General features: G+C 36.4%; 6 protein-coding genes and 1 pseudogene across 9 annotated transcripts; 2 read left to right on the top strand and 5 right to left on the bottom strand.

The window, feature by feature from the left end:
• Positions 1–7,583: 7,583 nt before the first annotated feature.
• Positions 7,584–24,927, bottom strand: LOC132547058 (uncharacterized). The gene is made up of 7 exons (XM_060210811.1): positions 24,531–24,927; positions 15,654–15,726; positions 12,548–12,633; positions 12,264–12,371; positions 12,028–12,087; positions 11,719–11,799; positions 7,584–9,594 (listed from the first exon to the last, which is right to left on the bottom strand). The coding sequence occupies exons 1-7, from the start codon at positions 24,603–24,605 to the stop codon at positions 9,277–9,279; spliced, it is 801 nt and encodes a 266-aa protein (XP_060066794.1). The 5' UTR covers positions 24,606–24,927; the 3' UTR covers positions 7,584–9,276.
• Positions 24,928–51,456: 26,529 nt separating this feature from the next.
• On the bottom strand, positions 51,457–56,311 carry LOC132547264 (uncharacterized; annotated as a pseudogene).
• Positions 56,312–71,590: 15,279 nt separating this feature from the next.
• LOC132547033 (arginine--tRNA ligase, cytoplasmic-like) lies at positions 71,591–194,252 on the bottom strand. Its single transcript, XM_060210784.1, has 15 exons — positions 194,154–194,252; positions 192,635–192,781; positions 192,193–192,375; positions 191,224–191,313; positions 190,732–190,910; positions 190,306–190,489; positions 189,581–189,710; positions 188,741–188,845; positions 187,291–187,469; positions 186,114–186,223; positions 108,944–109,049; positions 102,736–102,849; positions 101,363–101,421; positions 96,410–96,654; positions 71,591–71,856 (listed from the first exon to the last, which is right to left on the bottom strand). The coding sequence occupies exons 1-15, from the start codon at positions 194,193–194,195 to the stop codon at positions 71,747–71,749; spliced, it is 1,983 nt and encodes a 660-aa protein (XP_060066767.1). The 5' UTR covers positions 194,196–194,252; the 3' UTR covers positions 71,591–71,746.
• On the top strand, positions 153,130–167,684 carry LOC132547017 (uncharacterized). 3 transcript variants are annotated; one of them, XM_060210754.1, is made up of 2 exons: positions 153,130–153,201; positions 162,585–167,684. In XM_060210754.1, the coding sequence occupies exon 2, from the start codon at positions 163,521–163,523 to the stop codon at positions 165,249–165,251; it is 1,731 nt and encodes a 576-aa protein (XP_060066737.1). In that variant the 5' UTR covers positions 153,130–153,201; positions 162,585–163,520; the 3' UTR covers positions 165,252–167,684. The 3 variants fall into 3 exon arrangements, with proteins under 3 accessions (XP_060066737.1, XP_060066745.1, XP_060066755.1); XM_060210762.1 differs by lacking the exon at positions 153,130–153,201 and adding an exon at positions 160,113–160,173; XM_060210772.1 differs by lacking the exon at positions 153,130–153,201 and adding an exon at positions 161,314–161,326.
• Positions 194,253–194,519: 267 nt separating the features above from the next.
• Positions 194,520–200,853, top strand: LOC132547043 (A-kinase anchor protein 17A-like). 2 transcript variants are annotated; one of them, XM_060210801.1, is made up of 5 exons: positions 194,520–194,770; positions 196,070–197,077; positions 198,092–198,240; positions 198,525–198,765; positions 199,100–200,853. In XM_060210801.1, exons 2-5 carry the CDS (start codon positions 196,298–196,300, stop codon positions 199,388–199,390), a joined length of 1,461 nt encoding a protein of 486 aa, XP_060066784.1. In that variant the 5' UTR covers positions 194,520–194,770; positions 196,070–196,297; the 3' UTR covers positions 199,391–200,853. The 2 variants fall into 2 exon arrangements, with proteins under 2 accessions (XP_060066784.1, XP_060066777.1); XM_060210794.1 differs by having other exon boundaries at positions 194,520–194,774.
• Positions 200,854–214,002: 13,149 nt separating this feature from the next.
• Positions 214,003–225,352, bottom strand: LOC132547246 (uncharacterized). The gene is made up of 11 exons (XM_060211014.1): positions 224,865–225,352; positions 224,256–224,508; positions 223,870–224,032; positions 221,642–221,991; positions 220,924–221,080; positions 220,156–220,286; positions 219,386–219,545; positions 218,640–218,971; positions 218,284–218,363; positions 217,666–217,729; positions 214,003–214,101 (listed from the first exon to the last, which is right to left on the bottom strand). The coding sequence occupies exons 1-11, from the start codon at positions 225,350–225,352 to the stop codon at positions 214,003–214,005; spliced, it is 2,277 nt and encodes a 758-aa protein (XP_060066997.1).
• An 11,540-nt stretch (positions 225,353–236,892) lies between these two features.
• Positions 236,893–238,998, bottom strand: LOC132547235 (uncharacterized). The gene has a single exon (XM_060211004.1). The coding sequence runs from the start codon at positions 238,996–238,998 to the stop codon at positions 236,893–236,895; it is 2,106 nt and encodes a 701-aa protein (XP_060066987.1).
• Between the last annotated feature and the right edge of the window lie 32,815 nt (positions 238,999–271,813).

Below are 271,813 nucleotides of genomic sequence, written 5' to 3'. Positions count from 1 at the left end.
CTCAAAAGTTTGATTAATTTGAAGACACTTGGATGTCTGTGGTAAAACTTTTTTATATATTCCCTATTAAGGATGTAAGATAGTCTACACTGTTGGTACTAATTAGTATCACTAGGTGATGTAGAACCCTGTAGGTACTAACTAGTGTTACTAGGTGATGTAGAACCCTGTAGGTACTAGTTAGTGTTACTAGGTGATGTAGAACCCTGTAGGTACTAACTAGTGTTACTAGGTGATGTAGAACCCTGTAGGTACTAACTAGTGTTACTAGGTGATGTAGAACCCTCTAGGTACTAACTAGTATCACTAGGCGATGTAGAACCCTGTAGGTACTAATTGGTGTTACTAGGTGATGTAGAACCCTTTAGGTACTAATTAGTATCACTAGGTGATGTAGAACCCTGTATATACTAACTAGTAATACTAGGTGATGTAGAACCCTGTAGGTACAAACTACCATTACTAGGTGATGTAGAACCATGTAGGTACTAATTGGTGTTACTAGGTGATGTAGAACCCCGTAGGTACTAATTAGTATCACTAGGTGATGTAGAACCCTGTATATACTAACTAGTAATACTAGGTGATGTAGAACCCTGTAGGTACAAACTACCATTACTAGGTGATGTAGAACCCTGTAGGTACTAATTGGTGTTATTAGGTGATGTAGAACCCTGTAGGTACTAATTGGTGTTACTAGGTGATTTAGAACCCTGTAGGTACTAACTAGTGTTACTAGGTGATGTAGAACCCTGTAGGTACTAATTGGTGTTACTAGGTGATGTAGAACCCTGTAGGCACTAATTAGTATCACTAGGTGATGCAGAACCCTGTAGGTACTAACTAGTGTTACTAGGTGATGTAGAACCCTGTAGGTACTAACTAGTATCACTAGGTGATGTAGAACCCTGTATGTACTAATTAGTGTTACTAGGTGATGTAGAACCCTGTAGGTACTAATAGTATCACTAGGTGATGTAGAACCCTGTAGGTACTTACTAGTGTTACTAGGTGATGTAGAACCCTGTATGTACTAATTAGTATCACTAGGTGATGTAGAACCCTGTAGGTACTTACTAGTGTTACTAGGTGATGTAGAACCCTGTAGGTACTAATTGGTGTTACTAGGTGATGTAGAACCCTGTAGGTACTAATTAGTATCACTAAGTGTGATGTAGGTACTAATTAGTATCACTAGGTGATGTAGAACCCTGTAGGTACTTACTAGTGTTACTAGGTGATATAGAACCCTGTATGTACTAACTAGTGTTACTAGGTGATGTAGAACCCTTTAGGTACTAACTAGTATCACTAAGTGATGTAGAACCCTGTAGGTACTAACTAGTATCACTAGGAGATATAGAACCCTGTAGGTACTAACTAGTGTTACTAGGTGATGTAGAACCCTGTAGGTACTAATAGTATCACTAAGTGATGTAGAACCCTGTAGGTACTAATTAGTATCACTAGGTGATATAGAACCCTGTAGGTACTAACTAGTATCACTAGGCGATGTAGAACCCTGTAGGTACTAATTGGTGTTACTAGGTGATGTAGAACCCCGTAGGTACTAATTAGTATCACTAGGTGATGTAGAACCCTGTATGTACTAACTAGTAATACTAGGTGATGTAGAACCCTGTAGGTACAAACTACCATTACTAGGTGATATACATTTTATACATGGTAGTAATATTCCGGAATAATCATTAAGTCGGGTACAATAACATTAAAAGTTATTATTAGCGTTTATCCTCTCTTTGAATGGAAATTTTTGTACAATGTGATATCATAGCATCGAATTAAAGAAAATTATGAAACATTGTAATATGTATGTGACGTTCTAATAGAAGTGATGTAATTATGTAATACTCCATTGTTGATCGAAACCTTGCAAATATCGCGTTCGCGTGCTCGTAGCACCATGAATGTTTGTAATCAAGAAAATAAAGTAAATCACTTGTAACAGAAAATGACTATTTGAAAATACGACGGCAACGATCGGGCACAGCAAACATTGCAAACTTAACTACTGATGGCAGTGATGATAAACAAAATGAATGTTGTTTTCCATCCAGACAATCTCGATTTTAGTAGAATAAAATCTAAACGTGTATCGATTTTGTTTTGTAAGGTACACAAGGTATAATCAGTGCCGACAAGTGGATTGGCCATCAATACGGCAGCACTATCTAGAGAGTCGGTTTTTCGGTAATATTTTTTTGTAATATTTTGTGTATTTTATAAAGGCACATTCAGCTAAGAATTCAAACTGTAATTAACTGTATCCTGCATTTTATCGTTTATAATCTATAATTCAGTTAATTTCTGAGCTATGTAGCGCCAAACTGAGAACTTCTTTTTGTGAAACAAGAGTACATATCGTCTATATATTGTTCATAATTATCGTTTAGTGAACCCTCTAGAAATTGCCACCCAGCAGATCGATGGGAGATGTTCGCTAGTGTTTCTATGGGAACTGTTACCTAGTGAATCAATGGGAACTGATAGCTAGTGACTCTATTGGAACTGATAGCTATTTACTAATGGACTGTTATAGTGACTCTATGGGAAATGTATGGGAACTGTTAGCTAGTGACTCTATGGGAACTGTTAGCTAGTGACTCTATGGGAACTGTTAGCTAGTGTCACTCTATGGGAACTGTTAGCTAGTGTCACTCTATGGGAACTGATAGCTACTGACTCTATGGGAACTGATAGCTAGTGTCTCTATGGGAACTGTTGGCTAGTCACTCTATGGGAAATGTCAGCAAGTGTCACTCTATAGGAACTAATAGCTAGTGTCACTCTGTGGGAACTGATAGCTAGGGACTCGATGGGAATAGAAAACTAGTGACTTTAGTCACTCTCCGGGAATTGTTGGCTAGTGTCTTTATGGGAACAGGTAGTCAGTCACTGTATGGGAACTGTTCGCTAGTGACTCTATGGGAACTGGTAGCTAGTGACCCTATGGCAACTGTTAGCTAGTGTGACTCTAAAGAAATTATAAGGGAGTGACTTTGGGAACTGTTAGCTAGTGACTGTATGGGAACTAATAGCTAGTGACTCTATCGGAACTGAAAGCTAGTGACTCTATGGGAACTGATAACTAGTCACTCTGTGGGAACTGATAACTAGTCACTCTGTGGGAACTGTCAGCTTGTGACTCTATGGGAACTGATAACTAGTGTCACTCTATAGGGACTGTTAGCTAGTGACTGTAGGGGAATTGTTGGCTAATCACTCTATGGGAACTGTTAGCTAGTGACTGTATGGGAACTGTTAGTCAGTGACTCTATGGGAACTGATAGCTAGTGTCACTCTATAGGGACTGTTAGCTAGTGACTCTAGGGAAATTGTTGGCTAGTCACTCTATGGAAACTATTAGCTAGTAACTGTATGGGAACTGTTAGTCAGTGACTCTATGGGAACTGATAGCTAGTCACTCTATGGGAACTGATAGCTACTGACTCTATTGGAACTGATAGCCAGTCACTCTATGGGAACTGTTAGCTAATGTCACTCTATGAAAACGACGATCTAATACATATCTGTATCCTGTAATATATTCATAATAATACTGCTTTTATTTCTCATTGAAAATGAAAAAACACTATTTTACTACACGTAATTATATGTTTTATCTAATCGAACGTGTCCTCGTGTGTGTTAGCACTTCAAATCATAACAAATCAAATCATCTCTGCTGGCTGAGGGTCTGTGTCATTTAACAGTGCAGCCATTTTGGTAGCATTACTTTCCTAAGTGGACTCGCAGGAGAGATGACGAGACATCGCTTTAAGTGTTTGATATCAAACACATGGCCGAGGAAACACCCATGTTACATGAAGCATGGCTCTATTGAAAACAAATGTTTTTCAAAAAAGGATTAATCACATTAAATCTCAGTCCCCGGGAACCATTTGTAATTATCGAATTTCAATTTCCATAGATATCACGTGCTGTTGTTTTAAAGTGCTAGTCTTTGATAGTTACCGGCACAACTAGATCATAGTTACCGGTATCACCATATCATAGTTAAAGATATCACTATATCATAGTTACCGGTATCACCATATCATAGTTAAAGATATCACTATATCATAGTTACCGGAATCACCATATCATAGTTACCGGTATCACCTTATCATAGTTACCGGTATCACAATATCATAGTTACCGGTATCACCTTATCATAGTTACCGGTATCACAATATCATAGTTACCGGTATCACCTTATCATAGTTACCGGTATCACAATATCATAGTTGACGGTATCACTATATCATAGTTACCGGTATCACAATATCATAGTTACCGGTATCATCATATCATAGTTGCCTGTATCACCATATCATAGTTACAGGTATCACCATATCATAGTTGACGGTATCACCATATCATAGTTACCGGTATCACTATATCATAGTTACCGTTATCATCATATCATGGTTACCAGGATCTCACTATACCATAGTTACCAGGATCTCACTATACCATAGTTACCAGGGTCTCACTATTCCATGGTTACCAGGGTCAAACTATTCCATAGTTACCAGAAATTCACTATTCCATAGTTACCAGGGTCTCACTACTCTATAGTTACCAGGGTCTCACTATTCCATAGTTACCAGGGTTTCACTATTCCATAGTTACCAGGTTCTCACTATTCTATAGTTACCAGGGTCTCACTATTCCATAGTTACCAGGGTGTCACTATTCCATAGTTACCAGGGTGTCACTATTTCATAGTTACCAGGGTCTCACTATTCCATAGTTACCAGGGTGTCACTATTCCATAGTTACCAAGGTGTCACTATTTTATAGTTACCAGGGTCTCACTATTCTATAGTTACCAAGTCTCACTATTCCATAGTTACCAGGGTCTCACTATTCTATAGTTACTAGGTCTCACTATTTCATAGTTACCAGGGTGTCACTATTCCATAGTTACCTGGGTAGTAATGAAGTAATGAATGTGTCAATTTGGACCTGAATCTAGGTATTTCTATGGTGGACAGAAATTATCAATATACTCATTGGAATTATCATTGTCTGAATTAACAATTGTAGCTCTGTTGACGTCACAATACTTTACTGTTAATTCCAAGGAAAGGAAATGAATACAGTATTTCTGTCGTTTTTAGAAAGTTACTGTCATATTGTACTGATCACTCTTTTAATAAATTCTGTTCATAATCTGTTTTACATGTCTGAGTAACCAACTTGTCTTTCGTGACACATTCATCAGTATCGATCGATACTATAATGTTTCATCTGCGTTTACCATCGATCTGACTTTACGAAAACTGAATCGTCTTATGGTAATAAATATTTCATGGCTTTTCGTGTTATAGAGATATCAAATTACATATATGTATCAAGTGGAAACCACGGGAATTATTAGAAAATATCATAGGTGTGAAACAATGATTGCCTCCAGGAAGACCTTTAAATGTGTTTATACACAAAATAATGCTTCATATAACAACGCAAAACTTTTAATCTGATGAAAAAAAATATACCTACTCTCCGCACTGGTGTTAAACGGCAGGCCCTTTTATAAAATCTGCTTCATACCAAAAACAGACATCTCTCAACACTGACAGAGTTATCTCCCATTGAAATATCCATTCTCTCAACACTGACAGAGTTATCTCCCGTCAATATATCCTTTATCTACTTATTAGTTACTGAACGAGGACGTGTTGTACAATGTTAACAGTGAGCAGGTTCCGCATGAGGATCAGGAAACGCCCTGAGAGTCACATAATTTTGTGGGTCCGTGATTGTGGGTTCGTACTATCTGAGGCCAGTAAGGCGATCTGTACTCTCAACTTCTACATCATTTCTATAAACACTGTAGTAAATATACAGCCATATAAACTTAGAGGAAAAATAAAAGATTATTACATCATACTTCCTGGATGATTCAGGATGTTGGGGTTATTATACCTACTCATCTAGATTTGATATCTAGACGTCAGACCTCTGTACGCTACCCCACAGCACCTTATCAAATGGTCCAGACGTCTGTACGCTACGCCACATCACCTTATCAAATGGTCCTGAGGTTTATACGCTACCCCACAGCACCTTATCAAATGGTCCAGAGGTTTATACGCTACCCCACAGCACCTTATCAAATGTTCAAGAGGTTTGTACGCTAATCCACAGCACCTTATCAAATGGTCACGAGGTTTGTACGCTACCCCACAGCACCTTATCAAATGGTCCAGAGGTTTATACGCTACCCCCTAGCACCTTATCAAATGGTCCAGACGTCCATACGCTACGCCACATCACCTTATTAAATGGTCCAGAGGTTTATACGCTACCCCACATCACCTTATTAAATGGTCCAGAGGTTTATACGCTACCCCACAGCACCTTATCAAATGGTCCAGACGTCTGTACGCTACCCCACATCACCTTATCAAATGATCCAGACGTCTGTACGCTACCCCATATCACCTTATCAAATGGTCCAGACGTCTGTACGCTACCCCACATCACCTTATGAAATGGTCCAGAGGTTTATACGCTATCCTACAGCACCTTATCAAATGGTCCAGAGGTTTCTACGCTACCCCGCAGCAACTTATTAAATGTCTGTCCGCTTCATCAGAGCACGTTATCAAATGTTCCAGAAGTCTGTCCGCTACACCAGAGCACGCTATTAAATGGTCCAGATGTCTGTCCGCTACACCAGAGCACGCTATCAAATGGTCCAGAAGTCTGTCCGCTACACCAGAGCACGTTATCAAATGTTCCAGAAGTGTTCTGTCGACGAGAACTCCCTCAATGTTCTGACGTGACATTTGCTCATAATTTACATAACTGTTTGATAATTTGGATACTAAGGGGCTTTCATTAAAACGTAAATGTGTTTAAACTGTTAAACACCCTCAGAGGATCGACGATAATGATGACGGCGTCAACACGTTCAACTTAACACTTATATCTGAAATAAATACCATTTTTAGTAAGGTCGTCATGGTTACCAGTACGACACTGTGTGTTGGAGTTGTGGTCGTCTTTCGGTCAAAATGAGTTTGCATAATTAGAAGCCGTTCAGACTGCAGTATATCAAGAATCTTTCAACAACTTTTTACTATTTTCATTTATGGTTTCTAGTTTTGTATGTTTCTTTTTTTTTCAATATATAAACCGTAATCTATAAACTATCGCCATGGCTATTTCAACAGGTGTACAAGTAGCATCATTTATTTATTTATTTTGGGGAAAACCCCACAAATCATTTACATTAAGACCATCCTGTTTAGTATGAGTTGGTAGCTGAACGGTCATACAAACACAAGTTTATTCAATATAGCCGTTTGAATCCCCATACCGGTGTGTGTTTAGTGTAACATGGTATTGTGGTAATTCTAGACCAGATATCAGCTCCAGGTGTCCTGAACCTGAAGGTCTGACTTCACTAAGCTATCTGATGCAATTAAATTGCACAGAATATGTGTTTCTGATGTAGTCATAATACATACAAGTGATTCTGACGACTGATATTAGTGTCCTGTTTAATGTCCCAAGTCACTGTGAACTACTAAAAACAATAACAACACTTCATAAAAAAACAAATTTAATAAATGACATATCACATAACTTCAAAAGTAAAAGGTAAATTTCAAAATGGCATGTTTGAGAAATTCACATCTGCAACCTAAGTATCACTCACATGTCCGCGTGTCCATCTCACTAGTCACATTCACACTTATTTCACCACAGACTGTCACATCTTAACATGTTTTTTGTTTTACATATTTTCTACATCTTCACACATTTCAATTATCGTCCATTATCAATGTAAACATTAATTTATATCGACTTTGTAGTTCACACTTATTCTATGTTTTGGCATTTACATCCAATCCGTGTAGCTGAACACGGGGTCTGACATCAGGGTTTTCTGGACAGTTCCATGAGCATTAAAACTATATAAGTTCACTTCAATATTCTATGGTATTTCAGACTATTTTCTCGTGGAACTAGTCCATTACAATAATTGTTTTGGTCCCTGTGTTACAAACAAAACTAATCTGACATTAGTACCATGGTACCATCCGTCAGGTCAAGGGTCATCTCGATTATTATGAAACTTCATATCAATTCAAATTTTATAACAAATGTTAGCTTTGTATTTGTTTCGCCCATTGTATATACATTTACATGTATATGGCGGTGTGTTCGTCCCTATATCGTTTTTGTGTAGCAGGTAGACAGCAGAATTATCTATTGTCAGATTGTGTCTACCAGTAAATGAAAGCAGCCATGGTAGTTATTCACCGGAATACAAAACCTACATCCACTCATGCCTGTTAACAGTAGCAAAGATTCTGACATCATCTTCACAGATCATAAAAAAAAAAAAAAAAAACTCTGCTCTAGCACGTGACGTCTCTATACTATGACAGACTCACAATTGGTAAGTAATTACCAGAAACACAAAGATCTATTTTTCGCTTGTCACGTGATCTATGAAGATCTGGGGTTCTACCAAGAGAGGCTGATCACTTCCTTACATTGTTATAACTTTTTATAAAAGTGATCACACTTCAATTTTGATTCCGTAATAAAGGCGATTTGATGAGTGCATGATGTTTGATGTTTTAAAAAATTAGGATTGGGTCACTTGAATTGATAACGGCGAGACATCCTGATGTAATATTGTGATACTGATTGATGATAGCAACAAGGTGGTACGGAACGCTGAAGAGTCCAGGTAGGAAATGTGGAACACACAATAGAACTATGGTCCCCATGAATGGTTAATACACAATCTGCCAACAGAAACACATAGGAACTCACAACATACTGGAATATAAACTGTCGACTGCATTTTCCTCTTGTTTTTAGTGTCTTAGAAATAAATATCACACATCATTGCACAGAGATACATACACCATCCCAAGTAACAGGTTAAAAGTTGTCAGAGACACGCAGAAACATGGCAGCATTTACCAGATCCACACAGTAATCTGGTAACAGATACATTGTATGAGATACATACAGTAACCTAGCAACAGATATCAGATACATACAGTATCCTAGCAACAGATATCAGATGCACGCAGTAACCAAGTTATCCTTTCCACAGAGTAGTCTAGTAACAATTACATTGTATCATTTCCATACAGTAACCTGGTAACAATTATCAGATCCACACAGTAACCTGGTAACAATTACCAGATCTACAATTAACCTGGTAACATATACCAGATCTACACAGTTAACCTGTAACAGCTATCAGTTTTTTTTTCAGATCCACACAACATCCACAGTAACCTGATAACAGTTTGGTCTAGATCGCCTGCTGGGATCACTCGAATCACTAGGGACTCCATTTGTGACGTCATTTGTCCGTGAATATGGCGACACGCCAGTATGTATATAATTTTCTGTCGCTCTGTTTTCCACTTTTGGTGGGACTGGGAATATCTGTTCATAAGCTGGCGGACTAAAATTTTTCTGTGAATCGTCCTCCTCATATGGTGGTAGATGGACACCGAAAGGTAGTTCATATGTGTCTATATTATATTCCCGCGCTCGACAGCGCCGATGGTGACGTCTCGATCTCTGTAAGAAAAGCAATACCAATGTGTAGTGCGAGAAAAATCGATTTATTACATTTTGGCCAACGAAATATAGAGAAATATCTCATTGATATTACTGTTATTTTTCACTGGAAAATAACCATTTTGTGCTACTTCTAGTGAAAAAATAACACTTTTACAGATTTACACCAATGAAAACAGAGAACACAAATCATCTTATGAAATTGACAAATCATAAAGCCCGGTACAAAAACAAAACCAGAAAGCGCTGTTTACCAATAACACGACATTCAATTCCATGGTAAGCTTTCATTAACATAAAAGTCAGCAAACAATGCAGCACAAATTACTTTATCAGACATTAAACCCAACCCCAACCAAATGTCTTGAATGTGGAGCTAACACGTTAGGCATTTAAAGAGGATTCGTGTCATCAGCAGCGACAGCTGTAGGTTGCCGCCATATTTTCAGCCGCGTAGTAACTTGTCACAGGTGAAATTCTCTGAACATTTTACAAATTTTGTCTGTTAGTGACATCAATAAGTAGCATTTTCTTTGTGTATGTAAAAATTAATTGATATTGAAATTTCTTTTTGTGCTAAATCAATTTTAATTATTAAAACAAAACGAACTATATTTTGTCGCGTACTGCGAAGATATAATGAGTGAGTAATGTCCGCGAAAAGCTTAGTCAGCTTTCTCAATTTATATCTGTTCTAAATATACAAGTAATTTGGCTGTTTTGTTTGTGAAAATGAACATCTAATGGTGTGCCCAGTAATAACCAATATATATCACTCGTGTGTATAATATTTTTTGTATCTTTCACGAGTGCAAAATATAAAAATATTAGCCACACTTGTGAAAGATATTTGTTATTACTGAAGACACTATTAAAAACCTGTGATGTATCTATCATATCATAAGTAATACATTTTAATACAGAGGGATTGGATTACAGGTAAACTACTCATTTCATTTTAGCTTACTATATATTAAGCTGATCGAGGAGCAAAAATTGAAATAAATTAATAAATAAATGCAAGTTTTAAAAAAATCCGTTAATCTGATATCTCATAAACTTAAATGACGATTAATCAGCAGAAAATGACTGACTTTATGTTCAGCGGTTTCTAATCCAACATTGTGTTTCTTTTGGAAATCTACATTGAATATGATTTTTGGCTGATATGGGGTATGTAAATGGTGTTTGTGACACTGACCTTAGTACAATCTTTATTACAACTGTGTATTATACTTGTTACATCGTCACTCCCGTAACCATGCCACTTGTGTAACCCAGTCACCTGTATAACCCTGTCACCTGTAAAACCCTGTCACTTGTATAACCCTCTCACCTGTGTAATCCTCTCACATGTATAACCCTCTGCACTGTATAACCCTGTCACCTGTTTAACCCTGTCATCTGTATAACCCTGTCACCTGTGTAACCCTGCCACCTGTATAACCCTCTCATCTGTATAACTCTGCCACCTGTATAACCCTCTCGTCTGTGTAACCCTGTCATCTGTATAACCCTCTCTTCTGTGTAACCCTGTCACCTGTATAACCGTCTCGTCTGTGTAACCCTGCCACCTGTATAACCCTCTCACCTGTATAACCCTGCCACCTATATAACCCTCTTGTCTGTTTAACCCTGTCACCTGTATAACCCTCTCGTCTGTGTAATCCTGTCACCTGTGTAACCCTGTCGTCTGTGTAACCCTGTCACCTGTATAACCTTGTCATCTGTATAACCCTGTCACCTATATAACCTTACCACCTGTATAACCCTCTCGTCTGTGTAATCCTGTCACCTGTGTAACCCTGTCGTCTGTGTAACCCTGTCACCTGTATAACCCTGTCACCTGTGTAACCCTGTCACCTGTGTAACCCTGCCACCTGTATAACCCTCTTGTCTGTGTAACCCTGTCACCTGTATAACCCTCTCACCTGTGTAACCCTGTCACCTGTGTACCCCTCTCTCCTGTGTAACCCTGTCACCTGTATAACCCTCTCACCTGTGTAACCCTGTCACCTGTGTACCCCTCTCTCCTGTGTAACCCTGTCACCTGTATAACCCTGTCGTCTGTGTAACCCTGTGAAACCTCACAAATACACGACTGTGTAACTGCGGTATACTTACAGGTTTATATAAATACTCGTATGTGCCTCTTCCCTCTGCCAACTCCTGGTACTGAGATACAACACATGCAAAACAGTAGCACTGTAAGTAGAGAAATAAAAATAGGTTATTGTTCTCATAGCGACGTTTTGATTGATGGCTAGTCATCATAATAGTATCTCTGGACAGAGAACAGTCCTTACAAACATATACTAAATTAAATCCGAACAATGACTTGGATAGTCAAGACATATTCAGAAAATCGATGACAGCTCACTTCTCTAATATAAGGGGCCGAAAATTCTCTTTATTGTATCTCGGTCTACTTACATTTGCTATTAATTTAAAACAGTAGAAAAACACCCATACAATCTCCCAGGCTTGTAAAGTCTGCAAAAATAGAAATAACAGTAGGATTTAGTTCAGATATGTATTCAGTATTAAACATAAGGTCTACATTAATATTCTTAGCACACATGTTAATGCAATGTACATCGAAGGTTTGACTTATGTAAGAGAGACAACTCGTACTTAAATTAAGGATAAGATAACTCTTGCATACTTACTTTTTCCCGCTCCATGTGAACGGTGGTAAGTAAAGCTATTGCACCAGTTTCGTACAAAACATTTAATACTAGCACGTAAACCCAAGGTAACAGCAGGTATCTCTTGTCCTAGGAAAAACACAAAATGGCAGACTTCATACAACGATCACTTAAAAACAATTGATCTGACGTGTTTTCTTCTGAATTTAAAACTGTAAATTGTGCAATTATTTTGTTTTATAAAAAAAATCCGACCTGACAATAGACTAATTTGTGTTAAATACTGAAGTGTTAGGGATACTTACCAGCTGCACTCCCGGGATAAGGACGAGGGACGCTGTTATCATAAGACCATATAGTACAAACCCAGCGTACACGATACCTTTGTATTCTGTAATAAATAAACACCAGTTTAGTCAATTCTCTGTCCACAATAAATAAATAAATAAATAAATAAATAAATAAATGTTGTTTGTTGTATGCGTTGGGTGGGGGAAACGTGAATACGTCAAGTTTAATGGAGTTATTTAACACCGTTAACTATATATATATGAAGAGTTTGTCAAAATTTAGATATTCAGCACGAGTGCGAGGTGAGTGAAATATATTCAGATCTGTATGATTTTTCACGGGAAAAACCTTATTTTTTCTATTTATTTCTAGTTTACTAAATTATATCAGTCTATAGTTAAAATTCAACCCGTAGTTAACTAAGTTAACTAAATCATATCAGTCAACCTGTAGTAAAAAGTCAACCCGTAGTTAACTAAACCATGTCAGTCAACCTGTAGTAAAAAGTCAATCCGTAGTTAAAATTCAACCCGTAGTTAACTAAGTTAACTAAATCATATCAGTCAACCTGTAGTAAAAAGTCAACCCGTAGTTAAAATTCAACCTGTAGTTAACTAAGTTAACTAAACCATGTCAGTCAACCTGTAGTAAAAAGTCAATCCGTAGTTAAAATTCAATCTGTAATTAAATAACTCATATCAGTTAATATGTAGTTAAAAGTCAATCTGTTTGAAATAAATGATATAATTCAATTTGTAGCTATATAACTAATATCAGTCAATCTGTAATTCAGTAATTGATATTAGTGAAAATAACTGACGTTAAGTAAATTATATCAATCTGTGGTGAGGTCAACCACATCAGTCAGTCTGTTGGTAAATGCTTCAATTATTATTAGTAACATATATATATTAGTAGTAAATCATTCCAGTCGACCAAAGGAAAATAAACTTTAACAGAAGTGTAACAAAATTCATTTGTGTCTAGTAATTTTGGTGAAGGAGTGTGACCCAAGTAACTAACACACGCTACTGTCACACAATCGTTTGAGTGGACAGTGTATTTACACAAGTTAATCGTTCTGTTCACACGCCAGATTAAAACTTCCATTAAAACCCCTGTGACCAAAATTGACCAGCGCGCAATCGACTTACGAAAGCCAGGTCGGCATCCTTTGTACAATCAAAGAAACCGGTGGCTATTTAATTGTGTTGACATTTTTTCGGTGTGACCCATGCTGAGGAATTTAGTGTTGGTTTATAGAACACTTGATACTGTGTGTTACATCGGGATTGCATGATTAATACTATTGGTCTGCGTGATATAAACCATTAGTGTTCAAACATTGTATCATTTTCCCATGGGTCTTAGCCAGGTTTACGGGCAAATAAATAAACAATTATTTCGTCCACTACTTCACATAATCATAACCGTATTTCCCTATTTCATGTATTAGAAAATCCCAATAAAGTAACTAGAATCTCTACAACACCTTTTAACAACTGTACCAGCAGTCTTCCCACGAGTTGTTATGCTTTTTACGTTTCGTTACTCATCAATATAACAAATAATTTCGGAAAAAGAATTTGTGTCGCGTAAAAAAACACAATATCCGGCTATTAAAAAACTGCAGGTTTTCAGCTTCGATATAGTGACTGTCTCGAGTATTTCAGCAGAACAGAGGATTTCCAAACCTTGTTCAAAAGGCCGTAACACATTGTCACACGCTCGCTTTTAAATTGTACGGTAATTATTATCGAAAGCAGTGAATAGTTAAATCACCAGTGTATAATGTTACACACAAGTAAGACTTGAAAGCAAACCGCCGACATTTTTACCTGTAACCTCACGCTGAACCATGGAGATGTTTGATCACCATTAGAAGGGCCGACCCGACGCCGTACAGCTGTCACAAGAGGAACTTTCTACTTTTTACCGAACTCGCACCAAACACTGATGTAGGTTTGCTAACACTAGCAGAAATTATGTTTTCGTGATATTTAATATCAAACATAACAGTACCCTTTACATACACAATGTGACTTTACAAAACTTGATGGTCTAATTCACAAATTCTCCTAAAACCTACGGTGGTCATCATCTGGTGACATCAATTCACTACCATTTACAAACTTGAAACCATACATAAACAGGAAGCTAGGAATACAAATAAATATGAATCCAAAAAAACGGCTTTGAGCTATAAGAATTTAAAATTTCAAGCACTTGTCTAACGCGATATATAGATTTTCAGTCACCATCGTGGTTAGTGATTTGACTGCCCGTACTTGACCTGTATGGCTATAATATTCACGTGTAGAGCAAAATGCTGATCGTCAAATCATAAAGGGTACTTCTATAAACTTGTGTTGAAAGAGAAGTGACACCATATGAGAATTTCCGTCTATGTTTTCACTTATGAATGATCAGTGAAGGGAGCTTCCCTCGGCTGGTTAACGTCCCTCACCAATTTAACGTGAAATTAATGACCGGACATGAATGTGGGCGTGACTTCACATCGACGGACAGTCGAGAGTTTAAAATCTATGCGGAAAGTTCAAGGACCAGTGAGTCTTAACACCTTGACAGTATTTAATAGGTGTACGATCATAAAGATGGAAAGGGAGATATGTTCTGGTGTGGCCAAAGTACAGAAATGATCGGCAAAGTCCCTTGTAAAGACCGGTTTGTGACGGATTCGATTTACTCAATCGTTTGAGGATATTTTACAAATTTAACAACAAAATTAAAACAAATATACCATTTTGATACCGGTTAATAGTAATTCAATAAAGAGAGAACAACAAGAACATTATCTATGATCTTAGTGCTGATCAAACGAACCATTTAAACAACCCTGTAGTGTAGATTTTGAGTGTTACTCGTATCATTAATAATTAATGTATATTTTCTAGTACCATTTCTGAATCATACATAAGAATGTTAATTTATATATTACACTATACACATATATATATAATGATGCATTAAAATACTAATATGAAATAAGACGATCATGGCTGTTGATGAATTACGTGTTGGTCCTTTTGGCTGTACGTTACAATCGACCAACATCTTTTGAATCACACAGAGGATGTGGTTTAGAGACTCAGTACTTACCAGGAGAGTCTTGTATTAATTGGTACCCCACGTACCGGAACAGATAGAACACCAGACAGATCAAGGATATCACCTGTAAAACACAAACACACATTTACAAAACAGATCATTTTATCAGCAGGTAAAAGGGTCAAAACTCGTCCTATATCTCATGGAGGATTCACCAATGTCGAAGACATTCCACTTCCGGTCAATAATAAACCAACGGTTCAGATAGATGGTGTTTAGTAGTTAACAATGATATCAGAAACCCGTACATGTACATGACGTTAAATTCTCTAGCAGACGTATAAAGACATAAATAACGTGAAACTGGTCTGATTATGTAGATAAGGACAGAGGCCGGATCAACAGCATCAAGCTTTGTGATCCATTGAGGTGATGATGTGGAGAGAAATACTTTCTATTCTCATATATCTCTATGCACTGTATAGAACACTGTCTTATGTAACGGACAACATCCGGGCTCTCATCTTTGTTATTTATGGTATTGTTTTTGCGAGATTTGAACTAGATCGAGAAACCAGCTGAAGACCCGCCGACTCAGCCATGCCTAATTAATAGTCGGTACTATGCTAATGATATACTTATACATTCACTGCAAAATATACAACTGAGACATATTTTTGTTCGTAATCTCCAGACATGAACATTTAAATTTGTATACAGTAATTTACAAATGATCTGTCGTCGACGTCTTAATCGGGAATATGAGGAAACGGTACGATAAGTTTGAAGTGTATTCCGTCCAAATCGGGAACATTAGAAAACGGTACAGTTAGTCAGAATGGTTCTCCGTCTAAATCGGGAACATTAGAAAACGGTACAGTTAGTCAGAAGGGTTCTCCGTCTAAATCGGGAACATTAGAGAACGGTATGATAAGTCTGGAATGCCCTCCGTCTAAATCGGGAACATTAGAAAACGGTACGATAAGTTTGAAATGTCCTCCGTCTAAATCGGGAACATTAGAAAACGGTATGATAAGTCTAAATGCCCTCCGTCTAAATCGGGAACATTAGAAAACGGTACGATAAGTTTGAAGTGTCCTCCGTCTAAATCGGGAACATTAGAAAACGGTATGATAAGTCTGGAGTGTCTCCGTCTAAATGAATTCGATTATACTTAGTGTGCTAGACTTACGTTAACCGTAAAGTGACACTGTAATTGGGTAGAGAATTGCCACATTAAGCTGTACTTACAATAGAGACCCGTAGTTCAGGGTTAGGCTCGTCATGACTTCGAGTCATTAAGTACAAATCATTATGTCCTAACTATTCTATAATGATATTACCCTATTACCACAGTCTCGGATAATTGTCACAATTATATTGAATCTTAAAGGTGAGGTTTTAGGTAGGAATTTTAACTATCTCAAAACAAGTCCGATATATTATTTACGACATTGCAGGCTCATGTGTAGACAAAATTTTGTCGTCAGCACGTTCGTGACCAGACTATATTCTGTTGTAATCATCTGATCTCTCATTGATCTCCTACACTGAATTTACCATGACAAATTAGTCCAGTGTCCTACAAATGCCGTCCCCGTGTGAATTTCCCCGAATGAAATATTCCATCTAGAAATTAAGATACTTCGCGTATTTTTTCGAATTGTATGGCTATTGCCCAAGTGACTAAGCCATCATAAATCTTGGAAGTTAAACTTTAATCCGCCATCAATAGCAGACCATCTACCTGTCACCTTCAACAGGATGTGCTGAGTGAATGCAGAACGTGTTTCAACACAAAACAGAGTCTTCTCTACATTTCTCGTCTAAGCCTCTCTAAATGTCACGCAGAAAGGGGGTCGTTTCTTTTGGGATTAAAAGCATCTAGGGTCGCGACCTGACATTAATAAAACGACTCTGAGAAAATTATATCTAGGTTCCTGACAAAGATGACGAATCAAGAGGTCAATAAGCCATTGAAACCTCTCGACAGTATCGATGGTGGAATATCTTTATATGGCTTGGTCGTCACAGATGGCTTCCGAAGGACAACAACATATAGACAAGTGTCATCAATTTTCTTTCTTCTCCTTTTTTATAATAAAAGACAAGGTTTTCCCTGTCTGGACAGAACCATACCGAAGTATTGTCTTTAACGAAAATGTTGAGATTAACAGAGAAAATGCGAAACTGGTCAATAAACTCCCGGGATCAACTTTAGAGACTGGCAGGTTAGAGTTCAGTCAGAAAGGAGTATAGTCAGAGACTTGGGTTCATAGTTACTAGGGACTGAGAGGTTAGGGTTCACAGGCGGGAAGGTTAGAGTTCACCGGCAAGGAGGTTGGCGTTTACAAACTGGAAGTTCCTTTATTGAGATGTCGCTACTTAGGTGTATGGACACTAGATATGACAGCGTTACAGGTGTCAACAAAAATTCTAATTCTGGTTAGACTTAAAGTCGCCATCATTTATTACAATATAACGACTTCGTCCTATGATTTACCTGGTTATCCCTGTTATAATGAACCGCCTCCGGGTAGCGGGGAGAATATGTAAAATATATGTAGAGAGACATTCCACATACTTTGTACAGGTGAGCACTTCCTCTGTTACAGTATAATAGTTCAACACAACGGACAATGGAGTATTGTTTTAGTCCATAATTCTGACAATATACACTTTCAAGTTCCTGCCAAGAGTCAAAAAAATGATGAGACTAATTTACTCGGCGTATACCAAATTTGATGACCATTTTCCGTACCGTTACACTTATCTGCTGAATCTCGTCCTGAGCGTTTTGTGGTTTACTGGACAGCTTAGTGTTGGTCTCATTAAACTCATTTATTTCCAACATCAAAAGCAAAGAGCAAATTAACAAATTCCTATCGGAGTGTGTTATACTCCATTGACCGGATGTCTATAGAAAAGTTACTACCAACAAATCTGTTCCAACTACTTTAAATAAACGTTTAAGATAATGCGAGAAGATATTAAATGCTCTTTTATTGTATATACTTCGGTGGATTTTCTAGGCTTAAGATAGAAACCTTAGACGTCGACAGAACGTAGACTTTACAAGGGTCGTAAAATGGACAAGGTGAATTAGAGAAACGATGTGTCTCGAGGTCGCTTAGGCCAACCAAAATCTACACCTTCAATCTGAACTTTCACAATACAACCATCTCCGTGTTGATCAAAGGAAACCAGTCAGATATGGTCAGAATTGACACTTCTCTTACAAGTACAGCAGGTACATGGAGACCACCAGTGGGCTGTTTTATTTTCTATTTACGCTAAAACACCAGCAAAACAACTCATTCGGTCACTGACTATGGACGCGACATGTTGTTTTGGTACACAATCAGTTAATGTACGATACTTCAACTTAAAGAAAATAACAAGGCTATCCTCTGTGAAAACACTAAACTGATACACTCCAACAATAACGCTGTGGATTTAAAAGTTTCCCCTTACATAACACATACATTTAGAAACATCAACAAAGTCGGCTTAACCTCGAGTCGAAATGACCTGTAGGTTGTTAAGTCACTTGTTGGATTCCGTCATTAACCTATTGATGTAGTTTGATAGGTTACCTAACAAAACCATACCTGTATTTACATGAAAGAAAGAAATATAAAATATAAATGGAACAAACGAGATTGTAAATAGCCTTATAATCGTTGCATGATTTAATACATTTCAAACTTCAATGAAACCATCACTTAAGATAATCAGAGCTGATTTATAGACGGGATAAATAATTATATAAGGACGGTTTCCTTCGGCTGAATCGTGAAACCGAACACCAAAAAAGAATGACTCAATGTCCAGTCACGCGCTTACACATCAAAGACGATGCAATCGGACGGAGTATGTTTTGTTTAATTACAGGTGTTCGTCCTGTCACGTGACCAGACACGACCCAGTAACTTTGGTTAGCTGTCAGGTGTTTAAGGGCTAACGACCCCGGATTTACGACCGCCGTAGTGACTTTTTCACCCAACAATGATACCCTTTCCTCCTTATCTCTGTCGAGATTAAAGTCTTTTACGTACCAGAATTGTGTATGTATTAATCACATATTTGTGGGGTCCAGTACTCTGTCTATGATACATCGTGCCTATTCATCAGTGCCATACAGAAAGTTATGGAACCCCATCACTGTCTTATGAGTTTTAATGTAATGTGTTGAATAGGCTAACATTCAGCGTAAATTTTAACATATCGTTGTACAAAGATGGCTAGTGGTCAAGACACACATTCATCCTGTGCCAAGAGATGACCAGTGGTGGAAGATAATCCTATGTCCCGAGATAGCCCAGCGTTGTGCGATGTCAACACATACATGTAACTAACTCCCGTGATAAAGTTCCACTTTCTCTCGCCATTTAACAAGCACATTCGTCCTCGTAGACAAACAAACGTTGGCTTATGTCAATAACGACAACCAAAAGCTAGTTGGGACCGACACAAATGGTCACATACAGAATATTTGTGTAGATTAACAAGGTTAGTGTTGATACTGCTAAGGAGTATTGTCCCTAAGTTGACATCTTTATCCAATGTGTAAGGTGTCAAACTTAGCCCCAATTAGCTAGGATGATGTTCCAGGCGACATAACCACAACACAAATATTCTGTTTGCGCGTGGTCACGGACAAATACTTTCGAAACACAGGAACTTTGCATAAATTCTCGACCCCGCGATCTTTACTTGTGAGATGTATCGGCATGAACTACGGGTTGGGAATTCGTGCGAATTTGGAGATTCTTACTTAGTACAAAGAAAAGAATATTTGCATTAAACAATTTAGATGTTTCTAGTAGAATGTGACTTTGTAGTAATATTGGATAAGGGTCTTTGAATTGAATTTGTAACAGAATTTGATACTGTACATTTGTCTGTCTCGTTGGAGGAGTTACAGGAGATATGCTGTATTACATTTCTAACGATTCTATATGTTCGTGAACTCGGTCTCTGATCGCCGCCAGTTTCCCATTAACGCAGAAATATATCCCCCAATAACTTCCCTGCACCAGAACGTCATGCAAACTTGGGATCGAGAAAAATCCATTTCTGAATCACAATGGTCACAGTGTTGACTAAACAGGTTAGTTTCTGACAAGCATGTATGAATCATTCTTATAAAATGTATCAAACTGCTCTAGATGTGAAATCTTTAAATATCACGATTAGATCTTGGGGATATGGCTCTGCCGATAAACATCACAAACTCGCCACTTAAACGGATTTGTAAAGAAACCCGATCAAGGCCCCTCAATGATCGGTGCCCGTGGGGCAGGGACAAAGGTCACATGTCACTGCTGAACGATTCGTGACACTGGATACTGCTTTGTTATAGTTTTTATGTAACATGAGCTGACACAGGCTTCATTCTGACGGTATAATTAGTTAATTGTATCCTGCACGTGTAAAAATTGATAAGTGTTGTTGTTGGAAGGGGGGGGGGGGAGGGAGTTGTTGCTGGTGAGCTGGTGAAATTCTAGACACGAGTTATATAACAGTTATCAGTTTACTTCCTCATTATATCGACGGTCTCATACGGATAACAACCCTTGCAAGCATCCTACTGAAACTAGATTTTTCCCAACATGTTTTAATTCCCATCATTATCTTTCAATTATCCATTAGTTGTGTGATATAAGCACGCTATCTAATCGTGGACATTATAAAGTTCTATTTATAAAATTCCGTCTACTTTCTAAAAGATGGGGGTGAATTTCTAGCTTGTTTCTAGCTAAATAAACGATAAAACACAACCTTGTCTGACTAATCATACAAAAACGTGCAAGATTGTGGACGTCACTTCGGAATGGACAGAGACGTGCTATAATAATTTAGATCAATTAGAAATTTGTCACTAGGATAGATATGACTGAGTGGACTAGAACGTATTAATTATAAATCTCGGAGACGTCTTCGTGGCCACTGGTCACTTAGCCTGCAGATACAGATTATGATTGACAGACCAAACTTACCATAATCACACGAAAACGTTACGTATCAAAAGTGACAGGTACCCAGCACAGGTGTCATATACAACTGATAACGGGGCCTAGGGTTGTGTAATAACTTCTAATCTCTGTAATTCTACAGATTCCCAGGGGCAGACAAGATAAGGTGTCAAGCTACTGATCAAGTGATAACATAATATTGTGATATCTGTATCTCACGTGTAATGATTAACCCCTTGTGTTATTGCGGGTAGGAGCACGCGCCTCACGTGATTACGTTGTAACGTCATTTAAACAAGTGTCGTCTAAAACATTTCAAAGTTTTTCTATGAAATTAAAAAATACTTCTTCAAACTTAGCGGACAATGCCGACTTCAGGTTATTTGACAGAAATCTAAAAACTAAATACATCAGATTTTCTTTAAACAAGTATTATCATCAAAGTATATAATGTAGAAAGTCTCTAGTCACTCAGATAGCGGTTATAGTGTGTTTGGTGGTTATTACTGGCCCATCCTGACTTAATTTGGACAATATCGAATTCCTCTCGACACCCTCTAACTGACACCTCTTTGATTTGAATAACCATCCGTACAGCTTCCCGTTGTGAAGCTGGCACGTATTGACCAGAGGCCAGCCTGGTGGACACCAAATGTCTTCCACAATGAGATGTCAGCGAAGTCGACCCCTCAAACACGCCCCTGGAATGTTGTCGATTCGGCAAATGATTAACAAGTTGTGATTGTTAAGTTAATACACGTCTAATATGCGAGATGTTGGAGAGGTGTGTGGGGACTACCAGGTCACAGCTTTATTATTTTTTTTTATATAAAATTAAGGTTAACAACTAGTTTCTGGTACAACAGCATTCTTTTTGAGGAAAGAGTAACAGGGAGAAAATTGGTAGAACATTTAAGGCATGGACCAAATTTCTAGAATGGAGTCTTACAACAGCCGTGTAGAATGAGTAACTCGCTAGATAATTAAATGAATTTCAAAGCATTTACCTGAGAGTGTACTAGCATAGGAAACCTGAAACAATGCCACGAGCGGTGTCTGTTCAAACCCAATCTTAGATGCATTATTGTTCAATAAAGTTCACGTTTGACAAGTTAGGATTCAGAAGCCGTTGGCGATACACCACTAGCTGGCCTTGAAGAACTGGTTGTGTTTTTCATTAGTTTACTAGACCATCGTTTCAAGATACGGTCAATGTAAGCATTCTCCTACAAACAGAAACAGCTGATTTTCAGCTTCTGTCGAACAACCATTACACTACGTGTGAGTAGGTAGCGGGTGATACAGCTCCATGGCGCTGATTTAAGTTATTACGATACAAACTCCCTATAATATTGTAACCGTGTAAATTGCACCGCGTTTTTTTTTTTTTTTTTTGAGAAATTAGTTGCGTCTTTAAACAATGAAGAACAGTTCCCCACCATCTAAACTTTACCAAAATTCAAACGGTTAAAACACATGGTAGTAGTATCGGTTTTCAGAGTTACCGGAAATTATTCAAGGTGGCTTCAATGAATTCATCTTTGTCCACTTCGGATCCTGATAATTAGGCCGGGCCTTTCTGGCCCCGAAGGAGATGTGCTAACCACAATTGTGATGCATTTGAGGGTCCCCCAAATAGCTATGAAATGCCTGTAAATCATTGGGCGATTAAATTGCTATCAGATCTGGGCAGTGCTAAACTGATCGACTGACAGGCTGTGATCGACAGCCCATCCTCTCCTTTGTGGGACCCGTACGATACTGTAATGAACATTGACATATATCGCAAAGCAAAGTAGGACCAGATGTGGAATAGAGCATCAGGAACTTCCGGTTTCATCTAATTAAGACTCGGTAATGACCAACAGAGTTCCCTGATGTATTGGCCCTTGAGTGGTCGTGTATCGATCGAGTGTCCAGTGATCAACTCCCTGAAGTTTTGATAAAAGCGCAGTTATTCGTTCTCTGGTCAAACATTTTCAAAGACCAAGACATAAATTCGGCAGTGCCGCCAAACGTTATGACAGACGGGACACGTTTACGACTAAGTTAAAACCTTGGCCTCAGCTGCTGACTGCAGTTTATTGGCAAGTCGGTGTATAAAAATGCAATATGTGCGATCATATCTCTGTGTGATATCTTTATAATGGGACACAATGGATATCAACAGTGGGCACATACTAATAACCTAGAGGGGAAAATAATACTTCGAGAAATTACAAAGGAAAAACGGCAATTTCACGAACACAAAAAAATCCTTATTGCCGATGTAAAAAGTACACATACATAAAGTATATATAGATGTTGACGAATTTCACGTCGACATTCTACACATGTAGTGAATACCATTTCCAAATTTCCAAAAATTTGGTGTGCGTATATAACAATATTTGTTTTCATTGTTGTAACCGAAATACATACCAGGGAAATAATGCTTGTTATATTGGTTCTAAACGACATGAAATATGTCACAAAGATTAAATAGTCTGTGTACTAAGCCTTAATATGTCATCTACAGACAAGGAAATAAACAGAAGACAGGTTCAACAGGTTTAAATATCTATATAACTTATACCTAATAATCTATGTACGTAATTCTCATCCAACTAACATTTGTTTGTCTAGATCTAGTACCAATAGTGGACCATACAGCAAATAATACTGTACATGTGTATATAATCATATTTATATGAAATCTTTTGAAACAATGGGGTTGTGTGTGGGGAGGTGGGGGGAGGGGTAACATACACGAGACCATAATCTCGATCAGTAATGACCCACATTCATGGTAATTACCTATATTGTATAATATCCTGTTCAGAGCAAATTAATCGTTGCAGTTCAGACCGAAGGCTTTGATAAGAAACAGTACTAAATTCTACTTGTACCTGTCTGGACAATGTCAACACACAAGGGTTAGTGATGTCACACCAACAATCCAGTAACTTACCAAACTATAACATCCACATATCAGAGTTCCCACTCGGGTATTTGAGAAACACAGAAAAGTCTTGAGGATGGCCATTTCGTCTGCCGTATGGAGGATCAGCGTCCTTTTGGCCTGTCAAGGTATAGATTCCCACACGGCTATCTCTGTGTTACCTGCACGCCATGTCAACTAGCTCGCCATTACAAATTTATACAGGTGAAAACCTAGCTCGCCATTACAGATTAACACAGGTGTGAATTCAGTCACTGCTTAAATATCACTGTAAACGACCACAATGCTGTAGGTAAAATCACTAATTTTTATCCCTGGTGGTTGTACGAGTCCCTTTGTGAAGACATACTGGAATGAAAGCAGTGAGTACGTCCGTCTTATACTGTGTGTGGTTTGTGTGTGTGTACCAGTACATACGACATACCGCACAGAGTCCGTGACTCACTCGCTCAGTCAGACAAGCGGTATGAAAGGCGTCCAACCGGGGATAAAATGTAGTATTCAAACACGATAGCACACCATCAACAGTAATAAGCTTGTACTAACTTTCTGCCCGCTCACTAACGATTATCGAAATTCGACCAATATTAGTCAACTCTCCAGCTTATATATATCTTGTGAACATCTTTGACTTCAGAAATGACACATGCCTGAGGGTTGTGACTGAAACCAAAACAAGCCCAATGGGGAAAAAAAGCTAAGGCTAATGTTTTCCTGATACAGACGTGATAGGGACTGATGCTTTCTAACATTTCACGATTGGATTTATTGGCGGATTGCATGAAATGAAAACCTATAGATCAACTTCTCCGAGACGTGGGATCTGCCTGTCAATGAGAGCTTTAAACACAAGTACGACAGGAATGCGGTAACTCCCTGTCACAATATTAGCACTGGTAATTGGTAGAGGTACTAGTTGTGGTTTACTTACCCATTGTTGGTAGATTTGTCAATATTTGAAAGGACAAGTTACTATTCAGAGTACATTGTTGGGTACTAATGTTTCATACAGACACGTCACGGATTAAGTTAAACCGGAAATTGACTCCCCCCTATATTTTAGACACTCCCCTCCAACACGTTAGACATAAGTCTCTACAAACTATTTATTAACAGGTGATACTACAAGTGACTGTCACCATGTCGTAGTAACCTTATGAAATTTCATTTAAGTAAAAAGAAATCAATGTCCAATACGATGCATGGTTTGGAAAATAAAGGAATCGAATTACTCGGTACCAGATTATATTGTATCTACGTATATTTTTAATTAGTGTATAAAGTTATCCGAGTTCAGTATTCGCCAGAAATCACAAACTATTACACTACCACACCGTCCGTCCGTCTGTCCGTCCTTTTTTTTTTTTTTTTTTAATAAAATACGATTAAATCGGAATTTATAAAAGTGTGATGAAATCCAGCCTTTATTTAAAGCGCCTGGGAATTATGATCAACACAAGATTTCAAAGTTTAGTTTGCACCCAGTCACACTAATGTGTGAAACAACTTAACAAGTCACAATAGTTAACAGTTTCATACAGATCTGAGAGCTATGTTGTCTCTAGAACACGGAGGGGAAACTCAGTCTAGTGATCCTATTTATATTACAAAGAGTTAATAACCATCGGAATTAACTCATACTAGGATACCAAGTAATTAATTTGGTATGAATTTTCTGTTATTTATTTGCATCTCTGGATTTTTGCAAAGAAATAATGACGTTTGTCTCCGATATCATTTATACAAAGGGGACACAATCCATTTTTACCGGTTTAAAATTTGAAGTTCTCAATTTGCACAAAATATTTCTTTGTTTTTGACACTTACCTTTTTACATACTCCTCACAATCAATAGTTTCTTTGAACAGGACTTATACATTTTTCTCAGATGAGTTATTTTTATTGATCTACTTTTGAATAAAATTTTGTAGTAAAGTAGCGTTCAACTTTGATTTGTCTATACAAAGTCTATACAAGTGTAAAGGGACTGACATGGTTAGATATTAATTTCATAACTGTTAAAAAAAAGTAATTTAACATTTTAATATTTTTTAAAAATAGTGTACTTTCTGTTAATTATGATATTTCAAAGTTTGCCTAACAATTTAATTAACAACACAAAAAAATTGAAATAAAATAGGAGCGATCCAACACTAATTCGTATCATTATCGTTCGGAGAGTGCGCATGCAATCTTAGATTAAGATTAATTAAAATCCATTTATTTCGCTCTGTCACGCGTATAGCATGAAACAAGAGGTAATTTTACAAAGTAAGAATTGAAACATGGTTGGCAAATTAAAATTAAGTTAATAAAATCGTACCATTTAGTCCTTTAAAGTTTTTAAAGTTCAACCACTAAATTCTACAATATTGCCTTTGTGTAACTTATATTAGGTTATACAATATTCCAGATAGTTCTCCTTGGCAGTTCTGTGTCAAAAAGTGATTATTCTCACTTATATCTCATTAAGCAGACAAGATCTTCCAGATTCCCCGTAAACCGTATAAGATGCCGTACTTTTCATTACATTTAACGCACGTCTACAAAATTGCAGGGTTGTTCTTTCAACCACACTTATATTTTCAAATTCCTTACCTCACAGGTCTATTGGTAGCTTTATATTTCTTATTTTACGCTAAATTGACTTAAGTTTTTAAGCCTGTACACGAAGTTGTTTCTTAGTGCTTACAAAATGTCCATTAAAGTTTTGAAAATAATCTCCAAGATGTGCGAACAAGTCTTGAATTTCTAGTTCATTTCCATCAATTCTCAAATGAACATCCCCATTTTTCGTTCTGTTTTCGTTTTTTTTTTCTTTTTTTTTTATTTGCTATTTCCTCTATTTTGTTTTCGTTTTTTTTCTTTTTTTTTCATTTGCTATTTCCTCTATTTTGTTTTCGTTTTTTTTGTTTGTATTTTTCTTTGTTTTTTGTTTTGTTAATTTTGTCACAAGTTTTGTTTTTGATTTTTGAGAATCTCGCAATCTTTTTTTTTGAACTCGACTTACCAGTTAATCTTCATTGATTACACTAAGATTTAACATAACTAATGTGTTTTCCAACCCTTAAGGGGATTCTGATAGAATATCAGTGTCACTTGTATAGAGTATAACAAACAGCTAAACAACTATACCAACGTGTTCGGGGCTAATTCACCCTCATAGGATAGCCTGTTTGCTTTGTTTTCTTCAAGAAATGTTTCTAAGTCATTAAAGTACAATGAAAATAAGACACTTGATATTTTTTGGCCTTGTTTTGAACCAATAATAGATAACATGTGGGTCATCATCTCCTTCTCACTCTAAACACAAGAGGTTTGTATTAGCGTGACCATTTTCCGTTCGATAATACTTCTTATAACTTTTGACCCAAGATTATTTCTTCTGACTGAGTCTAACGCCTTTTGAAGACAAATATATTTTTTGCCCGTTGATATATATAGAGTAATAAGGACATGTAAGACAGCAGAGTGTAGTAGAGTGATCCCTGCTAAAACCAACATTGGCGATTGTAACCAATTTTATTCTATCTACTAATGTATTCTGTCGACTGTTTAATATGGACGTGAATCTCTAACAAGACATGATACTGATGTGATGACGAGATAGTTCTCCAAGGACCAAAATAAGTTTGATTACACCTGTAATCCAGGAATCTGATACAATGGTACACCATTCACTTTATCACCATCTTCTTCATGGTGATGTAAGCCTGGTCTAACAAACCCATCATTTTCCTCTGATAAAGTTGTATTAAAATAGTTGTACAGCTCATTCATCTCAAAATCTATACTTTATGTTTTTACACCACCTATATTATCAATAATTTCTGTGTTGTTATGATTTTCTGATTTTTAAGTATTCCCTAGACAACACTGAAGGAAATATTTCTCTCCTCTCTATACAATTTATTTACATTCTTCAGATACTTATCATTCCTTAAATTTTCAGGATTCTTTTACGTTTTCTAAGCGTTATACCTTAATGTTCTCTCTGCATTATTTTTTTTATAAACCAAGGTTTATTGGTAATCCCATATATGGTACTTTCTTCCTTGTTTAGGTCTTACGCCACCAAACAGATGTTTGCTGACAACACAAAAATGAGCCAGAATTTGTGATGTTAACATTACCGCGACTTATCACGTCTGAAGGTGATTCCCTCAAGATGTCTACACTGTTATTTATTTTCTCTGCTTTGTTTGTGTTACCATACAGTATGTCTTTAACAAATTCAGATGTCTTGCTGTCTTACAACATTTTAAAGAGGTACGCCAGTGTGTGTAAGAGACTGAGTGCATCATTTGTAAATGAGAATAACTTATGAATGTCAGAAATAAGTGGACCGAAGTCCAATATTTCAAAAGTATTGATATATTCAAACACTTGTAGTGTTATCAACAAGACTTAAAACATTTACCAAATTCACTTGTTTCTACCGTATCTACATACATATTTAGATTGTTACAAAGTTCTATCAATCTGTTGCCAAAGTGATTGGGTCTATCAGTACGTTAATTTTGAAAGTTCTATCAATCTGTTGCCAAAGTGATTGGGTCTATCAGTATGTTAATTTTGAAAGTTCTATCAATCTGTTGCCAAAGTGATTGGGTCTATCAGTACGTTAATTTTGAAAGTTCTATCAATCTGTTGCCAAAGTGATTGGGTCTATCAGTACGTTAATTTTGAAAGTTCTATCAATCTGTTGCCAAAGTGATTGGGTCTATCAGTACGTTAATTTTGAAAGTTCTATCAATCTGTTGCCAAAGTGATTGGGTCTATCAGTACGTTAATTTTGAAAGTTCTATCAATCTGTTGCCAAAGTGATTGGGTCTATCAGTACGTTAATCAAAAAAGTTCTATCAATCTGTTGCCAAAGTGATTGGGTCTATCAGTATGTTAATTTTGAAAGTTCTATCAATCTGTTGCCAAAGTGATTGGGTCTATCAGTATGTTAATTTTGAAAGTTCTATCAATCTGTTGCCAAAGTGATTGGGTCTATCAGTACGTTAATCAAAAAAGTTCTATCAATCTGTTGCCAAAGTGATTGGGTCTATCAGTATGTTCACTGTGTCTATTTAAGGGTATATTTAATTGTCGTTCATTTCGTGGTTATTCATTACATCAACCATATTTATCGAATTTTTGTCTGACAAAATAAAATCACGATTATATTTTGTTCATGCAGTAAAATCATCATGCAATGAAACTATGTGGTTGTTGCTATATAATTTTAATATTCATTCCCAATTTCATTAAATGCCTTACTTCCTGGCCTCAGGAGGTGCATATACACACCGAGTGATTAATGCTTCTGAGTAATTTCTCAGCTTTACCTATTGTACATATGCTGATTTAGTGCGAATTTTTTTTTTATGTATGATTAAATTGTTTCCTTATAAATAACCATACCATCAGATGATGGGCTATTTCAAGTGGCCCGTCCGTAAACTATTTTTATTATCGCTATTTCCTGAGAAGTACTTGATAGATCTTTCTCAAATTGCAATTGGGTTACCCTTTGGCCTTAGATGCGCCCGTTTGATTTTAGGACTGATCAGAACAAGCAAAATGGCCAACAGGCAGCCATCTTGGATTTTGTCTAGTAAAGATTGTTATTGCTATTTCTTAAGAAGTACTGAATGGCTTATCTCTCAAATTTCATACGTATGTTCCCTTTGATTTCTCTTTTTGCTCATTTGATTTTGGGACTGATCAGAAGAAACCAAATGGCTTCCAGGCGGCCATTTTGGATTTGAGTCATAAAGATTATCATCGCTATTTCTGCAAAGGAATGTTCAAATGTCTTATCATTAAGAGCACAAATAGAGAAGAGAAGAGACAAGAAGGGAAAAAATTACCTCACAAAGAGAATATAACGATCAAACAATGGTGGGCGCTCAGATCTCTCTTGGATCTCTTGTTTCTTAAAAATACTTTGGTGTTTGGCAAACATTGACATCCTTCTGGTGTTTGGCAAACATTGACATCCTTCTGGTGTTTGGCAAACATTGACATCCTTCTGGTGTTTGGCAAACACTGACATCCTTCTGGTGTTTGGCAAACATTGACATCCTTCTGGTGTTTGGCAAACATTGACATCCTTCTGGTGTTTGGCAAACATTGACATCCTTCTGGTGTTTGGCAAACATTGACATCCTTCTGGTGTTTGGCAAACAATGACATCCTTCTGGTGTTTGGCAAACAATGACATCCTTCTGGTGTTTGGCAAACATTGACATCCTTCTGGTGTTTGACAAACAATGACATCCTTCTGGTGTTTGGCAAACATTGACATCCTTCTGGTGTTTGGCAAACATTGACATCCTGCCCGTAGTGGTGGTTCATCTGACTCTTCAGGTTTTGTTTCAACATATACGATTAGACCACGTGTTTTAATTATACTGGTCATTCTTAATGATAATTTTAGTAGCAAACGTTCCCCAATACTCTGTGTTTTCTGCACTGGGTTACTTGTTGCGCTGCAAACACAAAAAATGCGTCAGTGTAAAACACAAACGCAAAACGGACAGAATTCATTTGGTAAACCTATTTGGGAATTTGTCAAATGAATAAAATAGTTCTGGTTGAAAGGTTAATGTAGGTTCTCCATCCCGTCCGACCTTCCCAATCCTGTGGACGGGCGTCTCCACAACGTATATTGAACAGGAAAATCAATATCCGATCTCCACAGACTGTCCAAATGTATGTGATAAGCATCTACTGAACAGGAAGATCAATGTCTGATCTCCACAGACTGTCCGAATGTATCTGATCAGCATGTACTGAATAGGAAGATCAATGTCTGATCTCCGGAGACTGTCAAAATGTGTCTTCTCAGCGTGCGCTGAACAGGAGGATCACTGTCCACAGACAGTCCAAATGTGTCTGCTCAGCGTGTACTAAACAGGAAGATCAATGTCTGATCTCCACAGACTGTCCGAATGTATCTGATCAGCATGTACTGAATAGGAAGATCAATGTCTGATCTCCGTAGACTGTCAAAATGTGTCTTCTCAGCGTACGCTGAACAGGAGGATCACTGTCCACAAACAGTCCAAATGTGTCTGCTCAGCGTGCGCTGAACAGGAGGATCACTGTCCACAGACAGTCCAAATGTGTCTGTTCAGCGTGTATTGAACAGGAGGATCACTGCTCGATACCCAGAGACATTCAACGCGTCTACACAATAAGAGAAAGATCAATGGTAGATCTCCGGAGGCTGTCAGCAGGCGATTACACAACGTGTACTCTCGAATCGTTGTTCGATCTCCATATAGTCTTCAATAAAGTGATTTTGTAAGCACTTGATGGCATATGTTAATTTAGAAACTCATTTCTCTAGGCAAGGTGTAACCCTGTAATTATGGGAATGTGTACTGGTACATAGGACCTTAAAGTCATGCGGTATTGATCTTAAAAATTCACGATAATTTGCTCACGAAGCCATTTGGTACCATAACGGCAGGCTAATAGTCAAATATAGACGTTCAATGAAGTAAAAATAGGACACATTGGCTTCGACACTGGTTCTAGTCTTCACGTCTGCTCTACAGAGACAATATGTCAAGAGTACACCACAATCTTTGTATATTTCAATGCCGCTGTAGTAAAATAGACATCGTAAAAGGATTTTGTAAGCCAAATTATTTGTTCTTCGACTAGAAAATCATTATTAAGTCTGGGAATAGACATCTGCCCTGGCGAAGTACAACTGTAGTCCATTTACTGTTTGTGATAGTCAGCAGAATCCTTCGCCTGTGGTAGTCGTTATACAGTTACTGTTAGTGTTTACGACGTCAGACCAATCTACGTCGTCGGTGTTCCACCTATAATCCACTTTTACCGCGGTCATCTATCAATTTGGGGCTATCCTACTTTCTACCTGAGCAGGAAGTCCAGTTGATCTTTCATTGGTATTCTTTTTTTGGACTTGATGAATTAAACACAATTACTAACAACCCACCGTTCGCAGAGTCAATTTGAACACTTGTCGTAATATATTAATTTTGCTGCATATGTACCAGCCCTGTACAATGGCATGTCTCCTTGTCTAGTCGAAGTGAACGAACATGCAGATCTTTGATGACCTTGACGAGAGGTTGTGGTATTTGAACTTTTATCATTCACGAATCATTGAATACACAAGTTACGAACAGTCGCAAATAATCTCTACACCGTAATTACAGTGAACGTTTTAGAGCTGCCAGTTACTGATAAAAGATTCTTTATAACTTCACACAAATTCCTAAAAAGTTCTTGTGTAGTTGTTCAACCAATCTATTATCTAAAATCCTTACTATAATGCAATGTAATGTCTTTGTGGTACTGTTTAGAGCTAATTGAAACCTCGAAACTTTCCGACCAATTTTTAATAACTTCCAATAAAAACATTTCTTCTATCATAATTTGATATTCAGTGTGGTGCAAAAGTAGAGGGGTGATGGTGCTATATGGTTGTGGATTTTATCAGGGCGCGTCTTGTGAAAAGTACATCTAAAGTCAAGAAATAAGCAGAGGATGGGATCATCAAAGTGATAACATTTCTCTAGTTGACAATACTAGGTATCTCCGTGGAGTTTGTTGGTAAGATCTCGCGAAAGTTCATTGAAATATCCATGTGCTGCTCTCTTGGTGTACGTTTTTTAACACGAGGCTTAATATTTATTGACGGTGTCCATCGTATATACCCATCAATATCGGGAAACAAGTACGCGATTTACTTCACTACTTCAGTTTCTTACTTTGTTTCCTACCAGGAAACTAACCAGGTCATCATTCCAAACACTACGAATTCTAGTGTTTGTTTTACAACATAGACGTAACCCCAATCTACCTCACAAACACACACAGATGCCATCTACCTGTTATTAGAGTTCACGATCACACAATAGTATTGACTCTTCCTGGTGTTGCAAGATTTTTCTATTTCCGGCATTACAGTGCGTTATGTGTATACCTATAATGTTCTTAATACAGTGTGTTAATTTATATTCAAAGCCCAAACCAGTGTCTGGTATACCTCTATTTCTTAATCCAACTGGTTGTTGTGAAATATAAATGCAGTTCTTGATGTCTGGTAGGGTATCCGTCCGAATAATATCTCGGTTAGAAACCTTCTGGTACATCGTCCTTGTCTAGAAGACTTTCGGTCCTGACCACTTGTCCAGACTCCTTGTCTAGAAGACTTTCAGTCCTGATCACGTGTCCAGACTCCTTGTCTAGAAGACTTTCGGTCCTGACCACTTGTTTAGACTCCTTGTCCAGAAGACTCTCAGTCCTGACCACGTGTCCAGACACCTTGTTTAGAAGACTTTCGGTCCTGACCACGTGTCCAGACTCTTTGTCTAGAAGACTTTCGGTCCTGACCACTTGTCCAGACACCTTGTCTAAAAGACTTTCGGTCCTGACTGTTTGTCCAGATTCTTTGTCTAGAAGACTTCTGGGCCATACCCCTTGTTTACTTCTGTCCAGACACCTGTTTAGTTCTAAAAGAAGACTTTCGGACCTGACCACTTGTTCAGACTCCTTGTCTAGAAGACTTTCGGCCCTGACCACTTGTTCAGACTCCTTGTCTAGAAGACTTCTGGGCCATAGCCCTTGTTTAGAAGACTTCTGGTCCAGACACCTTGTTTAGAAGACTTCTGGTCCAGACTCCTTGTCTAGAAGACTTTCGGTCCTGACCACGTGTTCAGACTCCTTGTCTAGAAGACTTTCGGCCCTGACCACTTGTTCAGACTCCTTGTCTAGAAGACTTCTGGGCCATAGCCCTTGTCTAGAAGCTTTCTGACATTTTTATGTATACAGGCTTCTATTCAGACTCATGATCTTGATTATTCTCAATAAGGGATTATCTGTATATGAAGAATCAGTATCCGACAGTTCCGGATGGAATATGTTGAGTTGGGTTTACTCAGGGACGTAATTATGTTGTGCAGGGTCGACCACTGGTCTCCTTAGTTTAAGATGGGTGCGTTGCCACTACACCAACATTCACCAAACCTTACGCATTAGCTATAAGATGTCTTATAAAATATTAGCTGTACATTGCGCAGGTGAAAAATGACAATAGCGGCGAGCCAGATGTAACTTATCTTTCAAGACACTAACCATGTATTTGATTTATCTTGTAACATTGATTGAAAATATGACTAGCGAAACTTCAACAGTTTTGTTGTTTAATCTGTGTTTACCTGATGATGACGTTACGCTGAATTTCGCCTGATGACGTACACCAAAATAATGAATCCACCAACAGGTCTATGAATAAACTCATCACAACACATACAATCGCTTAATGAAACAGTTATTTGTAAATGTGATTTAAGTAAATTCTGAAGGTTATTCTGCCGAATTACCGCACGGGCTAAAAGCAGCTGTTTTCAGCCATTACCAAATACAGACAAACTATAGGTGGCATGTGTATTCTGACAATGGCAGGACAAATGAGTATTTTCATGAAGTTATTCCACAACATTATCATATATCATTTTATATCGTGTTCATAACGAAAACACTTTATAAATTCAAAATTGTGAAATAGAAACATTGTATTTTTTACATAAAAAATCTCGTATTACACAATTGTAGGACAAAATGGATCCGATGGATAATATCTTTTAATTCTTCCCAATAAGGATGTGTAGTGAAATTATCGTACAAAACGGTTTATTCGGGAACGTCGATCTGGTTCATGTCGGATGTAAATTATAATTAAACATCAACCACGAGACGGGCCACGTAATTATATAAAAATTGAATTTGTCCGACATTATGGCGGTTTTATCAATTACTGTACGTGTGTTTGAACTGACAGCCATCAAGCTAGAAAGTGATTCTGGAGCGGAGATTGCACGCGGACGTTGGTGAATACTGGGACTAAGAAGTTAGGATTATTTCAAGCATAAACTTATTTTGATATATTACCCCTTCATCCCGCCGCTTCCACATCTAAAAGCTCGCTAATGGCAACCTACTCTGCCCTCAATGTCAAAGTGAGTAACCTTATTTGTATCACCTCAATCCAATTTGGCGCTAAAAGTCTTTATTCTCAAATTACGGCGTGTCTTCGGCAATACGTCATTGTCAGAATGTTCCAGCCTCGGGATCCGCCAGAATCGATTAACAGAAATACCTTCCCTTCTCTAACAGTCACGTCTCTACCCTGTCTCTCTCCCCATCTTGTCATTATTGTCCATTTTCTATCCTTAGCATACACCTATTTATCTCTCCTATTCTTCTTTCACTCACCTCTTCCTCTCCTTCCTAATAATCAGTTTTCTAACTGTTTTTCTCCCCTTCCTAGCTTTCTCTTTCCGTCTATCTCACTCCTCTTCCCGTCTACGCACCCACTTATGTACATCAGTCGCACACCACAAATATGGCACCATTATGTACAATAGGACATGCTTCCCCAATTTGACCTTCATATAAAAATCAGAAATTTACACCTAGATTTTTTTCAAAGACATAATTTCCTTACTCTTTTCCTATTTTTTTCAGATTTGTCAACACACATTTGTATTACCAAAACCATACATCCCAATCATTGCAAACATATTCAATGAGTGATTTAAAGAACTGTGTTACTGTCTTGTAGATTGTGACCTCCTCATCAGTTGTCATATCTTTTCTAGGACTCGTTGGTGATACAAGGGGATATCTAGGATTCGTCAGTGATGTAAGGAACCTCTTTAGGACTTGTCAGTGATGTAAGGGACATATCTAGGAATTGTCAGTGATGTAAGGGACATATCTAGGAATTGTCAGTGATGTAAGGGACATATCTAGGAATTGTCAGTGATGTAAGGGACATATCTAGGAATTGTCGGTAATGTTAGGGGCCTATCTAGGACTTGTCGGTGATGTTAGGGGCCTATCTTGGACTTGTCGGTGATGTTAAAGCCTATCTTGGACTTGTCGGTGATGTTAGGGCCTATCTAGGACTTGTCGGTGATGTTAGGGGCCTATCTTGGACTAGTCGGTGATGTTAGAGGCCGCCTATCTAGGACTTATCGGTGATACTAGTGGCCTATCTAAGACTTGTTGGTGATGTTAGGGACATATCTTGGGACTTGTCGGTGATGTTAGGGCCTATCTAGGACTCGTAAGTAATGGTAGGGGCCTATCTTGGACTCGTCAGTAATGTTAGGAACATATCTTGGACTTGTCGGTGATGTTAAAGCCCATCTTGGACTTGTCGGTGATGTTAGGGCCTATCTAGGACTTGTCGGTGATGTTAGGGGCCTATCTTGGACACGTCAGTAATGTTAGGGGCCTATCTTGGACTAGTCAGTGATGTTAAGGGCATATCTTGGACTTGTCAGTGATGTTAGGGACTATCTAGGACTTGTCAGTGATGTTAGGGGCCTATCTTGGACTTGCCGGTGATGTTAGAGGCCTATCTTGGACTTGTCGGTGATGTTAGGGGCCTACCTTGGACACGTCAGTAATGTTAGGAGCCTATCTAGGACTAGTCAGTGATGTTAAGGGCATATCTTGGAATTGTCAGTGATGTTAGGGACTATCTAGGACTTGTCAGTGATGTTAGGGACTATCTAGGACTTGTCAGTTATGTTAGGGACTATCTAGGACTTGTCAGTGATGTTAGGAACTATCTAGGACTTGTCAGTGATGTTAGGGACTATCTAGGACTTGTCAGTGATGTTAGGGGCCTATCTAGGACTTGTCGGTGATGCTAGGGGCCTTAAATGTGTAAGATGCAACTGATGAGCTAGTCACCCTCCTTCTCGGTCCCGAGAAGTCACACCTGCCCGGTGAGTTCTTGTAACACATTAGACAGCATGATGCATGACTGAATCACTGCTCCGTCCACATCTGTATTCATCCGTAATCATTACAGCTAGCGGCCGACTCGTCTTCCCTTCCAGACGTGTCAAATCACACTCAACAACGAAGTGCACGTGACTTAAAAAGTACAATTGATGGAATCAATAAAGACACTAAGGTCTTAATGAAAAGTTTAATCTCATTTTAATCCAATTCTCATACCGCCGCTAGGGTTTTCCCAGATTTGAAATAAAAAATACTTTAATTTTCATTAATGAGAAATTTACATGGTTTCTCCATTGCGATTGAGAATGTAATACCATTTAAAACCTGCAGCAGATAGAATTAACTTTTATAGCCAATTGCGCTCCTTTTTAAACAGTGTTTAAGAGATTACATCGTCAGTTACCGAGATTTGATTGGATTAGGACAATGCGCCACCGACAAAGAAGTATGGGCCAACCCCGACTGCAGACAAACTACCCGGCAGGTCTGGACAATATGGCTTCTACAACAAGGCGACCCGTCACATTTGTAAATTATAATTCTAATGAAAACACGTTGTGTCTGATGGATGACTGTTTTCAGCTGTAGAACTTAAAGGAGTTTGTAAGCCGGTTCACAGTATATCTAGGTACATGTTAGTCCGTTGTCAGTATACATTGTAATGTAAGATCTTGTTAGCCCGTTGTCAGTATACATTGTAATGTAAAATCTTGTTAGTCCGTTGTCAGTACACTTTGTAATTTAAGATCTTGTTAGTCCGTTGTCAGTACACTTTGTAATGTAAGATCTTGTTTGTCCGTTGTCAGTATACATTGTAATGTAAGATCTCGTTAGCCCGTTGTCAGTACACATTGTAATGTAAAATCTTGTTAGTCCGTTGTCAGTACACATTGTAATGTAAGATCTTGTTAGTCCGTTGTCAGTATACATTGTAATGTAAGATCTTGTTAGTCCGTTGTCAGTACACATTGTAATGTAAGATCTTGTTAGTCCGTTGTCAGTACACATTGTAATGTAAGATCTTGTTAGTCCGTTGTCAGTACACATTGTAATGTAAGATCTTGTTAGTCCGTTGTCAGTACACATTGTAATGTAAGATCTCGTTAGCCCGTTGTCAGTACACATTGTAATGTAAGATCTCGTTAGCCCGTTGTCAGTATACATTGCAATGTAAGATCTCGTTAGCCCGTTGTCAGTATACATTGTAATGTAAGATCTTGTTAGTCCGTTGTCAGTATACATTGTAATGTAAGATCTTGTTAGTCCGTTGTCAGTACACATTGTAATGTAAGATCTTGTTAGTCCGTTGTCAGTATACAATGCAGGATCTTGTTAGTCCGTTGTCAGTATACATTGTAATGTAAGATCTTGTTAGTCCGTTGTTAGTATATATTGTAATGTAAGATCTTGTTAGTCCGTTGTCAGTACACATTGTAATGTAAGATCTTGTTAGTCCGTTGTCAGTACACATTGTAATGTAAGATCTCGTTAGCCCGTTGTCAGTATACATTGCAATGCAAGATCTTGTTAGTCCGTTGTCAGTATACATTATAATGTAAGATCTTGTTAGTCCGTTGTCAGTATACATTGTAATGTAAGATTTTGTTAGTCCGTTGTCAGTATACATTGTAATGTAAGATCTTGTTAGTCCGTTGTCAGTATACATTGTAATGTAAGATCTCGTTAGTCCGTTGTCAGTACACATTGTAATGTAAGATCCTGTTAGTCCGTTGTCAGTATACATTGTAATGTAAGATCTTGTTAGTCCGTTGTCAGTATACAATGCAGGATCTCTCCGTCAATAAACGACTAGTTATGGTAATTTAGCGTGATGATGGTTTAAGTTGGACCAGCATATAGCCTTACTTGTTACAAGTGTTTGGACTATATTTTCCATAATGTTGAAGCTTTTGTCTGATTCGCCTTCAATTGTCTGAAGTGTTAAAAAAATCTTGATTACGACTTTGGGAACTGACCACCGGTACAACCGTATCATAAAGTATGTACCTAAACAATAATACTAGATCATTACATAATCACGTGATCACGTACTCTACTCCATCAAACATGCCATCAGAATTCGATTCCTATTTTACGATTTAAACTCAACCGTGTCAAAACAACACACTTTTGTTATAACACTGAAATAATACACGGAATATATAGACGCTAAAGTTGTTTTACTGACTGTTAATTTATCATTTATCGCACATAAGCAAGAAAATGTGATTTGTCTAGCTCGCGCAAATTAACTAAGTCATTTCGTCTTGACATGCATCAAATGACAGTTTCGTAGCAATGTTTTTGAGGAGAGTATGCTTTAAAGAGAAGGTCCAGAGGCTGAAGCTGTTGGGTATTAGCTAATAATAAATATCTTTTCTACTTTCAACATTACATTTAATTTAACGAAAATGATACAATAAAGTAATAAATTTTGTTAACAACAATCGCTGTTTCGAGCGTATGATTAAGCATACATTATTAGTACACCACTGAATGATGTTTTACAGGACCTATCAGAACTTCTAAAACAGGATTTATATAATATTTAAAATTCACCAAGTACAATCCAGAAAATATGAAACATCTCCCAGATCACATGTCTCTAACAGAAAACAATGACAGTCATTTACTGGACATTCAGATATCCAACCTATCGTGATAAAGTTTCGGGCACTTATAGTGAAAGTTGTTTTTAAAGACATGCTTCGAGAAATGTATGATCTAACGACCTGAATCTGGTCTTTATACCACCCCTCGCCCACAACAATTGCCTTCACATTAAAATGTCCATTACGATACAGTTTTCGAGATTATACCGACCCTTGACAGATGTCTACAAGGAGAAGTAGAGTTCAAGGTATCTAGTAATTACTCCACAAAGGCACTATTTATTGGCTGTCAAACTGTGAAATCGGAGAGCAAATCCCAGCATCATTGAATAATTCAAACAGGAAATTTAGACTGGTTTCCTTGGGAATAACGGCCTGTTGTCCATTTCACACTAGGGGTATCTACTGACAACAGCGGGGTGGCGAGTGTCAACACAGGCACACAAAACCCTACAATAATGCCTGTATTTTATGACCGAGTCTACCCGATAATGATACAGATACGACAGTATTTGTACAGGGAATTTAAATATCACTGTCGACCATCTCAAGAATGTTAATTGTGTCCATATTTCAATGTGCATGTCTCGAGAGGAGTCATTACCAATATCATGCAAATTCTGTGATATTTTAAATGGAAAACGACCCTTTAAACTGTAAAAAGCTGACAAAATGGAAACAGCAATCAAAAGGTGTAACATACAGGTGTTTAGTTATCATGTACATCTCCGCCTGTCATCAGATCTTGAGCATCGTTAACACCTAAATCATATTTTAATCAGTACGGTGAGAATGTTTATAGACAACAAAATAAACAAACCAAAGAATTTTAAATAGATGAACTTCACTGATATACTCCAACTAGCCCCTAACAAGTTGTCAGGTTATTCTCAGTACTGTACGGCAGCCTACTCTCAGAGAGATGGTCTTTCATGTTTCTACTCTGATAACATAAACATGTCTCGTGCTCCTGGAAGTTGTGATGAAGATGTTACGGCGTTGCCTGGCGAGCTCTTTAAAATAATGCTCCTTCTGATCAGATTATTTCACCATTCAGAAAACAAAGAGATTCATGAAATTATCAAAATAACCATTCACACTTTGACTCGCTGACTTCGTTGATGATTCGAAAAATTGTAAACTTCCAGCACGTGATATATCAGAACCAATGCAAACTCGTCCTAACCCTTAAGTTATAGCTTGGATGTAAAGAACCTGGTGGTGGTGGTGATGGAGAACAGTCGACTTCTGTGGTGTCACCAGTTCCATCACTCAAAGTCTCCGAACGCAACAGGGATGCTGGATACTCACCACCTAATTCTGAACTGTGATTCTATTTTATCCTTGACTCGTACTCTGCAACATCTTGCAGTCAGTCATGATGTGTTCCTCTAAATTTTTATCTTTATTGATTTTAGCACACAACAGATTCAGTACCGACAATTTAGTGTCAAGTTTTACTCAATAATTGTAGCAAAACTGAAATGTAATTCAACAGAATAATGGCTGTAAATTCTGAACCTGTCAAAGTGACACTTCCTGTTAAAGCAGACAACCATCCAATGGGATAGAATGAGTGAACCTGTTGTGAACGTTCTGACTTTCTGTTTCCATGAGATATTAAAGATAACATCACTATAAACTTAAGTGATGTAGCTACAGACTGTAGTGGTGATGTCACACAGCCACAAGGTCTGGAGATTTGAGACTATAACATGTAACCATGCCTAGTTTATAAGCTGAAACCTTTTCTAGTGCAAATGGAGCACCATCAATTCTGAAGTATTTAAAAAAACACAGACTTGATTCACTGAGATCAATAAGGGTAAAAATAGCTGGACCTAAAGGCCTGGTTTAGGTACAGTGTATTGTGGAAACTAAAACCATACTAAGTCACATACAGAATGTAATCTTCTAACCGTAACTTTGGGCAATATAGAATCAATCACTTTAAATTACTTAAAAAACAATAATCACTCAGAATGGTTTTCCTTGAAGCAGAAGCTCACCTCACAAACACTAAAAAAGGTTCAATTTTCATTTTTTTCCTCATATAATCATTCTATTCATTTAGCATGTGGAAATATCTGCAATACCAGACTTAAACAAGAAGCCCAGACGGCCTGTATTGCTCATCTGAATATTTAAGTCAATAATGCAAAACTTTACATTTCTTTATAAGGAAAATATTTCCCTTGGTGAGTCTCGCCCCACAGATACTGCTTCAATTTCCCTAGGGATGGGGACCAAGATCAGTTGTCAATCTCTTGATGCCCAGCAATGCTATTGAGTTATGATATGGTAATTTCAATTTCAAAGATATAATCTGTCCTGGGGTGGGACCAGACCCCAGGACAAATCGTCAGTTACGATAGTGTTTATCTCCTGATGCTCAACAATGCTATAGTTATTCAGAGGGGGTCACAACTGTTCCAAAGAACCACAGATCCAAATGAATTGTTGATGGTGATGATATAAAAATGAACAAAACTGCCCATCTGGCCCCAGGGCTACAGACCAATTTTTGGACAATATCCTGCAATTTCTGAAGAACAAAACAGATTTTAAAGAAATCAATACTTTCCCTACTGGACCCCGCCCTTTTAGCCCCAGGGGGCCAAAAGACCCAACATTTATACAAACCTGATTTTCCTTCACCCAAGCAAGCTTCAGACCAAATTTGGACAATAATCTGCAATTCCTTAAGAACAAGATAATTTCAAAGAAATTGATAGATTTTCCCTATTGGGTCCTGCCCCGTTGATCCCATTGGGCCAAAACCACCATTTACATTAAATTGTTTCTGTGGGCCAGGTGAGCTAAAAACTAAAGAGAAACCAGGTCTATAATGGAAAGATCTGTGTTCAATTCCAGTGTCTCTAATTGTTTTGTGAATAGTTCCATATCTTCCATCGAAGCCATTTCTGTGCCGGAGTAGAGGAGATCTCGTTTTCTCTTGGCAAAGTTTGCTCTCACTGTTTCAACATCAACATGTCTGTTTGTACTGTCTTCTTTCTCCACATGTACTTCCTGGATGGATGGATGTTTTCCCTTGTTAAAATCTTTCATAGCAGAAGTAATATATTTCAATTCCTTTTCCAGGTTGCCTGCTGCAACCTTTAATGACTTGGAAATGACCTCATCATTGTCAGGGAGGATCAACACGTTGTCAGGGAAGCAAGAATACAGGTGATGAAGGGTGATGGACACCTGCTCAGTATCTCTGAGAAAACAGAAAATATGACACGTTTTAATTAATTTCCTTCTAAACAGTGTGTAGATTGTAATCCAAATAAAGGTTTCTGATAAAAAACAAAAACAAAATCAAACAAACCAGGAATACATATACCTATAACATACAGTATTCAGTATTAGTTTACAGCCGGTATTTGTAGAGTACAGGTAATGTATATTGTACTAGGTCATTTGGTCTGTACAGGGGCATGTCACTACCTAAAAGAATTGTAAAAAATATTATGTGGCTCTACCTACTGTACCACAGAGGATATCTACGACATGTGGCCCTAGATACTGTACCACAGAAGATATCCAGTACATTTGACAATAGCTACTGTACCACAAGAGATATCCAGTACATTTGACAATAGCTACTGTACCACAGGACATATCCAGTACATTTGACCCTAGCTAATGTACCACAAGACATATCCAGTACATTTGACCCTAGCTACTGTACCACAAGACATATCTAGTACATTTGACCCTAGCTACTGTAGCACAAGACATATCCAGTGCATTTGACTATAGCTACTGTACCAAAAGTGATATCAAGTATATTTGATCCTACCTACTGTACCATAGGAGATATCCAGTGCATGTGGCCATAGCTACTGTACCACAGGAGATTTCCAGTACATGTGGCCATAGCTACTGTACCACAGGAGATATCCTGTGCATTTGACCCTAGCTACTGTACCACAAGAGATATCCAGTGCATTTGACCCTACCTACTGTACCACAGGAGATATCCAGTGTATTTGACCATTGCTACTGTACCACAAGAGATATCCAGTGTATTTGACCCTAGCTACTGTACCACAGGAGATTTCCAGTACATGTGACCACAAGAGATATCCAGTGCTTTGACTGTACCACAAGAGACATATCCAGTGTGTTTGACCCTAGCTGCTGTACCACAGGAGATATCCAGTGCATTTGACCCTAGATACTGTACCACAAGAGATATCCAGTGCATTTGACCCTAGCTACTGTACTACAGGAGATATACTGTAACACAAGAGATATCCAGTGCATTTGACCCTAGCTACTGTACCACAAGAGATATCCAGTGCATTTGACCCTAGCTACTGTACCACAGGACATATCCAGTGTGTTTGACCCTAGCTACTGTACCACAGGAGATATCCAGTGCATTTGACCCTGGCTACTGTACCACTGGAGATATCCAGTGCATTTGACCCTGGCTACTGTACCACAGGACATATCCAGTTCATTTGATCCTGGCTACTGTATCAACAGAGATATCCAGTACATTTGACCCTGGCTACTGTACCACTGGAGATATCCAGTACATGTGGCCATAGCTACTGTACCATTGGGAATGGGGAATATAGATAAAAACATCTGTAATACTTTTCCTTCAGTTTTCGTTCAGTCTTAAGCTATATCAGCGAAAGTCAGGTGAGTGATACAGTCCCCAGAAGCCTCTTGTTTTTCTATAAAACATACTTTGGCATTGGACATAAAACAAGACTGATTGTATTACAGTTTTGACACAGAAAAATAGCATTATGGCAAGTGAGCCAAGATGTTGTGTAGACAAGGACCCTGTTATGTAACAGAGTAGACTTTCTACAGGAGCAGCAACATATAATAAACAGAGGGAATGTGCAGGAAGTAATTAAGTCAACGAGAATTACTCCTGGATGTATTCAAATGATTGTGCTGAGATCAATTACTGTTTTCAGATCTGCGGGACCAGCTCCTTATCAATCAGCAGCCGTTTATCCCTAAACTGTCTATCATTTTTATTACAACAATATACATCTCCTGTGTATAATAATGATTCCGATCATTATGTGATGTATTAGTCTCAAACTATATCAGTATTCAATGTCTAACATACAAATGTTATTTACTTTATAACACCAAGCTTATATTGATCTCACCAACTTATCAGTACTACTAGTATAGTAATTTACAGCAGAGTGACCACCACAGACTGAAATTTGTTAACATGTTCCCTATCATACAGTCAAATAACATTTACATCACAGAGAAATGTGATGTTTATGTAGAGTACAGTGTTACATCATTAGAGCAACATAACACTCGCTACCTAGTCACACCAGACTATAGTACTGTTGTACAGTGTTCTGTCATGTGTACAACAACACCCACTACCTAGTCACACCAGACTGTAGTACTGTTGTACAGTGTTCTGTCATGTGTACAACAACACCCACTACCTAGTCACACCAGACTGTAGTACTGTTGTACTGTGTTCTGTTGCGTATACAACACACCCACTACCTAGTCACACCAGACTGTAGTACTGTTGTGAAGTGTTCTGTCATGTGTACAACAACACCCACTACCTAGTCACACCAGACTGTAGTACTGTTGTACAGTGTTCTGTCATGTGTACAACAACACCCACTACCTAGTCACACCAGACTGTAGTACTGTTGTACAGTGTTCTGTCATGTGTACAACAACACCCACTACCTACTCACACCAGACTGTAGTACTGTTGTATAGTGTTCTGTCATGTGTATAACAACACCCACTACCTAGTCACACCAGACTGTAGTACTGTTGTACAGTGTCCTGTCATGTGTACAACAACACCCACTACCTAGTCACACCAGACTGATGTTGTAGTACTGTTGTACAGTGTCCTGTCATGTGTACAACAACACCCACTACCTAGTCACACCAGACTGATGTTGTAGTACAGTGTTCTGTCATGTGTACAACAACACCCACTACCTAGTCACACCAGACTGTAGTACTGTTGTACAGTGTTCTGTCATGTGTACAACAACACCCACTACCTACTCACACCAGACTGATGCTGTAGTACTGTTGTACAGTGTTCTGTCATGTGTACAACAACACCCACTACCTACTCACACCAGACTGTAGTACTGTTGTATAGTGTTCTGTCATGTGTATAACAACACCCACTACCTAGTCACACTGTAGTACTGTTGTACAGTGTTCTGTCATGTGTACAACAACTCCCACTACCTAGTCACACCAGACTGATGTTGTAGTACTGTTGTACAGTGTCCTGTCATGTGTACAACAACACTCACTACCTAGTCACACCAGACTGTAGTACTGGTGTACAATGTTCTGTCATGTGTACAACAACAATCACTACCTAGTCACACCAGACTGATGCTGTAGTACTGTTGTACAGTGTTCTGTCATGTGTACAACAACACTCACTACTTAGTCACACCAGACTGAGGCTGTAGTACTGTTGTACAGTGTTCTGTCATGTGTACAACAACACCTACTACCTAGTCACACCAGGCTGTAGTACTGTTGTACATGTTCTGTCATGTGTACAACAAAACCCACTACCTAGTCACACCAGGCTGATGCTGTAGTACTGTTGCACAGTGTTCTGTCATGTGTACAACAACACCTACTACCTAGTCACACCAGACTGTAGTACTGTTGTACAGTGTTCTGTCATGTGTACAACAACACCTACTACCTAGTCACACCCGGCTGTAGTACTGTTGTACAGTGTCCTGTCATGTGTACAACACCTACTACCTAGTCACACCAGACTGTAGTACTGTTGTACAGTGTTCTGTCATGTGTACAACAACACCCACTACCTAGTCACACCAGACTGTAGTACTGTTGTACAGTGTTCTGTCATGTGTACAACACCCACTACCTAGTCACACCAGACTGTAGTACTGTTGTAAAGTGTTCTGTCATGTGTACAACAACACCCACTACCTAGTCACACCAGACTGTAGTACTGTTGTACAGTGTTCTGTCATGTGTACAACAACACCCACTACCTACTCACACCAGACTGATGCTGTAGTACTGTTGTACAGTGTTCTGTCATGTGTACAACAACACCCACTACCTAGTCACACCAGACTGTAGTACTGTTGTACAGTGTTCTGTCATGTGTACAACAACACCCACTACCTAGTCACACCAGACTGTAGTACTGTTGTACAGTGTTCTGTCATGTGTACAACAACACCCACTACCTAGTCACACCAGACTGTAGTACTGTTGTACAGTGTTCTGTCGCGTATACAACACCCACTACCTAGTCACACCAGACTGATACTGTAGCACAGTGTTCTGTCATGTGTACAACAACACCCACTAACTAGTCACACTGTAGTACTGTTGTACAGTGTTCCGTCATGTGTACAACAACACCCACTACCTAGTCACACCAGACTGATGCTGTAGTACTGTTGTACAGTGTTCTGTCATGTGTACAACAACACCTACTACCTAGTCACACCAGACTGTAGTACTGTTGTACAGTGTTCTGTCATGTGTACAACAACAATCACTACCTAGTCACACCAGACTGATGCTGTAGTACTGTTGTACAGTGTTCTGTCATGTGTACAACAACACACCACTACCTAGTGTCACACCAGTGTAGTACTGTTGTACAGTGTTCTGTCATGTGTACAACAACACCCACTACCTAGTCACACCAGACTGTAGTACTGTTGTACAGTGTTCTGTCATGTGTACAACAACACCCACTACCTAGTCACACCAGACTGTAGTACTGTTGTACAGTGTTCTGTCATGTGTACAACAACACTCACTACCTAGTCACACCAGACTGTAGTACTGGTGTACAATGTTCTGTCATGTGTACAACAACACCCACTACCTACTCACACCAGACTGATGCTGTAGTACTGTTGTATAGTGTTCTGTCATGTGTATAACAACACCCACTACCTAGTCACACCAGACTGTAGTACTGTTGTAAAGTGTTCTGTCATGTGTACAACAACACCCACTACCTAGTCACACCAGACTGTAGTACTGTTGTACAGTGTTCTGTCATGTGTACAACAACACCCACTACCTAGTCACACCAGACTGTAGTACTGTTGTACAGTGTCCTGTCATGTGTACAACAACACCTACTACCTAGTCACACCAGACTGATGCTGTAGTACTGTTGTACAGTGTTCTGTCATGTGTACAACAACTCCCACTACCTAGTCACACCAGACTGGCGCTTTAGTACTGTTGTACAGTGTTCTGTCATGTGTACAACAACTCCCACTACCTAGTCACACCAGACTGATGCTATAGTACTGCTGTACAGTGTTCTGTCATGTGTACAACAACACCTACTACCTAGTCACACTGTAGTACTGTTGTACAGTGTTCTGTCATGTGTACAACAACACCTACTACCTAGTACCAACTGAGCACTGTGTACAACAACACCTGTTGTAAGTGTTCTGTCATGTGTACAACAACACCCACTACTAGTCACACCAGCTGTAGTTGTACAGTATGACTGTGTACAGTGTTCTGTCATGTGTACAACAACACCCACTACCTAGTCACACCAGACTGTAGTACTGTTGTACAGTAATGTGTACAACAACACCTACTACCTAGTCACACCATGTGTCATGTGTACAGACACAAGTACTGTTGTACAGTATGTGTTATAATTGTGGGAATATTGTTATAATTGTGGGGATCCTACAGTAAACTTAGATAGATGTCCAGCACTAACCTACACAAATAAGATATTCCAAGCAATGTCACAATATTATCAGCAGACTGATACTATTTTATTTATTGATTGTAAATCTGAAAAAATTCCAGAAACTAAAATTTGCAGACAAAAAAACTGTCTGCATCCAATGTATCGCCAGACAGTTATGGGCTATACAGAAAATGTTATGACAGACTAAGTAGATATGCTAGGAGTTTTACAGAAAATGTAATGCATGAGACACAATAGATACACTATAGGCTATACAGAAAATGTAATCCTGAACACAGTAGATATGCTATGGGCTATACAAAAAATAGAAAACTGGACAAAGCCGACACACTGTTTGGGCAAACCAAACCAATTCTGTAACAATCTGACCTGAAACTATTTTCTTCTTGAAGCAGTTCATTCTTATTGTGGCATGGTATTGTGCAGAAAACACCAGCTGTATCAGTAAATATGTTGTATACAGAACACCAGCAGTATCAGTAACTGTGTTGTATACAGAACACCAGAGGTATCAGTAAATGTGTTGTATACAGAACACTATAGGTATCAGTAAATGTGTTGTATACAGAACACTATAGGTATCAGTAAATGTGTTGTATACAGAACACCAGAGTATCAGTAAATGTGTTGTATACAGAACACCAGTAGTATCAGTAAATGTGTTGTATACAGAACACCAGTAGTATCAGTAAATGTGTTGTATACAGAACACTATAGGTATCAGTAAATGTGTTGTATACAGAACACCAGTAGTATCAGTAAATGTGTTGTATACAGAACACCAGAGTATCAGTAAATGTGTTGTATACAAAACACCAGAAGTATCAGTAAATATGTTGTACACAGAACACCAGAAGTATCAGTAAATATGTTGTACACAGAACACCAGAAGTATCAGTAAATGTGTTGTACACAGAACACCAGAAGTATCAGTAAATGTGTTGTATACAGAACACCAGAGTATCAGTAAATGTGTTGTATACAGAACACCAGAACACCAGAGTATCAGTAAATGTGTTGTATACAGAACACCAGTAGTATCAGTAACTGTGTTGTATACAGAACACTATAGGTATCAGTAAATGTGTTGTATACAGAACACCAGAGTATCAGTAAATGTGTTGTATACAGAACACCAGAGTATCAGTAAATGTGTTGTATACAGAACACCAGAGTATCAGTAAATGTGTTGTACACAGAACACCAGAGTATCAGTAAATGTGTTGTATACAGAACACCAGCAGTATCAGTAAATGTGTTGTATACAGAACACCAGAGTATCAGTAAATGTGTTGTATACAGAACACTATAGGTATCAGTAAATGTGTTGTACACAGAACACCAGCAGTATCAGTAAATGTGTTGTATACAGAACACCAGCAGTATCAGTAACTGTGTTGACTACAGAACACCAGAGTATCAGTAAATGTGTTGTATACAGAACACTATAGGTATCAGTATATGTGTTGTACACAGAACACCAGCAGTATCAGTAAATGTGTTGTATACAGAACACCAGAGGTATCAGTAAATGTGTTGTACACAGAACACCAGAGGTATCAGTAACTGTGTTGTACACAGAACACCAGTAGTATCAGTAACTGTGTTGTATGTGTTTTTAGCACACAAATCATTCTATTGGAGTACACAAATCATTCTATTTTAGCACACAAATCATTCTATTGGAGTACACAAATCATTCTATTTTAGCACACAAATCATTCTATTGGAGTACACAAATCATTCTATTGGAGCACACAAATCATTCTATTGGAGTACATCAATCATTCTCATGAATCATTCTATTGGAGCACACAAATCATTATATTGGAGCACACAAATCATTCTATTGGAGCACACAAATCATTCTGTTGGAGAACCCAAATCATTCTATTGGAGCACCCAACTCATTCTATTGGAGCACATGAATAATTCTATTGGAGCACATGAATCATTCTATTGGAGCACACGAATCATTCTATTGGAGTACATCAATCATTCTATTGGAGTACATCAATCATTCTATTAGAGCACACCAATCATTCTATTGGAGCACACAAAACAATCTATTGGAGCACACGAATCATTCTATTGGAGTACACAAATCATTCTATTGGAGTACACCAATCATTCTATTGGAGCACACGAATCATTCTATTGGAGCACATGAATCATTCTATTGGAGCACATGAATCATTCTATTGGAGCACACGAATCATTCTATTGGAGCACACGAATCATTCTATTGGAGCACACGAATCATTCTATTGGAGCACACAAATCATTCTATTGGAGTACACCAATCATTCTATTGGAGCACACAAATCATTCTATTGGAGCACACGAATCATTCTATTGGAGCACACAAACCAATATACCTTTTTTGGTACCAGTATGACACTTGTACTATTACCACAAATGATAAGAGTTTTTAGACAATTTTTATAACATCTGTGATGGAATAAGGGATTTTATTCCACTGATATGAAGTGTGAGAGCCCGGACATTTCTAATTATTCTAGTTTAGTTGGATGTGGGAGTCAGACATGAAACTGAATCATTGTAATAACAATAAGAAATAATATTATAAGAGTACATCAAGATGAGAAACTACTCACTGCAGCAGCTTCATTTTGCTTTATTCAATCAATTGTATAAAATGCCTTACACTTAATTTCTTCAGGCTTGTCTCAATTGTGGCGTTTCCTGCACTGAAACTTTTCCAATGTGAGTTAATAAAAAAGTTACCTTGCCGACAGAGTAAATCTTGCGGGTTGTTGGTCGCTTGACACACTGTCAATCACTTCAACACGTACAAGGTGGAGGGGTGTCATATCAGTCATGTAACACCTGTATGCAGGCCTGTATGTGAATCCTGCTCGTTCCTGTAGCCATGCCTTCAGATACTCTGGAGGAAATGGGTGTGTCCCTGCTAGCTTCAGCCTTACCTCCAGCTGAATTAGTGACAGGGCAACCAAGTCCCTTGATGTCTCTGTTCCCATGTAATATATATACAGTCACATCTCAAAAACAAACAGGTATTTTTTTATGGTTTGTATGGGAAAAAAAGTAACTCTGGTAATGAAAAGAAGAATTTTTGAGAGCACTAAGTATGTGAAAAAATGGTGTATGTTAAGTTGGAACAAAACTCTGTCACATGAAGTATCGTTGTATTTGTACACTATAAAAGAGCTGTAGTATAGTTCTGTATTACAAAACAGCTGTTTTAGTTCATTGGTTTGATAAGTGAGACCATGGTCATTTATTGATAAATATGGATAGACTTACCATCTTATTTTGATTTTATCAAGCTTCCACTTGAAGCATTTCATATCCTGTAATATTATTTCAGGATTTGTACTGATATATTTCGGACATATAATTGATAAACAGAGAGGCCCCAGATTACACATACCTATTGTAGTGGTAGTTTCACGTCTCAGGTTGTACTTGTCCTGTAGTATATCATACACAGACAGACATATATTTCCACAATCCTGACTACCAGATAGAGGCTCTCCACTGACACTCTCTTCTGTCCATTGTAAAAGTACATGACAACAAACTTTCTTTACTCTCCCAAATTTCGGCAGTGATGCAATACATGCAGGACCATGCTTGGTCAAGGGGGATAACTCTTCTTCAAGAAAAGAAGTGGATAACTTTTGTCTCTTTTTCTGTGAATCATAGACTTTGGGGGTTTCATCACTTGTTTCTTCTGATCTTTGTTTCTTTCCCAGACATTTTGTGCCATTACCGAGTTGGTTTGAAGAGCAGGTTATGCTTCCAATGAAAGGCAGATCATCTTTCTTTGGTATAAGAACCACTTGAAATGACATTGTATTTCTAGCGATACACTCCACACCCACCACCCAATGCCCATCAACAACTCTCTGCCATATCTCAGTAATTGTAGCTGGTTTCTGTTCATTGTCTACTTGAGGAGCCTTTCCAGCTGTAGTTTGGCTTTCTCTTTTGTTCAGCAGAGTTATCATTGAAGGCTGAAACGAAATAGAAAAATATCAAAACTTCATTGACCAAGATTTCTGAAATACACATATTGATATTAAACACAGACTACCTGTAGGATAAATATGATTATCGCTTTACTGTCACAAGTCCATGCACCATTTTATTTTTGTTTTCAGGTATAAACAACAATCTATAATTATATCAACAAATGAATGCAGACTATTTCAGATTGGCACCCTCTTTCCTTCACTAACAGTCTCAACATGTTGTTATACTTTACTACGTAAGTAACTTGTTTAATGTATTCATATCTTCAAAATACTTTGTCTGACAACACAGTAGGTTTAAATATGGTAGCAAAGGCATCCTAGACAAACAAGTTTCCAAACCAGTACTGGCTATGTTGAACTTACATTTTATTAAATAACATATTTCTCAGCACATCTCTGAGATCTGAATTACATGTAAACAAAAGTGATCAAATCACTATTTGATGTTTTAGACGAGTTGATGACAAGTGTTTTGTATCAAAGCCTTATAAATATGCAAAATGTATTCAGGGACACTGTCAGTGAGAAGTGTCAGATCTTGCTGAATGTTATTAATATCATGCAATTGAAGAAACAGATGGTGTCATGATTTTTTTTTCGCAAGGGTAAACCAGAATCATCCCAAAGCTTAACTATACTCATACTGTAATCACCTTGTTAAAAATGTCTATCTAATCCTCTAATTATCTAAATAATGTATTAATTAACAAACAAAAATGCATTGCTTACTAAACATAACATTTACTTAAAAGTAAATACCTACGTGTTTTGAAGTATGACAGAGTGGTCTCCCTTGTAAATTGTCCTGCAGAATCTTCCATGTTCTCGAGATGAAATTATCTTTACAAGTTATCTCCCTTCTCTTCTCCCCAAGGCTCACCAGATCACTCTTCAAATTTTACCAAAATCCTTTAAATATTCTTCACATTTACGATAAAATACATGTGCTTTTAATTTAAGAAGAACTATTTCAATATAATTTAATGCTACAATTGCATTCAATAACAGCTGTACTTTTACTGTGATTTCTCTAGAGAATCATGAGGTGTAGAGATCGTATCATGCCATTACAGTATAATTTACACATTTAATCAAGCATTATAACTATACAAACATGTGCCAAAATAAACTTTCCAGAGTTTTTTAAACTAAGTGATTAGACTTCAGGAAATACACAACAAAGTACAATAAACTTATCACAGCGAAACTTAACAAATATTGAAAACTATATTGTGTTTGGAACCATATATACTCTGTTAAAGTGGTACACATACAAACAGTATATACATAAGGACTAATTTCTTATTTCACATGATAGGGAGTCTTCACTAAAATTGTCTCTGAAAGTGGTCTCAGGTGAACTGACAACAGAGGCAAGACACCATTTATGTTTTGACTCGAGGCTACAATACAAATGTAGTCTTACAGATGGCATTTTCATCATGATTCCATATTATTTACTTTATCTTTTCTCTTCTTTTGCTGATATTTAAGCCCTGAACAAGTGCTTTTCTATGGGACTCACCTACATTTGAAATGCTACTTTATTTTCATTCATAAAAAAAACACTGAAAATTATATTATATTCAGGACTTAATTACAATTTACTAACAAATCAATCAAGATGTTCCATTACTCTAACCAAACAGAACACACATAGTACAGTAATGTATCTCAGATACCTACAGTGAGTCTGGTCTTCAGGGCTTGAATAGCAGCTCCAGTACTGTTTTGGTCATCCTGGACCATGTCTGGGTGTGGTCCATCCCCTCCTAACCGGTCAATGAGGACAGAGAATGTGTCTGTGATCAGCCATCCCCTGCTGGAATTAAATGCTTCCTTCAATATCATTAATTGTGGGCAGCCTAGTCCCACAAAGTCACCACAGTGACAAGAATGTACACCGGTCCATGTGTTTATAACCTAAAACAGAAAAACAATTTTACACACATTGGTAAAACAATTTGAATTAGTTGCCACTAAAATACACAACATCTTCTCCAGGAAAGACATTGTATGATTTTAGTGTCATTATCTATCTTGACAACTGAAGTAACTGGTCATTCATCGCAAACAATTTGTCAAGCTGATGGTTACTCAATACTGTTAATGAATTATGAATAAGATTTAATCATAGTAACAAATACTTCGAATAAGCCACAATGTAGATGCTTAAAATTCAATGATCAAACTTGAATATTGTTGATCTGTATTGGACCACTATTATACCAATCAAGTGAATCTCTAAATTCCAAAAGACACCAGAACCAAATCTTCTAATCACAATCTTCATGCTTTCAAACACATGCAGAAATCCAATGACGTGAACTGTTAAAGCTGCCGACATGGTGTCGTATCTTTCCTCTACACTCTTAATCCCTTCCTCTCTCTGTACATATTTTTATCGTAACTGACAAAAAAAAAGAAAAGAAAAAAAAAGAGGAAACACTCCTATATACATATTCCAATACCTGACATATAATTGTCAATCTGATGATGGCTTGTCAAGACTTTTAAGAAGAAGAATACTCTGTCTGAATTTTAAAATTTATTGTTCCCCGATTCAAAACTTTCATAAGACATTGGAATATTTCCTCTCCTGTTCCAATTAAAGTTATACCACAATTAAACAAGAAAATAAACAACAGCAATGACTTGTTGATTTTTTACCTGTCTTTCAGTTGTATCTAAAAGTAAAACAGTGTCATTTGTTCGAACAACAGCCAAAATTTTGGACAACCCATAGGGACGGAATACATGAAGCTCAATGTCAGTTGAGAATTGGATTTCTTCACTAATGAGAATAGCATAGGAAAGTTGTCCATCCTTAAAATATAACAGATAACCTTCGTCTGTGACAGCATATAGTGTAGACTGAATTCTTGGGTGTGTTACAGCATCAGCTGCATTAGAAGAGCATATTTTCACCCCTACAACATTGATTTTTACTATGTTGGTAAATTCTTCAGGGTAGAAATATTTGATGGGCAGATTCTCACAAACTAGAGTTGCGTCTGATACACAGTATGCCTCTGCGTGTTTGCCTTCTTGGCTGACAATAAATACGTATTTACCACTAGAGTAACATGAACCTAAAATTGAGGTGGGTTTGAAGTCAAGGGGTAAAGCTGTAGGTTTCTGGTGACAGGAATGATCTTGTTTCGGAACACACATAACATGAATGCCGTCTTTTATCCAACTTATAACTGGGCCATCTAATGCTGTCAGTGATACACATCTGTCACTCCAGACAGTTCGGACATCAAATTGTTCTATACTTTGTAATGGTATGTAGCTCCTTGTTGACAGATTAAATCCGACTAGAAAGAGGTGACTGTTTGCAGGATCGTCTCTACAAGAAATATGTACAACAACTACAGGTAGTACAAATCCAGTGGCAATCTCCAAACTCCGTCTTGTTTGTAGAATAGTCACAGATACAGTTGTTTTGGTTTCCGTCAATTCCAAGTTAACATCACTTTCGTTTTCCCATTCACATTCATCGTCAGTCAGTGACCAAATTTTTGCTTCGATCGAAATATTTTTGGTTTTATCAGATTCCTTCACAGAAAATTGTATTAATTTCCCACTACAGGCCAGGAAATGATCCATGGAATCTACAAGTTGTCAATTGTTGTTTACATTGACAAGTACATGTGTACGGCGGCAGCCATGTTTCTTCTTCCGAAAGTTCCGCGAAATCAGTGAATTGACCAATCAAGGCGTCGGAATTTGAAGGGAGACCACTCTATAATTATTGAAGGAAAAGGACGTATTGGAAATTGATGCTTTTCAAATATCATAGTTCTTTTTATGTAATAGTGTTTAGACGTCAAACCATTGAGGTGTACCAATATAAATAAAATGCATTATTTTTCCTTTTATATCATCATCTTGTACATGCATTTTAAAGATCATAATGTTTGTCTGGACCGAGCGGTAGTGTAAATTTTGGCGTCCCGATAATCCCTTCGGCTGACGGACGAAGACCATATATATATACCACATCCTTTACCATCAAAACATCCAAGTATTTTTATGCAAACGTAAAACACTGACCGTTAACAATCAACACTGACTTTTTACCGTGGTTCTTCGGGTCTATAGCCTGTATCGATATCAGCTAATATACACGAACCAATCTGTACCCAAAAAGTTTCGCATTCAAAATATCGATTTATCACAAGTTTCACAAATGTCCGCAAATGCTATTATCGCCATATTTAATTTTAACACTGAATATAAAACACGATAAATAAATCACGTCATGTGATAAAGAAAAAGAAAATTTATGACGAATATTGCCAGAGGAGAAAACAGAGTGTGAAGGGAATGAAGAAGCGAAACAGAAATATTGGGGATGTATACTATATGTACATCTATTCAAAATATTTTTTCAAAACGCTGTCCATCACTTTTGCTTCTCCTACTTTTCGCCAACAATACTCTTTACAAAATGTTTTATAGCACTATTTCACTTCGACTCCTTAATACTTGCAGTCTTACTAATTGTAGCCACAGACAATCTCACAGGCTGTCAGAGAACCGTACCTGTTGAAAGTCTGGTATGACAGCTGTCACAGACGTTATGAACACAGTACCATGAAGTCACTACTATCGAGCCGAGTTGTCTTTCTTCCCTCACGTGTTATTAGATAACGATCCGTCTGGTTAAATAGTAACGCTAAATTTCCAATAATTCCTGTTAGAAGTTCACAATTTTGCGAACATTAACTTCATCCAGTCTTTCGTGACCTCATCTCATAAAACAACATTTAGTCGAGCAAAAAGAAACTAAAATAAATTTTTAGCTTAACATTTTACAGAACCATACGATAAGATATAATGACATACCTTAGAGTACAGAAAAAAACATACCTTAAACAGCACAATATATTACCGAACGATATAATACACTACACAGAACCATACAGTATAAACAAACATCCCTTACACAGAACAATACATTATCTAACGATATAATACACTACACAGAACCATACAGTATAAACAAACATCCCTGTTACAGAACAATACATTATCTAACGATATAACACACTACACAGAACCATACAGTATAAACAAACATCCCTGTTACAGAACAATACATTATCTAACGATATAATACACTACACAGAACCATACAGTATAAACAAACATTCCTTACACAGAACAATACATTATCTAACGATATAATACACTACACAGAACCATACAGTATAAACAAACATCCCTGTTACAGAACAATACATTATCTAACGATATAATACACTACACAGAACCATACAGTATAAACAAACATCCCTTACACAGAACAATACATTATCTAACGATATAATACACTACACAGAACCATACAGTATAACATCCAAACATCCCTTACACAGAACAATACATTATCTAACGATATAATACACTACACAGAACCATACAGTATAAACAAACATTCCTTACACAGAACAATACATTATCTAACGATATAATACACTACACAGAACCATACAGTATAAACAAACATCCCTGTTACAGAACAATACATTATCTAACGATATAATACACTACACAGAACCATACAGTATAAACAAACATTCCTTACACAGAACAATACATTATCTAACGATATAATACACTACACAGAACCATACAGTATAAACAAACATCCCTTACACAGAACAATACATTATCTAACGATATAATACACTACACAGAACCATACAGTATAAACAAACATCCCTTACACAGAACAATACATTATCTAACGATATAATACACTACACAGAACCATACAGTATAAACAAACATCCCTTACACAGAACAATACATTAATACACTACACAGAACCATACAGTATAAACAAACATCCCTTACACAGAACAATACATTATCTAACGATATAATACACTACACAGAACCATACAGTATAAACAAACATCCCTTACACAGAACAATACATTATCTAACGATATAATACACTACACAGAACCATACAGTATAAACAAACATCCCTTACACAGAACAATACATTATCTAACGATATAATACACTACACAGAACCATACAGTATAAACAAACATCCCTTACACAGAACAATACATTATCTAACGATATAATACACTACACAGAACCATACAGTATAAACAAACATCCCTTACACAGAACAATACATTATCTAACGATATAATACACTACACAGAACCATACAGTATAAACAAACATCCCTTACACAGAACAATACATTATCTAACGATATAATACACTACACAGAACCATACAGTATAAACAAACATCCCTTACACAGAACAATACATTATCTAACGATATAATACACTACAGAACCATACAGTATAAACAAACATCCCTTACACAGAACAATACATTATCTAACGATATAATACACTACACAGAACCATACAGTATAAACAAACATCCCTTACACAGAACAATACATTATCTAACGATATAATACACTACACAGAACCATACAGTATAAACAAACATCCCTTACACAGAACAATACATTATCTAACGATATAATACACTACACAGAACCATACAGTATAAACAAACATCCCTTACACAGAACAATACATTATCTAACGATATAATACACTACACAGAACCATACAGTATAAACAAACATCCCTACACAGAACAATACATTATCTAACGCTAAAATACACTACACAGAACCATACAGTATAAACAAACATCCCTTACACAGAACAATACATTATCTAACGATATAATACACTACACAGAACCATACAGTATAAACAAACATCCCTTACACAGAACAATACATTATCTAACGATATAATACACTACACAGAACCATACAGTATAAACAAACATCCCTTACACAGAACAATACATTATCTAACGATATAATACACTACACAGAACCATACAGTATAAACAAACATCCCTTACACAGAACAATACATTATCTAACGATATAATACACTACACAGAACCATACAGTATAAACAAACATTCCTTACACAGAACAATACATTATCTAACGATATAATACACTACACAGAACCATACAGTATAAACAAACATCCCTTACACAGAACAATACATTATCTAACGATATAATACACTACACAGAACCATACAGTATAAACAAACATCCCTTACACAGAACAATACATTATCTAACGATATAATACACTACACAGAACCATACAGTATAAACAAACATTCCTTACACAGAACAATACATTATCTAACGATATAATACACTACACAGAACCATACAGTATAAACAAACATCCCTTACACAGAACAATACATTATCTAACGATATAATACACTACACAGAACCATACAGTATAAACAAACATCCCTTACACAGAACAATACATTATCTAACGATATAATACACTACACAGAACCATACAGTATAAACAAACATTCCTTACACAGAACAATACATTATCTAACGATATAATACACTACACAGAACCATACAGTATAAACAAACATCCCTGTTACAGAACAATACATTATCTAACGATATAATACACTACACAGAACCATACAGTATAAACAAACATCCCTTACAGAGAACAATACATTATCTAACGATATGATACACTACACAGAACCATACAGTATAAACAAACATCCCTTACACAGAACAATACATTATCTAACGATATAATACACTACACAGAACCATACAGTATAAACAAACATTCCTTACACAGAACAATACATTATCTAACGATATAATACACTACACAGAACCATACAGTATAAACAAACATTCCTTACACAGAACAATACATTATCTAACGATATAATACACTACACAGAACCATACAGTATAAACAAACATCCCTTACACAGAACAATACATTATCTAACGATATAATACACTACACAGAACCATACAGTATAAACAAACATCCCTTACACAGAACAATACATTATCTAACGATATAATACACTACACAGAACCATACAGTATAAACAAACATCCCTTACACAGAACAATACATTATCTAACGATATAATACACTACACAGAACCATACAGTATAAACAAACATTCCTTACACAGAACAATACATTATCTAACGATATAATACACTACACAGAACCATACAGTATAAACAAACATCCCTTACACAGAACAATACATTATCTAACGATATAATACACTACACAGAACCATACAGTATAAACAAACATCCCTTACACAGAACAATACATTATCTAACGATATAATACACTACACAGAACCATACAGTATAAACAAACATCCCTTACACAGAACAATACATTATCTAACGATATAATACACTACACAGAACCATACAGTATAAACAAACATCCCTTACACAGAACAATACATTATCTAACGATATAATACACTACACAGAACCATACAGTATAAACAAACATTCCTTACATACAACATATTACGATAATCACAATACGTTACTAAGATATCCACTTTATTCAGTAATATGCAATATTCAGATAATACATTTACACAGTACTAGCACATCCAACACTGACATTGTCGTACTGGTGTAGAGAGATTTTAATTTTCATGATTAAGTATCCAGGTCAGATTCCTCTGTGTTATTAAATAATAGCGTGCATAGATCACTGAGCTAACGATTTCATTTAAAACCTAATATCTTTTAAGCACTCAGATTATGTTGTTGAAAACTCTATTGATCAGTTCGCTGGTGTATTTTTAATAACTGATATGGTTTTAGTGCAGACTGCCAGGCAATATGAATGATATTCTCTCTTTACAGCTGAAAATCAAAATTTGAAAAAAATTCAAATGAGTCATACAACTATATAGTGATTCATACAATGGGTCATACAACAATGGGTCATACAACAATGGGTAATACAACAATGGGCCATACAACAATGGGTAATACAACAATGGGTCATACAACAATGGGTAATACAACAATGGGTCATACAACAATGAGTCATACAACTATATAGTGATTCATACAACGGGTCATACAACAATGGGTCATACAACCATGAGACATACAATTGTAGCGTCATACAACTATGGGTCATACAACTGTACTCTGAAGAATTCAACCATGAGTCATACAGCTTAACGACCTGTCATATGACTGTCCTGTGAACTAGTTATACCATCTACCACACACGGCTAGTTGGGCACGTCCATGGGGCAAGTAATATTGTATTACGTTTGGTATGTGCTAGCGAAATTGTATTGTCTATAATTAATTTTTCAAGAAAGCCATGCAACATATTAGAAGACGTATGTTATTTATGTCATTGTCATTGACCACAGACTCACCGTTACACCAAAACCGTGCTGGAAATGTTTATTTCACAGAAATCCTATCAAATCATTCATGTTGACTAGATGGTATTGTTATATTTTCACTTACCTACAAAAGTAAAACGTACCATTCCCTATAATGTACACAGATATCAAGATTTTTCGAGTTTCTTGTCATTATAGAGGTTACATATTCCTACGTACTTCATATACATGGGACTCAATCTAGCCCCAGAGGTGTCAAAGTATGGCCCCTGAGATAGCTCACGTAACTTGACTACGATGGTAGCTCAGTCTGGCCCCAGAGGTGTCACAACATGGCCCCTGAGATAGCTCACGTAACTTGACTACGATCGTAACTTAACCTGGCCTTGTATGTGTCACAATATTGCCCTTGAGAATAGCTCACGCAACTTGACTATGATGGTAGCTCAATCTGGCCCTCGAAGTGGCTCAATATGGCCCATATGATAGCCTAACATGGCCTCTGTGATAGAGCCTAGGTGATGGCTCAATATGGCCCAGGTAGCTCAACCTGCTATATAAACATATTGTGACAGATACCCCAGGGACTGATCCACCTTAGGTGATAGCTCCACCTGTGATATAGACATATTGTGACAGGTACCCCAGGGACTGATCCACCTCAGGTGGTAGCTCCACCTGTTGTATAGACGTATTGTGACAGGTACCCCAGGGACTGATCCGCCTCAGGTGATAGCTCAACCTGCTGTATAGACGTATTGTGACAGATACCCCAGGGACTGATCCACCTCAGGTGATAGCTCAACCTGCTGTATAGACGTATTGTGACAGGTACCCCAGGGACTGATCCATCCCAGGTGATAGCTCAACCTGCTGTATAGACATATTGTGACAGGTACCCCAGGGACTGATCCACCTCAGGTGATAGCTCCACCTGTGGTATAGACATATTGTGACAGATACCCCAGGGACTGATCCGCCTCAGGTGGTAGCTCAACCTGCTGTATAGACATATTGTGACAGGTACCCCAGGGACTGATCCGCCTCAGGTGGTAGCTCACTCTGCTGTATAGAGTATTGTGACAGATACCCCAGGGACTGATCCACCTCAGGTGATAGCTCCACCTGTGGTATAGACATATTGTAACAGGTACCCCAGGGACTGATCCGCCTCAAGTGATAGCTCAACCTGTTGTATAGACATATTGTGACAGATACCCCAGGAACTGATCCACCTCAAGTGATATTGCAGTGCAACTTGTTCCATGTTGTGGTCCAGCCTGAATGTTGAATGTCAACATCTTAGATAAATTATAGATTAATTGTTATTTCGTTTTAAACTACGTAGGCATTTATAAAAGTTATGTGGACAGATGATCTCCCTAATATCATTTCAACAAGATAATTCCCAATGTAACCACTAAACACACTGTCAAAGTATGACAAGTCCTATCTATCTATATAAACAGTCATGAATGATGATGTTTCTGCTGAGAAATTATTAAAGTAATTTTGTTAAACGGAATATTGCTCAATAAAAAAATCTAGGCATGACATAATATATATTCTGATTTGAATATATTGACTTTTAAGGATAGAAATACTTCAATGTTTGCCAGTGGTTGTTTACAATATGATGTATGTGTTTGTTAATGCTAGGTGATACTGAAAATATACAAATGTTTGAAACTGAACACCAGAAAAGATGTCAAGGATTATGACATTATTTTGTGCATTACTTACTGAAACATTAAAAATAGGAATGATATTCATGAAGTTGATCATTTTCATGGTTCCATTTTAAAATCTATCAGAATTTTATATCTTCATTTCCCTATTGTTTATGTGTTGTAGCAGTGCTACATGCTAACATATGAAATGGTTTAAGAAGGTTTTCAACAACTGCTTGCGTATTCATAGAAATTTAACCGTAGAAATCAGCGCTCTGCTCTTTACATGCTTGAATAGCTCCAAATGAAACTTGTGGCTAGTTGTGGAGGTCGATAATGCATTTTCTGTGTTGAAAACATCACTCACCACGTGTGAAATGAATACGGATTCTATATTTCATTGAATTATTCACTGCCAGATAATGCTATTAAGATTTCCTATTACCCAAAGTATTTCCTATTTTCAACATCTTGAGAGAGCCTTCCTGTGATATACAATGATTTTTCGGTCGATTCTGTCTCCTTTATATATCTAAGTGATTTGATAAAATGTTTTCACCTAAGAAAACTACAACTATTTAACTCATCAAAGCTCAGTCCTTTTACAAAATAAATATTAATCAATCAATATTAAACTTAAAATACATTTTCCAATCATTTTCATGTTATCTTAATCTTTGTGAAAAAATGAATAAATAACATAAAACATTAAACATAAATCGTACACATACAATCTAACATGGCTATGTATAGTAGATTACTGTGTATAATACACAGGTAGAGCATGAACTAACCAGGTTATGTATAGTAGGTGATTTGTGTATAATACACAGGTAGAGCATGAACTAACCAGGTTATGTATAGTAGGTGATTTGTGTATAATACACAGATACACTGTGAACTAACCAGGTTATGTATAGTAGGTGATTTGTGTATAATACACAGGTACACTGTGAACTAACCTGGTTATGTATAGTAGGTGATTTGTGTAAATTACACTGGTACAGTGTGAACTAACCAGGTAATGTATAGTAGGTTACTGTGTATAATACACAGGTAGAGCATGAACTAACCTGGTTATTTATAGTAGGTGATCTGTGTATAATACACAGGTACTCTGTGAACTAACCAGGTTATGTATAGTTGGTGATTTGTGTATAATACACAGATACACTGTGAACTAACCTGGTTATGTATAGTAAGTGATTTGTGTATAATACACAGGTACACTGTGAACTAACCTGGTTATGTATAGTAGGTGATTTGTGTATAATACACAGGTACACTGTGAACTAACCTGGTTATGTATAGTAGGTGATTTGTGTATAATACACAGGTACAGTGTGAACTAACCAGGTTATGTATAGTAGGTTACTGTGTATAATACACAGGTAGAGCATGAACTAACCTGGTTATTAATAGTAGGTGATCTGTGTATAATACACAGGTACACTGTGAACCAACCTGGTTATTTATATTAGGTTGTTTGTGTATAATACACAGGTACACTGTGAACTAACCAGGTTATGTATAGTAGGTGATTTGTGTTTAATACACAGGTAAAGTGTGAACTAACCAGATTATGTATAGTAGGTTGTTTGTGTATAATACACAGGTACACTGTGAACTAACCAGGTTATGTATAGTAGGTGATCTGTGTATAATACACAGGTACACTGTGTACTAACCAGGTTATGTATAGTAGGTTATTTGTGTATAATGGACAGGTACAGTGTTAACTAACCAGGTTATGTATAGTAGGTGATCTGTGTATAATGCACAGGTACACTGAGAACTAACCAGGTTATGTATAGTAGGTTATTTGTGTATAATGGACAGGTACAGTGTTAACTAACCTGGTTATGTATAGTAGGTGATCTGTGTATAATACACAGGTACACTGTGAACTAACCAGGTTAATTATAGTAGGTTATTGTGTATAATACACAGGTACACTGTGAACTAACCAGATTATGTATAGTAGGTTATTGTGTATAATCTAGGTTTTATGGTCAATATAACCCACATGTACACTGTGAACAAACTGGGTTATCTGTAGGTTTTAAGGTCAGTACAACCTAACTGTTAACTTACCAGGTTATCTGTAGGTTTAAAGGTCTGTATAACCTAACTGTTAACTTACCAGGTTAGCTGTAGGTTTTAAGGTCAGTACAACCTAACTGTTAACTAACCAGGTTATCTGTAGGTTTAAAGGTCTGTATAACCTAACTGTTAACTTACCAGGATATATGTCGGTTTTATGGTCTGCTATATTCAGTTTTAGACTTTGACGTTACAGAGATGGACAGAGGGTTTTAGTAGTGATATATTGACATTATACGGTGAAATGCCACGAGAAGTTTATATGTTAATGATATCACTGGTTTGATATGAGCTTGGCTTTAATCATGCACTAACAAGTTTAGTGACAGAAGTTTGATGTTCGGGATAATGACAATATTACTGTATTTCAAAAGTGCATCAGTTTATGAGTCATTTATTTTTCAGACATCAGGTTGTGCTTTTTAATTTAGCCTCTACAAGAGACAGGTTTCATCCACATTTTAATCTAAATCTCATCCATCATTTGCTATGCCTCATCATTATAACTTCTATAGATGTAGCCCTTAAGCATCAGCAGTGAAAGCAGTAACAGCAGAAACATCAATAACATGTGCCTCTCACAAAGACTAACACACAGCCTGAAAGTCTTCATCAACTCCAGAACTTGTTTGAAAATTCTAACACAATTTAATTTCTTGATCTAAGCACTGATCATGGTCATGATCATGAATTAAACACATTTGTTGACATACACCTAGCGTATAATACATGTGGCTTTAGGTTATCAATGGGTATCAGTCTTGGTTATTTAAAGGTTATCAATGGGTATCAGTCTTGGTTATTTAAAGGTTATCAATGGGTATCAGTCTTGGTTATTTAAAGGTTATCAATGGGTATCAGTCTTGGTTATTTAAAGGTTATCAATGGGTATCAGTCTTTGTTATTTAAAGGTTATCAATGGGTATCAGTCTTGGTTATTTAAAGGTTATCAATGGGTATCAGTCTTGGTTATTTAAAGGTTATCAATGGGTATCAGTCTTGGTTATTTAAAGGTTATCAATGGGTATCAGTCTTGGTTATTTAAAGGTTATCAATGGGTATCAGTCTTGGTTATTTAAAGGTTATCAATGGGTATCAGTCTTGGTTATTTAAAGGTTATCAATGGGTATCAGTCTTGGTTATTTAAAGGTTATCAATGGGTATCAGTCTTTGTTATTTAAAGACTGTAACAGTATGGGTACAGTGAGGTCTCACACAGTATGGGTACAGTGAGGTCTCTCACAGTATGGGTACAGTCAGATCTGTAACAGTATGGGTACAGTCAGGTCTGTAACAGTATGGGTACAGTCAAGGCTGTAACAGTATGGGTACAGTCAGGTCTCTCACAGTATGGGTACAGTCAAAGTTGTAACAGTATGGGTACAGTCAGGTCTCTCACAGTATGGGTACAGTCAAGGTTGTAACAGTAGGGTACAGTCGGGTCTGTAACAGCATGGGTACAGTCAGGTCTGTAACAGTATGGGTACAGTCAAGGCTGTAACAGTATATGAACAGTCAGGTCTCCTACAGTATGGGTACAGTCAGGTCTGTAACAGTATGGGTACAGTCAAGGCTGTAACAGTATGGGTACAGTCAGGTCTGTAACAGTAGGGTACAGTCAGGTCTGTAACAGTATGGGTACAGTCTGGTCTGTAACAGCATGGGTACAGTCAAGGCTGTAACAGTATGGGTACAGTCAGGTCTGTAACAGTATGGGTACAGTCAGGTCTCTCACAGTATGGGTACAGTCAGGTCTGTAACAGTATGGGTACAGTCAAGGCTGTAACAGTATGGGTACAGTCAGGTCTGTAACAGTATGGGTACAGTCAGGTCTCTCACAGTATGGGTACAGTCAGGTCTGTAACAGTATGAGTACAGTCGGGTCTGTTACAGTATAGGTACAGTCATATCTGTAACAGTATGGGTACAGTCAGGTCTCTCACAGTATGGGTACAGTCTAGTGGCTTACAATATGGCTACAATATGTAATAGTTTGGGTTCTGAGGCAATATGTTGAAATATGGGTAAGGGTTGGGTACAACTGAATCTCTCACAGTTTGGGCATAATAAAGTTTGTCGTCACAGTTTGGTACAATAGAATCTGCTACAGATTGCCTACAGCCAGGTCTGCCACAGTTTGGGTAATTTAAAAGTCAAATCTGTCACTCATCTGAAAGGGCAAAATCTGTCACAGATTTAGTAGAGTTATGCTAGTCTTAAGTATAGAAGAATGAGTGCCACAGTTTGAGTATTGTGCCTGTCTGCTAAAAAAACAAGTCCATCACATTTTGGGTATAGCTGAGTTTGTAACAAGTTGGGTATAGCACAGTCCATCACAGTTTGGGTATAGCTGAGTTTGTAACAGTTTTGGTATAGCCGAGTTTGTAACAGTTTGGGTATAGCCGAGTTTGTAACAGTTTGGGTATAGCTGAATTTGTAACAGTTTTGGTATAGCTGAGTTTGTAACAGTTTTGGTATAGCCGAGTTTGTAACAGTTTTGGTATAGCCGAGTTTGTAACAGTTTTGGTATAGCTGAGTTTGTAACAGTTTTGGTATAGCTGAGTTTGTAACAGTTTTGGTATAGCTGAGTTTGTAACAGTTTTGGTATAGCCGAGTTTGTAACAGTTTTGGTATAGCTGAGTTTGTAACAGTTTGGGTATAGCTGAGTTTGTAACAGTTTGGGTATAGCTGAGTTTGTAACAGTTTTGGTATAGCCGAGTTTGTAACAGTTTTGGTATAGCTGAGTTTGTAACAGTTTGGGTATAGCTGAGTTTGTAACAGTTTTGGTATAGCCGAGTTTGTAACAGTTTGGGTATAGCTGAGTTTGTAACAGTTTTGGTATAGCTGAGTTTGTAACAGTTTTGGTATAGCCGAGTTTGTAACAGTTTGGGTATAGCCGAGTTTGTAACAGTTTGGGTATAGCTGAGTTTGTAACAGTTTGGGTATAGCTGAGTTTGTAACAGTTTTGGTATAGCCGAGTTTGTAACAGTTTGGGTATAGCCGAGTTTGTAACAGTTTGGGTATAGCTGAGTTTGTAACAGTTTGGGTATAGCCGAGTTTGTAACAGTTTGGGTATAGCCGAGTTTGTAACAGTTTGGGTATAGCTGAATTTGTAACAGTTTTGGTATAGCTGAGCTTGTAACCATTTGGGTATTGAGTCAAGTCTGTGATAGTTTGGATATTGAGCCTAGTATGTGATAGTTTGGGTATTGAGTCTAGTATGTGAGAGTTTGGGTATTGAGCGTAGTCTGTCATAGTTTGGGTATTGAGTCTAGCCTGTTATAGTTTGGGTATTGAGTCAAGTCTATCATAGTTTGGGTATTGAGTCAAGTCTGTCATTGTTTGGGTATTGAGCCTAGCCTGTCATAGTTTGGGTATTGAGCCTAGTCTGTCATAGTTTGGGTATTGAGCTAGGTCTGTCATAGTTTGGGTATTGAGTCTAGTCTGTCATAGTTTGGGTATTGAGCCTAGCCTGTCATTGTTAGGGTATTGAGCCTAGCCTGTTATAGTTTGGGTACTGAGCCAAGTCTGTCATATTTTGGGTATTGAGTCTAGTCTGTAATAGTTTGGGTATTCAGCCAGGTCTGTCATAGTTTGGGTATTGAGTCTAGTCTGTAATAGTTTTGGTATTGAGTCTAGTATGTGATAGTTTGGGTATTGAGTCAAGTCTGTCATTGTTTGGGTATTGAGCCTAGCCTGTCATTGTTTGGGTATTTAGACAAGTCTGTCATTGTTAGGGTATTTAGACAAGTCTGTCATAGTTTGGGTACAGTAAATTCTGTCACAGTCTGGGTACAGTCAAGTCTCTCACATTTTTGGAACAGCTAGTTGCAGACCTTCTTGGCATAAAAGCTGTTAATGACAATTTTATATAATATTTGACAAATCTTTTGAATTCTTATTGAACACATTACATTTAGACAAGTGTTATGTAGTGAGAAGTAGTTATAGGAGGTAATCTCCATCATTGTCATTGTGATGATTTATAACTAAATTTCCACCTGTTAAAATTTTATGTGGATTATTCAAGATAACAGTTTTCTTGGCATTCTTCCAGAATTGTCACAGAGATCATTTTGTATAATAACAAGAGTCCCACAGGGACCTGGTGTCCATCACTGCATCATCTCTAATGGTTCTTTATCAGTTAGATTTGGATTTTGTCTCTCCTTTTTCTGCTTTCCTCTCTATTGTATATGGTATTGACAGGTAAGAAATAAACAATAAACAATGGAAACCTGCAACTAGGGTATAACTCAATGGACCACTAGGGCAAAACTCAATGGGCCACTAGGGCAAAACTCAATGGACCAATAAGGCACTATTCAATGGACCACTAGGGCACAACTCAATGGACCACTAGGGCACAATTCAATGGACCACTAGGGCACACCTCAATGGACCACTAGGGCAAATCTCAATGGACCAATAAGGCACAACTCAATGGACTAGGGCAAAACTCAATGGACCACTAGGGCACAACACAATGGACCACTAGGGTATAACTCAATGGACCAATAAGGCAAAACTCAATGGACCACTAGGGCAAAACTCAATGGACCACTAGGGCATAATTCAAGGAAGCACTGAGACACAAATCAATGGACCACTAGGGCAAAACTCAATGGACCAATAGGGCCCAATTCAAGAAGGCACTGAGACACAACTCAATGGACCACTAGGGCAAAACTCAATGGACCAATAAGGCACTACTCAATGGACCACTAGGGCACAACTCAATGGACCAATAGGGCCCAATTCAAGAAGGCACTGAGATACAACTCAATGGACCACTAGGGCAAAACTCAATGGACCAATAAGGCACTACTAAATGGACCACTAGGGCACAACTCAATGGACCACTAGGGCACAATTCAAGGAAGCACTGAGACACAACTTAATGGACCACTAGGGCAAAACTCAATGGACCACTAGGGCACAATTCAAGGGAGCACTGAGATTCAACTCAATGGACCACTAAGGCACAATTCAAGGGAGCACTGAGACACAACTCAATGGACCACTAGGGCAAAACTCAATGGACCAATAGGGCCCAATTCAAGAAGGCACTGAGACACAACTCAATGGACCACTAGGGCAAAACTCAATGGACCAATAAGGCACTACTCAATGGACCACTAGGGCACAACTCAATGGACCACTAGGGCACAATTCAAGGAAGCACTGAGACACAACTCAGTGGACCACTAGGGCACAATTCAAGGAAGCACTGAGACACAACTCAATGGACCACTAGGGCAAAATTCAATGGACCACTAGGGCACAATTCAAGGGAGCACGGAGACACAACTCAATGGACCACTAAGGCACAATTCAAGGGAGCACTGAGACACAACTCAATGGACCACTAGGGCAAAACTCAATGGACCACTAGGGCACAATTCAAGGGAGCATTGAGACACAACTCAATGGCCCTCTAGGGCACAATTCAAGTTAGCACTGAGACACAACTCAATGGACCACTAGGGCACAACTCGAGAGACCACAAGTGCATAACTCAATCAACCACTAGGGCACAACTCAAGGGACAACTAGGACACAATCCAAGGGACCACTGCGGGCTTAATTCAAGAGACCACTAGAGCTTAGTTCAAGGGATCACTCACAAAGGACCTCTAGGGCACAACTCCAGGGACCACTGAATTCCATTCTATAGGTCTGATTTAACTTTTCATGATATCCTACAGATGAGGTTTGATGATGAAGAACCACTGAACATAAATGGACATACATATGGTAGAACACCAGTAGAAACCTGCTGTGAAGGTGGGTATGTAAAAAATCACAACAAAGAAATAAGAGAAATATTTCTTTCAAAAATTTTACTTATATGATCTTATAATTTGCCAAAACCATTTAAGAATTGTGTTTCAGGTTTGGTTGACTTCAAACTTCAGACAATTCTGATATCCTTCACTTCTAAACAATGTTCTTTGACGACAGACACAGTGAGGTATCTGGTATAAGTTGATCACATCCTGTCGACCGGGGTGATGCTGAGGATGTGGAATCCAGCACCTATGATGCTGGCTGTAGCCTCACAAAGGAGAATCCGACTCATGTTCACCTTGACAATTGTACCTGTAATAATAAAAAAAGAATGTAAAAATTCATCAAGATGTCTTTGTTATCAGGCGACATATTTGAAATAGTTGTGAAATCAGCCAACAGTATGAGGTGAAATACTATTATTTTTTATGAAAATAAATGACTTTGGTCGCTGTTGAAGGTCATTGGATTTAACAGTTGAAACTGCCTACAGTGTAATTGTAGTGTTGGTGTAGAGTGCTGAGAGCAATGGCTACCAGGTTCAATCCTATGTGTTTGACCAGTATCTTAGAATGTCATCGGCTGAATCAGCATCCCTGGGGTAGCTTGTATATGTATTTTTTTTTCTATAAGTAAAAGTCTACTCATGAGATAAGGTCAATAAGTAACATTTCCTTCAACAATTGAGCTTTGAAATGCCTTAACAAGCCGAAGTTCAAATCACCTTTATTAAATAAAAAATTGAAGGTCACAGGAGTAAGCTACAAAAATCTGTATTAAATCTGGAGACAATGAACTGACAGTATGTCCTGGTCATCATCTTAAGACATTTACTTAATATTGTTTGGTACGTGTTGTAGTAAGTCTGATGTTACATGTTGTAGTAAGTCTGATGTTACAGATCAAACATAAATATGTATAATCTTTTATTTATATTAATTTTTGCTCATCAGACAATTAAGTGTATCAATTAAAAGTTTGTAGGAATTTAGAATCCTAAAACCAGACAACTTTCACATGAAGAGAAGACGACATTTTGTGTCAGAATGTTAGATTGCATTGACTGGAGGAGTTTTCCTTACAGTACAACATACAACATAGAAGATGTAAGGTGGATGGAATCAGACTGACATGACCCTTCTAGTTTATTAAGGCTGAATATCGGAACAGTGATATAAACTAACAACCATCACGGAAGCTATCCTGGCTGATGGAAAACGTCTGTCAGGATCTCACAGCTCCAGCTTGAGTGTCATCCCCAGATGTGATCAAATGTGAAGGATGAAAGTCCAACAATTACTGAGGATTCAACAGAAGAACTATCCTAACACAATTAGTGGAGCTTGTGATGGAGAAGAATTTACTGGGCCACACCACACAAGTGTTGACAGATAACATACAGCCTGAGATAATAACACTATAACTATTGATGACCACAGCCTTGTGCTACCTCAGCTGTTTTTCTACACTTGATATATTGACCATTCCATCTATAACTGTGGTTATTCTATATTACCTCCACAAAACCAACACTCATTCACAAGGCCTATAACACATTGGGAGGCTGATACACTTAACTGATAATTTGTCTTGTGAACAAAGTGATGGACAGTTTTATTATTTATCTTAACCAATGAAACAATAATATGAGGTAAATAAAGGGACCATGACCTGTGTAAAATTGTTACAAATTCAGCTGGCTGCTAGAAGTGGACAATTGGTCAACATCAGATTAACACACACCAATAATGATAGCATGTAGTTATAAAGCACTGGTCCTGTGGATAATTATTTTGATATCTGATCACCGTAAACCACAAAGGTAAGATCCTGTCTTAATACTAGTGTATATTTTGATATAAATTTTTAAATGCTGATGATTTTATAAGTGTGGTTTAATCATAATTTGATATCATCTCGAAAAGTGAACACAATATTTCAAACATTTGAGCTATTAATGCTCAAGAACTCCCAAAAAAATGTGGATTTTTTTTTGTTCCCATGGTAACACAACATATGACTTTATCTAAAATGAAAACTTGTCCATATTATTTCTTGATACATTTTCGCTTGATGGCCTTTGATGAATATGAGGCTGACAAGATACTGCAGCCATCCCCTAATCCTTAGGCTGATGGCTCTAAAGGTGTATGGTGGATGAGGCCAGGGAAAGTCCAAACTATAATATATGTTTTTTTAAGCAAACATATCATTTATTGGAATAAAACTGAATTCCATAAGTCTACCAACCCTATATCACAAATCACAAAAACCAGTCAAAATGTCCTTGGACTTGGGGCTGAGACATTTAAAAGTTTACAACTGTTAAAAGAAGCTGCACAACTGACTTACACTCAAAATATCCTCCCAGCTTGGATGAAAAAAAAATTACACTTAAAATATCCTGGCAGCATGGACGAAAAAACCTCCCACTAAGTAAAGCCTCATTCTGAATGTGAAAGTACTTCCTGCATGCTCTAGTCCTACTTATGTGCTGTGCCTTGCATGTTGGTAAGGTGTTAACACAAAGTGAGGCAAATGACCTGGTGAAATCTGTGATATAAAAATCCTGTAAAAGATTACTGGTGGTAGACACACTGCTGTAACTGGAACACCTCATCATATTGTATTAAGATAGAAATACGATTTGAAATATACACATGTACTTGACATGACTGAAAATTATCAAATAGATTGAAAAATACAAAATTTATGGTATTATGCAGTTTAATTTGGCATTTGGCTATAACGTTTCATCTTAAATCTTATTGAAAGGTGATATTCTCTTGTGTGTCTTTTGTAATCTTTACAAATGAAACTGAATGGCTAACACTGCATGTATTCTCAGAGGGACAAAATGCCTCAAGTATTTCTAAACATAAAACAACAGTCATTCAATTTACCTCTCTATAATGGAATCTATTATCATAACATGCTTTTCAAACAGACATCTAACCAATTACACTGTATGCATGCATTCATCTCACGAACACTGAAAGGACATCCTTAAATGACCCTCGCTCCTGTTATGACATTAAGCAATTTAAAACTAACTTGGCTTGCATACATAGAGAGACCATCCTTAAATTACCTTTTTCCTGGAACAATCAATAATACAAAACCAAAAACAAACTATCAAATCCCATATAAATAACAGACTGAAATATCAACACACAGACCAAAATAAAAACATGTGTCAGATCTCATGTAAACAACACACAGACCAAAATAACAACATGTGTCAGATCTCATGTAAACAACACACAGACCAAAATAACAACATGTGTCAGATCTCATGTAAACAACACACAGACTGAAATAACAACATGTGTCAGATCTCATGTAAACAACACACAGACCAAAATAACAACATGTGTCAGATCTCATGTAAACAACACACAGACCAAAATAACAACATGTGTCAGATCTCATGTAAACAAAACACAGACCAAAATAACAACATGTGTCAGATCTCATGTAAACAACACACAGACCAAAATAACAACATGTGTCAGATCTCATGTAAACAACACACAGACCAAAATAACAACATGTGTCAGATCTCATGTAAACAACACACAGACCAAAATAACAACATGTGTCAGATCTCATGTAAACAACACACAGACTGAAATAACAACATGTGTCAGATCTCATGTAAACAACACACAGACTGAAATAACAACATGTGTCAGATCTCATGTAAACAACACACAGACCAAAATAACAACATGTGTCAGATCTCATGTAAACAACACACAGACCAAAATAACAACATGTGTCAGATCTCATGTAAACAACACACAGACTGAACTAACAACATGTGTCAGATCTCATGTAAACAACACACAGACTGAAATAACAACATGTGTCAGATCTCATGTAAACAACACACAGACTGAAATAACAACATGTGTCAGATCTCATGTAAACAACACACAGACCAAAATAACAACATGTGTCAGATCTCATGTAAACAACACACAGACCAAAATAACAACATGTGTCAGATCTCATGTAAACAACACACAGACCAAAATAACAACATGTGTCAGATCTCATGTAAACAACACACAGACCGAAATAACAACATGTGTCAGATCTCATGTAAACAACACACAGACCAAAATAACAACATGTGTCAGATCTCATGTAAACAACACACAGACCAAAATAACAACATGTGTCAGATCTCATGTAAACAAAACACAGACCAAAATAACAACATGTGTCAGATCTCATGTAAACAACACACAGACCAAAATAACAACATGTGTCAGATCTCATGTAAACAACACACAGACCAAAATAACAACATGTGTCAGATCTCATGTAAACAACACACAGACCGAAATAACAACATGTGTCAGATCTCATGTAAACAACACACAGACCGAAATAACAACATGTGTCAGATCTCATGTAAACAACACACAGACCAAAATAACAACATGTGTCAGATCTCATGTAAACAACACACAGACCAAAATAACAACATGTGTCAGATCTTATGTAAACAACACACAGACCAAAATAACAACATGTGTCAGATCTCATGTAAACAACACACAGACTGAACTAACAACATGTGTCAGATCTCATGTAAACAACACACAGACTGAAATAACAACATGTGTCAGATCTCATGTAAACAACACACAGACTGAAATAACAACATGTGTCGGATCTCATGTAAACAACACACAGACCAAAATAACAACATGTGTCAGATCTCATGTAAACAACACACAGACCAAAATAACAACATGTGTCAGATCTCATGTAAACAACACACAGACCAAAATAACAACATGTGTCAGATCTCATGTAAACAAAACACAGACTGAAATAACAACATGTGTCAGATCTCATGTAAACAACACACAGACCAAAATAACAACATGTGTCAGATCTCATGTAAACAAAACACAGACTGAAATAACAACATGTGTCAGATCTCATGTAAACAACACACAGAACAAAATAACAACATGTGTCAGATCTCATGTAAACAACACACAGACCAAAATAACAACATGTGTCAGATCTCATGTAAACAACACACAGACCAAAATAACAACATGTGTCAGATCTCATGTAAACAACACACAGACCAAAATAACAACATGTGTCAGATCTCATGTAAACAACACACAGACCAAAATAACAACATGTGTCAGATCTCATGTAAACAACACACAGACCAAAATTACAACATGTGTCAGATCTCATGTAAACAACACACAGACTGAACTAACAACATGTGTCAGATCTCATGTAAACAACACACAGACTGAAATAACAACATGTGTCAGATCTCATGTAAACAACACACAGACTGAAATAACAACATGTGTCAGATCTCATGTAAACAACACACAGACCAAAATAACAACATGTGTCAGATCTTATGTAAACAACACACAGACCAAAATAACAACATGTGTCAGATCTCATGTAAACAAAACACAGACTGAAATAACAACATGTGTCAGATCTCATGTAAACAACACACAAACAAAAATAACAACATGTGTCAGATCTCATGTAAACAACACACAGACCAAAATAACAACATGTGTCAGATCTCATGTAAACAACACACAGACCAAAATAACAACATGTGTCAGATCTCATGTAAACAAAACACAGACTGAAATAACAACATGTGTCAGATCTCATGTAAACAACACACAGACCAAAATAACAACATGTGTCAGATCTCATGTAAACAACACACAGACCAAAATTACAACATGTGTCAGATCTCATGTAAACAACACACAGACTGAACTAACAACATGTGTCAGATCTCATGTAAACAACACACAGACCAAAATAACAACATGTGTCAGATCTCATGTAAACAACACACAGACTGAACTAACAACATGTGTCAGATCTCATGTAAACAACACACAGACCAAAATAACAACATGTGTCAGATCTCATGTAAACAACACACAGACCAAAATTACAACATGTGTCAGATCTCATGTAAACAACACACAGACTGAACTAACAACATGTGTCAGATCTCATGTAAACAACACACAGACTGAAATAACAACATGTGTCAGATCTCATGTAAACAACACACAGACTGAACTAACAACATGTGTCAGATCTCATGTAAACAAAACACAGACTGAAATAACAACATGTGTCAGATCTCATGTAAACAACACACAAACAAAAATAACAACATGTGTCAGATCTCATGTAAACAACACACAGACCAAAATAACAACATGTGTCAGATCTCATGTAAACAACACACAGACCAAAATAACAACATGTGTCAGATCTCATGTAAACAACACACAGACCAAAATAACAACATGTGTCAGATCTCATGTAAACAACACACAGACCAAAATAACAACATGTGTCAGATCTCATGTAAACAACACACAGACCAAAATTACAACATGTGTCAGATCTCATGTAAACAACACACAGACTGAACTAACAACATGTGTCAGATCTCATGTAAACAACACACAGACTGAAATAACAACATGTGTCAGATCTCATGTAAACAACACACAGACTGAAATAACAACATGTGTCAGATCTCATGTAAACAACACACAGACCAAAATAACAACATGTGTCAGATCTTATGTAAACAACACACAGACCAAAATAACAACATGTGTCAGATCTCATGTAAACAAAACACAGACTGAAATAACAACATGTGTCAGATCTCATGTAAACAACACACAAACAAAAATAACAACATGTGTCAGATCTCATGTAAACAACACACAGACCAAAATAACAACATGTGTCAGATCTCATGTAAACAACACACAGACCAAAATAACAACATGTGTCAGATCTCATGTAAACAAAACACAGACTGAAATAACAACATGTGTCAGATCTCATGTAAACAACACACAGACCAAAATAACAACATGTGTCAGATCTCATGTAAACAACACACAGACCAAAATTACAACATGTGTCAGATCTCATGTAAACAACACACAGACTGAACTAACAACATGTGTCAGATCTCATGTAAACAACACACAGACCAAAATAACAACATGTGTCAGATCTCATGTAAACAACACACAGACTGAACTAACAACATGTGTCAGATCTCATGTAAACAACACACAGACCAAAATAACAACATGTGTCAGATCTCATGTAAACAACACACAGACCAAAATTACAACATGTGTCAGATCTCATGTAAACAACACACAGACTGAACTAACAATATGTGTCAGATCTCATGTAAACAACACACAGACTGAAATAACAACATGTGTCAGATCTCATGTAAACAACACACAGACTGAACTAACAACATGTGTCAGATCTCATGTAAACAACACACAGACCAAAATAACAACATGTGTCAGATCTCATGTAAACAAAACACAGACCAAAATAACAACATGTGTCAGATCTCATGTAAACAACACACAGACCAAAATAACAACATGTGTCAGATCTCATGTAAACAACACACAGACCAAAATAACAACATGTGTCAGATCTCATGTAAACAACACACAAACCAAAATAACAACATGTGTCAGATCTCATGTAAACAACACACAAACCAAAATAACAACATGTGTCATATCTCATGTAAACAACACACAAACCAAAATAACAACATGTGTCAGATCTCATGTAAACAACACACAGACTGAAATAACAACATGTGTCAGATCTCATGTAAACAACACACAGACTGAACTATCAACATGTGTCAGATCTCATGTAAACAACACACAGACTGAAATAACAACATATGTCAGATCTCATGTAAACAACACGCAGACTGAAATAACAACATTTGTCAGATCTCATGTAAACAACACACAGACTGAAATAACAACATGTGTCAGATCTCATGTAAACAACACACAGACTGAAATAACAACATGTGTCAGATCTCATGTAAACAACACACAGACTGAACTAACAACATGTGTCAGATCTCATGTAAACAACACACAGACTGAAATAACAACATGTGTCAGATCTCATGTAAACAACACACAGACTGAAATAACAACATGTGTCAGATCTCATGTAAACAACACACAGACTGAACTAACAACAGGTGTCAGATCTCATGTAAACAACACACAGACCAAAATAACAACATGTGTCAGATCTTATGTAAACAACACACAAACCAAAATAACAACATGTGTCAGATGTCATGTAAACAACACACAGACTGAACTAACAACATGTGTCAGATCTCATGTAAACAACACACAAACCAAAATAACAACATGTGTCAGATCTCATGTAAACAACACACAGACCAAAATTACAACATGTGTCAGATCTCATGTAAACAACACACAGACTGAACTAACAACATGTGTCAGATCTCATGTAAACAACACACAGACTGAAATAACAACATGTGTCAGATCTCATGTAAACAACACACAGACTGAACTAACAACATGTGTCAGATCTCATGTAAACAACACACAGACCAAAATAACAACATGTGTCAGATCTCATGTAAACAACACACAGACCAAAATTACAACATGTGTCAGATCTCATGTAAACAACACACAGACTGAACTAACAACATGTGTCAGATCTCATGTAAACAACACACAGACTGAAATAACAACATGTGTCAGATCTCATGTAAACAACACACAGACTGAACTAACAACATGTGTCAGATCTCATGTAAACAACACACAGACCAAAATAACAACATGTGTCAGATCTCATGTAAACAAAACACAGACCAAAATAACAACATGTGTCAGATCTCATGTAAACAACACACAGACCAAAATAACAACATGTGTCAGATCTCATGTAAACAACACACAGACCAAAATAACAACATGTGTCAGATCTCATGTAAACAACACACAAACCAAAATAACATGTGTCAGATCTCATGTAAACAACACACAAACCAAAATAACAACATGTGTCATATCTCATGTAAACAACACACAAACCAAAATAACAACATGTGTCAGATCTCATGTAAACAACACACAGACTGAAATAACAACATGTGTCAGATCTCATGTAAACAACACACAGACTGAACTAACAACATGTGTCAGATCTCATGTAAACAACACACAGACTGAAATAACAACATGTGTCAGATCTCATGTAAACAACACGCAGACTGAAATAACAACATTTGTCAGATCTCATGTAAACAACACACAGACTGAAATAACAACATGTGTCAGATCTCATGTAAACAACACACAGACTGAAATAACAACATGTGTCAGATCTCATGTAAACAACACACAGACTGAACTAACAACATGTGTCAGATCTCATGTAAACAACACACAGACTGAAATAACAACATGTGTCAGATCTCATGTAAACAACACACAGACTGAAATAACAACATGTGTCAGATCTCATGTAAACAACACACAGACTGAACTAACAACAGGTGTCAGATCTCATGTAAACAACACACAGACCAAAATAACAACATGTGTCAGATCTTATGTAAACAACACACAAACCAAAATAACAACATGTGTCAGATGTCATGTAAACAACACACAGACTGAACTAACAACATGTGTCAGATCTCATGTAAACAACACACAAACCAAAATAACAACATGTGTCAGATCTCATGTAAACAACACACAAACCAAAATAACAACATGCGTCAGATCTCATGTAAACAACACACAAACCAAAATAACAACATGTGTCAGATCTCATGTAAACAACACACAGACTGAACTAACAACATGTGCCAGATCTCATGTAAACAACACACAGACTGAAATAACAACATGTGTCAGATCTCATGTAAACAAAACACAGACTGAACTAACAACATGTGTCAGATCTCATGTAAACAAAACACAGACTGAAATAACAACATGTGTCAGATCTCATGTAAACAACACACAGACTGAACTAAAAACATGTGTCAGATATCATGTAAACAACACACAGACTGAAATAACAACATGTGTCAGATCTCATGTAAACAACACACAGACCAAAATAACAACATGTGTCAGATCTCATGTAAACAACACACAGACCAAAATTACAACATGTGTCAGATCTCATGTAAACAACACACAGACTGAACTAACAACATGTGTCAGATCTCATGTAAACAACACACAGACTGAAATAACAACATGTGTCAGATCTCATGTAAACAACACACAGACTGAAATAACAACATGTGTCAGATCTCATGTAAACAACACACAGACCAAAATAACAACATGTGTCAGATCTCATGTAAACAACACACAGACCAAAATAACAACATGTGTCAGATCTCATGTAAACAACACACAGACCGAAATAACAACATGTGTCAGATCTCATGTAAACAACACACAGACTGAAATAACAACATGTGTCAGATCTCATGTAAACAACACACAGACTGAAATAACAACATGTGTCAGATCTCATGTAAACAACACACAGACTGAACTAACAACATGTGTCAGATCTCATGTAAACAACACACAGACTGAAATAACAACATGTGTCAGATCTCATGTAAACAACACGCAGACTGAAATAACAACATTTGTCAGATCTCATGTAAACAACACACAGACTGAAATAACAACATGTGTCAGATCTCATGTAAACAACACACAGACTGAAATAACAACATGTGTCAGATCTCATGTAAACAACACACAGACTGAACTAACAACATGTGTCAGATCTCATGTAAACAACACACAGACTGAAATAACAACATGTGTCAGATCTCATGTAAACAACACACAGACCAAAATAACAACATGTGTCAGATCTCATGTAAACAACACACAGACCAAAATAACAACATGTGTCAGATCTCATGTAAACAACACACAGACTGAAATAACAACATGTGTCAGATCTCATGTAAACAACACACAGACTGAAATAACAACATGTGTCAGATCTCATGTAAACAACACACAGACTGAAATAACAACATGTGTCAGATCTCATGTAAACAACACACAGACTGAACTAACAACATGTGTCAGATCTCATGTAAACAACACACAGACTGAAATAACAACATGTGTCAGATCTCATGTAAACAACACGCAGACTGAAATAACAACATTTGTCAGATCTCATGTAAACAACACACAGACTGAAATAACAACATGTGTCAGATCTCATGTAAACAACACACAGACTGAAATAACAACATGTGTCAGATCTCATGTAAACAACACACAGACTGAACTAACAACATGTGTCAGATCTCATGTAAACAACACACAGACTGAAATAACAACATGTGTCAGATCTCATGTAAACAACACACAGACTGAAATAACAACATGTGTCAGATCTCATATCAACCACACACAGACTGAACTAACAACATATGTAGATTCTATTGCTTGACCTATTAATAAACAAAATGTTTGGAACATTAAGCCAGAATTGCTACTTCAGATAGCAGACATTTGGTATATTGACCACAGTAGGAAGTTCAATGTATAATGTGCGAAGGGCTTGAGTTTGTTAGCCACGTGAATGACGACTGCCTGTTACTGCTCGACAAATTGTTGTAATGGTAACCCATTGGATTAGCCAAGGATTTAGGCAGAATGGCTCCAATCTATGTAGACAGCTTAAATACAGATTTATAGAAAAGATAAAAAAAATAACTCCAAGAGTAATTTTGATTAAATGGCTTTGTTGGAAACCTACAGGACATATCTGTGCAGACAAGAAACTGTCCAATTTCACCAGAGCTGTTCTCTCCATGGCCAATTACCTGCTATGTTATCTCTATGTCAAGGGCTGCTGGTCCTCCAAGCAATAAGAAAAATGTTCCTGCTTAGAATTTCAACAACACAATCAATGGTTGTGGCTGGTAATGCGAGCCCATTAAGTGGCCCATCAGCTCTCTCTGAGGTGGTAATGTCGTGATCACTACTAATAGCTCTAATGAATTGAGACGTGCTTTTATTGCACTGAGCCAAACCATGCTGTGTCACCACCAAACCCCTTGTCCTGTGGCGCCTCTGGATTACAATCATATATCTTTTATTTCTGTAAATTTGACTACCTAAAGGCTCAAAATAAATTTTGTAGGCAGAAGCTGGCTATCTATTTAACAATTGAGTGATTCCTTAACATGGCTTTGACCAGACTGCACATGCACTTTGTCCCAAATTACAGTCTGGGGTCATAAATTCTTCGACAAAATGGAGCTGAAACCGGAGAGACAGAGGGATGTAAGTTTGTCTTAATACAATCAGTATTGATGTGGCCTAGAGGCCCAGTTGATCTAGGCTCTGTTGCAGTATAATAACCAAGGGAACCAGGCAAACTTTCCACTGTACTGCTGAGACAGCAATAAACAATCTTTATGTACTAAATGAACAGGGCAATCCTAATTTGGATTCTGAATAGAAACTGCTTTACAATGTTTAGACTATCAATTTTTTCTGATGCTTTCCTTCAGAAACTTCTTGTATATTTCAACTGATAGGTTCCAGATTGAGATTCCAGGCTACAGAAGGCTTTGAATTGATTGGATTCAGTTGTCTATTATATTATGCGGAGTGGTCAATCTTGGACAGGCCAGTTTGGGGACCCATCTGGGCCTCAGAGGATCTGGGGTATTTCTTGAGTATATACATTTGCCTAATACAATCAATCTACTTACAGAACTATATAAAGCTGCAGTATATGCTGGTGTTAGGACTTGTAGCCTTCATCGTGTCACAGCCAGATTCACAATTTATTAATCCTACAACACTCTGACCTTTTCTAAACCTAACTTTGTCTAATGTTGTTGCTGTTTGATTATGATTCAATTGCATAAAATCTCTACACCAAATACAAGATGATGGAGATTTTGCCCAATCGATACACAACACCATTTTACCGCCTGATGTATAGCATTTAATTAAAGAGACACAGGCTCTATGAGACCTGAAACCACTCCCATCTCGTCTTTTCTATAGGTTGTGTTCAAAATCAAACTACTTATATACCACAAGTACAGAGAAAAAACACTTAATATCATGTGTTATTTGTCCTATGATAACACATGTAAGTGGAATGTGACATTAACAGGTGACACATTTTTTCAGATATCTAAACCGGATGTGCCAAAGTGTTTTTTTTCATGCAAAAATTGTCTGAAAATGTAGTAATTTTCTGTATTGTCCCTTTAATAACTGAATTTTTCATCTTTCTTTGGTATTTATGCAACTCTCAGAGTATCATAAATTTTCATAAACAACTATATCACATTTGTACTTGTGATCAAATTATCAATAATTCTCCATGCTTGTATGTGTGATTGGTAGATATTTTGTCTCAGAATTCACCCATATCACCTACAGGTTGATAATACATTGTAAAGTATTGTGTTCTAGTTGTTTTTCTGTGTTCAGTTGATCCAGACATCAATGCAGATTTCATGTTAAAAGCTTTTATCTTATCTTATAAATCTTATATTGGAAATACACATCTCATAAGTCTTGTATTGGAAATACACATCTCATAAGTCTTGTACTGGAAATACACATCTGGTAAATCTTTTATTGGAAATACACATCTCATAAGTCTAGTATTGGAAATACACATCTCATAAGTCTTGTATTGGAAATACACATCTCATAAGTCTAGTATTGGAAATACACATCTGGTAAATCTTTTGTATTGGAAATACACATCTCATAAGTCTTGTATTGGAAAAACACATCTGGTTAATCTTGTATTGAAAATATACATCTCATAAGTCTTGTATTGGAAATACACATCTCATAAGTCTTGTATTGGAAATACATATCTCATAAGTCTTGTACTGGAAATACACATCTCATAAGTCTTGTATTGGAAATACACATCTCATAAGTCTTGTATTGGAAATACACATCTCATAAGTCTAGTATTGGAAATACACATCTGGTAAATCTTTTGTATTGGAAATACACATCTCATAAGTCTTGTATTGGAAAAACACATCTGGTTAATCTTGTATTGAAAATATACATCTCATAAGTCTTGTATTGGAAATACACATCTCATAAGTCTTGTATTGGAAATACATATCTCATAAGTCTTGTACTGGAAATACACATCTCATAAGTCTTGTACTGGAAATACACATCTCATAAGTCTTGTATTGGAAATACACATCTCATAAGTCTTGCATTGGAAATACACATCTCATAAGTCTAGTATTGGAAATACACATCTCATAAGTCTAGTATTGGAAATACACATCTCATAAGTCTTGTATTGGAAATACACATCTCATAAGTCTTGTACTGGAAATACACATCTCATAAGTCTTGTATTGGAAATACACATCTCATAAGTCTAGTATTGGAAATACACATCTGGTAAATCTTTTGTATTGGAAATACACATCTCATAAGTCTTGTATTGGAAAAACACATCTGGTTAATCTTGTATTGAAAATATACATCTCATAAGTCTTGTACTGGAAATACACATCTGGTAAGTCTTGTACTGGAAATACACATCTCATATGTCTTGTATTGGAAATACACATCTGGTAAGTCTTGTATTGGAAATACACATCTCATAAGTCTTGTACTGGAAATACACATCTAGTAAATCTTGTATTGGAAATACACATCTCATAAGTCTAGTATTGGAAATACACATCTGGTAAATCTTTTGTATTGGAAATACACATCTCATAAGTCTTGTATTGGAAATACACATCTGGTAAATCTTGTATCGGAAATACACATCTCATAAGTCTTGTATTGGAAATACACATCTCATAAGTCTTGTTTTGGAAATACACATCCATAAGTCTTGTATTGGAACTATAGGAAATTCTGCTTAGATTTAATGAGTACTAAATATCTTTTCACAGACATTCTTTGTTGTTTTAAAACTGATCCTAATATTATTATCATTATATTATTACAATCTTTATGGCCCATCAACATATAAAAGGTCATTAAGGTCATCAACCGGTGTGATCCTAATATACATACATAAGATTCCTCTTCCAGACCTTATAGCAGGACATCCAAAACTTTTAATGTTATTAGGCATCCACTGGCACTTTTATACGATTGTGACAACATGTGACAATGAGTATAGATTTATACTTTTAACACTAATGACTTGGATTGCACTAGCCAATTATAAAACAATTCTACCAGACATTGCAGGACCTAGCTGAACCTTACAGGTAACAGGGCTGAACTCAAGAGTTTGCATGGTGTATAAAACTGGCCTCAGTTTTGATGTGATGCTGTTTACATATCATGTCCAGTTGTGACACTTAAATCGCCCTTGGGCATTGATCCCTAGTACTTCACCTGACACTCATGTTTTTTGTGATATGTGCTGAAATGAATTGATATTAAGAGTAAGTTTTACATTAAATTGAGAACGTAAGCTATTTGCCAAATATTTATTGTTAATACAGCAAGGTACTGGTCAGATAACATAAGTATATAGGTCAGATAACATAAGTACGCTGGTCAGATAACATAAGTATATTGGTCAGATAACATAAGTACACTGGTCAGATAACATAAGTATACTGTCAGATAACATAAGTACACTGGTCAGATAACATAAGTATATTGGTCAGATAAGTATACTGGTCAGATAACATAAGTATGCTGGTCAGATAACATAAGTATACTGGTCAGATAACATAAGTACACTGGTCAGATAACATAAGTACACTGGTCAGATAACATAAGTATACTGGTCAGATAACATAAGTACGCTGGTCAGATAACACTGGTCAGATAACATAAGTATATTGGTCAGATATAACATAAGTATATTGGTCAGATAACATAAGTATACTGGTCAGATAACATAATATAGGTCAGATATAAGTATACTGGTCAGATAACATAAGTATACTGGTCAGATAACATAAGTATACAGATAACATAAGTATACTGGTCAGATAACATGGTCAGTAACATAAGTATATTGGTCAGATAACATAAGTATACTGGTCAGATAACATAAGTATATTGGTCAGATAAGTATACTGGTCAGATAACATAAGTATACTGGTCAGATAACATAAGTATACTGGTCAGATAACATAAGTATACTGGTCAGATAACATAAGTATACTGGTCAGATAACATAAGTATACTGGTCAGATAACATAAGTATACTGGTCAGATAACATAAGTACACTGGTCAGATAACATAAGTATAGATAACATAAGGTCAGATAACATAAGTATATAACATAAGTACACTGGTCAGATAACATAAGTATACTGGTCAGATAACATAAGTATACTGGTCAGATAACATAAGTATACTGGTCAGATAACATAAGTATACTGGTCAGATAACATAAGTATACTGGTCAGATAACATAAGTATACTGGTCAGATAACATAAGTATATTGGTCAGATAACATAAGTATATAGGTCAGATAACATAAGTACACTGGTCAGATAACATAAGTATATAGGTCAGATAACATAAGTACGCTGGTCAGATAACATAAGTATACTGGTCAGATAACATAAGTATATTGGTCAGATAACATAAGTATACCGGTCAGATAACATAAGTATATAGGTCAGATAACATAAGTACACTGGTCAGATAACATAAGTATATAGGTCAGATAACATAAGTATACTGGTCAGATAACATAAGTACACTGGTCAGATAACATAAGTATACTGGTCAGATAACATAAGTACACTGGTCAGATAACATAAGTATATAGGTCAGATAACAAGTATATAGGTCAGATAACATAAGTATATAGGTCAGATAACATAAGTATATAGGTCAGATAACAAGTATATAGGTCAGATAACATAAGTACACTGGTCAGATAACATAAGTACACCGGTCAGATAACATAAGTATATTGGTCAGATAACATAAGTATATTGGTCAGATAACATAAGTACACTGGTCAGATAACATAAGTACACTGGTCAGATAACATAAGTATACTGGTCAGATAACATAAGTACACTGGTCAGATAACATAAGTACACTGGTCAGATAACATAAGTATATTGGTCAGATAACATAAGTACGCTGGTCAGATAACATAAGTATACTGGTCAGATAACATAAGTACACTGGTCAGATAACATAAGTACACTGGTCAGATAACATAAGTATACTGGTCAGATAACATAAGTATATTGGTCAGATAACATAAGTATACTGGTCAGATAACATAAGTATATAGGTCAGATAACATAAGTATACTGGTCAGATAAGTATACTGGTCAGATAACATAAGTACGCTGGTCAGATAACATAAGTATATTGGTCAGATAACATAAGTATACTGGTCAGATAACAAGTATATAGGTCAGATAACATAAGTACACTGGTCAGATAACATAAGTATATTGGTCAGATAACATAAGTATATAGGTCAGATAACATAAGTACGCTGGTCAGATAACATAAGTATACTGGTCAGATAACATAAGTATATTGGTCAGATAACATAAGTACGCTGGTCAGATAACATAAGTACACTGGTCAGATAACATAAGTACACTGGTCAGATAACATAAGTACACTGGTCAGATAACATAAGTACACTGGTCAGATAACATAAGTACACTGGTCAGATAACATAAGTACACTGGTCAGATAACATAAGTACACTGGTCAGATAACATAAGTACACTGGTCAGATAACATAAGTATACTGGTCAGATAAGTATACTGGTCAGATAACATAAGTACACTGGTCAGATAACATAAGTATACTGGTCAGATAACATAAGTACGCTGGTCAGATAACATAAGTATATTGGTCAGATAAGTATATTGGTCAGATAACATAAGTATACTGGTCAGATAACATAAGTATACTGGTCAGATAACATAAGTACGCTGGTCAGATAACATAAGTATATTGGTCAGATAAGTATACTGGTCAGATAACATAAGTATATAGGTCAGATAACATAAGTACACTGGTCAGATAACATAAGTACACTGGTCAGATAACATAAGTATACTGGTCAGATAACATAAGTACACTGGTCAGATAACATAAGTATACTGGTCAGATAACATAAGTATATTGGTCAGATAAGTATACTGGTCAGATAACATAAGTACACTGGTCAGATAACATAAGTATATTGGTCAGATAACATAAGTATACTGGTCAGATAACATAAGTATACTGGTCAGATAACATAAGTACGCTGGTCAGATAACATAAGTATATTGGTCAGATAAGTATACTGGTCAGATAACATAAGTATATAGGTCAGATAACATAAGTACACTGGTCAGATAACATAAGTACACTGGTCAGATAACATAAGTATACTGGTCAGATAACATAAGTACACTGGTCAGATAACATAAGTATACTGGTCAGATAACATAAGTATACTGGTCAGATAACATATAACAATAGTTCTAGTCAGATATTCAGAGTACCGACATATATAACACCAGTACTAGACAGATAACATTAGTAGTCGACAGATAACACCAATACTAGACAGATAACACCAATACTGGACAGATATCATCAGTACTAGACAGATAACACCAGCACTAGACAGATAACATCAGAACTAGACAGATAACACCAATACCAGACAGATAACACCAGTACTGGACAGATAACACCAATACTGGACAAATAACACCAGTACTAGACAGATAACACCAATACTGGACAGATAACACCAGTACTAGACAGATAACACCAATACTGGACAGATAACACCAGTACTAGACAGATAACACCAGCACTAGACAGATAACATCAGAACTAAACAGATAACACCAATACCAGACAGATAACACCAGTACTAGACAGATAACACCAGTACTAGGTAGATAACACCAATACTAGACAGATAACATGAATACTAGGTAGATAACATCAGTACTATACAGATAAATTCAGTACTAGATAGATAACACCAGTACTAAACAGATAACACCAGTACTAGACAGATAACACCAGTACTAGACAGATATCACCAGTACTAGTAAGATAACTACATTACTAGTAAGATAACTACAGTACCAGTAAGATAACTACAGTACTAGACAGATAACTACAGTACTAGTTATCTTAGTACTAGTAAGATAACTACAATACTAGACAGATAACTACAGTACTAGACAGATAACTACAGTACTAGTAAGATAACACCAGTACTAGTAAGATAACTACAGTACTAGTAAGTTAACTACAGTACTAGTAAGATAACTACAGTACTAGTAAGATAACTACAGTACTAGTAAGTTAACTACAGTACTAGTAAGATAACTACAGTACTAGTAAGATAACACCAGTACTTGTAAGATAACTACAGTACTAGTAAGATAACTACAGTACTAGTAAGATAACACCAGTACTAGTAAGATAACTACAGTACTAGTAAGTTAACTACAGTACTAGTAAGATAACTACAGTACTAGACAGATAACTACATTACTAGTTATCTTAGTACTAGTAAGATAACTACAGTACTAGTAAGATAACTACAATAATAGACAGATAACTTCAGTACTAGTAAGATAACACCAGTACTAGTAAGATAACTACAGTACTAGTAAGATAACTACAGTACTAGTAAGGAATAACATGCCAGTACTGTCCAGTTATTGGGCCTTAAGTGCTCTCTGTTTTGTAAATAAAAGTATGACCTGTAGTGTGGTAGAGATGTCTGGACCATTTACAATTTAGCTTCAATCTCTTTAATAGCCTCTGGGACAATAAACTTCCTGCCAAGCACAATGAATAAGCAATCAGGAGACAGTAGTACGAGAGACTGTCCAATAAATAGACTGAAAGATGTGTTTGTAAGTGTATTCTGGTATGAGTGGAAAACTATGAAATGTGATGTGTATGACAGCAGTCGGTAGTGACAAGTAACCATCACAGTACAGAGCACTAAACTGGCAAATCACTGTGTCCGGCTTCTCTAATTTTGTATCTTGAAAAATGAAGCAGTTTTGTGCTCCAGTCTATGTATATTAGCAAGGCAATTTGGCTCTTTCAATGCTGATGAGGAGTTCCTAAGGGAGAATGGTCTTGTAAGGAAATCCATCACAAGGAAAGCTTTGGACAGAGAAGAGTTCCGTTCCAGTGACAGGTTCATTGTGGCAATATTGAAAATCTCCTAACAAGTCAGGTGCCTATTGATTGGGCCACGGACAAACGGCTACCACATTGACCAAAGACGACACGGCGACTTGTCTATAACCAGCAGAAGAGATTAAGACAGATTTAACTCTGAACGAAAAGTAATCCAATGCCGACATCTGATGCTGCGGACGTTGTTCGCTCTGATACACATTATAACCAACTCTATCAGCCAATCACAATCTCATGAATTTCACCAGATAAAGGAATTATATTACTATAGGTATTAACATATCTCTGTAAGATATTCTGCTTCAACAGCACGTTTTATATTGACATATGAATGTACACTGTGCAGGTCCCCATGGTAACTTACAAAGGATTAAACCCATAAAACACACATCATGTACTTTTGATACTGAAGACTATTTCAGTATACCAGCTATTGACCTTGGTCACAATACTTTCTAAATTAGAAAGTTGGTGTTGAGTTTGTAGTATAAGAGTTCACCTAATACCAAATTTGGATATTTCAGTGGTCTTGAGTTTTTTAGGTTTTTATTCACAGTTAGATTAATGAATTAAAACTTCACACTCTTGACATGTACATTTGTAGATGATTTCCACACATGCTGGTGCTCATCTTATTGACTTGATGAAATGGCCTCCTGTCAGTCATTTAGGTTACCGCATCAGTCCCCAAATTAAAATGGCAAAACAAGGGACCAAGGGAGAACATATAAACGAAATTTGAGAGAGATCCATCCTGTACTACTTGAGAAGTAAAATTATAAGATGGCCACCTGTCAGCCATTTTGTTTTTCTGGTCATTCATAAAATCCAAGAGGCACAACTAGAGACCAAGAGAAGCATACATATGAAATTTGAGAGAGATTCATCCTGTACTACTTAAGAAGTAAAATTATAAGATGGCCACCTGTCAGCCATTTTGTTTTTCTGGTCATTCATATAATCTAAGAGGCACAACTAGAGACCAAGAGAAACATACATATGAAATTTGAGAACTTTGATAACAATAATTGATGGACAGACAGAAAACAGACTAGTACATCGGGCAATTTGAATAGCCCACCATTTTGATGCTGGTGGGCTAAAAATGTATTATGTTTATTACTATGTGCATTGTGTTAAAATCCATTACGATTATATCAGTGTAAAGTATACTGAAATATATTATATATATTACTGTACACATTGTATTAATGTAGATAAATACAATGTAATAATGTATGTAATGTACATCTAGTCGATGTAATGATGTATGATAAGGTACATTAATACATTGTAATGCTGTATATAAGGTACATTAATACATTGTAATGCTGTATATAAGGTACATTAATACAATGTAATGATGTATGATAAGGTACATCAATATAATGTAATGATGTATGATAAGGTACATCAATACAATGTAATACATCAATATAATGTAATGATGTATGATAAATTACATCAATATAAAGTAATGATGTATGATAAGGTACGTCAATACAATGTAATACATCAACATAATGTAATGATGTATGATAAGGTACGTCAATACAATGTAATACATCAATACAATGTAATGATGTATGATAAAGTACATCAATACAATGTAATGATGTATGATAAGGTATGTCAATACAATGTAATGATGTATGATAAGGTACATCAATACAATGTAATACATCAATATAATGTAATGATGTATGATAAGGTACATCAATATAATGTAATGATGTATGATAAGGTACATCAATACAATGTAATGATGTATGATAAGGTACATCAATATAATGCAATGATGTATGATAAGGTACATCAATACAATGTAATGATGTATGATAAGGTACATCAATACAATGTAATGATGTATGATAAAAGACATCAATATAATGTAATGATGTATGATAAGGTACGTCAATATAATGTAATGATGTATGATAAGTCACATTTACATTATGTAATGTTTATATGATACAGTAGATAACAGTACAGTATACATGTAAGATCTATAAACAGCTGTGCTTCATTAAAGCCTGGGGCACTTTCTATAAGAAGGTACAAGATGTCATATTCCATAAACAGACATTTGTTTTGCATCCAACCTAATATAAAGTGCAACTAAATCAATACATGTTTGATCTATTTTTATCTCTCTGTCTATGGCCTCATTCCTCAAGATTTACATCAGAATTTGTATCATTTAAGTCTACTGTTGGTGATGCAGCAGAATTACAGCATAGGATTGAGTAAATTAGGATGATTCATGTTTCCTTGCACTTTTGAATTTTACATACGGTAGATTATCTGTTCCTGGTAATGAAGTGAGCAGTTTCCATTTTGATAACAGATGATATAGGTACACAGTGTAATCCAATAGACACTCAACATCTACACTGATCAGTATGACAATGGACCCTAATATTTGTAAGTGTAAAAAATTCACACTTTTAAATAAGAATTGCAGAAAAAATATACTCTTATACCAAACACTACAAATTTAGATTCATAAAATCCATTGTATTATGCAGAGTTAAAAAACCTGGTATTGATATTATTGGAGCTTCAGAAAAATAAAAAAAAACTGAGGCTAGGCTCAGACAGCTCTGGATTGTGATTGAAAATAACATTGTAGCATCTGTAAAGAACCATTAAATCTACCAATGTGTCACTGTAACCACACAAAATCTCGTCTAATTGCATCCTGCTCGTCAATTGTTTCTAATGCTCCGTAAAATTTTGTAATTTTCTCAGTTAAAAGATATGGATTGCAGAAATTAAATCCATTCATTTGATATTGTCACACCATTTCCATTGGACGGAAGAAAATGTAAGACGTTTCCAGTATCGAACAAAATTCAAATCAAAGATGTTTGATTAAAAGAACGTTGGCATTCATGTGAAAAAATCTAACTTCAGGATAGTTTTCTCAAACAGAAATTAAAGACCCATATTGTGATTGCTTCTGGTCTTGAACTTCCATCAAGAAGCATAAAGTTTTCATTTTTTTAATTTCTCTTTCTTAATTTTCATAATGGAAATTTGCAACTTTATCAAAATGAGATAAAAATTCAAGAATAATATATTGATCAGAAATATTTCTTTACAAAACCTTATAACAGTGAAATCTAAAACATACATTTTTATAACATTAAAATCTTAATTGAAACCAAAGGACCTTCATAATATACTGTGTGAGATTTACAGGTAGATATAGATGTGTGGTTGTTGTGTAAGATTTACGAGTAGATATAGATGTGTGGTTGTTGTGTGAGATTTACAGGTAGATATAGATGTGTGGTTGTTGTGTGTGATTTACAGGTAGATATAGATGTGTGGTTATTGTGTGTGATTTACAGGTAGATATAGATGTGTGGTTGTTGTGTAAGATTTACGAGTAGATATAGATGTGTGGTTGTTGTGTGTGATTTACAGGTAGATATAGATGTGTGGTTGTTGTGTGTGATTTACAGGTAGATATAGATGTGTGGTTATTGTGTGTGATTTACAGGTAGATATAGATGTGTGGTTATTGTGTGTGATTTACAGGTAGATATAGATGTGTGGTTGTTGTGTGTGATTTACAGGTAGATATAGATGTGTGGTTGTTGTGTGTGATTTACAGGTAGATATAGATGTGTGGTTGTTGTGTGTGATTTACAGGTAGATATAGATGTGTGGTTGTTGTGTGTGATTTACAGGTAGATATAGATGTGTGGTTGTTGTGTGTGATTTACAGGTAGATATAGATGTGTGGTTATTGTGTGTGATTTAGATGTGTGGTTATTGTGTGTGTGTGGTTGTTGTGTGATTTACAGGTAGATATAGATGTGTGGTTATTGTGTGTGATTTACAGGTAGATATAGATGTGTGGTTGTTGTGTGTGATTTACAGGTAGATATAGATGTGTGGTTGTTGTGTGTGATTTACAGGTAGATATAGATGTGTGGTTATTGTGTGTGATTTGTGTGACAGGTAGATATAGATGTGTGGTTATTGTGTGTGATTTACAGGTAGATGTGTGGTTGATTGTGTGACAGGTAGATATAGATGTGTGGTTGTTGTGTGTGATTGTGTGTGATTTACAGGTAGATATAGATGTGTGGCTGTTGTGTGAGATTTACAGGTAGATATAGATGTGTGGTTGTTGTGTGTGATTTACAGGTAGATATAGATGTGTGGTTGTTGTGTGAGATTTACAGGTAGATATAGATGTGTGGCTGTTGTGTGAGATTTACAGGTAGATATAGATGTGTGGTTGTTGTGTGAGATTTACAGGTAGATATTGATGTGTGGTTGTTGTGTGTGATTTACAGGTAGATATAGATGTGTGGTTGTTGTGTGTGATTTACAGGTAGATATAGATGTGTGGTTATTGTGTGTGATTTACAGGTAGATATAGATGTGTGGTTGTTGTGTGTGATTTACAGGTAGATATAGATGTGTGGTTATTGTGTGTGATTTACAGGTAGATATAGATGTGTGGTTGTTGTGTGAGAGAGATTTACAGGTAGATATAGATGTGTGGTTGTTGTGTGAGATTTATAGGTAGATATAGATGTGTGGTTGTTGTGTGAGATTTACAGGTAGATATAGATGTGTTGTAGTTGTGTGAGATTTACAGGTAGATATAGATGTGTGGTTGTTGTGCGTGATTTACAGGTAGATATAGATGTGTGGTAGTTGTGTGAGATTTACAGGTTAGTATATTTTCCGTCCAATTTGTATTGTTTAGCTAACGCCACTGATAAATGTATACACACCTGCTTTGTCTTTCTCTACACAGTAACAGTTGTCGTAGAACTCTGAGAAGGTAGTAGCCACCTCATACAGGAAGTCACATAGAGTATGTATGAGGAGATCGTCAAGACACTTGAGAATAACCTCGGGGAATCTCAGCAGGCACTTAGCAAGCTTCAATTCCTTTGGATGGTCAAGCATAATTTTTGTCTTCGCTGCAGCATCCTTTAATTGGTGAGGAGAAACTTGGGCTGTACGAGCAATAGACCTGAAAGTTAGAATTTATGTTGTAATGTATTCACATTCTTCTATTCATCATTTTTCAATATCTGAAATTATTATTCATAAAGAATAGGTGGATAATTTGGTAGTTAAGAAATCATCAATAACCTGTCTGTGATCTGATATTAACAGGAATTTTAATACATAAAATATATAACAGTTTCTATATACAGTACAATTCATTATCACATAATTGTCTGGTTATTCAGTGAATTATGCTCATGTCAAATTTTTGCATATTACACATGAGTGATATAGTTTATTGTGATGAAACTTTAACAAATGTAACATTAAGTTTGATGTAGAAATATCCATTTTATACCATAAATGCTTGAAAAATTGATCATGTGATAAAACGAATATTCAATTTGTTTCCATCTTTTATATGCCTGATGAAAAATACTCATCAAAATTATTTTGTTTTACATTGCCAAAGGCTCACTAACAAGAAAAATTCTAAGATTTGTTTCATAAATTCACATTTCAAATGGAAAATTAATTAAGATCCTATACATACCGGGAACAGTGTAATAATTGTGACTTCTGACACGTTACAACGCAGTAGCCTAACTGGTCTGGTTACACAGTCGAATTAATTGTTATTGTCAAAACAGGGCTACCAGACAGTGTATACTCCTATATCAGACTTTAATGTATTATATATATAAATGTGATACATGGCGTGTACAGCTTGTCATATTACAGGAAAAACAGGATATAAACTATCATTAGGCTAATATAGGCTGACAAACCATTGTCAAGAAATTTTTATTTCAACATGCTTCTGGCAAACTAATATGAGAAATTCAAAACAAAACTATCATATTGATCTATTAAAATTATATTAAGATCTTCTCCAGCCATTGTTATTTGTAAGCCGTGTTTTCTTCAGTTCATGCGAAACCTAATTTGTGGATAATTTCACTTCATGGCAGTTTTTTATGTGATGTTCGTTACTCCTGGTAACATCTCAGTAAAATTACGACTCCACAAAGTCGTACAAATTGAAGGTATATAACTCCTATCAATATACCAGTAGGCCTGTTTTCATGTAGTTGCCAACTGATCCCTTCCTCATACAATATACATGAAATTTCATCTTGATTTGTATTTAGGTAAGCATTACCCTCCCAACCAAAACAAGCAGAGAACCTAAGTATATATACTAGTGGAAAAAAGAAACTGTTCATGGGTATAATATGCTATATTTCACAAGGTATATAAGAAATCAGTGTCTTGGATAGAGTTTTCACAGATGTTCTCTAGACAAAGTTAAGGACATCAATACCATGTATGTCTACCATTGGCATCAACGCATGCTTGACAATGACACCTCACTGATGCAACAAGTGTGCTAAAAATTGCCTAGGGAATACTCTCATATTCTCACAAGCGCACGTGACAGGTCAGGTAATGTCAACGGTTGATTTTGGAGGCGATGCTGCATCTCATCCCACATGTGTTCTATAGGCGACATATCCTGTGCCACTGCCGGCCAGGGCAGCACATTTGCATTGTTCTTGATCAAGAAGTTGGTGAGGGCTTACACAATGTGCGGGCAAGTGTTATCCTGTGGAAGCATGATGTTACATGGCTGCATATTTCATCATGGTATCTGACTCTGATGCCAGTCAGTGTGCCGTCCAAAACCACAAGAGCTGTTCTGTCAGGGAAAGAGATGCCACCCCACACCATGACATTACCTCCACTAAACGGACATTGTCAAATCACACAACTGTCATGGAAACATTCACCCACACAAAGGAACGCTCTAGAACAACAGTTGCTGCAGTCGAGATGAAATCTGTGCTCAACTGTGAGAAGAACACATACCCAGTCTTGCCATGTGAAGTGTAGGCATCATCTACACCAGGCTAAACGTGATACACAATGATATTGCTGGAGAACAGGACGTATGGCTGAACGTTGTGGGTGTCTGTCTTGTTCAAGCAACTGATTATGTACCATTCCGAGACTAATTACTCTAAGGCCCTGAGTACTTATATAGCCGTAAAAGAAGCAGTTCTGAGTCCTTCACAGAGATTAACAACCCAGATATACATATCTTGGCAATTAGAAATTACGTGTAGATGTCCTGATTGAGGGCAGTCTCTGGTGGTCCCAAACTGTTGGTACCATCTCCACAAGGCCTCTACAGTATTTTGGAGCACACTAAATTGTCTGACAATGTCAATATGACGTACACATCTTCGATCATGCGTACGGGGTAGCATGTCAGTTTTACTGAACCTTGGCATGGCGTATCAAAGATGATTTTCAAAGTTGTGCTGGTTTTGTGTGTTACAGGTTTAGGCACAACAAATGTGTTTGTGACTGACTGCTGGCCAAAATAAATAAGAAAATGAAGACCTGGGCCAGACAGACAGGCATACACATGTTACCTGTGTAAAGTTCCAAGTTCTAATTAATCAAATTGAGCAATACATAAACATTTAAAACATGCACATTTTTTTTTTCTGCTAGTATATCATTTATTGAAATCCTTTCAAGCTTTCTTTTACACACATTTAACTGGAATTAGTGTACAGTGGTATGTTGACTTTTTCTGGCCATTGACAAGGAACCACACACAAAAACTACCAACGTAAACATCACTCTGATTGGGATGTTCAATGTTTGAAGATATAAGGTAGAATATTGTAAATGTCACAAAAAAACTTAAGGTGTTACTTAAATGAGCAGGATTTACTTGAGAACTTTAAAGAGACATGCATCACTGGGACGTCCACAGAATTCAAACATTGATGACCAGTAGTCCTCAGTGTCAGAAGTTTCTTAGAGAAGTCACAGGATTGTCAGAACTAGTCTTCATCTTTAGACAGACTATATTCCGAAAATTCAGGCAGAAAATTGTCTTGCCTTAATAAAAGTGGGATTTATAAATTCACCCCACTCTACCTGAATTACCATATTGAGTTTGAATGTCGTGTCAAATTAATGATGGTAAAAAGACTTCAGTATTTAAGCAATGCCGAAAACCAGCGTCATTGTATTCCATAACTACACAGGTTCTGTCCAAGGCTGTAACATTTTATATAAAAAACTTCCCATATCTAGATAATTTGTATGTGATCATTCATCTTTAATGATAAAGTCAGGGTGATTACCCGTCTTTGTTGGCATTCAGTAGATTGAATGGTAGATCACAGCCTTCAACAATAGACTCGTTAGCTGAACTCACACATTTACCGCTAAATTGGCATAGTCAAATTCCCAAGAGGCCAGTCTTTAGGCTGATGGTTACTATAGACTTAACAAAAAGTTATTGATGGGTATCCAAGGAGTTTTTTCTATCAATTTCTAGGACCTAACCACATCACAGATCCATATAAGCAAGTTTGGTAGAAATAATCAATTTGTTGAACATTGGCTATTTCTTGAGTAGAGCTAAACATTAAATTATGGCTTTCTCTAGCCTATATCATTACCACCTATATCTAGTCATTACCACCTATATCTAGTCATTACTACCTGTATCTAGTCTATATCATTACTACCTATATCTAGTCATTACTACCTGTATCTAGTCTATATCATTACCACCTATATCTAGTCATTACCACCTATATCTAGTCTATATCATTACTACCTATATCTAGTCATTACTACCTGTATCTAGTCTATATCATTACCACCTATATCTAGTCATTACCACCTATATCTAGTCATTACTACCTGTATCTAGTCTATATCATTACCACCTATATCTAGTCATTACTACCTGTATCTAGTCTATATCATTACTACCTATATCTAGTCATTACTACCTGTATCTAGTCTATATCATTACTACCTATATCTAGTCTATATCATTACTACCTATATCTAGCCATTACTACCTATATCTAGTCTATATCATTACTACCTATATCTAGCCATTACTACCTATATCTAGTCTATATCATTACTACCTGTATCTAGTCTATATCATTACTGCCTGTATCTAGTCTATATCATTACTACCTATATCTAGTCATTACCACCTATATCTAGTCATTACTACCTGTATCTAGTCTATATCATTACTACCTATATCTAGTCATTACTACCTGTATCTAGTCTATATCATTACTGCCTGTATCTAGTCTATATCATTACTGCCTGTATCTAGTCTATATCATTACTACCTATATCTAGTCATTACTACCTGTATCTAGTCTATATCATTACTACCTATATCTAGTCTATATCATTACTACCTATATCTAGCCATTACTACCCATATCTAGTCTATATCATTACTACCTATATCTAGCCATTACTACCTATATCTAGTCTATATCATTACTACCTGTATCTAGTCTATATCATTACTGCCTGTATCTAGTCTATATCATTACTACCTATATCTAGTCATTACCACCTATATCTAGTCATTACTACCTGTATCTAGTCTATATCATTACTACCTATATCTAGTCATTACTACCTGTATCTAGTCTATATCATTACTGCCTGTATCTAGTCTATATCATTACTGCCTGTATCTAGTCTATATCATTACTGCCTGTATCTAGTCTATATCATTACTACCTGTATCTAGCCATTACTACCTGCATCTAGTCTATATCATTACTACCTGTATCTAGTCTATATCATTACTTCCTGTATCTAGTCTATATCATTACTACCTGTATCTACTTTCTCTAAAAAGTTTCATCTTGAAAGCTCACCTTATTCGAGTGTAGGCATACAACAGGTAGGCAGCAGTGTTTCCTCGGTCATCTAACATCTACAAACGATCAAGTTACATGTAAATATGGATCTATAATATATAGGTATATAACATGCAAGTTACATACAGGAAGTGTATAATATACAGGTAACATATAGGTAGTTAGTGTATAACATGTAGGTAGTGTATAACATACAGGTAGTGTATCACATAGATGTTGTGTATAACATACAAGTACAATTTAAAAGTATGGTTTTACATAGGTAGGTGTATAACGAACAGATAACTATATAACATACAGGTAGGTATATAACATACAGATAAGTATATAACATACAAGTAAGTATATAACATACAGGTAGGTGTATAACATACAGGTAAGTATATAACATACAGGTAGGTATATAACATACAGGTAAGTATATAACATACAGGTAGGTGTATAACATACAGATAAGTATATAACATACAGGTAAGTATATAACATACAGGTAGGTTTATAACATACAGGTAAGTATATAACATACAGAAAGTATATAAAATACAGGTAGCTGTATAACATACAGGTAAGCATATAACATACAGGTAGGTGTATAACATACAGATAAGTATATAACATACAAGTAAGTATATAACATACAGGTAGGTGTATAACATACAGGTAAGTATATAACATACAGGTAGGTATATAACATACAGGTAAGTATATAACATACAGGTAGGTGTATAACATACAGATAAGTATATAACATACAGGTAAGTATATAACATACAGGTAGGTTTATAACATACAGGTAAGTATATAACATACAGAAAGTATATAAAACACAGGTAGCTGTATAACATACAGGTAAGCATATAACATACAGGTAGGTGTATAACATACAGGTAAGTATATAACATACAGAAAGTATATAACATACAGATAACTGTACAACCTACAGATGATTCTATATGTACATGGAGGTAGGATAGTTTGCCTACAAATCTCTAGTCCCCCACATTGGCATTATACAGCTGATATTGTAAAATGTCAATATAACAAAGACTACCCACAATATAGAGATAGTAGAGATTACCTAAATGTCAGTGTTTTTGGTAGAACAAATGATCTTACACTGTGTGTTGTTGACATTCATCCTTATAAGCCTTTAATAGTACTGATACATTTATCATCCTATCATTACAAATACCAAGTGTATCATGTCAGATCTCTGCTAGGAATTCATTTATTGTAACAACAGCCACACAAAAAGTCCCAGTATTTCACATCAGAAAACATGCATGTATAAAGCAATATTTTTTTATATTTTTCTACAATTTTTCTGAATTATTGACCCTATCAGGTGAAGGTTATGATAAAAAACTTACCCTATCAAAGGAGAAGATATACTCATGGTTACGATTATGAGATAGATCATTGTATTTTATACATCCATATGCTACTGCCTCCATTGCCTTTTTCATTTCCTCCTTTGTTAATTCCTGAAAATAAAGTGATCACAATTAACATCTTACATAGTCACCTTTGACCTCTACATGATAATTATAATCACCTTTGACCTCTACATGACATAATAATTCAGTTACTTTTGACCTCTATATGATGGTTATACTCAATCACCTTTGACCTCTACATGATAATTATAATCACCTTTGACCTCTACATGATATTTATATAGTCAACTTTGATTTCTACATGGAGTAGCTATAGTTACCTTTGACCTTTAAATGAAAGTTACAGTCTACTTCAGTTTGTTCATCTTAGTAGTGTTACCACCACTACATATATAATCCAACAATAGTGTTTAAAGGCTATTGAAAAATAAAATGTTCTAAAATATATAACATTTTTGCAATATCTTATGTACTTTTAAAAAATTATGACCAATTGCAAAAAAAAAAAAATAATAATAATAATATTCACAGAAACAATAAACCTGTTTGATGAATTTTTTTTTTTACTTTTCGTGTATTTATAGTTGAAAGTTACAATTTTTTAAATGTGTTTTGATAAGATCAGATCTTAGATCCTAAAACTCCATGTCAGCTAGAGAGTCAGTTACAGACTGACCCCAAAAGGATTGTCTTCATGGGAGATGGTAAGGTTTACAATCATACTTCATAATACCTAATGACAATGTCTGATGAATATGGGAATGGAAAGAAAGGGACACAGTAAGGAATCCATGCATTCTTATTCATCTGAAAACTATAGATCACAGAGGGCACAATGTCTAATATTGTTGGTCGAAGACAGGACATGCAGGTGAATAATATCTTAACACATATTGAAAAACACTTCTCTTTGTGATGTTGGAGCCGGTCCTGTTTTGCACAGAGAGCTGATGTTATGTCTAGACATGAATCCTGAGCACATTTTAGATACATATATTTTACTGGCACGATATGAGTACATTATATATAGGGGGCAGTGTACAATAACACTGAAATTGAGCCATATTGATTGACACTGACCTAGGAGAATCACAAGGAATTCTGTTAACCTCTTAAAGCATTAAACTGACTGTGTATAAAAACTGGTCTTGATTACACAAAGATTTGTACGAGTTACCTTGCCAATGGAGTTATGAATCCCTAATCCTACCTTATATCAACAGAAAGAAAAATAACACTAGTTGTAGATATCACATACCCACAAATCAGTATTATAGATATCATATCCCCACAAATCAGTATTATAGATCTCATATCCCTACAAATCAGTATTGTAGATACCATATCCCACAAATCAGTATTATAGATACCATATCCCTACAAATCAGTATTATAGATACCATATCCCCACAAATCAGTATTATAGATACCATATCCCCACAAATCAGTATTATAGATACCATATCCCCAAAAATCAGTATTACAGATATCATATCCCTACAAATCAGTATTATAGATATCATATCCCCACAAATCAGTATTGTAGATATCATATCCCCACAAATCAGTATTATAGATATCATATCCCCACAAATCAGTATTATAGATACCATATCCCACAAATCAGTATTATAGATATCATATTGTAGATACCATATCCCCACAAATCAGTATTACAGATATCATATCCCCACAAATCAGTATTATAGATATCATATCCCTACAAATCAGTATTGTAGATACCATATCCCCACAAATCAGTATTATAGATATCATATCCCCACAAATCAGTATTATAGATATCACATACCCACAAATCAGTATTATAGATATCATATCCCTACAAATCAGTATTACAGATATCATATCCCCACAAATCAGTATTATAGATATCATATCCCTACAAATAAGTATTATAGATATCATATCCCCACAAATCAGTATTATAGATATCATATCCCCACAAATCAGTATTATAGATATCATATCCCTACAAATCAGTATTATAGATATCATATCCCTACAAATCAGTATTATAGATATCATATCCCCACAAATCAGTATTATAGATATCATATCCCCACAAATCAGTATTATAGATATCATATCCCTACAAATCAGTATTATAGATATCATATCCCCACAAATCAGTATTATAGATATCACATACCCACAAATCAGTATTATAGATATCACATATCCCTACAAATCAGTATTATAGATATCATATCCCCACAAATCAGTATTGTAGATATCATATCCCCACAAATCAGTATTATAGATATCATATCCCCACAAATCAGTATTACAGATATCATATCCCCACAAATCAATATTACAGATATCATATCCCCACAAATCAGTATTATAGATATCATATCCCCACAAATCAGTATTATAGATACCATATCCCACAAATCAGTATTATAGATATCATATCCCCACAAATCAGTATTGTAGATATCATATCCCCACAAATCAGTATTATAGATACCATATCCCCACAAATCAGTATTATAGATACCATATCCCCACAAATCAGTATTATAGATATCAGATTATAGATATCATATCCCCACAAATCAGTATTATACAAATCAGATATAGATATCATATCCCTACAAATCAGTATTATAGATATCATATCCCCACAAATCAGTATTATAGATATCATATCCCCACAAATCAGTATTATAGATATCATATATCCCACAAATCAGTATTATAGATATCATATCCCCACAAATCAGTATTATAGATATCATATCCCTACAAATAAGTATTATAGATGTAGATATCATATCCCCACAAATCAGTATTATAGATATCATATCCCCACAAATCAGTATTATAGATACCATATCCCACAAATCAGTATTATAGATATCATATCCCCACAAATCAGTATTATAGATATCATATCCCCACAAATCAGTATTATAGATATCATATCCCTACAAATCAGTATTATAGATATCACATAACCACAAATCAGTATTATAGATGTCATATCCCCACAAATCAGTATTATAGATGTCACATCCCCACAAATCAGTATTATAGATATCATATCCATCAGTATTATAGATATCACAATATCCCACAAATCAGTATTATAGATATCATATCCCCACAAATCAGTATTATAGATATCATATCCCCACAAATCAGTATTATAGATATCATATCCCACAAATCAGTATTATAGATATCCATATCCCCACAATATCCCCACAAATCAGTATTATAGATACCATATCCCTACAAATCAGTATTATAGATATCACATACCCACAAATCAGTATTATAGATATCATATCCCCACAAATCAGTATTATAGATATCATATCCCCACAAATCAGTATTATAGATACCATATCCCTACAAATCAGTATTATAGATACCATATCCCACAAATCAGTATTGTAGATACCATATCAGTATTATAGATACCATATCCCTACAAATCAGTATTATAGATATCATATCCCCACAAATCAGTATTATAGATATCATATCCCCACAAATCAGTATTATAGATATCATATCCCTACAAATCAGTATTATAGATATCATATCCCCACAAATCAGTATTATAGATATAATATCCCCACAAATCAGTAGTTATCTAAACCAAAAATCCCCACAAATCAGTACTTGTAGAAACAAGAGGCCCAATGGGCCTGTAGTGCCTACCTTGTGTACATATATATATCTATATATACAAACCAAATATCATGCCTCTTGCCTGAAAGTTCATGAGAAGAAGTCATTTAAATATTTTAAAAGAAATTGACCCCTGTAACCTTGAACATAGGTCAAAATCATTTGTTTTTCACAAACTTTGTCAGACTTCATCTTGGGAACTTACCAGCCAAATATCATACCCCTAAAAGACCCTTTAGTTCATGAGAAGTCACTTAAATATTTTGACAAATTTGACCCCTGTGACCTTGAATATTAGTCAAGGTAATTTCTTTTCCCAAAATTTGTCAGGCTTCATCCTAAGAAGATACCAGCCAAATATAATTCCTCTAAGAATTTTAGTTCATGAGAAGAAATCGTTTAAATGTTTTAACAAATCTGACCCCTGTGACCTTGAATATAGGTCAAGGTAATTTCCTTTCACAACTTAGTCAGGCTTCATCCTAGGAACATACCAGGCAAATATCTAAACATCTGGTCCAAGGATTATTGAGAAGAAGTTGTTTAAAGGAAAAAGTGAATGCCAGGTGAGCTAAAATTAAATTTTGTCTGAAAGGCTGTCGCAATAGGCTATGCGTACTGAGTACGTTTAGCCTAATCAGTACAAAAGTTGTATATATCATAAATCCCCACAAATCAGTAGTTGTTGATGCTAATCCCTATGAGTCAGTATTGTATGTCAAGTCATTATATTACATCCTCATTTTAAATCTTCTGTCTTTGGTAAGTATAATGAGAGAAGTGAAGGCCATTGCTGTGTTATTTAAGATGTTTACAGGATTCTTTATACTACACTTTGATCCTGTAACCTGAATGGTTTAGTTACAAGACCAAAATAGAGATTCCCAACAAGGATTTAGTTTAAAGTGGCTGCTGTGAAGACCTTTAAATTCCTAAAAATAACCAATTCACTTGCTTTTGACATCTATAAACTGGTTTAACATAGTGGAAGAAAGTAACAACAAGAATTTTCACATAAATAATTTGTTTGACGCATCTTAATCATCACACAAATGAAGCCATTGTTTCTTGATGTCTCAAGTGGTGTATACATTGTTCCTATCACACTTTCTTGTCAAGTCTTCATCCAAAAAATGGAAGGGAAATAATGTATATCAGCTTTCCATTACAGAATGAGATGTCTGACAGCTAGGTGCCTTTGTCTCAAATCATGGTGAGTGATCCTTTAAGTGCAAACAATGTTGGCAGATCATGTCTAGACAACCTTCCACAAATAAACTCTCGCCACAAATTTAATGTGTAAATCCACTGTGGACCAGTAAACCTTTGTCATAAGCTACCAGGACCATCACTACATATGTTATCCTGTTCAATAAATGTTTTGCACTGATGACAAATGTTCTGTCTTTTATACCTGTGTCAGACACTTGCCTCCATCTTAATGAAGTCTGAGTAGAATTGGCCGAAAAAGAACCTAACATATTGCACAGCCACAAGCTTTCCATTGATACTGGGTGACTTTGATCGTAGTCTTCTGGACCTAAAAAGCCTTCTCATACAAACACTGTCTTCCAGAAAGCAATGAATGAAATCTGAGATAAATTGGTCTAACAGAAATTGGGGCTAAACGTTTTGTATCTATAGTAACAGTGAATCTTATCTTTGACCTCTGGACCTAAAAAGCTATTTCAAATAAATATTTTCTTCATAGACACTCTAGATAAATTCTGAGAAAAATGGCCAAACAAATTTTCTATACATAGTAACTAAGAGACCTGCACCTTTGACCTCAGGACCTGAAAAGCAATCCAAAGCACTTTCATCGAGAAAGCATCAGGAACAATCTGATTGGCTAAACAGATCTATAAATTATAATAGTATAGTAAACAATTTTCTATTTAGAGTAAGTGATCTTGACCTTTGATCTCAGGACATATCAGACCAAAAAGAAGCTGAGATATGTTGCTGAAACAGAAATTGGATGAACTGATAGAATGATAGAAATGGTAAAAACAATACCTCCTTGTGATCTCGGAGAGATTAAAAACAGGATAACATATAGTTAGAAGATATCATCTGGTTCATAAAGAGAACATTTTTTCTCCAAAAGTCTGGTTATCATGAAGATCCCAAACTCTCTGAATTCAGGTCAAATATCATTACCCTGGGTCTCTTGGGTATACACAAGTTACATCTAAAGACTTTAACACAATTAACAGATGAAGTGATTTGACCTGTAGCAGTTGTAAACAAAATCACCAAGGACATATTACAGCATCTCTGAATGTTATTTGAATTCTGTATTACTAGTTCTAAATAATTTAACAGCATAAAACACAAACCCTTTCACTGAACTTAATGTACTTTGGTCTATAAATTTATGATGTGAAAACAAATGTATACAGACATATTGGTGATTTTATAAATAAATCAAAGGTTTAAACACACAAATTCAATGTACATATTTAAAACAGTATGTAGGGTATTTATTTAGGATTAACGAACAGCGACCTACCTTATCTCGACCCTTTTCCACAAGTTTCATTTCTGCTCGCTTCACTCCTTCGTCTAATAGATCCACTAGCCGAACTACCTCACCTGAACGAGTTTTAAACTTTTTCCTGAAAATTACAAAAAAAGTAGTATTTATAATGATATATAAATAGATGAGGAAATTTGATTTGACCTTGTCCTTATGATGATATTATTGTCCTCTACAAACTAGGCAATGTCCATAGGACAAGAGATGCCTCATGGACCATACTTATATAGGGCTTGGCCTAACAGGATGTGTAAGAAGTGAACATGACATGGTAAGATAACATGCAGACCATGTATTGCTAAAGCATTGTATATCCCCATCCAGTCCCTCCAACCTGTTACACTGAAATGATTTATAAAGATAGAACTAATTTGAAATAGAAGTCAGCAATTACATTATAACTGATCTTCAAGGAACAAAGGAATAGATAACAATACAGGTCCATCACCAATGTGTAATAATGTGTTTTGGTACATCACCAGTGTGTAATACTGTGTAATGGTACATCACCAGTGTGTAATACTGTGTAATGGCACATAACCAGTTGTAATAATGTGTTACAGGCCATAACAAGTGTGTAATTATGTGTTATGTCCATCACCAGTGTGTAATATTGTGTTTTGGTACATCACCAGTGTGTAATACTGTGTAATGGTACATCACCAGTGTGTAATACTGTGTAATAGTACATCACCAGTGTGTAATACTGTGTTTTGGTACATCACCAGTGTGTAATACTGTGTAATGGTCCATCACCAGTGTGTAATAATGTGTTATGGCACATAACCAGTTGTAATAATGTGTTACAGGTCATAACAAGTGTGTAATTATGTGTTATGTCCATCACCAGTGTGTAATATTGTGATATGGTCCATCACAAGTGTGTACTTATGTGTTATGTCCATCACCAGTGTGTAATATTGTGATATGGTCCATCACAAGTGTGTACTTATGTGTTATGTCCATCACCAGTGTGTAATATTGTGATATGGTCCATCACAAGTGTGTACTTACGTGTTATGTCCATCACCAGTGTGTAATACTGTGTAATGGTCCATCACAAGTGTGTACTTATGTATTATGTCCATCACCAGTGTGTAATACTGTGTAATAGTCCATCACAAGTGTGTACTTATGTGTTATGTCCATCACCAGTGTGTAATATTGTGATATGGTCCATCACAAGTGTGTACTTATGTGTTATGGTCAGTTGTAAGAATAGGAAGTTGTATGCAATGAACATGCCTCTTGATTTTCTAAAAATAGTAATGACCTTGACCCAACAAACCTAAAACTTGAACTATTTATAGCTCTCTACCATTGTTACATGAAGGACTGATACCATGAGGTACGGGGGGATGGTGGGGGGAAATTTATAGCCCTCTACCATTGTTAGATCAGTGACTGTAATTTTCCTATATATACTATTGTAAATTTTACCCCCTTCTGATTTGGAAATGTGAAACCCTGGAGTAATAAAATTTACAATTTTGGTAAAGCATTTGAAGGCCTCACCATCCATGAATAATAATTGATTCTACCATACCTAGGATTTGAGAAGATTGTAAAAATTTAGGTCAATTTGACCCATTTTTGGCCCTGCCAAACAGCCCCTGGGTGTCAGCTGCGGTCAATATGTGTATCTCACTAAACTATCATCTTAAACTAATTCTATGCTGGTTTGAACTATTTCCAATAGAATATGAACAAATAACGTTCAAAAATGTGATTTTCCTATTTAAACTATAGTAAAGTTTACTCCATCCCCACGGAGGAAATATCAAATCCTGGGGTCATGGAATTTACAATTTTGGTAAAGCTTCTGAAGGCCTTTCCATCCATGAAGTGTACTTGATTCTAACATATCTGGGATTTGAGAAGAAGATTTTGGGAAGTTTGAATCAATTTAAGCATTTTTAGCTGCACTCCTCAGGCCCCTCAGGGTTGGGGCAATATAGTTTAAAATTTTGGTGAACTTTTAGTCATGGATGGATTTCGTAGAATTTCACTGAAATTGGTTCATGAGATTTCCAGAAGTTGAAAATGTTAAAAGTTTACGGGCGCACAACGCACAGTGCATAACGCATGATGCCAGACAAAAGGGGATAACGATAGGTCAAAATGAAACTTTGTCTCAGGTGGCCTAGACAAGAGGCCTAGCGGACTTGAAGGTCACCTGAGAGAAGCAATATTGAATATAAAGGTTAAAGGATAGTTATCAAGTTTCATGAAATAGAAATTCTGACACTGAATATAGACAGTGTCAATACATGCATTCCATCAAAACTGTCATCCTTTACTGATAATTCTTATGAAGTTATTTCCAGTGGGAAATAACAAACATTATGCTGAAGAATACAATTTTTCTAGGAAATTACAGTAAAGTCTAAAAACAAGTACTAATTGTAATGGGGACCATTACAAATGTCCCGCAAATGACCCCTTCAGCAGTAAATGATCACAATAATCAAATCGGACAATATCTAAAATTTGGCCAAATTTTGACCACAGCTGACAACTCAGATGACCGAATGAAAAATGGACTACGCCATTTGCTCCGAGTGCCACCTAATACATATATACCAATTTTCACGAAAATCAGACAATATCTAAAATTTGGCCAAATTTTGACCACAGCTAACCACTCAGATGACCGACTGATGGCCAAATGAAAAATGGACTTACGCCATTTTGCTCATAGTACCACCTAATACATATATACCAATTTTCACAAAAAATTGAACAATATCTTAAATTTGGCCAACACAAAAATCAGACAATATCTGAAATTTGGCCAAATTTTGACCACAGCTGACCGATCGATGGCCGAATGAAAAATGGACGCCTTTTTGCTGCGAGTGCCATCTAATACATATATACCAATTTTCACGAAAATCAGACAATATCTCTAATTTGGCCAAATTTTAACCACAGCTGACCGCTCAGATGGATGATCAATGGCCGAATAAAAAATGGACTATGCCTTTTTGCTGCGAGTGCCATCTAATACATATATACCAATTTTCACGAAAATCAGACAATATCTCTAATTTGGCCAAATTTTGACCACAGCTGACCGCTCAGATGACCGATTGGAAAATTTCAAGTGGCCTGCACTCTGCCTTGCATGTATGAATATGTGTGTAAAGTTTTGTGAAATTCCATGCAATAGTTTTTGAGAAACGCGTCGGAAACCTCGCCGGCAGAAGAAAGTAGAAGAAATAAGAATAATATAAATAATAACAATAATAATAATAATAAAAAGAAATGAAGCAAACAGAATATGTCCCCCCACTACGTTTGGGGACATAAGAATATTCCTTCCCCAAAGAAGAAATATGAGACTCACTTTGGTAATTAAAGCACCTTAAGATGCTTCCATTCATGAAGAGTATTTGATTCTAGCATATCTGGATCTTGAGAGGAAGATTTTTGAAATTTCAGTCAATTTGACCCCTTTTTGCCCCGCCCATCAGCCCCTTGGGGTCAGTCAAGATAAAAATGGGCATATCATCAAGCCTTCATCATTTACTTATGATTCTAACCTCATTTGAAATATTTCCAATGGAAATTAAACAAATTATGCTAAAAAATATAGTTTTCCTATAAAAACTATAGTAAACTTTACCCCTCCCCAAGGGTGATATGTCAGACCCTGGGGCCATGAAATTCACAAATTTGGTAGAGCACCTTGACATGCTTCCATTCATGAAGAGTATTTGATTCTACAATACATGGGTCTTGAGAAGAAGATTTTTTAAATCTGAGTCAATTTGATAACTTTTGGCCCTGTCCCTCAGGCCCAGGGGGTTGGGGACTGTATCATTCACAATTTTGGTTCATGTTAGACCAGGGAAGGTTTCTGCAAAATTTCATTGAAATTGGATCAGGGGATATTGATAAGAAGTCGAAAATGTTATATTGTTTACTGACGCACAACACACGACGCACGATGCACGATGCATGATAAGAAGGTAACGTAGGAAATTGAATGAAGAGATTACGTGAGTATACGTAAGTGATGTAGGAGTTAGAATGGAGAGTTTAAGCAAATATAGGAAGGTGATGTATATGTTGAGACAGTATAGGAAGATGATGAAGGTGTTGATACAGTATAGGAAGGTGATGTAGGTGTTGAGACAAGATAGGAAGGTGTTGAGACAGTATAGGAAGGTGATGTAGGTGTTGAGACAAGATAGGAAGGTGTTGAGACAGTATAGGAAGGTGATGTAGGTGTTGAGACAGTATAGGAAGGTGATGAAGGTGTTGAGACATTATAGGAAGGTGATGTAAGAATTGGAATGGAGAGATTAAGTGTGTATAGGTAAGTGATGAAGGAGTTGGAATGGAGAGATTAACAAATAGGTAGGTGACATAGGAGTGGAATGGATGAGACAGTTTAGGACAAAGTTTAGGAAGGTGTTGATGACAAATTTTGACACCATCCACTTGCTTCTCTGACCCACAATCATTGAAAATCACATCAAAGATCAAGTGTATGGTTGAACAGTGTGCAGGTTTGTAGACATACAAATATTGAAAGATTAGCTTGACACATTGGGTGACATTAAGTTGTTGTGCTCCAACACTGACCATAATTTTCTTTTTTTTCTGATTAGTTCTGTAAATTAAAAAATACGCTAATGTGGTGTTACATTCTGACATCGGAGAGGCCTGAAGCAGTCAGTAATAACAACATTAATGTACTTCTACTTCCCAGTAAATGCTTTGGCTAGTTTCAAATTACATGACTGATAAAAGCTGTACTTAAATGCAATTTATGAAATGATTGCTAAGAATTTAAATGCATCAGGAGATTTCAGAGGATTCTTGGTGTCAATCATTGTATGATCTTCATTAGTTTTGTGTTTGTTCCATTCTTTCCCTTCTTTTCTAATTTTTTCTCTTCTTTTGTCTCATTTTTCCTTGATGCTATGTTGTATTGACAGTTGAATAAATAATATGGCAACATCAATAAACAAGGGAGACAACAAAATCTAATGGTCTCTGTCTAAAGTAAAAATAAGGACACAAGGGAGATGACAAAATCTAATGGTGTCTGTCTACAGTAAAAATAAGGACACAAGGAAACAACAAAATCTAATGGTGTCTGTCTACAGTAAAAATAAGGACACAAGGGACATAACAAAATCTAATGGTCTCTGTCTAAAGTAAAAATAAGGACACAAGGGACACAACAAAATCTAATGGTCTCTGTCTACAGTAAAAATAAGGACACAAGGAAACAACAAAATCTAATGGTGTCTGTCTACAGTAAAAATAAGGACACAAGGGACATAACAAAATCTAATGGTCTCTGTCTACAGTAAAAATGACACAAGGGACACAACAAAATCTAATGGTGTCTGTCTACAGTAAAAATAAGGACACAAGGGACACATCGAAATCTAATGGTCTCTGTCTACAGTAAAAATAAGGACACAAGGGACATAACAAAATCTAATGGTGTCTGTCTACAGTAAAAATAAGGACACAAGGGACATAACAAAATCTAATGGTCTCTGTCTAAGGTAAAACTGAGGACACAAGGGACACAACGAAATCTAATGGTCTCTGTCTACAGAAAAAATAAGGACACAAGGAAACAACAAAATCTAATGGTCTCTGTCTACAGTAAAAATAAGGACACAAGGGACACAACGAAATCTAATGGTTTCTGTCTACAGTAAAAATAAGGACACAAGGAAACAACAAAATCTAATGGTCTCTGTCTACAGTAAAAATAAGGACACAAGGGACACAACAAAATCTAATGGTTTCTGTCTACAGTAAAAATAAGGACACATGATAGCAATAAGTCATCTTGACCCTTCGTGTCAGATGACCTAAAAAAGATCAATCCAGTACTTTTCAAGATTACAGTGATAAACTTTCATTGTCAGTGACATTTCAAGGTAGTGTCTCCTTGAAGAAGCTGGTGTCTACCTCAATGAAGAACATGCAAGAGGCACACCACATAATCAAAGCTGACAGGAGGCTATCTTGCATTTTAACAATGAAAGTAACTTATTGCTACAGTATGTTTTTATTAAGGATTCGATTTGATTGGTGAGACAGGTATTTACTGATGTTCTCACCAGGGTTTAGAGCCATTGATTTTTCCTTGCAACTAAACTATGTGACTTGCAAATACAGGATGGAACCAAAACAAAAAAAGCAATTTTAATAAAAAAAAATCTATTACAAGTCTATCTCAACTGAAAGATGCGGTTTAATTTTGTAATAAAATAACAATTCTTCATGGCTGAAAATGCAAAATTTCCCAATTAGGTAGAGAGTGGTTGACAGAATAGATTTCATTTTGTCTTGAATATGTGTCTAGCACACTGCTGCTGTTAAATCTCTGAGCACCCAGTGTCTACCAGAGCAACTAAATCACTGCATGGCACAGAACGTCTATACAGAGCAATGTCCAAACTTGATGTATATGGATGGAAAATTACCATAATGGTTATGTGTAAGGAGTTGAAGCCATAGGGTCAGGTCCCCAACAATGCCAGGCACTTCTCACGGATCTCTCCACATACAGAAGGAAAGAACATTGAATATCATTGATAAAAATCTGTAATTAATATTTAAAATGCTAAACGTTTGTTACCTCATCTAAAATCTTAAATCCATGGATTTTTTGTCTAAAGATTTTACATCATGAACATTTGAGATGGTAAGATTTTCCCAGTAGTTCTTGATTTGTAAATGAATTAACAGTTTGATTGAAACAATTGTACTGATCACCTTTCTTATACAAGTGACTTGTTGCCTACACATCTACAGAGACAGTAGAAACTATTAGACAGACTGAAAAAGGCAGTAGACAGTAGGAACTTTCAGACACATCAGAAAAGGCAGGCCAGAAACTTTCAGACACATCAGAAAAGGCAGTAGAAACTTTCAGACACATCAGAAAAGGCAGGCCAGAAACTATCAGACACATCAGAAAAGACAGTAGAAACTTTCAGACACATCAGAAAAGGCAGGCCAGAAACTATCAGACACATCAGAAAAGGCAGTAGAAACTATCAGACACATCAGAAAAGGCAGGCCAGAAACTATCAGACACATCAGAAAAGGCAGTAGAAACTATCAGACACATCAGAAAAGGCAGTAGAAACTTTTAGACACATCAGAAAAGGCAGTAGAAACTATCAGACACATCAGAAAAGGCAGTAGAAACTATCAGACACATCGGAAAAGGTAGGCCAGAAACTTTCAGACACATCAGAAAAGGCAGTAGAAACTATCAGACACATAAGAAAAGGCAGTAAAAACTTTCAGACACATCAGAAAAGGCAGTAGAAACTTTCAGACACATCAGAAAAGGCAGGCCAGAAACTATCAGACACATCAGAAAAGGCAGTAGAAACTTTCAGACACATCAGAAAAGGCAGGCCAGAAACTATCAGACACATCAGAAAAGGCAGGCCAGAAACTTTCAGACACATCAGAAAAGGCAGTAGAAACTATCAGACACATCAGAAAAGGCAGTAGAAACTATCAGACACATCAGAAAAGGCAGTAGAAACTTTCAGACACATCAGAAAAGGCAGTAGAAACTATCAGACACATCAGAAAAGGCAGTAGAAACTATCAGACACATCAGAAAAGGCAGTAGAAACTTTCAGACACATCAGAAAAGGCAGTAGAAACTATCAGACACATCAGAAAAGGCAGTAGAAACTATCAGACACATCAGAAAAGACAGTAGAAACTTTCAGACACATCAGAAAAGGCAGGCCAGAAACTATCAGACACATCAGAAAAGACAGTAGAAACTTTCAGACACATCAGAAAAGGCAGGCCAGAAACTATCAGACACATCAGAAAAGGCAGTAGAAACTATCAGACACATCAGAAAAGGCAGGCCAGAAACTATCAGACACATCAGAAAAGGCAGTAGAAACTATCAGACACATAAGAAAAGGCAGTAAAAACTTTCAGACACATCAGAAAAGGCAGTAGAAACTTTCAGACACATCAGAAAAGGCAGGCCAGAAACTATCAGACATATCAGAAAAGGCAGTAGAAACTTTCAGACACATCAGAAAAGGCAGGCCAGAAACTATCAGACACATCAGAAAAGGCAGGCCAGAAACTTTCAGACACATCAGAAAAGGCAGTAGAAACTATCAGACACATCAGAAAAGGCAGTAGAAACTATCAGACACATCAGAAAAGGCAGTAGAAACTATCAGACATATCAGAAAAGGCAGTAGAAACTATCAGACACATCAGAAAAGGCAGTAGAAACTTTCAGACACATCAGAAAAGGCAGTAGAAACTTTCAGACACATCAGAAAAGGCAGTAGAAACTATCAGACACATCAGAAAAGGCAGTAGAAACTTTCACACACATCAGAAAAGGCAGTAGAAACTTTCAGACACATCAGAAAAGGCAGGCCAGAAACTATCAGACACATCAGAAAAGGCAGTAGAAACTATCAGACACATCAGAAAAGGCAGGCCAGAAACTATCAGACACATCAGAAAAGGCAGTAGAAACTTTCAGACACATCAGAAAAGGCAGTAGAAACTTTCAGACACATCAGAAAAGGCAGTAGAAACTATCAGACACATCAGAAAAGGCAGGCCAGAAACTATCAGACACATCAGAAAAGGCAGTAGAAACTATCAGACACATCAGAAAAGGCAGTAGAAACTTTCAGACACATCAGAAAAGGCAGTAGAAACTTTCAGACACATCAGAAAAGGCAGTAGAAACTTTCAGACACATCAGAAAAGGCAGTAGAAACTATCAGACACATCAGAAAAGGCAGGCCAGAAACTATCAGACACATCAGAAAAGGCAGGCCAGAAACTATCAGACACATCAGAAAAGGCAGGCCAGAAACTATCAGACACATCAGAAAAGGCAGGCCAGAAACTATCAGACACATCAGAAAAGGCAGTAGAAACTTTCAGACACATCAGAAAAGGCAGGCCAGAAACTATCAGACACATCAGAAAAGGCAGTAGAAACTATCAGATACCGTCATTATCTTACATTTGTATTGTCCAATATCTACATCTCGTGTGTAGAAAACATGAATCTTTCTGGCTGGCCATCAATCCCTAACAAATATGTGCTAGTCACCAACATTTAGGTCAGTCTATATCTTGTGTCACACAGAGAGCTCTTACTGTTATTGCATCAATGTACACTTCAGGCAATAAAGATTTTCTTTGACTTGGATGCTTATGAACATGCCACCTAGAATATGCCTGATGGAATTGACTACCAAATCTGGGCGTTGAAATCCTCGAGCCATTGAGCCATATATCACAATAGAGTATAATTCTGTATTATAACCACACCAAACTTCCAGTATATATAAACTTTCTGGTACATAAAACTTCAAGATCAGACCAAACATTGCCAGCTTTAGAAGACAAGGAAATTCTTCATTAACTAACAAGATCCAATGACTCCAATATCCAACTCAAACAAATTGTTAGGCGCAAAAATGCATGAGCATGCATATTCAACCTACAGCCATTCTACCTCGATCATGCATGACCAACCAAATCTAATCAGGTGTAGAATTTGATCATGTTATGCTACAGTAGATGTTAATATACTAAATATAACCGATGTATATCATGTACATATTTTGTCCATGTAAAGAAAAAAAGATTATATATAAATATACCCCTCTCCTCAGCCATTACTTACTGGAGGGTATAATACCCCTCTCCTCAGCCATTACTTACTGGAGGGTATAATACCCCTCTCCTCAGCCATTACTTAATCAGGAGTATAATACCCCTCTCCTCAGCCATTACTTACTGGAGGGTATAATATCCCTCTCCTCAGCCATTAATTACCGGAGGGTATAATACCCCTCTCCTCAGCCATTACTTACTGGAGGGTATAATACCCCTCTCCTCAGCCATTACTTACTGGAGGGTATAATACCCCTCTCCTCAGCCATTACTTACTGGAGGGTATAATACCCTCTCCTCAGCCATTACTTACTGGAGGGTATAATATCCCTCTCCTCAGCCATTACTTACTGGAGGGTAAAATACCCCTCTCCTCAGCCATTATTTACTGGAGGGTATAATACCCCTCTCCTCAGCCATTACTTACTGAAGGGTATAATACCCCTCTCCTCAGCCATTACTTACTGGAGGGTATAATACCCCTCTCCTCAGCCATTACTTACTGGAGGGTATAATACCCCTCTCCTCAGCCATTACTTACTGGAGGGTATAATACCCCTCTCCTCAGCCATTACTTACTGGAGGGTATAATACCCCTCTCCTCAGCCATTACTTATTGGAAGTTACAACACCCTTCTCCTCAGCCATTACTTAACCAGGGGTATAATACCACTCTCTTCAGTCATTACTTACTGGAGGGTATAATACTCCTCTCCTCAGCCATTACTTACTGGAGGGTATAATACCCCTCTCCTTAGCCATTACTTACTGGAGGGTATAATACCCCTCTCCTCAGCCATTACTTACTGGAGGGTATAATACCCCTCTCCTCAGCCATTACTTACTGGAGGGTAAAATACCCCTCTCCTAAGCCATTACTTACTGGAGGGTATAACACCCCTCTCCTCAGCCATTACTTACTAGAGGGTATAACACCCCTCTCCTCAGTCATTACTTATTGGAAGGTATAATACCCCTCTCCTCAGCCATTACTTAATCAGGGGTATAATACCCCTCTCCTCAGCCATTACTTACTGGAGGGTATAATACCCCTCTCCTCAGCCATTACTTACTGGAGGGTATAATACCCCTCTCCTCAGCCATTACTTACTGGAGGGTATAATACCCCTCTCCTCAGCCATTACTTACTGGAGGGTATAATACCCCTCTCCTAAGCCATTACTTACTGGAGGGTATAATACCCCTCTCCTAAGCCATTACTTACTGGAGGGTATAATACCCCTCTCCTCAGCCATTACCAAATCAAGGGTATAATAAGGGACCATGCATTCCCAGCCAGTGATTTTGTATAAGATGTTTTAATAGACATAAAAAAGTCTTAGTTTTTAAATACTAATAGAGAAGTATATTCAATTAAAGTTGTTGAATGGGGTCTATAATGTCACAGCAGTTTTTTGTAAGAGAAGCCGTTGTGTGGCTCATGTTTAAAACACAAGCAGACAACAAGAGAGACACTGACAGGTAATCCCAGCAGATCTTCTAATGACAACAACAACTAGACATGGATTGTTTGTTTTTGTTATCTTGGATAGGATGGTTAAACACGGTGAGCCAGCTTAGATGTGTGATGAAATCAATAGCCTCCGTGGAAGTGTAATATCTATTTTGTACATGCATCAATGTTTCACTTACTTGGACATGACAAGATATCCTTGGGGAATCATGGTGCCCACAAGTGTTTGATCTCTATTGATCTTTTCTATTCTTTAAAAGTTGAATATTTCCAGGTTTTTTTCTTCTCTCTTCCATTTATACTCTTAATTTTAGAAAATTAGAAAATTCCTCTTTAAAACATAGTGACAACAGTAACCTACATATGACATTTGAAGGAATTCTATCTGAAATTCATCTAGAAATAGCAATAAAAACCATTCATTGCCCACTTATCACCCATTTTTTTTAATCTGTCCCAAAATCAAAAGGACAAAACCAGGGACTGAGAGACACCGACACCGGGAATTAGAGAAAGATCCATCAAATACTTCTCTGGAGATACTGAAAACAAACTATTAACTATTATTCAAGATGGCCACGTCTTAGCCAATTTATTTTCTGAATGCTCCGAAAATGAATAGAGTACAACAAGAAAACACAGGAAACCTTCATGTGAAATTTGAGTGAGATCTCTCCAGTATTTCTTGAGAAACAATAATAAGAAGAACTGTTCAACAACTGATGACGATGGACATTGATGATGGACATTGACGATGGACATTGATGATGGACATTGACGATGGACATTGACGATGGACATTGACTATCAATGCAGCCATTCTATTTCTGAACTTGAAAATGTTACCAACATGTTTCATTTCCAAACCAATTGGTATAATAACCATTTCTGACTTTCAATGTGTAACCTCTTGGTTACTAACCTCAGAGATGTGAATTCACCAGTAAGATAATAAAATGTGACCTTTTACTCTCTGACTTTTTAAATACAATATGTTTCCATTTCTGACCTTGGAGGTGCAACTTTTCTGTCTCTAACTTTGAAGGTTTGACCTTCCTGTGTCTAACCTTGGACATATGACATACTTTTCTCACCTTTGGAGGGGAGGTCCTGTAAATGACATATGAACAAACTAAAGGAACCATGGCTTTCAGATATGAATATTACCACCTCCAGGCAAATTGTAAATTGAAGCGTTATTTGTGTCCTTCATTTCACTCAATTATTTGTCAATTTCATTTCTCATTGTCTGGGAGCAAGTCCAGTTCACCCCATCATCTGTAGGTTAGGTCCAATAATTTCTCTATTGATAAGGTTTGTGCTGAAATCTAATCACCTGTTGTTATCTCCAACATTGTTACAAGGTTTCTAATTCATGTAATTATGTTGACATCTTGGAAATGCTATGTGAGCTCTTCATTTCTGTAAAATTTTCCAGAAAAAAGAAAACACAGTGCATGTAATTGATAATTTACTGTTATATTTCATTATAATCAGTTCTGAGGCCATTCTAGGATAACTTAATTATGGAAAAATAAAACGGAACTAATTCAGGCAGAAAGAGCTAGAAATTGAATTGCCGTCATAACCCTGATAATCCAATGAATGTATAACTAGACATGATGGTCAGTGAGGGCTGTTGCATTCTGAGGATTTTGTGTGTGTGAAGATTTAGATAGAAAAGTAATATGACTTGTCTGCTGGGTGCAAATTCTGATTTCTGATAAACTGCATATCTATTTTGTGCCAGCGTAAGTCTTCATGATTTTAACAATGATGTTGATTGACATGTTGAAATGTTTACAACATCACTGTAGAGATGGAAACAATTACAACATAGAATTATACTACTATTCATGTCTGTGTGTATCTTGACTGGGTACAAACAGTAACATAAAATCCTAAAGAGATTCAGCTGTTTTCAAACCTGTATGTAACGATCACCTGTATATAACAAACATCTGTCTATAATGGTCATCAATATATAACATATACCTGTCTACAGAGGACACCAGTAAATAACAAATACCTGTCTACAAAGGTCACCAGTATATAACAAATACCTGTCTACAAAGGTCACCAGTATATAACAAATACCTGTCTATAAAGGTCACCAGTATATAAAAAATACCTGTCTATAATGGTCACCAGTATATAACAAATACCTGTCTATAATGGTCACCAGTATATAACAAATACCTGTCTATAAAGGTCACCAGTATATAACAAATACCTGTCTATAATGGTCACCAGTATATAACAAATACCTGTCTATAAAGGTCACCAGTATATAACAAATACCTGTCTATAATGGTCACCAGTATATAATAAATACCTGTCTATAAAGGTCACCAGTATATAACAAATACCTGTCTATAATGGTCACCAGTATATAACAAATACCTGTCTATAATGGTCACCAGTATATAACAAATACCTGTCTATAAAGGTCACCAGTATATAACAAATACCTGTCTATAATGGTCACCAGTATATAACAAATACCTGTCTATAAAGGTCACCAGTATATAACAAATACCTGTCTATAATGGTCACCAGTATATAATAAATACCTGTCTATAAAGGACACCAGTATATAACAAATACCTGTCTATAAAGGTCACCAGTATATAACAAATACCTGTCTATAATGGTCACCAGTATATAACAAATACCTGTCTATAATGGTCACCAGTATATAACAAATACCTGTCTATAAAGGTCACCAGTATATAACAAATACCTGTCTATAATGGTCACCAGTATATAACAAATACCTGTCTATAAAGGACACCAGTATATAACAAATACATGTCTATGAAGACACTGACATTCAGTTTTGATTACAATAGAAAACAAGATAATGCAAAGCGTAACACGATTCAGATTCATATATAACTACTGTTAACAGGAAACCTTAAACAAATATATCACAGAAAGAAATGCTGTTGATACTTATTGTGGAGAAAGTAAGAATTTAAAGAACATACTCTTTGTATAATTATATTCATTGTGTAGAAATAAACAATTTTGGGAACATACTTGTTGTAGTGACAAGGCAACATCATTGTGTTTATAGCTGAAATTATTCACAGTACAAAAATACTAATATAGTGTATCTGATCAATTTGTCACCCAATACCAATTATCAACAACAGTCTCCAGTCAACCTGTAAAACAAAAGTCATGAAATAAACAACTATCTCATCAAAACAGCCTAAGTAAGGTTTTTATTCTGTAGAACTGATGAGTTCAAGGAATGAAGCCAGTATTTTGTAACCAACATGATAATTATGCCTTGTATTCACATGGTCATAACTGGGCAGTATATAACCTATGTGTTACAGGTACTATGAGTATTATGGTTTACTAGTAAAGATGACCATATTCAAGGGACATAACTAAATAATCAGACTGGTGGCTCCACAGTGCTGCTGTAACATCCTCATCACAATTCCAAAAGGTCAGAAGGTCAACCATGGGGCAGAGTGCTGCCTTCATTTAGCATCCTTTCCTCGCACTCCGATTCCAATCAAGGACAGAAACTTCTCAATGGAAATATGCATGTTTGTGACAAGAGGAAATGAATGCAATAATTTATTTGGAAAGCATCTTTTCAACGCTCTCAAGAACTGGAGTCCATTTGACTGCCACAAACAATGTTCCTTCGCAAATGACTGAATACAAAGTGTCATATTATTGCTCTCTATATCTTTATCATGTGCTAGTTTATCATATGATATACGAAACAAAATTATTTTTAACAATCATTACAAACCATTCATATCATATTAATCTACTTCAGAAGAATCACACATCTGCTCCATACCATTATCACACCAATCAACCCAAATTAACTCCGTGACTAACTGATTGTTTATATAAATCACACATCAATCTACAAGTAACACAGACCAAGAGGCCCATGGGCCTTAACGGTCATCTGACTATAAAGACCTATTTATGAAAGAGGGCAAAATAGGCCTAAAATGAATTGTTCAACTACTATACAGCTTACAAAGAAGGAATTATTGGTTCATAAAAAGATTTTCTCCAAACTTGAAATCATATTCTTATTACATGCTACTACACAAATGTCACTACTTCAAACCTAGCTGAAAAAGAGCTTTTAAGATCTCAGCTCACTTAACCAAAGAGATCTTGAATATAGGTCAAGGTCAATTACTTAAACAAAATGAAAACCCTTCATCCACTTATTTTAAAGAACCAATATCAACAGCCGGGACTTTTTGGTATTGAAAAGAAACTGTTTGAAAGTTTTAGCTCATTTGACCCCTGTGACCTTTAAAAAGAGAAAATGCCAATCACATGAACAAAATTGGTAACCCTTACACCCAGCAAGCCACAGGCCTAATATCAGCACCCTAAGCCTTTTGATTAATGATAAGTTATTTGAAGATTTTGACACATTTGACACCTTGAAAGTGGATCAAGGAAATTCATTTTAACACACTTCGAAGCCATTCATCCCAAAATGCATTAAGCATTAAAAAAGCTTAATATAGCACCCTGGGTTGTTTGGTTATTGAAGAGAAGTCATTTAAAGATTTTAACATAATTGACCCCTGAGATCTTAAAAATGGCACAAGGTAATTTATTTTGACAATCTTAGTAGCTCTTCATCCCAGCATGCAACAGGCCCAATATCAGTACCCTGTGCCTTTTGGTTATTGAAAAGAAGTTGTGTAAAGATTTTGACACATATGACCCCTGTGACCTTGAAAGCAGGTCAATGGTCATTCATATTAACACACTTAGTAGCTCTTTATTCCACCATGCTACAGGCCCAATATTAGAACCCTGTGCCTCCATGTTATCAAGCAAAAGTAATTTGCACGGAAAGTTTCCACACGGCGCAAGGGTTAGGGGAATTTACAAGTTTAAGAAAAATCAGTCCAGTGCTTCAGAAGAAATCGTGCTATAATAACAAACTTTCATGGTCAAAAAGAAAAAAAAAATTGCCACTTGTTTGCACTTTTTCTTTACAGATAAGGGGAACCTTGGGATAAAATTTGAGAAAGATTCATGCAGTTCTTCTTAAGAAATAGCAAAGACAACCCTACTATAATAAAATTCAAGAAAGCATTTTGCTTTTCTGATCAGTCTAAAACCTGAGGTCTACATATGAAATTGGAGAAAGATCTATCTAACAGTGTCTTCAATCCTAAAAGGACACAACTAGGGACCAAGTGGACCTTTCACATCAAATTTGTGAAAAATCTAGCCAGTACTTTTCAGGAAATATCAATTATAATTTAAAATATCTCATTAGAACAGACCTGCATGGACAGATGATGAACTATGGGTTCAAGGTGATAAGAACAGTCCACCATGTAATGATAGCAAGCTAAAAACTGGGAAAAGTAAATTTAAGTTCTTTGTATTGTGGAAAGCTGGAATAACTATTTCAAAGGAAATAACAAAGAAAACTGAAGTTTATCTTTGATAAAACCTATCTCTCCAGCCTATCAGAGATATTGTCTGGTGTAGCAGACCTCTTGGGATATGCTGTATACATACAAGTCTGACAATACACCATTAGGGTAAGGGTGTGATGATGGCTTTTTACCAGATAGAGGTAACAGAGTGATAACACTCTAAATGACAAATTTATAGCAAGTTTTGATTTCATACAGCCATCAGCAATACTTTAACATAGTCAAGACAGCATCTGTGTTGATGGTGTCAATAAGTAAGGTCAGCAGTCTGCACAATTCATCAAATATTATTTTACCATAGAATTTAAATCATTTTTGCCAGACATACTTTGTTTATTTGCTGACCTCAGGGATATTAACTATCCATAACACAGTTTATCATTTACAATGCTGTAAGCACAAAACACCTTGTAGTAAAAAAAATCCTCATTTGAATGCGATTTTCCTAGAATATAAACAATCCATTCTGAACCCACTATATCACTACATCTATACATTAGACAGGAACACTGGAGTAACAGAAACACAATCATCACAGAGCACTACATCACATGACACTGTGTACATCACAGAGACACAGTCTACATCACATGACACTGTCTACATCACAGACACCGGGACACTGTCTACATCACAGAGACACTGTCTACATCACAGAGACACAGTCTACATCACATGACACTGTCTACATCACAGACACCGGGACACTGTCTACATCGCAGACACTGGGATACTGTCTACATCACAGAGACACTGTCTACATCACAGATACTGGGACACTGTCTACATCACAGACACAGAGACACTGTCTACATCACATAGACACCGGGACACTGTCTACATCACATAGACACAGAGACACTGTCTACATCACAGACACACTGTCTACATCACAGATACTGGGACACTGTCTACATCACATAGACACAGAGACACTGTCTACATCACAGAGACACTGTCTACATCACAGATACTGGGACACTGTCTACATCACATAGACACAGAGACACTGTCTACATCACAGACACAGAGACACTGTCTACATCACATATACTGGGACACTGTCTACATCACACAGACACAGAAGACAATGTCTACATCACAGACACTGGGACACTGTGTACACCACCAACACTGGGACACTGTGTACACCACCAACACTAGGACACTGTGTACACCACCATCACTGGGACACTGTGTACACCACCAACACTTGGACACTGTGTACACCACCAACACTGGGACACTGTGTACACCACCAACACTGGGACACTGTGTACACCACCAACACTTGGACACTGTGTACACCACCAACACTAGGACACTGTGTACACCACCATCACTGGGACACTGTGTACACCACCAACACTGGGACACTGTGTACACCACCAACACTGGGACACTGTGTACACCACCATCACTGGGACACTGTGTACACCACCAACACTGGGACACTGTGTACACCACCAACACTGGGACACTGTGTACACCACCAACACTGGGACACTGTGTACAAAACTAACACAGAGACATTATCTTTTCTTTGTAATACACGATATTGATTGAGTCTCACAAGAAATAAAGAAACCCTATGAACCCTTTGAGATCAGGTGGATGTCTCCAGCATGTTTCTGTTAAAGCCCTAGTCTTTAGTTCACTATGTGTGATGGTGCCCTGAAGCCTAAGGAGATCAGAGATGTTTTGATGCAACACATGAAAGTCTCATTAAAACACTTTGCTGTTTTCCATGGGGAACTATTTCATAGGCTTAATTAAATTTACCTTTCAATTTCACGTGATACATCCATTTCTAATATCAGATATCATTATTAAAAAGAATATCATTTCTACAAATATAGAATCTGCAGTGATAACGCTTTACAAGGCACTAATCAAATTCATGTTTTTTAATGTTTCAGAGGAATTTAGACACACCTGAAGAATGTGCTGTTTTTCCTGATAATTCTATTTGACATTTTTCCCAATACCACTGACATGATACTGATACTGTAAACACTTGTTAAAATATAATGCAGCATATCATGTGCTTCATGATCACATTTAATTCTTATTGTATCAATTTTAAACTAATCCGACTAAGCCCTATTTCATACTGGTCAATCTCTAAACCCTATTTCATACTGGTCAATCTCTAAACCCTATTTCATACTGGTCAATCTCTAAACCCTATTTCATACTGGTCAATCTCTAAACCCTATTTTATACTGGTCAATCTCTAAACCCTATTTTATACTGGTCCACCTCAATTAACCCCTATTTTATACAGGTCCATCTTGCCTATCTCCTATTTTATATTGCTGATTGGTATCCAACCCTTATCCTAGTTTTACTGCCATTCTTCAAAATTTGAAATTGTTTTCAAACTCTATTGTATCCTCACATGATTAACTATTAAAAGTGAATAATACCACCAAAGTTAATCATACAGTGAGAATTAATCAGCCAAACTGTCTCCAATATTGCTAGCAATATTAAGAATTAAATGGTGATTATAGACTTTCAAATGCTGTTTCAGCATTCTTATTTACTTTAATAGCTATGCAAACAAAAAGGCAATGAAGTTAAAATTGCAGACTTTATGTGTTCAAGATGTTCTTATAATTTGTTAATTAACAAAATGTTAATAGAAAAAAAGAGACCGATGAAGCCAGTATCATTCAACAGTGTTAGAATATTGCGGAAAATAACAGTTTTTAACATGTCTGATCTGAAAACGTACATATCAAAACAAAATAATTAATAGGTATGATATATTGATTATAAGCTATGAAGACTTGCGGTAGGTTTGATGTCATCTTATCTTACTTAAATTACCTGCCCATTTCTCATGCATAACTTTTAAAATTTCATAATTTGTGCATGTGTAAGACATGAGTAGCAGACATCTCTATGGATTAATGTGTAATTATATTGAGGAGGCATTAAGAAGCATGACCATGAGCCATGGTAAGTGATAACGTGTTTTGTTTCAGGGTATCTGCTTTGTAGAAGAACTACTGTCTAAAGTTGTTGACAGTATTGTGATAACAGGAGCATGTGAGTAACACAGAGAACAGTGAAGTGTATTCCATTTTGCATAAAAATACTGGCAGGTTATGAATATAATTATACCACTTTGTAATACTTAGTTAATAATTTTATTGGCGCTAACATAGTGTACATTGAGGGTCATTATCTATATGATGAGCTGAGCTGCCATTGTAAATCTATGGAAGCCCTAAAATAAATGTTTGTTTACCGAAACAGACGCATGTTTGTCTAGTTGATTCCATCTTGCAGTCTTCAACTATATTAAGCTAGGTCTTAAATGTATTGACATTTACTATATGCAGTCTTGTTGAATGACAGTTATATTTGAACACTATGGAGGCCCAGCTGTGTGTTGTGGGACCAGTTATTTGATCATTCATATGTTGACTAACAACCATATTTTATGAGGAAGTTTCCAGTGAGCTTATTATATATGTTGCACCTAATTGTTCATTTATCTGTTTAACTGTACATACAGCACTTATATAACAGACAGGTGGTCACTTAGTCACTGTGGATCTGTTTAACTGTACATACAGCACCTATATAACAGACAGGTGGTCACTTAGTCACTGTGGATCTGTTTAACTGTACATACAGTACCTATATAACAGACAGGTGGTCACTTAGTCACTGTGGATCTGTTTAACTGTACATACAGCACCTATATAACAGACAGGTGATCACTTAGTCTCTGTGGATCTGTTTAACTGTACATACAGTACCTATATAACAGACAGGTGGTCACTTAGTCTCTGTGGATCTGTTTAACTGTACATACAGTACCTATATAACAGACAGGTGATCACTTAGTCTCTGTGGATCTGTTTAACTGTACATACAGCACCAATATAACAGACAGGTGATCACTTAGTCTCTGTGGATCTGTTTAACTGTACATACAGCACCTATATAACAGATTGCTGGAAAGGTGTCTTCCAGGGGTTCAGTGTCCCAGCTGCTGTTGGCTGTGACCTTAAGCATCATACCTCTGTCACTCAGTCACAACCAATAACAATCTGGGTACATAGATCCACTGGTCAACTGCCTTTCATGGTCTACCCTGAATTAGAACTACAGACTACATTAAAACACATTTTAATTATGAATTTAATGAAAACATTTTCAGTAAATTGTAAGAAATATAAAAAAGTAGGAACTGAAGTGAAAAATTAGGGCTAAGGGGAATTTTAGGGACGCTGGACAGCCTGAGCACCTATAAAACAGACAGGTGGAATTTGGATTTAAACCAGGTCGGCCTGATGTTGACAATGTTATCCACAAACTAGGAGGTCTGTGTTTTGCTCTACTAAATTGTAATTTATTTGGTCCCAGCATCAATCCCTTGACTGGAGTCCATCTATATTTGTCTGTAGTACTCCCTAGAGGTATGTTTGGTTGTGAGCTCTGGAACTCTCTCTAACTCTGATTGGCGTCACCTAGAATCAGTCCATCATTTATGCACAAAATTAATGCAAAATTTCCGCCTTCGTACTAGGTCTGATGTAGCATTAGGAATGTTAGGTTTGTCTTCTATACATCTTTACATAGAGTAATGTAAGCTTCGTTTTTTCGGGGCTTTGTGTAATATCAAAACAACCTGTACTTCAAAGCAACTCTTTTTGTTGCATTTACACCAAAAACATCTTGGGGTAAATAACGCTAAGAAAGGTTTCATCAACGAAGTTTGGGATGCTTTACACAAATACAAATTCAGAGGCATCTTACTTGATTTTCTTAATTCTGGGAAATTTCCTTCAAAACTTAGCTGGAAATATCTTGTAAAGAATGTCCTTCTCTGCAAAGAATCGGATGACTGGCGTTTACGTCTAAACAGTTCGTTGAAATTTCATAGATTCAAAATTCTTCATCCTGATATAGTTCCTGTAGTAATTTGGTCATTTTCTAAATGCCATCCAAATTTTAACAGGACATGTAAAACTGTGGCTAAAATATGGATTGCCCCTCCTACTTGTGAACTTTTATGTGCACGATGTAAAGGCACTTTTAAAGACACAGTCGTCCATTGTTTACTTGACTGCAAAGAGCCCATATTAAAGTCTCTGTGAGATAATCTTTTTACTACTTTTGAGGACAAATATCCAGTTAATGTTTATGTATCATTTGACCAGGCGGACAGAGAAGTCCAGATAGCGTCTCTGTTGGGTGCTCCAAGTGAGGACATTTATGAATCATTTTATGACTATTGATCTTTGTTTACATTTTTTTAAAAGATTATCTCATGTTTTCTGAACAGGCCTACAATATGACTTTTCAGTAAAGGCCATCTCCTATCTAATGTTTGATGTGTTCTGCTAGAAATCTCCATTATTGATGGATTAGTTATTCACATTCATTGTTCAATATTTATATACCTATTTTCTTGCTCTTTTTTTTCTTTAATTTTCATCTACATTTATCATAATTATCAATATAATTACTCTTCAACTTTTGGAGGAAATATAGAAATGTTGATGATATATGGAAATATTGTAAGCTGTGGTTGATCTCATCTGTCTGAATAGGTTACTTTTTCTACATATATATATATTTATTCACACATTAATTATAAAATCTGTTTTGGTTCCATCAGTTTTTGAGGAAATGAACAATACATGTTTAAAGAGTGGTATACATTTTTTAAAATGTACAATTGTTACTCAGTGTCAGTGGGAGGTTGTTGTATATTGGGGTAAGTTTTATCAATTATCAATAGAAAGAAGGATTAAAACTAGAAATGTTTGTCCAACATGATATGCTGCAGCCTGTGACATTTGACCACTTGGGTTTGAACCAGTGACACGCTGGTCTCTAGCCAGACACTCTACCACTCGACTGAAGGAAAATTCTCACTAATCAAGGCTAGAAAGACGACCTGTTCTCTCAACTTTAACAAATTAACTGATTGGGTGAAAACTTCTACAACTATACACCAAATCATTTAGATATGAATGTCCAATACGAGAGAAAATGAATTTAAACTGAGAGTTTTGTTATATGTTACATTAGTCCAAGAAGCCATAACTTTCTTTGAGGAAAAAAGTTTCCAAAACGAAATATAAAAAATACCTACGTCATCTCATAATAGGACTATGTAACAAATTTCACGATCCAGATCTGAGACAGTGAGTGGGATTTGATCTACTGCCATATGACTAATACATGTAACTTGACCACAACCAATACATAACAAATTGACTTGTAACTTCACAATAAACAACAACACAACAAATTTCAATTCATTATCTCAATCCATCCAGAAGAAAGCAGAAACCCAAATTATGATGGATTGACAGAGTGACTAAACTGAAAAATGTCTTCAACTGTAATGCTGGTAACACTATCTTAGGTATGGTAACCTGGTAACACTATGTTCTGTACTGTTACCCTGGTAACACTATGTTCTGTACTGTAACCCTGGTAACACTATGTTCTCTACTGTAACCCTGGTAACACTATATTCTGTACTGTTACCCTGGTAACACTATGTTCTGTATTGTAACTCTGGTAACACTATGTTCTGTACTGTAACCCTGGTAACACTGTGTTCTGTACTGTAACCCTGGTAACACTATATTCTGTACTGTAACTCTGGTAACACTATGTTCTCTACTGAAACCCTGGTAACACTATGTTCTGTACTGTAACTCTGGTAACACTATGTTCTGTACTGTAACCCTGGTAACACAATGTTCTGTAACCCTGGTAACACTATGTTCTGCAACTCTGATAACACTATGTTCTGTAACCCTGGTAACACTATGTTCTATACAGTAACCCTGGTAACACTATGTTTTTACTGTAACACTGGTAACACTATGTTCTGTATTGTAACCCTGGTAACACTATGTTTTTATTGTAACCCTGGTAACACTATGTTCTGTACTGTAACTCTGGTAACACTATGTTCTGTACTGTAACTCTGGTAACGCTATGTTCTGTATTGTAATCCTGGTAACACTATGTTCTGTACTGTAACCCCGGTAACACTATGTTCTGTACTGTAACCATGGTAACACTATGTTCTGTACTGTTACTCTGGTAACACTATGTTCTGTAACCCTAGTAACACTAAGTTCTGTACTGTAACCCTGGTAACACTAAGTTCTGTACTGTAACTCTGGTAACACTATGTTCTGTACTGTAACTCTGGTAACACTATGTTCTGTACTGTAACTCTGGTAACACTATGTTCTGTACTGTAACTCTGGTAACACTATTTTCTGTACTGTAATTCTGGTAACACTATGTTCTTTAACCCTACTAACACTATGTTCTGTACAGTAACTCTGGTAACGCTATGTTCTGTACTGTAAACCTGGTAACACTACGTTTGTACTGTAACACTGGTAACACTATGTTCTGTACTGTAACACTGGTAACACTATGTTTTGTACAGTAACTCTGGTAACACTATGTTCTGTAACCCTAGTAACACTATGTTCTGTACAGTAACTCTGGTAACACTATGTTCTGTACTGTAACCCTGGTAACACTATGTTTGTACTGTAACTCTGGTAACACTATGTTCTGTACTGTAACTCTGGTAACACTATGTTCTGTATTGTAACCCTGGTAACACTATGTTCTGTACTGTAACCCTGGTAACACTATTTTCTGTACTGTAACCCTGGTAACACTATGTTCTGTACTGTAACCCTGGTAACACTATGTTCTGTACTGTTACCCTGGTTACACTATGTTCTGTAACACTGGTAACACTCTGTTCTGTACTGTAATTCTGATAACACTATGTTCTGTAACCCTGGTAACACTGTGTTCTGTACTGTAACTCTGGTAACACTATGTTCTGTACAGTAACTCTGGTAACACAATGTTCTGTACAGTAACTCTGGTAACACTATGTTCTGTACTGTAACTCTGGTAACACTATGTTCTGTACAGTAACTCTGGTAACACTATGTTCTGTACAGTAACTCTTGTAACACTATTTTCTGTACTGTAACCCTGGTAACACTATGTTCTGTACTGTAAACCTGGTAACACTATGTTCTGTACTGTAAACCTGGTAACACTATGTTCTGTACTGTAACCCTGGTAACACTATGTTCTGTACTGTAAACCTGGTAACACTACGTTTGTACTGTAACACTGGTAACACTATGTTTTGTACAGTAACTCTGGTAACACTATGTTCTGTAACCCTAGTAACACTATGTTCTGTACACTAACTCTGGTAACACTATGTTCTGTACTGTAACCCTGGTAACACTATGTTTGTACTGTAACTCTGGTAACACTATGTTCTGTACTGTGACCCTGGTAACACTATTTTCTGTACTGTAACCCTGGTAACACTATGTTCTGCAACACTGGTAACATTATGTTCTGTACAGTAACTCTGGTAACACTATGTTCTGTACTGTAACTCTGGTAACACTATGTTCTGTACTGTAAACCTGGTAACACTATATTCTGTACTGTAACCCTGGTAACACTATGTTCTGTACTGAAACCCTGGTAACACTATATTCTGTACTGTAACTCTGGTAACACTATGTTCTGTACTGTAACTCTGGTAACATTATTTTCTGTACTGTAACTCTGGTAACACTATGTACTGTAACCCTGGTAACACTATGTTCTGTACTGTAACCCTGGTAACACTATATTCTGTACTGTAACTCTGGTAACACTATTTTCTGTACTGTAACTCTGGTAACACTATGTACTGTAACCCTGGTAACACTATGTTCTGTACTGTAACCCTGGTAACACTATATTCTGTACTGTAACTCTGGTAACACTATTTTCTGTACTGTAACTCTGGTAACACTATGTACTGTAACCCTGGTAACACTATGTACTGTAACCCTGGTAACACTATGTACTGTAACCCTGGTAACACTATGTTTGATATTGTATCCTTGGTTACAGTATGATGGGTACTGCAAGTTTACTATTTATTGGTAAAGGCATTAAAATGCATCATTTGATGAGGTTTAATGGGGTGTCATAGGAACCCTTCTTCACAAGGACAAGAGGAAACTGAACATTGCTGAAATATGGAGTCACAAAAGAAAATGTACAATAAAGTATGTATGTACTTGAGTCAAAAGGAAACTCAAAAGCCAAGGTACTTTGAAGAAAGTCTCTTTGTAAACTGATTGAATCTTATTGATTGTTCTTGGCATTTTAAATTTTCTTTTACGTCTTAACTTGTATTCCTCATTCCAAACAAGTCTCTACAGTTGTGTAGTCTATTGACCAGCTAGAGACCTTCTGAATCAGCTGACAAAGACCTTACTTTTCCGGTTCTATACAGCACTATTACAGGTTTAATTTAGTTGGAAAAGATTTAGAATTTTTCTTGGAAGGTTTCAATGTTTATTAGAATTACAGGAGATATCTAGTTAAAGAAAAATCTCCATTCAGAAACAGATTGCAGCTTGCATAGCTGAACTCTGGCTGACCTTGTTTCCATACTGACAGGATAGCCTGATACACATGGAATACTGACCCCAGTGTCTCTCCAACTCACCACAAACGGATAAGGAAACATAATCACATGATTTCTTTCCTAAATCATAGGTAATTATTTATGATAATGCCTCTGCTATGATTTGAACCGGGGACCTCTGGCTTACATGCACTAAACAGATGAGCTAAAGAGAAGATCGTTCTGGCCAAACATTATTCTGCTGCTACATGGACACCAATGTAACAAGTGTCTTTATATATATTTGTTTTATGCCTTTGGTAGGATTAGAACCTGGGTCTCTGGCTTTCTGTGCAGCTAATAATAAGCACTAATAGAGATATATGGCATGAAAGGCATCATTTTCAATCATTTGTCGATTTTCAATAGGATAAAGAATGAAAAAATTACACATTTTGATATACAGGCTTACTGTCAGGAAATCACAACAGAAAACACAACAACATCAAAACAGCTTCTACAATTGACTTCAATGAAACAGAAAGCTTAGGTGTTACAAGAGATGAAGTAGAACAGATAACACCAGTCAGTAGATACAAGAAATAGGACTATAGGTCATCTTGACCCTTCAGGCCAGATGACCTAATGAAAGTAGGACAGAAAGAAATGGTTATTAGAGAGAAGAAGTAAGACAGACAGGACTGGCGAGTAGAGAGATGAAAGTAGGACAGAGAATGAAATAGTCAACAAAAAGAGGCAACATGCCCAAACTTTAAGTAGGTGTGTTGACCACTTGATATTGGCAGCAACCTCTGTGATGTGTATATCACCTTCATGATCAACATACCATGCCTGTTGCACTGATTAAAACATCAAAAGCCTAGCTTAAAATAGACTATCTAATTCATTCTTGGCCTTGGAATAAAACAAACAAAAAGCTATACAGCATGGCAGATTTATTAAGGCAAACCTGTTAGTCTTAATCTCTTCCCCTAAAACTTGGTACATGTATAGAAGACTATTCTGACACACTGTAATACCCAACAGCACTAGATCACACCTGACTTACCAGCTATAGTTTCTTTATGCAATTAAACAAATGCCTTATCAACACAGTATTAAATATTATCTTAGAGTAGAGAATAGTTTAATATGATATGATTTTGTTTGATCTCTGTGAAGACAGTATGGTATACTTTGGGTCCATGTGACATCAGTAATCAGGGATCTCTTCAAAATCACAATATCAAGAGCTCACTTGATTTTCAAAAATTTCCATGAGTCCAATTGATTTGTATAATATCTGGGTCCATTTGATTTCTCATATCCTAGGTTCATTTGATTTTTATCATCCTGGGTCCATTTGATTTTTATCATCCTGGGTCCATTTGATTTTAATTTCCTGGGTCCATTTGATTTTTATTATCCTGAGTCCATTTGATTTTAATTTCCTGTGTCCATTTGATTTTAATTTCCTGGGTCCATTTGACTTTAATTTCCTGGGTCCATTTGATTTTTATCATCCTGGGTCCATTTGATTTTAATTTCCTGGGTCCATTTGATTTTTATCATCCTGGGTCCATTTGATTTTTATCATCCTGGGCCCATTTGATTTTTATTTTCCTGGGTCCATTTGATTTTTATCATCCTGGGTCCATTTGATTTTTATCATCCTGGGTCCATTTGATTTTTATCATCCTGGGTCCATTTGATTTTTATCATCCTGGGCCCATTTGATTTTCATTTTCCTGGGTCCACTTGATTTTTATTATCCTTAATCTCTATCTAATCTTGATCCTTATCAGACCAGTCGAACAGGTGATGTGATGTTAAAGAGTCCTAGAACTTTTGTATTACAGTGAAGACTGCAGTACATAAAGCACCACTGAGTAGCAGCAAATTCATGTCAATTAATGTAATTGGTTATGCTTCAGGCATCTCAGTCTATTGTGAATTGAAATTAACTTGACTTCTAATGAGCTTATCAAACCTGGCCTTATAACTAGGATCAAATCCTGAACTTCCTCTTTATCATGTAACTGGGGCTCTATATCTCTATATCTCCTGATGTAACAGGGAAAGAGAGGGGCTCTATATCTCTATATCTCCTGATATAACAGGGAAAGAGAGGGGCTCTATATCTCTATATCTCCTGATGTAACAGGGAAAGAGAGGGGCTCTATATCTCTATATCTCCTGATGTAACAGGGAAAGAGAGGGGATCTATATCTCTATATCTCCTGATATAACAGGGAAAGAGAGGGGCTCTATATCTCTATATCTCCTGATGTAACAGGGAAAGAGAGGGGCTCTATATCTCTATATCTCCTGATGTAACAGGGAAAGAGAGGGGCTCTATATCTCTATATCTCCTGATGTAACAGGGAAAGGAGGGGCTCTATATCTCTATATCTCCTGATGTAACAGGGAAAGAGAGCGGCTCTATATCTCCTGATGTAACAGGGAAAGAGAGGGGCTCTATATCTCTATATCTCCTGATGTAACAGGGAAAGAGAGGGGCTCTATATCTCCTGATGTAACAGGTAAAGAGAGAGGCTCTATATCTCTATATCTCCTGATGTAACAGGGAAAGAGAGGGGCTCTATATCTCTATATCTCCTGATGTAACAGGGAAAGAGAGGGGCTCTATATCTCTATATATCCTGGTGTAACAGGGAAAGAGAGGGGCTCTATATCTCCTGATGTAACAGGGAAAGGAGGGGCTCTATATCTCCTGATGTAACAGGGAAAGGAGGGGCTTATATCTCCTGATGTAACAGGGAATGGAGGGGCTCTATATCTCCTGATGTAACAGGGAAAGGAGGGGCTCTATATCTCCTGATGTAACAGGGAAAGAGAGGGGCTCTATATCTCCTGATGTAACAGGGAAAGAGAGGGGCTCTATATCTCCTGATGTAACAGGGATAGGAGGGGCTCTATATCTCCTGATGTAACAGGGAAAGAGAGGGGCTCTATATCTCCTGATGTAACAGGGATAGGAGGGGCTCTATATCTCCTGATGTAACAGGGAAAGAGAGGGGCTCTATATCTCCTGATGTAACAGGGAAAGAGAGGGGCTCTATATCTCTATATCTCCTGATGTAACAGGTAAAGAGAGGGGCTCTATATCTCCTGATGTAACAGGTAAAGAGAGAGGCTCTATATCTCCTGATGTAACAGGTAAAGAGAGGGGCTCTATATCTCTATATCTCCTGATGTAACAGGGAAAGAGAGGGGCTCTATATCTCTATATCTCCTGGTGTAACAGGGAAAGAGAGGGGCTCTATATCTCCTGATGTAACAGGGAAAGGAGGGGCTCTATATCTCCTGATGTAACAGGGAAAGGAGGGGCTCTATATCTCCTGATGTAACAGGGAATGGAGGGGCTCTATATCTCCTGATGTAACAGGGAAAGGAGGGGCTCTATATCTCCTGATGTAACAGGGAAAGAGAGGGGCTCTATATCTCCTGATGTAACAGGGAAAGAGAGGGGCTCTATATCTCCTGATGTAACAGGGAAAGGAGGGGCTCTATATCTCCTGATGTAACAGGGAAAGAGAGGGGCTCTATATCTCCTGATGTAACAGGGAAAGAGAGGGGCTCTATATCTCTATATCTCCTGATGTAACAGGGAAAGAGAGGGGCTCTATATCTCCTGATGTAACAGGGAAAGAGAGGGGCTCTATATCTCTATATCTCCTGATGTAACAAGGAAAGGAGGGGCTCTATATCTCTCTATATATTTTTTCTTTATCATATATTTACTTCTGATAACATCATTTCTGTATGTGTAATAAGTTTGAAATTTCTACAAACTGAACGCTACATGTTTATACTGTGTTGATTTACAGTATTTCAACAGTTCGTTTGTTCAATGCATCTGTCTTCAGGACAAATCTATGACCAGGGATCTCTGACATTGTGTTGATGACATATAATTATCTGTTTCTCAAGTTATAAAAGGCTGAATGCTGGCAAATCTTCCTATTTAATTCTTTCTTGTATTGATTTATTATACACAATATAGGTATAGTATGTATCTTTTCCATGTAAATGACACTGTTACCATCTCTCAAGTGTATGTTTTCCATATCTCAGATCGAAAAAAAAAGTCAAGTTGCACACAAGATGAATTTCAGTAGATTCTTTTATATCAGACGTATTTCAAGAAAGAAAATATTTGAAGCAGAGTAGAAATGTATTTAGTGATGTTTTCTATCAAGTATAAATGCTTGGATTAAGATCACTAACCAAATTGAAGTTTTGATAATGACAAAAATATTCTATGACAAAAGTTAGAAGATTAACACAACAATTGTTTCTGATTTAATTAGGTCATATAAGCCACATTAATTTTAAAGATTTGCTCAAGATGAAATTGGTTTACTGGTTCCCATTACCATTTACAAGAAACCAGTGAATACACAAGAAGTTCTGCTCATTAACCAACCATCTGGTGTGATTCCCTTAGCAGTGTCACACTGAGCAAAGTTATTCATTTTCCAAAATAGTGGGCTGACAAAAATATTTCACTGTTAAGTTGCCGAGTGTGACTTGGTACATTTGAAACTCTAGGTCAGTGACATAACCTCAATCAAATTGCCTCTTACTTACAATTACCCTGTGTGTGAAATGACACCAAATTAGATCAGTCCTTGTAGATAATTAAGTTTTGTCATGTATGGTGGTCTACCACACCTATACAACATTAACAACTAACAGACACTATAGTTCTCCAATCGAAACCTTCCATCACACCACATTCTTAGATTTAATTGCAATTAGTTGTTGACAGAGCTGCTAAGTAAATGAACTAAAGAAAAGACAGCAATTTGTCTTCTTGAGTCCTAGAATTAGTGTCTCCCTATGGTATTCCTCAACAACCTCACACAAAAACACAACAGGATAAATGAATCCTTCAAACAGCAAGTATCTCTATTACTATTACTTATTTTGTATACTACATTTGCCTTCACTATCACCGAAACTATCACTGAAGCTGTTGAATTTATCAACAATAATTAAGGCTGAAAATCCAACAGATTGATATGTACCACAGGTTTACGGATAGGACAGTAGTATAACTAGACAGTTTATCATAGTCAGCAGTAACTGAGACTGGTCAGTCAATCAAATAAGACTGGTCGGTCAGCGATAACCAAGACTGGTCAGTCAGCGATAACTGAGGCTGGGCAGTCAGCGATAACTAAGACTGGTCAGTCAATAAAATAAGACTGGTCAGTCAGCAATAACTCAGACTGGTCAGTCAGCGATAACTGAGGCTGAGCAGTCAGTGATAACTGAGACTGGTCAGTCAGCAATAACTCAGACTGGTCAGTCAGCAATAACTGAGGCTGGTCAGTCAATAAAATAAGACTGGTCAGTCAGCGATAACTGAGACTGGTCAGTCAGCGATAACTGAGACTGGTCAGTCAGCGATAACTGAGACTGGTCAGTCAATAAAATGAGACTGGTCAGTCAGCGATGACTAAGACTGGTCAGTCAGCAATAACCAAGACTGGTCAGTCAGCGATAACTGAGACTGGTCAATTAATGAAATAAGACTGGTCAGTCAGCAATAACTAAGGCTGGTCAGTCAATAAAATGAGACTGGTCAGTCAGCGATAACTCAGACTGGTCAGTCAGCAATACCTCAGACTGGTCAATTAATGAAATAAGACTGGTCAGTCAGCAATAACTGAGACTGGTCAGTCAATAAAATGAGACTGGTCAGTCAGCGATAACTGAGACTGGTCAGTCAGCAATAACCAAGACTGGTCAGTCAATAAAATGAGACTGGTCAGTCAGCGATAACTGAGACTGGTCAGTGAATAAAATGAGACTGGTCAGTCAGCAATAACTGAGGCTGGGCAGTCAGCGATAACTGAGGCTGGGCAGTCAGCGATAACTAAGACTGGTCAGTCAATAAAATAAGACTGGTCAGTCAGCAATAACTCAGACTGGTCAGTCAGCAATAACTGAGACTGGTCAGTCAGCGATAACTGAGGCTGGGCAGTCAGTGATAACTGAGACTGGTCAGTCAATAAAATAAGACTGGTCAGTCAGCGATAACTGAGACTGGTCAGTCAGCGATAACTGAGACTGGTCAGTCAGTGATAACTGAGACTGGTCAGTCAATAAAATAAGACTGGTCAGTCAGCAATAACTCAGACTGGTCAGTCAGCAATAACTGAGGCTGGGCAGTCAGTGATAACTGAGACTGGTCAGTCAATAAAATAAGACTGGTCAGTCAGCGATAACTGAGACTGGTCAGTCAGCGATAACTGAGACTGGTCAGTCAGCGATAACTGAGACTGGTCAGTCAGCGATAACTGAGACTGGTCAGTCAATAAAATGAGACTGGTCAGTCAGCGATAACAGAGACTGGTCAGTCAGCGATAACTGAGACTGGTCAGTCAGCGATAACTGAGACTGGTCAGTCAGCAATAACTAAGACTGGTCAATTAATGAAATAAGACTGGTCAGTCAATAAAATAAGACTGGTCAGTCAGCGATAACTGAGACTGGTCAGTCAATAAAATGAGACTGGTCAGTCAGCAATAACTGAGACTGGTCAGTCAATAATATAAGACTGGTCGGTCAGCGATAACTGAGACTGGTCAGTCAATAAAATAAGCCTGGTCAGTCAATAAAATAAGACTGGTCTGTCAGCAATAATTGAGGCTGGTCAGTCAATAAAATAAGACTGGTCAGTCAGCAATAACTGAGGCTGGTCAGTCAGCAATAACCAAGACTGGTCGGTCAGCAATAACCACGACTGGTCAAGACTGGTCGGTCAGCAATAACTCAGACTGGTCACTTAATGAAATAAGACTGGTCAGTCAATAAAATAAGACTGGTCAGTCAGCGATAACTGAGACTGGTCACTTAATGAAATAAGACTGGTCAGCCTAGACTCAGTCTAGGTTCTGTCTGTATCACTCAGAAGGAAGAAAAAGGGTATATCACAGACACAGTGAGCGTTCCAACGTCGCATACATGGTTAGATGTGATAGATTCCGTGGGGCTTCTGTAATGGTTCGGAAAGGCCTCTCCTATGGTGTAAAATCCCCCTTAGTAGTTGTGGATCAAAACCTCAATGCCATTCAATACAGAGATCAGATCCTCAAACAACATGTCCTTCTGCTTCTCAAATGCCATGTCCTAATTTTCCAGTCTCACGAATCTATCGTGATTTTCTCATGGCAAACAATGGTCAGCCTCTAGAATGGCTCCCATATAGCCCTGACTTGTCTCCATGGAGCATCTGTGGGATGAACTGAACATTAGGAAACGTAAAAAAACCCAACTAACCGCGCCCAGTTGATCACAGCATTAACAAAAGAATGGAACAACATTCCCTTACGGCGAATTAATGTTCTCATGAATTCAATGCATAGGAGAATCTGTACAGGGATTCTTTACACTGGTATAAAATTTTGTACAAACATATTCCTTTTTTTGTTGAGTATATATTTACAAGGTGTCTTTCCACTTGTATATATACACTAGCTGTACTTTCCTGAATACAATGTACCTTTCCACTTACATGTGCAATGTACCTTTCCTTTTATATGTACAATGTACCTTCCACTTATATGTACAATGTACCTTCCACTTATATGTACAATGTATCTTCCACTTATATGTACAATGTACCTTCCACTTACATGTACAATGTACCTTTCCTTTTATATGTACAATGTACCTTTCCTTTTATATGTACAATGTACCTTTCCTTTTATATGTACAATGTACCTTCCACTTACATGTACAATGTACCTTTCCTTTTCTATGTACAATGTACCTTTCCTTTTCTATGTACAATGTACAATGTACCTTTCCTTTTATATGTACAATGAACCTTTCCATTTATATGTACAATGTACCTTTCCTTTTATATGTACAATGTACCTTTCCTTTTATATGTACAATGAACCTTTCCTTTTATATGTACAATGTACCTTTCCTTTTATATGTACAATGTACCTTTCCTTTCATATGTACAATGTACCTTCCACTTATATGTACAATGTACCTTTCCATTTATATGTACAATGTACCTTTCCACTTATATGTTCAATATACCTTTCCTTTTATATGTACAATGTACCTTTCCTTTTATATGTACAATGAACCTTCCACTTACATGTACAATGTACCTTTCCTTTTATATGTACAATGTACCTTTCCTTTTATATGTACAATGTACCTTCCACTTATATGTACAATGTACCTTTCCTTTTATATGTACAATGTACCTTCCACTTATATGTACAATGTACCTTCCACTTACATGTACAATGTACCTTTCCTTTTATATGTACAATGTACCTTTCCTTTTATATGTACAATGTACCTTCCTTTTATATGTACAATGTACCTTCCACTTATATGTACAATGTACCTTCCTTTTATATGTACAATGAACCTTCCACTTATATGTACAATGTACCTTTCCTTTTATATGTACAATGTACCTTCCACTTATATGTACAATGTACCTTCCACTTACATGTACAATGTACCTTCCACTTATATGTACAATGTACCTTCCACTTATATGTACAATGTACCTTCCACTTATATGTACAATGTACCTTCCACTTATATGTACAATGTACCTTTCCTTTTATATGTACAATGTACCTTTCCACTTATATGTACAATGTACCTTTCAACTTATATATACAATGTACCTTTCCACTTATATGTACAATGTACCTTTCCACTTATATGTACAATGTACCTTTCCACTTATATGTTCAATGTATCTTCCACTTATATGTACAATGTACCTTTCCACTTACATGTACAATGTACCTTTCCTTTTATATGTACAATGTACCTGTCCACTTACATGTACAATGTACCTTTCCACTTATATGTACAATGTACCTGTCCACTTATATGTACAATTTACCTTTCCTTTTATATGTACAATGTACCTTTCCTTTTATATGTACAATGTACCTTTCCACTTACATGTACAATGTACCTTTCCTTTTATATGTACAATGTACCTTTCCTTTTATATGTACAATGTACCTTTCCTTTTATATGTACAATGTACCTTCCACTTATATGTACAATGTACCTTTTATATGTACAATGTACCTTATATGTACAATGTACCTTTCCTTTTATATGTATAATGTACCTTTCCTTTTATATGTATAATGTACCTTCCACTTATATGTACAATGTACCTTCCACTTACATGTACAATGTACCTTTCCTTTTATATGTACAATGTACCTTTCCACTTACATGTACAATGTACCTTCCACTTATATGTACAATGTACCTTTCCTTTTATATGTACAATGTACCTTTCCTTTTATATGTACAATGTACCTTTCCTTTTATATGTACAATGTACCTTTCCTTTTATATGTACAATGTACCTTCCACTTATATGTACAATGTACCTTTCCTTTTATATGTACAATGTACCTTTCAATGTACCTTATATGTATGTACCTTCCACAATGTACCTTTTCCTTTTATATGTACAATGTACCTTTCCTTTTATATGTACAATGTACCTTTCCTTTTATATGTACAATGTACCTTCCACTTATATGTACAATGTACCTTTCCTTTTATATGTACAATGTACCTTTCCTTTTATATGTACAATGTACCTTTCCTTTTATATGTACAATGTACCTTCCACTTATATGTACAATGTACCTTCCACTTATATGTACAATGTACCTTCCACTTACATGTACAACGTACCTTCCACTTACATGTACAATGTACCTTTAATTTTATATGTACAATGTACCTTTCCTTTTATATGTACAATGTACCTTCCACTTATATGTACAATGTACCTTCCACTTATATGTACAATGTACCTTTCCACTTATATGTACAATGTACCTGTCCACTTATATGTACAATTTACCTTTCCTTTTATATGTATAATGTACTTTTCCACTTACATGTACAATGTACCTTTCCTTTTATATGAACAATGTACCTTTCCTTTTATATGTACAATGTACCTTTCCTTTTATATGTACAATGAACCTTCCACTTATATGTACAATGAACCTTTCCTTTTATATGTACAATGTACCTTTCCTTTTATATGTACAATGTACCTTTCCTTTTATATGTACAATGTACCTTTCCTTTTATATGTACAATGTACCTTTCCTTTTATATGTACAATGTAAATGTACCTTTCCTTTTATATGTACAATGTACCTTTCCTTTTATATGTACAATGTACCTTTCCTTTTATATGTACAATGTACCTTTCCACTTATATGTACAATGTACCTTTCCTTTTATATGTACAATGTACCTTTCCTTTTATATGTACAATGTACCTTCCACTTATATGTACAATGTACCTTTCCTTTTATATGTACAATGTACCTTTCCTTTTATATGTACAATGTACCTTCCACTTATATGTACAATGTACCTTTCCTATATGTACAATGTACCTTTCCTTTTATATGTACAATGTACCTTTCCTTTTATATACAATGTACCTTTCCTTTTATATGTACAATATGTACAATGAACCTTTCCTTTTATATGTACAATGTACCTTTCCTTTTATATGTACAATGTACCTTTCCTTTTATATGTACAATGAACCTTCCACTTACATCTACAATGTACCTTCTACTTATATGTTCAATGTACCTTTCTACTTACATATAAAATGTACCTTTCCTTTCCACATGCAAATACAGTGTACCTTTCAATGTACTCATATTATGTACTTTAATCTGATTTACCCTTTACACCAAGGATTCCAAAGTCTATATGAACTGTACTTTAATTGTTGACAAATAATCAATGTCCTTACAAAATAGGAACAATTTGTTCACTATTTTTTTGGTAAACAACATTAAGAATATATAAATATGCATTTCACTCCGAGAATGAGTAGGAAACAGATAATAGGATCTGTCTGTTTCTCTGTATTAACATTGTATATCAACATTTAAACCTAAGTAATATCACATTCCAAGAAAACATCCTCACTGCTAAAAACAACTGCATTTCCCAGAATAGATACAATAAACATCAGTTCACTATAGATAGACCAAAATACAATTATGTGATCTTTTAAAGTAATACTCCGTAGGTGAATAAGGTAGTAGATGAGGCACGAAGAGGCAATGGTAACATGCATCAATTCTACTTCCATAATGTCAGGACAGCTGCACTTTTCCCATTCTACATCTCAGATTTATCCATCCAATCCACAATGATTTATATCCCAACAGGAGATCATGTGACCTACAATGTCTTTAAATATACATTTACCTATATGTTACAATTTTCACAGGACAGAATCCCAAATCATGGATGACGGTCTATTAAAATAAAAAAAAGACAAAACTGTCTCTAGAATCAGTTAAAACAAAGACTAACCTGTCCCTAGAATCAATTTAACAAAGACTTAATTGGCTCTAGAATCAATTAAACAAAGATTAATGAAAACGTTCACCCTCTTGGAAGTGAAATAGTCAGGATCTCAACTCTCAGGGAAAAGAGGCTTTATTAAAAATTGCACAAACACCTGGAATTCCCATCTTCTCACCAACAAGGGGTGAATGACTATTTTTCTCTGACTTTATAAGGTGCTTACATGTATTTTTGTTTTGTGAGTTGTTAACATGATTCAATTGTTGACAAGATATAAGTGAATTGTTACTAGGACCTAAACTATTGTCCTAATAGGGGGATCCCCCTGTCTCAGAGACAAGCATATCTCACACTGGTATACCATATACCTGTTAATGGTAAGAGAGCAAACTTTCCCTTGTCAGTTAACAAGTTAACTACAAGAAGCTAACAGGCGGGAACTACATTAATAATGAAACAATAAGTCATCTTAACAAAACAGTAAGATGTTATGGAGACTTTGATATCAATATACAAACATTCTATAATGGCTATTCAACACACATTCGATACTGGAATGAAAGCCCTGTGGTTCTTCCATTCTTCAATGGTGCTAGCACCATCTCCTTGCAGGAGAACAAACCAGTGCACATCAGGCCCATCGTTAGAACTTTGGTTAAAATCACTTTATTTGTCACTGATTGAGCACATCTGTGATATTCTTAGGTAAAACATGAGAACACATGAAAATTATTAATGCAGTGATTAGCCCAAGCTTGAATGATGAATGGAATAATAATATCTCTTCTTAAATAACTATGTGTTTATAAGTTTCAAGTTATAAAATGAGAACACATAATGCCAAAGCCAAGGTCAAACTAAAGGCCATCTGACTTTGGTTACCATGCCAATGACCAAGCTATAAGATGTCTGGCATTGGTTACCATGCCAATGACCAAGCTATAAGATGCCTGACTTTGGTTACCATGACAATGACAAAGCTATAAGATGTTTGGCATTGGTTACCATGACAATGACCAAGCTATAAGATGCCTGACATTGGTTACCATGCCAATGACCAAGCTATAATATGCCTGACATTGGTTACCATGACAATGACAAAGCTATATGATGTCTGGCATTGGTTACCATGCCAATAACTAAGCTATAAGATGTCTGGCATTGGTTACCATGCCAATGGCCACGATCAGAACCTTTGTTCTGTCTCTACCTAACAAAGAAATTGAGTTAGATAGCCAATCAGTGTTTCAGGAGTAACTGCCAAGAAAATGCAATTTCGGACAGAATCACGAAAGTGCATAGTAAATAAGATTAATCATGAGCCGTATAGATTGTGTGATGTGTGAGGTGGGATCTAGTCCGCAAAATTAGCAGAAGAAGTTCAGGCTGATGGAAAAATGCATTACCAAATGGGGCATAATGGTATCAAAAATAAATAACAGATACATTTGTATATTTTCATATTCTATTAACGTGGAATATCACATCTATGATCAAATAGGGAACAAAGCAGAATTATTCTGGAAATATCTTCTTTTTATCAAAGTTTCAATCTTAAGGAAAATATTACCATTACATTTACAGTTACAATGATATTGAAATCACATTCATGTGATAACACATTCAGTTATTAAGCAGTCTAACTGAAGGTCATAAGAAAACTATGGAATGTTGGTGCCAGATAGCTAGTTATGTTGGTGACAGATAGACCAGGTATGTTGGTGACAGATAGACCAGGTATGTTGGTGACAGATAGACCAGGTATGTTGGTGACAGATAGCTAGTTATGTTGGTGACAGATAGACCAGGTATGTTGGTGACAGATAGGCCAGGTATGTTGGTGACAGACAGACCAGGTATGTTGGTGACAGATAGACCAGGTATGTTGGTGACAGATAGACCAGGTATGTTGGTGACAGATAGACCAGGTATGTTGGTGACAGATAGGCCAGGTATGTTGGTGACAGAGAGACCAGGTATGTTGGTGACAGAGAGACCAGGTATGTTGGTGACAGAGAGACCAGGTATGTTGGTGACAGAGAGACCAGGTATGTTGGTGACAGATAGACCAGGTATGTTGGTGACAGATAGACCAGGTATGTTGGTGACAGATAGACCAGGTATGTTGGTGACAGATAGACCAGGTATGTTGGTGACAGACAGGCCAGGTATGTTGGTGACAGACAGACCAGGTATGTTGGTGACAGACAGACCAGGTATGTTGGTGACAGATAGGCCAGGTATGTTGGTGACAGAGAGACCAGGTATGTTGGTGACAGATAGACCAGGTATGTTGGTGACAGATAGACCAGGTATTTTGGTGACAGATATACCAGGTATGTTGGTGACAGATAGACCAGCTATGTTGGTGACAGATAGCAAGGTATGTTGGTGACAGATAGACCAGGTATGTCGGTGACAGATAGGCCAGGTATGTTGGTGACAGAGAGACCAGGTATGTTGGTGACAGATAGACCAGGTATGTTGGTGACAGATAGACCAGGTATGTTGGTGACAGATAGACCAGGTATGTTGGTGACAGATAGACCAGGTATGTTCAGGTATGTTGGTGACAGATAGACCAGGTATGTTGGTGACAGATAGACCAGGTATGTTGGTGACAGATAGACAAGTATGTTGGTGACAGATAGACCAGGTATGTTGGTGACAGACAGACAAGTATGTTGGTGACAGATAGACCAGGTATGCTGGTGACAGATAGACCAGGTATGTTGGTGACAGACAGACAAGTATGTTGGTGACAGATAGACCAGGTATGTTGGTGACAGATAGACCAGGTATGTTGGTGACAGATAGACCAGGTATGTTGGTGACAGATAGCCAGGTATGTTGGTGACAGAGAAACAGCTATGTCGGTGCCAGGTTTTCACATAAGTGTCTGACAGAAAGATTGTATATCCAGGTAAGACTTGTCCATTGCCCTACACCTGCCTTCTAATTAGCTCTGATTTTTATTACTTGTTCTGCCATTAGAAAGGATAGGAAGTAATAGATCTAAAGGTACTTATATATCAATAGTGATCTTATCAGAGATATACCTGTCTACAATTTCAGACCTATCTAAGCTCTGACACAGACATATCTGTATATGTACGATTTCAGACCTATCCAAGCTCTGTTTTCAGACCTCACACTGAATTACACTGCTCACCTGTCAGATGATAAGGAAGTGATCATGTAAGAAACACCATGCATAATTAATAGGTGATTATCACCTTATTAAAATCTGTGAATTTTCTATTCAGATATCAAGATGACCCTACATTCACATGTCACCTGTCCACACCACTATACCACTTTCAGACATTTCCATGCCTAGCACATCTCTTAATCCATCTCCCTTCTAAAATGTCAGTCAGTCCCCTCCACATCACTACAGGGAGTCCCCATCACTACAGGAGTCCCCATCACTACAGGGAGTCCACATCACTACAGGGAGTCCCCATCACTACAGGAGTACCTATCACTACAGGGAGTCCACATCACTACAGGGAGTCCCTATCACTACAGGGAGTCCCCATCACTACAGGAGTACCCATCACTACAGGGAGTCCACATCACTACAGGAGTCCCCATCACTATAGGGAGTCCCCATCACTACAGGGAGTCCCCATCACTACAGGAGTCCCCATCACTACAGAAAGTCAACATCACTACAGGAGTCCCCATCACTACAGGGAGTCCCCATCACTACAGGGAGTCCCTATCACTACAGGAAGTCCACATCACTACAGGGAGTCCCCATCACTACTGGGTGTCCACATCACTACAGGGAGTCCCCATCACTACAGGGAGTCCCCATCACTACAGGAGTCCCCATCACTACAGGGAGTCCACATCACAACAGGAGTCCCCATCACTACAGGGAGTCCACATCACTACAGGAGTCCCCATCACTACAGGGAGTCCCCATCACTACAAGGAGTACCCATCACTACAGGGAGTCCCCATCACTACAGGCCCATCACTACAGGGAGTCCCCATCACTACAGGGAGTCCCCATCACTACAGGAGTCCCCATCACTACAGGGAGTCCACATCACTACAGGGAGTCCACATCACTACAGGAGTCCCCATCACTACAGGGAGTCCCCACCACTACAGGGAGTCCCCATCACTACAGGGAGTCCACATCACTACAGGGAGTCCCCAACACTACAGGAGTCCCCATCACTACAGGGAGTCCCCATCACTACAGGGAGTCCCCATCACTACAGGGAGTCCCCATCACTACAGGGAGTCCCCATCACTACAGGGAGTCCCCACCACTACAGGGAGTCCACATCACTACCGGGAGTCCACGTCACTACAGGAAGTCCCCATCACTACAGGGAGTCCCCATCACTACAGGGAGTCCACATCACTACAGGGAGTCCCCATCACTACAGGAAGTCCCCATCACTTCAAGGAGTCCCCATCACTACAGGGAGTCCCCATCACTACAGGGAGTCCCTATCACTACAGGGAGTCCCCACCACTACACTGTCTTCCTCTCCCCTCCCTTTTGTACAGAGCAGCAGTCTGCCACTGAATACATTAAACAGAATATGGTAAAAGTGATTTACTGTCACCAATAACATAAGGTGATAACATAAAACTGATGCAGTGCTAATCTGTCTTGCATTTTTTAACACCAGCCTAAGTATACCCACAGAGGTTGAATCCTCTTACATGTGTATAGATAAACTCTACAGGTCTGTAGGAACACACCAGCCTCACTATACGGTATATAGATAAACTCTATAGGTCTGTAGGAACACACCAGCCTCACTATACGGTATATAGATAAACTCTATAGGTCTGTAAGAACACATCAGCCTCACTATACGGTATATAGATAAACTATATAGGTCTGTAAGAACACACCAGCCTCACTATACGGTATATAGATAAACTCTATAGGTCTGTAGGAACAGACCAGCCTCACTATACCAACAGGAGAATAAATTCATAGGGCTGTAGAAACACACCAGCCTCACTACACCAACAGGGGTTGAGTGATCAGTAAAGGCTAAACTTTGTATATACAGGCCTTAAGAGGTACCACATGAAGAAGCCATTATATCTGAGAAGAAAACTGTCATATGCTCAGAACATTTTGATATCGATGAAGTACATTAATTCAATATAGTCATTCATCTTATATATACCTCAATCTCCCATAACATTTTCTCGGGATTTCATGATAATGTCTTCCTGGCCCAAAGATATGACTTCACTCACACTTCTCAAAACACCTTATTTATGTCAGTAAATGTGGAAAACTATATCTTAGTTTTGATGGAGTGTTAGCATGACAAAACAAAATGAGAAAACACAGATCAGCTCACTCAAAACTACGATATCTAGTGCTCCCAGTGGACAGCATTGTGTACACTCAGAATGTTTATCATGTGTTATGATATCATTAGTCACCATTTAATTGTGTTAAATGTTCACTAATACTGATATCTATACTCCATTTACTTGCTGCATGCTGTTCTATAACAATGGAGCCTGCACTAGCATATACTCTTGTACAGAAAACACAAGTAAATAGCTGCACCTTCTCATACAACATTAGACACAGTATTGAGCCAAACCACACATAAAACTGCATCATACAGCTGTTTCATCCTTCTAGAACACTTTGATGCTAATCCTTCCATTTTAACTAAAAAAAAAAACTCATATCCATGATTCTTATAAAAAGATGGAGCTTTTATTTTATAAATAAAAAAATGAAACCAAGAAAATAGATTCAAACAATTGATTGAGAGAGTGATGTGATTCAGGAAGACAAAAGCATAGGAAACAGGTAATATCTCTGGGACTTCAATATCTCTGGGACTTCAATATCTCTGTTCAATATCTCTGGGACTTGTCCATCAGTTATGTTTATATACTATAAACAGTGTATAGGGTATTGAAGTCACCACTTTCCTCTGACAGAAATGGTGTATCACAGCAATCACTATACACATAAAAGGGTCAAGTCCTTGTAGTAATTTACAGGTGTCCATCACCTCCACACACCAAACAAGTTCATTGTAAAACCTCCACTACTGCTGTCACAGGTCTGTAGGGAGATAAGGCTGGCCAATAAGGCAGCCAGTCATACTGGAATTCTGCAGTGTGTGTCAGCACTGGGCTTAAGGATGGTTTCCAATGCCAGGAAGCATGATTTATGTTTGTAACATTGACACATACCAAGTAATTTGATGAGCTCAATTTCCAGTGTTGGAAGTATATTAATATTAATTGACTTGGGATACTCTGTGATGACACAACTTGCTGAGGGGGCAGATGAATTACGATACATTGCTATAAAAAATCAGTGTTTATCTGCTAACAGATAGCTTTCACTTCAACAATTTCAGCTCTAATGACAAAGTGTTTCCAGTAATTTGTGCTATATCCTAAATGGCAAGGTATCATGGCATTTCTATTGCTCTTGTCATCAGCTTTGTCACAGTACACTAACAAGGGAAGGAATGGCCCTGTGCGGGTGAGATTTGAGACACTGACATATGGTACGACTTCAGCCATACCACAATTGTATAGTCTCGCTGCCTGTTGCTTCCAACCAGTCTCCAGTCCATGTCACCAGGATCCTGAGTGACACCTCAAGCGAGCCTGTGACTATCCGTCCACTTTAACTGGTTTTTTTTCCATTTACCTCAACATCTTATCAAAAGATGTTTGAACTCACTACTAAAGGTCTGGAACACTTGTGACCCAAAGGATTAATATAAACCGAAAGGTATGTTTTTATAAATCTACATGTGTTAACTTATTAACTCTCAGTGATGATTTTAACCTTATTTTGCAAATACATGTGTTTATCAAAAAATTACTGGTTGTAACATTCAATTCAGTTATTCCATATTAACTTGAATCATATTAAATTGTGGGGGTTGCTTTTACTACCATTATAACACATACAAGGATAACAATTCTATAATTCAGAAATGATTCTATTATATACTTTTTACAAGTTTTCATAGACTGGGGTATTACTGGGTTGCTATATATGTATATGGGTTATCTCTGGGTCACAATATATTTTGGGTTATCACTGGGTCACTACTTATAATTAGTGGGATCACTTTTCAGGGTTATTACATATTAAAAGAAAATATCACTAGGTCACTAAATAATAGGGTTATCACAGGGTCATTACATAACAGGGTTATCAAAGGGTCACTACATACCAGGGTTAGAAAAGGATCACTACATACCAGGGTTATCAAAGGGTCACTACATACCAGGGTTATCAAAGGGTCACTGGGTTAATACATACAAATAGGATATATCACTAGGTTACTATACACCAGGGTTATCACTGAGTCACTATATACATGGATATCATTGGATTACTATATATCAGGGTTATCAGAGAGTCAATATATTCCAGAGGTATCATTGGGTCACCATATACCACAGGTATTACTGGGTCACTATATACAACAGGTATCTCATTATCACTATACCCAGGGGTATCACAGGATCACTATAGAGGGGATATGACTGGGTCACTATATACAGGGGTTACCATTGGGTCACTTCATGCCGGAGTTACCATTGAGTCACTATCTGCAGGACTTGCCATTTAGTCACTACATACAGGGGTTACCATTGTGTCATTATATACAGGGCTTACCATTGGGTGACAATTTACAGAGAAGTTATCATTTGGTTACTATATACAGGGCACCATCAGGTTATTATTATACAGGGGTTACCATTGAGTCACTATATACAGGATTTACCAATGTGTCATTTATATATAGTGTGGTTACCATTCAGTCACATTATACAGGAGTTACCATTGGGTGACAATATACATAGAAGTTACCATTTGATTATAATATACAGGGGACCATTAGGTTATTAATATACAGGGGTTACCATTGGGTGACTAGGTACAGAAGTTGCCACTGAGTCACTTTATATTGGAGTTACAAATGGGTTACTAAATGTATGTACAGAAGTTACCATTGAGTCACCATATACAAAAGTGATCATGAAGTTACTATATACAAAAAGTGACCATTGAGTCACTTTATACAGAAGTGACCATTGAGTCACTATATACAGGAGTTACCATTGAGTCACTATATACAGAAGTGACCATTGAGTCACTTTATACAGAAGTGACCATTGGAATGCTTTATACATTAGTTTCCATTAGGTGACTTTGTACAGAAGTTACCATCTGGTCACTAAATACAGGGGTAACCATTGGGTGACTATGTACAGAAGTTACCATTGAACCCTACATAAAGGAATTACCATCTGGTCACTATATACATTGGTTACCATTGGGTGACTTTGTACAGAAGTTACAATCTGGTCACTAAATACAGGGGTAACCATTGGGTGACTATGTACAGAAGTTACCATTGAACCCTACATAAAGGAATTACCATCTGGTCACTATATACATTGGTTACCATTGGGTGACTATGTACAGAAGTTACCATCTGGTCACTAAATACAGGGGTAACCATTAGGTGACTATATACAGAAGTTACCATTGAACCCTACATAAAGGAATTACCATCTGGTCACTATATACATTGGTTACCATTGGGTGACTATGTACAGAAGTTACCATCTGGTCACTAAATACAGGGATAACCATTAGGTGACTATGTACAGAAGTTACCATTGAACCCTACAATTGAACCCTACATAAAGGAATTACCATCTGGCCACTATATACATTGGTTACCATTGGGTGACTATGTACAGAAGTTACAATAGGGTCACTACATACATCTGACTACATGTTACAAATTTTGACTTATCTTGACTGAAACATGGCATCTTTGCTCTCTACTGTAAACAGGATGGATCTTATTATCTTCTTTTCACTGTAACATTAGGTGCAATGACTCTATTGTTTCCTACAAATCTAACTAATCAATAAGAGATGTCACGAAATCTGATTATGCCAGCAGTCCTCTATTGAGGCCATTAGTGAATGTTCAGCCTGTGTATCACCCACTGGCTAAACACCATCAATCATTTCAAAGTAGATATCAACATAAGTTATTTACACAATCAGCATGAGATAGGATAAATCGAAAAGCTTTCAAGTACTCATCAGACTTAGAGAAATTTTGTTGCCATAACAACGCATCTCTGATTACATGTCTCTAACATGTTTTATCTTTCTGTTCCTAGAAGCATGTGACTCTGATCTCTTCTATCCAGTCCTAGGCAGGTCTCTAATCAATTTTGTACTGTCCTAAAAAAATCACTGATTATTTCTATCCTGACATGTCCTGTCACATTACTCTGATCTCTTCTGTCCTATCACATGCCCCTGATCTCTTCTACCCTGTCCTATCACATGTCCCTGATCTCTTCTACCCTGTCCTATCACATGTCCCTGATCTCTTCTACCCTGTCCTATCACATGTCCCTGATCTCTTCTGTCCTATCACATGTCCCTGATCTCTTCTACCCTGTCCTATCACATGTCCCTGATCTCTTCTACCCTGTCCTATCACATGTCCCTGATCTCTTCTGTCCTATCACATGTCCCTGATCTCTTCTGTCCTATCACATGTCCCTGATCTCTTCTACCCTGTCCTATCACATGTCCCTGATCTCTTCTACCCTGTCCTATCACATGCCCCTGATCTCTTCTACCCTGTCCTATCACATGTCCCTGATCTCTTCTACCCTGTCCTATCACATGCCCCTGATCTCTTCTACCCTGTCCTATCACATGTCCCTGATCTCTTCTACCCTGTCCTATCACATGTCCCTGATCTCTTCTACCCTGTCCTATCACATGTCCCTGATCTCTTCTACCCTGTCCTATCACATGCCCCTGATCTCTTCTGTCCTATCACATGTCCCTGATCTCTTCTGTCCTATCACATGTCCCTGATCTCTTCTACCCTGTCCTATCACATGACCCCTCCTGTCCTATCACATGCCCCTGATCTCTTCTACCCTGTCCTATCACATGTCCCTGATCTCTTCTGTCCTATCACATGTCCCTGATCTCTTCTACCCTGTCCTATCACATGCCCCTGATCTCTTCTACCCTGTCCTATCACATGTCCCTGATCTCTTCTGTCCTATCACATGTCCCTGATCTCTTCTACCCTGTCCTATCACATGTCCCTGATCTCTTCTACCCTGTCCTATCACATGTCCCTGATCTCTTCTACCCTGTCCTATCACATGTCCCTGATCTCTTCTACCCTGTCCTATCACATGTCCCTGATCTCTTCTACCCTGTCCTATCACATGTCCCTGATCTCTTCTACCCTGTCCTATCACATGTCCCTGATCTCTTCTACCCTGTCCTATCACATGTCCCTGATCTCTTCTACCCTGTCCTATCACATGTCCCTGATCTCTTCTACCCTGTCCTATCACATGTCCCTGATCTCTTCTACCCTGTCCTATCACATGTCCCTGATCTCTTCTACCCTGTCCTATCACATGTCCCTGATCTCTTCTACCCTGTCCTATCACATGTCCCTGATCTCTTCTGTCCTATCACATGACCCTGATCTCTTCTACCCTGTCCTATCACATGTCCCTGATCTCTTCTACCCTGTCCTATCACATGTCCCTGATCTCTTCTACCCTGTCCTATCACATGTCCCTGATCTCTTCTACCCTGTCCTATCACATGTCCCTGATCTCTTCTACCCTGTCCTATCACATGTCCCTGATCTCTTCTACCCTGTCCTATCACATGTCCCTGATCTCTTCTACCCTGTCCTATCACATGTCCCTGATCTCTTCTACCCTGTCCTATCACATGTCCCTGATCTCTTCTACCCTGTCCTATCACATGTCCCTGATCTCTTCTACCCTGTCCTATCACATGTCCCTGATCTCTTCTACCCTGTCCTATCACATGTCCCTGATCTCTTCTACCCTGTCCTATCACATGTCCCTGATCTCTTCTACCCTGTCCTATCACATGCCCCTGATCTCGTCTGTGTTGTGCTGAACATGTTCCCAATCTATTCTGTCCTGTCCTGACACATGTCTCTGATCTTTTCTGTCCTGACACACGTCTCTTATCAATTTTGTCCTGACACATGTCTCTGATCTTTTCTGTCCTGACACATGCCTCTGATCTTTTCTGTCCTGACACATGTCTCTGATCTTTTCTGTCCTGACACACGTCTCTGATCTTTTTTGTCCTGACACACGTCTCTGATCTTTTTTGTCCTGACACATGTCTCTGATCTTTTCTGTCCTGACACATGTCTCTGATCTTTTCTGTCCTGACACATGCCTCTGATATTTCTTGTCCTGACACACGTCTCTGATCTTTTTTGTCCTGACACATGTCTCTGATCTTTTCTGTCCTGACATATGTCTCTGATCTTTTCTGTCCTGACACATGTCTTTAATCTTTTCTGTCCTGACACATGTCTTTAATCTTTTCTGTCCTGTTCTGATAATATCCATCTATATCTATTTTGTCCAGTTCCAGTTACGTCCATGATCACGTTTTCCTCTATCCTGTTTCCATTTACACTGAAAGCTACAGGTCACAAAATGTATGCTTTACTGAAGGAAAATGACCATATAAACTAATTGTTATCTCTAGTCATTAGAACTGAATTCTGAATGATGGATTATCTTTTTAGCAACATGTAATGGTACAATGGTTCCCTACTACCTCATCAGTTATTTATAACAGAATCTGAGAAGATTTGAAACAAGACATGATACAAATAAGGCTCCATTGGTCTCAGCCATAAAATACTGATTACAAGGGCAGGAGACAGTGGTATGTAGGCTTAGATACAAACGCTGTTAACAATTTAATTTAAAAACAGTCACTTACATGATGAGTGGTTCATAAAACCTGAAGCACTCAGTACACCAATATATTCTACAATCACGGACACTCTCTGCCTGTCTGGAGGCCCACCTTGTTAAAACCCACCAATAACATTTTATGATGTCTAAAGATAATTGCTTTTGATGTCACAAAATAAATAGCAGTAACTTAGAATCAACAGTATATAGTATTATCATTATAAACATCTACACATTGTACTCAGGTCCCTCCTAAGATCCTGAAGTGACACATTGTACAATAGCTGTAAGTGATGCCTGTATGGTTCATTCACTATAGCATGTACTGTATGATGTCTGTATGATTTCTTTATCAGAACATGCACTGTATGATGTCTGTGTGATTTCTTTATCAGAACATGTACTGTATGAAGACTGTATGATTTCTTCATCAGAACATGAACTGTATGATGTCTGTATGATTTCTTTATCAGAACATGTACTGTATGATGTCTGTGTGATTTCTTCATCAGAACATGTACTGTATGAAGACTGTATGAGTTCTTCATCAGAACATGTACTGTATGATGTCTGTATGAGTTCTTCATCAGAACATGAACTGTATGATGTCTGTATGAGTTCTTCATCAGAACATGAACTGTATGATGTCTGTATGAGTTCTTCATCAGAACATGAACTGTATGATGTCTGTATATGTTCTTCATCAGAACATGAACTGTATGATGTCTGTATGAGTTCTTCATCAGAACATGTACTGTATGAAGACTGTATGATTTCTTCAACAGAACATGTACTGTATGATGTCTGTATGAGTTCTTCATCAGAACATGAACTGTATGATGTCTGTATGAGTTCTTCATCAGAACATGAACTGTATGATGTCTGTATGAGTTCTTCATCAGAACATGAACTGTATGATGTCTGTATGAGTTCTTCATCAGAACATGTACTGTATGATGTCTGTATGAGTTCCTCATCAGAACATGTACTGTATGATGTCTGTATGATTTCTTCATCAGAACATGAACTGTATGATGTCTGTGTAATTTCTTCATCAGAACATTTACTGTATGATGTCTGTGTGATTTCTTCATCAGAACATGAACTGTATGATGTCTGTATGAGTTCTTCATCAGAACATGAACTGTATGATGTCTGTATGAGTTCTTCATCAGAACATGTACTGTATGATGTCTGTATGAGTTCCTCATCAGAACATGTACTGTATGATGTCTGTATGATTTCTCCATCAGAACATGAACTGTATGATGTCTTCATCAGAACATTTACTGTATGATGTCTGTGTGATTTCTTCATCAGAACATGTACCGTATGAAGACTGTATGATTTCTTCATCAGAACATGTACTGTATGATGTCTGTATGAGTTCTTCATCAGAACATGTACTGTATGAAGACTGTATGAGTTCCTCATCAGAACATGTACTGTATGAAGACTGTATGATTTCTTCAACAGAACAATGTACTGTATGATATATACATAATACCCATGGTTATTGTGATGAACTCATTTATTGCTATTTAAGTACACAGACATGGTGGTGTTTCAGAGAAAAGGGTTCATCTGTCTGCTGCATCCATCATAATGTTGGTAATCACTAATTCATATAACACAGGAAATTCACACACCTTATTCAAATCATGTCCTCACAATTGTACAAATACTTGTGGGCGTAAGTTTTGGCTACGTCAGACTACTTCCTAATTTTCATAAAACAAACATAATATGATAACACAGGGTGACACGTCTGTTAAGGAGACTTTCTCACATCACTTTAACAAAATCATACAAAAGTGTATGAGGAGGAAGTGCATGTGACCTTGTAAATGACATGTCCCCATGTTGTACATATCCAAATTCCCCTGTGTATCAGCCGTTCATGGACTACACTACAACTCAGGTATTTAAGCGTGTTTTTAGTGTAAGATTTTAGAACAATAACTGTAGTGTGAAAATCGTTCACTGTTCCATAGTAAAATTCTCACTATAGTGAAGGCTATCAGGTAAGGAATCTTTTGTTTACACACAAACATATTTATATGTGAACATATGATATAAAATTACACCAGTATATCCTTGTGGTGAGGACTTTATGGTTGCTATTAAGACCTGGCCTGGTGAGAAACGAGGAGGCTACAATTCAGACCGTCAGGATTTCAGGACAGTATTCAACATTATTCTGTCATTTTATCTGCTGTGTGATTACAATGGTGACCAGCACAGGTGATGGGTGAATTTTACTGTTAATACTGATTTACTCTTATCAAAGAATGCGGCCAGATATTATAGATAAATACATGTATTAATATAATTGTGTATCATTACAGTGTCCACAGACTTTCATAAAATAAGCAACACACTGTAATAGTAGTATGTTACTGTGATTAAATTAAAGTCAAATTAAGGACAGAAAAAAGAGCACAAATTTTGATCTGTAAATAAGTATACATTACAGGAATTGAGGCTTTTAATTGAGGTTTTTAATTGAGGTTTTTTAATTGAGGTTAGAGCAGCTAGGTATCCCCTACAATGGTCTGTGTCATTTACACTTTAATATGTTTCAATAGGCATCACCATCAAATCATCATTTTCCTTAAGACTTGCTAAATAACCATTTAGGAAATTAACTTCAAGGTTTATATATCAATCAATAATTATTAATGTTTTGCTCAATGTCCTTATAATGCACATACATAGAAATAGGAATTAAGCGGTGATCTAAATACTTCTCATTAACATACTGATGAACTATAAATATTGTCTTCTAGACATACTACTCTCAGACTTTATGTGGCCAAGTTACATAGAGCAATCATATATGAAATGATCTATGACAGACAGAAATTTAAATAGACTGTGTAAATATACTTTATATGCAAAACTTCTGCAGTCCCAGACAATATTTGTCAGTAATTCTAATAAATGCCACTTCCTTTTCGGGCTATTATCATTTAATTGTGCTTAAAGACATTTTTTTTTTTTGTATTTCAGAGCATTTTAAGTCTTAAATGAAAATGTAATGATAAATGGGATGGTTCAGTATTCAGTAGAAAGTAAGTGTTCTGTCAACTCTTCACATCGTCATAAAACCACACATCTGACACACACAGCACACACTCCACACTCAAAACACTCGACACTTGACTAACGACATATTCAATAAACGACAGTTCAATAAGGCCCTGAGTTAGGTATCTCCGGGGAAAGTCCTGCTATTTAGGGGAGCTTACTCTACGTGGCAGTTATATCCAGTTAGACAGTTCCTACTTCTTCCTGTCTACAATTTCAAAGATATATAGACGATCTGATATGTCTAGTACTTAATTACTGACACACATAAATAACACCCTCCATACAGTATGGTAAGTAAATTTGTTCCTTAGATGTAGCGTCTTCTACTTAATCTGTCAAACACAGATCTATGAGGACGTGGTCTGTGGGAAAACTGACATTTTCTAACTACCATATGAAAGCAGTCTGAAGAAAGAGTAGTCTCCCTTATTTATAACAACAAAAGATTCAGTGGTCTCCTTTCCCACACACATATCTATGATATAACTGACAGTTACAAATCCTTATCAGAGTTTGAGTTTGATTTTTGTAATGTTTGTGGAGAAGAAAAACTGAATATTTCCAAATAGTAATTGTAAAAGGATTATATTGGATATGCTGTGCTGTTTACCTTAATTATCACTCTTCAACTACACTTTGCAATAGAAATTGAAAATAGAAGTGAAAGTACATACAGCTTTCCAGTGGAAAAGCTTACAAAAACCCATTTACATCCAATTTCATGTCACGCCATGTTGATGTTTGTTATCCCTATTTTCCGAGAAGAACTGTCAGATCTTGATCGCATAATTATGACACCCCTTTTTTTTCTGAAGTTGTGTATTCCATAAGCATCATACAGGTCATAAAACTATACATTTAAAAAATCCACCAACCACACAGACGATATGATAATACACATAAAACAGTAGACAGCAGGTTAGTTTAAAACCACACTATGAATATCACACAAACAAGTTAAATATTCATACTTCTACAATTTAAAATTCTACACACCAGTGGAATGTTAACTGTTTCAATATATCATGTAATTTCAGCAGCGTTATGCTAAAATTGATTTCCATTAAAGTATGCATCCATCAACAGCTGTTCGCTTGCCATTTACACGCGATGGATCAGTGGTAATACATAATCTACTTTTACACCTCTCTGATGACCAAGCTCCTTTGATGTTATCATTGAGAAGCTAATTAATGTCTTTTAATACCTAAAATTAATTGTAACTCTCTTTGATTTTAGGAGGACGTAGTACTGAAGTGGTTGTTCAGTATACTGACTGTAAGGAGAATATACAGGAAGTCTAGGTACTTGTGACCAAGAGGATGTGATGTTGGCAGGAAGCAGTGGTACATGTTACAGTATACATGGAACAATTCATCACCCTAATCAATAGCATTCCATTTCAACAATAACAGACAACATTGGAGGTTATATTGGAATTTTATCTCTGTACACAGTGGATATCACAGCATGTAAATAAAGCCGTCATCATCAGCATTTTTCTTACTATTGGGAGTACCAATTACAGAGGCTTCTGAAAAAAAACTTCAATGTAATACCAAATTAATGATGAAGCAAGTTATCTCTGCGATTGCAGAGCTCATCAGCAACCCATTGTGAGAAATCAATTGCTTTCTCTGCTATCTGGACTAGTGTTTAGTATCAACACTTAGATGTGGGTAGGAGGTCGCATGAACCATATGTGATGGGCTTTATTATAGTGAGCAAATAAAGGCTAGAGCGATGCGATCTCGATCTCCTCTATAGCTGATGAGCGTGGTGACATAGGAATTGTGGACACATGATAGCAAGGCCCTCAGCAACAACTCATCATCCTCATCTGATCTAGTGTCACAATTCAACATAGAAGGCATGAACTCCTCACCATCTCCACGAGCACATTACTGTAATAGGAAAACCATGTTGTCTCCTACGACTTAAGTCATCAGCCACTCAATAATCTATATATAACCCAGAGCTGACATAAAACATCAGATATATACAACTCTTGCTTTCCCCAGAATATAACTAAAATCAAATCATCCTAGGAAGGAAACAGATCACTTCAGGGACACTATACAGATTACATTGTAATCATCACTGTGGACTCTTCTATATTAGTGAATATATTAAAGATAGCAGTGAAACAATATCATTGACCAGACTCCTGCCATCATGTTCCCTATAGCAAATGACAGCGTGTCCATCCATCTTAATCAGAGTGAGACTAAGATGGAACTCTACTCTATCGTGTTGTCAACGACCATGTTGTGTCTGGCGATGGTGTTCGGCACTGGGGGTAATATCACAATTCTCATGTCCCTGTGTACCTATCGCCTACTGAGAAAACACCACTACATCCTCATTGTCTTGTTCATCATCACCTGCCTCATCCTTGATGTAGTCTGGTGCCCCATGGAAATCTATCATCTGATCCAACATCACCATGACAACGCTGCAGTAGATGCAACCTTCACCTTTGCTGGACAAAGTCTTTACATTTTCCTCATCACTTCAATTCTGTGCATTCTTTCTATTGTAAGTGTTCAAAGTTTGTGCAAGTTAACGTCCAACTGGATCTCAAGGCACTTTGTTCTTGCCCTGTCTTTGACAGTAAGTCTGGTGCTGGTACTTAGCCTGGCAGTGGGCTATGGGGTGTTGTCAGCCTATAGGGAGGGTGACACAAAACTTACTGAGTACCAAATACTCAATGACCATTCCTACAAATACAGGATCATTGTTTACAGTTTCGCTTTGTGGATTGCTCTATCATTTGCTATGCTGATAACTTTGGTAATTTGCAGACATAAAACAGCTAAAGACCTAAATGTAGATATTGCATCAGAGTACTCAGAACCACCCACACCTGAACGACTTAACATTCCAACACTTCTCATCAAAGGGGAAGAAGAAGAGGGTAGTGACATTGAAAAGGAAGAGGACAAAAAGTCTATTTCAAACTCTCAAAGATTCCTCAGTATGCAGGCGTCAGCATCAACAAAAGAGGATAACATGTCCACTGTTGGTGACCTTCCATCACCCTCAAAGTCAAAGATCTCCAGTAACCACTTAGGGGTCAACATGGCTGCCATCTTAGGCAGGAGGCGTCACACCATTGGCCAGATTGGTCCAACAGGTCTCGATGTTGGTGAAAAAACAAAGCAGTACAATTACGTGAGAAAGTTTTCAGTTGATATAGAAGCACTTCAAGCACAGCTTGAAAATCCAAAAGTGTATGGAGGGGCAATTTCTTTCCGTTCAGACACAGAGCTGCAAAAGTCTACTCAGAATGATAACAAAATGGAATTACCCAAGCGACCACATACACCTCTGTTGGACATTAGACTAAGTGGTCTTCAAAAAACACAATTGGAGGAGAAAAATGAGGAGAATTCGGGAGAGGAAGAAGAAAATCCTGATAAAGGTGATGATATGAGCACCAAGGAGGACTATGATATGGAAAATGCAAACCACATATGTGAAAAATTACAAAATTCCAGTCACGAGACCTTAAGTCCACCAATCATCACACTCTCAGAGACAACTGGGGATGAGCTTAATGAACCTATAGTAAATAATAGGTTTAAAAAGGGAATGGGACACTATCGACTCACCTGTCTCCTCCTAGTTACCTTCATGTGTTGTTTATTGCCAATGTTCATCACAGAGGCTTTACGAGAACTCTTGTCACAGCGAGCCTATGTGAATATCCTCACCTGTACAATGTCACTGTCTGTGGTACAGACCATCATATTTCCACACATACTTTTCTGTATGGACAATTTCACACACATAGCAGTACACACTTTCTTTGGTAAGGTGCATGCACATGTAATGCACATGTGCTATGGACACCATCAGGTACCAACATCAGAGCAGGTGGACATTACAGTCACACAGGTGTGATATGACAAAGTGAAATTGGGACAGCTTATGGTGAGAACAGTTGAATACTGGACCAGTATAACTGTAAAGTCAGGACATCTGAGATCTGGACAGGTTATGGGCAGGACAGTTGAAAACTGAACAGATACAATTGCAAAGTTAGGTCAGTTGAAAACTAGATATGTACAATTGTGTAGTGACTAGACAGGACCAGTATGAGTAGGACAGCTGAAATCTAGACTGCAATTGGTCAGGGCAAGTTTAAATTTTGGACAAGTATGGTCAGGTAAAGTGAACTCTGGACAGGTATGACAAGGAAAAATCTGGGTTGGCTTTGTTAGGTCTGGACACATTAGGGCAAGATAGATCAAATCTGGACACCTTGGGTCAGGCAGGTGAAATCTGGACATTTTGGGTGAAATCTGATTACAGGGCAATTTTTATTATGGCAGATGTGATCTTTTAGGTTTTAATGGACATTTGATCTGAACAGGCTTCATGGACTGGTGTCATCAGGACAGCTTTCATCTGAAAATGTTGTTGTCTTGTTGATCAGGACTTGTTTTACCTGGACAGGTGAGATAAGAATTTTTTTACCACAAAAACAGTTTGGTAGCTAGGATCTGAGAACTGGATTTACCTGAACAAGTGTAATTTGGACTGATTTTACTTTGACATGTTGGATCAGGACTAGTTTTACCTAAACAAACAGGTGTGACAGGACTAGTTTTACCTAAACAAACAGGTGTGACAGGACTAGTTTTACCTAAACAAACAGGTGTGACAGGACTAGTTTTACCTAAACAAACAGGTGTGACAGGACTGGTTTTACCTAAACAAACAGGTGTGACAGGACTAGTTTTACCTAAACAAACAGGTGTGACAGGACTAGTTTTACCTAAACAAACAGGTGTGACAGGACTAGTTTTACCTAAACAAACAGGTGTGACAGGACTAGTTTTACCTAAACAAACAGGTGTGACAGGACTGGTTTTACCTAAACAAACAGGTGTGACAGGACTGGTTTTACCTAAACAAACAAGTGTGACAGGACTGGCTTTACCTAAACAAACAGGTGTGACAGGACTAGTTTTACCTAAACAAACAGGTGTGACAGTACTGGCTTTACCTTAACAAACAGGTGTGACAGGACTAGTTTTACCTGAACAGGTAAGATCAAGACTGACTTTACCTAAACAAACAGGTGTGACAGGACTGGCTTTACCTAAACAAACAGGTGTGACAGGACTGGTTTTACCTGAACAGGAGAAATATTGAGAAATTTACTTGAGAGAATGGAACAGTGGTGACAAGGGCAGGTGTGATTTTGTCATAATCTGCTAATGTAGAATTGGAAAAGAGTTGATAATAATTAGATATAAACATCTGGTCACCTGCATACAGTGGGCTGTAGACATCCCTTAATCAGGACACTTGGTCACCTGTATACAGTGGGTTGTAGACATCCCTTAATCAGGACACCTGGTCACCTGTATACAGTGGGTTGTAGACATCCCTTAATCAGGACACCTGGTCACCCGTATACAGTGGGTTGTAGACATCCCTTAATCAGGACACCTGGTCACCTGTATACAGTGGGCAGTAGACATCCCTTAATCAGGACACCTGGTCACCTGTATACAGTGGGTTGTAGACATCCCTTAATCAGGACACCTGGTCACCTGTATACAGTGGGCAGTAGACATCCCTTAATCAAGACACCTGTCACCTGTATACAGTGGGTTGTAGACATCCCTTAATCAGGACACCTGGTCACCCGTATACAGTGGGTTGTAGACATCCCTTAATCAGGACACCTGGTCACCTGTATACAGTGGGTTGTAGACATCCCTTAATCAGGACACCTGGTCACCTGTATACAGTGGGTTGTAGACATCCCTTAATCAGGACACCTGGTCACCTGTATACAGTGGGCAGTAGACATCCCTTAATCAGGACACCTGGTCACCTGTATACAGTGGGTTGTAGACATCCCTTAATCAGGACACCTGGTCACCTGTTTAAAGTGAGTATTTCAGTTCTGTTGATCAGGATGCTCTGTAACTAGGGTATGGAAGGTGTTTTGACAGTGACGTTGGTAAATCTTTAATAACCTTAACAAAACAATTTTTTGGAATTACGAAAGAATTGTTTTCATTGTTTGAAATCTGTGTATTCATCATAGACTTAAAAATTTATGAAAATCATTGTTTATGTTGTAATATAATGATACTATTGTTTAGATCTGGAAAAACATCAATACATTGTACAACTACACATTAGTGTGCAGTGACATCATCACTACATGAAGGTTTCAAACTAAATAAATCTGGCTGATTTCATTCCTCATATTTACTATTTCTTCAATGGAAGAATTTTTTGTAAGAATAAACAAATAATAATGTTTTGTACAGTAAATATATATGTTTAATGTTGTAAATATCAGGATTGTATGTTGATGCCAATTAACTGTTCAAAATAATATATAAGAGATAATATTGTGAGTTGAGTTTTTTAATCCATATTTTGCACGAATATCACAGAGTTAACAGCTCCTTTTCCACAGCAAAATACTGAATCATCTTATCATTCATTAATTAATCTTCTCAATACAAACAGCTTACAAATGGGATGTGACCTGAACTTATATCTGTGGTGATCTGATTAATAAAAAAAATACCAGTAAGGACAAGTAATCACAAGGATATGTATCAGCTGGCTGCCCATAGAACCCTGATTCCACAGTATTACACCTTAATATACACACAAGTATAATGCTTAGGAGTAATATGATCACAGAGAGCTCTCACACCCTACACAGTTCAAATGAATCATATCCAAAACTGGTGGTTGACTGACCATCACATACAGGTTGTGCTAATGTGCAGGTAATTACTGACCATTAAATGCAGGGTTCAAAATGTGCATGGAAACTGACCATCACAAGCAAATGGTCCTTATGTACAGGTTAACTGACCAGCACACATTCCTGTGGTCCTACTGAATCAATTACAGACACTCTATTTTCATATGATGACATTTCAAATTTTTGTCAGCTGTTTATGATAAACATTGAACATATACTTTGAAATAAATACTACCACATACCTAGAGTTTCAATAGACATCAGAATATTTTCCAGATTGAACATTTACATTAGAGCGAAACCAAGCAGGATTTGTATAAAAATAGATGCTGTATGATGGCCCCAATTAACCAGGATACAATGTATACAGATCACACAAATGTTTACTCTCAAAATATCCACACCTTATAAACGAGCTGGTAGCAAAGCTATCCTCACAATTAAGCAAGATATTCCCTGTGATATTGTATAGTTGAGGTATATGGTTTCTACATCAGTTTTGCTGTTGGTGATAGGCAGCTGTGAATTTCCACAAGATTATGTCTAATAAGAATTTAACACCTTATTTATCTCAACCATGCCAAAAATCATATTTTAAGAACTTTCAACATTTTCAAAAATTTGATACTAATGTGACTTCAATTATAAAAAATCATCAACTCAAACACGGCCAAGTCCTTGAACCTGGAGCAGAAATTCTAAAACCAAATTCTGTGAAAATTAAAACAAAAGTAACAGGAATTCAAATAGATACACACAGATACACATCTGCAAGTTTTTTATTTGCAAAAAGGTCGAGGATGAAGTTTGGTGTATAATCAATGACAACCAAAACGTAATCAGGTGTAGACTATAATGGTGTGATGCTATGGTGTGAATCTAGACAAAATCTGTTATAAAGTTTCCTATGATATCTTACACATGAGGTAATCAAAGAGAGACAGAGGGATGAATGGACAGATGATGATGCACAAAGTGATTTCTATACACCCCTTACCTAAGAGGGCAATATAATTAAAGCTTCTGTGCCAAATATTGAATAATTAGTGCAAATCATGTCTTCCTTAATAACACATGTTTCTGTTCGCAAACATATTTCTTCCAGAGGGGTAAATCATTTGAAGTCAAGAAATAAAATTCAGAAGACTTTTTTAACTGTTTGATAAGCAACAAATTTACTGCATAATGTACCTATCATGCAAAAGTTTGACTCAAACAGACCATTACTGGACATAAATATGCTCAAAGTGACATCCCTAGACAAGGGTTGTTATACTGGCTACATTGGATATATCTAAAGTGAGAGATGATCAAACGATCAATATTTAGAGCAGGAATGACCAAACACTTACGATACCTTGTGGAAGGAGTGAGCACAAACTAACCACACCTACAGCAGGACTGGGCACAAACAAACCACACCTACAGCAGGACTGGGCACAAACTAACTAGACCTACAGCAGGACTGGGCACAAACAAAACACACCTACAGCAGGACTGGGCACGAACAAACCACACCTACAGCAGGACTGGACACTAACTAACTAGACCTAGAGTAGGACTGGGCACAAACTAACCAGACCTAGAGTAGGACTGGGCACAAACTAACTAGACCTACAGCAGGACTGGGCAAAAACTAACTAGACCTACAGCAGGACTGGGCACAAACTAACCAGACCTAGAGTAGGACTGGGCACAAACTAACTAGACCTACAGCAGGACTGGGCAAAAACTAACTAGACCTACAGCAGGACTGGGCACAAACTAACCAGACCTAGAGTAGGACTGGACACAAACTAACTAGACCTACAGCAGGACTGGGCACAAACTAACTAGACCTACAGCAGGACTGGGCACAAACTAACTAGACCTACAGCAGGACTGGGCAAAAACTAACAAGACCTACAGCAGGACTGGGCACAAACTAACCAGACCTAGAGTAGGACTGGGCACAAACTAACTAGACCTACAGCAGGACTGGGCAAAAACTAACTAGACATACAGCAGGACTGGGCACAAACTAACTAGAACTACAGCAGGACTGGGCACAAACTAACTGGACCTACAGCAGGACTGGGCACAAACTAACTAGACCTACAGCAGGACTGGGCAAAAACTAACTAGACATACAGCAGGACTGGGCACAAACTAACTAGACCTACAGCAGGACTGGGCAAAAACTAACTAGACATACAGCAGGACTGGGCACAAACTAACTAGACCTACAGCAGGACTGGACACAAACTAACTAGACCTACAGCAGGACTGGACACAAACTAACTAGACCTACAGCAGGACTGGGCACAAACAAAACACACCTACAGCAGGACTGGGCACAAACAAACCACACCTACAGCAGGACTGGGCACAAACTAACTAGACCTACAGCAGGACTGGGCACAAACTAACTAGACCTAGAGTAGGACTGGGCACAAACTAACCAGACCAAGAGTAGGACTGGGCACAAACTGACCACACCTAGAGTAGGACTGAGCACAAACTAACCAAAGCTAAAGTAGGACTGGTCACAAACTGACCAAAGCTAGAGTAGGACTGGTCACAAACTGACCACACCTAGAGTAGGACTGAGCACAAACTAACCAAAGCTAGAGTAGGACTGAGCACAAACTAACCAAAGCTAGAGTAGGACTGAGCACAAACTAACCAAACCTAGAGTAGGACTGGTCACAAACTGACCACACCTAGAGTAGGACTGAGCACAAACTAACCAACGCTAGAGTAGGACTGAGCACAAACTAACCAAAGCTAGAGTAGGACTGAGCACAAACTAACCACACCTAGAGTAGGACTGAGCACAAACTAACCAAAGCTAGAGTAGGACTTGGAACAAACTAACCAAACCTAGAGTAGGACTGGTCACAAACTGACCACACCTAAAGTAGGACTTGGAACAAACTAACCTCACCTAAAGCAGGACTAGGCACAAACTAACCAAACCTAGAGTATGACTAGCACAAAACTGATCACACCTACAGTAGGACTTGGCACAAACTAACCTCACCTACAGCAGGGCTGGGAACCAACTGACCACAACTAGAGCAGGATTGGGCACAAACTGATCACACCTACAGTAGGACTGGTCACTAACTGACCACACCTAGTCAGGTCTGGGCACAAACTAACCACTGAATTTAAAGAAGCAACATTTGCTCATGCCTGTAAAGTTCAAACTGACATCTGACAGTCTATGTTATTTTAAATATTGAGTCCTGTAGTTAGCTCAGATTATACTACAGAAAAGGCAATCATAGACAGGTATATGTATTTATAGGAAAAAAATGCTTTTCTCCCTAAACAACGCTTCTAACCGAATCTGGCTATAATACGTCTACCTTCATCCCTATAGAAGAAATAGGTCTTTGCAGCTTTCACTACTATGGACCCTATTGGGTCCATTGCCCTGCTACCCTCAAGGACATCAGATTAACTGTTTTAATATGAAATTGAGATATCTTAGAGTTGGTGGACAGACAAATAAGTACAACAGAAGCTCACACAGTAGTATACCATTAGCTCCACAATGGTCCCTTGGGCAAGGTGAGGTAAAAATCATTTCCTACATCCAACTGTCACCTGATGTCTTACTGAGTGATTTTACAAACAGAGCTCATTGACAAGAAGTCTAATAAGATAAGGCTTAATCAACCCTGTAGTTACGGGGTTCAAATGACTGAATATAATCATACCTGAGACATCCAAGAAAATCAGGTAGCAGCCACCTGTGTACCTGTATAATTAACCTACATCAGAATCTTTGTGAGTAATGCTATGTCAACTCCTCCTCCTCCTCCTCCTCCTCCTCCTCCTCATCATCATCATCATCATCATCATCATCCTCCTCATCATCATCATCATCACAAAAATCGCCGTAACATATATTACCATCTTATCCATGTATTAATTTGAGTCACCAATGACAAACCTCCCAACAGGTATACATCATCATTTATGTACCTGATTGTGTTGTACAAAACTCCATATACCAACACGTACAAGTCATCTTTTATGTACCTGAATATAGTATAGCTATATACATGTACAGTACATTTGTAGATTTAGGGAGATCTGTATGAAGGGAGCTATATACATGTACAGTACATTTGTAGATTTAGGGAGATTTGTATGAAGGGAGCTATATACATGTACAGTATATTTGTAGATTTAGGGAGACCTGTGTGAAGGGAGCTATATACCTTTACAGTACATTTGTAGATTTAGGGAGATCTGTATGAAGGGAGCTATATACATGTACAGTATATTTGTAGATTTAGGGAGATCTGTATGAAGGGAGCTATATACATGTACAGTATATTTGTAGATTTAGGGAGATCTGTATGAAGGGAGCTATATACCTTTACAGTACATTTGTAGATTTAGGGAGATCTGTATGAAGGGAGCTATATACATGTACAGTATATTTGTAGATTTAAGGGAGACCTGTGTGAAGGGAGCTATATACCTTTACAGTACATTTGTAGATTTAGGGAGATCTGTATGAAGGGAGCTATATACATGTACAGTATATTTGTAGATTTAGGGAGATCTGTATGAAGGGAGCTATATACATGTACAGTATATTTGTAGATTTAGGGAGATCTGTATGAAGGGAGCTATATACATGTACAGTACATTTGTAGATTTAGGGAGATCTGTATGAAGGGAGCTATATACATGTACAGTATATTTGTAGATTTAGGGAGATCTGTATGAAGGGAGCTATATACCTTTACAGTACATTTGTAGATTTAGGGAGATCTGTATGAAGGGAGCTATATACATGTACAATATATTTGTAGATTTAGGGAGACCTGTGTGAATGTGAGGTATATTTAGTATAAAATTTGGGTTTGTTTTGATATAACACACCTGTTTATCTGGATCAGGTACAATGTGGATGTGAAAGCTAGGTTATTGATATTGCCTTCATGTCTACACATCTGGAATTGTTCTATCATATGATTAGTACACACCACTGGTCTACACATACTGTCCATCAGCACCTCACAGCCCTTCCTCAGTACTATAAGGTTATTTTTCAGAAGATAACAGCCATCCCAAACATTTACTTCTATAAATATCAGAACTTTTCCAGAATCCATCATGTGATTGATAACTCATTTTATTTAACCTTGAAATTTCAAGTGAAGAATGGTCATTTATAGGAAAGTTTGATTACACTTTAACAGTATACAGCATAATTACCATTAACAGAAATGTCTGAGAGGATGTAAATGGCCCCGTCCATATTGTATGACCCATATTGGATCTAAATGGCCCCCTCCATATTGTATGACCCATATTGGATCTAAATGGCCCCGTCCATATTGTATGACCCATATTGGATCTAAATGGCCCCGTCCATATTGTATGACCCATATTGGATCTAAATGGCCCCGTCCATATTGTATGACCCATATTGGATCTAAATGGTCCCCCGTCCATATTGTATGACCCATATTGGATCTAAATGGCCCCGTCCATATTGTATGACCCATATTGGATCTAAATGGCCCCGTCCATATTGTATGACCCATATTGGATCTAAATGGCCCCGTCCATATTGTATGACCCATATTGGATCTAAATGGCCCCGTCCATATTGTATGACCCATACTGGATCTAAATGGCCCGTCCATATTGTATGACCCATACTGGATCTAAATGGCCCCGTCCATATTGTATGACCCATACTGGATATAAATGTATTAACTATTATTAACTATTTTATCTTCACACTTTTTGTGACCTTTTGCTGTGTTGACATGTACTCTTCACACTGACAAAACTTCAGAATGATCCAAAATGGCATCCTGTTGGCCTTAATTTATCACAACAAAATCCAAAGCAAAATCTTATAGGACATTTATAGGAATTGGGTCAAAAAACTATGATATTAAACTAAAATCATGTAAGAACAATTGAGCGAAATCTTCACTTGAAGAAATTCTCCAAGAACTGACTTTCCACCAAGTTCATATGCATGTTATGGTTCTTCTGCTTGTTTATATTTGTTAGTATCTGTCAAAATTAAAGAAAGAATGATTCACTCAGTCATTCTCAGCTAAAAAAAATCTTTAATTGTCGGAATCAAAGAAAGATGGCTGCTAGTCATGCAGTCATCTTGTTATTGTTCTGTGACTCTAAATTGACAGGACATCACCAGGTCATTATCTGACCTTGGCCTTGACCTTGGACCCCTAAAACACAATGATGTAAAACATATACTCATTACATGATCTTTGCATGAAGTTTGACCAAATTTCATGAAAGAATGAAGTTACTAGGTGTTAAAATTCAATCAGTTGATGATTTTCTGCCAGAGAATGAGTTATAGAGCTTAAGGATGCATGAGTCACAGGGCCTTGTATTCAATGAGTCACAGGGCCTTGTATTCAATGTGTCACTGGGCATTGTATTCAAAGAGTCACAGGGCATTGTATTCAATGTGTCACAGGGCATTGTATTCAATGAGTCACAGGGCCTTGCATTCAATGAGTCACAGGGCCTTGTATTCAATGTGTCACAGGGCATTGTATTCAATGAGTCACAGGGTATCCTATTTATGCAGTCACACTTAACAGCCTTAGAATCTATAAGTTACAAGGCCTCAGAATAAAAAGTTCACAGGGCCTTACAAAGCACGAACCAAAGGACAGAATATAGATTTTTTCTCTACTCCAAACAGTTTGTGAGTTTGATTCATGTGTCACCACTATAAACCACTATATATGATAATAAAGGAACAAAGAAGGTAGGTAATCCCACGTAAAACTAAAGGCACTGGTCAAGACACATAAAGGTAAGTCACACAGATAGTAAAGGCACTGATCAAGACACATAAAGGTAAGTCACACAGATAGTAAAGGCACTGATCAAGACACATAAAGGTAAGTCACACAGATAGTAAAGGCACTGATCAAGACACATAAAGGTAAGTCATACAGATAGTAAAGGCACTGATCAAGACACATAAAGGTAAGTCATACAGATAGTAAAGGCACAGATCAAGGCTCAAAAGTAGAAGAACGTACATAAATATAGGTCAAACAATGTAATATGTAAAGGTACTGAATCAGCCACATAAAGGTAGGTCATACAATGTAATATGTAAAGGTACTGAATCAGCCACATAAAGGTAGGTCATACAATGTGATATGTAAAGGTACTGAATAAGCCACATAAAGGTAGGTCATACAATGTGATATGTAAAGGTACTGAATAAGCCACATAAAGGTACGTCATACAATGTGATATGTAAAGGTACTGAATAAGCCACATAAAGGTAGGTCATACAATGTGATATGTAAAAGTACCGAATCAGCCACATAAAGGTAGGTCATACAATGTGATAATGAAAACAAACATACTCAAGATACATAAAGGTAGGTCATACAATGTGATATGTAAAGGTACCGAATCAGCCACATAAAGGTAGGTCATACAATGTGATATGTAAAAGTACCGAATCAGCCACATAAAGGTAGGTCATACAATGTGATATGTAAAAGTACCGAATCAGCCACATAAAGGTACGTCATACAATGTGATATGTAAAGGTACTGAATAAGCCACATAAAGGAAGGTCATACAAGAATATCATTAATGAATACTGTATCTTTTTAATCAAACAACACGTGTCTGAAGAATTTTATTGCATTCACTTTAAATAGAAGATTTCAAGTATAAAGTATAAGAATGCCAAGCCAGGATATCTAAATTCAAAATAGATTTTTTTTTAGTTCAAGACTTTTATTTCTGTCCTCTTAACATCAAACCCAGAACTGACTAAAATGTGAAGGTCTTATTTTGCTTGTGTTAATGAACAAAAAATACTTTAACAAAACAGCCTTAATCAATACGCATTTTTCCATCAGTATCATCCTGATCACAGAGACCATCAAGAAACCTTGTAAATGTTGAGAATCAGAAGACAAAGATCTTTATCTCCATCCCAACCAATCCTATGCATCGTGATTACTACATCTCTCTCACACCTTTGTGTCTACTACAACTCCCTCAAACCTATGTGTCTACTACAACTCCCTCATACCTTTGTGTCTACTACAACTCCCTCAAACCTATGTGTCTACTACAACTCCCTCATAAAAGGTTTCTACTATACTATAATGGTACGTCACCTCTACATCTCTGTGTTGTTATTGTCCTGTAGTTATGCTATAATGGTACGTCACCTCTACATCTCTGTGTTGTTATTGTCCTGTAGTTATACTATAATGGTACGTCACCCCTCTGTGTTGTTATTGTCCTGTAGTTATACTATAATGGTACGTCACCTCTCTGTGTTGTTATTGTCCTGTAGTTATACTATAATGGTACGTCACCTCTACATCTCTGTGTTGTTATTGTCCTGTAGTTATACTATAACGGTACGTCACCTCTACATCTCTGTGTTGTTATTGTCCTGTAGTTATACTATAATGGTACGTCACCTCTACATCTCTGTGTTGTTATTGTCCTGTAGTTATACTATAATGGTACGTCACCTCTACATCTCTGTGTTGTTATTGTCCTGTAGTTATACTATAATGGTACGTCACCTCTACATCTCTGTGTTGTTATTGTCCTGTAGTTATACTATAATGGTACGTCACCTCTACATCTCTGTGTTGTTATTGTCCTGTAGTTATACTATAATGGTACGTCACCTCTCTGTGTTGTTATTGTCCTGTAGTTATACTATAATGGTACATCACCTCTACATCTCTGTGTTGTTATTGTCCTGTAGTTATACTATAATGGTACGTCACCTCTACATCTCTGTGTTGCTATTGTCCTGTAGTTATACTATAATGGTACGTCACCTCTACATCTCTGTGTTGTTATTGTCCTGTAGTTATACTATAATGGTACGTCACCTCTACATCTCTGTGTTGTTATTGTCCTGTAGTTATACTATAATGGTACGTCACCTCTACATCTCTGTGTTGTTATTGTCCTGCAGTTATACTATAATGGTACATCACCTCTACATTTCCCTGATCCAAGAAAATCTGACCAGTTCACCATAATTACCTTTTCTACCCGAATAGAACCTGCCAAGAACAATTGCCAACACTGAAGTATAAACATGGCATTTGAAAACTTTTCTCAGTCTCATACCTAATACTGCCAATGAATAGCCAATAATGTGTTAATGCTATTCTGGTGACCCAGACTCCTTGTCAAGTCCCTATCACCAACAAGGATACAAGTGCAAATATGCAGAAATCTAGCAATTCCCTCAAATCAACAATAACATATCACAGCATTAACACGAAACAAGATCTGCCAATCAGCATACTGTAAATTAACTCCCTTTTGGGAGCAATTTACTTTCATGAATTTTGTGATTGATAACAAAGTGGCTACAGGTAATTGCTGTTTTCTTAAGACAGGGATAAGAAGCAGTAAGTAGTTGTTTGTTTACTCTATATCCATGTTAAAACTTTATCATTATTTGGGTTTATTTCACTATTGCCTAAAATGTTCCAAAACATAATGCAATTATCTTCAGGATATCAACAAGTTAAAAATCAATCATATCTTAGATAATCAAAACATTCCATTTTTTATTTTACATCAATTTTAATCACAGAAACCGGTGTTTAAACAGTATGTGTCAATCCAAATTACATGGCTATTGTCACATTCTTGGATGCTTGCTTATGCCAAGTCACCCACTGAGATCTCAAATAACACAAATGATTCCAGTGATTGCATGTACTTTGTGTGGTTGATTTGGGGGTATCATTGAAGTCACTGCTACTATATACAGGTGGGATCATTGTAGATACCAGGTATATACAGGTGGGATTATTGTAGATACCAGGTATATACAGGTGGGATAATTGTAGATACCAGGTATATACAGGTGCGATAATTGTAGATACTGTCAGCTATATACAGGTGGGATAATGGTAGATACCAGGTATATACAGGTGGGATCATTGTAGATACTGTCAGGTATATACAGGGGGGATCATTGTAGATACCAGGTATATACAGGTGGGATCATTGTAGATACCAGGTATATACAGGTGCGATAATTGTAGATACTGTCAGCTATATACAGGTGGGATAATGGTAGATACCAGGTATATACAGGTGGGATTATTGTAGATACCAGGTATATACAGGTGGGATCATTGTAGATACTGTCAGGTATATACAGGTGGGATCATTGTAGATACCAGGTATATACAGGTGTGATAATTGTAGATACTGTCAGGTATATATAGGTAGGATAATTGTAGATACCAGGTATATACAGGTGGGATAATTGTAAATACCAGGTATATACAGGTGGGATCATTGTAGATACTGTCAGGTATATATAGGTAGGATAATTGTAGATACCAGGTATATACAGGTGGGATAATTGTAAATACCAGGTATATACAGGTGGGATCATTGTAGATACTCTCAGGTATATATAGGTAGGATAATTGTAGATACCAGGTATATACAGGTGGGATAATTGTAAATACCAGGTATATACAGGTGGGATAATTGTCCATACCAGGTACATACAGGTAGGATAATTGTAGATACTGTCAGGAATATACAGGTGGGATCATTGTAGATACCAGGTATATACAGGTGGGATAATGGTAGATACCAGGTATATACAGGTGGGATTATTGTAGATACTGTCAGGTATATATAGGTAGGATAATTGTAGATACCAGGTATATACAGGTGGGATAATTGTAAATACCAGGTATATACAGGTGGCTGTAGATACCAGGTATATACAGGTGGGATAATTGTGGATACTGTCAGCTATATACAGGTGGGATAATTGTAGATACTGTCAGGTATATACAGATGGGATAAATGTAGATACACAGGTATATACAGATGGGATAAATGTAGATACACAGGTATATACAGGTGGGATAAATGTAGATACTCAGGTATACACAGGTGGGATAATTGTAGATACTGTCAGCTATATACAGGTGGGATAATTGTAGATACCAGGTATATACAGGTGGGATAATTGTAGATACTGTCAGGTATATACAGGGGGGATCATTGTGGATACTGTCAGGTATATACAGGTGGGATAACTATAGATACTGTCAGGTATATACAGGTGCGATAATTGTAGATACTGTCAGGTATATACAGGGGGGATCATTGTGGATACTGTCAGGTATATACAGGTGGGATAACTATAGATACTGTCAGGCATATACAGGTGGGATAATTGTAGATACTGTCAGGCATATACAGGTGGGATAATTGTGGATACTCAGGTATATACAGGTGGGATCATTGTAGATACTGTCAGGTATATACAGGTGGGATCATTGTAGATACCAGGTATATACAGGTGGGATTATTGTAGATACTGTCAGGTTTATACAGGGGTGATCATTGTGGATACTCAGGTATATACAGGTGGGATAATTGTAGATACTGTCAGGTATATACAGGGGGGATCATTGTGGATACTGTCAGGTATATACAGGTGGGATAACTATAGATACTGTCAGGTATATACAGGTGGGATTATTGTAGATACTGTCAGGTATATACAGGTGCGATAATTGTAGATACCAGGTATATACAGGTGGGATAATTGTAGATACCAGGTATATACAGGTGCGATAATTGTAGATACCAGGTATATACAGGTGGGATAATTGTAGATACCAGGTACATACCGGTGGGACAATGTCACAGAACTGTTAATCAACACAGGCAAACATAAACGACTAATTTACTGATATAACTCTGTATGCCAAATACATATGTCAGATGATTTATCATCTAATCAAAAACATCAGATAATATCAGATGAGGCCCATTTTGTAGAAAGGAGAACATAATGTTATCCATGATAGATACCTGATTATGTAGGCTAATTACCTGAGTTATTCAAGGTAGATACCTGATTATGTAGGCTAATTACCTGAGTTATTCAAGGTAGATACCTGATTATGTAGGCTAATTACCTGAGTTATTCAAGGTAGATACCTGATTATGTAGGCTAATTACCTGAGTTATTCAAGGTAGATACCTGATTATGTAGGCTAATTACCTGAGTTATTCAAGGTAGATACCTGATTATGTAGGCTAATTACCTGAGTTATTCAAGGTAGATACCTGATGTATGTAGGCTAATTACCTGAGTTATTCAAGGTAGATACCTGATGTATGTAGGCTAATTACCTGAGTTATTCAATGTAGATACCTGTTTATGTAGGCTAATTAACTGACTTATTCAAGGTATATACCTATTATATGTAGGCTAATTACCTGTTATTCAAGGTAGATACCTGATTATTAGGCTAATTACCTGAGTTATTCAAGGTAGGCTATACCTGAGTTATTCAAGTACCTGATTATGGGCTAATTACCTGAGTTATTCAAGGTAGATACCTGATTATGTAGGCTAATTACCTGAGTTATTCAAGGTAGATACCTGATTATGTAGGCTAATTACCTGAGTTATTCAAGGTAGTAGGCTAATTACCTGAGTATATACCTGATTATGTAGGCTAATTACCTGAGTTATTCAAGGTAGATACCTACTATATGTAGGCTAATTACCTGAGTTAATTCAATGTAGGCTAATTATACCTGATTATGTACTAATTACCTGAGTTATTCAAGGTAGATACCTGATTATGTAGGCTAATTACCTGAGTTATTCAAGGTAGATACCTGATATGTAGGCTAATTACCGGTGGGACAATGTCACCTGAGTTATTCAAGGTAGATACCTACATATGTAGGCTAATTACCTGAGTTATTCAAGGTAGATACCTGATTATGTAGGCTAATTACCTGAGTTATTCAAGGTAGATACCTGATTATGTAGGCTAATTACCTGAGTTATTCAAGGTAGATACCTGATTATGTAGGCTAATTACCTGAGTTATTCAAGGTAGATACCTGATTATGTAGGCTAATTACCTGAGTTATTCAAGGTAGATACCTGATTATGTAGGCTAATTACCTGAGTTATTCAAGGTAGATACCTACTTTATGTAGGCTAATTACCTGAGTTATTCAAGGTAGATACCTGATTATGTAGGCTAATTACCTGAGTTATTCAAGGTAGATACCTGATTATGTAGGCTAATTACCTGAGTTATTCAAGGTAGATACCTGATTATGTAGGCTAATTACCTGAGTTATTCAAGGTAGATACCTGATTATGTAGGCTAATTACCTGAGTTATTCAAGGATGTATGTAGGCTAATTACCTGAGTTATTCAAGGTATGTAGGCTAATTACCTGAGTTATTCAAGGTAGATACCTGATTATGTAGGCTAATTACCTGAGTTATTCAAGGTAGATACCTATTATATGTAGGCTAATTACCTGAGTTATTCAAGGTAGATACCTGATTATGTAGGCTAATTACCTGAGTTATTCAAGGTAGATACCTACTATATGTAGGCTAATTACCTGAGTTATTCAAGGTAGATACCTGATTATGTAGGCTAATTACCTGAGTTATTCAAGGTAGATACCTGATGTATGTAGGCTAATTACCTGAGTTATTCAAGGTAGATACCTGATTATGTAGGCTAATTACCTGAGTTATTCAAGGTAGATACCTGATTATGTAGGCTAATTACCTGAGTTATTCAAGGTAGATACCTGATTATGTAGGCTAATTACCTGAGTTATTCAAGGTAGATACCTGATGTATGTAGGCTAATTACCTGAGTTATTCAAGGTAGATACCTGATTATGTAGGCTAATTACCTGAGTTATTCAAGGTAGATACCTGATTATGTAGGCTAATTACCTGAGTTATTCAAGGTAGATACCTGATTATGTAGGCTAATTACCTGAGTTATTCAAGGTAGATACCTGATGTATGTAGGCTAATTACCTGAGTTATTCAAGGTAGATACCTGATGTATGTAGGCTAATTACCTGAGTTATTCAAGGTAGATACCTGATTATGTAGGCTAATTACCTGAGTTATTCAAGGTAGATACCTGATGTATGTAGGCTAATTACCTGAGTTATTCAAGGTAGATACCTGATTATGTAGGCTAATTACCTGAGTTATTCAAGGTAGATACCTGATTATGTAGGCTAATTACCTGAGTTATTCAAGGTAGATACCTAATGTATGTAGTATTTATCCTGTACAATCTCACAATATTGACCAGTTCAATGTTACATATTAAACTATTTGATACTGAAATATTTCACAGGAGACATATTCAACTGGTCACTGTTGGGAGATATCACAGGAGACATATTCCACTGGTCACTGTTGGGAGATATCACAGGAGACATATTCAACTGGTCAATGTTGGGAGATATCACAGGAGACATATTCCACTGGTCACTGTTGGGAGATATCACAGGAGACATATTCAACTGGTCACTGTTGGGAGATATCACAGGAGACATATTCAACTGGTCAATGTTGGGAGATATCACAGGAGACATATTCAACTGGTCAATGTTGGGAGATATCACAGGAGACATATTAAACATATTAACAAGCGAGGAAACTATCCCCATTCTAAAATGATTTGAGTCTAAAAGTGATGTAATTATTGTAATATCAGAGAAATTCAACAAAAATTCAAGGTTTGCACAATTTTGTTTGAAACTGTCCCTCACATGTTACTTTGACAATGAAATTAAGCATTGATGATGTAGAAGCCCTGCCCACTTTCTAGTCAACTTGTTGATAGATTCGGATCATGTTCTAGGTCAAGACACTGGATTAGTTTTCCCTATATTTCTCTGTGTCAATTATCTGTCTAAATTGTAGTTTATATTGATTCTAATGTATATACCTGAAAGCTGTCATGTCAATCTCTGAATGGTAAAGGTATTATTCACTAAAGAAGATAAAACAATGGACATTGTACATGGAAAGCCAGCGACAAGAGATTGTGACAGGAAATTCATTTAAAGTTTTCAGTACGTATCTTTCGAATGAAGATTGTCTTTATAAACGTACAGACATTACCAACAAACTCACTTGAAGTGAGTTGACACATTTTAGCATGTTATTATAATAAATTTCTTACAATGTTGATGTCATTCCTCTGTCTCAACCAGAAAGATGGCCGCCATCTTTTGGCAGCATCAGAATTCATGAGTATATTGGGGATTGTATCATGAAAATTATCCAATATAAAAATGTGCTACGGAACTATTATATTAGAATCATCAACACGCAGCTAAGTCTTGTGATAAAATGATCTCACAATAAAAAAATAATCAATAAAGACTTGTCTCACAAAAGTTCCATCAATAAAGGAATGTACTTGTTTTATTTACCAAACATGATGTTCTTTCTCTTATGATAAAAAGTGTCTCTAAATTGTCTCATTTAACGCCAGCCATAAAAGCAGGTTAACAACAGACTGTGATTGTGAATGAGATATGTACATGGCTATCACTAGATCACTTCTATAAACAGACTACACCATCACCACAGGAAAAGACTCTTCAGTAAAAGGATGCACAGTCTGCAGCAAATCCTGCTGTATCCATAGCAACCACAGACTCTAACATGTGAAACACAGAGAAGGATTGCCAGTTATTTTCCTGTTACCAAACAAACGATTTGGAAGTGTCCAAGGGGACAATACTCTTACTTTTTCACAATACAATCTCGTTCTGAGTAGCATAACTAAAGCAGAGAACATCTGTTTATCAGTACCTAATAGACATGCATTTATCAACTGTTATATACACAGATTTAATCTATTATATATTTATCAATTGTTATATAGATTTTATTTATTCTATCGTCGTAAATTGTTATATACATAGATTTAATCTATCTTGTTACAGTTTATGAAGTCTATATTCTTTATACATGTTGAGAGCTGAAAGTTTGTATATCATATATATAAATTATGTATCTTTAGCATAGAGTGTATAAATCATGCCTTTAGTTTGTACTCTTTACCGGTGATGGGGATAAACATAACAGATACTATGGAATATCCCTTCCTCATTCTAGTGCTTTCTTCAGTGTTAAAGTGATAACATAGTTAGTGGTCACTCAGGAAGTCTTATAATTTGCTATGAATCAGGGGGTGATAAATTTTCAATCAACCATTAATACAGGAGTACACAACAGAACCAAACACAAGTATTGGACATCCAACATTTGAATCTAGGAGTCCCTTAGACTGTGAAAAATATTTGAGTATGGGACATCCAATATGACAACTTGACTCTCACAGTCCTGTGGACACCGAAAAAAAACCCAGATATCAAACAAGGGACATCTAACACTCAGAACTAGGAGTCTCTAGGACATTGGAAAGACAATATCAGGTATGTATGGGACATCTAACATGTGGATCTAGGAGTCTCTGGGACATTGGAAAGATGATATCAGGTATGTATGAGACATCTAACATGTGGATCTAGGAGTCTCTGGGACATTGGAAAGACGATATCAGGTATGTATGGGACATCTAACATGTGGATCTAGGAGTCTCTGGGACATTGGAAAGATGATATCAGGTATGTATGGGACATCTAACATGTGGATCTAGGAGTCTCTGGGACATTGGAAAGATGATATCAGGTATGTATGGGACATCTAACATGTGGATCTAGGAGTCTCTGGGACATTGGAAAGATGATATCAGGTATGTATGGGACATCTAACATGTGGATCTAGGAGTCTCTAGGACATTGGAAAGATGATATTCAAGTATGGGACATCTAACATGTGGATCTAGGAGTCTCTGGGACATTGGAAAGATGATATCAGGTATGTATGGGACATCTAACATGTGGATCTAGGAGTCTCTAGGACATTGGAAAGATGATATCAGGTATGTATGGGACATCTAACATGTGGATCTAGGAGTCTCTGGGACATTGGAAAGATGATATCAGGTATGTATGGGACATTTAACATGTGGATCTAGGAGTCTCTGGGACATTGGAAAGATGATATCAGGTATGTATGGGACATCTAACATGTGGATCTAGGAGTCTCTGGGACATTAGAAAAATGATATCAGGTATGTATGGGACATCTAACATGTGGATCTAGGAGTCTCTGGGACATTGGAAAGATGATATCAGGTATGTATGGGACATCTAACACTCAGATCTAGGAGTCTCTAGGACATTGGAAAGATGATATCAGGTATGTATGGGACATCTAACATGTGGATCTAGGAGTCTCTGGGACATTGGAAAGATGATATCAGGTATGTATGGGACATCTAACACTCAGATCTAGGAGTCTCTAGGACATTGGAAAGATGATATTCAAGTATGGGACATCTAACATGTGGATCTAGGAGTCTCTGGGACATTGGAAAGATGATATCAGGTATGTATGGGACATCTAACATGTGGATCTAGGAGTCTCTGGGACATTGGAAAGATGATATCAGGTATGTATGGGACATCTAACACTCAGATCTAGGAGTCTCTGGGACATTGGAAAGATGATATCAGGTATGTATGGGACATCTAACATGTGGATCTAGGAGTCTCTAGGACATTGGAAAGATGATATTCAAGTATGGGACATCTAACATGTGGATCTAGGAGTCTCTGGGACATTGGAAAGATGATATCAGGTATGTATGGACATCTAACATGTGGATCTAGGAGTCTCTGGGACATTGGAAAGATGATATCAGGTATGTATGGGACATCTAACATGTGGATCTAGGAGTCTCTGGGACATTGGAAAGATGATATCAGGTATGTATGGGACATCTAACATGTGGATCTAGGAGTCTCTGGGACATTGGAAAGATGTCATTCAAGTATGGGACATCTAACATGTGGATCTAGGAGTCTCTAGGACATTGGAAAGATGTCATTCAAGTATGGGACATCTAACATGTGGACCAAGGGTCCCTTGGATTCTATATAAGACAGATTTATATACAGGTATGTGGAGAGCCAGATTTACAAAGTAATATGGAATTGGAATGAGGCATAAATTTAAACTAATATTCACTCAAAAACTACAACATAAAACATTAAAACAACTCCAAAATTATACTTACTTGTCTTCTCCAAGGACCACACCAAACATGACATGCTCCACACGCACTTGTTTAGGATCATACCAGCCTGCCATAACTCCTGCATCGAAGATGGACTGAAGGTGGAGGTTCTAAAATACAACATAGACAAACTGTTACTACATTTTAACTACTATGTATTGTTGGGTCTATACAACACTCTGTCTACATTGTATTACAAATTGTAACTATCTACCATGTGGTGGAGGTTCTATACAAAACTCTGTCTACACTGTATTACAAATTGTAACTATCTACCATGTGGTGGAGGTTCTATACAAAACTCTGTCTACACTGTATTACAAATTGTAACTATCTACCATGTGGTGGAGGTTCTATACAAAGCAGTTTACAGTTTACATTACAAATTGTAACTATCTACCATTTGGTGGAGTAACTATCTACCATGTGGTGGAGGTTCTATACAAAACTCTGTCTACACTGTATTACAAATTGTAACTATCTACCATTTGGTGGAGGTTCTATACAAAGCAGTTTACACTGTATTACAAATTGTAACTATCTACCATGTGGTGGAGGTTCTATACAAAACTCTGTCTACACTGTATTACAAATTGTAACTATCTACCATGTGGTGGAGGTTCTATACAAAGCAGTTTACACTGTTTTACAAATTGTAACTATCTACCATGTGGTGGAGGTTCTATACAAAGCAGTTTACACTGTATTACAAATTGTAACTATCTACCTTGTGGTGGAGGTTCTATACAAAACTCTGTCTACACTGTATTACAAATTGTAACTATCTACCATGTGGTGGAGGTTCTATACAAAGCAGTTTACACTGTATTACAAATTGTAACTATCTACCTTGTGGTGGAGGTTCTATACAAAACTCTGTCTACACTGTATTACAAATTGTAACTATCTACCTTGTGGTGGAGGTTCTATACACATCTCTGTCTACACTGTATTACAAATTGTAACTATCTACCTTGTGGTGGAGGTTCTATACACATCTCTGTCTACACTGTATTACAAATTGTAACTATCTACCTTGTGGTGGAGGTTCTATACAAATCTCTGTCTACACTGTATTACAAATTGTAACTATCTACCATGTGGTGGAGGTTCTATACAAATCACTATCTAGAGTGTATAAGACATTTTATCTTTATGACATCAGGTGATGATGTACCTGTCCAGCATCCACAACATAGAGGAGCCAGTCACCCTTTTCCACATGGAGGCGATGTTTGATGGCAGTGAGGTCAGAAGTGGCATAGGTGAATCCCCCATCAGACTTAACAACAGTGAGAGGAGCTGGAGCCCCTGGTGTAAACATCACCTTCCGCCCTTCTTCAAGTATCAGGTGGTCTGAAATGTCAGATGTAACCATCCATTAACAAAAACACTATAGTGAATCATTTTAAATATAAATATAATATAACACTGTTATTGCAGCATACTGTCTACTGGGTATTCTTTTATTGTGTCCTTTTTAATGAAAGAAGATTTCTTATCAAAATTGCTTAAATCTAAAAATAAGCCTATCTATCACAGGGTTTTGTGTAGATTCATTTTTTTGTGTATTTTCAGTTTATTTCTTTCTTATCTTCTGCAGTTATATAATACACATGCCAGCTAACTACAACTTGAAATCCCAGTCACATATAATCTAGGAAAATTACCCTAGGCATTCTAGTACAGTTGACATTAGTACTTGTCCAAACACATGTGTGTCCATTTACTATCTGAATATATTATTGCACATTACTGATGATGTACTGGTTTGCTATCTGTACAAGACTAAAGTCTGCTGTATTGTTAACACTGGTAATTCCAGTTAATAACAAGTAGAATTTCTTGAAATGTCCAGTAAATAACTGTCAGAAATACATTTAAAATATTAGAGAAACAATTACAAAATTTCATGGAGACAATTAAAATCAAACACTTTAGATCCACAGCATTAGTCTCCATTCCACAAAGAGATATATTTATATCAACACCAACATTTGTCAATGCACAAGCAGACATGCATTATTTTAGTACATACACAATGTTTCTTATACTGTGATATCAAAAAATATAGAATCATCCTGTCGAAAGCCAGGGTTCCTAGTAGAATTTAGTGATTACCACACCGGACATCATACTAGAGGCCAGTCACATTTTATGCACAGCAGTTGGGGTACAATAATTGCCTTTACGGATGCAATCATATCAATGCAAGGCAGTGTATTTCTCAGTTTCTCGAGAAACATTGACTGCTTCATAAAACTGTATTTTGATATATGTATAAATTACAGGTATTGAATCCTATTTCTATGGGGTTCAATTTTTGTGTTTTTTCAAAAAATAACTTTTTTGTGGACACTTGGATTTTTGGATAAATATAGCTCAATAAATCTACTTATATTTATTTTAAGAGTTCGTGAAAATAATGTATGGATTAAGAGTACACATAGAAATAAAATGACTCATGAAAATCGATGATTTTACAGTATAAAGGCTTCCATTATGAAAATCAAAGCAGGTTAAAAACTACCATGCTGGAATTAAATAAAAATTATCACGTTGCAGCAAAAGAGGCTATTGTTGCCATAGTTTCTTTTAATCTGATGAATAAACTACAAAAACAGTACCATTTTCTTCAAGTTCTTTCACAATGTCCCCCATCAATGGCTGATAAAAAGATTCTCCTCGCTCCACAATGGAGACACCCAGACGTTGATACACTTTTTGAAACTCTGAAACACATATGCATTATATCCAGAAGTACAACAAATTAATTAAAAACTATCAAACTAGTAGTGTTTTGAACAAAATTATAATACATGTAGTCAAATTTGCATATTCATTACTTTCATTTGAAATGTGCCAATCAGAAACTTCTACACAGTAGTGCCTTATTATATAAGAAAGCTTGAGATTGGACACTTGCTGGATCAGCTTGAAAAAAATTTACAACTAGAGAAAAAAAATATAAGACAACAGCTTTACAATCTGGTCGGAAGTCAAATGCTGTGTATAAATGGACAAAGCATTTCACTTTAACTTTATATATACCGTGGTGTTCTTGTTTCATACTACACAAAATTTGCAACTATGGAAGTTTTTTTCCAAAGGAATATTTATTACAGAAATATTTTTTATACCACAAAATCATTGACTAGAGACATACCTTGCCTGGAGACATCACATATCATATAAACAGTGACTAGAGACATACCTTGCCTGGAGACATTACATATAAACATATAAACAGTGACTCATAGATCATATAAACAGACATTTCTTAAAGACATCACATATCATATAAACAGTGACTAGAGACATACCTTGCCTGGAGACATCATAGATCATATAAACAGTGACTAGAGACAAACCTTTCTTAAAGACATCACATATCATATAAACAGTGACTAGAGACATACCTTGCCTGGAGACATCATAGATCATATAAACAGTGACTAGAGACATACCTTGCCTGGAAACATCACAGATAAGATTCCATCCTTTACGGTGAGCCTCATCACCATTCTGCAGTTTTACCACTGCCTCATAGGCTCGCTTTTTAAATTCCTCATCCTCATCAAAACGCACCTTTGACTCCTACGTGGGAATAAACACAACATGTAACACTAGTAGGATGACTTCTGCTCAAGGTGTACAATTGTAAGGATCTGTATTGCCTTAAATATGCTGTATGTGACAGCTTTATGTGTACAGTAAATGTCTATACACTTGTTACAAGTAACTTGCAGGATATATTATTGTTTTACTAACCAAATCATAAAAAAAACATTCTCTAAAATGTAATACACAGCCTTTGTAGGTAAACTTCTTTTCTTTGTGGTGTGACTTATGAAATAATGTTCCGACAGTATCCAAAGTAGTGTTAGTTAAAATTTTTACTTTGTACAATGTAAAATTGTTTAACTTGTACAAAATCATTTGTTTTATATGATACAATGTATAATTGTTTTCTATAGTCAAACATGTACAATGTACAGTTGTTTTACAATGTACAGTTGTTTTACAATGTACAGTTGTTTAGCATTGAACAATATACAATTGTTTTCAATGATACAAAAAAAGTGCACAATTTCATTGTATTACACAAAAATATACTGTATACAATTTTGCATCATGTACAATGTAAGTTGTTTTACATTGTAAAACGTACAAAAGAAATAGAGTTGTTTACCTTGTAGAATTCTTGTAGATCCTTGATTGGAGGAGACACAGACAAATAGTTAGGAAACTTGTCCTTGAGGTGGGCTATTAGCATACCAAATTGTGTTCCCCAATCACCTAAGTGATTCAAACGCAGAACGTCATGTCCAACCCACTCAAGCAGACGACAAAGACTTTCCCCAATAATGGTCGACCTGTAAAGAGGAGATTTGTTTATTATAAAGTACGTATAATTTTCTAAATAAAAAAAACAAACACAATTTTTTAAAACATCAATATTCATTGTAGCAGCAGATCACATGTATGATAAGTATGTACATAATAATCTATATATGAAATGTAAACCAATACCTAAAATTTATTACAGTATAAATCAACAGAATCAGCACACATCAAATATCTTACAATATCTACATGTATAATTAGAACAGTGTACCTCAAATGTCCCACATGCATCTCCTTGGCAATATTCGGTGAGGAGAAGTCTACCACGATGCGTTTTCTGAGACCAATGTTTGGAGGAGTGGGCCCATTTTGGAGTACACTACTGATCTGACTTGACACAAAATCTTTGCTGAGGTTAATGTTGATGAAACCATTTGGTGCAACTTCCACCTGTTCAAATGAAAATCATTTTTTATCACAAATTACTCTTGATATTGACATAATGTATGAAGTTACAAAGACATACACATCAATGAATTTTAAATTCTTACATTGCAATATTAAAGAGGCAAGACAGACAGTGGTAATATCATATAACAAGCAATCATCTTAATCGTCACAGAATATTTAGTGATTATATGACACAGCGTTCTGTGTCCAGTTATTTCATAATGAAGACCTGCTGCAGGCTGTTGAAATTTGATTAATAACTAAAGTTTCTTATTGAAATGTTTTTTGATTGTTGTACTCTTCAGTTGCTTACCGTGGAAATGTACTCGGACTCTGGCAGATGAGATACAATATTTTGGGCTATTTCCTTTGGAGGACACTTTGTGCCTTGTGCTTTTAATTTCTAATTTAAGAGTAAACATACAATGAACATATCAGTAACACAGATAAATAGATCTATGACATGTGTTAATGACAGATCAATTAATATATCACATGTGTAAATGACAAATCAATTAATATATCACATGTGTAAATGACAGATCAATTAATATATCCCATGTGTTAATGACAGATCAATTAGTATATCACATGTGTAAATGAGAGATCAATTAATATATCACATGTGTAAATGAGAGATCAATGAATATATCACATGTGTAAATGACAAATCAATTAATATATCACATGTGTAAATGACAAATCAATTCATATATCACATGTGTAAATGACAAATCAATTAATATATCACATGTGTAAATGACAGATCAATTAATATATCACATGTGTAAATGACAAATGGGTGGTAATATATCACATGTGTAAATGAGAGATCAATGAATATATCACATGTGTAAATGACAAATCAATTAATATATTTCCCATGTGTAAATGACAAATCAATTAATATATCGCGCGTGTAAATGACAACAAGAATATATCACATGTATAAGTTGACATAACTTGTTTCGCAATTGTTGTAAAATAAATAAAGTTTATATTTATAAATGACAAATCAATTAATATATCACATGTGTAAATGACAGATCAATTAATATATCACATGTGTAAATGAGAGATCAATTAGTATATCATATGTAAATAAGACAGATACAGGTACACACAATCATGGTTTTAATTAACCTTACATAAAACTAGTGAGAGTAACAATATTTTGATGCCAGAAAAGTCTTTATCTCCACTATATTCATAATTTCAATATGATTAATGACTTTGCCCGACAACACTAGAGAGTTTATTTTTCCTTGAAGGTAAAACTCACCGCACATATGACCATGGCACTATTACACTGATAGTCAGCAAACTTTGAGCTGCCCTGTATCATGACAGGGATGTCGTTGAGGTCTGGGTAGGCATGACGTATAGCCAGGCCAAACAACTCCTCCATGATGATTCCAATACTTAGCATGTTCTCAGGTTTCTTCTTCTTCTCCGCAGCTACACTCTGTGTATCAAATGTAAACATGAAACCCTTAAAGATAATTAACTTTATCTATTGAAGTGATTATAAAAACAATATTCAATTTTCAACTCAATAAACATCATAATAACAAAGTTCAAAACATGATGCACATAACTATTTAATACAATATAGTAATTTTATACAGGCTTCACTTTATCTTCCTATTTTGAAACATTTTTATATTCTACCAATTCTGTCTTACCTAAATTGTAAGTGAAAATTTCCATTTTGAAATTCTTACCCGTTTCAAATGGTTGATTTGATATTTTAGCTTGGAGTTTTCTGTCCTCAGTTTTTCTAGTTCCGGGGATATAATTCCATCTGCTAACATACGCTGTGGATCTTGCAGGCATTTAATCTCTTCCTCTAAATGCCTAATTTCTGTTTCCTGTAAAGTACAATAATTGACTGGTATAAAACTAAAGAAATATACTAATCAAATGCATGTCCCATGGGTTGCAATACCTTGGAAAGTCTTTATTTCAGAATACCTCACAAGCTTTTTATACGCTATCATACTGGACGATAAAAATAACTGGGAAGTGGAGATTCTTACTAATGCCTGTGGTCAATAAGCAATAATACTCATAATTTTCGTTTCCTCATATATATCTTAATTTTCATTTTTTCATCAATATAAGATTAACCACAAAAATAGGGTCTCTCCATAAACATCAGGAAATTAAAGTGTAGGTCCTTTTACACCTGAAACATCCTGTTCTCTTTAAAGCCATTACTCCTACAAATATTTCAACATATCCAAAGTCCTTCTTTATTCTCAAAAGAAAGAAAAATAACTGATAAATGAACAAGCTTAGTATTATTAAATTTACATTGGATATAAGGCAGATACGTACATCAATGGCAGAAGTTCATGTACATTGTACACAGACATGTAACTTTAATTTGGCACTCATGTACATCACTCACTGTATAAATGAGCAAAAATGTCAAACCATTTGACTGACTTGTCACAGATCTAGGTCCAGGTGTATTTTTAAATATTCCTTATTGTTCCTGTCAAATAAATGATAATAAAGACCCTACTCAACAATAACTGATGATGTCCCAACTAACCATTAACTGATTAGATCTCTACCAATACCTGTTGAGGTCTCCTCTCCCCAATCCAAAATATTGAGACCAATTGTAACCTAAATGTACATGTAACTTTTGAATATACAAGGCAATTATATATTTCATTGGTATGCAAACTACATATGTGTGCAGGCAATATGTATATGTGCATATGCATGTACCATGTCTGGACAATGCTCAGATGATATGTACAGTATTTTAGTGTTTTATCTAGATCTGTTCTCAATGACTGTTGCATACATGTACGTATTTTGTTGAAAAACTCATATCAATTATTAGTCTGGTTACATGTGATATGTATGAGAATAACGCCGTGAATAAAATTGAAATGATAATAAATTAGGTATAAATTGATCTATATAATTACAGTTCAACATGTACACACATATGAAATTAATGATCGTGTTAAATTAGGGTCACTAAAATGTACATGTCCACGTTCACGTACATTAGTTGCAGCCTTTGGTATACATTGACATAGTACTTACTCCAGACATCCTAGGCTGAAAATCGTATACGTATTGTTGGTAACCGACATCGTATTCAGAATATCATAAACATGTATATAGTCAATCCATGTGTGCATGTAACGTTACAGAAAACCAAAATATTCAAATGAAATTGTTCAAGAGAAATCAGTAGGTTTTCCAAAATGTACATACCGATTGTTCCGCTCGCGCTGTAAGTAGAGCTATCTCAGACATGGTGATGCAACCAATTGCAAAAGCCAATATCACAACACAACGTATTTCTACTTTCGGTTGAAACCACGTTGTACTCCTCACTTCCGGTTTACAATTTGAAAGACAGATAAAGCCGATAAAGACCCATTATATTTTCATAAGTACTTTGTTCATCGATGAAAAATATTAATTTGTAAATAAACCTGTATACGCCGTGCGACATGTAAAAAGTTGGTTTAAAGGATAAAGCTGAAAGCCTTTATTAACAGAACTATACAAACAGTATCTTATCGACTACTTATATAGTGGAGCGGCACATCCGGTAGTTGAAAGATATTTTGCTGCTTTGCCGGAAAATGTTTTCATAATTGTCAGGCCAAGATATAAAGTAGTCTAATTGCTTTTGAAAAAAAAGTAAATTAATATCATTTAAGCCAACAGCTAGTTCTCTTAGTGAGACTTTCTCCGTTTTTGGCTGTTTTATGCAACGTGCCTCTGACGTACAAACAGTACTGAGAAATGTATGGATAGATGACGAAGACAAAACAGCAGTTACGACAACAGCATGCATTGTAGTCCTCTCGATATTTATAGATGTGTGTAAGTTATGCTTGTGTGAGGAATATTTTAAACATACAACAACCGGATTTTATGTTCTCTGTGACTAAATATTGACTCGTAAAAAACAGCAAATCTCTTGTAAAAAGTCATTCCACACGGATACGCGTAATATGTTTCCTGTTATGTCAAATCATAAACTTACAAGTATTTACGTGTTACAAGGCAAGAGTTTTAACTTGTTGTCAAAGCAGAATACATCTAAGTGTAGATATCAGTACACGTATCACAATGAAGTGTGATTATGTCATCACCCATGAAATGTAGTATAGTGGGTAGATTTAAGTAATTGTAGTTCACAAACACAGAAACAGAACTTCCCTTGTTGAAATGCTTGAACATCTAAACTGTATCTCCATATAACAAGGAAGGAAAAACAGGTTACCTACACCTTACCTACAACCAAGTTAACAGACACCACTGTGATATTCTTCCAACTGGCCATTCCTATAATGTACTGTACAATGTATACTGAGCTGTCTTGTGTAGTACACAGGTACACAAGAAATCATTCTCCCCTAGATCTATCTCTGACTATAATGTGTGACCCAATATTACAGCAATTGACATAATTCGGCTACATCGTTCAAATCCAATATCCTGTCTATATTAGAACATCGCTTCAAATATATATATACATCTTTCGACGTTTTTTCCTTAACATTACGTTTAAAGTGCTCACTTACTTCGACAACTCGACATGATCTGCAGCTTTATGGTCAATATTACATATAAATGTCATGATAAATGCAACAATATATGATTTCAGGACCTCAGTAAAATCTAATTTCTGTTAGTTCTTGTGTGAAAAATGAGAAAATTGACGATAATGACCACAAATTATGTATCAGGTAGAATTGAAATATTCCACACACAGGATCACAACCATTACTTATAATTCTCAAGCTTCATTTAATACTGTATATTTCTTTCAGACAGAAAACCCCTTTTTTTATACACTTTCATACAATGTACATTATCATGAGTGTTATGAGAATGAACTTAATTGAACAATGGATTTTTTCCCCTTTACTTTCATTTTTATTGTACTTCTTGGCATAATCACATTGAAAATTGATTTGGATATTCATTACATACAATGTATCAGTAATATACTGGTGTACTGTATATGACTATTGTCAGAAAAATAAGAACAGAAACATATTCCAATAATTCTGTTATATGTGTTTTTTGCACACAATCATGATGACTGTGTATATATCGTAAACAAAATCATTTGAATTGTTGAAGTAATTCAGAATTCTTTTTCAATGCAGAAAGCCAGCTGTCCTTAAGGATGAGAATCTTGCTATCAGCAACCAGCATACCATAGAAAAGAAATGGATTTAAAAAGAAGAGAGAAAAAAGATAATCTATCACCAGAATGTTATATGGAAGAAATAGCTTTTCAGTTAGGATGATTTAGATTCACAAAAAAAACAAATACTCTTCGTTGTCAGCCAAATATAATTGAATGTGAAGCCAGTGACAAACCTGTTCACATAATGGCTAGCAATACACAAGTGTGTACTGATACATCAGAAAAAATAGAGCTGTTTCCACCCCAGAATTTGTACCTTAAGCCACTTGCAAAACTAAATGTGTGTGTCCAACTTCCTCAGTTGAAGCAGCCAGGCAAGTCTATCTCTAACTGGGAGGTTATGGAGCGTGTCAAACATATGGCAAGACCACATTCTTTCTTAACATTGAAGATTATCAAAAGTACTCTTGAGTTTATCCGACTGGAAGGAGAAACGGAAACCAAAGCATTGGTTAAAACACTTATACAGAGACTTGATGCAAAGACTATCAAGCTGAGTGGTTTTCCTGATATTTTAAAGGTCAAAGCAGCGGAGGCTAAGGTCAGTTTTCCATTACGTCATGACTGGGACTCATACTTTAGAGATGCCAAAAATATGAACGAAATGAAATCAGGTGAAAGACCAGATACTATTCACTTCAAAGATCTACCAACCCGTTGGTTCACTTCCCATAGGAGTCGAGAAAATGACAAACCAAGTGAACAAATGTTAAAGCGTATCTGGGAAGGGTTTGGTGAGGTCAGGTGTGTTGACATCCCAATGCTTGACCCATACCGGAAGGAAATGACCACTTCCACAAAATCTGGTGCCATCCAAACATTTACATATGGACAAGATTTGACATTTGAGGCATTTGTGCAATTCAAGGAATACATTGGCTTTGTTAAAGCGATGGACAGTCTTCGTGGAATGAAGTTACTCCATATTGCTGAAGATGACAAAGCCTATACAGCCAATATCAAAGTATGGCAACATATGTTAGATACATTTATTTAGTTAACAACATTAATAGATACATTGTAATTAAGATGTGATAATTGTGATACCCTCAGTAGTTAGTTGTAACCTGGCATTGTGTACAGATCATGCCACTTCAACAGATAACTTAACAACCTTTGACTTGTAATCATAGTATCAGCATACAGTGACTAAAGACTTGTAATCATTACTTGTAGTAAGTCTGAACATTTTTGTATGTTTTGAAAACTTTTGATGGTGTTTTATATACTCAAGGGATAAAGAAATGCAGGGTGACATTATTAGCAATATCTTGTGAATGCGTTGTTCAGAACAATGAAAATCGGTCAAGCAACTCTCTAGGTTACAATGCATGTGGTTCGGCCTCATGTAGCGAGGATCTGTCGTGACTTTCTCACTAACAGCAATATCCATCCACTCGACTGGCTGCCATACAGCCCTGACCTAACCCCAATTGATCACTTGTGGAATCAGCTGGATAGACATGTTTGACAAAGCCAGCGTCCCCCTGTTACTCTGACCCAATTGAGAGCAGCCTTGTTGGAAGAATGGGCCAACATCCTAACGAGGAGGATAAAATCACTCATGAACTCCATGCCTAGGAGAATCAGGGCTGTGGAATAGCTAATGGGGGGTATACCTGGTATTGACTAGGCAGCTCCCACAATCAGTCCATTTCGATTTCAGATTACAGAATTCTCTTTCAATTCCCTTCAGTTACTCCTAAATCACTTACCATATACAAATCATTGATTTTGCAGTTTGGATTTATCTTCGTTGTTACTTTGAACTTACATTGAACATCTAGAATCATCTTCAAAGTTCACCTTGCCTTTCTTTATCCTTTGAGTATATTTTGCCATTAGTTGACCTTACTGATGAAAAATGTTTGTAAAACATTTCATCCTATACTTGTTTAATTCTTATTTTCAAAGTATAACATTACCAAAGGATATTTGATAACAGTTTTACTGAATGATCGATTCAACAATGTTTCAGGTGGATTTTGATAAAACAAAGCATCTCTCTGACAAAGCAATAAAGAAGCGCCGCATAGAAAGATGGAAGCTGGAGCAGTTGGAAAAGGAAAGAGAAGAAAAAGTACGAAAAGAACGAGAGGAAGAAGAGAGAAAACAGGAAGAAGAACGGTAATATATGATATCTTGTCAAGATGATTAAGCAGTTTATGAAAAACAGATTTTTGTGTACAGTTCATACACAACTTCAGTATTTGACGAGTTTTCTTTTAATGTGTTTCTTCAGATTTGAGGATGTTACCTTTTCTTGTCTTGACTCCAGACACCATTTAGAATATTCTGATGCAAATGTAGCAATGTAAATCCAGGTAGGCAAGTAGGTTTCATAGGGCATTGGTATAATTGGTGGTTTGCTATTGATCATATGTACTTGTAATGCTTTACTTTTAATGTAGGAGAAAAAAGAGGGAAGAAGAGGAGGACAAGGAAAGAAAACGCTTGGAAAAAGTACAGAAAAAGGAAGACAGAAGAAAAAGTAGAGAAGAAAAGCGTAAACTCAAAGCCTTACAGAAGAGGAAGAGGGAGGAAGAAAAGAAATTACAACTAAAGATTGCTTTAGAGGAGAGAAAATTTCTAATAGCACAGAGAAAACTTGAATCGATACGTCTCATGTCAGAGCTCTTCAATGCTGTTAAGGTGAGAAAGGTGACATCCAAAAATGAAATTTTGTGGAAATATTAGGGTGTAATTACAGTGTCTCTAGTTCTTATATAATACTTATTGTAAAATATAGTGATAAGGACAGTAAATTTCACATTTTTCTTCTGATAACTGCATTAATTACAAATCTTATTATCATATAGATATATGTAGTACTGGGTGTATAATACTTTAAAGGCTGTCATGCAAGGTGCCTGTTCTGATGAATTAAAATCAACTATGAAATATAGACATGCACCTGTCACGCGAAAACTAAATAATCACCATATCCTTCCTGTAAAACTATTGAAATGTTTTTACTTCTTGACAGAAAATCAAGGTGAGAGAGGATCTTGAGAAACATGAGAGGGAAGCAGAAGAAATGAGAAAAAAAGAAATAGAACTTGAACAGATACACAAAGAACAAGAAATGAAGAGAAAATTAGAAGCACGAAAGAGGAAGAAAGATCGTTTGGAAAGACAAGAACATGAACTTCGAAACAAAATTCTTAAAAACTGGAAAGTCAAAGAAGAAAAGGAGGAAGAATTACAAAGGGAATCTTTGCGCAAAAAAATGGCTGGCCGTGGAAAACTGAAAAGTGCTGTAGTGGTGAAAAAATAACAGGAGTGAAAAGTGTTAGAGTGGAGAGGCAACTGTTAGGTGTGGTAGAGGACAAGCAATGTGTATATATGTGGATGTGAGGTGTATCAGACCAATACTTGTATTCTTACCTAGAGTTTATTGTATGTTTTAAATGACAGCATTTCACTCGTTTTCAGGTTTCTTTAGTACAGTTGCTGTGCATCCTACTTTCATAATGTCTCTCAACTGATACAAAATTGTCATGTCCAGATAGATGTATGCAAAGAGCAATGGTCAATGTTGAACATATCCTTATATCACTGTGAAAATTTATTTGTGGAAATTGAATGAACATGTTGTTTACATCCCAGTTATGTATTGGTGCTGTTTTAGTACTCAAATTTCGTTTTTTCTGAATGTGCTGTTTGACCAATAAAATTCTTCATGAAAGCCCTCTCAAAGATAGTCTCGATAACAGTACAGGTTCCAAAACAAGGCAGTCACATTTTCAATAATAGCAGAAGTTATTTGCATTGACAAATGTAATGGGGACAATAAATACTGCACAGTTTAAACTTTTATTTGATATGCCTGTTCAAAATATTTGTAATTAATTCCACTGTCCCAGCTTTGCCTTTGGGAAACTCTCTTAAAATAGAGACCTATAGCTAGGTTAAGCTAAAGCCATGATAATCTGTAAGAAGTGTTGAGAATGTTATTTCTGTCAAAATCATTTCCCTCAGTTTCATATGTTTTTGATGAATGAATTTATATGTGTATTATGTTTTGAATTTTCATGCTGCAAAAATGTGATCTATTGCCAAGGTTGGGGTTCCGTGGTCATTGTGATAAGATATTACATCTTGCACGGGAACACACTTACACACCATTCAATATTAGCACATTCCTAGCTATAGCATTGTTCTATTTCTTAATTCTCACATTATTTGTCATCATTCTGGAAGTCAATTACTGATGGATTTTGAAATGTCTGAGAGGTATTCTTTTTCTAGAATATACATGTACCTTGTACAAATTAGAAGTTTGAATAATGATGTAATCAGTCAAAAGCCTAAGTCATTGATTGTTACCGAAATTTAAATTTCATTATCACTTTTTTAGCCCACCATCATCAGATAGTTAGCTATTAAAGTCCCTCTGCATATGTGGTCCGTCCGTCCGTAGACAATTCTTGTAATCACTATTTCTTGAGAAGTACTTGAAGGATCTTTGTCAAACTGCATATATAGGTTCCTCTCGGTCCCTAGTTGTGCCTGTTTGATTATGGGACTGATCAAAAAACAAAATGGCCGACAGGATGCCATCTTGGATTTTGTCAATGAAGTTTGTTATCTCTGTTTCTTGAAAAGGGAGAGAGATTCATCTCTCTCAAACTTCATATGTAGGTTCTCCTTGGTCTGTAGTTGTGCTTCTGTAATTTTGGAACTGATCAGAAAAACAAAATGGCCAAAAGAAGGCCATCTTGGATTTTGACTTTGAAAGTTTGTTTGTTATCACTATTTCTTGAGATCTACTCTCTAGATCTTTGATTTTGGGTCTGATTAGAAAAAACAAATTTCATGTATACTTTGCAAGTTTGTTATCACTTTTCTTGAGGTCCCTTTTGGCCCCTATTGTGCCTGTTTAGAAAGTTTGGGACTTTGAAAGTTTGTTTGTTATCAGAAAAACAAAATTGCTTACAGGCATCCATCTTGGATTTTGCCTAGTCAAGATTGTTATTGCTATTTCTTAGGAAGGATATCTCTCAAATTTCATACGTATGTACCCTTTGGTCTCTCCTTGTGCTTGTTTGATTGTGGGACTAATCAGAAGAGACAAAATGGCTTCCAGATGGCCATTTTAGATTTGGCAGGTAAAGATTATCATCGCTAATTTTGCAAAGGAGTATTCAAATGTCTTATCATTAAGAGCAAAAACAATGAAGAGAAAAGAAGGAAAAAGATCCAACTTTCAAAGAGCATATAGAGATCAAACAATGATGGGCGCCAAGATCCCTCTCGGACCTCTTGTTTTATTTATCATCACAGTTGTGGTCCTATAGCCACTGATTGATTAAGATAAGCTCCACAGGTTGGATAAGTTTAAAGGCCATCACTGTCACTTTTAAACAGAGTCCTACATGTTATAAATCTTTTGACATTTTTTTTGCAAAATTTTCACAGACTTTACATAATTTTTTAAAAATTTTATGTCCAAGTCAAAAGGTTCCCGTTACTAAAGGTAGAATTTAGCACAAAATGAATCATCCTCATTCACTGATCTTGAGTATAGATTGACGATGTGAATGGTTTGACAACATCTACAAATGTATGTCTTGCAAAGTATGATGGTTTGACTTGTTAGATAGGATGTTAAATGTATTTTAGTGGTAAAAAAATAAAAAAAACTCTTTCATTACCCTTTGTTGCACCATAATGATGATCACAACATCTAAATGTATGTCATTTTATTGTCTTGGGTTTACAATAGGTCATATAACATGAGTTTATCTGCAGAAATACAAGTGTAACAAATGGAGAAGTTCAATGATTAACACAGCAATGTGATAAAAGATATAGATCTATTGAAGAGAGGACAAAGTTCCTAGAATCTTTTCTTATCTGTAAGGTTTGGTAAAGAGAGAGAGAGGGAGAGAGAGGTTCACTAATTTGAATGAGTTTTTATGTAAGATGCTGGTATTACATGTACTGTTTATTTCTACTGTCAACATGTTTTAATTTCAAAAATAAAATTATTTTAATAGTTTCTCTTTTGAATCTGTGTATCATAAATATGTGTATCAGCAATCACTTATATCAAAGGTTATTCTCATCACCTTTTGTCTATTGTTTGTATGCTTTTTCTCATCACCTTTTGTCTATTGTTTGTAGGGATTTCTCATCACCTTTTGTCTATTGTATGCATTTTCTCATTACCTTTTGTCTATTGTTTGTAGGGATTTCTCATCACCTTTTGTCTATTGTTTGTATGCTTTTTCTCATCACCTTTTGTCTATTGTTTGTAGGGTTTTCTCATCACCTTTTGTCTATTGTTTGTAGGGTTTTCTCATCACCTTTTGTCTATTGTTTGTAGGGATTTCTCATCACCTTTTGTCTATTGTTTGTAGGGTTTTCTCATCACCTTTTGTCTATTGTTTGTAGGGATTTCTCATCACCTTTTGTCTATTGTTTGTAGGCTGTTCTTACCACCTTTTGTCTATTGTTTGTAGGGTTTTCTCATCACCTTTTGTCTATTGTTTGTATGCTTTTTCTCATCACCGTTTGTCTATTGTTTGTAGGGTTTTCTCATCACCTTTTGTCTATTGTTTGTATGCTTTTTCTCATCACCTTTTGTCTATTGTTTGTAGGGTTTTCTCTTTACTTTTTGTCTATTGTTTGTAGGGATTTCTCATCACCTTTTGTCTATTGTTTGTAGGGATTTCTCATCACCTTTTGTCTATTGTTTGTAGGATTTTCTCATCACCTTTTGTCTATTGTTTGTAGGGATTTCTCATCACCTTTTGTCTATTGTTTGTAGGGATTTCTCATCACCTTTTGTCTATTGTTTGTAGGGATTTCTCATCACCTTTTGTCTATTGTTTGTATCACCTTTTGGTTTGTATTTTCTCATCACCTTTTGTCTATTGTTTGTAGGCTTTTTCACCTTTTGTCTATTGTTTGTAGGGTTTTCTCATCACCTTTTGTCTATTGTTTGTAGGCTTTTCTCTCACCTTTTTGTCTATTGTTTGTAGGGTTTTCTCATCACCTTTTGTCCTATTGTTTGTATGCTTTTTCATCACCTTTTGTCTATTGTTTGTAGGGTTTTCTCTTTACTTTTTGTCTATTGTTTGTAGGGATTTCTCATCACCTTTTGTCTATTGTTTGTAGGGTTTTCTCATCACCTTTTGTCTATTGTTTGTATGCTGTTTGTAGGCTGTTCTTACCACCTTTTGTCTATTGTTTGTAGGGATTTCTCATCACCTTTTGTCTATTGTTTGTAGGGATTTCTCATCACCTTTTGTCTATTGTTTGTAGGGTTTTCTCATCACCTTTTGTCTATTGTTTGTAGGGATTTCTCATCACCTTTTGTCTATTGTTTGTAGGGATTTCTCATCACCTTTTGTCTATTGTTTGTAGGGTTTTCTCATCACCTTTTGTCTATTGTTTGTAGTGTTTTTCTCATCACCTTTTGTCTATTGTTTGTATGCTTTTTCTCATCACCTTTTGTCTATTGTTTGTAGGGTTTTCTCATCACCTTTTGTCTATTGTTTGTATGCTTTTTCTCATCACCTTTTGTCTATTGTTTGTAGGGATTTCTCATCACCTTTTGTCTATTATCACCTTTTGTCTATTGTTTGTAGGGATTTTTCATCACCTTTTGTCTATTGTTTGTAGGGATTTCTCATCACGTTTTGTCTATTGTTTGTAGGGATTTCTCATCACCTTTTGTCTATTGTTTGTAGGGATTTCTCATCACCTTTTGTCTATTGTTTGTAGGGTTTTCTCATCACCTTTTGTCTATTGTTTGTATGCTTTTTCTCATCACCTTTTGTCTATTGTTTGTAGGGTTTTCTCATCACCTTTTGTCTATTGTCTATTGTTTGTTTGTATCACCTTTTGTCTATTTTCTCATCACCTTTTGTCTATTGTTTGTAGGGTTTTCTCATCACCTTTTGTCTATTGTTTGTAGGGATTTTTGTCATCTTTTTCTCATCACCTTTTGTCTATTGTTTGTAGGGTTTTCTCATCACCTTTTGTCTTTTGTCTATTGTTTGTAGGGTTTTCTCATCACCTTTTGTCTATTGTTTGTATGCTTTTTCTCATCACCTTTTGTCTATTGTTTGTAGGGATTTCTCATCACCTTTTGTCTATTGTTTGTAGGGATTTCTCATCACCTTTTGTCTATTGTTTGTAGGGTTTTCTCATTTGTCTATTGTTTGTATGCCTTTTGTCTATTGTTTGTAGGGATTTCTCATCACCTTTTGTCTATTGTTTGTAGGGTTTTCTCATCACCTTTTGTCTATTGTTTGTAGGCTGTTCTTACCACCTTTTGTCTATTGTTTGTAGGGATTTCTCATCACCTTTTGTCTATTGTTTGTAGGGTTTTCTCATCACCTTTTGTCTATTGTTTGTATCATCACCTTTTGTATTGTTTGTAGGGTTTTCTCATCACCTTTTGTCTATTGTTTGTATGCTTTTTCTCATCACCTTTTGTCTATTGTTTGTAGGGATTTCTCATCACCTTTTGTCTATTGTTTGTATGCTTTTTCTCATCACCTTTTGTCTATTGTTTGTAGGGTTTTCTCATCACCTTTTGTCTATTGTTTGTAGGGTTTTCTCTTTACTTTTTGTCTATTGTTTGTAGGGATTTCTCATCACCTTTTGTCTATTGTTTGTAGGGATTTCTCATCACCTTTTGTCTATTGTTTGTAGGGATTTCTCATCACCTTTTGTCTATTGTTTGTAGGGATTTCTCATTACCTTTTGTCTATTGTTTGTATGCTTTTTCTCATCACCTTTTGTCTATTGTTTGTAGGATTTTCTCATCACCTTTTGTCTATTGTTTGTATGCTTTTCTCTTTTTGTCTATTCACCTTTTGTCTATTGTTTGTAGGGATTTTCTCATCTTTTGTCTATTGTTTGTATCATCACCTTTTGTCTATTGTTTGTAGGGTTTTCTCATCACCTTTTGTCTATTGTTTGTAGGGATTTCTCACCTTTTGTCTATTGTTTGTAGGGATTTCTCATCACCTTTTGTCTATTGTTTGTAGGGTTTTCTCATCACCTTTTGTCTATTGTTTGTAGGGTTTTCTCATCACCTTTTGTCTATTGTTTGTAGGGTTTTCTCATCACCTTTTGTCTATTGTTTGTATGCTTTTTCTCATCACCTTTTGTCTATTGTTTGTAGGGTTTTCTCTTTACTTTTTGTCTATTGTTTGTATGCTTTTTCTCATCACCTTTTGTCTATTGTTTGTAGGGTTTTCTCATCACCTTTTGTCTATTGTTTGTAGGGTTTGTATTTTTTCTCATCACCTTTTGTCTATTGTTTGTAGGTATTGTTTGTAGGGATTTCTCATCACCTTTTGTCTATTGTTTGTAGGGTTTTCTCATCACCTTTTGTCTATTGTTTGTATGCTTTTTCTCATCACCTTTTGTCTATTGTTTGTATGCTTTTTCTCATCACCTTTTGTCTATTGTTTGTAGGCTGTTCTTACCACCTTTTGTCTATTGTTTGTAGGGTTTTCTCATCACCTTTTGTCTATTGTTTGTATGCTTTTTCTCGTCACCTTTTGTCTATTGTTTGTAGGGATTTCTCATCACCTTTTGTCTATTGTTTGTAGGGATTTCTCATCACCTTTTGTCTATTGTTTGTAGGGATTTCTCATCACCTTTTGTCTATTGTTTGTAGGGTTTTCTCATCACCTTTTGTCTATTGTTTGTAGGGTCTATTGTTTGTAGGGTTTCTTTCTCATCACCTTTTGTCTATTGTTTGTAGGCAGTTCTCATCACCTTTTGTCTATTGTTTGTAGGGTTTTCTCATCACCTTTTGTCTATTGTATGCTTTTTCTCATCACCTTTTGTCTATTGTTTGTAGGGTTTTCTCATCACCTTTTGTCTATTGTTTGTATGCTTTTTCTCATCACCTTTTGTCTATTGTTTGTATGCTTTTTCTCATCACCTTTTGTCTATTGTTTGTAGGGATTTCTCATCACCTTTTGTCTATTGTTTGTAGGGATTTCTCATCACCTTTTGTCTATTGTATGCTTTTTCTCATCACCGTTCGTCTATTGTTTGTAGGGTTTTCTCATCACCTTTTGTCTATTGTTTGTAGGGATTTCTCATCACCTTTTGTCTATTGTTTGTAGGCAGTTCTTACCACCTTTTGTCTATTGTTTGTAGGATTTTCTCATCACCTTTTGTCTATTGTTTGTATGCTTTTTCTCATCACCTTTTGTCTATTGTTTGTAGGGATTTCTCATCACCTTTTGTCTATTGTTTGTAGGGATTTCTCATCACCTTTTGTCTATTGTTTGTAGGGATTTCTCATCACCTTTTGTCTATTGTTTGTAGGGATTTCTCATCACCTTTTGTCTATTGTTTGTAGGGATTTCTCATCACCTTTTGTCTATTGTTTGTATGCTTTTTCTCATCACCTTTTGTCTATTGTTTGTAGGGATTTCTCATCACCTTTTGTCTATTGTTTGTAGGGTTTTCTCATCACCTTTTGTCTATTGTTTGTAGGCTTTTTCTCATCACCTTTTGTCTATTGTTTGTAGGTCTATTGTTTGTTTTTTCTCATCACCTTTTGTCTATTGTTTGTAGGGATTTCTCATCACCTTTTGTCTATTGTTTGTATGCCTTCTTTTGTCTATTGTTTGTAGGGTTTTCTCATCACCTTTTGTCTATTGTTTGTATGCTTTTTCTCGTCACCTTTTGTCTATTGTTTGTAGGGATTTCTCATTACCTTTTGTCTATTGTTTGTAGGCAGTTCTTACCACCTTTTGTCTATTGTTTGTAGGGTTTTCTCATCACCTTTTGTCTATTGTTTGTATGCTTTTTCTCATCACCTTTTGTCTATTGTTTGTAGGGTTTTCTCATCACCTTTTGTCTATTGTTTGTAGGGTTTTCTCATTACCTTTTGTCTGTTGTTTGTATGCTTTTTCTCATCACCTTTTGTCTATTGTTTTTATGCTTTTTCTCATCACCTTTTGTCTTTTGTTTGTATGGTTTTCTCTTTACTTTTTGTCTATTGTTTGTATGCTTTTTCTCATCACCTTTTGTCTATTGTTTGTAGGGTTTTCTCATCACCTTTTGTCTATTGTTTGTATGCTTTTTCTCATCACCTTTTGTCTATTGTTTGTATGCTTTTTTGTTTGTAGGCTTTTCTCATCACCTTTTGTCTATTGTTTGTAGGGACCTTTTGTCATCACCTTTTGTCTATTGTTTGTAGTATTGTTTGTATGCTTTTTCTCATCACCTTTTGTCTATTGTTTGTAGGGTTTTCTCATCACCTTTTGTCTATTGTTTGTATGCTTTTTCTCATCACCTTTTGTCTATTGTTTGTATGCTTTTTCTCATCACCTTTTGTCTATTGTTTGTAGGGTTTTCTCATCACCTTTTGTCTATTGTTTGTATGCTTTTTCTCATCACCTTTTGTCTATTGTTTGTAGGGTTTTCTCATCACCTTTTGTCTATTGTTTGTATGCGTTTTCTCATTACCTTTTGACTTTTGTTATACGGTTATAAATATTTACTTTGTGTATCTGTGTGTTTGGCCGTAGTAACATTGTGTACAATATATCTCAAAAATCCTTGAACAGATTTGGTTCATGTTCTCATAATTACACCATACAACCAACGTGGTGGAGTGTTCTTGTGAAACCAATTCTCTTGTAATATCTGCCATAACTTGTCCGCATATTCGATGCTTACACCAATCTTTCTATCGCCTTAAAAGGTTTGAAATAATCCCGTGTACCACCCAAATACTCGCATTCAAACTCTCCTGAAACGTAACATCATCAGTACCAGCAAAATGGCAAAGCTAAGTCACAGAGCAGGACAGTTGATCTGTGGTGGACTCAATAAAGTTATAGTAGCTATTACATCGTGAATCATGATTTTATAAGGTGGTGGTAGTAGATACACCAAATACAGGAAGATGAGGCCAGCACGAACACCAACATAGGACACTGAGGAAGATATATAAGCTTTAAGGAAACACCACCAGGGGATTTTTTAAGGTAAAACAAACAATCGTTGGATTAAAGATAAGGAGATAAGCAATCACCTGGACAGATGTATCAGCTTTTAACTTATCCATCACAAAAAAATCCACCTGAATTGGTAGAGAGCAGAAGAGGAAAACAACTTCTTCCACTTGACAGAATTCAGAATAAGGAATCATGATTGATTCCCAAACTTCTGCAGCACCCTGCTCACAGGGGAACTGGAGAAATGAAGGCGCGAAGGTGATTGTTCAGGTAGGTGGCGAACAGGTCTACCTGAATGTCACACACCTGACAAATGCCCCCAGAAAACTGCAAGGTTCAGCTGCAACTCCACAATACCGCCTGGCGAGTCTGGAAAATTATTCAAGCAATGCTAGATGATTACAGGAAACTCGCGACAGACGACTTATCGGAGTCGGCTCTGTAATGGCAGATAGAAAAATCTGCAGACTAGCAGTGTCTTATGTTATAAGCCAAGAGATTTTTTTTGTCATAACATTCATCCTGTCTGAAAAATTGCAACTCTTGATGGAGAAGAACATCGATAACGAATGCGCACAGGACGAGATACCAGGTGCTCGTTTCCTTGTCGGTAGCAACCAAATCAACAAGCAAGCAAAACTAAAGATTGTTAGGGCTTTTCACTAAGTGGTGAAAAGACCTATTGTTTTTGTTCGGTTTCTTATTATTCTTATTATTATTATTCTTATTCTTCTTCCAATTTTGTGGGTTCGTAATCTTTTAAATTGAAATATATAGATATACATTCTATTCACCTTTATGTAGATACGTATATGAACTTGTCGATGCCGAATTTTTAAGTAGGTCAAAAATCCAATATGGCCGCCATGACGTCATAAGTTAAAAACTTAAAAACGACGATATCTCCAAAATCATTGATTATACAGAATTTGTGCAATTATATTATTTTTAGAGAATTTCCTTATCTAAATTTTTGTCATGACATGTTATCAGAGAATATGTCAAATAAAAAAGCTCGCTGTTGGGTGAAGTTTTCAAAATTTAACAAATTTTTAATTTTTTTTCAATTTTGAACTTTCTTGAAATTTTCTTCTTCAGATTGATGCAGAACATCCTTCCGATGAATTTAATGTTTTGTTTTTCGGTAGATTGTCGCCAAAGAAGTGAAAAGCCCGCAAAATTGTTAGCAACAACTTCTAGTTTTTGTTATGTTTCTTATCATTCTTATTATTATTTTTCTTCCGAAATTTGTGGGTTCGTAATCTTTTAAACGGTAAAGACCACACCTAATATGTATTGACTATGTTATTGGTACATACTGGATGGTGACGATGCAGATTTTTTAAGTAGGTCAAAAATCCAATATGGCTGCTATGACGTCATAAGTTAAAAACTTTAAAACGGCCGTAACTCGAAAACCGTTGAGTGTACAGAGTTCGTCCTATTATGTTATTTGTAGACAATTTCCTTATCTAACTTTTCCCCATGCCATTATAATACAAAATATGTCTAATAAAAAAGCTCGCTGTGGGGTCAATATTTGAAAATTTGAAAATTTCTTTAACACATCGATGCAGAATGTCCTTCCGATGAATTTAGTGCTTTTAGTTTTTCTGTAACGTTTACCACTTCCGTTGTATGCCATTTTGAAAATTTCCTTTGATCTTTTAAAAATGCCGACAATTTGGAAAAACTCGATCTAGATCTTTACCAACGGGCTTTTTTTTGGAATAATTTATATCAGAAAGGTTTCCCCAGATGTCCTCTACCATTTAGTGTCATTTACAAAATCATCAGAAAAACAAAATGGCCGCCATGACGTCATATCCGATTTTACCTAAATGGCTGTAACTCAATAACGGCTCAAGCTATTGACTTAAGCTTAAAGCAGTTTATAAACATAACCCTGCAAACATATTTCGTTTGAAAAAAAATTAGATAAATGGTGTGAACTTCCGGTTTCTGGTAGGGGTCAAAGTTGAAAACTGCAATTTCGGGTTACAAACTTTGACAAACTTCTTCTCAAGTTCTGCAAAGCCTTGAGTCTTGATATTTCATGTGTAAGATGTCTGATCAATTATCTATCAGGTTTCTTAATATAAATGACCTTGACCCACTTTCAAGGTCACAGGAGTCAATTATGTAAAAATCGTTAAATGGTAATTTCTCCTTTGTTAAGCTGCCCAAAGTCTTCAACTTTGGACAAAAATATTTTGTAGACATTTCCTGTCGAGTGATATAAGAGAAACGTACCTCAAATTCAACTTCCGGTTTGCGGTAGGAGGTCAAAGTTGAAAAGTGCTATTAAGGGTACCAATCTTTGAAAAACTTCTTCTCTAGTTCTGGATGGCCTAGAGGCTTGATATTTCACATATAAGAAGCATATGTAACTGGCAACAAAGTTTGATAATATAAATGACCTTGACCCACTTTCAAGGTCACAGAGGTCAATTAAGTAAAAATCGTTAAATGACAGTTTCTCACTTTCTAGAAGGCACACAATGATGAAAATTGATTATAAACATTCTGTAGACACTTCCTATTGATTGTCATAAGAAAAACTTCCTTAAAAGTTCAACTTCCGGTTTGCATTAAGGCACAAACTGGGAAAGAGCTATTTAGGGTACCAATCTTTGAAAAACTTCTTCTCAAGTTCTGGAAGGCCTAGATGCTTGATATTTCATATACAGGAAGGATATGTAACCGACAACAAAGTTTGATAATATAAATGACCTTGACCCACTTTCAAGGTCACAGATGTCAATTAACTAAAAATCGTTAAATGAAAGTTTCTCAATTTCTAGAAGGCATACAATGATGAAAATTGATTATAAACCTTCTGTGGAGACTTCCTAGTGATTGTCATAAGGACAACTTCCCTCAAAATGTCAACTTCCGGTTTCTTAATGGGGTCAAAGTTCAAATATACAAAATAGGGTACCAGTGTTCAACAATCTTCTTGTCAAGTCTCACAAGGTCTAGAGAACAAATATTGGTGATATATTGATCATCAGATGTTACATTATAAGGCTTGCAAATATGAATAACCTTGACTGACATTCAAGGTCACAGGGGTCAAATATGTTTGAACCTTTAAAAAGTGTATTTCTTCGTTATTATGTAGTTATATCTCCTTAACGTTTCAAGATTCAAAGTTCATCTTTGGATATGTTGTAGAGACTTACAAACAAGGAACCTTCCTCATATATCGTTACCAGGATAAATGTCAACTTCCGGTCAACTTGTCGCCAAAGAAGTGAAAAGCCCGCCAAATTGTTAACAACAATTTCTAGTTTTGTTTGTTTCTGTTTGTTTTTTGTTTCTCTTTTGTTTTGTTAACTTATTCTTTGTTGTTGTTTTGTTAACTTAATCATCTCATCTCCTAACGGAGAAAAAATACTAATAATCCTACATAGGATAATGGTCGAGTAATATCAACTCCTTGTCGTACCACAGGGCATTGTCGTAAAAGCATGAGTTTGCACGTCGGCGCTCTAAAGTGCGTTATATCCTTGCTCAGTCACTACTAGTGAACACTGTAGTTACAGGCAGACATTTTTCCGTCATCAATTTTTTAAATTGTCATCATTATTTGCTACAAATGCCTCGACTGACAGGCAATGAAAGACACGAAGCTCGGGGTATGCTAGCAGGAGGGCTTTCTCAGAGGGAAGTTGCCAGGAGAATGGGTTGTTCTGCTTCCTCAATCAATCGACTGGCAGAGCGAGTGCGACAAACCGGATCCGTGAGAGTTCGACCTCGTCCTGGGCGACAGAGAGTGACGACGCCAAACCAGGACCGTTACATTCGACTAAGTCACCTGCGAGATCGTTTTCAAACCGCGACAAGAACGGCTAGACAGACGATAGGAAGTCATGGCAGACGTTTGTCAGCTAGTACTGTGCGCCGTCGCCTTTGCACAGCCGGATTGGCGTCGCGCCGTCCATTTAGAGGAAACGAATTGACTCAAATTCGCCGTCAAAATTGTCTAAATTGGACAAGACAGCGCCGAGGATGGACACAACGTCGGTGGGCTGGCGTCCTGTTCACCGACGAATCGAGATTCCGCCTCAGAGGAAATGACGGTAGAATTCGAGTGTGGCGACGTCGAGGTGAAAGGTTTTTTGACTGCTGTCTAACGGAAACGGATAGGTGGGGCGGGGGCAGTGTGATGGTGTGGGGAGGTATCTCTTTTGCATACCGTACCCCTCTAGTAATTATTGACGGCAATCTAACAGCACAGCGCTACATCAACGAGGTCTTAACTCCTGCTGTTGTTCCATTCTTTGCTGGACACCAAAACGTACCGTTATTACAACAGGACAATGCACGACCACATACCGCTCGTATCACTACAGACTATCTTCAACATCAGAACATCGCAACCCTTCCGTGGCCCGCGTTTCCCCCGAATCTTAGTCCGATCGAGCATCTTTGGGACCAATTGGGTAGGGCTGTGAGAGAGCGACCACAACAGCCCAAGACGCGTCGGCAGCTTGAAATCGCTCTTCAGGAAGAGTGGAGGAACATTCCTCAAATTAAAATTCAACGCCTAATTCGGTCAATGCCTCGAAGATGCCGCGCTTGTGTTGCTGCAAATGGTGGCCACATTAGATATTGAACGTGGTAATTTTGATTTTGGGGGTATGGACATTAGTCACCGGAAATCAAAGTATTCCCACGATGTAGTGCTGATTGCATTGAGTGAATTTTGTTATGGACATAATCAACTTTTAGGTATTTTATTAAATATTGTATTCAAAACCATAACTGGTAAATTTTGACAGTAATTTAAAGGTGTTGCGTTTTCATTGACGCCGAGTATACGTCTCTGCCTACACACATCTTGCTGACTATTAATCTTTCATGTCGTGGTATAAAATACACTATAGAAACACAACCGTATGAAGTGGAAACTAAAACAACAACATCAATAGACATAAATTAAGTTTTATCATAAAAAAATTCTTATCACATTTAGTGTAAAAAGTGTGATTGGCCACGTGTATTGCTGTATAATTGAACATGTCATACCAGTTCCGGACAATAAAATGGTATCAGCACAATAAATCAGGCGATGTAGTATTTATGTGTATGAAATTCAAGATACAACAGGAATACTAGTATTCAACCTTGCAGCTGTATCAACCTTTGTCAAACATAAATTGTCGAAAAGTAGTTAATTCAAATTAGTCGAAATAATAGTGAAAAAACTAGTTGGGAGGTGCGCAGACCTGATAGTTCAATACATTTCATACGTTTGCATATAATGTGTCAAAATCCTACAGGTAAAATACTTCTGTTATGGCTACGTCTGAATTAATAGATATACATATGTACACAAAACTGTACAACCGTACGGGCGTCCAATCTCCATAGTGGCATTAAGCCACCGTATTATATACAAATGTAAAAATATACTGGTGTTCATCCACCGTATCATACAAAGTATAGAAGTTAAACGAGCCCCTCGATCTCATAGCTGTCTTTTTGGTTTACTTAGCACAACATATTTATTTATAGAAGTTACACGAGCCCCTCGATCTCATAGCTGTCTTTTTGGTTTACTTAGCACAACATATTTATTTATAGAAGTTACACGAGCCCCTCGATCTCATAGCTGTCTTTTTGGTTTACTTGGTACAACATATTTATTTATAGAAGTTACACGAGCCCCTCGATCTCATAGCTGTCTTTTTGGTTTACTTGGTACAACATATTTATTTATAGAAGTTACACGAGCCCCTCGATCTCATAGCTGTCTTTTTGGTTTACTTGGTACAACATATTTATTTATAGAAGTTACACGAGCCCCTCGATCTCATAGCTGTCTTTTTGGTTTACTTGGCACAACATATTTATGTATAGAAGTTACATGAGCCCTTCGATCTCATCTGTCTTTTTGGTTTACCTAACACAACATATTTATGTATAGATTTCACACGAGCTCCTCGATCGCATTGCTGACCCGCATAAGTTGTTCTAAACCTCTCAGTCCGACTTCCTCCTTCAGGGTTCTGTAGAAGAACTCGGGAGCCTGTAGGTAGACAGAAAACTATCACATGTTAATAAATACTACAGTGTAGATAAACTGTGTAATCACACAAACTCGAAATATACACAAACGTCTCCCAACTTAAAAGTAAACGATTCAAAACATGACCAAAATGTTAAGCAAAAAGTCCCGTCCATGAAAACATATCATTGATAAATCCATTACATTTACGCACGCAATTCGGGGTTGTAATATAACTCACTTGTTACACTATGATACATCGCATGTTTATAAAAGAAATAAACATACAAAGCGATACAGAACCGTTTGTTTATCTAAACTGAATAACACTCGTTACTGTAACACCTATCATTATTACAAATAAATACAACCGCAAACCTTAAAAACTAAATATTGCAAATACCTGTGTAATACTCAATAATATGTAAATAGACACACAAGGAGAGCGCATGTTGTCACAAATCATACATTACCATACCTCACACTACACAAATGTACCTCACATTACACACACATACCTCACACTACACAAATGTACCTCACACTACACACACATACCTCACACTACATAAATGTACCTCACACTACACACACATACCTCACACTACATAAATGTACCTCACACTACACACACATACCTCACACTACACAAATGTACCTAACATTACACACACATACCTCACACTACATAAATGTACCTCACACTACACACATACCTCATAAAACACAAATGTACCTAACATTACACACATATACCTCACACTACACAAATGTACCTCACATGACACAAATGTACACACACACACATACCTCCCACAACACAAATGTATCTCACCCTTCATAAATGTACCTCACATGACACACACATACCTCACATTACACAAATGTACCTCACATTACACACACATACCTCACACAACACAAATGTACCTCACACTACATAAATGTACCTCACATTATACACACATACCTCACACAACACAAATGTAGCTCACATTACACACACATACCTCACGTTACACAAATGTACCTCACATTTCACACACTTACCTCACATTACACAAATGTACCTCACATTACACACACATACCTCACATTACACAAATGTACCTCACACTACATAAATGTACCTCACATTACACACACATACCTCACATTACACAAATGTACCTCACACTACATAAATGTACCTCACATTATACACACATACATCACACAACACAAATGTACCTCACATTACACACACATACCTCACATTACACGCAAATACCTCACACAACACAAATGTAGCTCACATTACACACACATACCTTACGTTACATAAATGTACCTCACATTACACACACATACCTCACATTACATAAATGTACCTCACATGACACACACATACCTCACACTACACAAATGTATCTCACATTACACAAATGTACCTCACACTACACAAATGTACCTCACATTACACACACATACCTCACATTACACAAATGTACCTCTCACTACATAAATGTAACTCACATTACACACACATACCTCACATTACACAAATGTACCTCACACTACATAAATGTACCTCACATTATACACACATACCTCACACAACACAAATGTAGCTCACATTACACACACATACCTCACGTTACACAAATGTACCTCACATTTCACACACTTACCTCACATTACACAAATGTACATCACATTACACACACATACCTCACACTACACAAATGTACCTCACACTACACACACATACCTCCCACTACATAAATGTACCTCACAATACACACACATACCTCACACTACATAAATGTACCTCACACTACACACACATACCTCACACTACACAAATGTACCTAACATTACACACACATACCTCACACTACATAAATGTACCTCACACTACAAACATACCTCATAAAACACAAATGTACCTAACATTACACACATATACCTCACACTACACAAATGTACCTCACATGACACAAATGTACCTCACATTACACACACATACCTCCCACAACACAAATGTATCTCACCCTTCATAAATGTACCTCACATGACACACACATACCTCACATTACACAAATGTACCTCACACTACACAAATGTACCTCACATTACACACACATACCTCACATTACACAAATGTACCTCACACTACATAAATGTACCTCACATTATACACACATACCTCACACAACACAAATGTAGCTCACATTACACACACATACCTCACGTTACACAAATGTACCTCACATTTCACACACTTACCTCACATTACACAAATGTACCTCACATTACACACACATACCTCACATTACACAAATGTACCTCACACTACATAAATGTACCTCACATTACACACACATACCTCACATTACACAAATGTACAGCACATTACACACACATACCTCACGTTACACACACATACCTCACACTACACAAATGTACCTCACACTACACACACATACCTCACATTACACGCAAATACCTCACACAACACAAATGTAGCTCACATTACACACACATACCTCACGTTACACAAATGTACCTCACGTTACACACACATACCTCACACTACACAAATGTACCTCACACTACACACACATACCTCACATTACACGCAAATACCTCACACAACACAAATGTAGCTCACATTACACACACATACCTCACATTACACAAATGAACCTCACATTACACACACATACCTCACATTACACAAATGTACCTCTCACTACATAAATGTACCTCACATTACACACACATACCTCACGTTACACACACATACCTCACATTACACAAATGTACAGCACATTACACAAATGTACCTCACACTGCACAAATGTACCTCACATTACACGCAAATACACCTCACATTACATAAATGTACCTCACACTACACACACATACCTCACATTACACAAATGTACCTCACATTACACAAATGTACCTCACACTACACACACATACCTCACATTACACGCAAATACACCTCACATTACACAAATATACCCCACATTACATAAAATTCCCCACATTACACACATATACCCCACATTACACAAATATACCCTACATAACACACATATACACCACATTACACTTGTATACGCCACATTACATAAATATACCCCACATTACACACATATACCCCACATGACATAAAATACCCCACATTACATAAAATACCCCACATTACACACATATACCCCACATTACGCTTGTATAAGCCACATTACACAAATATACCCCACATTACACAAATATACCCCACATCACAAAAAATACCTCACATTACACAAATGTACCTCGCATAACACACAAATACCTCACTTTACATACAAATATCTCATATTACACACAAATACCTAACATGATACGAACACAATTACTAGTTCCTTAGACAGCATAGCTGTATAATAAAACTGCAGTATAAAGCTGTTGACACATCCGTCATAATATATATAACATATTCTCTTTCTTATATATTATTTTGTCAAATCATACAAAAAAAATTAAGATATTTATTTCTTCTGTTTTACAATTTATCTACAAGTTAATCTGTTACATACATAAACTACATACCTTGATCGAGATCTTGACAAGAAATTGAAGCTGTTCACAAGATATATCCTTCATGCCTGCATATCTGAAATTAGATCAAAAATGCAAATAAGCAGAGTGCTAATTTTTACACTATATATTCACTCATTCAACCTGTTCACCAAATACGTCTTAACCGGTAAACATTAACCTATTCATCCATAACACCATTACATAACCCGTCTTTAACCAGTAAATTTGTATCTTCATATATATTACTAGTGTAATGCACTTTGAAGCGTTTTTATTTGGCTGCGCCAAGGAGAAGCCGTTCATCACATCATAATATGGACAACGACATTACGTCACGAATTAAAAATGGCTGCCTCCGTTTGATTTTGACTTCCACATTTTGACGATTAAACCTGTCAAAGTATAACACTACTGTATTTTGTGGTAAATTAATCTTAGACTTGTTTCCATTTCGAATGAGATTTTACGAAACTCGTCTCGAAGTTTTCTCATACTCGTTTCACAAAACCATACACGACGTTAGGATCTTTTAACGTCAGGTTTCTTAACTCGTCCATTTTACTTTAAAATACCTGTCTTAGGTTTCAATAAATAATATATATATTTATAGTTGTACCGTTGACTTACGTGTGAAGTCTTTTGTCTCTCAACCACCTATCTTTATCATCCTCTGTCCACATGTCCAGTTGACGGCCGATCTTTGGGGACTGTAAAATGACACACGACGATACCATGAGAAAGTCAACATGTACGGCCTGTGTTATAACAAGGTATTCCGGAGAGTACAATGTATATGTGATTAAAGACAAGCAACGTGCTGTATAGTATTCTTAAAACATATATAAAATTTGAAAGATCAGTGCTTTATAAACAATGTATTGTTAATCTTGAACATGAATTATTAATAATCGGTTTTTATTGGTCGTTGTTACAATTAACTGGTCTAACGTACTTAAAGTTTACTGTTTGTCTATAGATGCTACCTGATTAGATTTTGTCGGTATAGGTGTAATAGCAGTGTTGTCAGGGGGTACAACTGTGGATTTTGATTTGTCCGCCTTTGTTTCTGGAGCCTGAGGTATCAATCGAGGTGTACTATCTTGCTTGTTTTGCTGATTCAGCACACTTCTGATGGCGTTCATCACCTCCTCCATCCTCTCTTCAAATAATGGCCGGTTATCTTCTAGGTTGATGTCATAGAATCTGTAATACAACTTGTCACCAAGCAACATGTCTAGCCAACCAGGTAAGTTTGCATTCTTCTGCATCATCAGTGGAATTATCGTTTTTTTCTTCTTACGTGCAAATTCTGCCTCTGTTAAATAGATTATCAAATCAATGACATAAAAGAAGCGCAGATTCATATTCGGTACGTATGATATTATGATTATTCAAATTAAGTATTTTGACGGGATGTACACAACACATGTTCTGTACTTAACGAAGCACAAATCACTTAACTATATGTTACGCGTGTAATTTAGACGTGATCCTACCTAAAGCAGGGTTAAATGATTATACAATTATATTGATTTCTTCCGACTCGATAAGAAGACTTACACGAACCCGTTTCAAGCTTATTCGGAAACTATCTATCAACATTTAAGTAAATCGTAACTGGGATATTCAAAACCCAGATTTTTATAAGGATATTTATAGTTGCCAGTGGTAGTTTCGCATCACAAATTAATTGGATAATTATACAAGTAATTAGATAATCCAAACTGACCTAATCGACAGTTAGCACTATCACCATACTGTTCTGATGCACAAATGATGACGACATCAGATTCTAAGACAGCCTGAGACATGGCATCGAGGAGGTTACCCTCCATGTGATGGATGTCCATCCACACAGGAAAACCAGCCCATGTTAAGCTTGTATATACCTGAAATGTAAATTAAAATGTGTCTATGCCACACTTTGTGTAGTTTCTAATTAATGCAGTCTTCTCAACGTGTCATAAGGCTCAAGATTTAAAGATAATTTTTATCATTCATAAAAATATTGTAGATCTATTTAGATGATAGCACGTATTGTCACACACTTTTGACAACTTGAGAAATGTTTATATCATGACACGCGACCTAAATAGATCTAAAATGTCGAAAACAAAATTAATTAATAAGCTTAGCCACTGTATATAATAATATGCTACCAAAGATTCAAATTCATTATCTCAGATATGTTACTTTTTAAATTCTAATTGAAGGTTTTGCTGACCTGTCTTCTGACTTTGGTTCAGAGCATTATTGAGGAGTTGACTTAATTGCATGTTGGATTGTTTTGTAGTGTATGGATAGAATTTTGAAGTGTAACTTGTTTTGTTCGAAAATCTGAGTTTCAGTTGATTTTCCTGAATTTCTAGGTACATGTGTCTATTTAAGCGATTTTATTCTGTCTTCGAAAATACAGTCCTTCCTCTGTTAATAGTTTTACAATGTGATGTGATTATATAAAGAATGGATAATGTACGAGATTCGCCAAAAAATCATTACCTCACGTAAAATGGGCTTATGAGTCCAGTTATAGCTAAGCATGATATGACCTTGCGTTTTTATGGTTTCTCGACTTCTTTCTTGTTCTGTCCAAACAATTTTCTTCTTCTTCTTAGACGGTACCATGGAATCTTGATGAAAAATACCTTTTGTCTTTAAAATCTTAAATCACATTTAGATCAAGTGTTTCGTAATAGTTTATTTTCATATAAATGGATAAGGGAAAGAATGAGAAAAACATCTTAATTGGTCAATATCCTTCATTGATGAAGACATCCGATTGTATTGGGGATTCATCTTCAGACAGAAAATTGTTATTAATATTCAAAACAGTATCAAGATGTTTCAAAAAGTGTTCTGTTAAAGACTTGTAAAATTTTAATTATAGACATTTTGTAATTAAGTCGTGCTTTACAAAACTTCATACTTGCAGATACTGTTATCCTTTCGCAAATAAGCACGTGCTGCAAGTCATTTTTGTCCAAAGATGCAATTCAAGTTCCATCTTGTTTTTCTCTTCAAATTTCATTATTGTGATGTTTATTGCGTATCGGGTAGTACGTTTGGAATAAGAATGCTTATAGCAAGTTTTATACAAAGATGCACATAGAGCAAAGGCTACCCTTACATCAAATATTGATATTAAAAATCTAGTGTGTTTTCATTACAAATGGTATCTCATTTGTATTGGTCATGTGAAAAAACAACAGCGTAAGAAACAGAAAGTTTCAGATTCAGAATGTTTTTCGAATATACACATTTAGATACCTGAAGTGTTGTGTCGCGTTTCATCGTCGTCGGTGTCATCCATGTCTGCATCTTCTGATCCTGTTATCACGAAGCAAGCATATCCTGCGGCTTCAGCAAGCTTTTTAGAACTAGATTGTTTCAGGTCCTTTAGTGTCTTTACAAAGTCCCTGTCACTCTAGATATAAATGGCAAAGACCGAGGTGAGCATGTATGATAAAGAGCATGTATTACAGGGACGGCGTAGATGATGTATAAAACTGAAGAGACAGAGCACAAAACTGAATCAGAAATGTTATTTTTACAAAGCATTAGGCACTGTTTGTTCTTTATTTCTCAAACCTCTGAAATTCATTTAATCTTTAAACCGTATTTGATATAAGATGTAACAACAAACGCAAATGAATTAACTGCGTCAAACAGTCCGATAATTCGTAAGCAATTCGTTGTCAAATCGGATGTGGAAACGCACTTAACCCATAATTCAATAAATTTCGGAAATTTGTGTTTGGAAATTTGACATCACAAATTGTGACCCTATGTAACTTTGAATATGAACCAATCATACAGATTCAGTTGGGACTGAACAGGGAGTGGGATATGCAGCCGTTTTGATTTACCTCTGCTTTATTGCTCTATGCGCATTTATTTTGAATTAACCATGTACTAAAAGTTTGGTTTGGTTTGGTAACAACAGAACATCGTTAAGCAACTGCGGATATTTTTTTTTTATATTTACCATTACTTTTTGTCGATTGCTCTCGTCAAACCCTAATTGCTGGATTGTTTTCACTGCCGCTATGGTTTCTGATTCCTCTTTGTCCTCCATTACGATTTCTCTGATAAGCGTATAGGCATTGGCAATTTCCATTATTTCCCTTTTGTTTGTGTCATTTTGAGCCAGTCGTGACAGTCCATCTAAAAGTTCTTCGACTGAGAACCCTTGATGTCGCCTATTTTCCGATGTTGTAGCCTTTCGAATCATTTCCAACAAGAAGTTTAAGATGGTCTTATCAGTTCCCAACATCTTTTCACTTTCTTTATCGTTCATGATGTATGCCAGTGACAGTAATGTCATTACTTTCACATCTGAAATGCCAATGGCAATGGTATCAGCTAGGAAACATCATCATTACCAGCAATCTCTCCTGTAGCGTGCTGCGTATGCGCCAGCCTGAGTCGATTTTTCACCTGTACTGTTACTATAGATTATATAGAGAGAAAATCTTTAAACTTGAATAAAGCATTTTTTCGTTCAAATGACAGTATTTTTCCCGTATACATCTGGATGATAATTTTATAAACTTTAATATGATATTTGAAAATTAAAAATAAGTTGTGAGGAATCGGTGCCTTTTTTGAGTTAAAGTTCAGAAGTTTATTTACTATGAATAAAGAAGGATTTCCACTAGAAATTCGCTATATCACCGAATTCAAAGTTAGATAAAAATATTTCCCAAACTTTGTGAATATTTTTCGCGTATAGGTTAGTTTCTAAATTTATCCAGGATTCCGACACTAAAATTTAAAAAAAAAATAATTGTTAAGGAATCGGTGCCTTTTTTAAGATATATGTACATAGGTGTAGATTCAGAAGCCTCATTTTACGCTGGTGTGACGTCATGGGACCAGAGTTATCGGGTCTCTGTACACTGTGTTGACTTAAATATCTGTACATACTCAAGTGTAAATATGGCGTAATTTCAATGATTTATATTTGATAATTATAATTTTATACTAGTTAATTTGTTTAGTTTGTTTTACTTCAGCACTTTGACAGTGTATATCCATTATTAAAAACACTGTCTTAAAAACATTCATTAAAATAAATATGTACGCGGAACAAGTGCAAGTTAAAACTAAGATATTAATCACAATTTACCATAATTAATGAATATAATGTGTACATGAAATTTATAAATATTATTGTATCACTGTAAATGTAATATCAATCAACATGAAGTGGGCAAGGAGAAGATTTATATAGACATTGCCTGTTATCTCATACTTTTGTGTAAGAACATCAAACACAATAGAATTTGTTGAACTGAATTGAAAAATAGTAAGCCACAACCGATTCACTGTTTTCCATCGATGATTTAAACAAGATTAGACGTGCATTTATCTTTAATTTGCATTACGTTAATTTCTAAATAAGTTAATGATATAATGATATATATGAAGGAATCATTATAACAGGAGGAAGAAAAAACTCTTCGCAATACTCTTTCTAAGTCCTCATCTAAGCATGTTACGTTATCATTAACGACAGGATATAACGGTGCCAGTATCTAAAAATGCTACCGTTACAAAGCACATAACCTTACCTTATACAAACAACTATGGGGATAGACGGCCACCTACCATTTTTCAAAAAAAAAAAAAAATAAATAAATAAAAATAATAATTAAAAAAAATAAAAATTTCGATTCTCTCATGAGCAATGTTTCTCCTTAACTTTCTTTTGAAAGTTCATAACTATGATTTTTCTAACTTTTTTTCTTTCTTTTTTTTTTTTTTAATTATAAGATTGTGAAAACAATCTAAACAACTGAGAGGACTTACCAACACACTGAATTGTGTGACTGTGGTGTATGTATACATAATTATGATGTGCCAATTATCGCCTTGAAAATAATCATCACAGTTATTGTTTTCAATGGTATGACGTGTTTGAAGTTATATAAAAACTGTAATGATATTAGAGGAAAAGACAGCGATGGAAAACAGAATACCATCACGTGGTAGTAAATACACGTACTTCGATAAAGGTACAGAACATTTTGAAAAAAATGTATTATTTATAACGTTTGGTCAAATATTCTTACGATACCATTGTATATATTTTATAATTGAATACCATAAAAAAATATGTCTGCACGTCAGCTCAACGAATACCTTAAGACACCTAATACACAAAAGTCAATAACGGGAAAAAGTCTTTGATTAGATATTGTATATACCCACACGTATCTGTTGAGCCTAGGAACGGGGTGAGACATGTCTGAAGCGATACCATGTCTCCGTCTCCAGGCTGAAGTGTTACAGTGTACATAGCTTTCGTGATCGTTCCACTTCTAGAGCAGTTGTGAATAATGTTCACGGCCGATGTGAATGGAAACGAGTGTTCCTTGACAAAACGAAACAAAAATACATAAAGGCATGATTCAACGACCATGGTTTGCATACATTTATATACTTATAAACCTAGCATGTTTTTTGCCGTTACTGTTACATTCTATAATTACATTTCATTCAGAAATTGTCAATATTATTTCCTCGTGCAGTGTTCATTATCATTGGATAAGTTACAGATACAGAGCGAAGAACAATATTTAAAAACAAATACAAACTTTGACATCGCAAAGCTCGTGTTTGCCCATTGCCAATAAGTCTTTTGCCAGAAATCCAAACATGTGAGTTTTGGCTGTTGCGTCTTGAAATTCCGAGCTTCTATCGGAAAAATTCCATGCAATTTTTCGAATTTCTTCAAGCACGCCAATTTCAATCTTATAGTCAGCTTTAATTGCAACTGTTCGCAAGGAAAATTGTTCAAAATAATCCTTGATGACGAACCCATAAAGATCCACTAGAGTGTCCACCAAACTGAAACATGATATCAAATTAAATGTTCATATTCGCATAGTACTGCAATGGTTGACTCTAGTATTATCTCCTGGGCATTCCCAACATGATGGTATTGATATATCAATAGATATTTTTCAGTTTTAATCTGTTTTCTACCACTTTATTTATTATGAACTTTATTTTGTGACGATTTTGTAGTATGATTAGTTGAAGTTTAAATACCTGGAGGAGCACAATATTACCAGAAGAATTTAGGCACCTGAACTGATACAATAAAATTATTTACTCCTTTACATATCAATGTTGATTAACTACTCATTTTTCATCATTAAAATCAGGAATGGACGATGTGACTCAGATATATGATATCTTACCCATTCCTGGCCATAAAATTTCCAATCTTTTCTCTATCAGAAGGACTATCATATTTCTCGAAGATATCGGAAACATCTCTCCTAAGGGCTATCATAACGGGCTCCAATTCAGTCTCTCGGTTTTCGTTCTTCATTTCGTCTTCGAACAACTTCTTCGCTTGTTTCAATTTTGTAAAGGTTGGTTCCAAGTCAGAATCAGATTGCTTCATTTTTGCGGGGCTGGAATCGGTGTGTCCAGTGACATCACCTTGCTGTAATCTGCCCGGCATGGTGTGATCGGGTATATCACGTGATTTGCTATTGTCTTTTTGAAGTGACGTTTCGCTATTGCTAATATACTCCACACGTGTTCCTGCGCTGGAGGGTTTTACTTCTCGTGCTGAACTGTCAAGGGTAACGTATCTTTGAACAGCACTGTCGCTTTGATCTGAACTGCTACGGTGTGCATTTATGACTGTGCTGCTTTTGGTGCTACATATTGCACCCATCTCATGTTTGTCTGAAATTATATCAATTCCTCATCAATAGTTATTTCATGTTGTCATTAGTAAATCTCGCTATTTGTCACAGATTTCGAAACTTGAAACCTCCCTCCCCAATACAATGCTTTGATTGACATCTCTCTGATGTGTGTCTGTGTGGTAGGTGTATTCTCATCTATTGATATCCATTTGAAAGCATATGATAGCCTTCCGATATTAAAGTAAATTGTTGTTTCTGGTTAGAAGTTACTTTATTTAGTTTTTTTAGTTTAAACTTTATTTTATTTTAAACTGTATAACATTTCAGCAATACAAACAGTATACATAAGGATTCGAAAACAAGTACAAAGTACTTATATTAATCCGTCTCCTTACTTTATTTCTGTTAGTGATATTTTAACACTGTAATAGACCGGCTGCTACCGATGACATACAAAACAAACAACTTCACCAGGATAATACTATCATGGGTATGGACTTTCTCATGTCCTTATTTACCATTTTCCCGACTTATGCTGTACTGTGAGGAAGTCGAGAATGGTGGGCGTATTTGAGGAGACAGCATTGTATATTTGTTTGGTAGGAATTTGGTTGAGGCTATGGGGTTGGGGACGAGGGATTCGTAGTCTGTTACTGTTTGAACATAAACAAAACATTTTTAAGTGAAAAAAAAAATAAACAAAACAACAACAAAATCAGAAAAAACTAAACAAGAATGTGTAATGTCGACTGATCCGGGAAAAGTCAGTACAATGCATTAAGAAAGCATTGGCGTTATAAAGGAGAGAGGACGTCAGTACGAGTAGACAAGAACAGAAACGTTCATAATCCTACAGATACAGTTCTAATACATGTACAAACTCAAGGGTTTTTGTTTTTTTTCTTAAATATTATTCTTATATACAACTACCCTTTAGGAACACGTTTTATTTACATATATAAAGTATAGAAAAGCAATATTGAATTTCTGTAATAAACTATGGAAGTTCGTGAATTTCTAATATAACTATAGAAGGTATTGATTTTCAGTAGATTACAGAAACATGTGAATGTAAACTTCAGATAAATGTGAAATTCTAATATAAACTACAAAAACATGTGCTTTTCTAATATAAGATAAAGAGAATGTGAATTTCTGAAAGAAACTACAGTGCTTATGAATTTCTTATATAAATTACAGAAAGAAGCAAGCGAATTTCGCATATAATTATAGAAACATGCGAATGTCTACCTGATCTAATGAACTGACACGACCTTACCCGTGACGTACGGCTCTAGCGCTGTCTGATCACTAGCAGTATTTAACTTCCTGTTTGTGTTGTTATATTGATACGAACTGTATTATTAACACCAACAATGACTTAATAACGCATATCTTACCGTCACAAAGTCGTAGATACGCTGGACTTCAGAAACGACGTGTTATACGTACAAGATCCAAGTTGCTCCCTGTGAAACCGCGGAGTTTCCACAACTTCGTCCTGTAATCTGTTCGGTGTTGTTACCGTTTACGTTGAATACCCTCACTGATAGATTTGTTGTAAATAGTGTCCAGTATCATATTGTCATGTGTCACAGTTTCTGAATTCTACTAGGTGGAGAACTGTACTGCAGATTTGCCGGTTACTCCTGGGTATTCCCTTCAACAATGGAAAACTTCGAAGTATTCCTTTGTTTATCTGTGATATTATACAAAGTACATGTACAGTTCTTCAGAAGTGCCCAAAAGTGGTCGTCTACCAACGCGAGCACTCCGATCAGGTGTATATCAGACGGTGTTCAAAGTAATCAATAAACGGGTGAGACATTTAAACATATCTGTATATATAAGTGTCTGTTTAGCACTCTGCTGACAAGCTTCAGCTTGTTACGGCTATTTTCAATATCACTGTAGCATGTTACTATTGACTGCTGCCGTAAATACTGATTCAATGAAATATAATATTATTTGTAGAGACGTGGGCTCAAAGTCTATTGGACGTATTCATGCCTCTTTTAAAGATATCGATATCCGGAAATGTCTGAAAAATAATTACTGTAATTTTTTGTCTTCATATAGCGTGTATGATTTATCTGATCAATAATTACTGTAATCTTTTAATATAAACTTTATTTGTTTTACAACAATTGCGAAACAAGTTATTTCAACCTATACTTATCACTCTTGTTGGATGTAATCGCGCGACGGGTCTTTTTGTGGGAGGAAACCGGAGTACCCGTGGAAAACCCACGTGGTCGGAGAAGTGACCTCCTACCTTTTCACGTCCATTTCGGAAATTGAACCCCGGACGGCTAGGTGAAATGCGAGTGCGTAACCACTGCGCCACCCGACCACCCTATAATGATAACACGATAGTTATTCATCTGAAAAACAATTGCTTTTTGTCTTTATAAAACGTGAATTGTTTATCTGATAAATAATTCTTCTAATCTTTTGTCTTCATATAGCGTGAATTGTTTGTCTGATAAATAACTAGTACACTCTTAGGTCTTCATATAACGTGTATTGTTAGCCTTACAAATAATCCCTGCAATATTTTGGTTTTATTTAGTGTTTATATTATAAATAATGTAATCTTGTTTCTTCATACAGCGTATCTGATAAACGATTTCTGTAACCTTTTGTCTTTATAGCGTGTATCGTTAATTTGATAAATGATTCCTATATCTTTGTATAGCGTATATTGATGAAGGATTAGATAGCTGAATTAACTTGGTTTGTATGTGTTGCATAATGCTGTATTGACGGACATCCTAAGACAAATCCAATAGCTTCTACTTTTAATTCTCTTCGACAGGCTGTGGTCAGATGATTGAAAAATGATGAAAAACAAATGCAAATGTTTCAAACCTATAGTCTCTCAAATGTTGTACTTGGCAGTCTGTCAGGAATATATTTTTTATATATCATACATCTACTTGATTCTTTAGGTAAAACAGTTTTGCAAATTTCACTGGGTCCATTTTTTATGTGGACATTGAATAAATGAACCAATTTAAGTTATTTTAGGCGATCAGATGTTGGTTTACTCAATGTCAGTAGTTTTTGTTGATCTACTGCTAGTGCTCCATGTAGTTAATTATCTAAATACCAGTGCACAGGTCAGCATAGAATTGTGTGTGGTTGGTGTGTGTAACTTATGTGACACTTGTTTGTACCATCAGATCTAATATCTAGCTAAACATGGTCTATATATAAAGTTCTACCATGGGTATCATTGTCACTCCTCATACATACCCCTGAATGTATACACTTATTAAATCAAACTGATACAAGGAAACTGAACTTGACTTTTTTACTACAAAAACTTCCTACAGCTGTAATATATTATTTGGATATTTGTTTTTAGATAAGAGTTATCCCCCCTGCACCAATGCGTTACGACTCTTACTCAAATGGAAAGTTGGTATCATTTGCTGTATTGCATTGTTTGAATACCGTAACATTTATTGTTGTAGTGTATCAGTACTAGACAGTCTTATAGACTGATTGGTATTGAACAAAATTTAACAATATCGCAGTAAATTAAGCAAAAATAAAAAAAAAAAACAAGAAAATAAAAAACAAAAACAAACAAACAAAACAAAAAAGAGAAACAGAAAGACAATACAAGAAAATAAATCATACTGTCTATTTTCTGTTTACTTCCCATATTTCACAATGAGATCGTGTAGGTGTGGATAATAACTTAAATATAACTTAAGACCTACACGCTGGGGACTGTCAGTGTGGTACTGTGAAGCACAAGAAATGGGAGATAACTGAGGAACGTGGATTCCAATGATTTTTTTGGCATTTTATGTTTTTAGCAGCAGCTGTTTCGGGTGGTGTATTGTAATTCAATCATGTCCGAATGCTTCTTCAGTTTAAGACAAATAAAAAGTTCAATGACATAAGTGAAATACTAAAATTATCAAAGACATGATCGATATATTTTGACAAATATAAAGTACAGCTTCAAAATACAGAACTGAAGTTATGTCAGCGAAACAGAAAAAAATCAAAGTACTGAAAGTATTGAGTTGCGAAACGTATTGAAAAATGACAAATAACCGCTAAGCTATATTATTTCCCCCATACCCATACACTTTGCATGCAAAATTTACTAAAATAAAAGAATCAGAGGCTATGTTTCTTAATTTTAAACGATTTTATATCTACATTAATTCTTATTTCAAATTTGACGACAATAATGTGAACAAATCAAAATAGGTAAAAAAAAAATAATAATAACAAAATACACACAACCATATATTTATCGCCAACAAGTCAAATGATAAATAGCTCTATGATGAAGTTGACTAAATAAAACCTTTAAAATACCCAAGATGTTGCAATTACTATCCTATCAATATGAGGATTCAGACAAGTCGAAAGCACTTGATACCTAATTCTTTATTTTAAATGTATTGCAAAGTAATAGTCCTTACTTATTATAATCATATTTGTAGTTGAGGAAAGTAGATAAGGTGTACACAGCATTTCAGATAGATAAAAGTGTAAGTAATTACATTAAATGTATTTACATGCCTATCTTCCTTGAAGTATGATGGTTAGACTTTTCTTCCAGTAATTATATCTATAAAGACATAGTTCTATGAGATTAAACCAGACTTTCATATATATACAAAATTTACAATATGTTCACTATAGCTACTACTATTTCTGATCTCCAATGCATTAGATAATGTCACCATGACATACAAAATGAATAAATATGTTATGGAAATATTTCGTTCTAGTTGATAATTATAAACATGAATATTTTGGGGCTTTTTATACGCCCTTTGTTTGAAGGAATATTTTCATTTCAAGGAACTTTGATACACATTAACAAACCTTGAGAAATCAGCACAATCAACCTTCATCAAATAAAACTAAAAGACAAACATATAAGGTATAACAAAGTCAACATCATGATCAGTACAGTATTAAAAATATATCATTCATCAATCACGAGCACCAAATGTACCTTGCCTACGAAGCGCAAACCTTTTTATCTTCAAAAACTTGAAAAAAGTGTCATGGCGGTGGGTGTGAAAAACCTGAAAAAGGCGGTTGTGCACATGGGACAAACAGTCCAATTTTGTGACATCTACTGTGGTAAAGTTATGTTATATATTAAGACGATCTTGCTACAACGACAAGGATTAAAGCAAAATTGATGTTCTGTTTGTAAGTTTTGTTTGTTTATAAGTGCTGTTAGTTGATAGTTCAAACCAAGCCCCCAGACTAGCTTCTTATCATGGCACCAACTCGCACGTACAGAGTTCTGTACGCTTACGTCATGTCGAGAAGGATTCATAAGCCCCATGAACCATTTTTTGCTTACTTCGGTACATATGGTTGTTTTCTAGGAATATTCACAGCAGGCGATAATAATCACGTCAGCTCGATCTTCTTCAGCAGCAGAGGTCGGGGATGTCCGTGAGCAAATTCCGTAAAATATATTGTTCAAAATTTATCAATAGTTCAACCACACTGCTTCTTTTTTTAAAATATATAGTTATCGCATTGTTATTTTAAAAAGATAAACTAATTGTGGATGCTTTTAAAATAGCGATTTGAAAGATCGCGGTATTATTTACACAGAAAATTGCCGCTAGAGGGCTCTAACTCTTTTCGATATTTCAGCCAATGAGAAGGCCAGGATCGGTAAATTTTGTCTGAAAGGCCGTCGCAATAGGCTATACGCACTGAGTATGTTTAGCCTAAAAATCTATAAGACTACGACTGAAACAATTTTGTATCAAAAAATATTACATTAATAATCCTCATGTAGGATAACAACTGAAATGATATTTTATAATATTATTAGATAAGAAAATTTATCACGCTAAATTTTTTTTTTAAAATTGATATAAACCAGTGGTTAAAAAGAACGGGAAATACTGGCACGCTCTTCAGATTGTTTGACGTTATGCTTGACAGCATTTCGTGTAATCAAGTGAAATATTTATTGTTATACTGTATTGAAAACTGTGGTTATACTCAAACATATTTCATATGTAAATTTAAAGTGATAGTGTAGTGCCAAAAATAACGAAGTAGTAGAAAGCACATTAACTAAATATGACAATGCCGAAAACCGCATGAAAATTGACCCACTGGAACCGAAGCTACGACCTGTCAATCATCGCGGTTTGCAACTGCCCCGGTAAAGCCAATCAGCGTGTGACGGAAGTATGTTTAGTTTAGTTTAAACATATTTATTGCCAAAATAACATAGACAAGAGGATCGGGCACAAGTTATTACAACATTATTTAAGCCCTCTCCTCAAATATGTACAACGAATACAAATATGGCTTAACTGGATAACAAAATTAGTATAATAAATAGTAACTTATTTTAACAAGAGAGAGAGAGAGAGAGAGAGAGAGAGAGAGAGAGAGAGAGAGAGAGAGAGAGAGAGAGAGAGAGAGAGATTAATGAAATATTCTCTTTCATATAAATCTATTGAAATCTATTGCTGGTTTTTATAAATTTGTGTACCCGTCTGAAAATATCAATGTTATTTTGCAATGGTAAATCAGGATTACCTGACAATAATAAGTCTACATCGACTTCAATATCTAGGTTCAAACCCTGAAACATAACAAGCCTCTGGTGTCTATAGAGCGGACATTCCAAGAAGAAGTGATAGGCATTTTCACAAGGAAACCAACATGAACAGAAAGGACTATCAACAATATTTACCCTAAATAGATCGTAATTGAGTGGGCTGCAATTATACCTTAATTTAGTGTGAATTATATTAATTTTACGATCGCCAAATCCAAAGTAGCTAGGAGCAGAAGTAACTTTACGTGATGTAGCTTTTTTAAATTGTGCAAAAGATTCTAAGGACCTAGTGGCTAACTCGAGGTTGTTCCAAGAACGAAGCTTAGATGGAAGAAAGGATGAAATGGTAGACGATAGTCTGAAATTAGGTATGATGAAATCATTGTTATTTCTTAATTGGTATCTAACAGATTCATGAATAACATTAGGAAGAATTCTGTTTAGAAAATCAGGAGTAATGCCATTTTTCATTTTGTATAATAACTGAAGTTTTCTTCTATTTCTCCTCTCTGAAAGTAGCTCTAATCCTGTTTCATAATACAGAGAATGGTTGGTAGCATAGGATGGGAGACCAGTGATAATACGGGCTGCTTCACGCTGACACTTTTCTAACATCTCACATTCTTGAATAGTACACCCGTCCCATAACTCACAACAGTAATCAAAGATAGGCAAGATAAACGAATAGTACATTTTTAACAAAGTTTCCCTATTCAACAATTTTTTTAGGGTTCTAAGTACATTTATTTTCTTCGTGACAGATTTGTGTATCGACATTATGTGATCCCCCCCAGTTATCTTTCGCATTTAACACTACTCCCAGGTGACGATGACATTCGCTAAAATTCAGTAACTCTTCGCCAAAATAAAGATCAAAATTTCCATCTAGGTCAAGGGCATTAGATATAAACAGAACACTAGTTTTTTAGCATTAAAATCAACTAACCAAGTTTTTGCCCATTTACTTAGTGACTCAAGATCTCGATTTAAAGTAATTTCTAATTGACGACAAGGAGAAGATGTATGTAGAAGGGAAGTGTCATCGGCAAAAAGCCTAGAGGTAGAAATCAGTAAATCGGAAATATCATTAATGTACACTAGAAATAAAAAAGGACCCAAGATAGAACCCTGCGGAACTCCTGCTTTAATGGAGCCAATGTTAAAGACCGAATTAGAAATAAAAACCTGTTGTTGCCTGTTAGATAAATAGTTAGTAAACCAGCTTAACAACTCTCCAGATATTCCATATGATTTTAGTTTTATGATAAGTCCCTTGTGCCAAACGCGGTCAAATGCCTTAGAAATATCACAGAACACTAAGCAGGCATGTTTTCGTTCTTCAACACAAACCAGCAATATTTACACGTATAACTTAAAGGAAAGGGAAAGAAAAGAAAGGGAATGTCAAAAAAGAACATAAGAAAGATATCAAACATTTGAGCAAGAATTGCTATCATTATGTAGAAAACAAAAAGATTTTTGTCGACAGACAGAGAACACATTACAAAATTATATTTAACATAAGATAATGCTGAAAAAAAAATATATATAACCATACACACACAGAAATCACAAAAACAAAAAATAACAAAAAAGTAAACAAATAAATTAAAAAAAAAAAACACACACACACACACACACACAATATCAAATAAACAGAACGTGAGCGTACATGCATGCTCTTTTGTATAACCACATGTAATACTCGTGTAAACATGAAAAGATAAACATCATACTCATACCTGTACATCGAAATTCAACATCGGCAACATCATATGATTAATATATTTGTAATAGAGTATAACAATGAAAATAAACAGTGAAAATAAACAGTATGACCTGGGTGTATATACAATATGTTTTGAAAAGGGTGTAACAAGAGAATAGAGACCTATAGTATATGTTCAGGTTTTTTACTTAGAGTTTGATAGGAATTTAAGACATGGAGAGAGCGAGAGAGAGAAAGATAAATGCAAGATAAATAAATGATAAAGAAAGTTCGTAACTCCAATGAAGTTTATCGAAACTGATTAAAGACAGAAGAACGCTAAAAAAAGTATGTGTAGTGCTACACACGAACTCGTGACGTTACAAGGTGAACCCCCATCAACATGGATGCTTACAGTGAATCATCGTACGACGGGTCAGAGGTAAGAGACGATAGCGATTGCGAACTAACCATGGAATTTTCTTCGTCGGAATATGAAGTAGATGACGCAGAAGGGATTCAGCCGTACCAGTTCGAACCAGAAGTAGGAATTGACGAAGATTTAGATAGCATTCCGCCAGCGACAGTAGAGGAGCGCTTGGGTTCAACCGACTGGTATGGTCACCTACCTGCTTTTATATTTACTTAAAATAATAATAATAAATTAATTCAGGATAAAGATGTACAGATTTGTATACAAAACATAAATATATGGCACATATGTTATACATAATCATGAATAAGTTGTTTGCTACATCTTTAATGTATCAACTAGTGATAGTTATAAATAAAACAAAAGTACATATATCCTAGGATTTCCAAAAAAAGCGTTGAAACGCTTATTTCCATTGGGGTCCTTAAAATGAATTTAGAAATGTATTTCCATCAAAATTAAAACTTATGTTGAAATGATATGTCATACAATGTTCAGAATCATCGCTAGTTATTAGCTCACCTGGCGCAAAGGGTTTAAACAACTTCTTCTGAAATACCGAAAGGCGTAGAGTTATCATATTTGGCTGGAAGGTTCCTTTGATGAAGCCCAACAAAGTTTGCGAAAAAAATAACCTACATTCAAGGTCACAGAGGTCAAACGTGTTAAAACCTTTAAACGACTTCATCCAAAATACCGGAAGGCCTAGAATCATTATATTTGGCTGGAAGGTTCCTTTAATGAAGCTTAACAATGTTTGCTAAAAGAAAAGACCTTGACCTATATTCAAGGTCACATATATCAAATGTGTTAAAATATTGATACCATTTCTTAGAAAATACTTGGAGGCCTAGAATCATTATTTATGGCTGGAAAGTTCCTTTGATGAAGCCCAACAAAGTTTGCGAAAAGAAATTACCTTGACCCATATTCGAGGTCACAGACGTCAAATGAGTTAAAACCTTTAAACGACTTCTCCCCAAATTCTGGAAGGCCTAGATTCATTACATTAGGCTACTATGTTCCCCATATTGTGTCCTACAAAGTTTGTTAAAAGACCAATAATTTTTTTACCAATTAAAATATATATGCAGTGTATTGTAGCCTGTAGGCCAACCGCTTTAGCCTTCAGAAACGCCGATGTTGCGCAGTTGAGTGTCCAGTGATTGCAAGTGTCGCTTAATTGTCAGTACTTGTCGGGATGTTTACCTAAGAAACAATAATGTAGAAACTGTAATTTGCACCAGGATGAGGTAAAATCATTCAAAGTCCTTTTCATGATTTTCTTGTGTCCATGCATTTTCCCCCTTTGTTCTCATATACTATTCTTTTGTCACAGGTGCCAATTTGAAAACTGCCAACAGCTTACAAATACATTTGTTGTGCTGACATAATGCAGGTACAGATGAGGTTGGAGAATAAATTGTTAATGAACAAAAAATGACAATCTGAAAAATAAAGGAAATTATACAATATGATACCCAGTATCTTGGTCGCTTCGGTATATAAACAAAGATGGCAGATCGCTGGTATGCGTGTAAAATCATTCAAAGTCCTTTTCATGATTTTCTTGTGTCCATGCATTTTCCTCCTTTGTTCTCATATACTATTCTTTTGTCACAGGTGCCAATTTGAAAACTGCCAACAGCTTACAAATACATTTGTTGTGCTGACATAATGCAGGTACAGCATGTAATAAACGAATTCCTGACCTGAAATGCATTACACAGCATCCTGGTTTGAAAGTGATACAGCTGACAGTCAGATCTCACGAAACAAATGTCTAGTGTTTCTTGGGGAATTGTTATCCTTTTTGTGTCTCCAAGTTGATTGGTACGATTTTCAGAATAGAATACCCATGCAACTTATAAAAGAAAGTCGATCCTGTGATAGAGTGACATTTTGTTTGTAAAGGATTCTACATTTGTAATTTGGACTGTCAGATCGATGTATACTGTAGCAGGCGATGTTGATGTTATTGTGATACTAATGATTTTGTGACAAAAATAACATGCTTGACAATATACTTGTTCTGTTATTTGTCATTTGATAGCTTTGTGTAAATGTCCACCGAATATGTCAGTACACGATGAATTGATATTGAAGTGTAAGTGAACGACAACCAGTTTTGATTACCAAAGAGACATATAGATGGATTAATTTCAACACCGACCGAATCACTGTAAATTGGAGTATACAGTCTCATACACTATAATTTAGCGTAGTGATGATATATAGGTGAATGCAACACAGCATGTAAATGGTCTATTTATATCTACCAGGATTCCTTTTTGGTGGACGTAGTTCATAGTATGATACATTCCTATCTGGTTTACATAGAACAAACGGGAAACTGGTGGTAGATTGGAAATATTCTGATATAAACTAAATTTGGGAACGACGCGTTTTACAGATAGCAGTATACATATACATTATTTGCAGATTGTTACATTAAAATCTGGCTGATATGGAAAGGTATGTAATAAATATCGATGACATCATGAAGTTTTGAATAGTATGACTAGTTTTTTTAAAATAAGCGATAAAAAAGGAGAAAATATATCTATTAGCAACAAACAAGTGCTTGCTACGTTCTCCCTCTCTGTTGTAGACATTTTGACAATGGAGTATATTGTAAGGAGAAGGTGGACAATCTCCTGTTTACTTTGTCTATATCCCAGCAGGAGGGTTGGGGATGGTTAACAGTGTAATATTAATTTATATAATGTTTACTATTTAACAGGTTGCCATTAACAACAACAATGCGTTTTATCAAAAATATGTATTAGATATCGCCGTGTTTTTATCATTAAAAAATCATGATTGTGATCATTACAAAGAACTAACTGATGCTATCAAAAGTCTTTTTCCATGCTTCAGCGAATTTAATGTCTTGTTCTTCTAAATAGTTTCTCATATACAAAATTTTGTATAACTCCACAATATCTGGCGGATTACTTGAATTCTCAGATGAAAGAAAACTCACTAATTGTTTACTTTTCTGGTACAAAGGTAATTCAGCGTTGAAATCTCTTAAAATATTATGAGCGTTTCTGTCTTGAATCACGTAAGGTGGAGAAAATGCTAAGCGAATGTCTTTTCTGTGAAGAAAATACTGTGCTATGTATCCCCTCCAAATGTCACTGACACGCCCATTTATACTGATTGGTAGTGCTAGATAAGGAAATGCAGGGCCTAACCACAATGTTGCCTGTGAATTGACTGGGGCAAATGAATTTCCTGGTAAAACAAACGGCCGATGGGATTTTCTTGTTGCCTGAAAATTGAAAGGAGCGTCGCGCGTCATCCTATAAACAGCATCTATGTCCGGTTGATCATTTGCTAACGATTGTATTATTCCGAGGTTAACGGCATCAGTTGAGTTACATAGTTTAGGTATTGTTGTTTTGTTCTTTATGTCCTGTAGTGGGAAACCTCTAGGCCAGGTGTAGGTTTCTGCCACTCCGAAATAAGGATATGGGTTAACAAGTGTGTCCTGTTCACCTTTGCAAATTGTGACGTAAGGAAAATGAACATCTGTTTTAAAATCGTCTAAATCAACCGTTCCATCATTATCATCATCGAAATCCCAGATAAACTTCGCCTTGTGATGGATGGCATACATATACCCGATATTCTTTCGCCCGAAGTGGTTAAATGGTATGATATCCGATAATAAAGGGTATAGGAAGCTTTGTTCTTCCACCGATAGATAATTTATTTTATTTTTATCTATCTTATTCATTCCCATATCAGAAACATAAGTACTCTCTGGTGGCGTCTTCTTGTCAGCCACTATCACTAAACACCAATTAGACAGTGATGCCATGTCTTTTACAGCTTTTGAAGGAGGAAAAATAGTCGTGACAACAGCCCAATTATCACATGATGGCATCTTGTCCACGATCGCCAAAGATTTGTATTGCTTGTATAATGGTTGAGGTAAAAGTGTCCTCACAATATCCCCCGAAAACAGCGACCCGGTCACGGCACCAACAAATTTACTAGATGGCGAAACTGCAGGCTTATTGAATTCATGAAGTAGTTGCATTATTTCTACCGATGATTTATGGTTGAGCACATATTTAGAACAGAAATCTGGTTTTACATATTCCATGATGATATCTTCCTTGCCACGACCCATGTGCACGATCCTGTTGTTATCACGTCGGTAATCTATATCATTGTATATAGAGAGCCAGGATCCTATAGATGTCCCGCCATAGTCAGTGTCAATTAAATCTATATTGGGGTCACATTTTGACCCATTACAATACATACGATTAGCGATTCTTTCTATTAAATCTCGACCAAGAACTACAAACATTTCATCCATACGCGTGTCTTCGTTTACCCTCCGTCCTTCGCCGTGTGACCATCCATAATACAATGTTGATGATTTGAGAGCATCTAGTCTCGTAAAAATTTGCGGAACACATAAAAATGTGTCATCATCTACTTTGGCTCCGAGTACAGCATCTGGAAAGTTTTCATATATGTACTTAAACCACAAAAACATTTTCTCTCCGAATTTCACCCCTCTTCCTTCACTTGTTGCATTGAGAAAAACAATATCGTTGTACTTTTTGTTTTCCAGTATGGTATCATTTGTTGGTCGATCGATAAGAAACTTGTAGGTTATTCTAAAGGGGAGCTCTGAATCTAATTGTTGTATAGTAGATATCCATGTTGACCGTTGTCCATCTCTGTACTTAGTATTCATATGTGGTGTTAACATACCAAGTACTATATGGGGTGTGTTGTTGAGATTTATGAACTGGGTTCGGGCTACATACACATATTTCCACTCATATTTTATATCTGTACATGTCCTCGTCAGGAAAATGTAGGCGAAAATTCCATAGAAGATAATGAAACAAAAAAGTTTGCTCTTCATTCCTAGAAAAGCCCTGATGTTCCATCTCAACGTAGTACACCTTCTAGACATATTGATTCACAGGATCCACACAGGAAACTACAAATGACAAGTAAAAGTATTTGTTAGTTTGATTAAAAGCTCTTCAAATGCATCGTGTATCTGCAGTAATTTTTATATGGAATATGAACTAAGGAAATGACATCTTAATCTAATGTAAATAGTTTGTATTTACGTCATATGAACAGTGATAAACATTCATCTTTTAATCTTCTGATACAATGTATTTAATGATTTCATGATAAAGATTTACTTTCATCTTCAGCAAATTCAAAAGTTATTGTTATATAGTGAAGAAGGTATAATGTAAATATGGTAAATAGTCATTACTAAGAGCTGAATTCAGTTTTACATGTTTACAGATGGATTTTTAAACGGCTTCAAAACCTGACATGAAATACCAGTTAACGGATTCTACAGCAAATAATTTAGTGAGTTAAAGTATTCAAATACTAAAATGAGGAGGTAGTAGACACTGTTGGTGGATTTTAGTCCCCGAAGTTTGCCGTAACCTTTTAATATTTAAAATCATTTTAATAGAATCACGATGCAGAATATACACACATACCTGACTAAAATAATCAGAACATTAAGAAATATATTGAATTCTTATGCTTGTGCACATTTTCTCTAGGTTCTGATATCTATTTCGACTTTTCGGATTTTTCTTAATTGCCTCCTGGCTTCATAATTTAGGCCCTTAACCTCACTGAAGAGCCTTAGGAAAATTAAGTAGCTGTATAAGGCAGTTTTATTCATCGTTTGTCTCTACTGCGACTATCTAAAATATACTAAAACGAAAAAGAAACGCCGTGTAACCTAAAAAGATTCTTTTAAATTATATAATTTAATGTTACATTATTTCATTCATTTTTGTATACAATTTCATCTGTTTGGAACCATTTGTTGAAGGTTCTATCGATTATCAATGCTAATTATGCCAAAAATATCCCCCTTTTAGCGATGACCCTACTTGTATAGCGCAACTCGGCCGGACATTTCACTATCTTGTGTGTCCTCCATGCGCAGCTGTCGCAGCCCTGATTCTTCTATGCATGGAATTCATCAGGCAGTTAACCCTTAAAATGGGGATGTTATTCCATTTTTCATGCAAGGCACGTGTGAGCTGGACCAGATTAGTGGGGGCATTTGGACGTCTCCTAACTCTCCTATCCAATTCGTCCCACAAATGCTCAATTGGAGACAAATCTGGGCTGAATGCTGACCAATCGATTGGGATTACGTTATTGTTGGCAAGAAATTGCTGACAAACTCTAGCGACATTGGGCCGGGCATTGTCTTGCTGGAATATCAGGTTCCGTGCTTGCACACATGGCACGGCAACTGGGCGAAGGATTTCGTCTCTATACCTTACACCCGTTAAATTACCGTCAATCACGATCAGGGGTGATTTAAACTCATAGGAGATACCGACCCAAACACATACTGAACCACCGCCCAACCTATCCCGCTCAGCGACGCACGCGTCGGTGTAACGTTCCCCTCGACGTCGATATACACGACGTCGCCCGTCCGAACGGTAGAGAGTGAACCGGGATTCGTCAGTAAAGAATACCCGTCTCCATTGCCTCATAGGAAAATTTCTGGGCGAGTGTGCTTGTAACCAAGCCAATCGGCGTTGGCGACGCGCAGGAGTTAGGGGCAGACCAACATAGGGACGTCGGGCTCTTAGGCCATTGACGCGTAATCGGTTTCGAACCGTATCAGGATGAATATGGCGGTTATGACTGTCTATAGTGTTATTTGCAGTTTCGGTAGCTGTGAGATGGCGATTACGTAAGTGAGAAAGTCTTATAAACCGATCCTGATGTGGCGTCGTGACGCGCGGACGTCCACTTCGCGGTCGGTCGATGACCCTCCCCGTCACTCGCACACGTTGGACAAGACGTTGAATTGTCCGAATATGCACACCAAAATGTGCAGCAACCTGAAGTTGGCCCTGACCCAGCAAAGGCATTCCTATAGCCTGTCCCCGCTGGACTTCCGTCAATCGTGGCATGGATGTGAATTGCTTAATTCGAATCAAACTTTGAAAAATCAATCCGAATACTTGAACAGTATCAAATAGACTGAAAATTTCCATTGGCGAACTCAATGACCTTCCCCTGCACGGGATTCTTGTATTTTAGCACGTGCCTTGCACGGAGCGCGGAGGTCAGGTATTGTGTGATTTTAAACACGTGTACCTAGTGACCGCGAACAACACATCAACCTGACCGAGTGTCATTATTCTAGGCCAAGCAATAAATCATTTGTAGTATATTTAGTGTACCCGGCGTTTCTTTTTCGTGTTAGTATATTTCCATCAATGTGTAGTTCAGTTGTGTTTCTTTTGTACAGTCTTCGTTATATGCTTGCATTCAAAAACAATTTTAGGTCTTGATATCAATGTTTTGAACAAGTACAATAAAGAAAATACTAAATGTCAACAGACTTTAATTCAAACTCAAAATCGCCTAAAAAGCAAAATCTTAAGAGAAAGATTTACTCTGAACTCCCCTGAAACCTACAAGAAGTCCTTGTGCTCAGTTGGCTATGAATCATGTATTAGGATATCATTTTACGAACGACACGCAAGTGAATAGCACCTTTCTAGACCAATTTAGACACGGGACAATTGGTGAGTCAACCAACGTCCATGGTTTAAGGGAGATCACTTAGGAAGTGATGTAAATGGGAAGTTTATTGCGAAGAAGATTCAGTAGACTGTCTTGGAACCTGATGCTGTATGAGCTACCACTGACAGCAATTGAAACCTTGGAGAGATGTACCAGCAGGAAGTTACGATCATGGCTGGGAGTACCACCTAGTTTCACGGCAGTTGGTCTGTACATCAAGACATCTCAGTTGCAGTTACCATTGTCCTCCATGGTGGAAGAATTAAAGGTGGCCAAGTGTAGATTGGTTATGACCCTGAAGGACTCCAAAGACATCAAGATACAGAAAGCTGGAGTGGTCACAAGGACAGACCGGAAATGGTCAGCTGGTGCTACAGTCAGCAAAGCTGAGAATACGCTGGAGTTACAAGACATCGTGGGAAACATCTGTGTTGGTAGACGAGGATTGGGAGTCGATCACTTCCAGCAGTGGAGCAAAGCAGAAGGCAAGGAAAAGAGAGACAGAATTGTATCTGTGGTGAGATCAGAGTAGAGCAGTTGAGTTAGGACAGAAAGGATCATGGACGCGGTGGAATCTTCCGGAACGCAAGATTACATGGACAGAAAATGGAAACCTCTCAGGATATCCTTTATGCTCAGATCTGTGTATGACACACTGCCATCTCCAAGTAACTTGTGAAGGTAGGGTCTTCTGGAAGATCCAACTTGTTCCTTGTGCGGTGGAAGAGGCACACTTGAACATATCCTATCAGGCTGTAGAGTAGCCCTCCAGCAGGGACGGTACAGATAGCGTCATGACCAGGTTCTAAGCAGATATTTTGGAAAAGGGGCGGCGTCAGAAGAGGTCACTGATAGAACCTCATAAACTTCACATACAGTTTGTGAGAGCTGGAGAGAAGGGACCACCAACTACTACTGCATATCATGTGAATGTTCTCAGCCAAGCACCATCCTGGGAAATGAGAGTAGACCTCAACAAGCGTCTCGCCTTTCCTGATGTAGTGCAAACCACTCTGAGGCCAGACATTGTGATATGGTCGCAACAACGCCAGGTCATCTTGGTGGAGCTGACAGTTCCATGGGAAGAAAAGTGTGATGAGGCACACGAGAAGAAAGCTGGCAAATACCAAGAGCTAGCAGAGCTGTGCAGTCATAAGGGATGGAACACATGGCTGTTTCCAGTAGAGGTCGGTGCCAGTATGGAAGATGTTCCAGAAATTGGGACTGACAGGAGCAAAGAGGAAAGCAGCTATTAAGACCTTGGCTGAAAGGGCTGAGAGAGCATCATGCTGGCTATGGTGTAGAAGAGATGAGCCAAACTGGAGCCCAGACAACAGTAAGCAGTGAGTGATCACCACTGCTGACCCGCCAACCAGAGGACGTCGTGGAATAGGGGTCGAAACGGCCGATGATGGTTGGAATTCACCTGACGATGCTGACAACAGAAGGCTCCAGAGCTCCATGTCATCAGTGCCTAACCGAAGCGGCGGTTGGGTTATCATTAGCAGAGAAATCTGTAAGTTCACAGTACACCTTATGTTGACTTATAGTGGTTTTTTTAATCATCACTGTCGCATAGAAATGAGTATGTTTTATTCAGCTGTTTAAACTGTTTTGATTTTAATTCGCCAATTAAATTTTGATATTTTAATGTATCTTGATTTATTAACTACACAGTCGAAAGGAAATAATTGATATAATCGAGAAGGTATGAATCCATTTCAATTCAGAATAAATAACAAATGGAAACATGCCTCTTGTTTTATGAGTTATGGGAAAGATAGGTGTACACAGGTATAACCTGTGATAAATGGATAAAAAACAGTATATGCCAGCACATGATCAATAATATGAGAAGACAGCTTACATATGGATAATTTCATTTGGTCAATTGTTCTCATTCACCATTGGTTGATTCAGACAAAATTGGTCTGAAATACATTTGTCCCAAACGAAGACATAAGGCCCTTAGGGCTTGTATTGCCGAATAAAAACATTTGAAATTTTCATATTTATTTCCCTTCTGAGGCTCTGAACATCGTTATACTAAATTAAGTTCTCTTAATCTATGGATACTTCAGACAAAATTAGAACAAAATTCAGTTATTCATAAACAATAAGAACAATATCAAAGAATTTGCTGTATTTTCAACACAACGGACATGGAGCAAGTCCAATCATTAACAACAGGCCCATGGGTCTGAACTGCCACCTGACTTTAAAGACCTATATAGAATAGATATGATGACAGTAGTATTAGGAAATAAGACGTAATGCTAAAATGTGTGCAGTTACTATTCCAGAAGCGAAAAGCGTTGAGTCAAGATTTACACGACTTTTCTTTTGAAATGCATTTTTAAAAAAGAATATGACGGCACTGGTGTTACTGAAATAATAACAACCGTGATGATAAACAGCCTTCATAATAAACAGTGTAATATTTATTAACGTGTACAGACAAAGTATCAATTCCTGTACATTTCTGCACAATGAGTTTTTTTCCTTGTCCGATTGTAATTACCCCCTATGGGGCCCCACTAGTTTAGCGCCAGCGATTGACATAGATAATTCTCGCACAACAAGCCCAAACAAAACGAATTAGTAAGATTGATTGTTAAAATTATATATTATAACACTATTGAAGCATTTACTGCAAAGAAGAATCAGCAGAAAGGCGCAAAAGCAAGTGTCATACATTTGACATCTGCGTTTGTTTACTTTCCTCGTAATCCATTTTTTCTTTGCGTTGGAAGTAAATTTTTGATTTTTTTTATTTAAACATATTTTATTGTATCAATATATACATTGGGATTGGGCACAAATTGGCCAACTTATATTAAGCCCTTTCCTGAAAACTATTGTACAAACAAATATACAAGGTGGCATGTTTAAATGACAAATGTATCAGAGAGAGAGAGAGAGAGAGAGAGAGAGAGGGAGGGAGAGAGAGAGAGAGAGAGAGAGAAGGACAACACCATGAACTGTTCACTGTACATTGCTTTCTAACTTTTCTAATGTTCATCACGTAATGCTTTCTCCTCTTTCTTCTGATACACACCCTTGGTGCCAACATAGAGACCAATAATTATGTTTATGTACATTAATTATAATCATATATCAACGGTAATATATGTTGGTATTAGCAACAATATTATAAATAAACGGGGTAAAAAAGTATATAAGAAAGAGAAGGAAATCAAAATCTATTAGAGTCTATAATATACCGTTGAGTGACTTGACTTATTCTAAAATTATCATTTGCAGATAGATTGTCGTTACCATGTAAGAGCAGATGCAGGTCAATCGGAATATAACTATTTAATTCACGTAATAAAATAAGTCTCTGATTAACATAGTTGTTACAGACAAAGAAATAGTGAAAGGTGTCTTCAATAGGGTGTCCACATTGACAGTGTCGATAATTTATTTAGAGTGCTGGCATGATTTCGGAGTCTAACGTGGAGTATATTTTTTTCCTATCGCCGAAATGATAGAAGTTTGGAACAGTTATGTTGCGTTTAAGGGAGTTTTTAAAAGATTGGCATGATATACTTTGCCTTATTTCTAAATCGAGCTGATTCCAGAGCCTAATAGTGGAGGGGAAGAAAGATGAGTTTGTTAATTGTAGTTGGAAATTTGGTAACGAAAAATTATGTGCATTACGAAGATTGTAAGATGAATTTTCGGAAACTATCGGTGGTAGTAAGGAAGACAAGTAACTTGGTGTTAGATTGTTAGTAATTTTGTAAAATAACTGTAACTTCCTTCGAGTTCGTCTTTCAGACAATGGTCCTAGCCCACTTTCAAAATAAAGGGATTCCCTACTGGCGTAAGATGGTAGACCGGTTTTGATTCTGGCAGCTTCTAACTGCAGTTTTTCGCGTTTGTCTGCATCGCTGAGAGTGCACCCGTCCCAAACTTCACAGCTATACTCAAACAATGGTAGAATAAAAGTTTTGTAAATCTTATATAAAGTTTGTCTATTAAGTATATATTTGAGCTTACGAAGAACATTTAACTGTTTAGAAATATTAGTACATACATTTTCAATGTGTTTAGTCCATTTACAGTTTTCATTTAACATTACTCCCAGGTGTTAATGATGGTCTACAAATTCAACACTTACATTATTAAAGGTTACGTCTATATTATAATCGTATTTGTGTTGGAAATGAGTAAAGCCTCTGTTTTAGTGAGTTAAATCTAACTAGCCATTTTTCTGCCCAATTTTGAATTTTTACCAGATCGTTATTGATTTTAGTTTCGATGGTCATCAGAGAATTATCAGAAAATAATAAAGAGGTATCGTCTGCAAATAATTTTGAAAGGCTTTCAAGGCTATCAGTAATATCATTTATGTATATAATAAACAGTAAAGGACCTAAAACCTATTTCCAACAAAGACCTGTTGCGTTCTATCACCTACATAGTTATTTAACCAATTCAATAGTTTCCTACTTACTCAATAATTTGCTAGTTTAACATTCAGTCCCCTGTGCCACACATGATCGAACGCCTTAGAAATGTCACAAAAAACTAAACAAGTTGGTTTCATTTTTTCAAGATTTTCACATATAGTGTGATAAATTTCAATCATTTGATGGGCGGTCGAATGACCAGGCTGAAAACCTGATTGATATTCATATATTAACGAATTAGTAATTGGATAGTTATTTAAATATTTTACAACAATACGTTCAAAAACGTTTCCAATGGTACATAATAAAGCTATAGATCTATAATTAGAAGAATTTTTTATCACCCTTTTTAAATAGCGGCATAACTTTGGCTAATTTCCAGTGTCCAGTGAAGATCTAAATATTGCTGACAATGGGAAAGATATCGACAGAGCTGTATTTTTGAACATATGATGGCTGATTTCATCGTTACCTACGGCTTTATTGATATCTAACGATTTAAGAACGTCCGTTATGTCACTAAGTTGAAATGGTATGTCCGATATAGTAGCGTCCGTCCGTAACTCTACTTCTGGTAAATCTATGTTTGTGTCGTTAATGGTTGATACAGAGACAAAATAATCATTTAAAATATTTGCTTTACCTTCGTCTGTAAATTCAAGATGACCAGTATTGTCGTTTAAAAGCGGAGGTATCAAGTTCGTTGTATCAGCAGATTTTGATAATCTGCGTACAATTTTCCAAACATTTTTAGGGTCCGAATTAGAGTAGCGATCTAAAATTCTATTTATGTCCGAAAAAAATAATTCTTTTGTTAGCCTTTTTAAATTGTTAACATGATTACGTTGTCTCCGAAAACTATTTAGATTGCCTGGTGTTCGATTTGTTTTGAATTTTTTCAATAGTCTATGTCTTTTTCTTATTTCGCGTCGTAAATCTGAATTAAACCAGGGCTTGTCATTCGGCCGAATCGTTACAGTCTTCGTCGGTATACACTCCCCAGCTATATCTAAATACTTTTTAGTGAATTTTTACACATGTCATCTGGGGAGTGCGTCGTCGAAAAAAAATTTCCCAGTCAATGTTTTCTAGTTTATCGTTAAAGAGTTCGTAATTAGCCTCATTATAACATATTATTTTTCGTTTATAGGTCTTTGTAATTTCAGTCCCTACGGTCAGTTCTATCGTTGTTGCCTTGTGGTCGGACAGTTCGTTCGTGTCGATTACGTCGGAGAATGTCGTGATACACGTGTCTGTCACAAATATCGGGTCAATCAGGGTGGAAGAAGTTTGAGTCGTTCTCGTCGGTTGTTGTATAAGATTTTTTAGATGGAAGGAGTGAATTATGTCTACTATAGCATGGGTGTTTTCTACTGTCAAAAGGTCAACATTGATATCACCAACAATAATAATATACGGAATTTCATGGATAGCAGTTTTTAACGAAAAGCGAAACTGATTCCAGAAAGTGTTTACAGTGTTTGGAGGTCTGTATAAAGTGCATAAAAGGTATTTCTTCCCTGGAAGCTGGATCTCTATCCAAATAACTTCGCCCACCCCGAATTCCAAATCAGCTCTACGACGAGTGCACAGGAAACTGGATGTATAAACAGCTACCCCCCACCTTCCCGGACTTCCCCGATCTTTACGGTATAGATCATAACCACATAGGAGAACATGAGAGTCTGCTATGGATTGATCGAGGTGAGTCTCAACGCACAGACAATATCATATTCGGATGCTAAATTTTCTAACTGGCTTAATTTATTTCTTATGCTACGAATGTTGAGATGAAAAATAGATATATCAGTACAGGTATTTTGTGTTGGGGGACCGGGATTAGGATGGACGTCATTACAGGTTAGAAGAAGGAGCTGAAGAATTAATAGAAAACAAAAATTATCTGTTAAACCAGACAACAACACATTAATAGCTAATAAAAGTGTGTTCCCGATTAATTTGGCAACAGACCTGCATTTGTTGTAAAAATTTTCAAAATAAAGATGGAAGAAAAAAAATGTTGCGATATTTTTACAGCATGAGTGCGATGGTAAAAACTACCGATAGCCGCTCGATATTGATTTAAATCATTACCCATGATCGTCAATCAATGAACAAAACATACGTGCATTGAAAACAGTCAAGACACTCGCATACAAAGGAGATGAAGGTAAATAGATGATAGGATGGGCAAATGAAGCAAAAATTAGAGAACATGTAGATGAAGGTAACGGAGAAATAAATTAAATTCATTAAAATGATGTTTAAAAATTCCATGAGATTATGAAGTTTGGCAAGTTTACAAAATCGATAAATCAAACATAGCATAACATGACAAAATATAGCTATTGATAAACAAATCTGTATACAATCTATAGTACACTGATAATCACACTGGTAATTACACCTAGTGTACGTTACAATAAGTTCACAGATAGATAACACTAGACATGTATTGATAATCCTACTTCGTGTAAATGATACTATGTACACAGATATATACTGATAATCATACTTCGTGTAAATGATACTTTGTACACAGATATATACTGGTAATCAGACTTTGTGTAAATGATACTTTGTACACAGATAGATACTTTGTGTCAATGATACTTTGTACACAGATAGATACTTTGTGTAAATGATACTTTGTACACCGATATATACTGATAATCAGACTTTGTGTAAACAATACTTTGTACACAGATATATACTGGTAATCAGACTTTGTGTAAATGATACTTTGTACACAGATATATACTGATAATCAGACTTTGTGTAAATGATACTTTGTACACAAATATATACTGGTAATCAGACTTTGTGTAAATGATACTTTGTACACAGATATATACTGATACTTTGTGTAAATGATACTTTGTACACAGATATATACTGATAATCTTTGTGTAAATGATACTTTGTACACCGATATATACTGATAATCAGACTTTGTGTAAACAATACTTTGTACACAGATATATACTGATCATCAGACTTTGTGTAAATGATACTTTGTACACAGATATATACTGGTAATCAGACTTTGTGTAAATGATACTTTGTACACAGATAGATACTTTGTGTAAACAATACTTTGTACACAGATATATACTGGTAATCAGACTTTGTGTAAATGATACTTTGTACACAGATAGATACTTTGTGTAAATGATACTTTGTACACAGTAATACAGACTTTGTGTAAATGATACTTTGTACACAGATATATAAATGATACTTTGATAATACTGGTAATCAGACTTTGTGTAAATGATACTTTGTACATAGATACTTTGTGTACTTTGTACACTGATAATCAGTTTGTGTAGATATATACTGGTAATCAGACTTTGTGTAAATGATACTTTGTACACAGATATACTAAACTACTTTGATATATACTGTGTAAATGGTACTTTGTACACAGATATATACTGATAATCAGACTTTGTGTAAATGATACTTTGTACACAGATAGATACTTTGTGTAAATGATACTTTGTACACAGATAGATACTTTGTGTAAATGATACTTTGTACACAGATATATACTGGTAATCAGACTTTGTGTAAATGATACTTTGTACACAGATATATACTGATAATCAGACTTTGTGTAAATGATACTTTGTACACAAATATATACTGGTAATCAGACTTTGTGTAAATGATACTTTGTACACAGATATATACTGGTAATCAGACTTTGTGTAAATGATACTTTGTGTAAATGATACTTTGTACAGATATATACTGATAATCAGACTTTGTGTAAATGATACTTTGTACACAGATATATACTGATAATCAGACTTTGTGTAAATGATACTTTGTACACATACTGATTTGTACTGGTAATCAGACTTTGTAAATGATACTTTGTACACAGATATATACTGTGTAATCAACAAATGATACTTTGTACACAGATATATACTGATAATCTTTGTGTAAATGATACACAAGATATATACTGATAATCAGACTTTGTGTAAATGATACTTTGTACACAGATATATACTTTAATACTTTGTGTAAACTGTACTTTGTACACAGATATATACTGGTAATCAGACTTTGTGTAAATGATACTTTGTACACAGATATATACTGGTAATCAGACTTTGTGTAAATGATACTTTGTACACAGATAGATACTGATAATCAGACTTTGTGTAAATGATACTTTGTACACAGATAGATACTGATAATCATACTTTGTGTAAATGATACTTTGTACACAGATAGATACTTTGTGTAAATGATACTTTGTACACAGATATATACTTTGTGTAAATGTACACAAATGATATATACACAGATATATACTGATATTCATACTTTGAGTAAAGGATACTTTGTAATTAATTATATACTGCTTATATCTTACTTTGTGTAAATGGTACTTTGTACACAGATAGATACTGGTAATCAGACTTTGTGTAAATGATACTTTGTACACAGATAGATACTGGTAATCAGACTTTGTGTATACTTTGTGTGTAAATGATACTTTGTACACAGATATATACTTTGTACACACAGATATATACTGATAATCAGACTTTGTGTAAATGATACTTTGTACACAGATATACTGATACTTTGTGTAATCAATACTTTGTACACAGATATATACTGTGTAAATGATACTTTGTACACAGATATATACTGATAATCAGACTTTGTGTAAATGATACTTTGTACACAGATATACTTTGTGTAAATAATACTTGTACACAGATATATACTGATAATCAGACTTTGTGTAAATGATACTTTGTACACAGATATATACTGATAATCAGACTTTATATACTGATAATCAGTGTAAATGATACTTTGTACACAGATATATACTGATAATCTTTGTGTAAATGATACTTTGTACACAGATATATACTGATAATCAGACTTTGTGTAAATGATACTTTGTACACAGATATATACTGATAATCAGACTTTGTGTAAATGATACTTTGTACACAGATATATACTGGTAATCAGACTTTGTGTAAATGATACTTTGTACACAAATATATACTGGTAATCAGACTTTGTGTAAATGATACTTTGTACACAGATATATACTGATAATCAGACTTTGTGTAAATGATACTTTGTACACAGATATATACTGATAATCAGACTTTGTGTAAATAATACTTTGTACACAGATATATACTGATATAAACAATACTTTGTACACAGATATATACTGATAATCAGACTTTGTGTAAATGATACTTTGTACACATACTGATATATACTGTACACAGATATATCAGACTTTGTGTAAATGATACTTTGTACACATACTGATATATACTGTACACAGATATATCAGACTTTGTGTAAATGATACTTTGTACACAGATATATACTGATAATCAGACTTTGTGTAAATGACACAGATATATACTTTGTACACACAAATAGATACTGATAATCAGACTTTGTGTAAATGATACTTTGTACACAGATATATACTGGTAATCAGACTTTGTGTAAATGATACTTTGTACACAGATATATACTGATAATCAGACTTTGTGTAAATGATACTTTGTACACAAATATATACTGATAATCAGACTTTGTGTAAACAATACTTTGTACACAGATATATACTGATAATCAGACTTTGTGTAAATGATACTTTGTACACAGATATATACTGATAATCAGACTTTGTGTAAACAATACTTTGTACAATACACACAAATATATACTGATAATCAGACTTTGTGTAAATGATACTTTGTACACATATATATACTGGTAATCATACTTTTTGTAAATGATACTTTGTACACAGATATATACTGATAATCAGACTTGGTGTAAATGATACTTTGTACACAGATAGATACTGATAATCAGACTTTGTGTAAATGATACTTTGTACACAGATAGATAATTTGTGTAAACAATACTTTGTACACAAATATATACTGATAATTAGACTTTGTGTAAATGATACTTTGTACACAGATAGATACTGATAATCATACTTTGTGTAAATGATACTTTGTACACAGATAGATACTTTGTGTAAACAATACTTTGTACACAAATATATACTGCTTTTATCTTACTTTGTGTAAATGGAACTTTGTACACAAATATATCAATCAGACTTTGAGTTAATGATACTTTGTAATAAAATATATACTGCTTTTATCTTACTTTGTGTAAATGGAACTTTGTACACAGATATAAACTGATAATCATACTTTATGTAAAGATTAGTTGTACACAGCTGTGTGCTGGAAATCATACTTTATGTAACTGGTACTTAGTATACAAATAGATATTGGTAATTACACTTTCTGTACATTATACTTTGTACACAAAAAATCTGGTAGATATAATCTGTGTAAATCAAAGTCAATGTTATCCTGGAGGAAGATGCACGCTATTGTGGAAGATAATTTTGAAGGTCACTGTGAGATTTGATGAGGATTTTTGAGGGGCGGCCATAAAGTTTTACGAATATTCTGCCATCATTGGTCCAGAATGATTCTAACTTGCCTTGTGCTTTGGCAGACGACAGTTCTTTCATGACAGATTGGCGGTATATGGTGAGGTCCTCTGTAACAAACAGTTTGTCAGGATGGTGCTTCAGGGACTTCTTTGCACGATACACTTGGTTTTTGACCTTCCAATTTCGGAATCGGCAAATGACTTGGTATTTACCATCTCTAGCCTTCCCTAGAATATGACATCTTCAGTTATGTCAACATTCATCCGTTTGCATATAGATACGACGACGGGGTCCGAGTTGGAACATTTGTCACTTGTCAATTTAACATTATGGAATCTCAAAGAGTTTCGCCTTCCATACTGTTCAAGGTCTTCTATTTCAGATTCACAAAACTCAATTTTGTTCTGTAGTGTACGGTATTGGTCGTGTAATTTTGTATTTTCCAGTTTTAGTTCAGAAATCTGAATAGACTGTTCTTTCAACTGGTCAGAATGGGTACTAATGGTGCGCTTAAGTGGTTCGATGACTTCATCAAGTGCTTCGGCAGCTATGGTTTTAAACATAGATTTGAAATGAGGAGTCATGGCTTCGACCCACACTGGTGCAATAGATGAGGCGAATGCAGGGTTTGACACAGTACTGTGAATAAGTGTGTTCATGTCAATTACCTTACCTTTGCCTACGTCCAGTTTGAAAGTAAATGACTTCGTCATGTGACAAGCCATGTGATCAACTCGGCTTTCTTCGTAATAAACCGAGCGTGAACATGTTTATAAACAATAGTCAAGATAAACAATATTCCGACGCCAAAAATATGTAAAAAAAAAAAAAACAAATTTGGCGTTGTAGGCGAGAGCAAAACTAAGAAAATTTCGACAAGATTCCAGCGGATGTTCTGCGCAATGATACATGTGTTGACATTCTTCTAAAAATTTTTACCCATTGTTTCGTTAATGGAGAGATACCATGTGACTGGTCATCAGGAATAATACAGCCTATTCCGAAATCAGACAACAAGGATCCTACAGACCCTCTTAGTTATCGTGGGATCTCATTACTATCTATTCCTTGTAAAATCTACACAGATGTACTAGGTCGGAGATTAAACAAATGGCTAGAAATGCATGATGTACTAGTAGAGGAACAAAATGGTTTTAGGCAAAAAAGAAACTGTCTTGATCACATCTACTCGCTTTAAAACACAGTCAACAACAGGAAATTGGAAAAAACTTTGTACTTTTGTATGCTTTGTGGATATACGCAAGGCGTTCGACACTGTAAATCGGGATTGTTTATGGTACAAATTATATGCAATCGGCATCGAGGGAGCTTTCATGAACGCCGTCAAATCGTTATATAGTGACGTCAGATGTGCAATACGTTTATATCATTACGTCACAGATTGGTTCAACGTCACACAGGGCGTAAAACAGGGGTGTAATATTTCTCCTGCTCTTTTCTCAATCTACGTGAACGATCTGGCGAGTGATATTAAGGCTCTACAATGTGGTGCGATATACGCCGACTATATAATCTCGCTCTTGATGTACGCGGACGATATTGCGCTACTAGCAGCGGATGAACTCTCTCTTCAACGGATGCTCCAGTGCCTAAATCACTGGTGTAGAAAGTGGCGACTACTGATCAACAAGGATAAAACTAAAGTGATCCATTTCAGAAATCCTTCATCTCAACGTTCTCTCTTCAAATTTAAGTGTGGCGATATCGATATTGATTATATTGATCGGTACCGATACTTGGGATTCTGGTTTACAGAGCACCTGGATTTGTCGATATCTGTGCGCGAACTAGCCAAATCAGCAAATAGAGCATTAAGTGCAGTTATAACGAAATCAAAATTCGCAGGAGGGATGTCACTAGCAGTTTTTAGACAACTTTACAAGTCACTTGTGGAACCTGTACTCTTTTATTGTAGTGCGATATGGGGACATAACAAATATCGCTTCGTTCAAACAGTTCAAAACCATGCGTGTAGATATTTCCTCGGAACTGGGGAAAACGATTCTAACATCGCCGCACGAGGCGACCTTGGGTGGAACTCTTGTGAAGTGAACCAAAAAGTTGAAGTCTGTAGACTGTGGATAAATTAAAAATTCTTGGATGAGGTTAGATTACCCAAGAAAATACACATTTGGTCTGTTTCTGTCAATCGCAGCTGGGAGAACAGAGTTATTAAACTCCTAAGGGACAATAACTTATATAACCTACTTACATGTTCTACAATATCTGCCAAAGAATGTATAAAGGCAGTCAAGAATCATTTTATAAATGTTGATAATCGTAATTGGTATAATGAACTATATGATGACCGTAGGTGTAATAACGGTAATAAGCTAAGAACGTATAGGTTATTTCAATCTAGTAATTATACGGAAAAGTATGCCTCTAGTATTATGGATTTCAGATATAAAGAGGCTCTAGCGAGACTTCGTAGCGGTAATTTAAAGCTTAATATTGAAACAGGTCGGTATTCTCGTCCTAAAATACCATTAGAAATTAGAATTTGTACATTGTGCGATTTAAATTGTATTGAGGACGAATGTCATTTTTTAGTTGTATGTGATTTTTATTCAGATATCAGAGTTCATCTTCTTACAATAGCTGAACTGTATCGTTCAGGTTTTAACTATTTAAACAGTACGCAGAAGCTCAATGTTTTAATGAATGAACCCAATTTGCAATACCTTGTAGCAAGTACTGTACACAAGATGTATCGTAGAAGAATGTCCTTTTAATACTTTGTTTTCTTACGATATTCATGTAGCTATACATTGTACTAGTTTAGCCATGTTGGTACCATATTTCATACTATACAGTGTCTCATAAGCCTTAATAGACTGGGTGTCAATTTTATAAATGTGGTTAATTCTAGATACTATTTGTTTTATTTTATATGTGATGTGAATTGACATGTGACACTTCTTAATAAAATATTATTGTATTGTATTGTATTGTATTGTATTGTATTGTATTGTATTGTATTGTATTGTATTGTATTGTATTGTGTTGTATTGTATTGTATTGTAGTGTAGTGTATCGCTTTATCATGGATACATTTTATTATTCATAAGCCGAATTCTCAATTTCCCGATGTTGAAATCTAAGGTAATAGCCGCTTCAAGAAAACAATACCAAGTGTTAAATCAGAAAGGAACAGATGATGATGAATACTCTAAGATATCACATAGTATTAACAATATGGAAAAAAGACAATGTTTTATAGTGAAAAGCTGTATAACGAACACACTGACCTACCGTCTTTTTCTTTCTTTTCATTTTTCATATTTTTTTTTTCTTTAAAATAAGGTATGGCTTTCAAGAAATGAAATTGTTATCAATATCTCGGTAAATAACAATAGAATTAAGGTCTTAATACATAAAATGTATAACAAAAAATGTAATTACCGGAAAATATCTCAAAGCCTAAAGCATTTTCAGATGAATTAACTGTTTGTCTAGTTAGGGTTACATATGATGTTTGTTTGTTAGTCAACATTTCTATATGAAGAACATTGTAATAACTTATGTATACCACTTAAGATGCAAATCCATAAAAAGTATTGAAAAACACCAGTTGGCAAGTACTTACCGTAGATGTGCTTTTTTGTAGGTCAGCTACTTAGAAATATGATTTCTGTTCCAAGTACAGATCTATCGAAATTAGTTCCGTAATGTCCAGCAAGCCTTGCATATATTGACACTAATGCAAATATATTGTATAAATCGTGTTGGTAGATATTTCAGACAGGCTCAAAAAATCCTACACGTGTTTGACAATACATGCTTCTGCCCTGTAATTTAAGGAATGGTTTATAACAGACCTATAGACTTGTCTAGATACGCGTGTAGAAGTACTCAGATGTAGCCGTTTTCCCGCTATACAGTTGTATAAGCATTTGAAAGGGGTTTAAATGTGACTTTACTCTGTGTGTTTGTTGTATGTACGCAACGTTAAATAAACATCGGATACTGATTGGTCAGTAGGTTGGAACTGACATGTCCTGACGGGGTGTTCCGTAAAGCTTTTTATGATGTGAGTGTTGTATTGCTATATACACTGAGGAGTCGAACTCTATTACCTAGGCCCATTGTCTGTACTGACCCAATAGCGGTAACTTCGTCACGCTCTATCGATCCTGTTTGTTTCCTTTCACGCGGTGAGCGTGTACACACGTGTCATGGCTAGTACTCCAATATCATCGGTTTGGTAATGATTCGACGACACAATTGAATAAGATTATTGAACTTATACAGCATATCGATACACGACTCCAACGGTTGGAGCCCATAGAGAACAAGCTTACCACTGTCCAGAACTCGCTTAGCTCACTTAGTCTGAAAGTTAACTCCCTTGAAAGCGAGATTTCTGACCTGAAAGGGAGGAACGCTGAAATGGAAATGAGCTGTCGAGCAATTAGCGATGTTTGATCTAATGAAAGTTACTACAGATAAACACTCAAAGGAATTACAATGTATGCATCGTACCTTATCTATTCCGTCCAATGCACATGCTAAAGTGAATGAATTACAGGAATCTTTTAGTAAATTACAGGCCGAAAAGGAAGATCTTAAAAATAGTGTTATAGAATTGAAGTGGCGCTCTATGAAGAACAATTTAGTGTTCAGTGGTCTGCGAGAGGATGATGATGAAGACACGGAGTCTGTACTACGAGACTTCCTGAATGTGGAATTGGGAATTTCCCAAGTGGAACTTGGTAACGTTCACAGGTTTGGAAAGTTCGTGAGAGGGAAACATAGACACATAGTTGCGAGATTCCTGTATAACCAAGAGAGGTCCGATGTTTTGAACAATGCCAGGAAACTTAAAGGAACATCTTACTATATTAACGAACAATTCCCTCCCGAAATTGAAGAGAAGCGGAGGACGCTATACCCAAACTTAAAGAACTGCGGCGTAAAGGTAATCGAGCTAAGCTAGTCCGGGACAGGCTGATCGTAGATGGACGTCTGTATACGGACAATACTACAACAGACGAGAGTGATAGTGTTCCGAGAGCGAGTGGCATATCACGCAATACGACCTCGCGTCTGACGTTTAGTGACATTACGGCATCTAACCATATGGTAACACGATCAACCACACCCGGTTCCAACACATCGAGAGTAACTCCCCCAGCTAAACGCGGGAGGTTTACTTCCGGGAACTCTAGATTCAGTACGTCACTTAACCCTCGACGTGGTATTAATCCCTCTACACCCCGATCCCTTGAAGAAACATCTGTTAAAACTGTCTAGGGATACGCGGAGGGAGAATCGCACAGATGTTCTAAAGATATTACTTTTAAAATAATTAATATTAATGTAAACGGTCTCGTAAATAAACTGAAATGTCCAGAATTTATTGAATATGTAGAACAATACGATATGATTTGTATCACCGAGTCTAAGACTGATAGCGCAGACTCAATTGACATTGAGGGCTACACTGTATTTATGATGGATTAAAATGAACAGCCCTCTCCTGAACTGTGAAGGCAACGTATTGTTTGGTATAATTTACATACCCCCTGCTAATTCTATTTACTCTTCGACAGATTGTTTTGAGGACGTTGAGAATGAATTACTGACCCTCAGTGGTGATGTTAAATATATTTGTCTACTTGAAGATTTTAATGGTAGAACAGCAGATTCACCTGACTTCATAGAGGTAGACGATGATAATTTTGAAAATTCAGACGTCTATAAACTTGAAGAAATCGGGGTACCTAAATAAGAGGACCACAGGATAAAGTTTGTAATAACTATGGTAAACATTTAATAGATATGTGTAATCATTGTAATATTTTTATCCTAAATGGCCGAATGGGTGAAGATAAAGACGTCGATAAATTAACTTGTAAAAATACCAGTGTAGTGGATTATTGTATAGGTAATTCAGAATTGTTTAAGTTAGTAAATGAGTTTTCAATTAATGATTTCTCATCTTTATTGTCAGATGTCTAAAATATGTAATGATTTTAGTACTAATGAGGTTTTTGGTGATAATTACTTTTTGTCGAAACCCAGAAGATGGAATGAAGATGATAAAGGAACGTTTGTTGAATACATAACTGAAAGATTACCAATTATAGAAAATATAGTAGATACTATGTGTGATAACTGTAAATCCACATTTTATTAATGAAATTGTGAGCAAAATGTGCAAAATCTTCGTCGATGCTGCCAGACATGCTTTGGGTACAACCCTCCCCAGAAAAAAACATCAAAAATTTCAAAAACCCTGGTTCACTAAAGAATGTAAGTCTGCCAGACAGAATTATAGAAGAGCCAAAAGATTATATTAAAGATATGGTGATATAGTCTTTAAAGAAGACTTATACGAGAAGGAACGTAATTACCGTAAAACACTTAGATCTGCTGTGTACACACATAAAAAACAGATAAAAAATAATTGAATAATTCAAGATCTAAGAATCACAAAGAATATTGGAAAATATTAAATCAAGGAAGTTGTAATAATAAATCGTGTATGGCAAACATCGACGACCTATTCAATTTTTTAGCACATATTTCAATAATGATGTTGAAGGTGATATTAACCATGTACTTCCCATTAACGAACTTCAAGAGTTATCGAACCTGAATACTAATAACTTTATGATTGCACCGATATCATCGTCCGAAATATTGAAATGTGTTAACAAATTGAAATATAATAAGGCTGTGGGCGAAGATTTAGTTTGTAACGAATATATAAAATCTATTGTTAATATTATGATCCCTATATATGTAAAAGTTTTTAATTATATATTTGATACTGGTACTATACCAGATTCTTGGCTTGTAGGCAACATTATACCTGTATACAAAAACAAAGGAGATAGGTATGATGCTAAAAATTATAGACCGATCACACTCATTAGTTGCCTAGGTAAATTATTTACTGCTATAATTAATGAACGCTTAAATTATTATTCAGAAAATATTGAACTTATACTTGAAAATCAAGCGGGATTCCGAAGGCAACACTCTACTGTCGATCATATATTTTCATTATATTCCCTAATTGAACTGTCAAAACAATTTAAAAATATGTAATGTGCTTTTATAGACTTCGAAAAAGCGTTCGATAGTGTTTGGAGAATAGGACTGTGGAACAAGTTAATAACAAATGGTATAGGTGGAAAATGTTTTAAGGTACTTATTGATATGTATAATGGAATTAAAGCTAGAGTAATTAAAGGTAGCTCTATTTCTAATATTTTTAACTGTAATTCTGGAGTCAGACAAGGGGAAAATCTGTCCCCATTTTTATTCTCCATCTTCTTAAACGATTTGGAAGAGTTTCTGAAATCCCGAGATTGTAAAGGCTTGTCTAATTTGGCGGGAAATTTGGAGAGAGAGTTACAAGTTTACCTCAAGTTGTGTGTTTTACTTTATGCCGATGATACCATTTTATTGGCAGACTCTGCTGACGAATTACAAAAGCAAGTTAATGTTTTTTATACTTATTCAAAGCTATGGCGCCTAAAAATTAATATTGATAAGACTAAAGTAATGGTTTTTGGCAGAGGGACAGTGTCTCGGGATACACAATTCACTTATAATGGTTGTAATATAGAAATCGTGAAGCAATTCAAATATCTTGGAATCTATTTCACTCGTAATGGTTTTACTCAGTTCAATATCAAACAATTATATAGTAAGGGTCTAAAGGCGATGTATAGTGCTATTGCTAAATGTAGAAATCATAACCTATCTATTGACTGTAAATTAGACATTTTTGATAAAGCTATTAAAACCATCATATTATACGCTTGCGAGGTATGGGGGTTCTGTGACAATAAACTTTTGGAACGTCTACATTTAAAATTTTGTAAACATATTCTTAAGTTGAAAACATCGACTCCCAACTTCATGGTATACGGAGAAGTAGGAAGATTTCCGTTAAATATTAACATTAAAGTACGTATGATTGGCTTTTGGGCCAAGATGATGGAATCATCACATAATAAATTGAGTTGCAAACTGTTTCAGATATCTAATAACTATAATACAAAATGGTCTAATTGTATTAAAAATATCTTTGAGGAATGTAATTTAGTACATATCTTTGAAAATCAAGAATTCATTCATACAAAATGGCTGAAAAGTTGTATCTTTAACACACTCAAAAATAAGTTTATATCTAATTGGAGAAACGATGTTTTCAATTCCCCGAAAGGGACCAATTATAGAATCTATAAGCATGATCTGATTTTAGAACAATATTTGCTCAATCTCCCTCCACGACTAGCTAAAATTTATTGTAAATTTAGAACGTGTAATGTAAAATTACCAGTCGAATGTGGCAGGAGGAATAATATACCGAGAGAAAACAGAATTAGCAACCTATGTAATCTAAACGAAATTGGAGACGAGTTCCATTACCTATTTAATTGTAGTGACCAACAAATATTAATTAATAGAAAGAAATTTTTGTCAAGATATTATTTAGAAAGACCAAGTACATTTAAATTTGATACTCTATTAATTATTTAGCTAATGATGAATTAATTTCGCTTGTGAAATTTATTAACATAATAAATTGTCGACTCAATTAATTACATGTAGTAGCACCAGTACCTTAATATTGTATTGTTTTTGTATTGTAATGCTGTATATGTCTTGTATATATATATATTGTAATTTACATTCTCTACACATATATGTTTATGAGAATAAAGTCTTTGTCATTGTCATTGCCAGTTTGCCAACATCAATTATCTGGTATGTTATTTTAAGGGATTAAAGTCAGTTTCTAAATTATGGGTTACCTGTAGAATGTCTGTTTACCTGTGGGAGATACTTTGTGGGCAAACATTTGGACTGTAGACTTATAGGCTAATATAGTTGGTTAATTTTAGAAATTGTACATTTACATTAATTATATATAGTATTTTATAAAAATGATATATTTATATATTGTATTTACTATAATCTTGTTTATTTACAATAATTGTATTTAGTATTTTATATTATAGATATAGATAGGGTATTGTATTAAACAAAAGTGTTATTATATCGTTAAAAATAATAATGAAATATTTTAACCTTATAGTGTTATAGTAATTGATATGCCAAAGCCACTCCAGAGGATTATAGTAAATGGGTACTTTAATAAGTTGACCAAGCTGTTTCAGAAAATTATCATCACTGATGACATGAAACACTTGTCACTATGAACATCCCAAGCCTTTCTCTTAGGTATAAATACATGCATATTTTTGGAAACCATCATTCGATTCATCACTACGATCCTGAACAACAACTATGGCAAATGCACAGATACTGTTCGAACAAATTTGTTGCGTCAAGACCAGACGTGCTGAGAGAACATACTGGAGATGCGTTGTTGCAACCTGCCCAGCCACCATCAACACCATGAACGATCTCCCCACTGGATTTGGACAACATGACCACACTCATCCCGCTGATCACGCAAATGTTATAGCCCGAGAGATCATGACCGCTATCCACAGCCGATGCGAGAAGGAGGTGAAACCTATCCTATCCATATATGATGAGGAAGTAACCAAGCTTCGTACCAGCGACTGGAACGACGAGACAGAGAGAACAGTCAAGCATGTACCGACATTCTACGCCGCTAAGTCATCACTTTACCGGACCAGACGAAAACAACTAGCACGCCTACCCACTACAAGACGAGACATCAACCTGACCGACAGCTGGACCAAAACGACTACAGGGGAAGAATTCCTACTATTCGATGATGGAGAAGAATCCCGTATGATTGCATTCGCCACATCCCAGAACCTCACTGACCTCGCCAACGCCAGCACCATCTACTGTGACGGAACTTTCTACATCTGCCCGAAACACTTCTACCAGATTTACTCAATACACGCAGATAGACGGACACATATATCCTTTGGTCTACGCTCTACTTCCAGGAAAGACACAGCAGATCTACACCAGATTTTTCACTTTGTTGAAAACGACCATGGCCAACGTCAACCTCCCAGTCAACCCGACGACTGCATTCCTGGACTTCGAGATAGCTGCCCACAACGCCCTTCGACGAGTCTTCCCTGCAATCAACATCCGCGGATGTTTTTTCCACTACACCCAGTGTATTTGGAAGAACGCCCAGACCAACGGCCTAAAGATACCCTACCAAGAAAACGACGACATCAACCGCCTTGTGAGATTGGCAGCAGTACTACCCCTGATACCACTGGACCGCGTCGAGGATGTTTGGTTCAACGCCTTGGAGGAACTGGAGGATGCTGATGTACCCTGCGACACAACCCGCTTCACTGATTACGTTGTCACTCACTGGATAGAAGGAAACAAACGCATGTGGAACCATCACGACACAGAAGGACCCAGAACTACCAACCACCTGGAAGCCTGTCACGGGAAGCTGAAGAAGAAGAGGAGATACAGGCAGTCAACGAGATTACCAGGATACAGCGCAGCGCAGGAGGATCTTACAGACCACGGGCCAAGAAATACCGGACCATTGAACACAGACTCGCACAGCTGAAGGAACTTCTTCACAACAACACAATGGACCTGATGGTTTACGCCAACGCAGCTTCTCACCTTGTTCATCTCGGCGACGTATAAGTGTTTTGTGTCACATGTTTATTATACAATTACATTAATGATATTAGTGCTATATATTTGTATTTATCATTCGCAATATGAGTAATTTTTTATGTTAATTAATATTGGTAGTGCTATATATGTATATATGTTTATTTAAAATGTAAGTATATATTATGAATGTATAAGATTTTTATTAAATCAAAAATTTTTTTTTACTGTATTAATTTCTTTTATTTTAAGAGACTAAAGTGTTATATACATATGTATATCATCATTTTACTACATAGTAATTTGAAAATAGATGTGTTATATACAGGTAAATTTATCTGTACAGGTAATTTTTTACAGGTAACAGGTGGCACTTTTATAGAACAAACTAAAATTGTTTTTCCTTTGTTCTCCATTTTCTTTCATCTAACCAGTGTTGGCAAACTGGCACACACCCGTCCTGACCTTCCTGTTCCAAATGTACATTATATTAAGTTGGTGATCCGGTCAATACTAGTATACAACTAGTCAATCTGGAAGTTTTGACAGCAGTGATAGGAAGGCGTAATTCAATCAATTTTAGTTGTTAAATGAAAAGATACACAGTCTCTGTCACTATTCGTTTATCTATATTGTAATATCACAGAAAGTTTCATAAATTTCTGGTGAATGGTACTTTGAATATCAAGTTTGTTGTCACCGCTTTCACAACTTGAAATTACAGATATTAAACTTAAAACAACATATTGGACAGGCCAAAATAACTTTGACTACGCGTAAAAATTCATGGTTTATTGAAGGTATCAACTATTTATACATATATAATGGCGTTTAAGATTTGAAAAGATGAAATTTGTTGTGAGTGAATGGTTGTTTGATAAACATTAGAAATTAAATGTATATTTGCGTGATGGCGATTGATTTGAGATTAAAACTTTTAGTTATTTAAAGTTTACTAATTTGTAGAACTTGATATATCTGTTGTTTTGCATATGATCTTGGATCCAACACTGCATGTTGCGTGTTGACTTGGACCAAATCCACTTAACTGTTCTACTTTAGGATTGAAGAATTGGATTGGTATATAGGAGGTTGTGGTGATGGATTAAAAACAGTATAATAACTCCTTCTACAGCTGTAGACTGAATCAATTACAGTTGTTGATCGTTATTTAAAGCTGACAATATATCGAACCGTTTTAATAAACGTTTTAATATTTCTAATCTGTTACAAATTTCTTGAAATGCTTTTCGTCCCCTACGTGGTAAAATGTCCAATAACTTTCTGGCTCCTTCGAATTGATTTTGTTCTAAGACGGCATCTTCTACGATGTACTTAGAATATTCGATAACTTCTAACGTCGGTAGGTTTTCTACTAGCAACACTCGCTTAATTGTCAATGCACGTCTGTGTCTTTCTTCCATGATTTTAATTAATATTTGGAATGGAAATAAATAATAAACTTATAAAAGTGTCGATGATATCAAGACGTAATAATCTCTTAGACATAAATACCCGACAAGAATATATGAACAGACTCAATCATGGATATTTATACGATAATAATTGATGGTAGTGATGACCTAGTCCTAATCCCCGGATCTTTAAGTCGTCTCTCTCGGATTTTAGATATGCCCTTGACCTTCTTTTCCCGTACTTTTATAAATATGGCTGGAGTACTTTCCCGAACTTTCATTGATACTGGGAGAGGTCGGTGGAATGGCGGGAATACTTTCCCACGGTTTTGGGCGGGGCTGGCGGGGCAGTTGCGTCTTAGTTTCCTACTACTCAGCTCTCATGTCGTGAAGAGCATACATGGATTTTCTTTCAGGCAACGTGCGTTTTTACGAAAGTCATTGTTTGGGATTTTTGAGTTTTATTCCTTGGTTATGTTTAAAAATGCCCAGAAGGACTAGAAAAATACCCGTCGCACGACCGTATGATTGGTATTAGGAACGTTTATGACATGTTTGCATATTTCGAAAGGGTCTTGTAGAGAAACTTATATGCTTTGTACAATAAATCTGTATTGAATAAATACTTAGATCTTGTTATTTTTACATATGCAGTATGAATTCCTTCATGTTTCATTTGCAAATGTTGACGGACACTTTTTCCGTAATAGGTATTCAATTTGGGTACGGTATCGATTTGGACAGCGTTACGTTACGTCCAACATCGTTGCAGTTGATAATCATAGTTTTGAGTAAAATTCGTTTTGTTTATTTTTCTTTTTGTTCACCATAGTGATTTATAATGAGTGAAACAAATTCAAGTCACAACACGAATGATTAATTAGTGCATCGTGTAAATTACGTCAGCTTTGTATTACTCAACTAATTTTCTCGTTATCTCGGCAATATACACTGCGGTTCAGTTAAGTTTGAAATATAATAAATCCATAATATGTTGTACATCGGTGAGTCGTAAGGCCTCAAGCTGATAAAGAAGAAATTGATAGTAGTGCCCACATGCTGATCCTATTCGGATCACGACTACAAACATACACAGAACTGTACTTTATCAGGTATACTCGTCTACCGTACACATAAGCGGATTACAACGAAACTGATTTTGTAATTATTCAATCACGGTATGGCTATTCTACTAAAACCCTAAGTAAAACATTTATACAGTGTCTTAGGGCCGAAAGTATTCCCCCAAACGACTGGTTAAAGAAACGGTAACATTAGACTTTCTACTGGCCCATTTCATTTTGATTAACTACCTGGTCTATACTAGATGGTGCAGCGAAGCACAAACCAACTCCCACAACAAGCTGTCTCATAAGCAATACATGTTTATTGTGTGTGTTAAAAATATTGACATAAAAGTTATGTAATGTGACCAATATGATAGCAAGTTACAAATATTGTCACAAACACCCCAATATCGATATATAGATATTTAATTATTACAGCTCTAAGTTTATTGTACGTCACGCCACCTATCGGTCGAATTGTGCAGTTTCATAGAAGTTCAGTGTACATCACTTACGACTGTTTTTGTGGACAAAAAGTATTTTCAGTTCCACGAGGTAAAGTTTGCTATCTGTTACCAATTAGTGTTAACTGTGGATGACAACTCAATCGAGTGTTTCTTGAATTTACTAATATTTAACAAACCTTTCATGGTGAGATGACAGGGTAAGCACACTAAAAATATTGGAATAAATAATGGTAAAAAGTTTCCTTTCCACGACTGTTAATGTAGCAGTTTTATTTTTCTGATCTAATAGTATGATCTGATTAACGGGTTTTCAGCAGTAAGAGGCTAATGACACGTGAACAAGTTATAACAGGTTATAATCCGGGTTATGACCTGATGACTCTCACGTAAATAACCCCATTGCTCACCACGGGTCACTAAGCACTAAATCCTCTTCCTTTGACACACCGGATAGACTATTATAACTAATAAATACATTCCATGTAAGGACTCTATAGCTAGTCATAGCTGACATGTATTCAACATGGTGGACAATCAAATTGTAATGTCGACAGTATTAGCACAAAAAATTACAAATCTTCAAGACTTTCATTTATAATATCAGTATTTACCATATTAGATATAAAACATTGTATTTCTGTTAACGTTATACACTGGACAATAAAAAATAAAATGTTTGCGTACTTCATATTACAAGTTTGATACACACGGCAGGTTGTCAGTTAAATTGACTTAACCTTATTAACATATACATACTTTTAGTATGTTTAAAATTCTTTCTACGAATTCGAAAAAATTCTCACCTGGGATATTTCATAAATCACAGGTGTTAAATATGAAATAACATACAATAAGACGATAGCAGGGAATCTTATATTCTTCTTTACTTCCGAGATTCCATAAGCAGACATATCAGACACTTCCGGAAAAGAAAAGACACACGACAGTTTGCTGAATTTCCTTATTAGGTATTATAAGAATGACTGCCTGGACGTTTCAGCCGGACGGGTATATGTTTACCTAGAGATTTCTACACATGTTTCCAAATTCGTCAGAGCATAACATGTATTGATGTATTTACAAACATTTGCCGTGAAATAGCACTTAGAATTAGAAAAAAAAATCAAGAATCGCACTCAAAATCTTACGATATCAGAAAAATAAATAAATAAATAAATAAATAAATAAATATTTACCTTTTATGTATTGAAAGCCCTATTCCAACGTGGATTTCGTGGCTCCGTGTGTTTCTGATCATGAATGTTCGAAAGTATGCACCACCTATGGCTTTGAATCATTGAATGGGGTTATGAATGGACAAACTAACCTTATTCGTTTGACCTGATCATACTAGATTTAAATCACCAAGAACGACTACTTTGTAAAGGCTGGTGTGTTTCGATAGGAATCAATGGAAGGTCTTTAGACAAAGTAGTTAAACAGTTTTATAAATGTGTTTTAGACATCAACAAAACCACAGAAATAAACAGACTGTATAACCCTACAAACAACAACTCGCTGTATAACCCTACAAATAACAACCCACTGTATAACCCTACCAATAACAACCCACTGTATAACCCTACAAACAAAAACTCGCTGTATAACCCTACAGACAACAACCCACTGTATAACCCTACAAACAAAAACCCACTGTATAACCCTACAGACAACAACCCACTGTATAACCCTACAAATAAAAACCCACTGTATAACCCTACAGACAACAACCCACTGTATAACCCTACAAACAACAACCCACTGTATAACCCTACAGACAACAACCCATTGTATAACCCTACAAACAACAACCCACTGTATAACCCTACAAATAGCAACCCACAGTATAACACTACAAACAACAACTGAATGTTTAACCCTATAAACAACAAACCACTGTATAACCCTACAAATAAAAACCCACTGTATAACCCTACAGACAACAACCCACTGTATAACCCTACAAACAACAACCCACTGTATAACCCTACAAATAGCAACCCACTGTATAACTCTACAAACAACAACCCACTGTATAACCCTACAGACAACAACCCATTGTATAACCCTACAAACAACAACCCACTGTATAACCCTACAAATAACAACCCACAGTATAACACTACAAACAACAACTGAATGTTTAACCCTATAAACAACAAACCACTGTATAACCCTACAAACAACAACCCACTGTATAACACTACAAACAACAACCCACAGTATAATCATATAAACAACAACCCACTGTATAACACTACAAACAACAACCCACTGAATAACCCTACACACAACAACCCACTGAATAACCCTACAAATAACAACCCACTGTATAACCCTACAAAAAACAACCATATTGGATCTTCAGTAATGTAAGATATTGCGTCTAATCGCCTAGTCGAAACGATAAAATTTTAAACTCGTATCTTGGATTTATAAAAAATGGTAAGATTACCGAATCCATTGATTTACACTCCGTCAGTCCCATTAATTAACATTTCGTCAGTCCCATTGATTAACATTCCGTCAGTCCCACTAATTAACATTCCGTCAGTCCCATTAATTAACAGTCCGTCAGTCCCATTAATTAACATTCCGCCAGTCCCATTAATTAACACCCCGTCAGTCCCATTGATTAACACTCCGTCAGTCCCATTAATTAACATTCCGTCAGTCCCATTAATTAACATTCCATCAGTCCCATTGATTAACAGTCCGTCAGTCCCATTGATTAACTCCGTCGGTCCCATTAATTAACATTCCGTCAGTCCCACTAATTAACATTCCGTCAGTCCCATTAATTAACATTCCGTCAGTCCCATTAATTAACATTTCGTCAGTCCCATTGATTAACACTCCGTCAGTCCCATTGATTAACTCCGTCGGTCCCATTAATTAACATTCCGTCAGTCCCATTAATTAACACTCCTTCAGTCCCATTGATTAACACTCCGTCAGTCCCATTGATTAACACTCCGTCAGTCCCATTGATTAACTCCGTCAGTCCCATTAATTAACATTCCGCCAGTCCCATTAATTAACACCCCGTCAGTCCCATTGATTAACACTCCGTCAGTCCCATTAATTAACATTCCGTCAGTCCCATTAATTAACATTCCATCAGTCCCATTGATTAACAGTCCGTCAGTCCCATTGATTAACTCCGTCGGTCCCATTAATTAACATTCCGTCAGTCCCATTAATTAACACTCCTTCAGTCCCATTGATTAACACTCCGTCAGTCCCATTGATTAACTCCGTCAGTCCCATTGATTAACATTCCGTCAGTCCCATTTTTTAACACTCCGTCATTCCTATTGATTAACACTCAGTCAGTCCCATTGATTAACTCCGTCAGTCCCATTGATTAACATTCCGTCAGTCCCATTAATTAACATTCCGTCAGTCCCATTGATTAACTCCGTCAGTCCCATTGATTAACACTCCGTCAGTCCCATTGATTAACAGTCCGTCAGTCCCATTGATTAACATTCCGTCAGTCCCATTAATTAACACTCCGTCAGTCCCATTAATTAACACTCCGTCAGTCCCATTAATTATCAGTCCCATTGATTAACATTCCGTCAGTTCCATTAATTAACATAACGTCAGTCCCATTGATTAACTCCGTCAGTCCCATTGATTAACATTCCGTCAGTCCCATTATTTAACACTCCGTCATTCCTATTGATTAACACTCCGTCAGTCCCATTGATTAACTCCGTCAGTCCCAGTGATTAACATTCCGTCAGTTCCATTAATTAACATAACGTCAGTCCCATTGATTAACTCCGTCAGTCCCATTGATTAACACTCCGTCAGTCCCATTGATTAACACTCCGTCAGTCCCATTAATTAACATTCCATCAGTCCCATTGATTAACATTCCGTCAGTCCCATTGATTAACACTCCGTCAGTCCCATTGATTAACACTCCGTCAGTCCCATTGATTAACATTCCGTCAGTCCCATTAATTAACGCTCCGTCAGTCCCATTAATTAACATAACGTCAGTCCCATTAATTAACATTCCATCAGTCCCATTAATTAACATTCCGTCAGTCCCATTAATTAACATTCCATCAGTCCCATTAATTAACACTCCGTCAGTCTCATTGATTAACACTCCGTCAGTCCCATTAATTAACATTCCGTCAGTCCCATTAATTAACACTCCGTCAGTCTCATTGATTAACACTCCGTCAGTCCCATTAATTAACATTCCGTCAGTCCCATTAATTAACACTCCTTCAGTCCCATTGATTAACACTTCGTCAGTCCCATTGATTAACTCCGTCAGTCCCATTGATTAACTGTCCGGTAGTCCCATTGATTAACATTCCATCAGTCCCATTGATTAACAGTCCGTCACTCCCATTGATTAACTGTCCGTCAGTCCCATTGATTAACATTCCGTCAGTCCCATTGATTAACACTCCGTCAGTCCCATTGATTAACACTCCGTCAGTCCCATTGATTAACATTCCGTCAGTCCCATTAATTAACACTCCGTCAATCCCATTAATTAACATTCCATCAGTCCCATTGATTAACACTCCGTCAGTCCCATTGATTAACAGTCCGTCAGTCCCATTGATTAACTCCGTCGGTCCCATTAATTAACATTCCGTCAGTCCCATTAATTAACACTCCTTCAGTCCCATTGATTAACACTCCGTCAGTCCCATTGATTAACTCCGTCAGTCCCATTGATTAACATTCCGTCAGTCCCATTATTTAACACTCCGTCATTCCTATTGATTAACACTCCGTCAGTCCCATTGATTAACTCCGTCAGTCCCATTGATTAACATTCCGTCAGTCCCATTAATTAACATTCCGTCAGTCCCATTGATTAACTCCGTCAGTCCTATTGATTAACACTCCGTCAGTCCCATTGATTAACAGTCCGTCAGTCCCATTGATTAACTCCGTCGGTCCCATTAATTAACATTCCGTCAGTCCCATTAATTAACACTCCTTCAGTCCCATTGATTAACACTCCGTCAGTCCCATTGATTAACTCCGTCAGTCCCATTGATTAACTCCGTCAGTCCCATTAATTAACATTCCGTCAGTCCCATTAATTAACACTCCGTCAGTCCCATTGATTAACTCCGTCAGTCCCATTGATTAACATTCCGTCAGTCCCATTATTTAACACTCCGTCATTCCTATTGATTAACACTCCGTCAGTCCCATTGGTTAACATTCCGTCAGTCCCATTAATTAACATTCCGTCAGTCCCATTGATTAACATTCCGTCAGTCCCATTAATTAACATTCCGTCAGTCCCATTGATTAACATTCCGTCAGTCCCATTGATTAACATTCCGTCAGTCCCATTGATTAACATTCCGTCAGTCCCATTAATTAACACTCCTTCAGTCCCATTGATTAACACTCCGTCAGTCCCATTGATTAACACTCCGTCCCAACACTCCGTCAGTCCCATTGATTAACTCCGTCAGTCCCATTAATTAACATTCCGCCAGTCCCATTAATTAACACCCCGTCAGTCCCATTGATTAACACTCCGTCAGTCCCATTAATTAACATTCCGTCAGTCCCATTAATTAACATTCCATCAGTCCCATTGATTAACATTCCGTCAGTCCCATTGATTAACTCCGTCAGTCCCATTGATTAACAGTCCGTCAGTCCCATTAATTAACACTCCTTCAGTCCCATTGATTAACACTCCGTCAGTCCCATTGATTAACTCCGTCAGTCCCATTGATTAACAT

The sequence above is a fragment of the Ylistrum balloti genome, unplaced genomic scaffold (genome assembly GCF_031769215.1).
Source record: "Ylistrum balloti isolate Yb309-2 unplaced genomic scaffold, AGI_CSIRO_Ybal_v1 Utg369612, whole genome shotgun sequence".
NCBI classification, from domain to species: domain Eukaryota; kingdom Metazoa; phylum Mollusca; class Bivalvia; order Pectinida; family Pectinidae; genus Ylistrum; species Ylistrum balloti.
The sequence above is the reverse complement of the archived record's forward strand: the minus strand, read 5'-3'. Positions and strand labels throughout refer to the sequence as shown.

Excerpts from the sequence above, each read along its gene's own strand:
- LOC132547017 (XM_060210754.1), top strand. The coding sequence starts at position 163,521 with ATGTTCCCTATAGCAAATGACAGCGTGTCCATCCATCTTAATCAGAGT.
- LOC132547058 (XM_060210811.1), bottom strand. The coding sequence starts at position 24,605 with ATGGCCATCCTCAAGACTTTTCTGTGTTTCTCAAATACCCGAGTGGGA. Across the intron at positions 12,634-15,653 it reads ATTAATACAAGACTCTCCTG|AATACAAAGGTATCGTGTAC; the intron begins GTAAGTACTGAG and ends TATTTATTACAG. Across the intron at positions 11,800-12,027 it reads GTTTTAAATTAATAGCAAAT|TGCTACTGTTTTGCATGTGT; the intron begins GTAAGTAGACCG and ends CTCTACTTACAG.
- LOC132547033 (XM_060210784.1), bottom strand. The coding sequence starts at position 194,195 with ATGTCTGAGATAGCTCTACTTACAGCGCGAGCGGAACAATCG. Across the intron at positions 102,850-108,943 it reads TGGAAAAGGGTCGAGATAAG|GAATTAACAAAGGAGGAAAT; the intron begins GTAGGTCGCTGT and ends CTTTATTTTCAG. Across the intron at positions 101,422-102,735 it reads ATATCTTCTCCTTTGATAGG|ATGTTAGATGACCGAGGAAA; the intron begins GTAAGTTTTTTA and ends GATCGTTTGTAG.
- LOC132547043 (XM_060210801.1), top strand. The coding sequence starts at position 196,298 with ATGGCTAGCAATACACAAGTGTGTACTGATACATCAGAAAAAATAGAG. Across the intron at positions 197,078-198,091 it reads CCTATACAGCCAATATCAAA|GTGGATTTTGATAAAACAAA; the intron begins GTATGGCAACAT and ends ACAATGTTTCAG. Across the intron at positions 198,241-198,524 it reads AGAAAACAGGAAGAAGAACG|GAGAAAAAAGAGGGAAGAAG; the intron begins GTAATATATGAT and ends CTTTTAATGTAG.
- LOC132547235 (XM_060211004.1), bottom strand. The coding sequence starts at position 238,998 with ATGTCTAGAAGGTGTACTACGTTGAGATGGAACATCAGGGCTTTTCTA.
- LOC132547246 (XM_060211014.1), bottom strand. The coding sequence starts at position 225,352 with ATGGGTGCAATATGTAGCACCAAAAGCAGCACAGTCATAAATGCACAC. Across the intron at positions 224,033-224,255 it reads ACGAGCTTTGCGATGTCAAA|GAACACTCGTTTCCATTCAC; the intron begins GTTTGTATTTGT and ends CGTTTTGTCAAG. Across the intron at positions 218,972-219,385 it reads TAGTGCTAACTGTCGATTAG|AGGCAGAATTTGCACGTAAG; the intron begins GTCAGTTTGGAT and ends TCTATTTAACAG.